This window comes from Brachycentrus maculatus, unplaced genomic scaffold, assembly GCF_059751285.1.
Source record: "Brachycentrus maculatus isolate JH-2025_06_01 unplaced genomic scaffold, ASM5975128v1 h1tg000152l, whole genome shotgun sequence".
NCBI classification, from domain to species: domain Eukaryota; kingdom Metazoa; phylum Arthropoda; class Insecta; order Trichoptera; family Brachycentridae; genus Brachycentrus; species Brachycentrus maculatus.
The window spans coordinates 985,276-1,239,661 of record NW_028280905.1 but is presented as its reverse complement, the minus strand read 5'-3'; the positions used below and the strand labels follow the sequence as shown (position 1 = coordinate 1,239,661).

The following is a 254,386-nucleotide window of genomic DNA, read 5'->3' as shown; positions in this document are numbered from 1 at the left end:
TCAAATAAAAAAAAGTGGAAAAGCTAAAAATATTGGTTTTAATCTAATAATAAATGTAATATCTCAATATTTTGAGTGTGTCCAAATCTTTGTTCACAAATCTGGGTTTTATTAACTTAAGAGTATAATATAGATGAAGAAGAATACGGCACAAACTTACTCTATTCCACTATAAATGGTGTCGAGAACTAGCATGTGAATTTTATTATTTTTATTATTAATATTTGAATAATGTGGTTGTCAATCATGGGTAGAATGGTGAATGTTACAAGTGTATTAAGTGATTACTTAAACTATCCCGTGACAGATTGTGAACCCTGTGAATACCCAGACTCCCATATTCTTCTTCATCTATGTCGAGATATCAGTATGTTGTATTGCTGTCCCAAAATTCATCATTCTTCTTCTGACTCTTATCCGCACCCAATGGTGCATAGGGCACTAAATCGCATCGACATAGTATTATCTCGCTTGTTGATCACAAGAAGGCAAGGTGATCAGTCCTGCGCCTTCGGTTCCGTTCCTGGGTGAATAAATCATACATATTTATTTTTACCCCCTAGGAATCCAATCCCGAACCTCCAGCATGGTAGCCAAATACGCTCTTACCACTGCACTGTAGAGGCGGATATTCTTTAGCTAGCTCTCTATCATTTTATTTTTAATATGTGTGTATAAATAAACCTGTAAAAATTCTACCCATGTTGACTCAGCAGACTTTAAATTATTTTTTTATTTTTTTACCTATTCTTTTAGTACACTAATTTATTTTTATAAGCTGCATGTTGTTTTGTTGCAGAGGTCACATGCTTATAATTTTGTAAGCATAGAAGAATAAAAGAAAGTTGTTCATTTATTTTGAATTATTTTTTTGGTTGTATCTGAAGAATTAAAAAAAAAAATTAAACTAGGAAAATTGAAAGCAAGTTATTCTTATTTCCACTTGCGATTTGTAAATGTTACCTTAAATATTTAACTATGACCTATCTAGTCTTAGGTTCATTTTTTATTTAGTTAGAATAACCAATAATTGACGATACCAATTCTCCAACACATCAATACTCGTAATGTATACTCAAATTCAAATCAAACCGAATACACAAACAATTCATCACAAAATGTTTCAACTAAAACATGAGAATATAATTAGTTTAATTTGTAATTAATTTGATGTTCAATGGTGATACATATTAGAGTACAATGTGATACATTGCTTAATTTATTTATCGAAAATATTTATCCGTCTTCTGCATATCCCATCAAAAAAATTATCCATTTATTGCATTTTTCGCAAAATATTAAACATTTTTTAGTTTAACTTCGAAGTATAAAGTGTATACTTTAAAATAATTTTTTGATTTTTTTGGGCTTCTTTAGGGTGTCTTAAAACCGACTTTCACTAAGAATTTCAAATAATTTCCATGTCCACCTTGTCATCTTCAGGACTCCGAGTATGAGGGGCTGTTGAGTTCTTCTTCTCGCATCGTCATTCTTGACGAAGTCATACCACTAAAGGATTTAACTCCATTATACTTTTTTCCATTGGTCTTTTAAAAGAGTGTTCACAAATACATAATCCGCATTCCATTTGGTAGCTGAAATTGAGGCTGAATAAAGAAATTAAGCCCCATTTATGCCGAAATGTGATCTAAAATCGTATCAAAAGAGTAAACGCTTGCCAACATAGTCTAAGCGGGCATTTTTGAAATATTATGTTCCATACATAATCTCTGTATTCTGCGTTGAAATTAAAACATGTTCCCAATTCAATTATATGCATTTCATCAAAAAAGTCTGTTTTCAGACACCATTTAGAAGACAAACAAACCAAGTAGCCTCATTTCCTGCTGTCCTACCTCATACCATTAGACTTCTTACGCTAGTCGCACTTTACACTTATGTATGTCAACTAGACAATAAAAATGGATCAAATAATTATTGTAAAAAATCCTTTTTTAAATGGAACAAATTATGTTTGAGATTTTCTCTTCCAAGAAGGCGAAATTATAAGTATTAAAGAGAGAAATAAATGTGTTCAATTATATTTCTATTTATTATATATGGATAATTTAATAATAAGAACCAAGAAATACATATTCCACACATTATTTTCCTCTAAATCAATTCCTAATATTGAATTCTGTGCGGTAAATTACAATCCTTATGTGCAACTATTAAAAAAAACATGCTATACAAATTTTTAATTAAATTTATTTTCAATGATCTAATGAGGAATAATTTCTGTCTTACATATTCACATTCACAACATGAATGGAAATACTGTCCCCTTACATGTTCATAATATTCACAACATTTACTGCTTCCGTTCAATATCGCCTCAGATTTTATTAGTAATGGGCAAATGTGTTTTCACAAAAAAAGTATTCTGATTAGTTAGTGAAAGTTCATTATATTTAAATAAATTTAATTGACTTTAATCCATTGTTGAATTGTGAAATTTGATTTGATTTACTTTTTTTTACTGGTCTAACATCTTCACTGAAAAGGTAATTGTTTTATATTTTCAAATTTATATGTCTGAGAGTAATTTTTATTCTAGTCATCAGATGTTATCGGAGTTAGGAATATATTGTTGTTATATATGTAATTATGATCATTGTTTGTGTTGTTATTATAATTTTTGTATTTCTTTTGCTTATTCATAAATGTTATCCAAAAACTAACCTGACTATTACTATTTAATCAATTACCCGAATTTCACATTTCATAATTTAAAATATTTTATTGATCTATCAATCGCGAAAGTCTGTGAATTAGTTGAAGTTGTTATTGAACCTTTTGATATAGATTGCATGGCACTCCTCGGATCAAACACATTCAAACACCTGTTGAATGACATCAAGTAATTAGTGTTCATCTTGATTAATATTTTCATACATTTTAGAGATATTCTACATCATGGGTGGCCAACCTTTTCAGCAGCCGGGCCAGATTTTAGAAATGACATTTTACACCGGGCCGTTAAACAAAATTTCTTTTTTTATTCAAAGCAAATATATATACATACATGAGAATCAAACAAATTTGTTAAATTAGAGTTAGGAAATACAAAAAATAATCAGAAAATTTCTCAGTTCTGTTACTCTTCTCTTCTTTGGTCCAACATCTTTACTACTTGACGCCATTATATGGGTCTTGAAATTGTTACGATAGTGAAATACTTCCATATATGGGATATGATACGAACTACGCGTGGTGCAATGTTCTTTTGGTGGTTTTATGTACACTTAAAGAAAAAAATATGTGAAATGCTCCGCGGGCCGCATGCTGCCCGCGGGCCGCATGCTGCCCGCGGGCCGCGGTTTGACCACCCTTGTTCTACATACTATACACAAGCTTTTTTTTAAAGAAACAAATCCCACTGACAAACTGCCTCAGTTTGCAATAAAATGTTGGGTTATGAATAGGCTTGCTAGACGTCCCGGTTTGACTGGGATAATCCCGGTTTTCAGAAAAATGCCGGTCTCCCGGCTGGTTTACTTCACGTCCCCGTAAAAATTCAATTGGATTATAGATGACAAAAAAGTCTAAAAATAATTAACTGTGAAGGGTTATAATTGCTTTGTCATTTATTTCACTGAACTGTACGCTGGAGGCATTCCGGTGTCCCGGTTGAACATTTCAGAAATCTGGCAAGCCTAGTTATGAAAGAATTATAGTTTATGAACAGGGAGCCATGATACTCTGCAGACTGAACGGCACGATCATCACTGAAGATCTCGAACATCTCTATAAAGAATGTTCAATGAAGATGATGAAGACAATATTATCTTTACAGATAAATGTTTCTAATGGATGTGTAAAGGTTTTTAAAGTTTACAAGTCAGATTATAAATCGTTTTCACGATTATATAAATTACAGCAAAGAAAAAAGCATCACTATTAAGGTAAAATCTTTACCTAAATGTAAAATAGAAACTACACTTTAAATGTCTAGTGTTTTAAAATAAATCTTATATGGTAAGATAAGCTGAAGTAATAATTGTTTTTGTTTGATTAATCGGACCATATAGGCATATACAGGTACTTAAACAATTTGTTTTTTTAGGTACAGTGGAACCTCTCATAACGAATATAATTCGTTCCAGAATCTTACTCGTTAAACGAAACACTCACTATGCGAAACGTTTTTTGTTTGTGAAAAGGGGACTTGCCCTTTCTCTGTAACTCGTTAAGCGAAATTTTGCTCGTTGAGGAAGCAACTTTATAAAAAAAAATCTCGCCATGCGAATTACTCGTTATGAGAGGTTGCACTGTACTTTTTAAAAGTAATAGAATTTTCATTATTTACGTATTTTTTATTTTACTTTGATGAAGATAAAGGAGGTTATAGTAAAATAAAGTTGGTTTTATCTATCCGTACTAGTCACGATAATTATAATTTATTTTAAAAGTTGATCGAATATTTGTGAAAATCGATTAAATACCTCCCATCAGTATAGATGCTTTATCCATGCATTTTTTATTGTCTATTATTTTTTCCGCGTCTATTTTATCCTCTTTTCTAAGTTATTGTCTGTGGCTGTTTCCTGTACGTTTTGCTCTCGTCTCGATTGTTCGTAGTATTGACGTTGGCTTGACATTTCGTTCGGTAAAATAGTTTTCTTTCGGTTTTAAAAAGATTATTCGCTTAACGTACGACTTAAATAGTTCATAGTGGGTTTCGTATAGTTTTAAACATAACTTTCTAAATTTAAGCTGCGAAATTAGATTTTGTTAGTCTCATTTCAAAATGGCCGGAAAGCGTATGTCGAACGTTTTCAGTTTTTCCGAAGAAAGTGCTTGTTCCGACGATGAAAGTTTAACGAGTCGCAAAATATTACACAGGAATAAAAGGGTTCATCATCAATCCTCAATTCGCAAAAGAAACAGTAAGGTACGTAGATTGCAACACATGTCGTCATCGTGTGACGAAAACGTTCGCGCTAATGGAGAAAATTACGCCCACGACGAAAATAATGGCAACCAATATAAGAAGCAAGCTTGCAGTTCCAGAAACGCCATTCTGGCGAGAGAAAACAGGCTCAAGAAGAAACTTTACCTGGACGGCCTCGAGGGACAGATAGCTCGCCTTAAAACTGAAAACAAAAAGTTGAAAATGACCCTGGGAACGCAGTCCAGTTACATAACGGACTTGGAATCCGAGTTGAATTATTTGCGAAGCGTTCTGGCGAACTCAAAAGAGATCAGCATGCTGCTGAAGACCGTAAACTGCAACACGGGACTCCCGGTGAGAACTTCACTCGGGATCAACGGAAAGAAAGCGTTCGATGATAACGTGCCGCTGAAGAAATTACCGTGCGCACGCAAAACCGCCTGGTCTTTCGAGAACACTGCCTCGGAAACTTTTCCGTCCAATTCCAGAGACATTCCGACGCCTCCCACATCTCTCGCATCGGCCTCTCCGGCGTACGAAGACGCCGACTATCCGCTGTCTCCGTTCAACGTCGATGTTACCTCGTATTTCTCCGATGACGACCTTCCCATCGCTCTCAACGACGTTGGCTTGTCGTCCTTCATGTCTGTGGAGGACTTAATGTCCCAACCGTTGCCGACGATAGAAGAAAGTTCGGAAAACAACTTAGCCGAAAATGCGATCGTAGATCACACTTATTCTACAAAAGTATCTAATGAAGTTCCAGAACCTTCCGGCTTCGGAGTGTGTTTACACATCTCCAATAAAAAGGTCTCTCTGGAGTTTTGCTCCAAGTGTAACTCGAACGCCATATCCAACTGGGAATCGATAACATGTTGAAGGAAGTGCCGCCATTATCCGCAGAATGAATCCTGCAGATCTACATGAGAAGAAACCGAGTGAAAAATAACAGTAAATTGTCCGTATCGACTTTTTATTTCATTTTACTTTAAGAGTTCTCGCTCTTACCGATTAAAAAACATTGTACATACATTCGAGTGCTTAAATCTGATAGACAGATTGCTTCAAAGCGATATCAATTGGACTTTAGACATTTGATTTAAATCATTGGACATTGGACATTTAAATTTATGTGTCATCACGATACACTAAGCAGATTTGAGAATTAGCTCTAGGAGAAAAGAATGAAAAAAAATTGTACTATCGCTAATTTAAATTTACTCTTGGTACTTTTTCTGTTTAGTTTTTATCAAGAATTGTAGGAGTACTGTATGTTTTGTGTGAATCTGGTATTATTTTATTAAATCATTTCAGGGGCTCCCGAGGCGTTCTCCTAACTGAACTGTGCTCCTAACCGGGGTTCTACTCCCCATAACACAAGGTGGAGTAAACTCATTTTGTAATAAGTGCCGCACTTTGATACTCCGCTATTCCTTAATTGTAAGATTAATCTTATCCTTTTGATTATGTTGTCGATAAGCTTTGCATTGTAAGTTTGATATAATAATGTCGGAATAACGGTGGACGTTAAGAGTGCGGCACTTCCTTGTGAGGTATTTTGTATTCCGTACACTTGTTGTTTGATGAAGATGTCTTGTTTTCAGTGAAGTGGGAAGTGGGCTGAAGGGCGGTGGAAAGAAGTCCTCCCATTTCACGATCTTTAAGGCTAAGTATAATGTATCACCACTTTACTACAATCATACAGAAAGCCACTTAAATTCTCAATCTTTAGTTTTGTTACAAATTTTATTATTATTTTCTTTTTACAAATAACTGCTCGTCTGTTACCATTTACGATAATCTAAGTTTTATTAGGTTGATAAGGAAAAAATGTAACATTTTAAACATTACAAATAAAATTATGTTTTAAAAATGTCTTGGTTTATTTTGGCCCCCCGATTTACGAAGAAATACTATACACTGATTTATGTTTCAGCTGCCGGAGATCCTTCCCTCGCGACTCGTCTGTCCGGGAGTCCTAGCTCGCTGCTAAACATTGTGGTGCCTTCAAAAGTGTGTAAACCTCGGAGCAAATACACTTTGCGAATTTTAGCTGTCTTCATATCGGCGACAGAAAGGCAAATTGATGTAACCAACCCCGACTGAAACATTAACAACTATCGAGACACTAAACAATCATAATTCTCTAACTTGAAAAAGTAAGCACTGCGTAATGTAGTCATCCGACAGGATCGATAAAGATCGTAACTGTTTCCTTGATTGACAGTTTTAATGAAAGCGTGATCGTGGAATGTCAATATGTATTATGTGTTTGTGTACATATAATATAATTATTATGATAGGAAGTGACATGATCAGTACATTTACCATAAACAGCACCAGATATCATTTAACAAAAACTAATTCCCAAATGGAGTTATGTTCATATTACATTTAACATTTAACATCATTGACACTATTCTACTACATATTAAACACTTAACTCCCAAAATGTTTCTTTGCCAGTTGTGTCAATTTGCCTTTTTGCTGTTGATATGTATATAAATACCACCTCATGACTGTATTTATCATGCAAAAAAAAAAGACTTTTGGTTGTTGAAATATTAGTAATAAATTGCACCACTCGGAAAGTGATAAAGGTTAGATTCCTTTATTATTTGCCATTAATTTTTTTTTTTACCATAACCCATTTTTGTAATCTCTATGAGCAAATAACCCCTGAGCTTCTGTCAATTGCAAATGTCAACAATTTTTGTTATGATATTTCTGATTCTCAGGTTATTTTTTGCCAGTGGTGCATCTCTTCAGTGGTGGGAAAATCGAGGATGACGGACTGGACTGCAAGAAATTAGGGCCAAGTTAAGATTCTGGCAACATTTGAAGCAGGAAAAGTAATTGGTGGTATTCCATGCGGAAGTTATCTAACTACCTAATGTAGATTACTTTAACTTTACCTCTAGATTTTTATTTTGAAACTGATGTCGATCAGTACTCTTAAGATGTTGATATCATGAAGAAAATTTTTGTTTTTTTTTACCTAATAGAAGTAATGTTTTAAGTTATCTACATTACAAAGTTACCTTCCATCCATGCAGATTCTGTAGCTTGGGTGACGGAAGGATTGGTTATATTTATTGCTAATGTTTCAACTACGAAAAAATACAAATATGTATATAAATTTCCGTAAAAGATCTAGAACAATAAAAAATGCAAAAAACACCTCACTGATGTATAATAACAATGTTATGCCATATCGCTCACTCCTTTCAACAACGTCATATATCAAAAAACTTGATTTTTCAGATCATTTTTCAAAGTTTAAAAATAAATATTAAGCTACTTATTGAACTTTTTACTGTGCAACCTGAATAACCTGAATGTTTTTTCTGCATTTGAAAAATATTTAGTTTATTTCAAAAAAATTATTAAACAGTACCTATTCTTCAAAATGCAAAAACAACACTTTCTGCCTTGTAGCGGGTGTTAAAAATATGCCGCTTTTGCTGGGATATAGTACATTTTCTGGGCATTCCGAAAACATGCACGACTGAAAATTGTCGATTTATGACGATATATGACGTTAAAGGAGTGAGTGATATGATTACCAGTGCACTATCATAATAACATTCAAATCACTTTCAAAACAATCGCACTACTGTCTCAATTCGCATTGTGATTACATTTTCGGAAAGCATTTTATTCCTTCATTCTAGGAATGACAGTTGACTTTTGCTAAATACTCATTATTATTTTTTTATTTCTGACTGATATTATTTGAAAAAATATCTTTTCACATTTGAGTTTAATACAAAATGCGAATTTAAAAAAAACATTAAGACTAGTGTATTTTCTTTTGAAACTGATGAAGGAAAAAAAGTGTTAGATTTAGGAATAAATATTTATTCCTGTACTTTTGGAGAAGCTGGAAGACAACCTGGAAGTTGTAATTATACTTCTTTTCGACCGCAGATCACAGGATTTGGTGAGTATTATAAAAAGATGAGGAAAAAAAATTGTTGGACACAAAACACTGAATAAAAAAAATCTAAATACATATTAAAATTTGTGTTTTAGTTACCATTGTTACCTTTATAATTACATTACGAAATGCATGTTTAATCTAGCATTCATATCTAAACATTTAATAAGTAAGTCACAACATGGCTGATGGTGCAGTAGAAGAATAGGTTAGGCCAGGGTGCGGAACTTTCACATTTCAGAAGGCCACATCATTTATCTGGTTTCAACATAAGGTCGCATTTGTAAAAAAAGTTCGACTACTTTTGAGTTTTGCATACAGGCGGAAGCTAATTTTTTATATATAAATAAAAATTTAAGTTAGGGGCGTGTGGCGTCAAGGCCACAGGTTCCCCATCCCTAGATTAGAGGGATAATACCTGTTAATAACCAGGTCATGGATTATGGCTTCGTCCCGTCTGGACCAGTTTACAATATCCTATGATGCTCTGACCTAAGTGGGTACATATCTCGTTCATCCCAGGCTTTGCATGTTCCTTGGGCTGTACATGAATTAAATATTTTAAAAGCTGTAAATTTTTTAATGGTCATATCTGGTATGTGATAATGGTTCTTTTAAATGATTCTTCTACATTTCTGGTCCTTGTTTTAAACTAGCCAGCAATCTTGGAACAGGTAGTGAGATAGCTGACAACTCTACTTATACAGTATTTTGTCCGCGTCTGTGGTGTAATGGTTAGGGTGTTTAGCTACCGTGCGGAAGGTCCCGGGTTTGATTCCCAGGGAGGGATTATTAGTGATTTTACATTTGAATATTCATTTTGTATTACCCTGGATTGGTCCATGAAGTGCACGAGTGAGCACCTTGGCTTCATGTAAATAACGACCAAGATAACACTGTCAATATCATGCATTCCGATCAACTAATAGGCATTTCCACTGACAAGGCAATTACCAGGCAATAATGCTAAAAAGGTATCTCAGGATGGGGCCATATCGTGAATAAATGGAGATCAAATGCCGTATTACCGTAAAGTGGGTCTACATTGCACCAAAATACTGCATTTTTTTAAAAAATTGTCTATTCAGATCAGGTTTTTTACTTTTTCTGAGGTTTCAACTATTGCAATGTAATAACACATATACCTGTAACATGTCTAATACGTTTTTAAATTTTTATCTATTTTGCCTGTATTTTTTTTTTACATTTATATTTTGGTGCAAAGTATCCCGGGGTAAAGTACAACTTTGCACCATGATATTTTCTCTACACTTTTCGTACTAGAATCCAAATTAATGCTAAGTAAAGGCTATCCTACAAGTTTTGTTGCACCTTATGAAGGGTTTTGGCTCACAGTTCACTAAATGCAGATTATAATATTGTATAATTATGGAAAAATAAGACACTTGATAGAATTTTTTTTTTTTTAAATATTGAAAAATCTAACAAAAATGTTATTTTTTTTCAATACTGAAGGTTTAAAATTATATAAAATAAAAGGTGGATATTAAAACATATCGTACTACATAGGTAATAGGAATTAAAATTAAATTAGGTCTAAATATGGTCAAGTTCCGGGACGGTAAAGAAACCTCTTTTGGATTGCATTTTCGGTTCTTTTGTGGAACCCACTACATCCTTCCAAGAATATTGAAGAAAGTCATCCTTCATCGGCCACTTCCACGATTTGAGACTCTCCTGCATGGATTTAACAGCTCTGTCTTTCTTTATTTCCAAAATATGTCCCGGAAAATTTTCTCCTTCATAATGAAATACGACATATTCTCCCACCTTCTTTTTTACTGGTCCTAATGAAATGGAAGAACAAATACGATAACTGGTTTCAGTCATCGTTTTTGTTCTTCTCCCTCTTCCTCAAAGCTTCCGTGTGAACTATAATCAGTTAATGCTAGATATGCTGGAAGTTTCGATGCGGAAGGTGGGATCATTGATGTAGTTGGTTCAGGTAGCATTTGTGTCTCGTCAACGTTCATTTCGACATTCGGATCTTGAGCAATGCTCTTACCTGGTTCTATCGGTATCGTTTTCCTGCGTTTTAAGACTGAATTCTTTGGGTTGAATCTGTTTTCTTCCAAAAACTGTTGAAAACTCTGGCGCACGTCATCGTCATACGCTTTTAATGGCAACCGATTAAGCAACTGACTAGTTTTAGCAACAGTCAAGGTTTTATGTCTTTGCAAAAATGATCTTATCCATTCAGAGCCTGGTACGTTGTTCTTTAATATTCGTACTCTTCTGCCAAATCTATCCAAATAGGCTATTAGAATGTAGCGAATGTTAAAAACACTCACTGGGAAACCGTACTCACTCATGTCTACTATGCAGTTTACGAAGGATTGCTCTTCGCCCTTGTCACATATCGGAGGTTTTCCCACAGGTTTTGTGTGCTGACCTTTGAGTTTATAGTTAATCGTCCTTCTGGGGATTTTGAAAATTTCTTCAGCCTTTCATTGACTGATTGTACCATTTCGAATGGCCTCCAAACACTGCTCCACTCTTTTCGGTGTAAAATCGCAGTATCGTCTGGCATAAGGCCGCTGTTTGTGTGTTCTTGACATTTTTGAAAAAAATATACCATCAGGAATTAAGTAAGTACACAAAACCTATAGATGTTAAGCAAACATGTCAAGTTGTATTAGCCGTTTTAAGACTTTTCATCAAATTAATTAACTATGGCCTTTTGTGGATACTTTGCACTTGGTGCAATGTTACCCCAAATGTGGTCAATACAAGTCAGTTCTTAAAAAAATATTATTTTTACATAAACTTGACAACGTAACTAAAAAATACAGCATTTGAGAAAAGCAGGGCCTACCTACCTACGATTTAGAGACCACTCACTTGTTGTAACTAGTTTCAGTATACTGATTCCACTGGATTTTTTCGGACACAATTTTCAGACAGAAAACTTTCTTTACGTTCGGACAGGAAAAACGCATTGAAGCAATAGCGACCGACTGTTACTTCTGTAAACTAAAAAGTAGATTGAAGTGCCATCTATCAGAAACAATAGAAAGTAGAATGAAAAATGACATGTATCAGAGATGACCAGCTCTACAATTTCTTTACAGAAGGTGGTGCAAAGTATCACCCATGGTGCAAAGTATACCCACTTTACGGTACTTGTAATTTTAGTATCTGGTATGTAGTATTTTTAGGTTAAAATTTTAAACCTAGCTTTTGGAGACAAGTTAATTTACAAATTATGTTGTAAAAAGTGGGGTTTAGAGGCAAATAAATAACTCCTTTATTATCTAAAACTTTATTTAGAAAGAGTCAATATAGTACATTAGACATATACAATACATAATTATTATTTACATTATAATATAACGGTTAAAATATTATTCTTCGTTAGTTTACTCGTACATTCAAATTATAATTACACGAGTGACGGCAAGTTCATTATACACTAATATGACTGCTTAAAGAATAACAAGAAGTTTGATTTTTTTATGTTACCATATATAAATTCGTTAATTGCGACATTGATTTGATAATGAAACAATATTTTGAGAGGAAGTTGAAAAAAATACTTTTACAGTAGAAATTGAACAAAATATAATAAATAGTCATTTAAAAATATCTTCAAAATTTTTCAAATTCATATAGAAATTTCCAACTACATAATTAATATATGTGTACTTAGTTGGCTGCATTAGGTAATAAATACAAATATGTTAATGTATTAAGTGAAAAGTGTGTATAAATATTTTATAGTAAACTCTGTTTACCGGGATGGATTGTGAAAAAAATCACTCCTAGATTTGTAAATCCCTGGTTTGTATGACTCGAAAGCGCAAGTTATGCCCGATTTACTTAATAAACTTCTTGTACAAAATAAATATGCATTGCCTTCAAGCAATTTCTTCCAACCAATAAAATTATTATATTATACGATCAGCTCTTATAAATTCAATACAGGATATCGTCATTTTGTAAAACAACTGTTCTGTTGTTTTTTATGCAAACAAAACAAATTGCAGTATCTTTTGAAATGGCGTAATTTTCATTTATCCATAATGACATAATTTGACTGATTGAACCAAGTGTAGTTTTTACTAAATATAAGAGTAAAAAAATCACCGATCAACCTTCAAGGAATTAATGAATAATGTAATGCTGTCGATACACAATGCAGTGCTTAATAGACCATTGAATGTGGATAAGGTTCAGAGTATATGTGATCCTGGTAAATCAAGAGTGCTGTATTTTAAACGGAATTTGGAAATTAATGACACCATGTGTCTTAATCTAAATTGTATGTGAAAAATGTATAAAAAGGCACAATTTGTCGTTAAATTTGGCAGGAACATCGGAAGAAAGAAGCCATGCTCCTCCATGAAGGCAGTTAAAGATTCCCCATTGAGATTAGATTGGATTACAATATTTCACTTTGAGTGGTTTAAAATCTTCACATGGGTAAGCAGAAATTAATCAAAATACTAAAGATATTGACAAACTTATAAAATAAGTGTTACAAAAGTCAGCCATGCATATTATTATTTAAATAAATAAGTAATTACAATAATTATAACTGAGTTTAAAGTTAAGCATATACAAGACCGTGTGATTTAATCTAACTAACACTTGTGGATTGAATCCTAATGCGGAGAAGGCCATTCCAATAAACTTACATTTATTATTGGTAAAATGGTTTGGAAAATCTTAAAACACAAGGCAACCAACTTGAATAATGGCACAACTTTTCAAGAAGATCTAATAACAATCTTATTAAAACAACAATAAACAAAAATATATGTTTTTCAACCATTATTGTATCACACACGAGTTAACATTTCGAATTGTGTGATTATTCAGTTTGGTTTGCGGTTGGAAGCCACCCTCGTTGTTTATATGTGTATATAACTTAATTCTAATTCTGTAAAACTCCCTCTGTATTAATCAAACAATGTAAGGCACATATTTAATATGACCATAGATAAAATTCATGTAAAATAATATTAATTTGAAATCAGTAGACAATTTATCAATTTATTAAAAGTAATATTTCGATAAAGTATAACTTTGAACATTAAACATGATTTTGGTGATAAAACACTATCATCAAAATCTCTAAATCGTGAATCAAAATAATTTAACAATTGAGGATTATTGATATTGAACATTACAAATTCTAAATGTCATATTTATAGTGACTTTCCATGGAGAATGGCTAACGGTACCCAGAGGTGGGCTGAAGGGGGCTCGGAGGGGCTCGCGCGAACCCCTTGTTAAATTTGATTTGGGGTGGCGAGCCCCTTGTTAAATAAAGAGAAATTAATATTCTCTGATAAACTGCATACATAAATGTAATTTCAGTAGTTGGTTTAAATGCATTTTAAGTATTTATTTATTTATATTATTATTATGTATTTTGGATAGTCAAAACACAATTTTACACCTTCCCCTCCCCCTCACCTCTTCCCCTACATCAGCAAGCCCCTTGCTAAAAAAATTGGCAGCCCATCTCTGACGGTACCTTAGCTTCAATCTTATTTTTCAATCCTAAGCTGTATGAAAATAAATTTGGTAAAATCCAAGATATCATTGGAATATAGAAAATCAACATTATTCTATATTACGATAAATTCTATGGATTTTACAATCCTTATAAAAGTGGCTAGGTATGTTCCAAGATGTCAGTAAAAAGGTGACATTTAGGGATTAATGTTTGATTACCAATAGGGTCTTTTCGCGTATTTAAAAAATAAGACATTATAATCATATGATTTACATATTTTTTACGATGTCAAATTAATTTTCCAAATGCATCTAAAAACTGGATATTTTGAATGCCTACAAAGGATATTTTCCTCATGACATCTGTTATGTTTTATTCACAATACTCATAGTCTTTCATATTTTAAAAACGGAAAATTGTACATAAAAACATACTATATTATTAAAATCTTTAAAAAAATATGGTTTTACTCCGGTATCCCTGATTTGTGAAAAGACCCTTTTCTCTCTAAGTAGTTTGAATTAATTTCCATACATAACTAGATATAATAATAATTAATTGTTGCATCACACCCATCCTCCCGTCAGTTTGTGGAAGAGTTCTTCATCTAACTGCTGGTTGGTGTCCTTCGCTCTCATGGACAGGAAGATGTAGCCTCCGATGAACTCGTGAATGACCTTGCAATCTGCGGACTGGCACGAGAAGATGATGCTTCCTTCCTCGAACTGGACCATCATGTGTTTGATTTCCCAATTCACATTCCACGCCTGAAATACATTTATTACTATAATTATTCAACTCGAGGTAAAACATCAAAACAAAATAAAAACATATGGATACCAGAAAGTGAATTTAATTGCATTATTTTTCTACATCAAATACATCTGATTTTATGTGCCATATCGCTCACTCCTTTCAACAACGTCATATATCAAAAAACTTTTTTAGGAGATCGTTTTTTAAGTTTAAAAATAAAGAACAATGTATTAAAAATAAATATCAAGCTACTTATTGAACTTTTAACTGTGCAAGAGGTCTTTTTTTAAAACCTGAATGTATTTTCTCCATTTGAAAAATATTAAACATATTTAAAAAAAATAAATAAAATGCCCAGAAAATGTACTATATCCCTGCCGTATTTGCAGGGATAAAGTACATTTTCTGGGCATTCTGAAAACATGCAAAACTGAAAATTAACAATTTTTGATATATGACGTTGTTGACAGGAGTGAGCGATATCTAAAATGGGCGGGTCATGATGCGAGACAGAATGGACAGATGGGCATCCAGAGTTCTGTGGTGGAGACCATGGGACATGAAGAAAGGAATAGGCTGGACCCAGAAAAGATGGGCCAATGACATTGTCCCCATCGCGGGTAGTAAGTGGATTGAAAAAGCCCAAACAAGAGATGTCTGGAAGAAATTAGAAGAGGCCTATATTCGGGCAGTGGAGAGACGACTGACATAGAAAAAGAAGATCTGAATTATGTTTCTGATGGCAAACATAGCAAATTCATCTATAAAATCGAAGAGCAGATTTAAATTCTATAAAAAACACAGTAAATATTATGAAATTAATGAGCTCTTTCTCTTTCTCTATGAACGAGGTGGGGTTTATCAAAATTTTCCTTGCTATTGAATGAAGAATTAGCCTAGTCCGCCTCCATAGTGTCATGGTCAGCACCCTTGGTTACCGTACTAGAGATCCCAGGTTCGATTCCCAGGGGGGGTCAAATAAAAATAAGTGATTTTTCATTCTAATATTTATTCAATATTACCTTGGACAGGTACCTGAGCGGAGGGCTGATCGCCCTTCCTTTATGTGTTAACAATCAAGATAACACAGTGCAGTGCCCTATGCACCATCGGGTGTAGATAAGGGTTTGAAGAAGAAATTACCTTCATGGTGCTGAACCTCCAGGTCTTGAGATGGTCCCCGGTGTTCATGTCCAGCTTCATGATGCGGTTGTGTGCCACCCCGAGTAGCTCCTCCTTGCGGTGGCCCATGAACTTGACCACAAACAGCGTGAGGCCGTGCTCCGGCAGGTTCTGCCAGGCGCGGATGTACTGCAGCTTGGCCTCCATGGCCGACAGCTCCTTCACGTTGGCGTGGTTCTCCAAGATGCGCTGCGTCGCCTGCACATCCCGACATACACATCCCAGTCAATAGAGGATTCCATTATTTTGACAATGTCTTACAAATTAGATTGATAAAGTCCCTTGTGCCATTAAGGATTGTTTTCATGATATTCTTCCATCATTCTGGTCAACCACACATTAGTCTTATAAGGAATTAGCATTACTTCGGAAAGGTTAACATGAAGCCATCATCACAAATTCTAATTTGTGATGATTGCTTTATGATTAATTTAAATTCTATTTTTTCTATAAAAATAATCAATTTTGTAAATTCTGCTTTTTGGTGTAGGCCTTGAGGTTTGTTTTTGAGAGGGATTAGCCTCCTGCGATGTCGATTCCCAGCTGTATATCAATGTGGGGTAGTCTGGATACAATACAATGCGGGGGAGTCTGGGTAGTTCCATTTTCCTCACATGCTTCTCATACCATTGTCGTCACCTTCCCCACCTAACGACATCTGTTTATGAAGTTTGAATTTGTACTTTAGTCTAAACAATGGTTTACTGTGTAAATTCAAACTACGATGACTAGTGGAGTAGGTAACTAAGATGCGGTGGGGGTGCTCACCTTCCCCTTGAGTTTCTTGTGGAAGCGCGGCGCGATGTAGTCCTGCGGGTTGATGTCCAGCTGCTGCGGGCTGATGGCGGGGCGCGGGGCGGGGCGCTGCAGGGCCAGGAAGTCCCGGATGGCTCGCGTCTCTCCGGCCCAGCCCGCGTCCGCCAGTGTGCGCCCGCGCGCGCCCAACCTCAGGGCTGCCAGCCAGCGGGCATACTGCTCCTCCTGCAATATGAAAACACATCATTTTATAATAAAAAGAGGTATATATTAGAGATGTAACTAATGAGTAACTGTTATGAGACCTCCGGATCAGTCCGGAGGTTTAAATATTTCATACTTGCTGCTTGCCTTGATCAGTCAAGGCAAGCAGCAAGTATTAAATATTTAAATCTCTTAATTTTCCCTTAGATTTTGTATATGGTTTTCAATTTGCCATTTTCCCTACAAAAGTATTTGCTTTGATTTTTCTTTAATACAGTGACAGTGAACGTAATTTTAATTTTATAAATGGAGTCGGTGCGTATAGCGCAGTTACTCCTAGGTGTAAACTTGTGTCCCATCAGGAACAATACAATGTAGAATCGGTGAAAAAATAAAAAGATACTTTTTTGGTTTTCCAATTGGAATGGTATTTGTTACTTTTTCTTGGTTCGAATTGCATTAAAAGCTAGAAATACACGATACACGATAAATTTGTGCACTGAATGGTGCGATTACCCATAAATTATCAAATCTAGAAACCGAATTAAGTAACGAATTTTTGGAAAAAAGGCAGTATTTGATGAGGGTTTTTAATTTGTTTTCCAATGTCTTTTAAAGAACGTCATAAACCAAAAATTGTCAATTTTCAGAATGCCTATAAAATGTACTATATCCCAGTAAAAACGGCATATTTTAAACTTAATATTTACCCGCTACAGGGCAGAAAGTGATGTTTTTGCATTTTGAAGAAAAGGTATTATTTAATTATTTTTTTAAATATACTAAATATTTTTCGAATGTAGAAAAAACCTTCAGGTTTTACCTAAAAAGATCTGTTGCACAGTAAAAAGTTCAATAAGTGGCTTGATATATATTTTTAATACATTGTATTATATTTTTAAACTTTAAAAACGTTCCCCTGAAAAATCAAGTTTTTTTATTTATGACGTTTTTGAAAGGAGTGAGCGATATATAAAAGTTGTGGAAACATAAGTAATATGGTTGTCGATCATGGGAAGAATGGTGGAAGTCACTTGACACTTTGCAGAGCATTCAGCACTTAACTGCTAGTTACGGCTTGTCGAGGATGAAAGATCATTCTTTCTCATGACTCACATTGTCGCAGCGCAGCCACATCTCGGTCATGCCGTCGGCGCTGGGCGTCTCCAGCTTGATGGCGAACTTGGCCTGCGCCACGTTGACGTCGGGCGTGACCTCGGCCCCGCGCAGCGCCACCTGCAGCTGCGGCCGCGCGGCGCCTGCGCTCGCCTCCTCCCGGCTGCGGTACGCCAGCAGTGTGAGGTCGCGGCAGGTGAACCAGTGCCGCTTGTACGCGCGCAGTGTGAAGCGCTTGGGCCTAGAGAGATAAACGTGGCAACTTGTAACATAGATATAAAATGAAAAGGCCTATTATTCCATAAGTCTCAACTTCAATCTCTTAATCCAGGTCCGCCTTTGTAGTGTAATGGTCAGCACGCTCGGCTACCGTTCTGGAGGTCCCGGGTTCGATTCCCAGGAGGGGGGTCAAATAAACATAAGGGATTTTTTCATTCTAATATTTATTCAATATTACCCTGGATTGATACCTGAAGCAGAGGGCTGATCACCTTTCCTTCATGAGTTAACGATCAAGATAACACTGCTTTTATATGATACACAGCCCTATGCACCATTGGGGTGCAGATAAGGGTTTGAATGAAAAAATGAATGAAATCCAGGTAACGTTTTACAAAAAAAATAATTTAAAACACCATTTTTGTATTGTAAAGTTTTCCTTCGAAATAATTACATGTTTTTGACGGTTAAAGAACGGTAAGGAGTTAAAAATATATATATATATATGAAAATAATTTTTCTGTATATATTTTAAAATAAAAATAAAAAATGGGTGTGGAGAGACATGTTACCTCTACGGAGGTTGGTCGCTGATTGAATTCTGTGTTTGCGAGTAACGCCTTAAAAGAGGTCATGTAGTTTATCGTTTTGGCATTCACTCTGTGGTAAGACATGATCAAATTATAAATCAAACACTTGTTTTTAAACACTTGAGTATTATATTGTTACGCCTAGTTTTGGAAGCATCTGTAGCTTCTGAAACTAGTCATAACAATATAAAACTCAAGTGGGAAAAAACAATTTTATTCATAATTTAAAAAAACGGTCAATTTTATTTTGGATTAATTATAATATAGTAAATGTGAATCTCTAAGTGTGTTCACGGGGTTTAGGAACATAATGCTAAATGATGTGAACAATGGAATTTTTGTTACTTTGTTATTACACTTTCCACATGATTTTGAAGGTTAATGTGGTTTAAGGATAATTATATTAAAAAAAGAAAAAGGATTTGAAGACAATCATGCTATCTGACAAGTATTTTGAGTAGACTATAGTCTTGTTTATAAAATAAACAAACAAGTTAACACTGTATCGATCTGAAGAAGTGCCCTATGCACCATTAAAAAGGCCATAGAAACATAATAAATCAGGCTATTTTTGATGAAATTCCACCAAGCCAAATTTGGTCAGTGTAGATAGGCATTCCAAGGCTATGAAACTGTATTCCATTGAAAGAAGTATCAGAAATGACTCAGGCTTTCATTATTTAAGGTAATGGTGCTTCATACTCAGTTAATGGTGCTTTATATTCAAGATAAATAGGATTTTTTAAACATAAAAGGTTTAAATAAAAAAATTGGATACAATATTCCAAATAAAAATAGGGGTAAAACTAATGAGTAAAAAGAAAACAATACAAAGCTTACGCAGGAAAGCAGAATTCCCCATCGCACTTGCTTCACCCAGAGACCAAATAAATGAAAACACATCACATAAGTTAGAATCAAATAACATCTAAAATAAATAATAATAATTTATTACAATAAACTAATAGACAAGCAATTACGGAATTCCAATATAAACTTTTTACAATTATCTCCATGGCTTTTGATTTCCTGGGTTATAATGGCATCGTTCTTACACCCATTCATTTATTTATGCCCACACTCTGCTGCGCTCACACCCAGGCCTTCTTACCTCACAGATGTAAACAATCAAATTATAACTAGCACTAAATCTAAAGTTCTCTATGGTACCTAAAGCTAACTATGGACTCTAATCCGAGCTATCACTTATGTAAGTACTCTGGTCATTTTATGGGGGGAGAGAATACAAAATAATATTATATTACAAAGCGTTGACGGTAAACACAGCATATATCCTGGCTTAAAAACTTAAGAGAGTGGTACCATTGTAGCATTGATGACTGTCAAATTTCAAGAAAGTAATTAATACAATTTCTTCAAGAAATTCATTAATACGCTCACTTTGCACTACGTCACTAAAAGCCATATTATTTGATTAAATTTAACCGCCTTTGAATACTGAGGACGACGAGAGCTGACCCCAACAGTCTACAAAGGCGATAAGTTGGGATGGAGCCAGGAAGAAGAAGAGCCCTTGAATATCTAGAACAGCTTATCAAATGGTAAAGAATGATGTATCAACTCACTTGAGGAAGCGCAGGTTGTCACACAAGTCAGGCACGCGAGTGATGTCGGCTTGCGGCAGTGGCGGGCCCCCCTCCAGGGCTGCTTGGAGCTGCGCCAGCGCCATGTCTACTTCGTCCTCGTCCAGACCCCCGTTGGCTCCCGAGGTGTTGAGGGAATCTATCCCCGAAGTCAGGCTGTCTATCGTGTCATTTCCGTTACCATTGCTGACCTGAAGGTTTACTTGAGCCTGGAATAAGCAGGTTACACAAGTGTTTTAGTGTAGATTAAGTGAGAATTATTCTTACGGTGAAGACTGATCTCCACATTTCGTCGGAACGTAACACATTACGATGCGAGCATTCGTATAGTCAGTACAGAGAGCCGAGCGCTCCATCCATAGTTTCGGATGCTCGCCGCGAGCATCCGAAACTATGGTTAAGATGTTACGTTACAACGAAATGCTCCAGTCAGTCTCCACCTTTATATGTATGCTGAAATTACTGAAGACTTTTTTGCAAAAATGGTTATTTTTTTTAGGTGTGTACAAAATCGACAATATATTTCTCAAATATTGACTGATTTTAGTATTTCTTTATGGTATTGGCGGAGAACATACCAATCTACTCAAATAAAACAGCATTCCGTGATAAACATATCTTTGATCTATATCTTTAATAATAAATGCAATTTGAAAAAAAAACATGGAAAACTTTCATTCACAAGAGTGTGTCATGGTCGTGTGAAATTGGCTCATTCATGCGAACTCTCAGATTGGTAAGCATTCTAATTTTATTGTCACTATCACTACTTTCAATACAACAAACATTTTCGTAGGATGTTTGACAAACGCTTTCAAAATCACTATTGGACAAATCCGACATTGTAAGGGGAAAAACATTAGGTTTTTACAAAAAATACATTTCTATTTACATTAAAAAGAAAATTGTTAATTTGTGAATAGTATTGACAAATTGGAACTCGAGAAATACGCACGCTATGACACAATCTCCCAGTTCGACCGCCAAAATACACTGGCATCATCATCGGTATATCGACAGGCCACGCTTTTGACAAAGTATACCCAGAGTCGATATATCAATTCTCATCACCCTTAATGGTTAATACATTTCGCTCACTCCTTTCAAGAACGTCGTAAATCAAAAAACTTGATTTTTCAGGAGAACGTTTTTAAAGTTTAAAAATACATATAATGCAATGTTTTAAAAATATATATCAAGCCACTTATTGAAATTTTTACTGTGCAACAGATCTTTTTAGGTTTAACCTGAAGGTTTTTTCTCCATTTGAAAATTGACTAGTTTTAAAAATAAAAAAAATTAAACAATACTTTTTCTTCAAAACGCAAAAACAACACTTGCTGCCCTGTAGCGGGTAATATTAAGTTAAAAATATGCCTCTTTTGGTGAGATAAAGTACATTTTCTGGGCATTTCGAAAACATGCACAACTGAAAATTGACGATTTTTGATTTATGACGTTCTTGAAAGGAGTAAGCGATACACGGTATAGGTCCCAACTAACCATTTTAAGGTAAGTCAAACAATTTTGAGTGGAGTGTGTTTGAATTATGAGAATACAGAGAACAGATAATCAAGTTTCGACTGACCTGTAGTCCGGCAAACACCAGCATCTCTTCCTCCGTGCAGTCGATCTCCTCGTTGAGAATCTGCCAGCGGGCTTGCTGGTAGAGCTGGTTGATTCGGATGGCGTCGGTTCGAGGGTTGAGGTCGTAGAAGGTGTAGAACTTGAACTTCAGGCGGAGACAGTCTCCTTCACGGACGCCCTGCTCCATTATAGACAGGGAGGAGTCCAACCACCTGAAAAGATTAAAAAACATTAGAATCTTGGACCACAGGTTCATCTCGATGTTTTTAAAACAGTTCTCCTCCAATTGTCTGTGAGTGCTGTCACAAGTGAAGAGTGATCTGCATCATCCTTTTCTTACCTTCACTGCCGACTTCCCAGGCCGACCACAACTAATTCCGGGTTGTCTCAGAAAATTATATGTGAAGCCATTTTCAAAAAGCTGTTTCACATAACTTAACCAAACATAGAGCCATTTTTTCAAAGGAATAAGAAAAGAACATAAAATTACACACCATTAATTTATATGCATTCGTCCGACTTTTGGTTAGTTGTCGTCTGATTTCGTTTCTTCTTCTTCAATCATCACTTAATCCATTTTGCTTTAAAAACGAGATCTCAAATACCAGATCTTTAAACAATTCCGCACTGCTCTTTGAAACATCAGAGATCAGATATTTGAACAGCTTTTCTCAGATAAATTTTCAAAAAAAATAATAAACTCGCACAATACACAAAGACCTCACTTTGCGTCGTTGATATGTTCCAAAATATCGCGACACAAATTGAATTGCTATTTTCCATTGGAAATCATATAAACATCAAAAATGGCAAAAATGAGTCTTAATTCAGTAACCACGCAACTTGAAATGAAAAAATGCAAAGTGAAACAACGCAAAGCGAGGTCTGAGTGTACATCTATAGGCTTCTACATAGAACAGTTGACAATTCTTTTAGCATCCTTACCCAACGTTCATGCGAGCTCTTTCCACCAGAGACTTGGGTCTGATAATGGAGTCCCTGGCTTCACGTCCAGGATCCGATGGACTGTTGGCGAGGGACATATCGGAGGAGCCGTTGAGCATCTCCAGAGACACGGAGGTGTTGTGCGGCGTCATGTAACCGTCTGACAGGTCGCCATTGGAGTGGGTGGTACCATTCATGCCTCGCTTCCAAGTTCCGTTCTGGTGCTGGAAGAGAAGAGAACATTAGCTACATTCTTTAATGTACATCTGTAAGAGCACACTGCCAAGAGAACTCCCAGCCGTTTACTAAATATACACCCATAAGAGCACATTACCAAGAGAACACCCAGCCGTATTCTTAAATGTACACCCTTAAGAGCGCACTACCAAGAGAACACTTGGCCGTGTTCTTAAATCCACAACCATAAGAGTACCAACATGGACGGATGCCAACACAAATGGTATGTTGTATGCTATGATCAAATCACTTATTCTTCCTGGCTTCGTCTCCAAATAACGTCTTTGCAGACTTTGGGGTCAGCTCTCTTTATCCTTAGATTGTAGGACCTACAAACTTATTTCCTCTGCTTCACTTTGCTTGCCCCTGGAATCCCGCAAGCTGGCCTCCAGGCATTATCAGTCTCTGGGCAAACCACTGTCAGGCAAAGATATGAAATCCACTTACTGCCAAAGGAGAGCTGATGGGCGTGGCAGACTGGGACCGGGGCGGCAGGTTGGGCGGGGGCGCGCACAGCAGCGGGGCGCCGCCCGCGTCCAGCGAGCCGCCCGCGCCGCTGGCCGCGATGAAGGTGTTGGTGTCCGGCGGGGGCCGGCGCTGGCCGCCGCCGACGGAGCCGCCCCCGTCCCGGTAGTTGTGCTTCAGGTGGGACGGCTCCAGCTGCCGGCACAAAGACAGCTCCTCCGGGTGTCTGATGCCTGCGGGGAAAGAGACAATAACAATTATACTGGTCGCTTCTGTAGTGTAGTGGTAGGCATGTTTGGCTACCGTAGTACAGCTAAATTCTCAGGGGTTTCTTAATAATTATGTAGAAGTAATTTTTCTCAAATTAGCAATGAAGGAACTTGCGAAGGAGAGATCAGACGTTGTATCGCCATTGCCAAAAGTGCCATGTCTAAGCTAGACGAAATTTGGAAAGACAGGGGTGTGACCAAGATAAAGCTTGTCAGGAGCAAACTCCTGGACCAAAGTCCACTCCATTTTTCTCTATGCTGCTGAAACATGGACCATAAACGCAGCAGAAAGGAGAAAAAATTACGGTTTCGAAATGTGGTGTTGGAGGCGCGTGCTTCGAATCCCATGGACAGCTAGACGCACCAATGTGTCCATTCGTCAGGAATTACACTTGGATGGCTTGACTCTGGCCAATATCTGTGTATGACAGATTCTTCAGTTCTTTGGACACGTTGCGCGTAGCAATTAAGATAACCTGGAACGACTGGTTGTGATTGGTGGCCTGGAGGGGAAGAGAGGGACAGGAAAATCCCCCACACGATGGACCGATCAAGTTAGGACAGCAGGAGGCACCTGGGTGGTTGGAGCCCTACGTGCAGCGCAGTCAAGGGATAACTGGAGAAGAGTCATCAGAATATTTGAGGGTGTATGGGGTGGAGGTCGCACTCACCGAGCTCCTTGCACAGCGCCATGACGGCGTTGAAGGTCTTGACGGAGAAGTCGATCTGGCAGTTGAGGTAGCGGAAGTCGGGCAGCTGCACGCGCAGCGCCTTGTGCATGGGCGTGAAGTGCAGCAGCGAGTCGGCCGCCACGCCGCACTGGTCCAGCGTGGCGCGCGTCCGCGACAGCCAGCAGTTGCGCTCCGGCCACCACAGCGCGTGGTCCGACCAGTCCTTCGTGAGGGCTGCAACAAAATCGAAATGTCAGTCATTTCATACTAACACAACTGTAGAGATAAGAACCCCACACCAATATTCGTAATAATTCGACACACATTCCTTGAAGTTATGCAGCAGCGGCTGGAACTACGCTTAACAAAGCGTCATGATATTTGCGATATATGTAGAAGTTTCAAAAGAATTGAGTAGTGTGGTTATGACAGGCGCCGTGGCGTATTTATTTAGACGCTCGACTGCGAAACTGGCGTCGCGGTTTTGATTCCCGCCAAGTGCAAAATAAATTCAAGAAATATTGTTATTCAATTGTTCTAGGTATTTGTGATGTATTTTATACATTTACCTTCCCTATCCTTACTATCCTACCTGCAGACAAGCCTTTAAAAGTACAGGTTTTGCGGGCTATTCCTTAAAAAAACATGTGTAGAATGTTTTACGCGTGTAAAGCCCTGTTAATACCCAGACTTCCATATTCTTCATCTATGTTGAGAAAGCAAAATAATTAAAAAAAACGTCATTTAAGATTTTGACTCGTTTTTCGATAACCCCTCTTTCGTCTGATCTGAACGCATCCAATTATTTTTAATAAATAATTTGTGGGTGGAAGGAGAAGCGATACATCATCTCGGTGGATGACAACACGCGGCCATCGGTATATCGGTACATCGGCACATCGATACCCGCATTGGAGATTTATAAAGATCATGTCACGGATTGGTCCACCCTACCGCGCTAATGAATGGGTTAAAAGTCGTCTGTCAAACTTGAAATAAATCTGATAATAAATAATTATTGGGGAGGGTATTCAGATATATGTCCGCCTCCGTAGTGTAATGGTCAGCACGCTCGGCTACCATACTGGAGGTCCCGGGCTCGATTCCCAAGGGGGGGATCAAATAAATATAAGGTATTTTTCACTTATAATATATAATATATTCAATGCCCGACTGGTGCTTTTATTCAATGCCTCCCTGGATTGGTGCCTGAAGCGGAGGACTGATCACCTTTCCTTAATATGTTAACGATCAAGATAACACCGAGTTTATATGATGCAGTGCCCTATGCACCATTGGGTGCAGATAAGGGTTGACTAGTCATAAATTAAACCCTGAAGAGGGCAACAGGTTGTTGCCGAAATTAGTTGGTTAATAAAAATGTGAGTGGATCAAAGCACAAAGTATTTTTATTTCTCGAAATAATATATCAATATGATCCATAAAGTTAATGCTTTCAATATTCAAAACACAAATTTAAAAACTTGTTATCGTGACCACAATAGCATTACGTATTCGCTTTCTTCGTAGTAAAATCACAATATTTTCAGTTAAAAGCCATGATTCAGGGCTTTTTTTGGCGGCCTGCATTCCCGCGGGGAGTATGGTCAGACACAGATATGACGCACTTCACGCTTCTGGACATAATCGCGTTTGACACGAACATGAGCGGCGTGAATCAGCTCGCATTGCACACACGTCATACACGTGTTACCTGTGGCAGAAATATGCCTAGCGACCAGTGATTCAGCGGACGAGAAACTGCCTTAGGACAAACCTTTCTTACACCGATACTTAAGAATTAAGTGCAGTGCATTTGATAGAGAAACGAAACGGTTCAATAATAAATATCAGTCAAGCGGAGTTATGATTTGATGTTTCCCAGAAAAAATGCTACAAGATCAAGCGAAAAATCCGGCATTAATCAAGTCACAATCGTATGAGAGTTGTATGGAAATGAAACATGGAGTTGGCATATAAAGGATAAAGTAGACAAAATGCAATCGAATTGCGATCTCTCAGACGAATGCGCGTGTCAATACGGTGTTTGATAGATGTTCGAATAGCGATATGAAGAAAGAATCGTTGAGAATTGGTGAGATGTAAAGAAGCTTTTTATTAAGCAGAAACTCTTATATTAGTATGTGAGGTCCGAATCCTGGATTACAATCACACACATGAGAAACGCCAGAAAATACCATTTTCATTTTTATTATTTAAGCTTATAATTTGACCAGATAATTTATTTATTTAGTAAATAAATTAGCATTTGCAATATACGGTATGGATGAGAAGAGTGGGATACCAATAAAGCTATAAAAGGATGTTCTTCGAAATAAAAATGGGCAGTTTATACAAAATGAAAAATGAAGAAAAAAGGATCGCTATTTACAGTCCTGCCACTGAAGTGGGTAGTAATAAACGGGGGAAACAGGAGGATGTGGCCAGGAAACGATAAGATAACCAACCGAGTGGAGAGATATCACCTCAGCACAGAAACGTCGCTGTTTACCATCGGAACGTGGAACGTTGGCTTATCAGCCCCGAGGTGAATTAACGGGACTCCCCAATTACAAATACAAACTTTTTATCATAAAAACTTTTTGACGATACGAAAACTAAACCAAAAATATGAACTAATATGTATACTTCCTGATTGGAGATAATCCAGATTTATAAACAAGTATTTTGGATATAATCAAAATGTTGTAAATAAATTAACTGGTCCAATTATAAGCTATGTTTTAAAACATAAAATACCAGCTTTTTTATTTACTATTTAGTTCAAATCAACGCCCAGAGAGTTTTTAGAAATATTTTTGAACACAAAGTGATTTTAGAAAAAAGTCAAATTAATAGATTTGTGAGAAGAAATTTTTTGGTTGGTCAATCGGTGGTTATCAACGGTTACAGTGGTCAAGGTTTTATGGACGTGTGTGTGTACTCTCCTACTATTTCACTCATAAAATGATCAGCTTTGAAGTTCTTTAAAAGGACTTTTATTATCAATGAATAAGAGCATGTGAACAGTACACAATGAGTATTCTTTTTTCTGTCCAGCCCCTTGAAAAGTCTCGAGGCATATGTATTACGTTACACACTACAGCGAGTGGAGGATACATGACCGGAAGACAGTCGTGGAATCCAGATGCCTCTCTTAGGTCTATATTAAGAGTATCGAGATGTTCCGTTCCATCCGCGGCCTTGATACGTCAGTGCCGGGACGAGCACATCGCTAGGACTTTCTGAACCACTCGAGATGAAGGGATTCCCGCTCCGTATAAAGCTGAGAGTCCAAATGGACCCCCGGAGAATTCTAATTGGTACCACTATGTCGAATCAACGACCAAAATAAAGCGTAATAACCCTGAGATTACGTGCATTCTTAATACCATGTATTAATACATTCTCCATAGAGAATATTCTTCTATGTGGGTTTTTTTATAGGTAGGAGTTGCATTTAGTATTTACCTTGCTTATTATGTACACGGTTTATTATAGATCATTAAGTGGATTTTGTTTCTTCTAGCTAAAAAAATAGTTTTATTTTAATCTGTGTTGGGAAGAGGGAGGATGGGGCATTTTCTTCGTGGGTTACAATCTGTATGATGATATTGGTTTGCGTCTTTCTCATCTCTATCTTCCGCTCGTCTTTTTAACTCGATGTATTCGCTACAGAGCATGTCGAGTATAATATTACAATTTTAAAACTGAAGATGGTATTTTTACATCTTCTTTTAGCCCCTTTAATGCGCTAAATGGTGCATAGGGTACTGCATCACATCGACGCAAAGTTACATTGATCGTTAATTACGTGCAGGCAGAATGACCAGTCCTCAGGTACAAGTCCCGAGTGATATAAAATAAATATTGAGAGTAAAATAAAACTTCATATTTATCGAATCCAGGACCTTCAGCATGGTAGTCAAGCGCGCTAGTTAGTGCATGGCACTGTGGTCAGCAAGCCGCAGGGAAAGACACTGCGAGCCTCTGGTTTTGAGCGACTTAAATTTTTGTTCTAACTCTTCAATAAGTTCAAATTAACAATAATTATGCAACTTAGTATGTTCCTGACCATTAAACATTTAAGCAGCAAGAATTGGCAGAAGATCGAAAGTTCTCCATCAGAATGATAGTAAACAAGATGTATGTTACAGCAAATCATCCGTCAAATATCTGTAGTTAACATATTATACAAATATAGAAGAAGAGAAATCTGGTAAAACAAAGACAATGTATTTGGTGACATACATTTTTTAATGGATGCAAAAGCTAATAGAAACAGCACGAAGAAAAATAAAACGTAACAAAAAATACAAATTGCAGGATTTAAAATATTAGCAAGAGTAAATATTAACAAGAGTAAAGAGTAGATACTGATGTAACGTCGTGATTTATATATAGATGTTGCTAAATTAAATAAATTTACTATCAAAAAGTTAAATGATAAACAGCTTCAAATGAGACTTGTGTTGTAATGAAAGTGAAATCACTTATTTTATCTTATTGTCGTTAAGACATTTAAAATGAATATTAAAGATGCATTCGATAAAAACCAGTGGAATCCGTTTCCGGCGTTGGTGAATTGTTAGTGTTTTTAAATATGTTCTGAAGTTCTATGGTTCTTTTTTTTCTTCTTCTTCTTTAGTTAGGACTGTGTCCTGTTATTTTCCGTATTGGTTCGCTCCTGGGAGGTGGAATACCAGCTGTCTCTCCATTGTTTGGGTGGTCTTCCTGGGGACCTGTTACCTCTTATGCTGTTGTCCGCTGCTGTTCCCGTCATTCGATCCGAACTTGCTCTTCCCACATGATTTCTCCAGAAACGTCTTCTTACTCTTCCCCCATCGCACAACATCTTCGACATCGCATTTTTTCTTATTTTAGAGTTCCTTACTCTGTCGCGAAGTGTTAGGCCTGCGATGGGTCGTAGAGTCTTCATTTCGGTGGTTCTAAAAAGGCTTTTCGTTTTCGCGGTGTCAGCTCTATTGGAGTTAATAATCTCTGAAGTTAATAAGCTCTGGTTGGAGATGATAATTCAAGAATGGCTCTCTAAGATGATTTGGACATGTCGAAGGAATGTATGACGAGAAAATGACTACAAAACTATGTTTGGGAATTGCGAATGGGAGAGTAGGGTGAGAGTAAACGGAGTTAATCGGAGAAAAATCTCGCGATGAATAATCATTTCGATGTTTAATAGTACGTGACGTCGCAATTGATATTGAATTTAAAAAAAACATATATTTATTTAATATAGTTACATTTTTAAGTACAACATAATACAATTTCTAAACATTCATACATATGGCAAACTTATAGTTTTAGATTCGCTGTGTCTCTCCAAAAAAGAGACAGCTCTTGTGCTTGGAGAGGGACTTACACTCAAGGTTTAATGTTTTATATAATTAATAGTATAATAGTCTTTTTTTTATATATTTTTTCAAGATTTATATGTAATGGGCATTAATTTTTTTTCTCAAGAATTTTTAAATCTTCTATTTTATTAAATTTCTTTAGGGAGTTTATTGAAATATTTAATTCCCAAATATTTGAAGTTTTGTTGAAATTGTTTAGTATTACATTTTGGAGTTGAAAAATCATTTAAGAATCTCGAAGATAAACTTTTTTAATTCAAATATTTGTCACCCTTTAGTAATTGAAAATTTGTGTTTTTTCAAAAATGGTTTCTATGTTAATATAGTAATTAAAAGAGGTTGTATTGTTTTATTTCAAGAGATGACTAGTCACGGCTACAATGTGTGATCAAGAAGAAATACCACATCTTACAACAAGAACTATTTAGAAAATTACTGAAATATTATGTATCTCATTCAGTTCATGTAACATTTTATGACTGTTCCACGTGTGTCGCGTGCCACGTGTCTGGCAACACCCCCAGCCACATGCGAGGGTAGAGTTGTTATTAAATCACTTCCGGTTACTAGAAATCACTAGAGATTGCTTCAGGAAGCAAAAAAATAATAGTCGAGTACAAATTGTGCTCTCCACGATAAGAGATAATGCAACTGACACCGCTTTATTAATGGTCACCTTTTAAGGAAGCGCCAAATGACTAGCCGCTTACGTCGTGAATTTGATATGCCGCTACTCGAAGGCGATCGTTAAGCCTAATGCGAGTAATCAAATATTTAAATTCCGTAAGAAATGCAAAGGTTATACTTATGTCGCGCATTACATACGAGAGAAATTACAATTACCAGGGCGGCCAGAGACGACAGAAGGGGAATGCTGACATTTTAATTCGACATTTAAGTGAATTTCTAGCGGGTTAATACAAACTACAGAACGGGTAATTTCATTAAGTGCTTCGGTAAATGTTACTCGGGTAAACATAACTGCGGCACTACAAATAGAAAGATAAGATCGAGTAGTAGCTGTTAGACGCTAGATAGCAGTCCCGGGGCTACGGAGCGGCAATGACACCGCATTAAATCTAATACCACATTTCGACCAGCAGGTATTACACGGACAGTTCGCCGCTATCTAATGTGCCCGTAATAGGGGAAGATTGAGAAGAAAATTATGCACCGAGAGAACTAAACGGCAGCGAGGCTATAGTTAAAGCTATACCTTGTTCGCAAAAGGGCCTAAAGCTAGCGATAGACAAAGAACAGGAGTCCGGAGAACTTAAAGACGCGTTTACCATTACGGAATACGAAATACACGTACGCCTTCTACAAACCCCGAGGTGGGCGACAATGTACTAGATTTGTTCTCTTGCACAAGGAGCAAAAAGTCAAATATAAAATTATATATAAGTACTTAACGTCGAATGAAAGCTCAAGATCAAGGTGAGGCCAAAAAAATTAACCAATTATTCAAATGAGTACGCGGGTTTAAAAAATATAATTAACACCTCCAGACACAGCGTCAGGATAAACAGATCCATTTAATTATATTATAGCCAGATAGAATCGCCTTACATGCAAAAACTGGTATCAAACGATAATTACACGGATGATCTCAAAGTGGGCTCACGGCAGTGGGAGGCTGACTTACGTCACTGCATTTGCAACACCATAAAGAAAGGACTGATATTTTGAAATATTGGACATAATTCATTTCGGGAAATACAACGTTTATGATTTATTGAACAGAATGTAGCGGTTTCGCTAAAACCACTTTGGAATCTTGATCATTTCTGCTGATAAATTCCAAACGATATTTTTTCTTGTTTACGTCAGAAGCGAACATCGCTACCCATAAGAGGATTAGTCTGTCATCGAGTTATTAATGGTTACGCGATATTTGCATACCAAACACACAGCCGGATAACGAATATACAATAAAGGGTTAAGAACTGCTCATACGCAGTGGCACATCGAAATATGTATAATATTAGCAGACATATGCCATCATTTGGTAGATAGCATGGTTTGAGAGATGTTGGTATTAAAAATATATATATTGCCTCATATATGTAAAGATAACGACGATTACTCGATGTAAAGGATTAAAATTGAAAACGTGGAAGCGAGGAATTTTTGCTAAGGTTTTAGTACTTGCGGTTATTGTATAGGGGAAGTTATTGGCTTATTTTATAGCATTTTATAATGGTTTCACAGCAAACCCATTACGCCAGCTGATGGAAGAGACACAAACATAAAATTCACACAGTTAATATGACAATTTTATAAAGAAAGAGTGAGAGGAATGTAGACAAATGGGAAAAATCGGTGTGTGACAGAACTGAAAATTGAGACATTAGAAAATAATACAAGGTTGATTGATACTCTTTAAAAAATATTTACAAAATGCGAGCGAATGACTAAAAAGCATATTTGGAAAGCGTAAATGAGAAAATAGAATAGAGAAGGCCAAAACATAGCAAGATCAGATCTATGAGAAACATAAATCTGGTCTGGACAAAAGTCTACGTAACAGGAGAACATAAAACTACAAAAAATGTACGAAAGTTCTCTCTGCTATCCCTGCAGATAAAATGTGATGTTAGCAGTATTAGACAGGTAAAAAATAGACGAAGAGAGATTAAAGAAAGATAATGGTTCTATTAATTTAGGTAAAAAGTGAAAGGAGATGGGTACTAGACAGACCAAAAATCAAGAATTGCTTCGAAGAACTAGTTAGGTTGTAAATAAGAGAGCAAAGTATAAAAAAGTTTCCTGGAAAAGGCGTAGTAGATCTGATTATCAGGTAATATGACATTAGAAGAATATTTAAAATACGCACAATACAGTCTCCAACACTCTAATATCTATAGTACTTATTCTCTATTTAAGATATTCAAGTGATAAAAAGTGGTCATATTAAAAAAAAAAAACGAAAGGTTAAAATCGCCTGTTTTGTCAGACGCCACCGCATCCTCGAATCTAAAAGTATTAAATGAACATTCGGCACGTCCATAAATATCGTCGTAATATGGACAGCATATTTGCATTTGTAAATAGTCTGCGAATTACTGAACACATTCCGGATTATCGAAACATCTTCCCACCTCCTTGAAATATCGAACCGGTCATTATCGGTCGGAGATGCAAATAATGTAAATAACGTAAGACACCATAATAAATTTAAGAAGCAAAAATAATGGTAGAACGATACACAAGGCAAGTGTGAAACAACAGTGTAGGATGAGAAACGACTTGAATATGGCCGTATTCAGAATATCAATTGAAAATTTGATAATATGTATTTGAAAACAAGACGAATTAGGTTCTAATCCCCTGCATACTACTTTCACCCATGTGATCATCACTGTTATAGTAAATTTAATGAATATCGATTTTTTTATTCAAAACACTGCAAAAACAATTCGATTTTTTTTATACAAAGACATCACGAGGCAAAACACGCGATGTGCGAGAAATGTATTTTTATTTATATTTTACATAAAGTTGTTTGGGTCGAAGTTTGGAGTATCTTCTTTAGAAACGAGCTCAGGCGGAATAAAATGGAAATAAAGAAAGCATTGCTCCCGGGGACCAGGAAACAGGAGAGGGTGTGGACAAAATATAAATAAAAACTAAACATGTTTTCTTATCAATATGAAAACATGTTTATAGCGAAGTATATAAACAAAATCATTGTAAAAACCAACATATGAGAATTAGGATTTATGTTGATGTTGAAAATAAATTAAAACAAAGAATCGCAAGACGACTGGGTACTATTTTGATTAGTATGTATTAACAAATTAGGAACGAGGAGATATAATAGTATTCCACATAAAAATATAACCATTAGCGATGTTTTAAAAAATTCCACTAATATAATCAAAATTTGTACAGCTTTTTCCCAAAGTAGAGAATGGGTAACTATTATTTTCCCAGTTCGCTAAATTTTGAATTTCAATTTCCAATACTGACAAAATGTGAATTGAAAATGATAAGATCAAATATTCAATAGTTAGGAATATTTTCACCATAGAATTTCTCTAAAAAAAAGTGAAAAATGGTTTTACGATAGCAATATATCGATTCATTGACTGGAGTAGGAACTGGTACCTAAGTACCTACTTCAGATTGAAAGCAATTTTATCAATTTTATTAATGAATTTCAAAAATATATTCAACGAAATATTCAATGGCAGTTCGTAATGAAATGCAATTAGATCGTTGACACGATGTCTCTAATTCTAGAGTTTTTAAAAACGGGTTTTTAATTTTTGACATTGACTGATTGCTGTATTTTGCATCCATAATCTTAATACTAGCAAATAAAAATTAATGGACTCTCTCTCACACGCCTCAAAATTTCAGGGTTACTTTTATTATGGGCTGTTGATTCGATAAAGAAAGTGTTCGTTTTAATTGGAGATAATACATGATTAAAAATATTTAAATCACGACGAAAACAAACAAAAAAATGTCCAGAGAAATCCGTGTGGAACCCTGTTCTGTATTTGAGGTTCAGAGAACCGCTGCAGACGCCTGATTTATGTTGAGAAAATACCGCCTTGGTCTGCAGAATATCCTAATAAATACAGAAAAGAAAACCGACTTTAAAAAACATACCGAGTGACCAAGTTCACTGCCTTGAGCAATGGTGTCTGGTGCCATAAATACTCGCAATATAATCATTTAACGCGAGTCAAGGGTGAAATTCAGTAAAGACACTTTGTCAAAATTAATGTATCGCTTCAGTGATGAGACGTATAAGGAGTTGACTCCGAGGACACAGTGGCTTTAATGAGACAGTGAAGATTTTTAATTTGATGATATCAGGATCTGACTTCATATCTGTCTGGGAACTGTGAGGTCTATTAATAAAGTATGGCGTCACGAATCGTCACCGGTAGGCGGTAGTGAGAAAAACCAAAAGATTTCTTTTTAAATGTTCTTAAACGGAGTTGGTAAATGTTGTTTTAAAATGAAATTAAGGAATTGATTCATTTACTTCATGAAGTCTGTTTGCTTGGTACTGGAACAACTTTATGAATATGGGATTTGTATCAAACAACATAATAAACGCCTTTTTTCTTCAATTTGATTCTTACTTCTACAATTCGGCATTGGAAATAATCTTTTACTAGTGGTGAGGTTTTCAAAATTATTTTACTTGGAAAATGAGTCAAAACAATGATAAGCTATGACCACAGGGCAACAATTTTGGACACAGACAACAGACAATTCATTTTATGAAAAACATGAATGGCTTATCAAACGCAAACGCACTGCCGAGCAATGAGTCACTAAACGCAGTCTTTAAAAGTCTTAACGCCGAGGAAGATGATGTTATCCTGGCGCCAGGCGCGAAGTCAATGAATAATGCATGACTGGATTGGTGGACGTGTCGGGTTAGTGTGCGCTGGCGTATGCAGCTGACCCAAAATACTGTCGCAGGAACTTGTAAAGGCGACAAGACAATCCGTGCACTTACAGGGGCGATGGTGTGAGAAATGCGTACAGTAACAAGTTGTAAGTGCTCAGCACTTGACGCAGGATCCGTAAGAACGTTTATCTCAATGGTAGCACTTTCGTTACTGCAGTGCTGAGATATGTCTTCATTTGTATTCATTAACAAAATCACGACCGACCGTAATACGGCTGGTCAGTTTCAAACCCCAGAAGGAATTTTTGAAAAATTATACATACTTATATGCAAAAATCATATCATTTTGACGTGGTAACGTCATTGCGAAAATTGAGTAAAATTTAAACGGTAACAGCTTTGTCAGTTTTGATCGGATTTTCATATGATAAACACAATTTTAAATGGAAAATGTCTCGCAATTGTAAAGTGCATAGAGTATAATGTCATCGTGAACTTGGGTGACGATTTTAAGGCGCTTTATTCCCTCTAATTGACATAAAGACAAACAAATCAGAGTTTAAAATGAAACATTTATAAGGTTAATTGACATCCAGTAAAACTATACTGATTTCGTTTTAATCATTACATTTTTTCGATCATAGCAAAAACATAGCCCTCATTAGAAGAAATAAAATATTTTAAAAATACATCGGATAATAAGCATACAGGAAAAAAACTGCCCAAATTAAAATGCGAACTCAGGCAGCGATAGAAAGTCAATTAACGAAGATCCAGCGACATTAAATAATGTTAAAGATACATTAAGGTATAAAGGTGTGTTTTAGAAATTACTGAAACTACTAAATTATTTTACTTCACCACGTAGGTAAGTAATACGTTTTGTAAGATACGTAATAAAACGACTTTGATAAAGTCACACAAATTGTTTTAACCAATTGCGGGGGAGACTTGATTCTATTAATAACATTTATTCTCGTAAACACAGCGAAAAGGTCAAGAAGTTGAATTAGCTTGATATTATTACGACGAAAGATAACTTTACGCAATAGCCGACATAATCAATTCATTGAAGAGAGGAAGTGTTCGTGACGTTTATTTATTTTAAAAAGTCCGTTTAGAAATGTCATTAGTCGGCATTGCACTTATACTTACTGGAGATGACAGAAGTCCAAAGGATATGCAGTTGGCGAGCGAAGAGTTCAAGGGCTTCCAACTTATTATCATTGATAGTTAGCTCGAAGAGTCTAAAAATAGCCAATTAACAATAGCAATACAATAATATAAGTTGAATTTACTCTCCTTTGTGGTCGTATCCTTGAACCGTAAACTCCCAGTAACCTCAGGTTAGTCAGTTCTTGGAGAGAACTGACCAACCTGACCACCCTGCCCTGTCCTGAGCCAAGTCGGTATCAGAAGAGAGCGATGGTCCAGTCAGATCCGAAGGTTTAGGCATTTGGGAATGTGTCCCAGATTGAGTTGGTTGAATAATTTTTTACAATTGATATTTTTCAAACCATTGATTCTATTACAATAGTTAACATTAAACATACATAAGTATATGATTCTATTATCGTATTACAAATAAATTTGCATTGTTCTTTTCCTGCAAATCTTTCAATTCTTCTCAATAATGTTTTTTTATTTGAGTTTTACTTGGTAAATGCCTACCACTATTTTTTTTAAATCTATTGTGATACTTGTTTTGGTGAATTCCGCATCATTTTCAAACATCGTATGTGAAGCTAAAATTTAAAGTTGTGTCCTTGGGACGATAAAGGTCGAGAAGGGGGTAGAAGCTGTTTCTAATTTTTATTTATTTATTTGTTTATTATTTTTTATTTCTTATCAGTGGGAACACACAAAAATTGTTTTTAGTATGTTGGTGTATTATTGTCCTGGCGATAAGACGTGTACGTCTCGAAACCGGTAGACTTAAATATAAGCGAGTGATTACATACCAACGCAGCTAACATTTTGTTTAAATATCTATTGTACCTATATTAAAAATACCATGATTAAGCCTGTGACACCCCGTGGTCAGCGATATCGCGGCTTCCTAGGAAACGTTTGGTAAACAAGCGAATTTCGCTTAATTACCACATAATTAAAACGAGTATCGTAGTCATAAAACTGTCATTAGCTCCTGAGAACCGCCGCTAACCACTCCTCACACAACTTACGATACTTTTAATCTCTGGTGGCGCCTCGGGCTACTTCCTCGTGCTATTCCGGTGCTGGGTTCAACATACACCGAGACATCTGATCAAAAGAATACCGAGGAAATACAAAGTAAAGAATGGTGGAAAATATGTGGTTTATCTTTGACACATTTATTGGACTAGTCTCTCGTCTTGCACAGTGCTGGGCGTATCCAAGATGTCTGTATTTTGGTCTATTAAAAAGGACCTCGTTAGTTAGTTAGTTAATTTAGTCTGTCCATTAAAGGATACCGTCCTTTTTTTCACGTTTCCTCAACTATTTTACGAGCACCAGCTTCTCGAAACTCCTTATTTTTGCCGGCAATATACCCAATATTAAATGGTAATATTACAATAAGATATTTTATTGAATATCGTGCCTTCTCGCATCTTAAAGGTATTAGCTATTCCACTCGATTTTAATTTACGATTTCAAAAATATTTTTTGACTTTTATGTCATCCTATGAACTTAATGAGTGATGTGTAAATAAATTACAGACTTTATATTTTGCACGTAATGAACTGAATAAAGAGTTGAAAAAATTAAAAGACCTTGGAGACAAAGCCAAAGAACACCTACACTGTGTAGACATAAATCAGTGCTAAAGCCCATAGTGCGACATTCCACGAGAGCTGCGTGGATAACTGATTGTTTATTACTCTTATTACTAACTTCTCGATGCAGAATTCCTTAAGATAACAAGCGGTACGGGCTTCGACATATCCATTACATATTCCGCGTAGGGAGATAAAATGCGGATGAAATGCTACTTTGAGAGCAATCTGGTATTTGAGATATTTGAGCATTTTGGTGGATCCGGATTCTCCACGAGTTTTAATATCGATCGAAAATAGGTCATAAATAGGCCAAATTCCAATACAGAAATACCAGCAATTAAATTCATTAATTTTATAGCTCTTATCCGCACCCAATAGTGTATAGGCTTCTGCGTCGGATCGACGCGATGTTTAGTCTTGATCGTAAATCATGTTAAAGAAAGGTGATCAGTGCTTCAGGTATCAGTTCAGGGACATCTGAATTTTTTTTTAAATGAGGTTTTATTTTGACACCCCCACTGTGAATCCAACTCGAGACCTTTAGCACGGTTAGTAAACGCGCTAACCACTACACTATGGAGGGGGATAATTTAATTACAGGTAATTTCACCCAAAGGGATTCGTAGAAATTTGCAGTTTCCAAGTAACGGAAGTAAGATCCAGTCATTTCGATCACTAAAACCGACTCAATTAAACGATGGATCTTTTCTGTTAACCAAAAACGAAAGAGCCAATCAAACAAAGACGCATCAGCAAGGTGGGAGAATCTCGCCATCCTTTCTACGACAGCCGACGACCAAAATAGGTCGCTAATAAATTTTACAATCGTAAAACCATACTTAACATTTAATTTAATTACTTAACATTTCATATCAGCGAATCGATAAATTAGTGAATTAGTGTACGAATCAACGTTCGTGAGCGAAATTTACTCAAAATTGTCACTCAATCGGTGTACATAAACGGACCATTAACAAACGATCCACGTCTCAATAGCACTAGAGTTAGAAAAGTTCGGATTTAGGTTATCACGAATTTCAACAACGCAATATGAAACTGTCCTAGAAATAAATAAAACTATCAGAGCTATAACAATTACGAGTGTTCCTATCAAGTCTAGTGTTTCAGGCTTAGATAGATAAGAGGACCGCAATTATGTTGAACGTGTGATTATTATTATGTCAACCAAATCTCGAATTGCATATGAAAAAATATTTACAGAAATGAAGGCGGAAGTGCGGTATCAGTGGTGCGCAGCGCACATGGCGCACGGGCTCACCTCACTTCCGGCCACGAGATCTAAAATCAAATCCGACGTTACCATCACGAAATTGCCGGCACAGCTGCGTGGGTCATTCTGGACCCGCGTGGGATGCCAAACGTCGCTACGGATATTGAATTCAGCTTAGAAATTAATACCGTGTTTGTATTTCTCACTCGGTGGCTGTTACGAATCACTAAAGATCATTGCCTTTTAAAGATTACATATATCGCAATATGACACCATTCATATGTACCCGATGGTACTCAATGCGTGGTGTTAACCACACGATACCAATATTTTACCAATTATTCTACCAATATTAACCAATAAAGTATTTTCAGGTACCTAGGCTTTAGGTGCAATCGTTTCAAGATTAAGTACTAAAAGCTTTATCGCATTCCTTACAGATATTACCCGAGTCATGTTATCTCTGAATTATTTATATTACTTGTTGCAAGGACGTCCAATTGGCATCAGTTTTGACGCGACATGGGAACTCGAGCGTGGTAGCAAAACACGCTAGCCACTACGCTACGGAAGCGGAAAACACTGTATTCAATATAACCGTACAATTCGAAGAATCGATGATACAATGAATGAATTATTTAATGAAATGGTTTTATCGAGAATGTTATGACTTCATGACCGCAGAAAGGGTTTTTAATGCCCATATACGTAAAATTACATTTCCACTTAACGTGTAGTCTCCAGCCTTGGGTTAGGTTCTGACTCAAGTGCAGGAAAAATTGCAGAACTCGGGCGCCATCCCGACAATAAGTTTCATTTATCCTAAAACTCCGATCGTCTACCTTTTACTTGGAGACTCAAAAAGTCAGTGTTTGATTGAATACAAAAATTAAAATGGAGTTCTACAAATTAAACGATAAATCAATAAATAATTTACTGTATGTTTATAATTTTATATTATAAATTAGTTTCAAACATGATACGAATCATATCGAATCCTTTAATGTCCCAAAACTTCGGTTTAAAAAACGGTTTCGATTCCGCTCGATTTTTCCACACGTGACTGACAGTAAGATGGATTTATTGTAGTAGTCGAGTTGGAGAGTGTGGGCGGGACAAAGTTTGGCTCGTCGGTCTCTGGGTGCAGCATCTACACATTCGACATTACCTGAAGTCACGTTGTGGAACTGCCATCGGCTATTGGTACAATTATATCGCCCATGGTTTACTGTTACCTCCTAATAGGCGTGGGATATCCATTTTCTGCTGGATTGCTCAATGGCTGCATTCGACAGCGTGTTCCGGGAATCGAATAAACCCGATAATAGCTAAACCATGTTGGTATGACGCGACCTACTTCGGGATGATGATCTACAACTGTTGGTAGACTTCGCACTTATTGAATACCCCTTTTTTCAACCCACATATTTCGCACGGTTTCCTTCATCGGGGGGAGAGCTCGCGTTATTGTTCTCGAAATGATTTATCGCGCATAGCTGAAATACAAATAGAAATATAGCTTTGGACACGTGTGCAGTGTGCGGAATGGCAGGCGCTACTTAACAAGCGATATATTATGTTTTCGTGCCCATTGGAAATCATTCCGATTGCTGGAACGTTATTTATTGTCGGCTGCGGGATTCTTGCGTCCCAAACCAAAATAACAAATAACCATGTCAACATCAACTCCCTGACCATATTACGAACAATATTTACGAACGATTACCTTCACATAAAAATAAAGGTAGCGCCGTAAAATTTAGTGGACTTAAAAAAATCAGTGTTTGATTTGACATTTAATACATAAAATACTATAAATTACCGGTAACCAATTATCAATATAGTATTTTTAGTTTATCTTCTGTGCGTGTCGTGTCAGGTCCTCCAGACGTCAACTATCACTTGAGAGTAATTGTCCTTGTCTTGCAGCTCTAAATAACGCAGTGGTTTTAAGTTCGAATTAAAGTACAAAACTAATGTTTCGAATACACTTTTTTTTAATTAATTCTAATGAATCTCAGGGTTATCAAACATATTAATGTTTGTTCATTCTTAACCTTTTCATAGCCGCAAATAAATTACGCCGCAGTGCTCAACAGGCCAAGTATTTTTTTGAAAAAAAAAAGTTGTCTAAAGATTTTTTTTGTTGTTTTTATTGAATTATAATTTACTTACCAAATATTATATCCCGCATCGATTGTTAGAGTTTTATTCTTGAAGTTAAACCAGTTTCAAATTTTCAGGGTTGTCACACTAAGTCGCACACGCAAGTTTTTATTAAATTTAATATTAACACACAACTATTATTTATCAATGGAATATTTTAAAATAATAAGAAAAACACAAAAAAATTGAGCAAAATAAAAACCCCTGGCGTTCAAAACAATCGATTAAAATAATCAATATTTCAAGTGGTTTGAGTGGTAGCCCTAATGACATCTGTTAACTGTCAGCTGAAAGTGATACCGATAAATCACTTAAAAGTATTTAAAAACTTTATAAAATATTTTGTGACAACTTCAACTGATGGCAATGTATGTTCCGTTTTTGACAGATTGTCAATATGAGTTAAAACTGCGGAGTAATACGTCATCAAAAGTACTGACGAGATATCTCGTCTCTGGCCATACGGGCACTCCGCCATTTGCCGAGATATCTCGTCTCTGGCAACCATCGGGTTAAGTATATTTTGTTCATACATTCTCTTATACTTACTACGAAATATTCAGACTTAGCTAATGAAAATAATAATTTTGGATGGGAAATTCAGCGTTGTACGGAAATAAACTATTATTGAGTAATGAAATCATTAGAAAATATATTATTGAATGATGAAAACAGAGGAGATCAAGACCTAGCTATATAGCTGGGTATATCCCAGCAAGATCAAATATTTTTTAATAAGTCATGGTAATTTACTTTTCATATAATGCAAGCAAACTGCGATTAGAATACGGACCGGCAGCTAGAATGTTAGACAGTAAAACACGGTCAGAAAAGCCGTAGACAGTCGGATGTCGGATTTAGAAATGAGAAAACAATTGACGTCATTTTCAAATAACGGATCTGCCGAGTGCCAAGTCGAGAGTCGCCGAGCAACCGCCGCGCACATGTCGTAAAACGTAAACAGACAAAACATACCCATGCATATCTGTCGGGATATTGGGAATCCGCAGGGTCTCCGTGGGAACAAGCCTGTCGATACGTACACATTATCTCATTACACAATGACCACTGTGCGCCAGTTGTGATTGCGATCCCGTTACTGCTAGACACGTTTGCTCGGCGAATTGACGGAGGACCAAGTGACGTCGGTGGTTCAATGAATCCTAAAATGTTACCGTTTGCAGTTGAACAACCCCGTGAGAGCCGACTGGCTGAATTTAGAAAATACACTCTTCAAACGTGACATGAAATTTGAGACATTCTAAAATTATTCGTCATTTTATTCGTTAAATCAATGACGCATTAAAAAACCAAAAACCAAATAGAATGAAACAGGGTTGATAAGAATAATATGACGAATAATATTCAACAATCAAAGCATGTCCAAGAACTAAGAAACTATTCATTCGAAGTTCGAGAACTATGCGTGATAAAATTTATCTCAACCCAATACGAAATTGAAAACATTAACAACACAAAGATACGAGGCTTAATTAGAAGGAAGATTTATCTGGAGTGGTGACAACAAAAACATGGTTCTCCATTGAATGGCCACTGTGGTGAACTCGGCTTTACGTAAAGGATTAACTTGAACTGACAAAAGATAAACCGATTAGGAGAACCCATACAAATAACTAGAGAGCCGCAAACGACAAAGGGTTTTGTTTATAACAAGTGCAAGGGTTCAGATACTATCACATTCTGAAATTTACATACATTATCTGTAAATTCAGATATATTTTCAATTTATTTACTTAATTTAATATCAGCTGCAAATACATACATATTTTTTCATACGTGTCCCAATTCTATAGAGCTTACAAGCCATGCATTAGGTTGGGAAAAATAAAAAGAAAAAATATCTAAATTTAAATCAATAAACTTGACGAAAAAGCAGAATATATTTTTTATACATAAAAACATTTTAAAAGTAAAAGAAAAACAAATAGAAGTAAATATATAAAATAACTTTAGGAATAAAAGCGACTTTACCAATATGGGATCGAAATTATAGTCAAAAAATGAAACAGAAACAAATAAAAAATGGAAAATAAAATATGTAAAATTTCAAATAAAAAAAATAATGGCGAAGCTCACATGATGTGCTTTTGTGGTAATATTCTAAGAAATAGCGCTGGGTAAAAATTATCTTCGCTTATTTTTTTTGTGTTTACGAATCTCATTCGAGTTGTTTGTATACCTCTTGGATTTTCCCTGGAGTATTCTAACAATGTGTGTACTTCAGTATAACAAACAATTCAATGTTTGCAGACTACGGGATGTAAGTATACAGTATACAACTAAAAGAACATTTATGTATAACACTGCAGAAAAATGAAGCAATCATATTGTGGTAACGATGAGAGTTCACTAAAATATATTCAGAAAGTAAAAGCCTAACAATACTGAAATATCAGATAGGTAAAATAGAAAATCATACGAAGTGAACGACTAGAGAACGATAGAAACTAATTTTAATCTTTCGATTCCTCAGTCCCTGGTATTTTATGATACAAAATTATATAATTAACCAAGGAAGAATAATCCTTAATTTTTTTACAGTACTGTATGACGTGAATGAGGTGGTGAAACAATTTATAATGACGCGTGTAATGCAGCACCTGACTATTAGGATTTTTAAACTGCCTGATTCATAATACGTTTACAATAAGGGTGAATAAATTGGTCGAAATTCCCGTGAAATTGATTAAGTCCAGTCGAATTTGAGTCGAATGAAAAATGCGTCATCATCTGAGGTGCATTGAATCATAATTCAGGGGTTAACTGCTAAATATTAACTATTATCGCGTCAGAGGTAAACATTACTGGTATAGAAGCTGATGGCTTGTCAGTTTCTTGAATGGAAGGTGAAATATAAGCTTTTGGTCCAAAACTTACTGCTTTCGCTATATTACTTTATCTATATTACATCTTCATGACATCACGTTAAGGTCAAGGTTGTATTTTGGTCATTAAATTGCCTTGATATATTGATTAAATTGCTGTAAAACAACGTAGGTAATAAGAATGAAATAAGAAGAGGCTACGAAATGATAGATATTGTTGATAAGAACCAAAAAAATCCTTGTAGATACTAAACATCTGCGATAGGCACATCTAGCAATACGTTCTGGAAACATCTCGTTTTTATCACTAAAAGATTAGAAATAATGGCTATATTTTCATATCTTAGCGGATAATAAAGACATCGAATCTCTATTAACAGGCAATAGACCAGATGATATATTTTAAAGTAACATGGGAGGAGAGGCTTTACGATTCTACGTCGTGGGTAGACGCGGAGGCCGAAGGCTCGTGGGCATTCATCTTACAAAACTGACCGGAAATCCATATCAATAATTTTTAATGCGACAGGTCGGTACTACCGGTTCGCGGAAGTAGCAAATAGAAACCGGAGGAAAGTGACAACATTTAGTGATTAACTGTATCACTTGATAGAAGATACAAGATTCGAGACTAGGATAACAAAATAAGGTACATAGTACCAATACTATTTTTTAAATTATTGGTTGAGATATGCAATACGAGTATTAACAACTACAAAAAAGGAATTGCAAAAATACTTTTTAAGCGTGGGTAAAACAGAGTTGACATTTAATAATTTTAACTTAGTATCTATTAGATTCGAGTAGTTTCAATTAAAATAAAAACGTCCAATCATTTACATATGGAATTGAAACAAAGAGTAGACACAGAAGCCTGAAGCTATCTATACTTAAAGGTTTTGAGATGAAGATCTTATTTCATGTCTCAGAAAAGACTTTAAGGAATGTAGGTACGTAATTAGTCTGAAATCAGAGGTCTCTAGGAGCTGCTCTAGATATCACGGGATAGGGAGTCATATTGACTATCAACGTGTGAAGAACACTACACGACACATAAAGAGGAAACGGAACAATTGTAAGATTTAAATCATATATGATATCAGGTTTTGCAAACGTACATTTGCGATATTTCAAAAGTGCGATTGGAAAACCCATTAGGAAATCCGCAAATAAAACAACATTGCCATTATAATATACGGACCTAATATGCATTACGAATAACAACTTAGATTAGAGTGAACCAACTTGCTACATTTCGAGAGATTAATTTTACCAACCTGTTGTTGGAATAGTAGAACCTCGTAAAATTTTTAACCATACCACGAGACACGCAGATAAGATCACCACGTTGGAACATTTGCAGTCCAAAAAAGGAGATGCCATCGTTTAAACTGGCAGCGCCGTTGCAAGATGGCTGCCAGTCGCCAACGGACAACATCTCGCTGACGTCGCCGATGAGAATAATAGCAATAATTGTAATTTTCGCAGTAAAATTCAATAGCCAATCGCAGTTGGATGTCCCACGCGAACTGTACTAACTGGGCCGGACGTAGGAGGCGGAATCGGCCTACGGGACCGAGTTATATCAGGTTGATGTAGAACCAACATCGCGAGAAGTATTATGTATTTGATAGCATAAAAGTTCATTCAGAAGGCACTTTGGGATTACTTTGCATTGGATTGACCAACGTGCATTACGTTGCATTACATGTATTTAAATTTATTAAGGAATTTTACTAAACAGTTACATCAGGTCATTCACATAAACGAGTATTACGAAATAAGTACTTATACTAATCCAATTACAAAATTCCACATTTGTGAAATTGTGAAAATACCTGAAAGAGGGACGGGAAGGAGGAAAATGGGAAAAAGGAAAGATCAAACCTCAAAGTCAAAGACAAATTGAACGTAATGAGAGACACACCACGATATTAATGTCGACTTACAATGTTAGTGATCTCAGCGCTATTTAACAGAAAATTATCTAAATATTTATCTTTTTTTATTCCCAATAAACTTCTTCATGTATATTAAGATATCAGTAAAAAAAAAATATAAATAACTCTAAAGTGAATCAAATCTAGCATTTGTATAAAACAATAGTTTGAACACACTCATAATATTCGAAAAAAACAAGTTTCAAAAGAAATTTCAAAAAAAAATAGATACAAGGAAGAAGATGGTTTGAAATCGAGATCATCTTTCGACGACAGGTCCATACCTTATGGTCAAACTAATGAAAGAATTCAAAATGTTTTATTTCTTAAAAATTTTTACTATTGCTGTAAAAACTCGCAATAGTCGGTAACAATACCCTTTCCGCATAAAGTGCGTTTATTTATGTGGGTAATAGGATCACGCCTGCAGTAATCTAAATAAACGTGCAGCTCATTTTTGATTAGCATAATCAAATTGATGCAAATGGATGAGAAAATATCATTGTAACCCCCGATTAGGATTTTAAGAATTCATATTCCGTATGGCGCCATAAAAGTAACTGGTCGAGTCCGTGCGTAGTAATTATTTGCTATCGTCGGCCCCAGTAGCTCACTTGGCCCCGGACTCTGCAGCTACAGGTGTGTAGTGTGTGTTGTGTATCGCGTTGCCGATATAATGAATCATTGCTTGAATTATTAATTGGACAACAGAATCGATTTAACTCGTTCTTCCCACGCGACTTCATTCATTCAAGTGTTATGCCACACCGAATTCCAACAACTGCAGATTAAGACATGTATGGCGCGAATTCGAGTATACTTTACTACTATCAACATCACAATTTTCCTCCAGAAATATACGGAGATTATATTTCTGAAGGAAATCTCTGGAGACTTATTTTTGTCCGCCTCCGTAGTGTAATGGTTAGCACGCTCGGCTACCGTTCTGGAGGTCCCAGGTTCGATTCCCAGGGGGGTCAAATAAATAAAAGTGATTTTTCACTCTAATATTTATTCCATATTACCCTGGACTGGTATCTGAAGCGGAGGGCTGATCACCTTTCCTTCATGTGTTAACAATCAAGATAACACTGCGTTTGTATGATGCAGTGCCCTATGCACCATTGGGGTGCAGATAAGGGTTTGAGTGAGTGAGAGAGATATTCCTGGAGTCTTGATACAATCTAAGCTTCCTCGACATGCAAAATTTTTAACTATAATATATACAAATGTTCCTTGATGGACTCTTGGCGATACGAGATTTCAAGTTCTGATTGATTTTAAGTCTTTTATGACCGTCTTGGCTATATTCTTCCATTTACATTTGCGCATTATTGATTTCCTCGACGCGTCTAAACAGACTTAAACACCGTTTCACAATATTATTAGTTTTGCTTATCTCAACCCCACATTTCATTCCTAATCAATTGTTGAATAGATTGATTAAGTCAAGTATTCATTCTGCGATCAACCTTCTTTCGTTAGTAATAATAATATTTTGGATATTTTATTTAGCGCCACTTTCGTAAAATACTACCTCAATGGCGCTTCACTGTGGTTGAATTGGGAAAAAGGAGATTGTGGAAATGATTTAGCAAAAAAAAGTGTTTTAGTTTTTTCTATCATCACCTAATATCACCCCACTCCCACTGGTGGTGGAAAAGTATTCCGTGCCATCGGCTCGTAGTAGCAAAGGCACGCTCGCGAAATTCAGTGCTCTGTTTGCGAGCTGGTAAGATCGCTTTACCCATGGCATTTGTCGTAGCCGATCGAAGGGTGGATACCTGTCAACCAATTCGTCTGGAATACACAGTTATTTTAGATACTCTGTAGCCATTTTATCTATAAGCAGAGAGAGCGTATATACTAATTTAAAATTCATACAGAGTTTATACTTCGTTAATTCCATGTTTCACTTCACCCTTAATTTTTTATATTGGCGATCAATTATATCACGTTTACTTTCAATCCACGCATTATTCTTTCAAAATCTTTATCCAATTTTCCATCCCTTATATAATTTTTCTCTGGTTTTCAAATAGAGTAGCTTAAAACACAAAACAGACATGAATTAAAAGATTTAAAAACAGGTTTAAAACAACTTCATTATACGTATAGAACACCAACGGTAAAACATCATACTTTAGAACAACGAAATAAATTCGCAATGATAGATTACGAGGACATACATACCTGTATTTCAATAACAAGGAAATATTCTCAGAAAAATAAACGTAGAAGCGGTAATTAGGAGCGATGACATAACAAGGGGTGACATTGAGAGATTCACTCTGTTTACCAAGGCTGTTTGTATAAAGTTACGGGGGTGTGTTGGTACGAGCATTTAGGGCAGGGGTCGCAGCCCTTCCTTAATCCGAGTAGAGAATAAACAATAATAGGACAACGAGGTGCCTTATATAGGTCAGGTCATCAAGCGATACCCTATCCAACTGCGTGCCTTGACCTATTACGGATAGGATATTGGACAATGCTTTTAGGAGGAAATGCTTCAAGATCGATCGTTGAGATTCTGAACATTTAATATTAAAAGATAAATTTAAAGAGTCTTTCTTAAAATAATAATAATAATAATAAATATGGTTAATTTATGTAGCGACGTTTTTTTTATAAATTACCTCAAGGGCGCTTTACTGTAATTACCATGGATAAGAGATCTTTGACATACTCTAAATGTTTTGAGTGCGTCAAAATCTTTGTTCACAAATCTGGGTTTCTCCACTTATTTATATTAACAACTTAATATAAATGAACCAAAATATGGAAGGTATTTACATATTTTAACCATACACGGTACCGAGAAAATATTAAAGAGCGTGTTTATTTAAAGATATATATTTTTTAGAAATTTGTATGGTGTGGTTGTATTTCATGATAAAATGGTGGATGTTTACAAAGTGAAACACGTGTACAAAGTGATCACTTAAACCAGACTATACAGACTCCCATATTCTTCTTCATCTGTGTTGAGATGTCAATGCTCTAAATGTTCCAGCTTGAATGATGATGTATACTGTATTAGTATATCTATAGTTTTGATGCCCTGAACAATTCCAAATAATCACGAACTGCAACTCTAAAAATGCGCTGACGTAAAAAACCTGGAATGACGTCACATTTAAACCACTGAAGAATTCCAAGAATGATAGATCAAATCGATATAGGTGCACATATTATGTAGATATTGCTGTTCTTTATGATAGCTCTTAGACGAGTGGAATCTGAAGTACAGTATATATCCACTACCATAAAGGTAGAGGAAAACGTCGATGGTCTAACAGAGAGCACCTACCGTCCTGAAGTCTGCAAACCATATGGCGAAGATTTATAATGGGACGTTTCACAAGAGAGAGCAATTACGGCTTCAAGAGTCAACTCAGAACGGGAAGCCAGCGAGCCAACCGTTGAAAGCAGCTCGAACTGCCGTGTTTTCAGTTTAATGACTGACCTATGATAGTGGACAGCGTGCTCTATCCAAATTTGCATAATGCATCCAGGTGGGTGTTGAAAGCTGTATGAAGATAAGTACCTAATATAGAGAGGCTAAAATATTATTTGCAGAAAGGCAAATTGTCGTACGATTCTACAATAGTTTAAAAATGTAGTATTTATACCATTCATTCCGCGTTTTCAAGACATTTTTTGATCTCGTAAATTTTATATAAAAAAACTAACTAACCATATATTTTTTTTTAGCATCAGATGGTACGAGAATAAGAACTAGAATTTATACACGTAACAATATAAAGCCACTGCCAAGTGTTCAACCAAGTGAGTACGATGAATACATGGTATTACATCTCGGATAGCATTATTTGCTCAGTTTGAGATGACATACTTACATTGTATTACAAGAATACCTCTGAGAGACTACAAGATAATCGACCATATGTTCAGCGGCTATTAAATAATGGCCAGGTCTTACACCGGAGTATTTTAGTATAACGCATGCACAATCCATACATCTACACCCAACTACACAAATATATGTATAGTGCAACAAATACTGACGCGAGACTTTAACAAAAGAAATAAACATAATGGTACTACGTGCCAACACTATCGTACATCGTGAATCACGAAGGTTCTACAGAGCATAAGATATCAACACTCCGTACATTTAATTGTTTTGGTAAAACTGCATGAGAATGATTAAGCGAAGAATTATAACGCCAATTATTTATAACTTAATGCCCTGTAGATTTTCTTATCATACTTGGTGCAATTACGAGCTGTACCTACATACATACATAAATAAGTAAGTGCAGGAGATACGAGTGCATACATGTACGTTGATAGAGTGCAGTACCCTTATAAGGTTACGTCTTGTTATAGAAATTATTATGCACGTCGATGGCAGGGTGCAGTGCCATTCCGACAAGAAAACCACATAGGTATTCCATTCAAAGAAAACAGATAACAATATATTAACCCTTTTAATGGTCAATTGAAATCATATTAATCATCCATCGATTTTGCGATAGGATGATTTATTACAATAAATATGTACGAATATACTAAATTTAAAGTACAACAACATTACACACACATTAGTTTATTATTTCTGAGAAATTTGTTTTTTTTGATGATTAGGATTTTATTATACCGTGTAATATTACCATATTCTGATGTTTTGACACCCTTACACCCTTCTGGGCGCTCCTGAATGAGTCTCCTATAAGGATATCGAAACGTCGGAGAGAGATTATATTACACGGTATTACCCGAATACTTTTATTTTGAACTCGCCTAATTTGGAATCAAATATCTTTATAACCCTTATTCGCACCTAATAGAATTAATATACTAACTAAATATGTACGTTGGCAAAATGTTGAGCAGAGTTCTGCGGCGGAGACCACGGAACATGGAAAGAGGATTATGTCGGCCTCAGAAAAGATGGGCCGATGACATTGTCCCCGACGCGGACAGTAAGTGGATGAAAAATGCCCATACAAGAGAAGTTTGGAAAACATAGAAGAGATTTACATCAAACAGTGGAGAGAAGGCGAGATGTTGAGCATGGCTGAATTTCGGATCAATTTATTAACTAAGCGCGCAATATAAAACTAAACTATAGTAACCTGAAGCGCGAGTGATCACCTTGCCTTAATGTATTAACGGTCTAGATAAAACTGTGAAAACGATGTAGTGCCCTATGCACACTTGAGTGAGGATAAGAGTTAGAGGAAGAATAGTAACTAAATACGTTGGCACAATGTTGAACATGGCCGATTTTGGAATCAATATACTGATGATATGGAAAATAAGTGAATTTTGGATCAATGTTACCTTTTTAAGGAACCTTAAAGATGGCTTGTTCTCTACGACCGACAGTGAACATGTCGATATAAATGAGGAACTCGACTGAATCCATAGTAAATACACATTTCCCATGAATCTCAAGTGCGGCTTATTCTGTGTGACCATAACGCGTCGATTAGCCTACAGGCCACAGGATCTCTCGCGGGAAGCGAAGTGAAACGTGACCGACACCAATCGATTAAGTTTCTCCGGACGACGGCCATTCAGAATGCCACCAGGTTTGAATACCCAATAAACGAGAAGCAGCCACCAACACCAGCGCGCCTGCACCTATACATGGCTCTAGCCGTATGCAAAACGGGTTGGCCGAATCCGCCGACCTTGGCATATATGGTGCCAGAATGAGCTGCGCTGCTTATTTTATTGACTTGGGACGCGGACTAAAAAAAAGCGATATCTTAAACAGCATATTATCATTTTATGCGTGTGGTATCGTTTAAGTACTAGTCAAACACTTTGATTATCGTTTATTAAAACATTCTACAATGGTAAATTGATGAGAAAAACCCAACCTATTCCATTATTCTAAACACGCTTCGGCTAATCAAATCCACTCATAAATGCACGACTTACAAGCGTTCGGGGATCGAACACATGAGAAGTGGACAACTAACGTTATTATGAGTACGGGGGTATGAAACCCTGAGAGTCCGGACAGTTACTGTTATTCTCCTTTTCCTTACTATTATTCTATTTCATTTCCTAAACACTTCTAATTATATTTTGACATCTCAACATAGATGCAGAAGAATATGGAAGTCTGGATATTTACAGGGCTTTTGATCTGTCAAAGGCTGGTTAAGTGATCACTTTACATACGTGCAACATTCACCATTGTACCCTTGTGCGCCTTGGGGTTAAGTTTAGACTATGATGTTCCCTACGTAACCTAACGTGACGATGTGTGACAGGAATTAAAATAAAGATGAGAATGATCTAGTTAACATAGGTGCGGTGCCATCCGATGCGGTCCCCAATGCACTGCAGATCTTGCTGCAGATAAGGCCAAAAAAATCATTACTTGTCTCCTTCTACCATCCTAAATTTTCGCATCAGAATTGCAAATCTGTTGTATGTACTAATATTGTGATTATTAAACATGCATTCACTTCACTCCACATGCCCTAACCTTAACGCATCTACCTTAATTTCATTGCCTTACAATCTTTTCACATATGACCGTTTGACTATCTATCTGTATCCATCAATGTACAGAAGTATGGAAAGGGAACAATGAAGCATTTTCGAGCAGATGGGTGAAGGAAGCAATTAAAATATCGAAAGATCAATGAACAATCACAACAAACAAAACAGTCGGATAGACTGCATGTAGAGATTCATCTAGAGAAGAGAGAAAACCAGGAAACTGGCAAGTAATTCAAGTGCACCGAAAAGAAAACGATAGATGCTCGAGGCGCGGAGGATATGCTATTGTGTAGCAAACAAGGAATGGACCCGAGGCTTGTTGAGATAATAGATCGGTCAGGATGGATTGTTTGTTGGGGCAACAACAAAGAAGGTAGTAAAATAATTGTTCTGTTATGACACCCTATTGGTGTTAGTGTTGGACAAACACTTGAACCACCCATCGCTTCCTTTGAAGTCGGCAGACCAGCGCTTCCATTGATGTTCGTATTTTTTTTTTAAATTAGAAGTATAAGAAGATTCTAATTACACTTTTAGCTATGAACATCATAAACGCTTTTTTGCTATATTCGCATCAGCGTTGCTTGTACTGACTTACTGACGCAGCTAAATCTGATTTTAAACGAATTTATGATAAAGTGATCATCCTTAGACTTCTTGCTTTCTTCTTTCTTTATTTGAACCTTATCGCACCCAAATAGTTCATAAGGCATCGCATCGGTTGGACGCAATGTTAACCTGATTGATAATTATTTGAATGCAAGGTGATCGATCCTGCGCTCCAGATGTAAGAGGAATTAAATATTATTGAATGGATGTACTGTAGCTGGCGTTAGTGAAGGAGCTCAAGATGAAGGACATTACTGTTAGTTGAGAAAGGAAATGAAGGAAGAATAGTATGTAGGAAAATGAGATTAGCAGCAATGGCTAGTACTAGGGGTAGCGGACTCATACTACCGTATTAGACTTCGTCCTATTAAGGAGTAATATATATATGTAGGTACGTATGTTTTAATGGAAAAACGCCATAATTAGATAACAATTAAGAAGAAAAACATGACCAAAGAATCTTTGGTATATTTCCGTATTGTCATAAAAACACTTTGAGTTGTCCATAAGGCGGTTTAGGATTTATGATGTCGAAAAAGAATACCATTAAACTTTATGCAATTTGCTGCATCTACGAAAATTCATATCCAATAAAATTGACACTCGTATTAACAATGTAGGATACAATGATTATTCTGTATAGTAACTGGAATACGCAAAACACATCTCTGATGAAACATTTTACTGAAAATATGACACTATAACTTGGTATCAACGTGAAAGGAATAATACTTTTGATAATAATAACATTTTTGTATACATACAATCCTAAAACAAGGAACCATATAAAACCAATCCCCCTAGCCGACAAAGAGCCCACGAAACATGATCGACTCACCCTTGCAGATAGAACTATGACTTTAGTTAGGCGGAATGGAACCCACGCTAATGGAACCATTCAAGTGCTTTCCCAATAATCAATAATCGACAGAGCGGTACAAGTGGAACTGGCCGCTTCCTCGGGTGCACAGATTGTCATACGATACTGGACACACAGATAGAAAGAAAACATGTTATAAAGCCTTTTGGTACATGTAACAAGGATCTGTTTGACTTGGTAAAACCAGTAAAGCCTTAAAATACATGTATGCATATATTGGTGTAATTCAATACGTACAGCGAAAGCCACTCCTGGTGGGAAGCTTTTGCGAAGCCTAAAAACTTATCGATGGAGTCAATAACCAATGACTTTTTCTTACAAAATTTTCTTTACACCCTTTTTTTCAACCGTTGCCAAAATCTTGCGGAACCCTTTTATTTACTGTGGGCTTTTGAGCCTTTTCAGCAGAGAAATACAACAACTCGAGGCAGGTTGCAGAAACCTAAACAAGGAGTTCGATGACATAAAATTTGTCATAAGTCATAAGGACTCGTCAAGAGAGGTGGTAGGTAGCACTCGCAATAAAGTGAGAAAGGCCATTGAGAGTGTGAATCCAAATAGGACACTATCTCTAACTTTTACTTAACAGTAAATTAGAAGGACCCAGGTCCTATAATAATTTATTTATTCATTTAAAATTGTAAAAGTAAATGCATATTAATAGTTTTCTAAATGAACGGATGGATAAAAATAATACAATTTTAACTCGTGTTTTTTGTAAATTTTCTGATAATTGGCCTAAATTCTTGACGCCTGGAGATGCCGCGCTATCAACAGGAAATCCAGAAAGAAAGCTATAAAACACGACGTAGAAAATTAAAAACAAGTGATTCTAAATGTGGACCCAATAAAGGATGGCGTCATGCCAATTGCCAGTGAAATTATGGACGGTGAGTTCGTCTATTCGTTGATGATGTAATTAGAGGTGCATCGGTGTGTGCATGCGCGGAGTATGGAACTGGGCTCGGGAACGTTCCTTCAAACTAATTACCGCTTTGCAGCGAAGAAATGGAGAAAAGGGGGATTGGAAGCGTGAAGTGGAAGAAATTGAGATATTTCAATAATTATTAAAATATTAAACTTCAGGATAAATAGCACTCAGCGGAGAAAAAAAAAGGGAAATAATAATGAAAAACTACCCCAAAACTGATTTTGAATTAAGGGAAAGCTGTTCTAATCTGTTCATAATTAATATTTTTTTCCTTATTAGTACCTACTCAACTGTTTAAAACCTAATATTATTGTTACTAGTAACATTATTACACTGTACAACTGTCACTGACTTCATACTTATTGTTCTATGTATTTAGAAATGACGCAGTCAAATTTCATCTCTTCTATCATAAATTGTAAAATCATAAACCTAAGCAACTTTATTGAAAATTTAAAATAATTTTTAAAAATCATGCCTTTAACGACTTTATTGAAAATTTAAAATCACTTTTAAAAATCATGCCTTTAACGACTTTATTGAAAATTTAAAATCATTTTTAAAAATCAGGCCTTTAACGAGATAGCGAGTGTTTTTGCCTAGAATTTTCGTTTATGAATTACATAAAATTATAGTAACATTAAACCACTCAACATACATTGTACGTACCAAGTGATGAGAATTAGATTAAATATCTAAGCGGAAGTAGAAACTGGACATACCTGGAACAAAATAAACATAGGTTAGTATAAGAAATATAAGAAAACAGACAGAGTTGGATAAAAGGGACAGTCGGATAGAGTATTGAAAGGATTTTAATTTAAGTTTTACTAAGTTAATACTACTATTTCTTAAAATCTACTGTTTCGACACATGTTTCGATGCATTCCGCATCATTTTCAAACACCGTATGTGAAGCTAATTCTAAATTTTAGAGTTGGGTCCTTGGGACGTTGAAAGTTGAAGAGGGTATAGGAGCTGTTTCTTATTTTTATTTATTTAATATTTTTTATTTCTTATAAATGGGAACATGGACAATAAGAGGGAGGCTTTGGTCATTGTCACATTGTCAATTATGGGTTTATTGTCATTTATATTTTTATGAATTTAAATTTTTTTCAAAATGTTGCAGTTTATGACTTTTCGTATGAATTATTTTTAGGATTTCTACGTAATTGTTGTTAAATTTATCATCAATATTAAATGGTTAGCGAATTCAGAACAATTATCATTTCTTAAAAATAATTTATGCTCCCTGATTGTCGTTTTGAATTTTCTGAGAGTATACCAATGTACGAACTTCCACAGTCGCAGTTTAATTTATATATGCCATTGCTGTCTAATATATTTCAATGATTATTTCGAATGAAATTATTGAAAGGATAATGGAAGGGTAAAATACCCGCAGATACACAAATGACTTTACAAATCTCAATTTAATTAACGTCATCTATCTTGATTAGGCGCGCGTTGAAAGGAGCTGTCAGTCACCGTCCTGCTGCCTGGTGCCTGCTGCCTGCTAGCTACCCTGTGGCAAGCTTTTACAATGCATCCGTCATTATTGGACATGTTTTGTCGTTTGATTGAGTTAGGCACGAAATGCAGTAGGTCGACATGAAGCGCGTGATCGAATTCCTACTGGCAACACAACAATAAATACAATTGGAATACATTCATTGAATATTATTATAACGCGATTGATCACGCAAATGCGTGACAGACCGATGCGTAATAATGCAATAACATCCAAAGTGAATTCCGGGTTATAAATATACATATCGCTCACTCCTTTCAACAACGTCATATATCAAACCGAATCGTCAATTTTCAGTTTTGCATGTTTTCGGAATGCCCAGAAAATGTACTATATCCCAGCAAAAACGGCATATTTTAACTTAATATTTACCCGCTACAGGGCAGAAAGTGTTGTTTTTGCATTTTGAAGAAAATGTATTGTTTATTTTTTTTTAATATGCTAAATATTTTTCAAATGGAGAAAAAACAGTCACATTTTACCTCAAAAGATCTGTTCAGCAAGTGGCTTGATATTTATTTTTAATACATTTTATTATATTTTTAAACTTTAAAAACGATCTCCTGAAAAATCAAGTTTTTTGATATATGACGTTGTTGAAAGGAGTGAGCGATATATTTCACAATATTTGAACGTGTACAAATACTTGTAATAAATCTGGGTTTTCTCCAGTTGGGAGTATTTTTACACTTTATTTTTTGACATCTCGACATAGATGAAGAAGAACGAGCAACGAGGAGAACACGTGTGAAAAACAAGCCAACATTCGCCATATTAGCCTGAATTAAATGGTTATATTCTTACATAGACGAAAATAATATGGAAGTCTAGGTATTTACAGGGCTTATGACCTGTCATAGGCTGTTTAAGTAATCACTTTTACCATTCTACCCATGATTGACAACCACACTTCTCATTTTTTTGTATATCATTAATCTCATGACGCTGTACATGAGTTCACAAGAGCCATCTATATTGGATTGAAAAAGCTTTTATTTAGCAGAGAACCGTTATATGACAGGCCATAGGCCCTGTAAATACCCAAACTTCCATATTCTTATTCATCTATGTTGAAATGTCAAAAAATGTATGCAAATATGTTTTTTTAAAGATTCTATTTGTGTTCATAAAAAAATCAGAAATACCAATTATTTCGTTTGAAAAATTCGCTTATTATAATTTTATCTTATTTTGGCTAACTAACGCGTTTGCTTGTTTCTGCAAGTTAGTATCCATGCCACTAAATCGCAGAAACGTCCCACTCCCGTCAGTTCCTGCTCCCGGTATAAAATACTCGGAACCGAGTCCGCAAGCTCGGTGGTGATAGTACAGTACAAAGAACATAGGTCGCAAGTCAACTATCTAACGATTTTGTTGTAATGCTGGGAATTTAAATGGCTTTATCTCCGAACTCTTTTAGCAATCTTAATCTTTTAATCGACCGATTTCGACAGAATACGGAACGCTTGATGCAGTAGCTTAGAAAACGGTCGACGAGTATTTATACTCTCGCGTTTTTCTTTAACAAAATTCTAAAAACATGATTAATGGTAGTGTAAGTCTTGAAAGTGTGAAAAAAATGTTAATGGACAATAAATACAAATTACGACGGCATAACCGATACTATTATGCTCTAATTAGGACTGGTAATGTTTCCTTTCTCATACGAGCGCATAAATCAAAGCGGATTGATGCTTCAATTTAACAAATTGGCTGAAGCTTCTTTGTCCGTAGGCAAGCGGCTTAGCCATTCATCATATCAGCTGGTGAAACACCACAGCCGGTGGGCTAGACCCAAAAGAGTCAATTCAGACCGAGGCGTAAGAATCGGGTTCAAGTACCGCGTCGTCCCTTTTGAACTCTGCGGGTCCGTGGCGCAAATTGTTACGGTTGAATATGAGAGTGAAGGTGGTAGGAAGGTGGAGCGGCCCCGCTTTCAATTTCTGGACCAGAAATAGACCAAAGCTAAGCTAGAATGTGCTAGCCAGCCAAGCACCGAGGCGTCTAGCATTAAACGTAATATTCACCATTAAAGATGCCCCACCTTTTAACGACGCTAAAAACGACAGCTCAAACTGTAATACTAATAAAATACTAGTAAAATACATAAAGCTTGATGAAAATGTAAGTATGGATGATGTGCATTACCGAACTAAAAGCAACTGTTTTAGAATACATAAAATCAACTAAAAACTCCGTAAAGGCAGGATCAAAGGATCAAGTTTTATGGCGTGTTTTGGTTCAAGTTACGAACATAAAACTACTTACTCTCACTGTTTGACGACTTGTTTCGGTTTTCTAAAGTCACGGTTTAAGATGTACAAAGCAAAGAAAAAAATTAAAGCTAAGATACTCATTAATTAAGAGGGGTGAGTTTGTTATAAGTCATTCATTTATATTTTTCATTTACAATTCACTCTTCATCATTTAAGGCGGGATATTCGATAGCCCGCAACTTAATTTTCTTTACACACCCAGATAACATTTAACGTAATCGATTTTTTTTTGCCTAAAACACGGTTTTTGTATTGAAAATTAAGTTTTTCTTCAAAACAAATGTATGGTTTTTAATAGAAAAGAGTTTTAAAAAAATATAAGTAAATATGTAAACATTTTTTTTCAATAGGTACAATATGTAAGTATTGAAAAAATATTTTTATCGAAAACAAATCATTGCTTAATGAATCGGATGTTTGCAAGGACCCTCTTAAAATGAGATTAACTAATGTTTCATGAAAATAATAATAATTTTGGATAATTTATGTAGCGCCATTTTCGTAAAAAAACCTACCTCAAGACCGCTTACACAGACGTGAATTATGATATGAAAATGATAATGATAGACAAAAAATATTTTTAAAAAAACGTCGTCTATCGGCTAAGGGGAAAGGGGGAAAGTGAATAATCTTTCGTCCATCTATTAGATTCGACTAGCGTCCGGCATGGGTCCTAATATTTTACACTCGTAAAAAAGATTATAAGTATAAAAACAGTTTTAAAAATAGCTTTATGTGTGTATTTATCCACATTTTCATAAAAGTATTTCGAGAAAAATCTAATCTGGACACAGGAGCTCACGGTGATGAAATAGACGTAAAAATAAACATTCGAGATTATAAATGTTCGTTTCAAGAGCCGAGGTGTTCTGGTTACTGTCGAACTGTCTTCCCGCTGGCGACATCACCTGCCGGTCACGTGCGAGGCTATATTAAGAATCATCCCGCCTTTGAAAAAAGGTCCCGCTCAAAAAAGCGGGATTGTTTGTTTGGTCGAAGGCCCCCTATGTAATGACGGCGATGGCTGATTGACGATGTGACGGGTTCACTGTTTCCAACCATCAGCCCTGATCTACGATCATGCATTCGGAAGGAGAATTCATTCATCGCGTGGAGTTTACAAACATTGGGAAAGACGAAGTAAGGTGAGCGAGAATTTAGAAAATTCCAGCAGACTATATACCAATTGAAGAATCGTTGGAGAAATTGTGGGAGACTGGAAATATACACCACATTTAAGGCCCAATATGCGATAAATCGCAACTTAATTTTGTTTGAACCCAGGTAACATTTGACGTAATTGAATATTTTGCTTAAAATACCGTTTTTGTATTAAAAAATAAGTTTTTCTTAAAAATAAATATGTGGTTTTGAAAAGAAAAATTATTTACATTTTTTTAACAGTATGTATTACGACTCTTTAGGCATGACCTGTGTTGAGCCGAAATACTTACATGTTAATACAATTTTTTTTTTAATTATTAGATACATTACATTACATACAATACATGCAATAGTAACAGTTTACAGTTTAAAGGTTTTACAATAAAATAATTACACCTGAACTTTGATTAACTCACTTTCTACCTTGTCCCTTCCAACGAGAAGCAACCGTCGACGGAAAAAAATCATAAATTGTGGGCATAGAGAATAGAACACCACACCAATATGTCTTTGCAAACAATCTTTGCCTCTTCCACATCCATGCATCTCCTCATACATACCTGCCGATTATTCCGACTCCTGACCCGACCGCTTTCAAGTATTTGAAATACTTGATCATGCCAAGTTTTTCTTACTATTACTGTTATCATGATAATTTTATTTAATTTAATATTTTATACAGCTTATTGCAAATATATCCAACTATAAGTTTACATATTATATTTCAAAGTCAGGCAACTCGCCTTCGAACCAAAAATGGACGGCTCGTTGTGGGTGGTGTTATCATTTTTCAAGCATATGCCATTTAGAAATATGGCAGCACTACCAAATAACTCAGATAATACGTAATACACTTCATCCTAGTTCTTTTTTCATAATATGTCTGTTTATATTACGTATTTCATCATAAAGGCGCTACTAGCCACTTCAAGATATTTCACCAAATAGTATTGGTAACATCTCTACGTCGATCAGTGGTTCTTAACCGTATTGGAGGTACCGAACCCCACGAGTTTCATATGCGCGTTCACCGAACTCTCAATTGGAAACTAAAAAAAGATTTTTTCATATTCAAAACGTAGGTACATATTTATACATAGGTGAAAAAAATGAACAAAACCATTAAAAACAAATAACAAAATCATTATAATACGATTTTCACGTGAAAACAATAATGAATATTTAGTGCAAATCAGTGGGATTTCTGCTGTTGCCTTTCAGAGACCAGTTCAGAAATGCGCGGCTTTATCTTAGCGAGTGCCACTCTCGTGTCATTTTCGCAACAAAGTCCGTTAATTTTCTTCGTTTTTTATATCCAGCATCCTCTAAAAGGATTGCTAGCAAAGATATGTTGTAACAAACGGTATGAAAATCTCCAGAGCCTTCTTAGCAATAACAGGGTACCCGGGAGACTGACTCACCGAACCCCTGAGATTCGATCGAACCTAGGTTGAGAACCACTGACGTAGATGATGCGCGGTTATGAGCCATCGGGAATGTAAAATTATCTCTGCTTTAGAAAAAAAATAGCCTGCTGCCAAATCCATTAGAAAAATCAACAGTGACTGACCTGGTCAATTACGAAACGGTTTTAGAAACACGCGACACGCGATTGGATACAAACTGTAATGAAAAAATGGACACCGAGCTACAACGACTTTGCAAAGGTATAATTAGAAGAAGAAAAAACACAACGTTTTATTTAAAAATATGTAGTTACTAAAATAATAAAAATTGAAAGCATAAATTAAGAGAAAAAAATCGCATTTTTATTTCTCAACATAGATGAAGAATTATATGGAAGTCTGGGTATTTATGGTAAGTTGTTAGAAATACTGAGAGTGAGATGATCTTTAGAAAAAAACTAAAAACACATTTGTTTGCTAAATAATTTCCACCATTTCCTTTTTCCAAATTCATTCACGGTGAAGCGCCCTTGAGGTAGCATTTTACGAAAATGGCGCTAAGTATATAAATTATCCAAATTTATTATTAATATTATTACGGGGCATATGACCTATCACAGGTTGGTTAAGTGATCACCTTACAAACGTGCAACATTCACCATTCAATACTGCTCAAATTTTTGGAACTCCTTCATATATCATTAATCTCATGACGCCGTTCATATGAGTTTACAAGACCCATCTATGTTGGATTTAGAAAGCTTTTATTAGTAAAGACCCTTTTTGGATGTATGTTTTATATATAACTTTGTCCACAGAAGAAAAAAATAGTGTAAATAAATAAATTAAGCACTTGAAATTTTACAACACTTTTAAAAGTGTCCAAATACTTGTTCACAAAATCTGGATTATCTCCAATTACAGGAGTTATTTTCATATTATTTTTTGACATCTCATCAAAGATGAAGAAGAATATGGAAGTCTGGGCATTTACGGGGCTTACGACCGTCATAGGCTGGTTTAAGTGATCACTTTACACACGTGTAACATTCACCAATTCTACCCATTATTGACAACGACACTATTCAAATTCTTGGAAGTTCTATATATATATATATGAACCAATTTAGAAACCTTGTTCATGAATCACTAGAACTTCACTAGAGACATCTATTGGTGAGATGTAAAGAAGCTTTTTATTAAGCAGAAACTCTTATATTAGTATGTGAGATCCGAATCCTGGATCTCACATACTAATATAAGAGTTTCTGCTTAATAAAAAGCTTCTTTATCTCTCTCCAATAGATGTCTCTAGTGAAGTTCTAGTGATCCATGAACAAGGTTTCTAAATTGGTTCATATATATATATAGAACTTCCAAGAATTTGAGTAGTGTGGTTGTCAATAATGGGTAGAATTGGTGAATGTTACACGTGTGTAAAGTGATCACTTAAACCAGCCTATGACGGTCGTAAGCCCCGTAAATGCCCAGACTTCCATATTCTTCTTCATCTTTGATGAGATGTCAAAAAATAATACTTGAAATTTTCATGTTTCCAGTGCAAAATTAAATATGGATTTCTGGCATATCATGTTTCTCTGCCGAGACCCTCATTTATGAAGTCTCTGATCGAATACTACAACGTCGAACTAGCATCTCAAGTGGTTTTTTTAATGTTCTCTGCAGTAAACAAAGCTAAACGAATTCTTAAAAATATTTGCATATGTTTTTAACGAGCGTGTCTGGTAGCGACATTGAGGCTGGGAAGGTCGGACGGTGGAGCTGGCAGCTAGTTGCATAATGATGGGTACTGATTAAACAGGTTGATCCATCTGTATAATATGTTTATATTATCATACGTTAGTTGTTCTTAAAATGGCAACCAAGAACGCTGAATGACATAGCTTGTCTTGGACAAATGGGTAATATTTAAAATGAATATAGGAAAATATTTGCTTGGTCGTCCTTCGATTAGTCAAAATTCGCTATAACCCTGGTTATTCACAAAAGATTGGTAAAACGAGCGATAAATTGACTAAAATAGAGGAATCTATTTTTTTCAAAGACAAAGAAAGAGTGTGTCCAAATACTTTTCTTGGATTATCTTTATATAGGAGTTATTTTTTATATTTTTATATTATTTTTCTAATACAAATGGAAGAGTTTCTGCTCAATAAAAAGCTTCTTCCATCTCACCATAGATGTCTCTAGTGAAATTCAAGCACTTTGTTTCGAATTTTAGGAATATATATTATTTCCAAGAAGTTCCAAGAATTTGTAGTGTGGTTGTCAATCATGGGTAGAATTGGTGCATGTTACACGTGTGTAAAGTGATCACTTAAACTAGCTTATGACGGTCGTAAGCCCCGTAAATGCCCAGACTTCCATATTCTTCTTCATCTATGTTGAGATATCAACTACAAAAAATACAAAGCAAAGTATTCGGACGAAGTGAGAAATGCCCATGAAATCATTATCCATGAAAATCAGACAGCCAAAGCAAATGTGACAAAAATACCCTTAAATAATAAAACCCTTATCCGCACCCCAATGGTGCATAGGGCACTGCGTCATATAAACGCAGTGTTATCTTTATCGTTTACACATGAAAGAAAGGTGATCAGCCCTTCGCTTCAGGTACCAGTCCAGAGTAATATTGAATAAATATGACCGTGAAAAAATCACTTATATTTATTTTACCCCCCTTGGGAATCGAACCGGGACCTCCAGAACGGTAGCCGAGCGTGCTGACCATTACACTACGGAGGCGGACAAAATACCCTCACAGCCTGTATATTAATTTAAATCACCCAATTACCTATTTATTACTTTTTCTATGAACAAGTAGACAATTTTATTGTGGATGTGCTACGGTCATTGAATAATTGGGTTACATTAAAAAATATTTACGATGATACTCTGTCGCAATAATGGTACACGACCCAACGGGTTTTTGGGATGTTACCAACAAGGATAATAGAGTTGTGAAAAGCATTAATAAAATTAAGCGAGTGATGTCATAAATAAATAGAATAATAGCGATTGTGATGTTGACAAGTCACAAAAGTGTACGGTACACTCGCGGAAGGAATGAAACTATTTGCATTTATTATGTCGGATAATTGGTATAAAATATGAGGAAAAATAATTTGAATGTGTTCCGCTTCACATAGTTTTGTCTTTCGATTTTTATCAACAACGCGAACGTACTCTTATATCCTGGTTTGGGACATAACCGAGCATTGTTATCGACATAAATGGCTTAATTACGTAGGATATTTGTCAATGATGTCACAAACGCAAGTAACGAAAAAGATTCTATCGAAGATCAACCATCCGATAACGCTAATTAAACCATTTGATCCGCGAAATCTGATCATGGTAAACAGCCGATTAATTATCCCCGGCCGGAAATGTCAAATTGTTGTCCAACATGCCACCGACAATTGGTTGTTTGCTCAACAGATTTGGTCCACGACGGAGACAAGGCACGTCGGATTGTGCTGTGCCGGCCTATCGAGGACAATTGGACAATTGAGGATCCCATACTAGATGATTAATGGCGGTTGCCGGCAATTCGGGGGTCATATTCAATGGCCGGCGGAGACGAGACACCGACAATAAGGTTATTTATGTGACTACCAGGAATAGGCGAAGGAAAAAGATAGCAGTGCCTTTTTTATCGCGTCAAAAATGACAGCTATTCATTTTTGGTTTTCTTCCAGCAATGAGTAAATGCTGAGTTGAGCAGCAATGAGAAAAAGTTCCTGATTGGCCCACACTAGTTTATCCTTCCCGTTCCCAACACAGCGTTCTATGGAAAGATCCATGCTTGGTTTTAGCCTGTGAGATAAAATATAAAAATTTAAAGTTACCAGGAAAAGAACCAAAGTAGAGGATATCATGGATTGCGTAGCTAAACTCAAATGCCAATGGGCAGGACGCCACAAGATGGACCCCAAGAATTTTACGATGGAGAGCTTGTGAGAACAAAAGAGGTTTCGGAAGACCCCAAAAGAGATGGTCCGACGACATAGTCGCTGTGGAAGGTAAAAACTGACTGCATGCAGCAACCAACCGGAGGAAATGGAAAGGAGGGGAAGAGGCCTATATCCAGCAGTGGAGGTCAGAGGGCTCATGAAGAAGACGAAGGAGTTCCCAACACAGATTAAAAACACATTTATCTGAGGAATGCGGAATTTTGGAATCTTTTAAAATGACAATAAAGACAGATAATATCTCCAAAAACACAATGATATCTAATATATGATAGAGGAGGCGCCATGATATGTAGGTAGGTGAAATAATGGACAGAATAGCACCCTCGGTCTCCCGCTGCTTTGGCCCGACGTGAAACGTAACTAACCTAACCACACAATAGCGGGCTGTCCTTAATAAATTATCATTTGAGAATGTCACGCGACATTTGATATAACGCCGAATGGAGAGAATTAGACCTAACAGCTCTAGTAGAGGTACATTAAGCGGTGACATAGTTTAAGGAGCGGTCCCAAAAATACAACGTAACAGCCTAATAGGATAATGTGATTTTTTAAGCGATAATGAAGGAAGAATGGAACGTTCTCGAATCGAGGCGACAGGCGACAGAATCAGCATCAGATCGCAAGTAATCCAGGATTGCGTCAACTCTGAAATCATCATCCAACGTTAAATCGCTGTCGATATTTTTTGGAGACAAAGATCACGAGTTCAATTAGACAATGGTGACTATCCATACAAATAAAAATACAAATTTGTTTAAAATCTTAAATCTTAAAGTCTTAAGTCATTCACCGATTGCTTTGAATTTCTGACACAATGTTGCATTCGAATACAAGTATGTTGTTGTATACCTCTTTTTGACCGGTGACAGATAAAAAATACTTTTTAAAAACAGCATTTTGACCGGAATGACATCGCCATCTGTTGAACTTAACAACACACATACGCAATACTAAACATTGTTCATGACGGACAACGGGTTTAATTTATATCTAATAAGTATGTTTAATTTCACCAAACTTGCCAAATTAAACATATAATAATATAAATTTGTGGTTTTTATTTTCTTTCATTTCCATTAACCTGACCGAGCCACAGCTAAGCGTGGCTGGGTACGGTTAGGTTTTAACAGATAACAATATTTTAAGATTATTTATAAAAGGCAGACGAAATAATCAATTATATTTTGATGTCTGTAGTAAAATAGACCGATAAAGAACTAAAAATAGTCCGATGAAGAGCTGATAGAAATATGCAATAATGGGTTTACTATGGAATGGTCGTCTCATCTAATTGATGTTTAACAAAAAACCTATTTAATTATGACGTAATTTAATTGAATTAAGTAAAGTAATTTTAGTTGACATACATTAATTCATCTTTTAATAATTTTTTTTATGTGAAATATTGGTAAACGGAGAGATTTTGAAACAGGTAGATGATTTCGTGTATTTGGGTAGTATGTTTTCTAGGGATGGAAAGATTGATAAAGACATAGAAAGGAGAGTGAATGCTGGGAACAAAGTGAATGGTGCACTGAAATCAGTTATAGCAAATAAAAACCTATCAGCGGAAGCTAAACTGGCAGTGCACAACGGAGTCCTGGTTCCAACTCTAATGTATGGAAGTGAAACATGGAGTTGGCAAAAGAAGGATGAAAGTAGACTGAATGCAGTCAAAATGCGATCTCTCAGAAGAATGTGTGACAAAACGATGTATGATAGATGTACGAATAGTGAAATAAGGAAGGAATGCAAAGCTGAGATAAGCATTATCGATAAAATTAAGAAAGGTGTGTTGAGATGGTTTGGACATGTAGAACGAATGAGTGAGGAAAGGACGGTAAAACAAATTTATGAGGCGAATGTTAGCGGGAAAAGAAGCAGAGGAAGACCGAGAAAAACATGGCACGATCAGGTATGTCAAATACTTGAAAGTGGTCAGGTTAGGAGTCGTAACAATCGGCGGGTATGTATGAGGAGATGCATGAACGTGGAAGAGGCGAAGAATGTTTGCAAGGACAGAGTGGTGTGGCGCTCTATTCTCTCTGCCTACCCCTGCGGGGAAGCGGCGTGATGGTTAGTTAGTTAGTTAGTTAGTTTAATAATTTTCCACCTTTGAAATAGAAATTGTCAAAATTTCAAATGAAGGTCGACAGAAAATACGGCAATTAAAAAAGGAGGAAGGAATATTGCTCCAGCGACTTATTTTATTAAATATAGGGACCTTTAAATACAAGTATCGTCATATATATTAGGAAAATGACGAATGGGGAGTTGGGTGATGCAGTTCTAGAAGAGCAAAGTGGCTTGTTAGCACCATTTCATAATAGCAGTGGAAGGGAATACATAAACAGAGCCACCGAAGCGAAATCCAGGCCAACGGGTGGATATTTTTACCATCGCCGCCGCTTTTCCTCGGCAAAATATGCTATTACTGCCAAAGTGATTCATCGCGGAGAAGATTCGTTGAAAATAATCAATATTCAGTGAGAATATAGAAATATGGACTATCTTAAATTGATTCGTCGAAATGATCCCAAAATAAAATAGTATGAAAAAAACGGCCAGAAATTTCACGATTCGTAAATCGGCTAAAAGTTTGAATCTGGAAATATCGGACGTAAACAATGCAAAGCAATGTTAATATTGCGTGTGTTGCTGTTTTTACATTCAACAGATGGCGCTGCCATTGAGGTAAAAAATATATGTATTTTTTCAAAAAAGCACGTTTTCACCTGTCGCGCTTATTTGCATGCAAAGTTGTGTCGAAATTACAAAGCAATCGGTGAATAACTTTAGTAGACGTAAGATTTTTGAATAAACTCACATTTATATTTTTATTTATATAATATATAGAAGCAACCATATCACAGCTACGAGAAACGTGTGTATTTTAAATTCCAATGAAATCTGTGTTGATTCAACAAACAACGCAAATATCTCGTAATCCAACATGATCAGGTGCTCGGATCCAAACGATGATCTCATATCTATGCAAATATACACGTACATTTCGAAATATGATTAACATATATGTTTCAATCAATTGGAGGAGATGTTTCTCATTTCATAATATTTTAATATCTACCTACATATAAGTTTTTAAATGTGATGTACACATTTGAATAGGAACGTAAAAAAAACATATAAATCATATATATTTTTTTTCCACTTTTTTCAATCTGAGCTGCTCATCTACCTTTATTTTGTACCGTACCGCAGTTGTCGATTTAAGTATGTACAAACACCTTTTGTATTGAAATATATGTAATATTCCACGCGAGATTACCATAGCAATTTGGTTATTTGCTGAGAACTAATGAAGCCCATGATAATCAAGAGCATAACCGGAAATATTGCAGGAAAAAAGAGAATATTTTTTAAATCATCATTTGTCTTTCCGACGACGTCGTTAGGAGTGGGGCTAATGACGAAGTCTGTAGAAACGGAGTGTGGGCATATATTATATAATACGGAGATCGGAAGTGCCATCGGCCCTGAACACAAATACACTATAACGAGAGTGGAAAAACTAATTCATTCACACTACTCACGATACGCTACGAGCGGTGCGAATTCGGATATTTTTGAAAGGCTGAAACATTGTCCACTTCTTTTTCCAATGCATGCCTTTGCATAGCCGCGAATAGTTCAAATGCCATTTTGGGTGTCACTAGGTTATGTTATTTAAGGCAACAAATAATAACAAGATATAGCAACAAGTCGAAAACTAAGAACGAGAAAAAATTATGGTACGTAATTCTGGACGATGTATAGCACCTACTCTAGACAACAAACTGCTGAAATGCGTATGCTTAGATGGTCAGCTGGAGTGTTTCTTAGAGACAAAATAAAGACTTCACGCGTTCGTGGAAGCCTGGGTGTAACTGACATCAATAGTTAGGTATGAGGAAAGGCAATTGAGGTATGGGACATAGGACGTAGAATCTGAATTAGAAATTGCATTAAAACCTGAACATATTTCAAACCAGGCGATTGTCATGGATCTTCCTCGAAAGACATCTAGAGAAAGACCAACAAATTCATGGATGCTACAGAGAGATAACATGATTCGAAGGCATGGCCTAGGTGACGTTTTACGAGTATATAATAGAAGGACTTACAACCCGAGGACGAGGAGAGCTGATCCCAACAGTCTACAAAGACGATAAGTTGGGATGGAGCCAGGAAGAAGAAAAATGATGAATTATAAGTGGCATTGTATTAAAACCGACTTCAGTTAACGCTCTGAAGACATCACATATACTTAGTCCGTTTTGGTCATTTTGAAACCATTACTTAAATGAACTACAAGAGATGCTCATTACCACAGAGTCGAGATGTTTCACGCACGATATTAGCGGAAACTAGACCGGGAAATTTTAGACTTATTTCTTCATTCTTACGTGGGATATGAGCAAGATGAGGATGTTTGGCTAACAAAATGGAGATAAAACTGAATGTATTCAGCCACAGAGGAAGATTACGTCATATTTGTTCTGCAGGTGCTTACGTAACGAGTCTCATCTTCAAACAATCGCCCGGATTGTCTATTGTGAGGTCTTAATTTTAGATTCAGTGCATTCGTATTTCATATGCACATGTTCATATACACAACGACCTATTGAATCAGTTTGTACAAATATACTGGCGTAAATTTTGTATGAGTAGACGAAATATGGTTGTAAAATAATGAGAAAGAAAAGTAAATAACAAGAAAGCATTTCCCAGTAAAACAACACACAAATCACCGATTACACACTATACGAAAACGAACATAGAACCAAAAGATCAAAAACATAGAAACACTAATGTGTTTGATAGCAAAATCAAATATTTTGGTCAAAGGAACTTTGAATATTACTCAATAAAGCTGTATAACCAGCATCCATTTTCCATTAGGCCAATACATAACGAAACCACTATATGTACAAAAGAGCTATTGATAATTGGATAATGGCGGTGGGTAGATTAGAAATAGATCGCATCATTCGGCGGTATAATCCATGATTGCATGACTCATGATAGACAAATTAATAATCAAATAACTATATAAAAAAAGATATGTTAAAACGTGCCCTCAGCATGGAAAAACTCAGTAAGGATAAATTATTGTAAATTTGAAATTGTAAATATATGTATGACGAAAATAATAATAATAAGGGCGCTGTTCAAAGCCTAGCGATAATGTCAAAAGCGGGAGCCTTTAAATTGTATGAAATATTGGTAAAACTTCCCCCATTCAAACTAATATAATTCACTTAGCCGGCAATAACCAAAAGTGATGACTTTATTGGGTGTTGTTTTGGTGTAACGGAGTAACGCAGGGAACACTTTAGTGCCCCGGGGGACAAGATAATAATGATTGTCGTGTGGGTGGTTGTGTGAAATGCGTGTTAGGGAGAGATAAAACCCGTAAAAGTGCACTGTTGCAATACTAAAACATTATATATTTATAAAGCTTACAAAACATTCATAAAATAAATGCTCGGAAAGATTAAATAAAGTGGACTGAAGCACTGATTTGAAAAGCAAATGTTTAAACATTCAGACGAGTCAGGTGTTGGTCCCGTGGTTAGTGCCGCGGACTCTGAGACAACTTGATTCCTATCATTAATAACAGTCCGCTTAGGCCCACGAAAATAGTATAAGATTCACATAAAAACACTAATATTTCCTTTAAATAACATCCTGATTGTGATCGAAATTAATAAACTTTATTAAACAAATCAATTTTAATTTAACCAGTGGTTAAAAACAAAGTTGTTTAATTTTATAAAGTTTATAAAATGTGCCACAAAGTGTGTGCGAAGAACATTCAAGAAATTTAATTTATATTCATACACTGCTAGACGAAGTCATCCGCTGCTTTCTATTTTGGACTAAAAACATCCTGATATCGTCCATATACAGTTTGAGAGGTGTTTCCAAAGGTCTTGCAGTTGTCGTTTAAGACTTTAGATTCATCTGAAAGAAATTAACTAGAGTCGAATAAATCCAGGAAAAATCTTGGCAATGTATAAATACTGTTGTAGAAAGCACGGCAAAACTTTAAGAACACCTACCCCCGAAATTATTTCTCTTGCATATCTCCGAGAACACCACAACACTATAAAAACATGTAATATTTTAAAATTTAATATTTACATACTTAGTAAATCATAAATTACTTAAATCTATAAGACATGTTTTGCAATGCATTCAGCATCATTATCGAGGACCATATTTTAAATGGATAGATATAACCACAAATCACTGCAATATTTTAACCTGTTTACTGCAGTGAGAACAAATTGAAAGGAATAATTACGATGCGTAAAGGAAGCCAAGGATCTCTTTAAATATCAATAAATCTCACCTTTGTAACCTTCCATTTAAAAAGGCGACGAATTTTTATGCTACGCCGTTAATATTAACAACAATTTATGTAGATTTAAATCGTGTATTATGTCATAAAAGCGAAATAGACGCTCGTAACTCTATGTCCCTGTGCGGTCATGAAAATTAACATAATTACGAAGAAATAACACGGGGAAGTGTCGTTTAAAATAATTGAAAATGCGACTGATGAACTAAGTTACATAAAAACCCACACCAATTAAACGATCAAAAAAAGGTCAACCATTTTGGTGGTTAATTTTGTAACATGATCACGGATTGATTCGACTCCGCGTAGTACAATATTTATCGCCATCTACCAATTGCATACAAAGCATTTCGTGACATTTTCTTCGTATGTGAACGGAATCATAAGAACCACTGCCAAAAACGCATAAAATAATATGTATTGGCTTATTTCATACAAGAAATTGGTCCATCCTACGCATGCAAGAACAATACGGTCTGTCAAAATGTAGATTATTATTGATCGTTGTACAATTGGCTTATTGCGGTGACTGTGCGGGTCTCCAAATCCAACTCTATATCCACCTTCCGCAGTGTTTATTTTACTAACCAAGCTGACTTGATAAGTCTGCCAGCAAATGAGCTACCTGACAGGGTCTTTCAATATTTATTAGTTAATAAGAGGTTATATTATGAAGAAGAGGTTATATAGTAGACTCTAGAAGAGCAACCATAGTATGCTCTAGAAGGCCAAGTAATGCTGTTAAAATAAATAAAGAAATACATAATTAGGTTCTCAAAATTCATCTAGTGAGATTTACACACAAAAATGCATTGCAGGTTTAACACATCGCTCACTCATTTCAACAACATCATCAAAAATCGTTAATTTTCAGTTGTGCATATTTTCGGAATGCCCATAAAATGTACTCTATCCCAGCAAAAGCGGCATATTTTTAACTTCATATTTACCCGCTACAGAGCAAAAGGTGTTGTTTTTGCATTTTGAAGAAAGGGTATTGTTTAATTATTTTTTCAAATATACTTACTAAATATTTTTCAAATGGAGAAAAAACATTCAGGTTTTACCTAAAAAGATCTGTTGCACGGTAAAAAGTTCAATAAGTGGCTTGATATTTATTCTTAATACATTTTTAAAGTTAAAAAACGATCTCCTGAAAAATCTAGTTTTTTTTATACATGACGTTGTTGAAAGGAGAGAGCGACATGTAAAGGTAAGTGATACTGCTATTTTATTTACCCATTTTTTTAATATCGCGAGTGCAGAACAAAGCAAACCCATGCATAAAAAAATCACCAAGCATTAAGCAAAGTAAACCGAATTGAATGATGTACGAGTATGTCAAAAACATCTTGTATTTAATACTAAATACATGCCGATAGTTTATTTTAAATCTAAACCTTAAAAATAGAAGACATCATTGTTTTATTTCTTCAAAACAAACATACGATTTGATCAGTACTGTCCACAATCGACAGAATATTCCACTAGTGTCTTCACTTTTGATTCCTCGCCAAACACCTCGTGATGATGCAATGAATTCGGTACCAGAATACAAAATACAATTATTATTATTTATGGTCGACACGGCGCCAACGATAGACATTTTGCAAAAACTTCAATGCGATAGAGACGCAGGCGTCATCGAATTCGTAGTTTTCGGAAAAATAGTGCGATCTGTGTCAGATTTTCGTATATTTCGGACTTTGCACACAAAGCCATTAGATAATAAATACGCAGAGCGTACAAAGTGCGCGCAAGGTCGTTCGGTTTCTTGGAAACAATTGTAAATATGTTGATTTTCAGTAATCTATGTGCATATGATAATTTCATAATACCTTGTTTACATCGGAATACGTGGGTAAATGAAAGGATGCGATTTAATCAGCAGTTTTCTCTTATTCTGTTTTTTTCTTATTGAAGTTTTTGCTCAGAGATATTATTTTTGGTACGTGGTTATTTTTTTCCTTGTATGAAGAAGAATATGGAAGTCTGGGCATTTACGGGGCTGACGACCGTCATAGGCTAGTTTAAGTGATCACTTTACACACGTGTAACATTCACCAATTCTTCCCATTATTGACAACCACACTACTCAAATTCTCGGAAGCTCTATATATATGAACCAATTTTGAAACATTATTCTTGAATCACTAGAACTTCACTAGGACATCTATTGGTGAGATGAAAAGAAGCTTTTTTTTGAGCAGAAACTCTTTTATTAGTATGTGAGGTCCGAATCCTGGATTATAATCACACACATGAGAAACACCAGAATATATCATTTGCATTTTAATTATTTAAGGTTATAATTTTACCAGATAATTTGTTTACAATATTTTGATATTCATTCTTCGTATCAAGGTTTGAGTTCCTTAAGTGGGCGTCATCGAGGCCAAGGGTTTTTAAGGCAGATTAAGAAAATTGAAATTAAATTTAAATCTTGAGTTACATCACAATTCTAACTAAATAACAATCTAAACATTACGTCGCTTCACCGCAGGGGTAGGCAGAGAAAAATAAAACGCCACACCACTCCGTCTTTGCAAATATTTTTCGCCTCTTCCACGTTCATGCATCTCTTCATACATGCCCTGCAATCATTTCGACTAGAGTCATCACAATTCTTATCACAATCGCAATTATTCATCCTTTTCGTAACTAATTGAAGTCACGAATAGGTTGAATAATTTAAGTAAGGATTGCTACTATATACAAGGGACCTTATATATATATATATACATATATATATATATATATATATATATATATATATATATATATATATATATATATATATATATATATATATATATATATATATATATATATATATATATATATATATATATATATATATATATAGAAGGATGAAAGTAGACTGAATGCAGTCAAAATGCGATCTCTCAGAAGAATGTGCGACAAAACGATGTATGATAGATGTACGAATAGTGAAATAAGGAAGGAATGCAAAGCTGAGATAAGCATTATCGATAAAATTAAGAAAGGTGTGTTGAGATGGTTTGGACATGTAGAACGAATGAGTGAGGAAAGAACGGTAAAACAAATTTATGAGGCGAATGTTAGCGGGAAAAGAAGCAGAGGAAGACCGAGAAAAACATGGCACGATCAGGTATGCCAAATACTTGAAAGTGGTCAGGTTAGGAGTCGTAACAATCGGCGGGTATGTATGAGGAGATGCATGAACGTGGAAGAGGCGAAGAATGTTTGCAAGGACAGAGTGGTGTGGCGCTTTATTCTCTCTGCCTACCCCTGCGGGGAAGCGGCGTGATGGTTAGTTAGTTAGTTAGTTTATATATATATATATATATATATATATATATATATATATATATATATATATATATATATATATATATATATATATATATACATATATATATATATATATATATATACATATATATATATACATATATATATACATATATATATATACATATATATATATATATACATATATATATATATACATATGTATATATATATATATATATATATATATATATATATATATACATATATATATATATATATATATATATATATATATATATATATATATATATATATATATATATATATATGTATATGTATATATATGTGTATATGTATATGTATATGTATATGTATATATATATATATATATATATATATATATATATATATATATATATATATATATATATATATATATATATATATATATATATATATATATATATATATATATATATATATATATATATATATATATATATATATATATATATATATATATATATATATATATATATATATATATATATATATATATATATATATATATATATATATATATATATATATATATATATATATATATATATATATATATATATATATATATATATATATATATATATATATATATATATTATCACTCTTCATTCCAGGATTTTGTATCTTCTCCAGTGCTTCTGGAATCGGGTATCGAGAAAAATCTTATTGCGATACTCCAACGAATAGAATAAGAATATTTATACGTGATGCAGATCACGTATAATAAAAGAAAAAATGCCTACAGAGTACATTTTTTAAAGTATGTACATAAATATTTGCTGTAAATGTAATCTGCGTGTTGCGATAAAAAAAAGATAAACCTGTAATTATCTGTAATTTGTAGAGGTTCAAGTGATGATAACGTTCACAGAATTAAAAAAAAAATACGTGGCTATTGAGGATGATGAATAAAATACAAAATTTATAAGCACCTACATCAATATGAGAAAAGTGTCTTTAACCTTTCTGGTAGTACAATAATTGTTCTCCGACTTATTGTAATTGTAGGGACTGAGTTCTTTTTACATGATTTTTTGAAGACAGAAATTATGAAAAATAAAAAATAAAATAAAACTCACATCTCTAGGTTCAATTATTTGACAAAATTTCATACAAATATTTAAAGTGAAAATATGAATTAGTAAACATTCAATGTCATTGTTATACAAGTTACATTATGCCAACAGACAGACGGACGTTCATTAACGCCGATACTCCTTTGGGGAAAATTCGCAACGACGTTCATTTACGTCCATACTCCCAGAAAGGTTAAAATAAATGACGAAAGTAGACCGAATGCAGTCGAAATACGATCTCTCAGCCGGATGGGCGGGACAGAGAATGCTGAGATAAGCTTTATCGATAAAATTTAGAAAGATATGTTGAGATGGTATGGCATGCGAATCGAATGAATGGAGAAAGAATATTAAAACAAATTCATGAGGCGAATTGTATTTGGAAATAGAAGCAGAGGAAGATTGAGGAAAACTTTGCTTATTCAAATATTATAAATAATTGAATGTGGTCAGGTCAGGAGTCGAAATAATCGTCGGATATATATGAGGAGATGCACGGATGTGTAATAGGAGAAGATTGCTTGCAGATACAGGTTGGTGTGACGTTCCATTCTCTCTGCCTACCCGTGCGGAGAAGCGGGCTGATGGTTAGTTAGTTATTTAGTATCTTTAAAAAAGTTTAAACACCAATTTATTTATATTGTTGTCTCCCTCAAATGCAAGGCTAAACAATTGTCACAAATTTTATTTTCATGCGTTTTTTAACAATAAAATACAATTTAGCAGCCTCAAAAAATCGGTGTTTGATTTTAACATTTAATATATAAATTTATTACTGTACATGTTAAAACTATTATCTACTTAAGTTCCTAGAATTGCATTGCTTTATAAAAACTATCAGTCCATTTAATCTTCACATTAGTTTAAAAATGCCGTAACAAGGCTATACAATTGTCACAAATTTTATTTTGATGTGTTTTTTTAACAATAAAATACAATTTAGTAGACTCGAAAATCAGTGTTTGATTTTAACATTTAATATTTAAATTTATAAATCAAATATTGCGGTCGTGTTATATATTAAATAATTCATAATAATTGATTTCCGTCATATTCTTGAAACTTAAGGGCCACAAAGGGCTAATCGGTTTTGTTTAATGAATTACATCATGCGTTCTCATTATTATTCGAGTCCTTTATTTGCAATCAATGCAGAAGGTAAAGAGGATGTGGTAACTTGCAATTGTTTAAAGTTCCAGTGACGCAAATGTATTGTTAGGCACAGAGTTAAACAGCGACCATTTCACTACTACAAGTACAATAAGTCACTACCACCAATACTACGGCTGTCCAAACTTAAAACACAGAAAGGGACATTTTTTGTAGTACGTTTTTTTTAATCTGTTAAGTCCAAAAAAGCAAAAAAATACGTACTACAAAAAATGTCACTTTCTGTATTTTGAGTTTGGACAGCCGAAATTCAAAGTCAAAATCCAGTCAAAATTTATAGATCACTTTTTGGATCTCTTACTTATGAATTGAATTGTGATTATTATCTTCCCTAATTTGTATCAAATATTAGAATTTTTTTTTCACCAAATTTTGCATGTATTTATTACTTGTACTTATTTGTTTCTTTTTTCATTATTTTTATTTTTATTATAAGTATATCATTTATTTTCTATGTAATTTTCTATTTAATATTTTTATATTTTTACATATCACTCACTCCTTTCAAGAACGTCATAAAATCAAAAATTGTAAATTTTCAGTTAGTGTAATAATAGCACATAAAATAAATGTGGTTTATATCAAAGTTTATGATTTATTCATTTTATAAAGTTCATATATCAGTCACGCCTTTCAACAACGTCATATATCAAAAATCGTCAATTTTCAGTTGTGCGTGTTTTCGGAATTCCCAGAAAATGTACTATATCCCAGCAAAAGCGGCATATTTTTAACTTAATATTTAACCGCTACAGAGCAGAAAGTGTTGTTTTTGCATTTTGAAGAAAACGGATTGTTTAATTATTTTTTTTTTAAAAACTAAATATTTTTCAAATGGAGAAAAAAACTTCAGATTTTACCTAAAAAGATCTGTTGCACAGTAAAAAGTTCAGTAAGTGGCTTGATATTTATTTTTAATACATTGTATCTAATTCTTAAACTTTAAAAACGTTCTCCTGAAAAATCAAGTATTTTGATTTATGACGTTCTTGAGAGGAGTGAGCGATATGTTATTTGTATTAATTACTACAAACGAGTATGTTAAAAACACATTTTTTAAATATTTTTTTGTAAAATGCAGTAATGTCGTAAATAAATAAATAAATAACAAATAGTGGCGCAAAATGAATCATCTAATTTTGCTTATAAATAACTTCTTTACTGAATAAAAAAATGATTTTCAGTGATGTAAATCTAAATTTGGACATTTACATTTTTTTTCACCAATCACACTACTTAAATTTTTGGAACTCATAAACATATCATTCAATTTTTAGGTCACTTTATGTGTGAGTTCGCGACAGTACCTATGGTTGATTTGAGTAAGCTTATATTTAGCAAAGATTATTTTATTGAAATTTTTGAGATGTTATAATTTAAAAATAACTATATAATAAGCCGAGAAACCTAGATTTTTGAATAAGGATTTGAACACACCCTAATGATTTTAAAAAAAGATTGTTTTCACTATAAGGTACACTCAGACTTCGCTTTGCGTCGTTTCACTTTGCGTTTTTTCGAAGTTGCGTCGTTACTGAATTAAGACTCATTTTCGCTATCTTTGATGTTTATATGATTTCCAATGGCAAATAGCAATTCACTTTGCGTTGTTTCAATTTGCGTCGCGATATTTTAGAATGTATCTACGACGCAAAGTGAGGTCTTAGTGTAACTGAATTACTGTGAGGTAAGAAATAAAGTGTAATGATAACTTTTAAAATAACTTTATTTTTTATTTTCGGAAATGAAATGTACAGGATTAATGTGGAAAAGATGACATCCGTCAAGTGGCTACCGCCAGCGTTGATACACATTTGTGCCCATCTTATTGGTATGATTGTAAACTGCAGCTGACTAGTTCAAAAATTTTCAAATATGACGTACGACGCCATTCGCCAAAAATTATAACATCTTCCGATGGGGTGATTATTTTTGCGCCAGCCTGTATAAACCTTAAAAAAATATTATAATAAAACCAAATAAAACCGACACTTTTACAGCTGAATGATCAATAGTGGTGTAATAATATCGACCAATTTCAATGGAACCAATTCTGTGATCTCATTTCTTGACTCATTAAAAATAACAAAACGGAAAAATGACAGCTGGTAAAAAGTGTCTTCGGAAAGCAAATATTTGAGTCATTCGACAAATCTAAAGCTAAAAGACAAAGAAATTAAAATTCACGAAAAAAGTTGTTTTGGCAACATATCGTATTTATTGTAACTGCAGAAGAATTCCATATTGAATTGTTGGGTAATATATCCAAAATTTAAACACGGTTATTGGATTTAATTCTACTTTTATTTATGTAAATGATATGTGACCCGTTTCGTCTTATTCAGACATTAAAGACGAAACGCGTCACATACATATTATCATATACATATGTATATATTAATAAAAGTAGATTTCAATCCAATAATATAATAATATAAATAATATATCCAAAATTAAACACGGTTAATTGAAAACACGGTAATAATTGCCATCAAAATATGACGACACTAGTAGACTACGTATGAAGTCACGGTCCATATCCAAATTTTTTGCTACACCGACAATGTAGCGACGAAACTCGCGTTGGCTGCTGATGCGAGGAAGTTAACTGTTAAATAATTGACTCGATAATAATTCCGGCGACCTTGTCTCGCGCTACACCGCGTAATTATAGGCATGGCGTAATCGGTCCACTGGACATCGCTCTGTTGTCGGATCATAGGACACGGCTGCTCGGTAATATGGCTGAGAAGGTCAGGTCTGGCCACAATAGGACTACCGCCAAAACTAGATGAAAACGGTTCAAAAAACGCTACACACTTCGCTCACTCCGTTCAAGAACGTCATAAATCAAAAATCGTCAAATTTCAGTTGTGCATGTTGTCGGAATGCCCATAAAATATACTATATCCCAGCAAAAGAGGCCCTAACCATTGCTACTATACCTTCTCCATTTTCTTTTCTATATAACAGTATTGTCCTTCCTGAGTTCATTCATACATATTATCAAGATTTTACAACATTACCATCTTAAATTAACGATCATATATCACTCACTCCTTTCAACAACGTCGTATATCAAAAATCGACAATTTTCAGTTGCGCATGTTTTCAGAATGCCCAGAAAATGTACTATATCCCAGCAAAAGAGCCATATTGTTTACTTAATATTTACCCGCTACAGGGCAGAAAGTGTTATTTTTGCATTTTGAAGAAAAGGTTTTGTTTAATTTTTTTTTTTAAATATACTAAGTACTTTTGAAATGAAGAAAAAACCTTCATGTTTTACTTAAAAAGATCTGTTGCACAGTAAAAAGTTCAATAAGTGGCTTGATATTTATTTTTAATACATTGTATTATATTTTTAAACTTCAAAACGTTCTCCTGAAAAATCAAGTTTTTTATTTATGACGTTCTTGAAAGGAGTGAGCGACTTGACCTTTGCCACTCGGCTGAGGGACACGCGACCAAAATAAACTAATTTTGACATGGATTATGATTTTCAAAGAAGATAAACTTGACGTGGTGAAACCACGTTTATCCTTTCAGGCTGGCTAAAAAAATCAATCGTCAATCCATTTAATTAATTAGTCTTAGGTAAAAAATTTTTCTGTGCGCGCAAATATTTTTTTATGGCTCCGACCTTTTATAATTTACCTGTCGTAAAATTAAAATGTATTTAAAAGGTTTGAATCATAAAAAACTGTCGCCAACCCGCTGGCCTTTATAAAGGGACGTTTGCCGGTGGTCTTTATTATTATTATCCTAAGAGCATTCTTTATTATATTATAAATAAAATTAAGTTTGCTAATTGAAATGTCTAGACGTTGAAAATTTTGGGGGTGCATACAAGCGCACCGTCAGCCAATGAAAAATGGTTTCGAGGGCGTGATCTTCAAAGAGAGAAACCGAATATAACGGGAAGAAATCAGTGGGATCGGGGACTTGGAAGTCACACTTGGAAGCCAGGACTTGGAAGCCAAGACTTGGAAGCCGGCAGTTGGTCGGAATAGAGGACTTGGAAGCCAACAATTGGAAGGAACAGTTGGAGGGAGTAAGTCGTAAGAGGAGATCGACCAGTCGGACGGCTGGTCAGTCAGAAGACACAGAGAAGAAGAAGACTTGGAAGCCGGGACTTGGAAGCCAGCAGTTGGTCGGAAAAGAGTTGGTCAGAATAGGGACTTAGAAGCCAACAATTGGAAGGATCAGTTGGAAGGGATCCATCGGATCAGAGAAGACCGACCAGTCGGACTGGTCGGAATAGTCAGTTGGAAGAGGCATTCGGGAAATCAGTGGGATCGAGGAGTTGGAAGGAGCAGTCGGGAGAGATCAGGGGGATCGAGCAGTCGGGAGAAATCAGTTAGAAGGAGCATACCTACACCAGGTTTTAAGACTTAAGTGAGGAGAAGAGCGGGAGCTCTACGCAGGGAGAGAGAAGATAGAAAAAAAGGAGTTACTCATCCGGAGTATCAAAAGCAAACCCACGCCGGGTCATAAGCCTCAAATTAAGAGCTGAAGCTCTACTAGGAGAAGAAGAAGATAAGAAGCAAGAATCATCGCACGGCGGCCCGTCATAAGAAGAACCTCATCCCAGCATCCACGGCGCAGCTTTTTCACAAAGGATCGCGGCCACCCCAGCATCACGGCGCATCTTTTTCACCAAAGGTTAGAATAAGTTTAATTTAAGATAGGATTAATTACTTTTAAGCTAATTTAAGATAGCAATTTAAGATTAGTTTAAGTTAAAGTCGCTTTCGTATAATTTTGATATTTTTAATTAAATTAATTTAAGTATATTTTTTGTGCTGAATTTTCTTTCATCTCCCTACCCCTCCTTCTAATATTCCCAAGGTATATCAGCTTGATAAGGTGGGCGACGTCAAACTTTTAAAGATAAAGCGACAAAAACAATGACTAAAGAGAAGTGGAGAGTAGCCGATAATTCCGTAATAGACACTGGATTATTACTTACAACATTTTGAGTGTGTCCAAATACTTGTTCACAAAATCAGGATTATCTCCAATCACAGGAGTTATTTTCATATTATTTTTTGACATCTCATCAAAGATAAAGAAGAATATGGAAGTCTGGGCATTTACGGGGCTGACGACCGTCATAGGCTGGTTTAAGTGATCACTTTACACACGTGTAACATTCACCAATTCTACCCATTATTAACAACCACACTACTCAAATTCTAGGAAGTTCTATATATATATATGAACCAATTAAGAAACCTTGTTCTTGAATCACTAGAACTTCACTAGAGACATCTATTGGTGAGATGAAAAGAAGCTTTTTATTGAGCAGAAACTCTTGATCACTTAAAACCAGCCCATGACGGTCGTCAGCCCCGTAAATGCCCAGACTTCCATATTCTTCAGCTTTGATGAGATGTCAAAAAATAATAGGATTATTACTCTACAAATCATCTTTTTCCTGGCTTCATCCCAACTTAACGTGGTGTAGACTGTCTCCTTTTCCCTAATTCAATCACAGTGAAGCGCCATTGAGGTAGTATTTTACATCGTAGAATTAATACTATTAAAATAGACGTTTTAAATTAATCTGTGAAAGAATTGATCAAGAACCTCAAGGTAGGCGACTACCAAGCAGACCACTAAAGAGATGGATTGACAGCTGGGAATCAAAGTCGCAGGAGGCCAATCCCCCTTAAAAATAAACAACAATGCCTAAGACCAAGAAAACAGAAGAAGAGGAAAACTTATTCTTGAATTTCGATATGTATGTACCACTAACAGTTAACCGCACAGGACATCGACCCATTTAATAACAATAATTGATAGCCGAGTACAGGCGAATAATCGCTCGCAACAGTAGTAGACCCATTGTGTGTACACAGACGCATTGACTGATGTGGGATGGCCAGTAAATTGATCTACCATCGGGAGACAATGAGGTTGACGTGTATCTGTGATGGAACCGCTTGTATTCGTTCGTCGATCTCTTGTCAAAACAATCTCGCCTCGATTATGGCCGAGTGGAGATTGATTTGATTAAATTTCAATAATAAACGGCGTCTGATGACCATTAAAAGATACCCCGATGTGTTAAGATGGAATTTATCGAGGCCAGAATTATAGTCATAAATTTTTGTTTTAACATTACTACAAGTGAGACAGATCGGCTGTCCAAACTTAAAACACAGTAAGGGACATTTTTCGTAGTACGTTTTTTTTGCATTTTTGGACTAAGTAGATGCTACTTAGTCCAAAATAGCAATAAAAACATACTACAAAAAAATGTTCCTTACTGTGTTTTGAGTTTGGATACCCGAGATGTTCTCCATACTTTACTCTATCCAAGAACAAGAAGTAATGTACAGTACATCATAAGCAAAAAAAGAAGTAAAATCGTTCATCTAAGGCACCTTTTTGCTAACTTAGAATCATTTCATTGTATAAACTCAAGCGTTAAACGAGATAGCGAGTGTTTTGCTTAGAAATTTTCACGCAATAATTACAAAATAAATTAATTATATTATGGTAACTTTAATCACTACTCACAGCTAGGAATAGACTACAAAACTAAGTAAGGCCTAAGTAAGAACAAAATAAGCGGTGTTGCATAAGTACTAGCTAGATTCAAGAGTCACTTGGATGTAATTCCAAGAAGGAAGGTAAATCAACACCGCGATACATTTTTCGACTAAAATGTACTACTTAAGTAGGTACATATTAGTTGATAATTGGGTAAATATCGGTGAGTGGTAAAATATATACAGACATTACTACCATTTTGTAAAAATTACGCTTCGCAAAGTAAATGCCATAAATATTAATAATATTTTTTTAAAAATATTTCTATATTTTTTTGACGAAAGGATATTGAAAAAAGCAACGATGATAAACGTGTGTTATTTACTGGTTATATCCGCGGTTTGTGGGTGGATCCTGAAAAAAAATGTAATTAATATGAATATTTCGACGACGGGGAGTCGACAGATAAACTAATATGCCAGATGTGCGCAGAAATACGTCACTGATAAAATTGGAATAACCTTTATCAAGCATAATGTAGAGCGTTAAATACTGAAACTAAACCGTAACTAGTAAAAATTACAATACTAAAAAACAGCAAAAATGATAGCGGTTATGAAAATGAACACGGATCCATCTGGAAGTTGGCGATCACCATAGCTCTCTCCTCTCTTCCTGTCCCGCGGTATCCAGAACTTGAATTTCAGTTGAGTCACGCTTATACCTAAACCTGGAAACCTAGTTGCCTTCTGCCAACGCCAGGTTTTGTTCTGCCTTGCCCAGAGGCATGCTAAGAAGCATGAATTCAAAAACGTTTTCATAATGTCAGGATTATGAATAGAGAAATAAATACATGCTGAAAGAGAGTAAGGTGAGGATCTATAAAACCTGCGTAAGACCGATCTTGACATACGGCACGGAAACAAGAGCCGACACCGCGAGAGCAAAAAGCCTTCTTAAGACATCGTAAATGAAAACTCTACGACCCATTACAGGCCTAACACTTCGCGAAAGAGTTAGAAACTCAGAAATAAGAAAAATCTGCGATGTTGTGCGATGGGGAAGAAAAAGAAGACGTTTCTGGAGAAATCGTGTGGGAAGAGCGAGTTCAGATCGAGTGGTGAGGATAGCAGCGGACAGCAGCATAAGCTGGGATCAGACCCCTAGGGAGACCACCTAAACTATGGAGGGATAGCTGGTCTTCCACCTCCCAGGAGCGGACCGGAGAATGACAGGACCTAGTCCTAACAGAAGAAGAAGAAGAAGAGGATTATACTGTGGACACAAATTCTCTACTAAAACCAGTCCTTCAGAGAAAGTCAAGCACCGGTTATAATTTCAATCCGCAAAATTCAAAACAGATTATAATTTAAGTCCGGAAATTCTTATAACACTTTGAAAAAAAACAAACAAAAAATAACCGTCGCAGTGGTGTTCCCACTTAACTAGATTTACATGCAACCAATTAGTTGGCATCGAGATTATCTGGGAGATCGTAATCAATTGCCATTTCAATATAAATCGCGTTTATAACTTTTTGTCTCGATTAATTTTGAAGTATATTAACTGGAATGGGGTTTCAAACCGTCTTGTATTAAGCAAAAACAAGTCTTTCAAGGTTAAATGACATAAAATAAAACATCCACGGAAGGGAGACTTCCTCCTGCTGACGTCATATCCCAGAGACCGCTGTGATAGTAAATACACGACTATTGAACGCGATGGGTGACAAATTAATTTGCATAATAATACACCACGTCTTGGGACTTGGGACAGAATGCAGAGAGATTAAATCGCGGTGCTCTTTGCTACAAGACCGAAGTATGAAGGAAGAAAGAAGAACAAATTATAAATAACACCCCTTTCGTAATCACAGAGTACAGGTTATATAAATCTACATAATTTATCTCATGTCGATTATTTAGCTCAGAAATCACTGACTAAAATGACACGGGTAATATTAAATACTGACATGAATTGATAATGAGAATTGTAAGCAAAAAAAAACGAAACTTACTGGAGACATAGAAGGAATGTTGATGAGACATTGCTTGCGATATAATAGAGGGGGGAAAGGCAAGAAAGGAAGAGGAAGACCAAGAAATGTTATATCAAATGTGAATTAGCTAAAAGAGAGTGAACTGTTGAATTCAGTGCACCGACAAGAGTCCAGGTCTTATATAATATATCTTATAATATATGTACAACGACATACTATAACGCTCACTCCTTTCAAGAACGTCATAAATCAAAAAACTTGATTTTTCAGTAGAACGATTTTAAAGTTTAAAAATATAATACAATGTATTAAAAATAAATATCATCCACTTATTGTACTTTTTACTGTGCAACAGATCTTTTTAGGTAAAACCTGTATGTATTTTCTCCATTCGAAAAATATTTAGTATTTAAAAGAAAATAATTAAACAATACCTTTTCTTCAAAATGCAAAAACAACACTTTGTGCTCTGTAGCGGGTAAATATTAAGTTTAAAAATATGCCGCTTTTGCTAGGATATAGTACATTTTCTGGACATTCCGAAAACAAGCATAACTGAAAATTGACGATTTTTGATTTATGACGTTGTTGCAAGGAATGAGGGATATATGTCATTTCAAATGATAAAAGATCAGAAAAAACGGAAGAAAATAACTAAAATTATCAAATAGTAAGCCACAAACCAACGAATGATTTTCCTAAACAGCATTCAGCATCAAACATTTGTATTGAAATTGTGTCTAAATCCTTAATTTGAAAACTTACATATACTTATCGAGTATTATGTCTTTGGCTTAGAAAGTCTTGCTGAATTGTTAAAGTTTAGTGTGAAGTGAAAAATGACCAAGAGCGGCCGGTGCTTTTATGGTATTTACGAAGTAATTAGTCTCTAATATGTATGTCTAATTGGTACACAACCATCCGTACGTTTACGTGGTAGATAAATTCCGAGAACGTTCCGAGTAAATTGATGGATGAGTGTATACTTCAAAAACGTACGTTAAAGTACCTACACACAAAATACTGAGAAGTATTTAAAGCATATTTGCAGATGGACACACACGACGGTGAAAGCGGATACCTCTAATAATGAAATGTTCCCACGATTTGACAAAATGTGATTGCTATTGTATCACCTCGAGGGCTCCTAGTAATATTTTAAATATAATATACATATTCCGTTTTAAAGACAGAGAATATTGATTTTTTTTTCTGCAGATGCTGGGCATCAACAATGCATGCAACTCCCAGCGAAACAGATCTTTGATATTGCCAATTTCTATGTTGATGTTTCTGATCCGCGACATTTTGGAAAATTAATGGAGCTACAACAATTTTCCAAAATTGTTATTATTATTACCATACCACAAAGTTAACAATGCTTTTAATATACAAAAAAAAATCGGCTAAATTGTATTCTCTACTGTTATCAGCTAAGTGGTCAGGTCAGGAGTCGAAACAATCGGCGGGTATGTATGAGGAGATGCATGAACGTGGAAGAGGCGAAGAATGTTTGCAAAGACAGAGTGGTGTGGCGTCCTATTCTCTGTGCCTACCCCTGCGGGGAAGCGGCGTGATGATTAGTTAGTTCGTTAGTTATCAGCTAAGTGTTCAGTGTTTTTACGACAACTTGCAACTCTCAACTGGTATAGACAAAAGCAGGTGGTTTACTTTTATTACCGAGTGTGATAATTTCAACATTGATTCATGGCCTGCGTTATTTGGAGGTATGACTTGCAGCATCGCAATTTCCGTTGTGGCTATTGGCATGCAAAAATTGAGCAGGTCAGATGTGTTAATACCCAACGCCCAGCCACTTGAATCAAGATTTTGAACGATGTCAATGAACGGGCAATCGTAGAGGGCATTTTTATATATCAAGTCATTCGCCAATTACGCTGGTCGGCCATCTACTGTAAAAAAATATGAACATATAATTAAAATGTAACTTTGTTTTAAAATCACTTTAAATATTTTGTTATAACTTAATTATAATGTCTACCGGTTTCGAAGCTAACCGCTTCTTTATCAAGCCTGATTAATACTAAAACACTATCTACTAAACAATATTCAAAACATTTTGACGGTTAGGGAAAGAAGCTTAGGTAGATCTCAAGTGGCTTTATTTTGTATGTGTTGATTGGCAGTCACAGTCAGAGTAAGTGCCCTATGCACCACTTATGTCCGAATAGCGGTCAGAAAAATGGAATGCAGATGATATTTTTGAGAACTGATGGAAACCCCTACGTGCGTTAAAAAGTGAAAAATACTATAATTAAAATGTTACTTTGTTTTAAAATCACTATAAATATTTTATTTTAACTTAATTATAATGTCTACCGGTTTCGGAGCTAACCGCTTCTTTATCAAGACTGATAACGTCTTGATAATCAATTATAAAATGGAAAATCACAAAGTTAGTGCTTCAAATATAAATTATATGAAAAATATTATACTACCGAAATGACCGATAATTTGAAATTTATTTACCGCCACTTCGGCGATGGAATTTAACCATATTTACCGGTGAACCGGTCTACCGAATACCGGTAATGCATGCCTTAAATATAATCTCACACCACAATACCTAGCCTTATCAGAAGCATGCATATAAAAACGGGATAGATATCAAAATAAAACAACCGCACGGCTGCGTCCGGTACGAATGGGTCAACGAATTTTTACGCCGTCTTTTTTTCAAATGAAAAATAACATCATCATCCTAAAGCATCGAGCGAAATAAAGGTATTATTCTTTCCCAAGCAAAATTCAGCGATGCTTACAATAATATTGTGCATAGTAACTTATTTTAAAACAGAAATTAAAATAAATATGAAAAAATATTTGGAAGGGTTGTTCAAAACATTAGGGCCAATCATATTTTTTTTTGTATATAATTATTTTTAACACGAGGTTGCAAATCCGAACCCATACTAGCTTTTGTTACTTCTTCTTCTTCATTAAACCCTTATCCGCACCCTAATGGTGCATAGAGCACTGCATCATATAATCGCAGTGTTATCTTGATCGTTAACACATGAAAGAAAGGTGATCAGCTCTCAGCTTCAGGTACCAGTCCAGGATACTAGCTTTTGTTACTTTTTCTTCTTCATTAAACCCTTATCCGCACCCTAATGGTGCATAGGGCACTGCATCATATAAACGCAGTGTTATATTGATCGTTAACACACGAAAGAAAGGTGATCAGCTCTCAGCTTCAGGTACCAGTCCAGGGTAATATTAGAGTGAACATATGTTTAATTGAACCCCCCCTGGGAATCGAACTCGGGACCTCCAGCACGGTAGCTGAACATGCTGACCATATTATATCACGGAGGCGACTTTTGTTACTAAGGCGCTGATAATTCGTACCAAGCACCTCTAGGAAATGCACGAAAATAGTTAGTTTTTACTGAAATATTTAAAATAATCATACATACATAAACTATACCTAAAGGATCTTTTTATTGAGAATGGAATAATAAAACAACAAAAAAGACTAGTACAACGTTATAAGTGATTTTTCACTACATTTATTTCATATTTCCCTTCTTGCCTTCATGAAATCAAAGCCTAATTTTCATTAAACTCAAGTAACATTTGACGTCATTGTTTTTTTTTCAAACACCGTTTATGTATTGTGAAAATAAGCTTTTTGAAAAGAAAAGACTTATTGAAAGTTAATGAATTATATAAAAAAAATACTCTCCTTATCATTCATCGATCACTTTGTGTAATACCACTTTTAAACACTAATTCGTGACTACCGGTTTCGGAATAATCATCCGATAATCAGGTCATTAAAATAAAATTATTACGAAATAGTGTTTAAAGCGGTATTACACAAAGTGAACGATGAATGATAAGGAGTATTATATTACCATACCACAAAGTTAACAATGCTTTTAATATACCAAATAAGTTAAATAAATTTTTAAAATCCAATACGTATTCTAAAAAAAATTACGCGTAACCCGACGTCCGACTATATGCGTTGCCGGAAGCTAACTGAGTTTTTTTAATGCAAGTTTGGCTAACAATCAAAATAACACTACTTCGATAGGATGCAACATTGGGAATATTATGATTCTATTTTTTGTTTTTTTTTTATGATTTGTCGCAGCCTTGTTTTTAAACGGGAGCAAAATGTAGTACCTACAAGTATATACTCAACCTTGCCTAAACCAACCTGGTCTCCAGGGCCGGCCATATGGTGTGCGCGCGAGTGGGAGGGAAACGGCGGCCCACAGAGCCAACACAGCTATCGTTAAGTATTATGTACCTACATACAGTCCGCCAGCGTGCTATTGTATAATGTTACAAGACTAACCACTGCACTTCCGAGGAAACAGAAATTTGATGGTTCTAGCAGATATGCGTTTGCATCTTGAATTAGGTTAATGTCTGATTTTTACATTATTTCTTGACATCTCAACATAGATGAAGATGAACATTAAAGTCTGGGCATTTACAGGGCCTACATGTGTATAAAGTGATAACTTAAACCAACCGATGACAGGTCGTAAGCCTTGAGAATACTCAGACATTCATATGATTCTTTACCTAAGTTGAGATATCAACACATTGATTCAAGCTTATACGGTGAATGTTGTTTTTTTTTTAAATTACCTAACATCCAAGTAACTAACTAACTAACCATCACGCCGCTTCCCCGCAGGAGTAGGAAGAGAGAATATAACGCCACACCACTCTGTCTTTGCTAACATTCCTCGCCTCTTCCACGTTCATGCATCTCCTCATACACACCCGCCGATTGTTTCGACTCCTAACCTGGCCGCTTTCAAGTATTTGGCATACCTGATCGTGCCAAGTTTTTCTCGGTCTTTCTCTGTCCAACGTCCAAGTGACTCTGAAATTTAACTACGGCTTATGCAACACCGCTTATCGTGACCCTACTCAGGCTTCAAATTTTATTCAAATTTCAAAATTTATAGTCTATGCCTACTCGTGAGTGGAATTACTCTTTATGTTTAAAGTTACTATAATTTCATGTAATTCATGAATGAAAATCGTAGGCAAAAACACCGTGATTGTTGACTTGTTTTTACACGTATTTTACACAATTTCGATCATGTAAAATTAGTTTGTACCATAAAGGCATTTATTACACGGGCCCAGACACGTGGGTGAAGTTGCGTTGAGATGATAGTGAGGAGGTGAGATATCGATAAGCCATTCCCGACGATGCGATGGGTGGGCGAAACCGGATGCCTTGCGAAATATTTCTTTATTATTTCTTTCTAATACACATTGTTACGGAGATCGGTTCTAGGGTCGATGTAATACAGACGCTGCGTATTCAATTTCCGCCATATTTATAGCGTCTGTACGTAATTTTACACCCACGTGATGTTTTTTTTTCATTGCCTTTTAAAATAACTGATAACCATCCGGTATTTCAAATCGCATTTCATTATTATACATTTGGTACGTTATCTTTCAACAAGGCTGATGAACTATATGCTTTTTTTAATACTAAAGAGAAATATTTGTGTTTTTATTACTTACTGTTTCTGTGAGCCTAAGCGACTCATTATTAGAAAAAGTTATCAAATTGCGGTAGAGTGGGTTCGAACAGAAAAACTCTGACTTAAGAGTCCGCGACACTAACCACGGGACCACAAACCGACTTATTTGTAAAGAGAATTTTTTAAATATTTATTACTTGTATTAAAAATAAGTCAAGAAAAGGTGATCAGCCCTCCGCTTCAGGTACCAGTCCAGGGTAATATTGAATAAATATTACAGTAAAAAAATCACTTATATTTATTTTACCCCCCCTGGGAATCGAGCCCGGGACCTCCAGAACGGTAGCCGAGCGTGCTGACCATTACATGTAATGGTCTGAAATATACATAGGTAATTCGATTAAATATACATTAATCACCTACATCCTCTCTGCCTACCGCTGAGGGGAAGCGGCGTGATAGTAAGGTAATATACATAATTTCTATCGACAATATAAGCAGCTTTCCCAATTATAAATTTACAGATTTATAAGTTTACAGATTCATCCGACGAGTTCGCAATGCAAAAACTGACCGCAGTGCGTTTCCTAGCTAGAGAGAGGCGGCGAAGGCCACTACGTCACGCCACCTGTCTCCCTCGCTCCGTATGCGGCCGGCGGAGACAGGTGACGCAGGGGGTGTTCGTCTCGAGTGGCAGGAACGCACGCGTAACGGTAGGGTGACATTCCTCGCGAACTGATTATGCGGGACGAGGTAAAGGACCAATTTTTTAATTAAGGTCTAAAAAAAATTCCAAATCATAAATTAACGCCAAATTTCATGTCGTTTTTTCCACTGTTTGCTTTGCATCATTAGGTAAAACGTCATCATTAAAAAAATATATATACATATTTATATTCATGCATATTTTAATAAACGAAAAATTGTGGGATAGGAATATAATAGAGATAACGATCTGTCACTAGCTGAGCATATTAGCAGTGTCCGAGTTTCAAACTAGTATGAGTACGGGTATGCATCCCGAGCGCCCTAACCATTGCTACTATACGTTCTCCATTTTCTATATAACAGTATTGTCCTTCCTAAGTTCATTCATATATATTATCAAGATTTTACAACTTTACCCTCATAAATTAACGATCATATATGTATTTAATAAAAGGCAAAATAGAGGGTCGAAGAGGTGTGGGCAGAAGGCAGATCTCCTGGCCCCGGAATATACGACATTGGACGGGGATCAGGACCCTGTTTAGAGCTGCCCAAGACAAGGACAATTACTCTCAAGTGACATGGTAGTCGACGTCAGGGGGACCTGTCACCGCAAGTGAAGAGGAAAAAGATATATGTTTAATTTGATAAAAGCATTTCACATTTCATTATTACGTAATTCCGCGATGCAATGTTTATTTTGTTTTATTAATGGCAACATTTATTATCTGGCGATAAGGAAAGCAAAAATAAAACGGTAAACATACTCGTACAATACCGAGAAAGTGACAGGTTGGAAATCAAAATAAACACAAAAAGATAATAAAATTGCATTTAACTGATAGTTATGTAAACAAAGATAACAATTATAAATTCTGATTAAGCAAAACACATGTTAACTTGTAGCAAATTCTGTGTTAGATCGCCAGGGTTACCAAATAAAAAACAAGGTTTTTTTTCAACTGCTACGAAACGAACTACGTTAGAAAATCTGGTTAATCAAGCTCAGAGCATCGATTAGCAACGGAAGTTAACGTTGCAACTACGTAGAGAAGATAACTAAAACTTTACTTTTTTAGGTAAAAAAAACCATTGTGCATTAATTATTTTTTCCAAAACATTTACTTCCTGACAATACTAATCGACAACCGGTTTTAAAATGCCACTAAATTATATAAATAATCATATGTAGGAAAAAAGTAAAAATAACACAACGAATGAAATAGATTAATTGATTTTAAACCCTCCTCCTATCGTCCATGATTCCCACTGATTAACAAACAAAAAAAGAAACAGTTCCTTCAACGTCCCAAGGGCACAACTTTCAAATTTAGACTTGGCTTCACATACGGTGTTTGAAAATGATGTGGAATGCATCGAAAAACACGTGTCACAATAGATTTTAAGAAATAATAAGAAATTTAAACTAAAAATTGAACGATTTTGACAAATAATACTGGAATATCCGCCCAAAAATGTAACAAGAAACAACAGAACGTAATAATTTGTTTCCAATATCCCAAACGATATTTCCGAATGTGCCTGTCATCTGTCGATCGGGCCGGGAGAATGGAGATTGAAGCGATGATAAAGAATCAAGGAAGAAAGGAGGCAGAGAGTTGAAGGACAAGAAAATAAAAAGCGAGATTCACGAGGGAATGATGATGTATGATATAGTACGGTTTGGATGCAGAAGAATGTCGAATGCCGACTCCGCCAAGGAGGTCAGACGAGTTCTCATTTCACTTGACAGCGCTAAATAACTTATGAGCAAAACTTTTCATCTAGATGGCATTATTTGCTTCTGAAAGCGAGATAATTGATCCCGTCGCCAATAAATAATCGGTTGAATTTGAATGATTGAATCGAGATGGCTCAAAAATCGTAGTACCATCAAAAAAGTGGTTTCCTTTATACGAACAGTATTATCACTTATTCCAAATTAATACAGTAATCAACTCAAATTTGGAGGAAAGGAAATAATGACTAAAAAACTGTGAACAAGTATTTGGACAAACTTATCACAATCAAAAAACTTTGATTGTGATAAGTTTGTCCAAATACTTGTTCACAGTTTTCCAAAAAACTTATTAAAAAAACTTTGATTGTGACAGTCATAATTAAGCTTAGAAAACTAGTAAAATATGAATAAATTTCCCTTAAAATATACATATTTCCGTGGTACCATCGAGTCACAGTTGATTTCACATAAAAATTAGATGATGTTGCATCTAGCGATGAGAAATTTTAAGCCTTTATTATTGACCAATAGAAAAATGACACCACAAATAATAAACGCGTTTTCGATATTTCTTTACAATTTTTGTTGATTTGCTGACGATATAAGATCAGTCGACACATTTAAGAGGCATCGAAATACAGTATTTTAAAAATAGTATTTTACCGTCAAATTTACCGGTGAAACATATTAATTAAATACATATATATCATTGCTTTTTAATAAATATGTCCACGACAAAAATACTTCTTAAAAATACTTATTATTTTATTAGTTTTAAGCATCTACACTTTGGGCAAAATCGTCCGATGATCTTTTAAGTATTTTCACATTTGCATAGTATATTCAATTTCAAAATGGCATTGGAAATATCAGGCTTGTGTTCGCAAGATGGTGTCATCAGATGTGTACGTTGGCGTTTAATCCTCTCGCTGTGTCCCGTTTAGTGTGTGCTCGCTCTCTGGACATGTATGGCGAGGCACCATGCCATGTGGGGCCTCACGAAAATAATTAAATTCATCACGAAAGTAACTTCATTTGAATATTGCGATAATTGAATTATTCAGCAACTGATTATCAGATCAGGGGACAAGTTGTGAACAACGTGAGTAGGCTATTTTGAGGGCATCCCAACTAGTATTGTCGTAATAAAGGATGGAGCAAAATCAATCATCCAATTTTGTTTTTGAATAACTTTTTTACTAAGTAAAAAAATAGAGTTTTGAGTAATGGAAATCTTTATTTGGACCTTAACAATTTTTCCTGTTGAGTGGAAAATATGATATCCGTCGAGTTGCTGCCGCCAGTGTTTATACACATTTGTGCCCATTTTATCAGTTTGTTGTATACTGCAGCTGTCCAGTTTACACATTTTAAATATGATTGGCCTACGACGTTATTTGCAACAAAAAAAATAACATCTTCCGATGGGGTGATTATGAGCCACTGTATATGGTAAATGCGTGCATTGATCACAAAGAATAAATTTTTATTAACATACTACTACACTGTATTAAAAACCTTTTTAAATAAAAAAATTACGCATCACCTTCAATGCCTGTGCGAGTCAAATTTTGTGTCAAAAATGTGGTTGCTGACACATTTAGCACGTGTCCGACATGTGGGCAGCGTCACATTTCACACATCGCTCACTCCTTTCAACGACGTCATATATAAAAAATCGTCAATTTTCAGTTGTGCATTTTTTCGGAATGCCCAGATAGTGTACTATATCCCAGCAAAAGCGGCATATTTTAAACTTAATTTTTACCCGCTACAGGGCAGAAAGAAATTTTGCATGTTGAATAAAATTTTGCATTTTGAAGAAAAGGTTTTGTTTAATTATTTTTTATATGTTTTTTAATACACTAAATATTTTTCTAATGGAGAAAAAACATTCAGGTTTTATCTAAAAAGATCTGTTGCACAGTAAAAAGTTCAATAAGTGGCTTGATATTTATTTTTAATACAAGTTATTATATTTTTAAACTTTAAAAACGATCTCCTGAAAAATCAAGTTTTTTGATATATGACGTTGTTGAAGGGAGTGAGCGACATGTCTCCTTAGAATCAGTACCTGCCTACACTATCTGGTAGTCATATCATGGGACAATAATGAGAAGAATTAAGTGATTCTAGCAGAGTACGCGTACGCGCACTGCGGAGGTATTCAGGTCACATTCTGCGAAACATCTTTATACTCGATACGCCTGTACTCTGTTCGTCTACCCATCGCGGACTCTTAACATTGTAAAGAGAGAATGAGATATTTATAATGTATCCAAATCAGTAAAATGTATTAAGGCTGACATATCGAACGTACAAATCCAGAACGCGATCGGCCGCGCTGGGAGATAGACGTCTTTCCGCGCTCATTTTTTTAGTCTCGAAAATACATTTGAATTTTTGACTTAATGATGCACAGTTTAAAATTTTCCACGTTCTATAAACTGGCAAAATACACTAAGAAGTTTGAAATGTCATATACTCGTATCTGTGGTTTAAAAAGTAAATTCAACATAAAGTTTGATAGCCGGTATTTTATGCAGGCTAAAAGACAGGAATTATTCAAACAGGGATTTTAGAGTTAACGTTTTTTGCCAGTATAATACCCACGATATATTCTCGATTTTTTTTAACATCTCAACATAGATGAAGAAGAATATGGAAGTCTAGGCAATCACAAGGTTTTGCAAACATTCTTCGCCTCTTCCACGTTCATGTATCTCCTCATGTATACCCAACTCCTAACCTGACCGCTTTCAAGTATTTGAGATACCTGATTGTGCCAAGATTTTCTCGGTCTTCTTCCGCTCATTTTTCCAATTACCTTTTCCCTCACTCATTCTTGAAGACTACCATCATCTTTCGTATAAAAACAACAGATGTTTCGTTTCAAGTGGAGACACCTATAATGCTATTATTTTTTGACATCTCATCAAAGATGAAGAAGAATATGGAAATCTGGGCATTTACGGGGCTGACGACCGTCATAATAATAATAAAAAAAATTAAAAAATAATATGAAAATAACTCCTGTAATTGGAGATAATCCAGATTTTGTGAACAAGTATTTGGACACACTCAAAATGTTGTAAACCTAAATGCTGTTTAAATCCATTTGAGACCAGGAACAAAGCCAGAAGTCAGTACTGACAAGGAAATGACCTTGACCCAATAAAATTAATAGTAATTTCGACGCAGCCAAGTACCTTCACCTATAATAGTACCTCGTGACGTCATCGCGTCCATTGATGCGTAAACCGTTCGTAGAATAGCTACCTACCCCACATGACTAAACAATTTGTTTACTCATAGTTGGCGGGAAAAAATAAAAGCATAGACAAAAAGGTCCGTGTCCGCATCATCACCTGTCAAATTACACACCCGTTTCTTTCGCTCTCGTGTCAAATGCTTTGAGAGTGAAAGAGATGACGATATTTAAAAAAATACCTGTAAATTAGAAGATACGTTGGAAAGATGTAACCATTGCTGGACAGTCAATGGTGGAGTTTTCGACATCTCAAATTACTTTAATTTTTATTTTCATTTTTGTAGCAAAAGGCTGAAACTTTTTATCTTTTAATATCTCGTATGTAGAAGACAAGGCATCTGGACTGGGATTGCGTATGAAAGTTAACGTTTAAATAGCGTAGAGTAAACGTCTTTACCGGTACATTGTTTTGTATTTTCAAACCAGTATTCGAATCGTATTATTGAAAAATATAAAGTAACCAATAAAAAACCACATTGTTTTGTTTTCTAAGCACAAGTTAAGTTAAAGTTACCTACACTGCAAAGTTAAAGCGTTAACTTACGTGTGGAATCCAAGTCCTGAGACATGGTAACCTAAAGTGATAACGTAAAATTTATGCTAAAAAAGTATGTATGAAAATACTACATAAGTATGTATAAAATACAAGAAGTACTGATCTGTTTCAAATTCCCACTCCTTCCTCCAATTATCAAAATCTTCGTAACACTCATAGTGAAGCTGCAGACATTTTTTCCAATTCCCTATCTGCCTAAACAAGCATTACGCAATAGTTTTCTGTCAGCTAGACTATTCATGTCATTTTGTAATGTAGATCATACTTTCTTGTTATTTTATGTATCTGTATGTTATTGTCTTATACTTATAACAATTCTATATTTTTTGTAACTTATACTTAAAACTCTTTATTTTTTTTGCAACTTGAATTTTTACCTATAAAAGCCCTCTGGGCGTTTGTGTGGATAAATAAATAAATAAATATGTTGCGATGCCCTAAAAGGATAGTGATGAATCCCATATTAATTCATACCTTTAACCCAATTTCAATTAAAGTATAGCTTTTTAATGTACATGTCTATAACAGGGGTAGCTGTCTATCACTGGTGCTACTACCCTACTTTGGTAGAATATCTGTAGGTACCTACCCGAACGAGTGAAATATCATTACTAGGGCCGTGCCCGCCTGACATATTAGTATGTATAATAAACAATCGCTATTATCGCTATCGATCGGTCGAATTACAGAGTCATTTTTAGCAAAGTTTCCGCGCTCGAGACATTGATTTATCTGCCAATTTCATTGATATTAATTAATTGATGGATGTGTAGCTACGACGACGCTGACGCGGGACTTTTTTCTCTTAATGTTTATTTTTGCAAACGTTCGTGAATGGCGTAGCGAATGGATTTTCACGGAAAGGAAAAAAACGTGACTGAGTGGTAATTTTACAAATTTTGAAGTATTAGACAAATATAGAATTATCCAGGACTCAATTTTAATGCTTGAGTTCTGTTGAACGTGAATGTAAGACAATGATGAAAACTTTTAATGCGTATTCTAAAAATATATAAAATATAACATTAAAAAAAATCATCACAGATGAAGAACAATATAGAAGTCGGGGTATTTACATGGCTAATGACCTTTCATAGGCTGGTTAAGAGATCACTTTACACATGTGTAACATTTGCCATTCTACCATTAATTGACAAAAAAAAATGAAATTCCTAGATATATGATTGTTCTCATCACACAGTGCATGAGTACGCAACAACCATCTACGTTGGATTGAACAAGCTTTTATTTGGCAGAGGCCATTTTATTTGTTGTACGCGAGATCCGACCCCCGGATTATTTTTACATACTGGGAAACGCTTGAAAACATGACTTAACCAGATGAGATTTATGATTTACGTAGGTGTTCCGAAAATTCGAGAGGTGTGGTTGTCAATCATGGGTAGAATGGTGAATGTTTTAAGTGAGTAAAGTGATCACTTAAACAGCCTATGACAGGTCATAACCCCTGTAAAACAAAAACAAACATATTCTTCTTCGTCTATATTAGGTAAGATGTCAAAAAATTCAGATATAATTATAAAATCTGATGTAACTTACTGTTCTGTCTGTCGAATTCCCAAATATGTAAAATAAAAAGTCAATCCATATTTTTCTGTAGTTTCTGAAAATCCGACCCTTTTTCATATCTTTAGTCAAAAAAGTGACGGATTAGAGGGGTTCTACTGTATAAAAGAAAAATTACAATCCATAGATAAAGATATCGAATCCATCCGAGATATTTGAATTATGAAAACAAAATCAACCAATTTGAAATCTTTTACACATCTGATTATGAACAAACCCACAAAGGGTATCATTGAAATGTAGAACGTGACTCTTGTTTCCCTTGGGACAGGTCAAGAACGCAGGACAGAAAAAAGGGTTCCAGTTCTATAGTAGTAGTAACAAAAGTATCCCATCCTACCTACTCAGCGTACACAATGAACAAAAAAAATACAGGCAATCCGACCAACAATGGTTGCGTTGGGCAGCCTGACTTTTGTCCGAACTCAAGAGTCGAAATTGAAGAACCTGATCGAAAAACCGTAGCTTAAAATCATTATAAGAAAAGACTCAATCAACTGTAAGATGTAGGTTCTATGAAGTGATCTCAAGTTGGAAATTTTAGGACCAAATTTGAAAGTAAAGCTTGTAGGTGTGGTTCAATGGATGGATATTAAAATGAATTATTATTGGTATAATAATATCGGACGTCTTATGGTGTTATAGTCAGCACGTTTGGCTACCGTTCTGGAGGTCCGGGGTTCGATTCCCAGGAGGGGGTTAAATAAATATAAGTGATTTTTTTACTATGATATTTATTCAATATTATCCTGGACTGGAACCTGAAGCAAAGGGCTGATCACCTCTCCTTCATGTGTTAACGATCAAGATAACACTGCGTTTATATGATGCAGTGCCCTATGCACCATCGGGTGCGGATAAGGGTTTGAAGAATAATAATACTATCTTTTATGTCCGGTATGGTAGATGTAACATCTAATTGATAAAGAAAACATTTAAATTAAAAGAAGCCAATATCTGTGAACGTATGTATAAGTATGTATATTTTCATAAGTGGATAATGGAATTAGGCAGATCTGAAATACATCGCATCATTCAGCCATGTCGTATTTGATTGCATTAACAATTTTCTTACATTATAATTTTGTAAATAAAATTTGTAAATTGTGCCCTCGGCACGGGAAAACGCAGTGAAGTCACATTATTGTAATTTTTATTTGTAATTATGCATATAATGAAATAAATAACATTATGCCCAGTTAGATTTTTTGATCATTCGAACTACACATTCGTTCAATTTAAAAAAAAAAACAGCGACAAGTGTTGGAAGTCCTTGCTGTATTTTTAAACCGGTTTTATAGATATGTGTTTACTTTCAGCGCGTGTGGTCATTCGGATCTTTCTCTAATGTATTTTTGTAAGTGTGATGAATCTTTCTTGTATAAAAAAAATAATACGCGATTTATAAGAGACAAAATGGAGACAGAAAAATCACTCGTTCAGTATGTAAAATAGTACAGTAGATGTAACTATGAATGCCGTTACAGGCTAACGATTAATCCGAGATTATTTCTGATAATCAAAGGTTTTCCGATGCTAAAATTCAAAGAAAAATCTCCACATAATTCCACTTATGCCGCACTACTAGTAAATGTCTTCTTTTTCTTTTTAGTGTAGGCCTTGTGGCCTGTTTTTAAGAGAGATTAATTAGCCTCCTGCGATGGCGATTCCCAGCTGTCAATCCATCTTTTTGCTGTTCTGCCCAGGAGCCGTCTACCGTGCAGTGCAATGTGGGGGAGTCTGGATGGTTCCATTTTCCTCACATGCGCATACCATTGTCTTCTTCGTTGCCTTCCCCTCCTAATGACATCTTCGATCTCGCATATTTCTCTGATCCTAGTGTTCCTTATTCTATCTCGAAGACTCTTGCCAGATATGTTCCTTAGAGTCTTCATTTATGACACTCTTGGCGCGTTTTTTGTTACTGTATTTTTTGTTATTCAATCGACTAGTATACATATGCTCGTATAGGTTAGTATTATGATTGTAGAAACGTATAAGTACGTTTATATACGTTACACGTATAATGAATGTAACCTTCATTTGGAACATGCGCTTTGTTCGTGCGTGGCCGATCGGATAATTTGACAGTAAGCTCTCCATTTGGTTTTGACATTGACAGTATCGCCATAAGCCGATAGAGATTGAGGTTAGAATCGAACGAATTACGAAATATCCGCTGGCGCCAACTACATGTACAAATATTTTAGCGCCATTTGAATTCAAAACGAGTTTTGTTCCACATAGAAGAGATACGATTAAAAATGATAAGATAAAGGATTTTAAAAAGGTATGTTACGACTACATCTGTACCCGTGATTCGATTATCCGGGAGTTGGATTGAAGGCTGTCTGTCTTCTGTTGTAGGTAGGTAGGTACCTATTTTAATATTGAAAATTTACTTATATTTCAAACGAAAAAAATCAACTGTGAACACTCTCCTTATCATTCATCGTTGAAGTATATTTCAAGACGACCGGGTTCGCAGTAATCATTCTATTATCAAGTCAACTGTACTCTACGGTTGACTTGATGATGGAATGCTTATTCCAAAACAGGTGGTCGTGAAGTAGAGTATTAAGTGGTATTACACAAAGTTAACAATGCTTTTTATTCATAAAATATTACTTTTTATAGTCTAATTGCTAAGTGCAATCTTAGTAATTCGGTACTATATAAAATCAAATTGTACAAAATTACTGGAATTGGTACAGTTTCAAAACTTTTTAATTTAAGTCCGACGAAAATCGTTATACACATAAGTTTGTTGAAGTCTTCCTAAATAATAAATGTTGCAAGGATGTTTTTTCTTAGGTTTTTATCTTAATAAAATTTTCCAAAGTAGTCACTTTTTTATTAAAATAATCAAGGCTCGATGTCTCCCAACACCGCGGATAATCGGCGCTCTGCTGCACCACGAAAACCTTTTCGATTTTTGCGCAGCGCTTGCAGCGAGACAACTCGCAAGGTTATCGGCTTTCAAAACTGGGAATACTACATCGATAACAACTTCGCGTAGGAACCAGAGGTTTTTTGCGAACATAAATAAGGAAATAAATCTAACAGAGTAGACAATAACGATGGTAGAACGCAAAACTAGTTTGGAAAAATCGTTTTGGCAGATAAAAACTCGTTCTGGAGTAGGTGTTTCGTTATTATGATCGCCGGTGATTTAATATACGATTTTAGATTACACAATAGGAACGAAATTTATGATTGTGTTTATATTTCTATCGCCCCGTATTCAGAAATTCATATATTCTTCTTAATATGTGACAACACAAAAATTATGCCGATTTTTAATCTAGGTTATTTTTTTTAGTAAATTTATAGTTTACCGAAGTTCTACATTTCTGGCTATAACACCCAAGAAGGGTGAAAAGCCATAAAAAAAAAGAAGAAGAAGAAGTTCTACATCACACCTAGCTATTTAAAATCTATAATAAAATTTCCAACGACAAAAAGTAGAAATTTGAATAAACTCCATAATTTATGCAATGTCTCTATGGTTCCGGTCGATCAAGAAACGTCAGTTTGACAGTTGATTTTAGTAATTAGTGCAAATAGTTTGTATTTATTTAACTTTTTTTCTATTCCTGAATAACATGAAATGATATTAAAATGTTTTACACACGCGAAACCTATGGTAAAAATTGGCGAAAACTGATGGGACATTAATACATCGACAATGAGTGACACAGGGTTGCGCCTCTAATTTTATTTGATCGGTTTTGGCTATTTAAAAATATTATATTATTAGAGAATAGGCCTCCGCGTTCACTATTTTATGTAAATACGAGAAGTACCTACACGGATAATAAGATAATATTTATTTTTCCGATAACCTCACTGATGCCGGCTGAACAACTTTTCACATTTATGCGCATTGGCCACACCTCAGTTTATATTTAAGCAACACGACTCTACGCTTTATCAGTAAAACACATTGTTTTCTAAAAGTGTTTACGAATCATTATAAGATCGGACATCTTGGCGATGACGTAGCCAACTTCTTCCATACATAATTCATGTTTTAAACATAAAAAGAGCGTCAACTTTGGAAATCTAATTCTTTCTCGAAAAACGAGATTTACATTATATAAATATATTTGTACCAAACGACAGAATTTTTCTTCTATTTGCATATGGTTATCATTCGCTATACGAAAGTGCCATTGTGTTAATTTGAATTGCAAAATTGTGACTATGTTATTTGAAATAATGTATGTACATCGTAAGTAATTCTTGAAAATATTTGAAAGATTTTGGAGTATGAGCGGACTTAAGTTATCTGATTTAAATATAAGGTAAGTGTCTATAATACTGACCTAGTTTTTGTCTTAAGCCGGTCCATATTTTTAAAATATTTATTTAATATTAAAACGGCTTGATAATTTTTTAAATTTATTTTTATTTTTTAATGGGATAGTTTTATCCTTACAAAGTTAAAAAAATAATAGTCAAAAGTCAAGTGCATATATTAAAATCCACGCAATAAACAGTTAAAGGCTTTGTATTCAATACTGACCTATTCGAAATGGATTATTTCATAATACTGACCGCTGTTGCCCCTATTACTGACTATGAGTGAAAAAGACAACTAAATTCATATTTTAATATATTTTACCATATGTAAACTGGAGTAAGATATAAGTATTTGTAATGGAAATAAATTTAAAAGTAAGTACTTATGTGACAATTTATTATTTATTAAAAAAAAAACATATTGGTTAAACAAAATGTATTGTTAATGTATTTTTTTAAGCTCACTATAAATAAGTAATTCTGGAATGGAATAATTTCCTCTAGCATTTAGTCACACCGGTTCTGGAATTGTTTTTATGATTCCTTCTGAAGTATACTATATAGTATCCTGTTTTTCTGGCACTTCCAGTTCAGGCATACCACGACCTTGATCAAAGCGGAACCATCCTTTTTGGGATTTATTACAATTCCTAAAAAATTCCCCTTCCTACTTTACAATACAGGACTCATTTTATTTTAGTTTTTACGAGGAAGATTTTTTGAAGACCCTTGGTGATTTTCAGTTTTTTTTTCTTCTTTTCTGCCACTTTATCTTCTGGCACACAGAGACTGCTTAATCTTTCCTGTCCAGAGTAAAAAAAAACAATCCGTGGGTTCCGAAGGGGGTACTGGCAATACCCCAAGTAAAATGCTAAAAATACAGGTTTTTTTACAAATTCGACTAATGTCAAAATGTTTATCATGCTATTGTTATTCTATTTTTTCCATTTAAATTTGAATTTTCTGCAATAAACAATAATTTTCAAAAAAACATAGTTGTGAAGAAGTTCTCTGCGAAAATGACATTCAATTCCGCCCAATGTTTAAGCATCACTGGACACTAGGCGCTTCGGCCGGAAACGATGCAAGCGAGAGGGGGTGAGGAGAGAAAGAGAGAGAGAGAAGCATACTACTCGGTACATACTAGCGGGTTTCTAATTTGTCGTATATTATGGTGAAAAAAAAAACAAAGAATGGTAAAAAAATCAGAAAAAGCGAGAAACAATACAAAAATGACATTACGTTGTATGAACAGTTTGGACTTGGGTTTGGGAATATCTGTCCATCTGTAGCCTGATTTGGAAGTGAACAAATTTTCTTCATTTCAACTGTTGTCTACCATATGTACGGGCTTGACGCTGTTAGAGTCAGATTCATCAAGTTCTTGGATTATATAGTTATCTGAGTCGGCGTCGGAAGCATAATCTCTATTTTCTAACCCTAAATGGAATTCATCATCACTTATATACATACATCAGTGTCCGTATAGCTCAGAAGTTGCTCAATCATATCATCTGTCAATTATTTTCCACTCATTGTTAGGGTAAAGTAAATATTAAAATTATGACAATTTAATTAGTGTAAAAAGGTAGATATTTATAAAATAAATATGAAAATGCAATTGCACCAAGAAATTTCAGTAGATAATTTAAATTAATAATAATTCTTATTAGAAACGAAAAAAAACACTCTGTATTTGCCAAATAACGCTTGCGTAACGAGAACACGATTCACACGCGTGCAAATTTGGGAATCTACCGCCGATGGTTAAACTGTGGAGATAGATACAGCGCTAGTAAAGAAATTGATATCCCCTTCGGAACGGGACAGTTAAACGCTGTTAGAACATTTAAGATCGTGGGATTTGGAGGTTTACAAGGAGTAACCTCATTTGGGTGTGCAACATTAGAGCATGATGGTAGTGTGCCTGATATGTATATACATATATATATATATATATATATATATATATATATATATATATATATATATATATATATATATATATATATATATATATATATATATATATATATATATATATATATATATTTATATATATATATATATATATTTATATATATATATATATATATATATATATATATATATATATATATATATATATATATATATATATATATATATATATATATATTTATATTTATATTCTACTAACCCTTATCCGCACCCGATGGTGCACTGCATCTGCACTGATGTTGTATTGACGCAGTGTTATCTCGATGGTTACTTACATGAAGGCAAGGTGATCACTCATGCGAGTAAAGTGGAATCAGTTTATGTTTGATAATAAACAAAGTTTTTTTTGTTGATATTATGTTAAAAAATAAAAAATAAATTGTATTTTAACATAAGAAAAATCACAAAAAGATGGCTCAGAACGAAACTCCTTTTCTGAAATAGTATGTGTTTATAATACTGATCTAGATTCGTTTCTATTACTGACCGCTGAAACTATTTATTATAATTATAAAACCAAGCAAAAATATATGGGTCAGAATTAGGCCCCCATAATCCAAAAACTGTATGCTATCCAAAGCACGCAAGAAATTTACGTATTTAAGAATTTTCACAAATTTATGTAAACTTTAAAAATGCTCTCGTCTTACTCATTACTGACCTATAGGTCAGTAAAGGAAACTAATGAAATTTCGGGTGAATGTAATACTGACAACTTTTATTTTATGAATGTATTGTATCAATCATATCGTTATTTCACAAATACTTTGTTTTTTGTAAATTCAATACACTAAACTAACTAACACATATAAAATATTAGTAAATATCAATCATATAAAAATAATACACCTTTAAAATAAAACTTGAAAGATTAGGCTTGTCTGTTAAGGATTTTCCGTGTGCGCGCGCTACTTGCCAGATGTCCAAACTTTAACTGATATTTCAAATATGAAAAATCAAAATATTGACTGTTAAACATTGTCATCACATAACACAAGCATGGCTGCAGTGTTGGTAATATTAAAAATTAGTAATAATTGAACCAGTGTCTTATTATCTGTTGTTTCTTTGAAATAGGTCAGCAATAGGGGCTAGGTCAGTTTTATAGACACTTACCTTATATGGCATATATACGAGAAATAGAAATCTCTGTAGTGCTATCTATAATTGTTCTCTCATTTTTCGTAATTTTTAACATGGATATCGCGTGTTTGATATTTGAGAAAACAAAACGATATTTTTTCATGCAATAATTGGTCAGAGATAAAAAAAAAAAAAATAATAAATAAATATAATATAACACTGACGGAATGTTAAATATATTATGTAGTCCTTTTACTCCAACTAACATTGTTTACAAATTCTTTAAATTTATTATTTTTACTTCCATATGTCGAGATACGTTTATCAACTAAAATGCTTATACATACGCTCACTCCTTTCAAGAACGTCATAAATCAAAAAACTTGATTTTCCAGGAGATCGTTTTTAGAGTTTGAAAATAAAATGAAATGTATTAAAAATAAATATCAAGCCACTTATTGAACTTTTTACTTTGCAACAGATCTTTTTAGGTAAAACCTGACGGTTTTTTTCTCCATTTGAAAAATATTTATTATATTCAAAAAAATAATTAAACCATACCTTTTCTTCAAAATGCAAAAACAACACTTTTTGCCATGTAGCGGGTAAATATTAAGTTAAAAATATGCCTCTTTTACTGGGATATAGTAAATTTTCTGGGCATTCCGAAAACACGCACAACTGAAAATTGACGATTTTTGATTTATGACGTTCTTGAAAGGAGTGAGCGATATGTAGGTATTTATAAATACACATTTTACTTCATGCCTTATATTTACCGTATTTTAATTTTCGCTTGTGAGCGCTCATCGAACAAACTATAATCATAATGTCGCATTGTTAACTCCGCTACATAGTTTTAAATGGAATAATGCTTGTACAGTTTTATTACTCCTTGCCTATGCAAGTCAGATAAGAAAATATGCATTTTACTAGCTATTCAAGTTACGTGGCCAGCTAGCAATACGACATACATAAAATGCACTTCATTCACAATGTGTATAAGTTAGTGTTTATAAATTAATTGAATTGCATTTGGAATTTAATTATTAATTTTTCGCATTAAGTAAAATGATACTTTTGTAAGTGGCCATGTAGTAGAATTTTTTTTAAAATTTTATTAGTTTGTCGCCTCCGTAGTGTATTGGTCAGTACGCTCGGCTACCATTCTGGAGGTCCCGGTTTCGATTCCCAGGTGGGGGTGTTAAATAAAGTGATTTTTTTACTTTAATATTTATTATTCAATATTACCCTGGACTGGTATCTGAAGAGAAAGGCTGATCACATTTCCTTCATGTGTTAACGATCAAGATAAAACACTTCGTTTATATGATAGCGTTTTATTTGCTTACTTTTGGTAGAGCGCAAGACACCAAAAAACCTTGTAAAGATTGGAATTGAGTTTGCAGTTACTCATGATTAGTGTTCAACCTCCGTAGTGTAATGGTCAGCACGCTCGGCTACCATACTGGAAGACCCGGGTTCGATTCCCAGGGGGGGGGTCAAATGAATATAAACGATTTTTTTCACTCTTATATTTATTCAATATTACCCTAGACTGGTACATGAAGCGGAGGGCTGATCACCTTTCCTTTGTGAGTTAATGATCAAAATAACACTGCGTTTATATGATGCAGTGCCCTATGCACCATTGGGGTGCGGATAAGGGTTTAAAGAGTTTGTCGCTCAATTGATGTACATCCACAATATTCCAAGTACTGGAAGTGAATAAATCACTTATTTTAAACACATGTCGCTCACTCCTTTCAAGAATGTCATAAATCAAAAATCGTCAATTTCAGTTGTGCATGTTTTCGGAATGCCCAGAAAATGTACTATATCCCAGCTAAAGAGCCATATTTTGAACTTAATATTTACCCGCTACAGGGCAGAAAGTGTTGTTTTTGCATTTTGAAGAAAAGGTATAGTTTAATTATTTTTTTAAATTTACTAAATATTTTTCAAATGGAGAAAAAACCCTCAGGTTTTACCTAAAAAGATCTGTTGCACAGTAAAAAATTCAATAAGTGGCTTGATATTTATTTTTCATACATTGTGTTATAATTTTAAACTTTAAAAATGTTCTCCTGAAAAATCAAGTTTTTTGATTTTTGACGTTCTTGAAAGGAGTGAGCGATGTGCGTTTTTTTGTTGCTTTTTATTTTATTTCGGTGCAAGCGTCCTCAAATAGCGCGGATAATCGGCACTCTGCCGTGTTTATGTGACAATTTCTCTTATCAAGTTAGCGATGGGGTCACGCTCAGCGCTGACGCGAAATATCCGCAATTATCGACATTCCGCGGGAGCACCCAGATTCCGCCAGCTCTGCGGGCGACTCGCCACTCGCCAGGTAACTGGTAACTTATGGCCAGACGCGGAATACGGCGGTGCTCCGGTATTCGTCCGCCCCCCGATCCGTCTAATGCGCTATTCGTCCTTTGAAATGTCACACCGCGAAGCGTGACGGGAAATGATATTCTAATAATTAAAATGTATCTTTGTTTTCAAATCATTATAAATATTTTGATATAACTTAAGTATAACGTCATTATCATTAAGACATTATAATTAAGTTGTAATAAAATATTTATAGTGATTTTAAAACAATTTTACATTTTAATTATAAAATGGAAAATCACAAAATTGGTGCTTCAAATATAAATTATGATATTCTAATGTTGCGGCAATAATGACTTCAATAGCAAAATTTTGCTGACCGCTTTAAGGAAAAAAACCGACAAATAAAAACTGAATTTGAGTTTTTTTTAAAAGAATTCCTAGTAAAAATTAGTCCGAACAATATCAGCATCATAATCTCCACCATATATATCCGCTCCCGGTTCATATATTAAACAATCGTGTTTCCTAGAGGACTCTCACACATTAGCAGTGACCAAATGACACAACCTCCTACGAGTAAGGATATGCAATCCTGAGAGCCTTAACTATTGACTATTTTCCTACCTTCTATTCCTTAATTTACATTAAACCGTTTTCGTGAAAAATCACCTCCAGGGCGTTTAAAATGTTCATTTCCTTCCCCATTCTAATATCTTTCACCCTGAGTTTTTTCACGTATGTTATCTGTACGCCTTCACTCTTAGATCCAAGAATCTGGAGCTTAGGACCGGTCACCGGGTCTTCATATTATTAAATAACATCTAGTTAATACCTCGATTATTCGATGCGGTGCCCAGTGCACCATTTATGTACGGAGAGGAGGTAAATAATAAAAAAGAACAGTCATGGTTGTTTTTCTTCATATTATAAAGGCGTAAAAACATAATCATCTGGCGGTTTGGGGCGGATCAATCACATAGCTTGATGGAGATGCTTCGTAAAAAAAGTTTAGATGACCGTATAATTCGAAATTCGAACAGTTGTACGAATATGGGGGTTTTACTGTATTGTAGCACGCGTACGGCGCGAGATCGCGCGGCCTCAAACGGCCTTGCCTATCACTAGAATATCCCGTTTTCAACCGCAATGATGAACCAGTGATGACTGCTGACAACAGCAACAGAACGGAGTGTCACCGAAAACCCACCAAAGCAGTTGACATGTTGTCAGTCGACTTATATTTACATTGTAACAGAACTGTAAAGTCGGTGACATTACTATTGTATTTTATTAGTCGGCGACTTACCTAGATCTTCGACCAACTTTAGCATTACTCCTCCGATGTGCGTCTCCCCCTTGACTCTCAGGGTCCTCTCCGTGTTCATATCCGTCACGTAGACTCGGAGAGTCCACGACCCATCTCCGACCAAGTAACCGTCAGCTATCATGTTTACTGTTCCCAGAATACACTTCGATAAAAATAATACGTTCACTCAAAACACCTATCAATTTGTGTTCTCATTTTAAACTCGCGATCGTATTATTTGGATGTTACCAACACTTGGATCGAGTTTATTTATAAACAAAAACAAGAATAAACTTTGATTGCCGACGTCAATACGCACGGCGCGACAAGCCGACGATACGCGCTGCGATAAACTGAAACGCAGACTACAACTGAAATAAAATGCGGTCTCGGATTCGAGGACGGCGTTCTGCGCAATCCCGTCCGTTAATTCGTAAATTTCTCAAATAAACTCGTAACTTCGTCACCGATGACCGGTATGTCCGAGGAGCTCAAAAGTTAATAAAATATACCTTCGTATTGACTGAAAATAATAATAAAAAACATCTCTTAAAACCCCAATATGTTACGAGAAGTCATAATTATTTTGAAAGTTGGCAATGACCATTTACGGTATGGAGCCGAAACGAGTCCGAATGTTTCCGATAAAACACGAAGTCGTAGGAATGTGTTTTGTGCTGGAAAGCGCGCGCTGTTTATTACAATATGATGCTTACTGCCATCTGTTGCCATATTTAATATTTAAAGGGAATTCCAGTTTTACCGACTTATTAAACGTTGGGAAAAATATGTTATAATAATCATTATACGAATTATATTGATTTTTGTTTGTTTTGTGGAGATTACTTGAGTTTTTATTCTAACTGAAAAAAATGATTGCCGCTAGCTACAATTACTTAACAACAAGTATTAATAACTAAAACAGGGAAGGTTAATATTATTTATATTGTATTTCAATATAGCTGTTACCCTTTTTTTAAACGCACAGAACATTAATTTTATGATTTATTTCTTAAGGTGGAGACTGACCGTAGTATTTCGTCGTAACATAAAGTCGTAACATCGCTCGCGGCGAGCATCACCGAGCATCCGAAACTATGGATGGAGTGCTCGGCTCGGTGTACTGACTGCCTTAATGCTCGCATCGTAACGTGTTACGTTACGGCGAAATGCTCCGGTCAGTCTCCACCTTTATTGTTTCTTTTAAATATTTGGTGGATGAAATCGAAATAATAGTTTTTTTTATAAATAATCATATAACCACGCCATTGCAATGAAAAATAAATTGATTGAAATGACGTTCGAGCATCTCGAAGATTTACTTTGTGCGTATGTTGTGGCGCGGGCAACCATATGCGACGCTCCATAATTTAAAAGGAATAAAAATACTGGTCATAAACCCAATTACAAACAAATATTCATAATTGACGACCGATATAAATGTAATTTGAAATAAGGTTTTTTTATTAAATGTTTTCCGCAGATACTTTGTGGAACTTTTAGGATTTTTACGGAGTGTGTGGTAGTTTTTGGTGGGAGTATTTTTAATGTTTTTGAATTAAAATAAACCCTGATGATGACAAGGTTTTTGTCGAAACCGGTAGGTTAAATTGTATTAATAAAAATAGTGGTGAAAACAAAGTTAATAAATTTTAAAATGTTTGAAATAAGGTTGTTTAATTAAATTAAATTAAGAAAAACTGCATTAGTTATATGTGTTTACGATAAGTAAAACGAAATTTGTGTAAAGTTAGTCATCAAACCACATCTTATATAAAATTATGATTATAACTTAATTTTAACATAGCTAAACACAATGCTAGCTGTGGGTAATAATTTTTACTCAAAAAATTGTACAAAATTGTTTTTACGATCGATATCCAGGTGTACATCACTAAAACACACTCTATTGTCTATGGTAAAAAAATTTCGTACTGTCTATGAATGTCAATAACGTCAAATTTGTTTTGGAGGGTTATATTTTCTGTGAGTAGTGAATACGTCGACTCGAAGCTTTAAAAGCTGTTGGTAATTTTGCTTTCATGAAGTAACTTACGTCTGATAAACTTCCTTTATGCAGCGTACACCAAAACAAGGAAGAAAATTAAAACTTTCGGGCAGACATGGCGTGAATATAAAACGTAAAACCGGTATGACTTTTGAGTATTTATGACGATTATCTTAAAAAGAACAACTCTTTTATAACGTGTAGTAATTCATATCAAATTTATTATTTTTCTTTAAACAGTCTGCTATTAAAAAAAGAACCGTTTGTTCTTCAAATATCATTTTGAAACTCGGAATTTTTGTTCAAAAGAACCCGTGTAATAAGTGGTATTTATTTACATTTATTTCCTGTGACTTATTATTTATTATATGTACAGTACTCTGAACAAAGTCTTTCAACAGAATTCCTAAGTTTAATATTAGGCTGTAATTTAATTTTTTTTTTTAAGATCTGAATTCAGTTTAAATACTGTTTCCCCTAGTGAAAACTAGAATTTCACTAAACCCTGGTTTTAACCTTTTCTCTGGGTGTTTTATTTAAGCACGCAATACCTATGTTTGTTCACTTACGTCATCTGTATCCTATTAAATGTATTCCACTACACTCAATCACTATCCACTATAACTCAAGGATGTTAATAGCAGGGCTTCTCATCTCACCTTCATATAATTAACAATAAAATTAATTCACTATTTCGAAAATTGCGAGTTCACTGGCTGTTGATAAGAATCAAAAGATTGTAAAAACATTACAAATTGCCTTTTTATCTTTAATTGTTTTAAATTTAAAAATTGTTCAAAATTTGCAATATTCCATAAAAAAAAAAATCCCAGTCATATATACAATCTAAGGGACAATGATTAAAGAAAACACTTCGTTTTTTACCACTTGAGTTTTATTATAGACTACATATTTCAGAAGTTAAACTTTCATCATTCAGGTCTGTATAATAACAATATGTTATTATACAGACCTGAATGATGGAAGTTTAACTTCTGAAACATGTAGTCTATAATAAAACTCAAGTGGTAAAAAACGAAGTGTTTTCTTTAATCATTGTAACATGTCTTACCACAAAGTTAATGCCGAAACAATAAATACAATCAAAGGGACAATCCAATCTTGACATATAAACATTTAAAGTTACTTCCGGTACGTGGAATATTGTGGATGAGTTTCATCGTTGAACAACAAAGTAGACAAAAATATCGCAATCTTCTAGTACATAACCATGAAACACGATTTACCCACAACGAAGGTCCGATAGTCCCATGAATTAACAATGAATATGTGAGTCCAACACTGCAATATATCGTTACAAACAAACAAACAAACAAAAATTTTTATTAATGGCTGTAGCCAATTTGTATATAATATAATATAAAATACATGTTGTATACCTTATGATAAAATAATATGTTTTCTCTTTTTAAGTTTATTATTAGTTCGAAAAGTACTTATCTAAACAAGGATGAACATATAAAAAACAAGGAATTATGCATTATCCTGAAATATTGTTATTATTAAGTGACATATTCCAGATATCAATGTGGTCCGCGAAATCATTGCCGAGGTTTTGCATTCGATGTATAATGAATCCAGACACTGTCCGGCTGTTATTACAATAAAATATATTAGATTTAAGTTTTGTACTGACATTTCTTGGTGGAACTGCATTTTATAGAATAAAATAACAACTGCATAATTTTTTCCACACGAATTATATTTGACCAGCAACCGGGTTTTGTCGCAACCGACATCATCAGACTGAAAATATTACATAGGTGTTATTTTATTCAATAAAATGCATTACGGTTTCTCGTGTTTATTTTCATTAGATTGTGAATTTTTAGATGCAGCGTCCACTCCGAAGGTAACGGAGAATGTGGACTCCCCTCCGTGGCTCAGCGGGTCGCCATCCTGCGACTCGGCTCCCTCCCCGATTCCGTTCCTGTGCACGCAAGATGGCTCCAGCGGGGACCACGACGTCATCTGGAACTACTACTCCCCGACCTCCGAAAAGGAGTCCCCGACCCTCCCGTCCAAGGAGACCCCCATCAGGAAACGGAAGAAGAAGTTTTCCGACGACTTCTCGCCCGTCACCCGCCTCCCGATGAAGAAGAATCTCATGAGACCTACTCTGCGGAAGAAGGAATTCCTAAAAGAACTGAAGGAAGAACTTCTCGCGCTCAATAAAAATGTTCAAGGCCTCATGTGCTCGGAACCGTTGAATAACTTACCATCCACACCTGCAGACAATCGGTCTTTTAGCGCTCCCGTTAACTTCTCTCCGACCATAGACGGACTAGAGTTCGACGAAGTCATTCAACCGACTGCAAAACCCGCCAATACCACAAAACTTCCCCTTAAAAACAACCATTTCAACAAGGTTTCTAAATGTGACACGGAAGGCGCCATCGAATCCGACGATTCTATGAACGAATTCCTCTTAAAAGCAAGTCAAATGGTCGAGGAGGAAGTTATTGGAAAGTCCACAGAAAAGAGCAACAATATTGTAAATCAATACCCTCTTCCTTCCACGAAATTAAAACCTCCAAACAAAACAGCATCGCCGAAGATTACAAACGATTCTTTCGATAATATGATAGTAAACATGAACGATAGTGAAATTGAAATTCTTACTCAGGTATCGCAGATTCCCAAAAAAAAAGGCATAAATACGAGATCGAAGGATTCGCCCGGCAGAATGAATCCGCACCGTCCCATCGGATCTAACAAACGTCCGTTTTCTTTCCTTAAATCCGAAAGCAGGATAAGCACAGTTGCCGTTGTCAGTGATGCTCGGAACGAGGACAGCAGTGACTCCATTTTGAATAACATTTCAAATCTGTCTCATCTGATGAGCAGCAGTATCCTGAATGAGTCCAAGACCAAGTTCGGCAGACACAACTCCATGCCGGAGTCGCCCACCGCACAGCAGTGCAAGAAGATGAAAGGAAACAATGCGGCGAACGGTTTCTCCCGGCACAACACAATGCCGGCAGTTGGTGACGGACAATCTTCTGATGGTGAGGAATATTAAATCATTTTTTGTATTTATGTTTTTTCACCATATTCTTTTTCATCTATGTCGGGATGCAAAAATGTAAAAATAACTCCAAAAATGTAAAGTGGAGAAACCTAGATTTGTTTACAAGTGGATACATTAAAAATAGTCTTTATAATAAATAATTATACTTTGCAAAATATAAGTAAGGTTAGTATATAATCACTCACTCAGATTTTAGTCTACCGGTTTTGAGACGTACCTATCTCTACGTCAGGACAGTCACTACACCAGCATGCAAACAATACTACACATCACTACCATACCACGATTCACACACTAACAACCACACAAAATATTAATCACAAGCGTTTTTGGTCGACCCGAGGACCAGCATGCACTAAGGATCGCGGATCAACATGCACTAAAGGCCGAGGTCTGACATGCACTAAGGACGTTTGTGAAAATAGGTTAGGTTTATAAGCAACGGGCGGGGACTTAAGTGGGTGGTGACAAATTATACTTTGAATAGCACATCAACCCTGACCCTTATTATACTCCAGGCAGTCTGCCTTCCAACCCTCAGCATACTAATCACAAGTAACCGCAAACCCAATTCCGACCTGTGCAATATTTTTTTCCGTCTATCGTGCTCTTCCAAAAGTAAGCAAATAGAACACTTATAACCATCTCCCACTCTCTACCAACAGGTAAAAGACGCTTTTAAGCGTTTCCTACAAACAATGCGTTTTTATCATGATTATCCAAAATTGATTTTTTCATTTCTTTTGTTTCTAGGTTTGTCACAAGTGATAAGATGTACTCCGGAGGAAATAAAGAAGAAACATCAAGCTGCTAAGGAGAAGCTGTTGGCCAAGAAGCAGGATCCAGTTTCTAAAAACATCTCGCTTAAATCCATTCCGACCAAACCCGAACTCTTCAACAAAAACATTCCATCCAGAAATACAACCATACCGCCTCTAACAACTAGTTCCCTACCCAATTCCACCAATCTTTCAAATAGCAACATCAAAGAAAACTCTAAAGGTCTCCGGGATAGGACTTGTAATTTAAATAACAACAAGTCCACGAATTTATCGAGAAACGTAGTGAATAATAAAGTGTTGAGCGAGATTAGTATACAAGAAGAGATTGAAAGGAAGCGGAGAGAGGCTTTACAGAAGTTGCAAATGAAGAAAACTTTAGGGTTAATGAGGAAATGAATGTTATGTATTGTTTTATTTTCGTAAAGATTTAACTTTTTATCAGCGGTCAGTGTATGGTCTGTGACATCGTAAAAGTTCCTAACTACAACTGAATTTTACAACGGCAACACCAAGTTATGTTACTTTGTGGCGCCTGCACTCGAAGTGTTAGCTTATTGTTGTCGGGCAATTTTGTCATCAACCCCTACCCTAATCTTCTTCAAAACCTTATCCGCACCCCAATGGTGCATAGGGCACTGCATCATATAAACGCAGTGTTATTTTGATCATTAACACATGAAGGAAAGGTGATCAGCCCTCCGCTTCAGGTACCAGTCTAGGGTAATATTAAATAAATATAAGAGTGAAAAAAATCATTTATATTCATTTGACCCCCCCCTGGGAATCGAACCCGGGTCTTCCAGTATGGTAACCGAGCGTGCTGACCATTACACTACGGAGGTTGAACACTAATCACGAGTAACTGCAAACTCAATTCCAATCTTTACAAGGTTTTTTGGCGTCTTGCGCTCTACCAAAAGTAAGCAAATAAAACGCTTATTAGTGTCTCCCGCTCTCTACCAACAGTATGTAAAAGACGCTTTTAAGCGTTTCCCGCAAACAGTGTGTTAAGTTGACGTGGGTCATTTTTGAACGGCGGGATCTTGATGACACATTGATATACAGGTATTGAACGAACAGCTCTTAATTTTTAGTGAATCTTTTTTCTGATTCATAATGGAATCGCGAACACCAATCCGTTCATTCATATTCACTGTCTTATTGAATCACAGACTTACTGATTTTGGTTCAATTTGTTTAAAAATTTTACATTATTATTTTAACTCTTTTGACAAACTATTGCTTGTATTCTTGAATCACATTTTACACCTGATTTTTGACATTATGAAATTATTCAAAAACGTATTCATATCCTATCAGTTTGTAGCTAGCTGATGACATAGCCTTAAGGCGGAGACTAACCTTAGCATTTCGTCATAACAAAACATCGTAACATCGCTCGCAGCGAGCATGTTACGTTACGGCATTGCTGACTGACCGCGATCAGTGCTCGCTAGTGGCCTTGTGCTCAGTGTTGCCATATGTCACACCAAAAAATCTGAAAATCCGAATTAATAACCCGAAATCTGTATGAATCTTTGCAACAATGCATTCGTAATGTAGTTAAAATATAGATGTCGTTTATTGTAACAGATATTTTAATCACTAACCATCAATCCGTCCAATAAATTATTTAATGGTAAAATGTTAAAATACCCGCATTTTCTCCACATAGTGCCAATCCCCACAAATTTCCCGCAGCTTGGGGAATTTCCCACAGATTGGCACCCTGAACTAAACTAAAATTGCATCCGACTTCGGATGGAGCATTCGGAACGAGCGGCGAGCAGCTCATCTCGCTGTACTGACTGCCTGAATGCTCGCATCGTCACATGTTAGGTTGCGACGAAATGCTCCGGTCAGTCTCCGCCTTTAGATTTATCATTTTTTTATATGTTGTATGGCGCCTGTCGAGGTTCGATGTATTGAAAGAACAAGATTATATATTTTCATTAAATATTGGTCAGGAATGAAAAGAGGGTTAAAATCTAGAAGTAAATAAATTATCGCAATTCTATCGCAACAATAATTAGGGTTAAGATGATCTTTTTAAACAATTTAATAGTCAGTATTGACTGATACACTAAACTGAAATAAAATAAAGGTCTTGTTGTGCATAAAGTTACATAAATCTTGAATTGACAAATAGAACAGCAAATATACTAGAGACAATTTATGAAATGTTGTCCAGGCAGGCGCAGATATAAATTATCATTGGAAATCTCATTATTTATATCGCAGTCGTACAGGAGAAAGTGACCGACTAACAAAACTTAAAATGTTCAGGAGAGCCATTTAACTCACTTTTGCTTGGTTACAAAATAAACATCAATGCAGTTAGTCATTTTTAAGAAATCAATCAAGCTTTGGGATTTTTTCAGGGCAATATTAAGCTAGTAAGATATCAACTAGTCAATAATCACGTTTTTGTAAAAAATGCACTTGGTCACTTTCTCCTGTATGACTACGATATGTTCCCTTGAGGCCCAGTATTCGATAAGCCGCAATTTAATTTTCTCTAAACCCAGGTAACATTTGACATAATTGAAGTTTTTCTTAAAACATTGTTTTTGTATTGAAAAAAGTAAGTTTTTCATCAAAAGAAATATATGGTTCTGATAAGAAAAGAGTTATTGAAAGGTGAGGTGTTAGAAAAATTAAATATTATTTTTTCAATTTATATTCTAAAAAATTAAAAATTCAATAAAAAAAAAAAAAAAAAATGAGCATCCAGCCCTGAGTGTGCCTGAGCGGTTAATTATTTGAATTCTTGAGAAACCTTAAGGGTTTTTCAACACATATATATTGAGTACAGGCAATTTGCTAGAGAATATGTATTTTGACTTTGTGTTGATACAGGGGCCTCTTTGTGCCTCTGCCTGTCGCTCTTGGGATGTTGACTCCCAGCTATCTCTCCACCTTTTTGGAGGGCTGCCTGGGAGTCTGCGTCCTTCAGAGTTTCCTAGAAGGGCGATACGTGGAATTCTGTCTTCTGATATTCTGTTCACATGCTCATTCCAGTATCGCCTTCCTTGTCGTCCCCACCTCACAATATCTTCTGTCTCACACATGCTCCAGATATCGGTGTTTCTTACGCGGTCTTGCAATGTGTTTCCAGTTATAGATTGGAGAGTTTTCATCTCAGAGATTCGAAGTCGAGATTTTGTTCTAGAAGTATCTGCTCTTGCCTCGATCAAGGCAATTGTGAATCCGTTATTATTCCGGTCTCTTGCGGCTATCCTAAATTATGTTGACAGTCGGTGTAATGAGGTTAGTCCATCTGCAGGCTAGTGAGACTATTGTTAGGTTTTTTTTCTACTGTTTTACAATCACTACTTACTGCCTTTGTAAATTATTTTAGTGAAAAAAAAACCTTTTGTATTGATATTGTAATACACTTTCCAACATGTTTTTGTATATTGAACATTTTAGTTATTAAATGTATTGATCCAGGAGCGCACTTGGTGAAATAAACTAATAAATATATATATTTTTAAAACGATTTTTGCTTTATTATTCAGTAATCATTATCAACACCTTACTTAAAAAAAATCTTCTTCAAACCCTCATTCGCACCCGACGGTGCAAAGGACATTACATTATATAAACACAGTGTTATCTTGATCGTTACATGAAGGAAAGGTGATCAGCCCTCCGCTCCAGGTACCAGCCCAAGGTAATATTGAATAAATATTAGAGTGAGAGAGATTATTTAAAAAAATAATCAGATTTTTAAACATAAAAAAACCCTTTTATATTTTGACATCTGAACATACCTACTCGTAGATGAAAAATAATGTCGAAGTCTGGGTATTTGCAAGAACCTTTTATAGGTTGGTTCAAGTGATCATTTCATACATGTTATTTTTTGACATCTCATCAAAGATGAAGAAGAATATGGAAGTCTGGGCATTTACGGGGCTGACGACCGTCGTAGGCTGGTTTAAGTGATCACTTTACACACGTGTAACATTCACCAATTCTACCCATTATTGACAACCACACTACTCAAATTCTTGGAAGTTCTATATATATGAACCAATTTAGAAACCTTGTTCTTGAATCACTAGAACTTCACTAGAGACATCTATTGGTGAGATGTAAAGAAGCTTTTTACTAAGCAGAAACTCTTATATTAGTATGTGAGGTCCGAATCCTAGATTATAATCACACACATGAGAAACGCCAGAAAATACCATTTTCATTTTTATTATTAAGCTTATAATTTGACCAGATAATTTATTTACAACATTTTGAGTGTGTCCAAATACTTGTTCACAAAATCTGGATTATGTCCAATTACAGGAGTTATATTCATATTATTTTTTGACATCTCATCAAAGATGAAGAAGAATATGGAAGTCTGGGCTTTTACGGGGCTGACGACCGTCATAGGCTGGTTTAAGTGATAACTTTACACACGTGTAACATTCACCAATTCTACCCATTATTGACAACCACCCTATTACTACAATTTTTTGGAACGCGGCCATAGAATACATGATTGTAAAAGACAAATAAATAAGTAATTTACCAAACAAGTGTTGTAATATGTGCCTTTGGCATGGGAATACCATAGACGGTGAGGATACGTTATTGAACAATTAAATTTGTCATTATGTGTATATTGAAAAATATATATTGAAGTTTACCTTTTAAACTACTGTAGAAAGGAATTTTTTTGAATAACATTTTTAGTGTGTCCGAATCCTTGTTCATAAATCTGAGTTTCACAACTATGGTAAGAGATATATATTCATTACATTTTGACATCTCAACAGGGATGAAAAAGAATATGAAAGTGCGGGTATTTACAGGCTTCACGAACCGTCATAGCTGGTTTAAGTGATATCGTGAAATACATATCCCAGCGCAGTATCAGGCCTGCCTGAAGAAGATTTTTCGGAGTAAATTGGATACAACGCACTCTTTTAGATTCTCTTTGTGTGTATGAAAGGCAAAAAATTATTACTTTAATTCTTCATTTTCATTGGGAAAGTTTGGCCAACGAAAACCAACATATTATAGTTGACTTATATTATCCACTGACACTTCGTGATGGAATTGCATTTTTAATATATTATTAGATTAAAACCAATATTTTTAGCTTTTCCACTTAATTTTTATTTGACCAGCGACCGGGTTTCGTCGTTACCGACCAGTCTGATGATGTCGGTAACGACGAAACCCGGTCGCTGGTCAAATAAAAATTAAGTGGAAAAGCTAAAAATATTGGTTTTAATCTAATAATATATTATTATAGTTGGTTCGATACCGGTAAAACCATTCCCGCCAATTGTACGAAATACTTGGAACGGGTATCGCTAGCCATGCGATATAATTAGTCCACATTGTGCATCGAAACGTCCCACGTGACGTCATTGCAATTTACGCGAAATATTACGCTACTCACTTAAAATATCTTTAAATAATAATAAATTTTCCGCTTTCAAGAAATCTGTGTTATTACCAGTAAAACCAATATAACGTAATTAGTAAACTTTTAATTGAATACAATTTATCGTACCGAATCTCATTTAAAATTTGTAATTTGATTCCTTTTGTAATTCTCGTATTACGCTTCATTTTAGATTTTCTATTCCACAGGTAAAATTAATAAATACGTATCCCCCGTGTTAAAACAAAACCTCGTATACCACTAATTTGTCAATCCAAAAACCAAAATTATTTCGAAGAGGTCATTATTTAATTCGATCGCCATGTCTATTGTAAACAGATATTTGTTGTTTTACTTAAACGATGATATCTTATATTTGTTAATTTTAGAGGTAGGTAACCTATCATTTTTGATTCGGCATCAACTTTGTGGAAGAACATGGTCATTTAAATATAAATCAATTGTATAAGACAACTTTCTTTAATTCTATATAAACACGACTAGTTTTGAGAACTACGGATGTTATCATCAAAGACAGAAAAAACAAAACCGTAGTTTTTGTTATTATTTTCACCTGTTGATTAGAATGGCTAAGAAAGTATATTTGTCAAACAGAACGAGGACAACGGATAAACAGATCGATCAGAACCTAAAATCTAGTGGTGTCAAAAGTCCACGTATTCGGAGGGTATATAGGTACCTATGACTAGATGTATGGATGTGAAAGAAGCTAGCAATGTACGAGTATGTCAGGACCGAAGAGTATAGGATTCTATCCTCTCTACCTACCCCTGCAGAGAAACGGAGAGATTGTATTAGTAGTAAATTAGAACATATGTAGTTCTCAAAACCGGTCGTGTTTATATCAATAAACTCAAAAAGTGGTTTTATTAGTGGAAATGGTCCACATTTATTCTTAATACCACATTTTGTTTCTGCTAAGAGGATTGATTTTAAATGTGGCAGTAAAATATGTTTAAAAATCGTTTCCATTTCCCCGCGAAACGATCAAATGAAGGATCAGATTTTCTTGGCAGAGTTTTTGTTCCGCACATAAAGTTTCTGGTATAACGGCCGAGCGGCGTTTTATCCAGCACATATCTACTAGATGTATAGAAGTTTGGCTACATGGATTAGGCCGAGAGTGTCGATCATCCAGAAATTCTATACGTGCCTCACGTACGAAAACACTTCACCCACTCGCGTGTGTCTGTGTATATGTCAACCATGTATGTGTCCTAAACACATCATACAGATGTACCTGAACGAATACAGATGAACTTGAACACGTCATAAATATGTAGCTGAACGCATACACACGTATTAGAATGCATACAGATGTAGCTGAATACACCATACAGGTGTAATTCAACGCATACTTGTAAACAGTACGACAGAGTCAACAAATAAGTTCTCTCGCAGACTCGCTCATACAGTGTGATAGTCACCTCTCAAGGTCCGAAGCCACAAGCCTTCGTGAGTGCCCTCTGCCCAGTCGGAAAAGGGGTCGAAGAGAAACAATTCGGAAAAGGGGGGATTTAATTATATTTGGAAGCTTTTGAGGAAGTGCCTTTTTGTTGTTGGGATGTACTCGCCTTCGGGATACAGTCACATACAAGCCTGTCAGACATGTGTGCGCAAGCGCGCTGGAAAATCAATACCCCCCTATCATCTACGGCCACAACAGTTTGCTTACAGCGCAGGCAGATAGCGCCGGAAAATATCGCAATCTTCCTCCAGCGCTGGGAGAAAATTCGGCGCCCCCCGTAGTGACGTCACGCCGTGAATGGGTAGAGCGGGGTAGGGGGCATTTGTGATCGGCTGCTCAGTGCTGTCGGAGCCACCAACCCCGACACAGTCTCGCGGGGAACCTCGCACAGCCAGCACGAGTGACAGGACGAGACAATCGGGTCGTGACATCTCACAAAAGTCGAGAATCCGATACTAAAATCTAGTCGGGGTCTCGTACTCTGACGACGGCGAGCTTTCCTTCGCTCTGCTCCAAGATGATGTGGTGGTTTTTGACGATGTCCACGGCGCTGGTGGCTTGCTCCTTCACGGCTGCCAAGGGCCCCCTGTTCACCAACTCGTTCCTGGTGAGGCTGAAGAAGGCAGGAGGGCCTCCGCTGGCGCAGCAGGTGGCCGCTAGGACTGGCTTCGACTTCCTCGGACCGGTAAGTCATCAACCATAAACAAATGTGCAAAATGCAGTTGGCATTACATATTATTTGATAAATATCCTTTTTTCGTTTTGAACCCTTCAAGAGTGTTGCACCATTACGACATGACCAGCGTATTATATAAATATTGTTACGTACTCGTAACGTTGAAAATCAACACTCCGTACAACAATATGGACGTTTGTTTACGTGAAATGATAACGCACAACACCTGATTAGCGCTTTATATATTTCTCTATATAATAAAAACACGTTTTTACAAAACCTTTCACAATTTTCAAAATTATAATGTAATTTTATATCACTTATATGAGTTATGAAATAAAAGAATACGAAAAAAAACTTTTAAATTGCCGCTCATTTGGAGAATATAATAACTACGTAATTTTGAAAGCAATATTGGAAAATAAATAATATGAATCAATGTATTTTTTTTTAATTCGGTTTGAAATTGAATTCCATATTGAATTCATTTCGCGGGCAAAGTAGTCATTTGATAAATACAGTAATTACGTACCATCGTAAAAAATAACTTAATCGATATTTTAATTAAGTAATTAATCAATATATATATATATATATATATATATATATATATATATATATATATATATATATATATATATATATATATATATATATATATATATATATATATATATATATATATATATATATATATATATATATATATATATATATTTATAAGCAGTTCAACCTCCTCCTTGTCATTACAAATCTATGATAAAAAATATGGCACGACGCATTCAGTGCATTGAAAATACAACAATAATTAATTGGATGGAAATTTTCGTATATATAAGTTTTATGATTTTTTTGGTATAAAATACAAGCTGATTCGGACTGTAGACCTGTGGTTAGTGTCGCGGACTCCGAGTCAGAGTTTCTGAGTTCGAGCCCGCTCTACCACAACTTGATTCCTCTTTTCAGTAAAGAGCCGCTAAGACTGCAAAAATAGTATAAAATTGAAATAGAATTTTGTAGGTAAAAATATAATGACTTTTCGTTATAACGTTTCTACCATATGTTTTTTAAAACGATTTTTCGTATTTTTTTTTGAGCCCCTTATTTAAAAAAAAAGTATTGCAATTACCAAAACTAACCACCGCAATATTAACAAACTGTTGAATATTAAAATAAAATATTTTTAGTAGGAATATTCTTCGATTACATTTATTTTCAAAGGTATATTATTTTTATTAGTGGTCGGGTATATTATTATTATTACCAACAAAGGTATATTATTTTTATTAGTGGTCGGGTATATTATTATTATTACCAACAAAGGTATATTATTTTTATTAGTGGTCGGGTATATTATTATTATTACCAACAAAGGTATATTATTTTTCTTAGAGTCAGAAGAATTAGGGGTATGCACGTGGAATACGCGAAGATTGTTTGCGAAGACATATTGGTGTGGCGTTCTATTGTCTCTGTCTACCCCTGCGGAGAAGCGGCGTGTTAGTTAGTAAGGATTTTACTTAAAAAGTAAAAATAAAATTAAGATACTACACTGGTCAACAAAAATAATGTGGAAAAAATTATAAAAATACTTGATGTTTTTTATATAAAATGCAGTTCCACCAAGAAATGTCAGCACAAAAATTAAATCTAATAAAATAAAATAAACAAAAACAATATACGTTTGGATAAAATTAGAAGTTTTACAAAATCTATTTGCATATAAGTAATTTTGTCTTATTAGAAATTCTTTATATGAGCACACATGAATTCTTGGATCGTAAGTAATTTGATGGAAGTAAATTTGCTACGTTAGGAAAATTGTGGCTGCCAAACCACGTCTGAGGTTTGACCTATCTGTGTAGCATTTTGTAATCAGGCTTATAGATGTTTCTTTTACTACAACCTTAAAATAAGAAGCTGGCCTCTTGTTAGAGTGGGAAGCTTGATGGCGCTCTCGGGAGGCATGCGGAATGTATGATCTAGCATCTAGCCAACTGAATAGCCTTTTCTTGGCAATAGTTGTGACCATGGGTTGCTGCGTCAGTTGCCTTATCTCTTCGTTCACAGAGTCAAACCACCTACAATCCGTCGTAGACTGTATTCACTGTTTACACATAAAGCTAGGAATATTAATAAAATAGGTCACAAAACACTGCCGGTATTTTAGACGCAATAGGTATCGCAGTATTCGAGATTTCTATGGAAGCAAACTAAATTTTGATGATATCGCTCACTCCTTTCAACAACGTCATATGTCAAAAAACTTGATTTTTTAGGAGATCATTTTTAAAGTTTAAAAATAAAATAAAATTTTCTCCATTCGAAAAATATTTTGAATATAAAAAAATATTATATATATACTTAGGTACCTTTTCATCAAAATGCAAAAACAACACTTTTTGCCCTGTAGCGGGTAAATATTAAGTTAAAAATATGACGCTTTTGCTGGGATATAGTACATTTTCTGGGCTTTCCGAAAACATGCACAACTGAAAATTGACGATTTTATATATATTATATAAATGCATTATATATATATATATATATATATATATATATATATATATATATATATATATATATATATATATATATATATATATATATATATATATATATATATGTATATATATATATACATAGAATCCTTTAATTTATTATTAAATCCGTAATTCTCACTTTTCGCGGGCGAACGTAATTAAAAAGAGGGCAATGAATTGAATTTAAGACTTCTTAATTTAAAGCGACGGGTATGGTGTTTTTCCATATCCCCTAATTAGGTTCCGGCTGGCCGACAGAGCCCCCGGTCGGGGTAGCGGCGGCGGCGGCGGCGGCGGCGCCTCTACATCTATTACGGCACATTGCTGAAAAACTTTCACGGTTAACTTTAATTTAAATCCGTTCAACGACTCAACCTTTTCTTATTAAACTATAAATCTTATTAAATTTTTAATCCACTGCCTGAGAAATTGTGAAATTTACAATGAGTTTTTAAGATAACTTTATGATTAAATTATGCCTTTTGATAAAAATGCTTCGTAAAAAATCAGCGACAAAGCCGTCAAACCATTCGAAATTTCTTTATTGGTTCCTTGTGCCTTTTCCAGTTATTAAAAATTGATAATTTGTTATATTTAAGAAATACACTATTCTTAAAACTTATATTAAAAATAAAAATTTAAACCTGTAACATTTAATATTAATTTATTAAATTTAAACCAGTAATATTAAATGTAACATCCGTGATCAGTCTATCTGAACAAAGTTTTGTCAGCGTACAAAGTTCGACAAGGCAGGCAGCGTACGTTCCTGGAAATCGAGAGAAATCTTTCAGAGAAACAACTTCGTACTTTATTGTTTGACATTTGTAGTAAAAAGTAAATTGAAAACTGTACCTATTTGAAGAGCTTTTACATTTCTGAATTTTCTTTATAAAACAAACAAAATGATGCTCCGTTATTGGAAACCTTTCAAAGGTCAATAAGTTAAGAAAGTTATAGCAAATAAGGGTAGGGTGAACGGGAGAGTAACTCGCCATTGGCAGCTACTGTCCACATTTTGAAACGACTTACTTACGGTGTAGTATACGTGTAATGGTCAGCACTCTCAGCTACCCTACCGGGCTCGATTCCCAGGGAGGGGTCAAATAAATATAAGTGATTTTTTCACTCTAATATTTATTCAATATTACCCTGGACTGGTACCTGAAGCGAAGGGTTGATCACCTTTCCTTCATGTTTTAACGGTTAAGATAACACTGCGTTTATATAATGCAGTGCCCTTTGCAAATTTGGGTGCATCGGGTGCGGAAGGGTTTGAATGAAAACGTCTATAGTATTGGAGATTTTATTATTTATTGATTCGGCATTAAATGGTATTAAAACTTGTAAAATACCATTTAATGAGTTTTATTTCTTTACACGCGACTAGTTTCGAAAACTGACAGATGTTTTCATCTACATGTAAAAAATTAAAACTTTTTGGTGATTTTACACTCAAATATTTATTCAATATTACCCTGGACTGATAGCTGAAGCGGAGAGCTGATCACCTCTCCTCCATGTGTTAACGATGAAGATAACACTGCGTTTATATGATGCACCATTGGGATGCGAATAAGGGTTTTTGATACGTCTATAGAAGTTATAAGATAACTTGGAACATTACAATCTATCCTCGAAACCCATCTTTCTTCTCCGGTTCCTCTACCTCTCTCTCGCACTTCTTACCTGATGCCACTTCCTTTATCTTCGTTGTTTTCATCAATTTACAGTATCATTTAAATACAATGTTGCAATTATTTCTCGATTCACACTAGTATACATTGAAATTTATGTTGTTTTTTGTTGTTTATATGCGAGCAATATGCGCCCTCTAATTCCAAACGGCTGTATAATGTTCTTCATCGGATTACTTTAATTAGATTAGTTACATTAATCAAACTTTGAGCTGGACAACCACTTTGTTTTTGGAAGATATTGCTTCTTAGAAATAAGCTCGATAATGAACACACAGCTAGCTAACTTACCATTACGCCACCACGTAGGCAGAGAAAATAAAATAGCACACGTCTCTTTGCAAACCATTTTCCCTTCTTCCACATTTATATCTCCATTTAGACCCCCAACCTGACCACTTTCAAGTATTTGAAATACTTGATTGTGACAAGTTTTCTTTGGTGTTCCTCCATATATAATTATTCATGTATATATTGTACATATATTCTTTACTGAAAGTTAAATACGGCTTCTTAGTTACATTATAACCATTATGTTTTATTTAATAATTAAAAAAATATATATGGAAGGAGTCCAGTTAAATCAGTTTTTAAATATCAGAAAAAATTATACCCGCCGGAGAGAAAATATTATTTAAATATTGATCTTAAGTATTTAAGGTACGCTGGAAAAATATCAGAAAACAATTCATTCGAATAAATTGTTGGAGGGACATTTTGTTTGATTTTTCAACTGGATATTTACGATTTCGCAAATTGGCCATTTTAAAATGAAAATCACAAAGAACAAAGCAGCAATCTTAAAATGGGAAATGAGACGGAATATTGAAGACGTATCAATGTATAATAAAAATATATTTATCGGGTGACGCATGAAATCTTCTGAACTTTGAAAATATGTAAAAAGTCATAATTTATATAAAATATACAGAATTTTTATTGTTAATATTTTCAAGGACCAAATTTTTTAAATTTATTTAAAAATACACATCGTGAATATACTTACTTACATCAGCCTTCTTCTTGTGCCCAGTATTGAACAAAGGCCTCCTTTTTGGACTTCCACAGTTGTCTGTTGGACGCGACTCTCTTCGTAATGCCATCAGACCATCTTGTCTGGGCCTACCAACGCGTCTGCGCCCTGTTCTAGGCCTCCAGTCAAGCACCATCTATCCTCAGACATGACACACAGACGTGCCACATGACCTGCCCAGTTCCACTTTTGTTCCGCGATCCTTTGGGCTACATCTGTTACCTTGGTGTTTTCCCTTATTTAAACATTCGTTTTTCGGTCTCTAAGGGATATTTTTAGCGTCGTGGACATACATCGCTCACTCCTTTCAAGAACGTCATAAATAAAAAATCGTCAATTTTCAGTTGTACATGTTTTCGGAATGCTCAGAAAATGTACTATATCCTAGCAAAAGCTGCATATTTTTAACTTAATATTTACACGCTACAGGAAAGAAAGTGTTGTTTTTGCATTTTGAAGAAAAGGTATTGTTTAATTATTTTTTTAAATAATCTAAATAATTTTCAAATGGAGAAAAAGCCTTTAGGTTTTACCTAAAAAGATCTGTTGCACAGTAAAAAGTTCAATTTTTGGCTTGATATATATTTTTAATACATTGTATTATATTTTTAAACTCTAAAAACTCGAAAAATCAAGTTTTGATTTATGACGTTGTTGAAAAGAGTGAGCGATTTGTCACCTTGGTGTTTTCCCTTATCCAGACAGTCCTTTTTCGGTCTTTAAGGGATATTTTTAGCGTCGTGGACAAACACATATTGTCTCATTGTTCACCGTTGTTGTTTCATCTGCTTTAGCCCATTCAGGCTTTAGAACTCAAGTTACTGTTATTCCCCACCCGCCCTACTCACTTGACTTCGCTCGTACTGACTTTTTCTTGTTCCCTTAACTCAAAAGACCCTTAAAAAGAGAATTTGAAAGAAAGAGAAGAGAAAGATACAACAAAAGAAGCATTCCAGAACTGTTCCAAAAAGAGTAAACACCGTTGGGATAAGTGTGTGCGTCGGAGAGGTGAATACTTTGAAGAGGACCCAGACATATAACTTCTTAACAAAGCACATTTTAATTTATGACGTCAGTCTACGTTTTAATTAAATAAGCCAAATATAAATATTTAAATATATAACATTTTGAGTGTGTCCAAATACTTGTTCACAAAATCTGGATTATCTCCAATTACAGTTGTTTTTTATATTATTTTTTGACATCTTATCAAAGATGAACAAGAATATGGAAGTCAGGGCATTTATGGGGCTGACGACCGTCATAGGCTGGTTTAAGTGGTTTAAGTTTCACTTAAACCAGCCTATGACGGTCGTCAGCCCCGCAAATGCCCAGAATTCCATATTCTTCTTCATCTTTGATGAGATGACAATTTTTTTTTAAAATATATACATACATACATACATGTCTTTTGTAAAAAATCCCAAACAAAAAAATTGCACTCGCTTTTATGAAGTGATTGACATATTGATTGCCGACTTCGCGGTAGGCGCGTACTACCGTCATCTCGTTAAGTGTGCAAAGCGCACCTTCCGCATACATATAAAAAACGAAGTTTATGATGATGAAATTCACGAGTATTGCTAGCTAGACATATATCACGACAAGCGTGTTCAGTGTTATATTGATTGCGGTCAGCGGTAGTTGTTATAGTTTGTTTTCTAAAGACTACGCCCGTGTGAGTGTTGTGTGGGGTTACTGTAACAGATTTCGTAATTCGCACGTTTTATATTCCTCTGTCGGTCGACGTAGGAGGACGCACGTGGTTTTTGTGAATGCTCACCGACGTGTGTTGCATAAAAAGGAAATCGTAAATTTTTATTAGTGTATTTATTTATTTTTACTTTCTTCTTGTTCATCTTTCTATATATCGCCTTTTTCTCTTGAGATATTGATTGCCAGCTATCTCTCTACTTTTTCGGGGCTCTGCCTGGAGGTCTACGTTTTTCGGAATTTCCTTGAAGGACGATACATCAAAGTTTTATGTTCTGATATACATATATATATATATATATATATATATATATATATATATATATATATATATCTTAATTTAAGTTTTACTTAGTAAATACCACTTTATCATAAAATCTATTGTGACAAGTGTTTCGATGCATTGCGCAATCATTGTCAAACACCGTATGTGAAACTAAGTCAAAGTCCCGAGAACACAACAGTAAAATTTAGACTAAGCTTCACATACGGTGTTTGAAAATAATACGAATGTATCGAAACAGGTGTCACAATAGATTTAAAGAAATAGTTATATTTACCAAGTAAAACTGGATAGATATTACCACAAAGTAACTGCCGAATCAATTAATGAAATTCTGACATTCTGTTTACATTCTCATTCTTGTAAAGCCTTCTTTATCTTTTTATTATTATTATTTTTTTTATACGTATTACGGCTCTTTAGCCATGGCCTGTGTTGAGCCGAATACTAGCATGTTAATACAATTTATATATTATTTTTTTATTTTTTAATATTTTTTTTAAAAATTTTAATATTATAAACATAACACACAGGATATACAAAAACAATTTACAGTTTAAATGTTTTACAAAAAGATAATTACACCTTGACTTTAATTTATTCACTTTCTACCTTGTCCCTTCCAATGCTAAGCAACCATCGATGTCCCTTTATACTTTATATCGGTTTAATTCTAACAAAAATACATAATATGAGTATTATTTTTTTACATCTCATCAAAGATGAAGAAGAATATGGAAGCCTGGGCATTTACGTGGCTGACGACCGTCATAGGCTGGTTTAAGTGATCAGTTAACACACGAGTAACATTCACCAATTTACCCATTATTGACAACCACACTACTCAAATTCTTGGAAGTTATATATATTGAAACATTGTTCTAGTGATTCAAGAAAATTTTGAAACATTGTTCTTGAATCACTAGTACTTCACTAGAGACATCTATTGGTGAGATGAAAAGAAGCTTTTTATTGAGCGGAAACTCTATTAGTGTGTGAGGTCCGAATCCTGAATTTGTTAACAAGTATTTGGACAATCAAAATATTGTAAATAATATGAGTATTTTACAAAATTACTTGAAAATATTTCGTACTGAAAAGTGTTAAGGGTGCTTTCACAGCAAAAAGGATGATATCCGAGGTTTTTCGCAAACTTTGTAAGAATTCAATATGTCACAAAGCGTGGACATTTAATGACGGTGCATAAAAAGATTTATGCCACTTTCTGGGATTGTGAAGTCACTTATCCCTTTCAATTCATGAGCTGGCAATATCTGAAACCTTGTACGAAACGAGATAGAAGAACACTTTGTTGCTGAAACGTTCAAAAGGAAGGTTGAAAGTGTTTATTTCACATTTAACGGCTGATTTTAAACATAACGAAATTCTTTCAAACGCATCCACGGGCTATCAGTTTATAGTCAGCTGATGGAAACAGACTGCGGTCATTTAAACATCTAATATGTGATGAATTGTCATTGTTCGATTATTGAGATAGTGTTTTATTAAAAATTAAACACTTATTCGAGACTAGTTTCGAAAACGACAATTGTTTTCATCTTCTGGTACAAATTAAAACTAACGAATAAAAATATATTTAGGTGTATATATAGGTTAATAAATATAGGTAGGGGGGTTGAGGAACAACATTTTTTGTAAAAGGAAACATTGATAATAATGGTGACGTATTTTGAAACAGTATATTATTAATTATTGTTTTATCTGAATTTAAATTTTTATTTTTTTGAATTTTTTACAAAAAAAATTTGGTCTACAATAATGAACGTATCGACATGATTCATTGTTTCCCTGACAGGTGACACTTATTGTCACGATACGTTCATTATTGTAGACCAAATACAGATTTAAATATCTTTTTTGTACTGGGCTCAAGTAACACATCAAAGTTCAAGTAGCCCCGTTCTACGGTATATATCTATTATTGAAAATGAATGTCCCGATATTTCGGTCATTTATTCATTCGGGACATTCATTCACCCCAAATGCGTGGTTATCACCACGCTTTTGTGGTGCTAAAACAATGCGTATTGCCAATTGCGTCTTTAGTAGAGACGAATGCCTCCCACTGAACACGCGTTTGTAAACACGCCCCGTGTTTAATTCGTAGAACGTATTAAGCGCAGGTTTGTTTCGACAATATTGCTTTTAATAATATTATGATTGAATAATTTATGGAACGTCATTTTCGTGGAATGAGACCTCAAAGGCGCTTCGCTGCGATTGAATTACAGAGAAAAGAAATTTATCGAAATAATTTCGAAACCATTTCGATAAATTGAGAAAGGTGTGTTGAGATGGTTTGGGCATGTGAAATGAATGAGTGAAGAAAGGATAGTTAACAAATTTATGAAGCGAATGTGGTTGATAATAGAAAAATAAATAAATAATAATAAACCCTTTTCCGCATTCTAATGCGGATAAGGGTATAACGCAGTGTTATCTTGATCGTTTATACATGAAGGAAAGATGATCAGCCCTCCGCTTCAGGTACCAGTCCAGGGTTGTATTGAATAAATATTAGAGTTTAAAAATCACTTATATTTATTTAACCCCCCCTGGGAATCGAATCCGGGACCTCCAGAACGGTAGCCGAGCGTGCTGACCATTACACTACGAAGGCGAAGAAAACCAATATATCAAAGAAAGAAAGAAACCCAATATATCATGATAATAGAAGTAGAAGAAAACCAAGTAAAACTTGGCATGACCAAGTATTTCAGATACTTGGGCGTGGTCTGGCCAGGAGTCGGAATAATCGGGGAGTTTGTATGAGAAGATGTATGAATGTGGAGGAGACGAAAATCGTGTGCAAAGACAAGTTCATTGTGGCGTTGTATTATCTGTCTACCTACTTAGGCTTCAACTTTATAAGTTTTATAGTCTATACCTAATCGTGAGTAAATTTACTCTTTAAGTTTAACGTTACTATAATTTCTTGTAATTCATGAGTAAAAATTCTAGCAAAACATTCGCTCCATACACAATAAAAAAACAGTTTTTATTTACAATGCCTCCTACTTAAAACGTGCTTGTGAACAAGCGTTTATTTAAATAAGAAAAGAAAGCCGTTTATGAAAACTAAAAATCTTCACGAAAGGTTTATTTTCCATATGTCTGGGTGTTTGAGATGTATTTTTCACAGTCTCCCTATTCTTACTATCATACCTCGGCTGTCTAAACTCAAAACACAGAAAGGGACATTCTTTTTGGTAGTACGTTGTTTTTTGTATTTTTGGACTAAGTAGATTCTACTTAGTCCAAAAATGCAACAAAAAAAAGTACTACAAAAAAATATCCCTTACTGGGTTTTAAGTTTGGACAGCCGACCTGCAGACAAGCCCCTAGAAGCAAAGCCTTTGCAGGTTATTCCTTTGAATAAAAATAAATAATAAATAAAATCCTACATATGTATCTTGTATTTTTTTTAATATTTTTTTTAAAGATAGAGAACAGACTTGTTGGTCTACCCTATATTTAATAGTTTAATATCTGTGTACCCATTTTGAATAGTAACGAAGTATAATGCGATAATCGCACTTAAAATGGTTTCAGTTGTGAATTCCTCTCACGTTCTGCTGTTACCCTTCCAGCCTTGCACACTCGCCGCTCTACCCTCTCCCCTACACCCTACACCCCACGTCTCCCATTCTGTATTCCAGGTCTGCTTCCTCACTCCCGATTTCTAGTGACAATTGGAGATGCAAATCTCTTCCTAGAGACTGCGGCTCTGCGAAGTGTCCGTGGGAAAAGACACTTGATATTCAACCCTTTGGGCGCAAATCATTTTCCCAGATTTTTCTAACGTTTGTTATCGTGCTGTTTAGAAGTTTCGTTTAAGGTTGAGATCTCGAACGCATACATTCATAACACGACCGGCTGCACTAGGGGCTAGACGTCTTTCCGCATTCAATTAAAAAATATGTAAACTTGATTTTTTTTTACCATTTTTCTTTAACTCTTTATTTTTCAATAACTCTTTTCTTTTCAAAATCATATACATATTTATTTCGTAGAGAAACTTATTTTTTCAATACATAACGGTGTTTTAACCAAAACTTCAATGACGTCAAATGTTACCTGCGTTTAAATAAAATTAAGCTGCGATATAATATAGGGCCCACCCTAATTATTTTTGTTCTCTTTAGATAAAAAGGCCAGGATTTCAACAAAGATTTGATAGGTTAATAAGCTGTACCCGGTATTACGTAGCTTTTTACTCAATATGGTTAAATGGAAAAGGAATAGAAATAATAAGCACTTATTATTAACATAATACTACGATGCTAGTGAAGAAATAAAAATACTGAAAATCTTTTTAACTTCGATTCAATTGAAAACATTGTCAATCCTAAGTGAAAGCAGCTCTCAAGTAGCACGCTGTCCGCCATGACCAATATTAAGTACTGCGTGTGTAACTGTTATGTTCAATAGATAGCCCTGCCATTGTGGTAAAAAAAGGTGTTCCTGGTTGTAAAAAATTGACTAGTTTGGTTTTTAATCATGTGTAGAATGATGAATGTTACACGTTTTTAAATTGACCACTTGAGCCAGCCTATGACAGGTCGCAAGCCCTTTAAATACCTATGCTTCCGTATTCTTCTTCACCTGTGTTGAGATGTCAATATCCTAAGTTTCAATAATAATGAACTTTATATAATAAAATAACATCTATATATAGTTTTTTCCGCAACAATTTACTTGACTGGTTAATTTAAGTAACTGGTCGAATAAAATTGATGTGAAAAAAAACTATATATGATGTTATTGTATTTTATTTCATAAAATACAGTTCAACCGAGAAATGTCAGTACAAAATTTAAATAATAATGAGTTTAAGTCTTGAAAAAATAAATTGTCTTTAAAGTCGATTTATGTCTTTATACGTTATCGCATCTAAGTGGTTAAAAGGAACGCCTTAAATCCACAGAATGAAAAGACACTTTGTTGCTTTTAAGGTCGACTTAATCCAATATTCCTTTAACGTGTATAGTTTTGCTCTTAAGTGTCGAGAAGTGGTCTGTATTGGAAAATATATTCTACGTTGTGCTCAGCAGTCGTTCAGTGCATACTTGAGTGCATGCCGCAGCTGTCTAACGTAACAATTGACCTAGTGAGATATCTAGGTCAAACTTGCGGAAATTAATACTCTAAAATTTCTGCTTTCCTGGTACTATTAAACCACCCTGTAGGTTTATTTTATAAAAGTTATTTACGATAACTTATATTATTAATTTTTTTTTCTTTGTTTTGAATTCTTTTGCATTTTATCTTTAAATCAAACACAGATTTTTGATTATTTATTGATTTGGCGTTTAATTTGTAGAACTCCATTTTAATTTACGTATTAATTTTATATCAAACACAGATTTTTGAGTCTACTAAGTTGTATTTTATTAACAAAAACACATAAAAATTATATTATGACAGTTTTTTCGCCTAGTTATGGCATTTTCAAACGAATGTGAAGATTAAATGGACTGACTGTCCTTATAAAGCTTTACAATTCTAGGTACTTAAGTAATAGTTTTAACATGTGCAGTAATCATTTACGGGAGACAGCAATAATTAATGGGGCATGTAGGTATGTTTTTACACTATTTATTTTATGGGGAAGGAAGAATCTATTGACATGGCAACTTTTTGCATTTCACAATATATATATATTATAATTGCAAGTACAAAAAAAAATTAAATTAATTTTGATTCGGCATTAACCTTGTGGAATGAAATGTTGATTATTTAAAAAATAAATTAAACACATGTATAATACCACTTATTGAGTTTCATTTCATTACCCACGACTAGTTTTGAATTTCTTAGTTTTCTTGCAAAAAAAAAATTAAGTTTCTTCTTCTTTTGATTGGCGAAGGTCTTGTGGCCTGTTTTCAAGAGGGATTAGCCTCCTGCGATGTCGATTCCTAGCTGTCAATTTATCCCTCGGAGTCGTTTACCTTGCAGTTGGCCGTGCAGTGCAATGTGGGGGAGTCTAAATGGTTCCATTCCCCGCGCATACCATTATCTTCTTCGTTGCCTTCCCCACCTAACGACATCTACGATCTCGCATATTTCACTTATCCTGGTGTTCCTTATTCTATCTCGTAGACTCTTGCCAGATAAGCTCTTAAGAGTGATATCTATTTCGCAGTAGAGCGTCTACCCAACTACGCCACGCTACCATTCTTATATGTATTATTTTCAACAAAATCATTTCAACAATTTTTACTAATAAGAAAAATGAATTTTCTTGAACGAACAAATTCATAAAAGTGCAAGAAATATTGCATTATTTTAAATTTCTATTAATTGTCGTTGTAAATTTCACTTAACTTTATTATACAGACGTGCGCTTTTATTGATTTTAAGTAGATACGAAAACTATTTTTTAAAACGAATAAAACGTTGATATCTTTGGAAAATAGTTTATTAATTATTGATTAATTACTCTCAGTACAGCATGAAAAAGTGGTCCAATATTTAAATAATATCGGAGATATTTCCACATTTAATTAGAAAATTGAATCATTTTCGCGGAACTTATCCAAGTATTTCAAAACCTATTTTCCACGGAGAGCATCGAAAGAAAATGGTTAGTATTTTGGATAAAAAACATTGAAAACGCCGCCTCTGCGTCATTGCCAATATGAAAAACAAGTGATAATAATGTAAAAAAAGTAATTAAAATGTAATTTAATTACTTTTAACAAAAGTAATTTTAAAGTAAAAAAACAAATTATCAGTTGACGTTAGCACGAGTTTATAAAAAAATACGTAGCTGAAAGCTTCTTTGGTTATAATAATGTAACGGTAAATATGTCGAATTTATTATTTTATCCTCGTTTAAGCTGTCACAGAGGACCTCTCTGTGCGGCTGAAATATTTAAGTTGAACCTTCCCACTCCAGGATTATGAAAATGCTAAAGGACGAAGGGTATTCTGAATAAATTCCCGCTTTGCCGCGTCCTTTTAAAACATTTCAGTATCTTGTCCTTTGCGTAGTGCCTAGGTATGCTACAACACGGGTGAACGAAAGATTTTCTAATACTTAAAATATAACTTTATTTTTAAATCACTGTAAATATTTTATTATAACCTATTATAACTACATATATTATAACTAAGACAGTCTTGAAAAAGGAGCGGTTAGCTTCGAAACCGGTAGAAATTATGATTAAGTTATAATAAAATACGTATAGTTATTTTAAAACAGAGTTATATTTTAACTAAAAAATGGAAAATAAAAAAATATTGCTTCAAATATAAAGAAAGATCGATGCATTCCGCATCATTTTCAAACACCGCATGTGCGAATGCATCAAAGCACGTGTCACAATACATTTAAAAAAATAACGGTATCTACCGAGTAAAATAAAAATAAAAATGGACAGATATTACCACAAAAAGACTGCCGAATCAATTGCGAAAAGATTTTCTCTAGACTTGATACATATTATATATACATATTACATATATGTATTGTACATAATACAGAGAATGCCCTTGAATGGTCTTATCCTGTGATTCTAAGAGAATAGAAGAAGAAAAAGAACACACCTTTCTTAATTTTATCGATAAAATTAAGAAAGGTGTGTGAGATGGGTTGGACATGTGGAACGAATGAATGGGAGGCAAATATAGTTGGAAAAATGAGCAGAGAAGACCGAGAAAAATTTGGCATGATCAGATATGCCAAATACTTGAAAGCGGTCAGGTAAGGAGTTCAAATAATCGGCGGGTATGTTTGAGGAGATGCATGAACGTGGAAGAGGCGAAGAATGTGTGCAAATACAGAATGGTGTGGCGTTCTTTTTTCTCTGCCTACTTACGTGATAGTTAGTTAGTTTTTATTCTGCGATTCTATTTTAAAGTCCATGCAATATTATTTTTTATACCTACTCTCTCTCTGTACTCCTACAAGAATATATTTTAAATTACATGTAGGCTAATACGCTAATCACTACTTTCAACAACGTCATATATAAAAAAAAACTTGATTTTTCAGGAAAATGTTTTTAAAGTTTAAAAGTAAAACGAAAAGTTTTAAAAATAAATATCAAGTCACTTGCTGAACTTTTTACTGTGCAACAGATCTTTTAAGGTAAAACCTTAATGTTTTTTTTCCATTTGAAAAATATTTAGAATATTTAAAAAAATAGTTAAACAATACCTTTTCTTCAAAATGCAAAAACAAAACTTTCTGCCCTGTAGCGGGTAAATATTAAGTTAAAAATATGCCGCTTTTGCTGGAATAAATTACATTTTCTGGGCATTCCGAAAACATGTATGGTACAACTGAAATTTGTCGATTTTTGATTTATGACGTTGTTGAAAGGAGTGAGCAATATGCCATACCACAAATACAATATATATATATATATATATATATATATATATATATATATATATATATATATATATATATATATACAATATATATATATATATAAAAAGGGAATAACATTTAAATATGTTTAGAGCATTTGAAGGTTTTTCAATTTTAATTCGATTTTATTAAAATAATAAGGAAATAATATTAATCCATTCGTACAAATCGATTAAAATCTGAATCAAATACATTGCAAATATTTTTGACGTATTCGTGCTTGAAAATTTTATTTGATTTTTCGATATCAAAGGAGAATTACCTTAGGTAAAAAATTATTTTCTCTAAATTGCTTCATCACTCTGAGGGTGGGTTTTTTAGTAAGCCAGATGGAGAAATGTAATATTATAAAATATGAAAAGGGTTTTTTCGTGTAACTTACAAAACCCAACCCTTCAAAAACAGTAACCGCTATTTCATTTATTTATAATTTATTTGGCTCGGAGATTTCTACGTACCGAGAAATAAGGGTTGAGCAAACAATATTTATTCAATTTGTTAATATTCCTCGGAGTAAATGATTTATTATATCAGACACTGGATTTTTCACCCTTTCGGATGATATATACGTTAAAAGATAAACAAGATATATGTTGCACGTTACTCCAGTGTATAAAGTGATCAATATGGCCAGCCAAACGCCAGATCGTAAGCCCTGGAAAGCTCAGACTTTTTTCTTGGTAAAAAAAACAGATATTCCTTCTCATCTGAAACACATACAAAACATATCTTGATTTGTTGCTTTGCCGCTTCTCTACAAGAGTAAGCAGAGAAAATAGAACATTAGTCTTTGCATACAGCTTAGCCTCTTACACATTCATGTATCTCCTAGTACATACCCGCCGATTATTCCTACTCCTGACCTGGCCACATTTAAGTATTTTAAATATGTGATCATGATTAATTTTCCTCAGTCTTCCTCTGTTGCTATTTCCAATTACATTTGCCTTTTTTTATTTGTTTTATTTTTCTTCCCTCACTCATTTGTTCCACGTGTACAAACCATCACAACACACTTTTATTATTAAAACAAATTAAACTCTTGAATATACCACTTTAACGAGTTTTATTTATATAAACGACTCAGTTTTAATTTTTACCAGAAGATAAAAACATCTGTAAGTTTTCGAAACTAGTCGTATATATAAATATAACTCATTAAAGTGGTATAACTAAGTATTTAATTTTTAAAAATTAATCAACATGTCATTCCACAAAGTTAATGGTATCCGAATAAATTATTCCGAATAATATTATTCCAAATCAATAAATAATAGACTTTTCTTAATTTCACCGATATGGCTTATCTCAGCTTTGCATTATATCCTGACACATATGTATATGGCATACCATATACCATCGCTCAGGGAGGAGTCCTGCCCAACATCTTGGCCATGCTGCAGCCCAAGAAGACCGAGAAGGCGCAATGATACGGCGGCTCCATTTTCCTCCCTTCCCGATTGACGACGTTTTTATTTAATATGCTATATGCATATTTTTTATATTTTTCATTATTATTTTCATATTATAATTCACGTCTGTATAAGCGCCTTTGAGGTAGTATTTTACGAAATTGGCGCTGTATAAATTTTTCAAATTTAATATTATTAATATTATTTTCTTACTTATAACCCTTATCCGTACCCAATGGTGCATAGGGAACTGCATCAAATTGACGCAGTGTTATCCTGATCATTACTTACATGAAGGCAAGGTGATCACTCTTGAGCTTTAGGAACCAGTCCAGGGTAAATATATTATTTACATTTATGTAAAATCACTAACATTTATTTTCGCGCCCCCTGGGAATCGAATCCGGGACCTCCAGCACGGTAGCACTCTGACCATTACACCACGGAGGCGGACATTTATAATAATTTATTATTTTTAATTCCAAGGAATCTTATAAATTAATATTATGGATATGATATATGAAAATAACTAAAAAGAAAGATGTGATAAAATATAAATAAAAAATCTAAAATGAATGCGAATATTGTTTTAAAGGTATCATGTTTTCATATAATTATTCGGTTATAATTTGGGTGAATAAGCTCGCGTTTTCAGAAATATACACTCGCTACTTATTTAGGGGCAAAACCTTATAACAAGTTCCCCGTTGAACAAACAACCCCGGTAATAATGTTTTTTTAAGATAAGCTCCCTTCCACGGGGAAATGGGAAGAAATAAAAGTAAATATTGACCCGCCACTTTTCGGGACACATCCAAATAAAAGAGCATAATTAAATTCTGTTCTGGTCTGGGCCAAATTCATTTTATGCCAAAACCATGTTGACAATTTTGGGTATTTTTGTACATTTTATTAAAGACAAATTAAAATTACATTTTAAATCATTGATGAATATCTATCCATTTTTAATTTAAGTTTTACTTGGTGAATACCACTTCTTTCTTAAAATCTATTTTATGATACATGTTTCGATGCATTCGGCATCATTTTAAAACACCGATTGAGAATAATGTCGCGAAATACATCGAAACACTTGTCACAATACATTTAAATTAATAGTGGTATTTACCGAGCAAAATGTATATGAAAAAAGACTAAGAGTAAAACATGTAAAAAAACAATAAAACTGTTAAATAAGCATTATTGATAGAATTAAGAAAGATTTGTTGAGATGGTTTGGACATGTGGAAAGAATTGACCATGACAAAGATATAATGTCAATGGTAAACCGAGAAAAACTTGGGATGATCAAATATTTCAAATACTGATGAGAAGATCTATAGATGTAGAAGAGATCCAACATTTTCAAACACCGTATGATGCGGAATGTATTGAAATTCGTGTCACGATAGATTTTTAGAAACAGTAGTATTTAGCAAGTAAAACATTAAATCAAAAATGGATAGATATTACTATAAAGTACTTGCCGTATCCAAGTCTCAACTTTGATATGAAACGCGTGTCGTTCTTCCCTTTTTTATGAAAGAAAATTGAAGTCTTATCATTGCAGAGCTTACGACCTGGCATTAAGCTGGCATCAGTTGAGGGATTGATGAAGTAATAATTTATTAAGCTTAATTCTTTTAATTGATATCTTGCAGCTCCACTTAACCACCTTCAGATGCAGCCGATTGATTTTTGTTGATTGACGTTTTTTTTAAATATCATAATCCATATCTGTATAAGCGCCCCTCAGGTGATATTTTACAAAAATGGCGCTATATAAATCATCTAATATTATCATTATAATCTCATATTTAGGTTGAATAATCTAGTGTCCGATATGTCCGATATGATAAATAATATTAATTCAGTTAAATTTTCGCTTAAATATAAACACGGCGTCAGATTTCCTCGCGTCGAGAGAGAAAACAAGAACCCTCGTTATATTTTTAGATGTACGTGTCGACATAATAACTCGTATTATGTCTCACGTGGGCAGTGGCGCGAGGGTTGTCGATGTCGCGTTGGTTCTCGTTTCGCCCCGTCAGGCCCTCGTGACGCCTGTCGGGCACGGTTAGTGCGGCCATCTGCCGGCCTGTCGGGCATCGCACCGCCCTGATAATACAATGCCGCCCTCGGCAGTTTCCCGCCGCCCGCAAATATTGACGACAATTATCGCACGTTTATAATTAAAGCCGATTTAGCTCAAATTTCTATCTCGCAAAATCTGCCACTTGAATTTTTCATGAATTGATTTATTTATTGACTGGCTGTACCACGCCACGCTATGCTGTGGCTCGTCCTGATTCAATCGAAAACAAAAATAGACTTTAATTTTACTTGGTAAATACCACGATTTATTGTGGTTTTTCCCAAGGGAAATTTCAATTCAAAATAATGTTTTTTCATCAATTGATTCGGCAGTAAGTTTGTGATAATATTATATCCCTTTTGAACTTAAATATCACTTGGTAATAAATTTGGACATACTCAAAATGTTGTAAATAAACTTTCTTGAATGATTTCCGCAGATACTTTGTGGCACATTTAGGATTTTTATGGATTGTAGAAGTTTTTGGTGAAAGTATTTTAATGTTTTTGATTTAAAATAAACCCTGATGATGACAATGTATTGTTGAAACCGGGAGGTTGAATTGTATTATTAATAAAATGGTGAAAACAATTTAATTAATTTTATAAAGATATTGTAAATAAACTATTTACACTAACAACGAAAGTATGGAATTTTCCCCATGTTTTTACTTGTTATATTTAGAAAATTCGTTAAGCCGTAACAAAAAGAACTGCGTCATATTTATTTAAAGCACGTGGGATACAGAGCGAGGGGTTTTAAGGAGAAAAATTAATGTTGGTAGAATATCACCCTTAATTTTTTTTGCGTAGCCTTTTTATTTCAAAGTCGGATTTGAAAAGTGTTCGTAAATCGAGGTTTATTAAATTTACCCTAATTGCTTTCTCAGTCCAAAGATTAAGATTAAGGACGCTCCTCACAATTATAATAATTAATTCTACAAAATAAAATAAAAATACCGTCCCTCGAGACTAAATTAAATATTTAAAATCGTAAAAATTAAATTGTAATTTCGCTGTATTTTGTTAAATGTTTTCTAAATTTTTAACAGTAATTTTATGGGACTAGACTTTTTTCAAGGTGACCTTTTTTAAGCGCTTTGGCCTTCAACAAATTCAAATGAAAACATCGCTGGAAAAGAGTCACAATGAAATACACATACGTCAATATTTATATGGATTTTCGTAAATTCTATTTATTGTACTCTGTACATTTTCTATACCCTATAGCTAATATATGTCGCAGTTATTTTATCGATCTTACATACAGGTTTGAGCAAGTTGAACTAAAAAATAATTAAATCATGTTTTCAGGCGTTTCCCAGTATGTAAATCCCGGGTCCGGATCCTGCAAACATAAATAAACGGGTCTCTGTTTAATAAAAGTTTTCCAAAAGTTTTTGCTTGTATTCAGATAAAATATAATAAATAAATAAAACAAAATATACGCAGTATTTAAAGTAGGGTTTAACTAAGAAGTTCGGGTAGGCACTGATTCAACCCTTGAACTAAATGTTGTAAACTAACTGTATTAACAACCCCCTTTTACGGAAAGGAGGCTGTGCGAATCGCTCAAACGTTAAGCCGTTGTATACTGAATGTAATTATTTTACGCATATAGGGCGAGCAAGAGTCAAGGAAACGTTAAAAATCAGTATAGTTTTCGTATTTATTGATAATTTTTCGTCCAATCTCCGATCTCAAAAGTATACAAATCTAAGGATTTTTTTATGAAATAGTAGACACGTAGAATAAATAAGATAGACCTCAAGAATTTTACGATGGAGACCTTGGGAGGACAAAAGAGGTGTCGGAAGACACCAAAAGAGATGGTCCGACGAAATAGTTGCTGTGGGGGGTAGCAACTGGCTGCAAGCAGCAACCGACCGGAGGAAATAGAAATAAGGGATAAAGGCCCATATCCAGCAGAGGAGGTCAAAGGCCTCATGAAGAAGCCTAGTTAAAAAGAAGAAGAAGAAGAACAATTAAAGACTTTTTGATTGGTCAATTTTACAAAATGTTAATCATGTTACCGTATGTTATAACCACTCATTAAGATATTAGTCTACCAGTTTCGAGAGGTATTCGTCTTTTCGTCAGGACAATCACATCTCTCATACGTCTTAAAACATTTTCGATTCGAATGCTCTCAACACTTTTTTATTTAAAGCCTCTATTAGAGGCTTGCTTACGGATAGGATGGGAAGGTAAATGTACAGGAAGGAAAAATACATCACAAACACTCAGACCAATTGAAAATAAATCTATCTTTAATTTATTTTGCACTTGGCGGGAATGGAACCTGCGACTGCCCCAACGCGCCACGGCGTCAGTCACTTCTAACTCATTAAATTAGAGGTGGCTATTTGACAGATATAATTTAACTTACCTAAGCAAACAACTTGTAATGACGTCAGCAAAATATATATATTTTTAATCTACAGAGCTATTCGAAAAAACAATTTATTCAGTGCTTAGTGCCTCACCCTATTTTATATTTGCTACTTGAAGTAGATGTGTATGACGTCAGAGTTTATTATGGCACCGCAATTAAGTCTTCGTTGACACTTTAGGAAGGCTTCTGAGTGAACTCCTTCCCCCCTTCTCCTAACTTCCCTTCGACCCATTCCGCCGCCATTCATTCAAAGGTTGGCATTCGCGGCAATTATATAATGTGTGTATTTAGTAAATTTTCCCTAATTGTATTAAATAAACACCTGCCAAACTAATTATTCATGTAGGAAGTAGGAGATTTAAGTAATTAACTAACTTACCACCACGCCGCTTCACCGCAGAGGAAGGCAGAAATAATAGAACGCCGCACAAATCTGTCTTTGCAAACAATCTTTGCATCTTACACATTCACGCATTTCCTCATGCATACTCGTCGATTATTCCAACTCCTTACCACATTTTACATACTGAAAAACGCCTAAAAACATTTTAAATTTTTATGCAGCTAAAACGTTGACTTTTTGAAATTGAAATTGAAAATTAGGTTTCAAGGCGCTTCATAATCTGGGTTGGATCTTGCATACAAATAAAAGCTTTCTGCTAAAAAAGCTTTCTAAATCCAATCAAAGATGGCATGTGATTGATCAAATATATATATGTATGAATTTTGAAAAATTGAGTTGTGTGGTTGTCAATCATGGGTAGAATAGCGAATGTTACACTCGTGTAAAGTGATCCATTTACCAGCCAATGATAGGTCGTAAGTCCTGTTAATACCTAGATCTCCGTATTCTTCTTCATCTTTGTTGCGTTCTCAACAAAATGTTAAATTTAATCTTATTTTTTGACATCTCATCAAAGATGAAGAAGAATATGGAAGTCTGGGCATTTACGGGGCTTGCGATCGTCATAAGCTGGTTTAATCACTGTACACACGTGTAACATTCACCAATTCTACCCATCATTGACAACCACACTACTCAAATTCTTGGAAGTTCTATATATATGAACCAATTTAGAAACCTTGTTCTTGAATCACTAGAACTTCACTAGAGACATCTATTGGTGAGATGTAAATCTATTGTCTATGTATTTGGACACACTCAAAATGTTGTAATTAAATTTAATCGTTTATCGCTTTTGAAGAAAAGACCTAATAAATACATGAAATTCAAACGCGATATTATGATACTTACACGTATTTTATGAGGAGATATTTTGAACACGAATTAAATACCTACTGAAAGTGTGAGACACTTTTCACGTTGTAGTGTTAAAAGCTCTACTTAATGTAACGTTTATGTGGGGAAATATGATATAAATAAGGCTTCTTTCAGGCTGTTTCTTCATTCAGAACCTCCACAGGGAAGTAATCCCCGCTGTGATAATTTCAGACATAGCCAACATTCCATAGGTAACCATTTCATCCAATGGAAATCTCCAAATTCACTAAATATCATAATATATACATTACCGAAAAAAGACACATCAAGAAACTAAAAGCTACGAGGTATGAAAATGAGAGCCATCTTTAGGATATATATAATTAAGTATATACCAAAATGTGAATACCTAAAAAAGCTTAAAAATTCAAGAATTTGAATGAAAAATATACAATAATTTAGTATACTGTCACCGCTCTGATAATGATTGTGACGATGAAACCCGATTACTGGTCAAGTAAAATATATGTGGAAAAAACTGTATAATAATTATTTTATTATATGAATAATATACAAAGCATATATTATTTTGAGAAATAAAAAGACTTTGTTTTTTGTTGATCCACTCACATTTTTATTAAAAACCAACTAGTTTCGGCAACAACCTGTTGCCCTCTTCAGGGTTTAATTTATAACTAAACAATTCATAACTAAAAATTAAACCCTGAAGAGGGCAACAGGTTGTTGCCAAACTAGTTGGTTGTTAATAAAAATGTGAGTGGTTCAAAAAACAAAGTCTATTTATTTCTCAAAATAATTTATCAATTTGATCCGCAAAGTTAATGCTTTTAATATTCAAAACATAATATATGAAGCACTCATTACTCACCTTGGTTTTTTATAATAAACGATCATATTTACGTAGTGCTCTATGCACCATTGGGTGCGAATAACGGTCAGCAGTAGTGTTGCTGTTAGGTTTAACATTTAACAGTTAAAAAAATTCGTTGTCAATCATGGGTGAATGGTGAATGTTATATTTTTAAAGTGATACTACTTCAACCAGCCTAGGACGTAAGCCCTGTTAATACCCAGACTTCCAAATTCTTTTCCATCTATGCCGAGATGTTAATATCTTCTGTTTTAATAATAATAAAAATATAGTCTTTAATAAATAAATATTAATATTAATATTTAAAGCATATACCACTTGCATATATAAAGCTTGAATATACCACTTTATCGAGTTTTATTTTTATTTACGACTAGTTTCAAAAACGACAGTTGTTTTCATCTTCTGGTACAAATTAAAACTTTAGTTTGTACCAGAAGATGAAAACAACTGTCGTTTTCGAAACTAGTCGTAAATAAAAATAAAACTCGATAAAGTGGATTATTCAAGTGTTTAATTTTAATAAAATAATCATGTCATTCCACAAAGTTAATGCCGAATCCATAAATAATATAATATTTAAAGCATTTACTTTGTGGTTTGTCATTTTTACTCATTTATTTTTTTACAAAAATGTTAATAATATTAGTATATAACCACTCACCGAAATTTTTATTTCTACCGGTTTCGAGACGTACCCGTCTCTTCGTCAGGACAACCACTACCACAGCATGTAAACAATACCACCCTTCACTTTTGTTTGCATGCTGTGGTAGTGATTGTCCTGACGAAGAGACGGGTACGTCTCGAAACCGGTAGACATCAAAATCTCGGTGAGTGGTTATATATAAATTTATTTAGCTTGTAAAATTGTCTATAGACTTCACATTTATGTAAGTGGTTTAAAAAGAACATATACTCTTTATTCTTTTTCATATATTATATGTTGAGATATCTATTTGAATAACTCTTGAGTGGACGAACCCAAATTTGTGAACAAAGATTTGGACACACTTAAATGTTGTAAATATTATTTCATTTAAAAAAGTTTTCCTAAAATGTTAACAATGAAAATTGATATTTTAAAATTTTATTTCATTTTCATAATTCATAAATAAAATAGCTAGGCTTTAAATTCAAAACAACGTATTTATATAAAACCTTGTCCTTACTGGAGCTGATGGTCGCGTGTGGAATAATAATTTAGCGGACAACGGAAAAACCTTCAAAACATGTTTTTCATGATGAACCGAATCAAATAAAAACTTTATTTGTACTTCTAAAATTTAGATACACAGTTTATTTTTTCTTTTGAAAGAATCCCGAGTGGGATGAAATACGAAATAGAATTACTGGATTACTTTTGCCATTATAATGAATGGCTTAAAACTCATACAAATGAGTTCCATAGAATAAATAAATAATGTAATCTCGGGAAAATATTCCAGACAAATTTAGACAATATTTCGTTTTGAAAATTCTCGCAACATTACCTACTGAAAACATGATTTTTCAATTTCAACAACAAAATATGTTTTGTTTTTATACATTTTTATTTTTTTAACAGTGAATTGTCAATTTTATCTTGTCTGATTTATTTAAAGTTAAATAGGTATTTTCGTATTGTATTGTTCAGACTTTTCTCATTGAAAAGTTATAGGGTGATTATACCCTAAGAAAAGTCTTCGTTTGATTGCGAAAACTGATTCGATTTTTTTTAGATAGGAATTGCAATTTTTAATTACCTTCTTTATTATGTACAAGGTTTATAGATCATTAAGTGGATATTTGATTCTTCTTACCTAATTTTATAAAATCTGTGTTGGGAAAAGGAGGGATAATATAGTGTGGGCTAGTCAGGAACTTCTCGGCATTTGCTCATCGCTGGGAGTAAACCATGTAAAACTTCTCAGGAGTAGACGGACTGTTGACTATCATCAACAGATCTTCCGTTCCGCTAGAAGAGGGTTCAGCATTTTGTGTCTAGCTTGGTTTGTGGTAGCAATGTCCTTCACTATTTTTATCATGTATGATATCACCTCTCGTTAGAGTTCCTTATGAACTATCACGGATCCGATGTCGGATAGGTCCTCACCCAGGCTCCTTCAAAGCGCCTCCAGCTGTTGGGCAAAGCATCAACATATGAGGGACATCGATTGATTGCATTATTTCAATCATTTAAAGAAAATTTAAATACAAAAAAAACACTTGCATGCTATGAGTTTTTTAGTATAGCATGACTAGTTTCGAGAACTATAGATGAGAACATCAACAGGTGAAAATACAAACTCTTATTTTGATGAGAATATCTGTAGTTTTTTTAAACTAGTCATGTTTAAACTAAAAACTAAATAACTAACTTACCGTCACACCATTTCCCCGGGCAGGCAAAGAGAATAGAACGCCACCTCAATCTGTCTATGCAACCAATCTTCGTCCCTTCTACATTCATGCATCACCTTATACAAACCGTTAACTAGTCGTGGAAACATCAATAAACTCTAAAGTGGTTTTATACAAGTGTTGTGTTTATTTTAAATTTAAGTCTTCCTTTCCTGTGCTCGCCTCCGTAGTGTAATGGTCAGCAAGCTCGACTACCGTACTGGAGGTCCCGGGCTCGATTCCCAGGGGGGTCAAATAAATAAAAGTAATTTTTTCACTCTTATATTTATACAATATTACCTTGGACTGGTACCTGAAGTGAAGGGCTGATCACCTTTCCTTCATGTGTTAACGATCAAGATAACAGTGCGATTATATGATGCAGTGCCCTATGTACCATTGGGGTGCGAATAAGGGGTTGAATGAAAAATGAGTTACTGTGTTTATCTTTGCCTTGTAATAGTACTCTAGCTTTCTTTTCTTTGCAGTGTCTATAACTTCCCTTTCTTTTCCCATGCGGCTTAAAATATCTTCATTTCAAAATGTCTCAACCCATAGTACATGTTAAACGTTCTTGTTTTCCACCACATTTCGAATACTTCAATCTCCTTTGTGGTAGCTCGAGTGGGAGTTCAGATTTCAAAGCCATAGAGAAGTCATTAGTTACTGGTCATAAATTTTACAGGACCATAAATATCTAATTTAAGTACGCGATAATAAAGCAGTTAATTGATTATATAAAGTGATTTGCAATGACCACACCACAAGTCTGTCAATTAATTTGCGATTATAACTAATGGAATTATTTTATTGAACGCGAATAACGTATTACGGTGGAAATTAACAGTGATTAATTGAAACAGTCTGTTTTAGAGATTCGACTAATGCATAACCGTTACTTTAATCGTTTACCAGATTGAGACTTTTTCTCGGTTTATAATTCTTTCCACTCCAAGTTTATTATTGGCTAACTGACTAACTAACCATCACGCCGCTTCTCCGCAGGGGTAGGCAGAAAGAATACAGTACCACACCACACTGTCTTTATGTATAAATATTCTTATTGAAAAAAAATGTTTTTCACCACTTGAGTATTATGTTTATATTTTTAACGACTAGTTTCGGAAGCTACAGATGCTTCCATTTACGGATTTGAATATAAACTAAAGCATTAATAAGGATAAATTATCTGAACTGTAAGTTTGGGAGGTAAGTTAGGGAACGTTGAGTTAGTGGGTGGGGTTTGAGAATAACGGGAACATGGAAATCAAAGGTGAGGAATTTTGTAATGATATATTATATATATGGAACAATTTTAGTTTTTGTGAATTTTTAGATTTCTAAAACCATTCATAGTTTATTTACAATTTAATCATGTTTTACCACAAAGTGAATGTCGAAACAACAAATAAAATTAATATTCAAATATCATTAAAATATTCCTCGCCTGTTCCACATTCATGCATCTCCTCACACATACTCGTCGATCATTCCGACTCCTGACTGAAATTCGCAAAAGATCGTCAAATCGTCAAATATATATGGTAATAGCTAGAGATCGAAATACGCAATACGGAAATTTGTACACTGGTTGATGTGATAAGCTTTAAATGATCGAATCCAAAAGTAACGAATTTTAAATAACTCATTATTTCATTCGTTTTTTTTTTAAATTCGATGGCCCATGTTTAGTCTGAATTACAAGGTTCTAAAATAATAATAGCAGCAGTGGATTGAATGAAATAATTTGTTACCAATCACCACGGTGATTGTTTATATACATTACTAAAATTTTGTAAAAATTACTGAGTGAAGCCTTCAAATATTAAGAAGATTGCAAATATTAAAAATAGCCATATTAAAAAAGTTTTTTACGATTCAAACACTCCTGTGTAAGTTGAATAACCTCCTGTAAATGTGTACAAGTGTTGACTTTAGTAAAATACCATCAAAATATGTTTATTTTCTATATTAAATAAAACGCTTGAATTCCTTCGCGGATTTTTGAAGCCTTAAAAATTTACGCTGAAACTTTTATCTAAGATTATCTCACAGTTGAGTTAAGAATGTTTTATTTTCCTCTCTTTTGTGCCAGGAAATGAACTTTAATTTAAAATCCACGGGAAGATTTTTTTAAAAAGGGATTTTGTCATTTAAAACTCACAATAAAAAACATTACCTTTAATGACCCATTGTTAGTTAGTCTTAGTGTAAATATAATTCCTAACTTATTGCTGTCACAGAATTAAATTTAACCATATCCGTAATTAATTCCCAAATATATGCCATTGCGAATGTAGTTGGAAAAAGAAGCAGAGGACGACCGAGGAAAACTTGGCACAATCAGGTATGTCAAATACTTGAAAGCGGCTGGGTCAGGAGTCGTAATAATCGTCGGGTATGTATGAAGAGATGCATGAATGTAGAAGAGGCAAAGAATGTTTGCAAAGACAGAGTGGTGTGGCGTTCGATTCTCTCAACCTACCTCTGCGGGGAAGCGGCGTGATGGTTAGTTAGTTAATTATATATGCCATTGACTTAAATTGCCAGGTTGTGAATTTCATTTCGAAAGTGGAAGTTTACAAAATACTATTTATTGATATGGCTTTAATTTTGTGGAATTTTTTTAACCACAATACAATTATTTTGTTTTTAAAATATTGTAGTTTAGTTCCAAATTTTAGTATAATTTATTCTCGTTGTAAAATTTCATCCAATTATTCGTATTCTGATCAGTGTCGTATCAAATCACATTGTTTTAGAAACTCCTTCGAAAACAGTAGCTTTTTGAAAAAAATCTACACAGACGAATCAATATCGGCAACATAATCTATAAAACACACTCAATTTTCTGCTTATTTATCTACTTTCACAGCCAAATCGACGTTTATCATAAAATTTATGGAATTTTTGAAATTTTCAGTAAATTAGTTTAGATTTTTAAAATATCATTTATCACGTAATTCATTGGGAATTTTCAACATCAGACCAGAGAAATTAACTTATTACACAATTAACAAGTCCTTACCTTTAACCTCTAACGTAGGTAGAGGTTATTAAAATTCGATTTCTATTAATGATTTAATAAATATGGTTATACGAAATGTACATGAATGTGACATAAATATGGTTGTATAAAAAGTTATATAAATATGGTTATATAAAAAGTGGTCTACATGGATCTGACATAATATTTTAAATAGCGCTTTGATCTTTAAGTAGATTGATTTGAGATTATTAATAAACAATTTGATAATTTAAAGGCGAAACACGTTTTGACCAAACATGCTTACTTTTATTCAAATTATTAAAAATTCACTAATTTAAGTTAAAATAAGTAGAATCTTTAAATAAGAAAATAACCATCATAAGTATCTCAGCTTAAGATGTGACATCTATAATTTTTTTATATGAAGGAAGATGGAAGTTCAAGCATTCCATGATAACGATAGATATTTCATTTTATGTTGAGACACCCATAATATTGGCATATCATTATAGGAGTGTCTAATAATAATAAATAATTGTGAAAAAACTTAATGTTAATAATAGTGTAACACTCTCCTGATCATTCATCATTCACTTTGTGTAATACAAAAAAAGTATCAAAGTGGTATTACACAAAGTGTACGATAAATGATAAGAAGAGTGTTATCATTTATCATTTAACGTACAAAAAAAGATAATAATTGAAATGGAAAAATCAATCAAACAATATGGCAACATAATACTACGGTCTTCCCTTTCACATTCTCTTAAAAGCTCAGAATAGGCTCATTATCTAAGAAAAGGCCAGAAAATCTATATAAATAACCCTGGAAATATTTATAAAATATGACGAAGAATAGTGTAGAAATGAACGAGAAAATTAACTTTCGCCGAGAGCTCCCAAAGGATGGTATAATAATTTCCAAGCAATTCTCTTCCCCTCCCATTAGTTGTCTCTCGAGGAAACGATAACAAAGCCAAATGAAACAGGCTATTAAACAGTCATTAATACAAGACTGCCTTTACCGCGACATGGGACCAGATGGTCGACTTATCGGAGATAATTGAGATTCGTTCCGCCAAATTCAGCCGACTGTTTTATTGATAATCCTCCCCTGGGACGATAATATATTACGGTAATAATTTAAGATTTAGGGAAAATAAATCTACAGAAAAAAACCTTTATTTTTTGGCGAAGCGTAGACAAGCAGAAGAGATTATTTGTTCTTACAAATATCTTTTTTAGCAGTTTTGAAAATGAAAAACTTTTTTTTTAATAATCCCCTAACTAGAATAATTAAAAAAAAATATCTTTAAAATTAAGTGATCAACCGCTTGAACAAAAGTAAATGTTGAATTAGGAATAGAGAGGAGTTCTCCTGAGAAGAAACGAGCAAAGTTATATATCATAGTAAGAAAGGTATTTGTGGTATAGCAAGGGATGGAAAGTGTTCTTTCCTGAAAACAGCAAAACGATATACATACCATAATAAAAAAAGGTATTTTCTGTATTGAAAAGACAAACCGATAAACGATGACAACAAAAGTACGTGTATTTTTGGTATTGGGAGAAATGGAAACTGTTCTCTCTTGAGAAGAGCAAAGCGGTCTGTGATATACAAATTTCAGAAAGGTAATTAGAAAATGAAAGAAGAGCGAAACGATATGCCTTAAACAGAAATAAACATATTCTCTCGATCTCGATAGTATTTTTTCTCCTTTGACGCATTTCCATGGCAGCAATCGACAATCTGGATTTGTATTTTTTCCCATGTAAGCGGTACAAGGAAAACCTTTTGTATGTATAAAACCGATGGTCGAGACAGAAATTGAACGTTCTATCCTTCGTGTTGTACAGCCGAGAAAATCTAATATGTGCTTCACATGAGAGTAGCCATCTGGCCGTAACGCTTTTTAAATCTAGAATAATACAAAGTTTTACAGAGGAAAATATTTTAAAGGAAATCCAAACCTATAAAACCAACATGTTCAGTTTTCTCGTGCAATAAATTTTTCTAAACTCGCTCGAGTTTTGCTAAATTGATTTCTGAATAAAGCGACGTTTGCTTTGAGCATTTCGATCGTACTACTCGGATTTTCTTGATAAAGTTGTATTTGCTGTGTGATGAAATTTCCGTATACTATCCGACACAAAATTCCGTCTTTCAAGTAACAGGATTTTACATAAGTTCTGAATCTGAAATTCGACAGCAGATTACTAGATTAATATCTAGTGATCAGTCTTCGATTTTATTTAAATTTTTAAATAAAAAATAACATTTTAACCTCAAAAAGATTTTTGGAATAGGTACTCAAAAGTTTCTAACCGCAACTATCTAGCGGTGATGTAGAATCTATTTTTCGTGATATTGAAATTTCGTAACTCTTTGACCAACGGGACTATTATGTAAAAGTTACGATTATCTTAAACATTGCGTATAACACTCAATCGAAACCAGCCCTATTGTCACTCGTCTTCGATCTTGCATCGTACCTTTTTTTTTGACGTGTGTAGGTATCGCGTATATCTTTGTGAACATTTTCAGTAAGTAAAATAAAATTATTACATATATTTTTTTGGTTTATTACCTAACTGCAAATCTGACATTTTTTTAATGAATCAAAGTATTGAGAAAATTAAAAAATGGGTGTTTAAACTACAGATAAACTCATCAACAGATTAAAATATAAAATGTGTTTTACTTTCCCATAGATCTTTGAAACTAGTTGTTTTACATTAATAAACTCAAAAGTAGTATTAAATTATATAAGTTTTTCATATATTTTTATATTAAGATCATCGTGTTATTTGTAAAAGTTGATGCCAAATCAATAAATAACATAAAGTATTCCAAATTTTATTATCTTTGGAAATTCAAGTTAATTTCGTTAAGTTTAATGGGATACAGAGCGATGGTAATTTACTGTATAAATGACTTTGCCTGGATGAGAGTAGGCAAAGATATAGATAGATTCAAAGGGCGTGGTCAGCCCTTAACTCTTTTTTGTATCAACTTTTCTTTACAAGGACTTTACAGATATTTATTTAAATTGAGATTTCTAAATATGGGCTCAGGAGGGGTCAGCCTGTGCTGTGACGTACTCGTTTCACAAGAATTACATCTCATATACTGGATAAAACCAATAATATTTAAATATTTAATTATTCTACGCACCAAAGTACATTTTTTTTTACATAGAATTGATGAAAATTGTCTATTTTTACCTAGTCGATTAATTCATGAATAAATCGGGGGGGATGTAAAAAGTTTCCATCAGTTATTTGATCAGCGTATGAAAATACATCGGGCGGAATACATGAATACTAATGTACCTTCATTATCTATAAGTAAACCACGTCACGATCTCTTTTTATGGGAATTTTGATCAGGCTTTTGGAAGAAATATTCAGAAATAACCGCCGAATGACGCGATGGTTCGCGAATATCAGCAGGAGACAGATTTGTTTTCGATTGACCTCGAGGGTGTTTCTAATATTAGAAAGATTAATTATAAAAGCACTTCACCTACAAGGCGCCACGAATAATAAATAAATGTCGTCATATAAAGAAATCTGGATTCAATCAATAAAATACCATCGCAAATTTTCGTCTTGATAGACCTTGGGTTTATACATAACTGCTTCAACCCTTGACGAAATAATCGAAGGCAGCTAATAAATAATAATAATAATAAATCCCTTACCGCACCCTAATGGTGCATAGGGCACTGCTTCATATAAACGCAGTGTTATCTCGATCGACTACACATGAAGGAAAGGTGATCAGCCCTCCACTTCAGGTACCAGTCCAGTGTAATATTGAATAAATATTAGAGTGAAAAAATCACTTATATTTATTAAACACCCCTGGGAATCGAATCCGGGACCTCCAGAACGGTGGCCGAGCATGCTGACCATTACATTACGGAGGCGGATAGACAGGCGGAATAAATACGAGTATAATACGAAGCCAGACATACTACGATGTACCAAGAAAGAATTCGCTCGAAAATCGAGAGAATTTGACATAATTGACATAAACAGAATAAAATAATGCGTGTTTGTACCTATATACCTGGTTTTCCCCAACAGCCGTCAGATCTCCGTAACAGATCTGTTCTTGTTCTTTTTTAGATGGGCACTGCATTTATTATTTACCTTGCTTATAATGTACAAGGTTTATAGATCATTAAATGGATTTTCGTTTCTTCTAAAGTTCCGTTCCGTTCTTGGGATGGAATTGTAGGGACAAGTTAACAAGTTATCTACATTGTGTAAATATCTTTAGCTTTACTTTTGGAAAGCGACTCAAATATTTTAGTACTGGGTCAGTCATTTATTTTGTCCAACCGACTTTAAAAGTCAAAGCCATCTACGCCATACAGTTAAAATCTTAACTTTCGTATGCAATCGATGCTCTAAGGAATATATCGCTCACTCCTTTCAAGAACGTCATAAATCAAAAAACTTGATTTTTCAGGAGAACGTTTTTAAGGTTTAAAAATAGAATACAATGTATTAAAAATAAATATCAAGCCACTTATTGAACTTTTTACTGTGCAACAGATCTTTTTAGGTAAAACTTGAAGGTTTTTTCTCCGTTTGAAAAATATTTAGTATATTTAAAAAAATAGTTAAACATTACATATTCTTCAAAATGCAAAAACAACACTTTCTGCCCTGTAGCAGGTAAATATTAAGTAAAAAATATGCAGCTTTTGCTGGGATATAGTACTTTTTCTGGGCATTCCGAAAACATGCACTACTGAAAATTGACGATTTTTGATTTATGACGTTCTTGAAAGGAGTGAACGTTATATCCAGCAGTACTTCTCTTCGTATTATATCGATTATTGCGATGAAAATGAAACTTTTTTTAATGCAGTTTTTAAACTATACAGGTAAATTCCTGAATCAATTATCATACAAATCAATTCACTATTCATTAAAGGTTCATTACCTCATGAATGTTTCCTAGCCAAATACAGTATACACAAAATGGCTGTTAGTCTCACAGTATATAATTTTCTGTTTTATGTGTTACATAATGTTGAGTTATTGTGTATTATGGACATCGGTCATGTTGCTGGAGTATTATTAGAATATGAGACGTTTACGAGATACAATCTCGCAAATTGTGTCACCAAAATATCACTTTCCTTACTGGTTATTGAGTTATCAAACGCAAATACTCGTAACAGCGCTATTACAGAGAGAATACCGAATGATGTAATATGGTATTACACAGCCAACCAAAAATACGGATAAAGATTCTATCAATATTACAAACGAATTTATAGGCCTATTACATAAAATTTGTTATTTTGAACGTAACAAAAATAGCAGATAAAACGCTACCGTTTACATCATCAGTTTTTATATATTATAAAATACATATTTCTAAAATCGTGTTTTTGCAATTTTTACCATATCACTCATTCCTTTCAAGAACGTCATAAATCAAAAATCATCAATTCTCAGTTGTGCATGTTTTCGGAATGCCCAGAAAATGTACTACATCCCAGCAAAGGCGGCATATTTTTAACTTAATATTTACCCGCTACAGGGCAGAAAGTGTTGTTTTTGTATCTTAATAAAAGGTATTATTTAATAATTATTTTAAAAATACTAAATATTTTTCAAATGAAGAAAAAATCTTCGGGGTTTACCTAAAAAGATCTGTTGCATAGTAAAAAGTTCAATAAGTGGCTTGATATTTATGTTTAATACATTGTATTATATTTTTTAAATTTAAAAACGTTCTACTGAAAAATCAAGTTTTTTGATTTATGACGTTCTTGAAAGGAGTGAGCGATATGTATCGTCTATTCAACGAATAATATGACATATTTTCTATTTTGTATTTTAAAAGCATTGCTAACATTGTGGTATGGTAATATTAATGTCAGACCGTACAACATCATTTAATCTACATTTGACCTGATGATGGAATGATTATTCCAAAACCGGTAGTCACGAAGAATTGTTTTTTTTAAAAGTGGTATTACATAAAGTGAACGATGAATGATAAGGAGAGTATGATATATTTTCATTCACACCATTTTTGAGTGAGTCCAAATCGTTGTTTACAAATCCGGTTATCTCCACTTATGAATTATTTTTACATATTGACATCGCAACATAAAAGTATTTGTATTGATAAGGCTTATGACTTGTCATAGGCTGATTAAGTGATCACTTTACACACATGCAACTTTCACCATTCTGCCCACGATGGACAACCACAGTCCTCAAATTTTGGACCTTCTACATATCGTTTTATTGACACGTTATTTTACATGCGAGTTCTCGGCACCATCTATCGTTGAGTTGAGTAAGCTTTTTATTTAGAGACCATTATGAATTGTATATATGTAATATTCTTCCCGAACTATTTTACGCACTAGGAGACGCCAGAGAACACGATTTTCAATTCTCAACACCATGAAATACAATATAAATGTCTGGGTATTTACAGGGCTTACGACCTATAAATAGATAGGTCGTAGGCTGATAGATCACTGTTCAGTATTATACCCATGATTGACCACCACAATAATATTTTTTTTGAAAAAAATGTATCATTGATATCATGACACTGTAGATGTGAGTTCACTGGAGCCATCTATGGATTGAGAAAGCTTTTATTTAACAAATACCCTTTATTTCGATGTATGCAAGGTCCTAACCGGATTTTTTTACAAACTGGTAAAGTCCCGAAAACATGATGTTTAAATTTATGCAGCTTATAATTTGACTGTCTTTGACATTGCACACTCAAAATGTTGTGAATAAACGCAGGATGTTTCATCTTTTAAGACGACAGGCGCCGTGGCGTAATTGGGTAGACGCTCGACTGTGAAAGTAGCGTCGCGGGTTCAATTCTCACCTATTGCAAAATAAATTCAAGAAATATTTATTTTCAATGATTGTAAGTAATCAGGAATTCTGGCTTGTAAAATTGTCACAATTTGGTACGATTTAATGATTTCATATTGGTTTCACACAGAGTTGGTCACGTTTTGTCGCAACTTTCATTAAGATTTCGATGGAAAACAGTAAACAGAACAGATTTTCATTTAAAAGATTTATTGTGCAATATTGGAAATGTAACTTTTTGGCGAGGACCTCCACAGTTGGTCTGGGTGTTTGTAGTGTTTTTTTTTTCTCACATTTACCTTCCCTTCCCTTATTGTCCTACTTGCAGACGAGCCTCTAAAAGTAGAGGGTTTGTGGGTTATTCCTTAATAATAATAATAAACCATATCCGCTATGGAGTCTCGCGAGATATGGAGTCTACAAACTGTCTCCAGGCTTTTCTGTCGGCTGCCAGCTCCCTTGCATCCTCCCAAGTCAGATTCGCGTCCCGAAGTTCTGACGAGAACTGCCGACGAATTGTCAGTAGTGGTCGTCCTGGGCGGCGCGAACCTGATGCCTTGTAAAAGAGGCAAGCTTGATTAAGGCTCTCACGAGGCATGCGGAGTACATGGCCGAGCCAACTGAATCGCCTTTTCTTGACGACAGTTGTGACCAAGATTTGCTGCGTCCGAATACATAAAATAATTAAAATTTGATGTTGACACACATAAAATACTTATTTTGTTCCCCTTGAGAATTGAACCCAGGATATTCACCGCGGTAGCCAGACGCATTTCACTTCGGAGGCGGGCATGAATGCAGAGGAAGGCGTATATTAAATGATTAATAATTAATCCCTTATGCCTGAAAATTAATTCCGTACTAAATCATTCATCAGCCTTAACCGGCTCGGTACATTCTATTACCGATATTATGATGGGAAGGGTGGCATTACTCTAATTTGGAGTGATTTAAGTACAAGCATACGTGCTAAAAACATACGTTTAATCAAATATTTAGCAGTCCCATATACGTATTTACATACACTTGTAGTCAGGGGCGTGCATTCCACATAGGCAGAGAAGCAGTGCCTGATCTAACTTACCCGCGTGACATCTATAAACGCAACCAGTACCTATCCTTACTTACTAAGTAGTATCTATTATGTATTAATTTTTTAATCAAACACAGATTTTTTGAGTCTAATAAGTTGTATTTTATTAAAAAAAAACACAAAAAATTAACATGAAAATAAACGACTATCGTTTGAAAATGCCTTAACTAGGCGAAACAACGGTCACAATATTAATTTTTTGTGTTTTTTTTTTAATAAAATACAACTTAGTAGACTCAAAAAATCTGTGTTTGATTTAAAAATTTATACATAAATTAAAATGGAGTTCTACAAATTAAACGCCAAATCAATAAATAAGTAGTATCTAGCTGACTTACTGTACAAACAAACTACTGCTCCCTTTCACTGCCTTCACGGGGGCACTTCTAGAAAATTTGGTGGTGGATTTACAACCCTGTATTTATTTAGATTGGCAGTGACAGGGATATTGAAAGCTTTTAAGTGTAAATTTTCAGTAAAATCAGGATACAATTTTGTTTCACAACATAGTTAAAGAAAAAAACTTTCTTTGTAAGAGAAGGTATGTCAGGAAGCCTAGACGCTTCTGTATCAGATATGGGAATGCGGTGGGACAGCTTTCGATACTAATTAGTACCTAGCTTACCTTACTACCTACCTCTAATGCCTTCCCTAGTAAGTAGTACCAGCTTACCTTACTACATACCTCTACTGCCAACCCTAATTAATTATCTGTGCACGCCATTGATTATAGTTGTGAATACCTACCACACAATATGATTTGCTTCACATTAGCAATACATGTAGGGGCCTATAGATGTTTCTATGTCTTACACAAAGTCTATTCAACTACATATATTAGTATATAATCACTCACTGAGATTTAAGCCCTCCGGTTTCGAGACGTACTCGCCTCTTCGTCAGGATCATTACTACAGGTACAATTTTTTGAGTGTGTTCAAATACTTGTTCACAAATCTGGATTCAAATTGAGCGGGTCTCAAGGATGGAAATTCAATCCAGGATTCGTATCTCACATACAAATACACAGAGTCTATGCATAATAAAAGCTTTTACTATTCCAACATCCGCTAACGTCCGACTCCGTAGTGCAATGGTTCCCAGGGGGGGGGGGGTCAAATAAATAAAAGTGATTTAAAAGTGAAATAAATAAAAGAATTTGAAAAGTGTTGTTGTCAATCGTGGGTAGAATTGGTGAATGTTACACGTGTGTACAGTAATTAAACCAGCTTATGACGATCGCAAGCCCCGTAAATTCCCAGACTTCCATATTCTTCTTCATGTTGAAATGTCAAAATGTAATATTATTTTTTTCCCAACAAATGTGGCGAAATTTTCGAAGAAGACTGAATCTAATACCATATGCGTAAAGATTGGACACGCGAACTATGCGTTGAGATAGCTCATCAAATATGCAATATGTACTACTGCGTCATTATTCGCTCTAAACAACGTCCTAGGTCTACAGTATCATCAATATTTCGGGGCTACCCAGCATTTTCTACACCTCAAAAAATTATACGTGAAGTCTTTTTTTGTTATTTTCATAAAAGCGTGTAAGATGTTATTTTTAAAATATAAAAAAAATATTAGAAAGTTCATTTAAGATTATGAAATAAACAAAAACGCTTATTCAGACTCCCACACACTACACTGCACAGCCAACACAAAGGTAATCTTTAATTGTTATTTTCATAAAAGGGTGTAAGATGTTATTTTTAAATATAAAAAAATATTAGAAAGTTCATTTAAGTTTATGAAATAAACAAAAACGCTTATTGAGACTTCCACACACTACACTGCACAGCCAACCCCAAGGTATAAAATGCCCAGGTAGACCACCGAAGAGGTGGATCGATAGCTGGGAATCAAAATCGCAGGAGGTCAGTTCCTCTTAATAACAGGCCACAAGGCCTATACCAAGAAGAAAAAGCTTATTTCTTTTAACATTTTTCTGGGCTGCCCATTCTTTCCCTCAACACAATTCATATGCAAGTTGATTTCATACCTTTAAAAAAATGAACTTAAATATTTTTCTGGTTTCTGTCCTTACCTATGTGATGCATAGGGCACTGTGTCGGAACGACACAGTTAACTCGATTATTGATAACAGTGTTAGCGTAGCATTAAAAAAATTATTAGATGAAAATTTACGGAATAATGATTTTAAATGTAGGAGCTCGAGGTGAAGGACGTTGCTATTAGTATATGGATGAGGAAATGAAGCAATCGCTAGTGTATTAACTTCTTCTTTTGTTCGTGTCATGTCGAGTCCCCTGACGTCGACTATCACTTGAGAGTAATTGTCCTTGTCTTGGGCAGCTCTAAACAGCACTTTAACTTTCCGATCCCCGTCCGATCTCGTATATTCCGGAGCCAGGAGATCTGCCTTCTGCCCACACCTCGTCAACCTTTTATGATTAGGTGCAATATTGGATTATTACTAGTGTATTTGGAGTTTCCTTAAATATGTATTAATCAAGATGTTTAAATGATTCGTCAGAAAGAAATTGTATTTTTTTCAAGGTGGGAATATAATGACTGATAATAAGGGAAATGGCTTAAAATGATTACATATTATTTAAAACTAAACTTTTACAAATACACGGGTTTAATTAGAATCATTACAATGTTTGATTAATTTCCACAGCTATGAATAATATTATAATACAAACTTCAAGTTTATGTAGAATAATGTTAGTGATTGGCAAACGCGATAGGGAAATCTGTTAAACCAGTGATTCCTAACATAAGATATATCACTCCTCAGTGTGAAATTAGAGTCGCCTGGGAGACAAGATCGATCAGCATTAAACGCACTTCGGGGAAGATCATATAAATTGCCTGTAAAAAGAGGGAAAATGTGGTTTAAAATTATAGAAAATACTGAGGAACAACGTCGATTCCATTCTTATTTAACAACTAAATAATACATCGTCTCTTAGGGGCGATTTTATTATAAATTTTTGTTAACATAAATTGTATACATTTATTTAAATCACAATATTAAACATATTTTTTAAAAATACTGCAGAGACCCACCAAGCAACCTTGTGTGTTTTGTCGGTGGAGTTCTTTTTGAATATTTTTTTATTGTTTTAACTATTTTAACCTAATATACATGAGAGAAAAATTAAGAATATAAACCTTTTTTCAATTTTCATAATTTACTCTTGATCATTCACCCATTCCTTTATTTGACCTCTAACCTCCGCCGGCAACATATTAAAAATGTTTGGAACGATATATTGCAGTGTTCGACTCCCATATTTACTGTTAATTCTTGGAGCTATAATGATTGGGAACCTCCAAGCTATAGTTGTACCTTCAATTCAATATTGGAGTTTATATAATTCCCGTATTTACACTGATTTCAGGGATGCCTTTGGTAAACTTGGAGAATTATTTGATATAGATATCGTCTATACATTCCTGTGTATCTAGCGTAAATCTATATTTAAGATAATGTTGGCGTGTATTCGAATCGGTTTAATACAACCATCAATTTCTTTTATTAAATTACGTCCGCCTCCGTAGTGTAATGGTCAGCATGCTCGGCTACCGTTCTGGAGGTCTCGGGTTTGATTCCCAGGGGGGTTTAATAAATACAAGTGATTTTTTCACTCTAATATTTATTCAATATTACACTGGACTGGTACCTGAAGTGGAGGGCTGATCACCTTTTCTTCATGTGTAATCGATCGAGATAACACTGCGTTTATATGAAGCAGTGCCCTATGCACCATTGGGGTGCGGTAAGGGATTTAATAAATTACATTCGAAGTTATTAAGTATTCAAACAAATACTACAATTTTTTGAAAATTGTATATTTAAAATTGATTATATAGTTTTATAACAACATTTTGACGTGATGATCAATTTGAACTGAATGCGCTTACTTACCTCAGCCTTCTTCTTGTATCTAATGTTGAACAAAGCCCTTCGTCTTGGACTCCCACATTCCACAGTTCTCTGTTGGACTCGACTCTCTTCCAGTACACAAGCCATCGGACCATCTTGTCTGGGGCCTACCCATACTTCTGCGCCTTGTTCTAGGCCTCCAGTCAAGCACCTTCTTCGTCTATCTATCCTCAGTCATACATCTCAACAGAGATGAGGAAGCATATAGAAGTCTGGGCATTTACCTTCGTAAAGCCTTCTTCATCTATGTTGAAATGTGAAAAAATAATTTTAATGAATGTTGTATATGACATGCAATCAAAGGAAGAGGCGAAGATTGTTTTCAAAGACATATTGGTGTGGCGTTCTATTCTCTCTGCCTATGAGAGAAGCGGCGTGGTTAGTTGATTGGTTTATTTTGATCATCTAATTCTCAAGCGAAGGTTGAGGTTGAAGTTCCTATTACTAAGGAGTTTATAAATTCGAAGAACAGTTTCTCTTCATTTCTATCCTGACTGATATTTCAGCAATGGTCCCACTCCAATATATCCCACATTTTTGAGGACATCGTGTACAAAAGAAACTTTTATCACTATTTACAGAGAAATAAATCATACTTTAGGACCTAATCCTTCGCTTTTTTAAGGCTGATTAATATTTATGGGAAAGGACCGAGTATTCCACGAAAAAATACGTGACGTACATTGAATGAGATTATAATACTGAATATGTTTACGTATATCGCTCACTCCTTGCAAAAACGTCATATTTCAAAAATCGACAATTTACAGTTGTGCATGTTTTCGGAATGCCCAGAAAATGTACTATATCAAAGCAAAAGCGGCATATTTTTTATTTAATATTTACCCGCTACAGGGCGGAAAGTGTTGTTTTTGCATTTTGAAGAGAATGGATTGTTTAATTATTTTTTTTAAATATACTAAATCTTTTTTAAATGGAGAAAAAACCTTCTGGTTTTACCTAAAAAGATCTGTTGCACAGTAAAAGTTCAATAAGTGACTTGATATTTATTTTTAATACATTTTATTTTAATCTAAAACTTTAAAAACGATCTCCTGAAAAATCATGTTTTTGATATATGACTTTGTTGAAAGGAGTGAGCGATATGTTATAAACTGTTATAGCCTAAAAAGTATATAACATGTAAATTCCATAAACTGGTCTACTCATAATCATGGTAGATTACTTTTGATCGTATGCCTGATGGGTGAAATTCGTTTTCCGTCTATTTCCGCTTTCAAAAGCTTTTTTAACTCACAATATTTTTAGTGTATTCAAATGTTCGGTCACATATCCATTTGGGGGTAATTTATATTTACATTTCAACATAGATGAAGAAAAATAAATAAGTCTGTGTATTTACAGGGGTTATGATCTGTCGTTTCGAAATGTCAATATAATACAATTCAATTGTCGATGGAAAGTTTTTTTAACATCAAAAATCGGAAAAAAGTTCCAGACTTCGATTCCACATGAAAGTTAACGTTTAAACTTAAAAATTGAAGTTTTACTTAGTAAATACCACTATTTCTTAAAATCTATTGTGACACGTCTTTCGATGCATTCCGCATCATTTTGAAACACCACATCGAAACACGTGTTAAAAAAGATTTTCTGAAATAGTGGTATTGACAAAGTAAATCATAAATTAAAACTGGATAGATTTTACTACAAACTGACTACCGAATCAAACAATTAATAAAAAAGTTTAAACTTTACTTTTATTCGATAATGAACAAAAATTAATGTAACATTAATTTCCCGAAAATATGAATCGACAATCGGTATAAAAAACCATAAGTCATCTGAATTAAAACTTTCAATATGTATAATGTAATCGTTATCTATAAAATATAGTTAAAGCGTTAACTTCTGCATGAAATCGATGCTCAGGGGTTAAAATTTACCCAGATTGATTGTACTCCAAGCAATTTAAATTCAAATCGAATAGCGAATTTCTATTTTAAAAAGTGAGGCCCAGTTTTGATTTTAAAAGTTGAAAATTAAAACCGTGATTGCAATTTCGATCTGTTCCCGAGAAACTATTTCCGGAAAAAAGACAATTAACGACATCTACTGCGACATTCCAATCCTAACGAATACAGCCGTAATAAATTCACACGAATTCGACATTCAGAAAATAAATTCATCTTGCGTTTTTTTATGTGCTCATTGCAGTGCATCGCAAGTTTATAATTTCATACATGTTATTTTGCATACTTTGATTATAAATTTGCGTTTACAGCACGTGATTGATTTGAACCTTAAAAAAATAAACAAAGAGAGATTCTTTTTCTCTGTCTCGCACACTAAATCTCTAACTTAGTTAGTTAGTTAGATATTTAGTATGCAAGACAGAGAGAGAGAGTGCATCTCAAAGAAAACAACACAAAATCGCATTTAAAATATTCTGTTTATTCAATATACTGTCATTGTTTTGTGCTTCTACTTGTAATACTGATATCAATGTTTGGTGATAACTAAAATATGAGATATATTTATGTCCGTGACTTGATATTATGAAGATAACGAAAAAAAATCATAAATAATCACAAAACACAATGATGAATATAACTTACGCAACCCGTAGTACCTCAGTTGTTCATATATAGCGTCTGATGTGTACTTCTGCGATCCGTGACACTATCATATGCTATCGTTTTGAAGAAAAAATACACAAATAATTACAAAACACAATGATGAATATAACTTACACAACCCGTAGTACCTCAGTTGTTCATATATAAAGTCTGATGAATACATCTGCAATGCTGCATCCGCGACACTACCATATTCCATATTTTGCATCGTTGTGTAAACGTCACCCTTTTTATAACGTTTTATTTTTCTTCTCTCTTAAGAACCTCACACTACTCTGCCCTGCAAACATTCTTTGCCTTTTCTACATGCATCTCCTTAAACATTAATCATTCTTCAAACTCTTATCCGCACCCGATGGTGCATAGGACACTGCATCATACAATCACTTATATTTATATGTGTTATTATATATTTGATCCCCCCTTGGAGTCAATCCCGGGACATCCAGTACGGTAGCCGAGCATGGTGACCATTACACCACGGAGGCGAACGAATCCTCATAGATATCCGTCGATCATTTCGACTCCTGAACTGACCGCTTTCAAGTTGAAAAAAAAACACTTTTATCTCTGAACGTATTTTCATCGAAAAATATTAATACGAAATATCGTTAACGTTATATGTATAAGGCTATGTATGCAAAATATACATGAACATAGTCAAATTCTGTTTGTTTCAGCATTGCGTAAACGTTCGCATTGATTAAACGAAACGACAGTTTCAGGAATAAATGGACGAAGCGTCCTGAAAGGGCACTTTCATAAAATGGATTTCAGGGGCGCGTGATTTATTGTTAATTTATTCCAAACTTTATGGCTTTAATTAATTTTGAGAGCCCTTGTGTTTCGTTTTGTACAACGATACGAAAAGAAGTTGTTACACGGAGTAATTTAATTAAATGTTTTATTTCCTTGATTACACGGTGATTTACAAAAAAAAAACATTGGTAAGGTTTCATTGTAAAAAATAATATTCTTCTTCTAACCCTTATCCGCACCCGATGGTGCAAGGGGCACTGTATCATATGAAAGCAGTGTTATCTTTTTAATTACCACATGAAACAAATGTAATCAGTCCTCGCTTCAGGTACCAGTCCAAGGTATTATTGAATAAATATCAGAGTGAAAAATCACTTTTATTTACAACATTTTGAGTGTGTCCAAATACTTGTTCACAAAATCTGGATTATCTCCAATTACAGGAGTTATTTTCATATTATTTTTTGACATCTCATCAAAGATGAAGAAGAATATGGAAGTCTGGGCATATACGGGGCTTACGACCGTCATAGGCTGGTTTAAGTGATCACTTTACACACGTGTAACATTCACCAATTCTACCCATTATTGACAACCACACTACTCAAATTCTTGGAAGTTCTATATATATGAACCAATTTAGAAACCTTGTTCATGAATCACTAGAACTTCACTAGAGACATCTATTGGTGAGATATAAAGAAGCTTTTTATTAAGCAGAAACTCTTATATTAGTATGTGAGATCCGAATCCTGGATTATAATCACACACATGAGAAACGCCAGAAAATACCATTTTCATTTTTATTATTAAGCTTACAATTTGACCAGATAATTTATTTACTACATTTTGAGTGTGTCCAAATACTTGTTCACAAAATCTGGATTATCTCCAATTACAGGAGTTTTTTTCATATTATTTTTTGACATCTCATCAAAGATGAAGAAGAATATGGAAGTCTGGGCATTTACGGGGCTTACGACCGTCATAGGCTGGTTTAAGTGATCACTTTACACACGTGTAACATTCACCAATTCTACCCATTATTGACAACCACACTACTCACTTTTATTTATTTCCCCCCCTCCTCTGGGAATCGAACCCGGAACCTCCAGAACGGTATCCGAGCGTGCTGACCATTACACTACGGAGGCGAACAGAAGTTTATGGTATAATAATATTGTAATATATTTGGAAAATTATGTATCGCTTTTTCGTAAAATTCTACCTGAAGGGCGCATCACTGTGAATAAATTAGGGAAAAGAAGATAGTGGAATTGATTTAGCAAACAAATGGGTTTTTAGTTTTTTTTTACAGATCATCTCACTCTCACTATTTCAAACTGATGAAAGAGCATTAAGTGAGGGCTTATTACCGAAATTTGTAATTTTGTATGTTATGAAACAAAATAGAAAATAGACTGGAGTATTACGTATTACGCATTATTCCAGTCTATTTTCTAAACTTGGTGACACTCTTTAACCTTATATGTTATAGAATCTCCTGGATTCTATCGATTCAGGTTGTAGGTACGTTATTTCTTCAATACAAACATTTTAAGTAAAGTTACCTTATTTTCCCAATTCTCCAGCATTACCATATAAATGGTGTTTTTGAAATGACTCGAAAGTTGAAAAAGTTTTCAATGTTTAAATTACGGCATATTTATTTTTCAATAAGGGTTAAATGTGCAAAGGTTAGAATGTGCTCAATATTCCCATCTCAATGGCTTCTATATTCCCAACTCTAATGGACTCGATGTTGAGAATATCAATAAAGAATCTTGATAGGTTTCCGTTTTTACATGTATGAAAAAGGTCACTTATCGGCAGATTGGTATGTTTGAAGTGGGTCCAAATTTTTGTTTAATAATTCTGAGTTCTCTCTGCTTAGGAGTCATTTACAACATTTTTCACTCAATTGAGATTTTTTATAATTATTTATATCTTAACATATGTATGTAGATGAAGAAGGATTTAATTTAAGTTTTATTTAGTCAATACCATTATTTCTTTGTGTTTCGATGCATTCCGCATCATTTTCATTAATGCATCGAAACACGTGTCATAATATATTTTAAGAAATAGTGGTATTTACTAAGTTAATCTTAAATTGAAAATGGATAGATTTGACCACAAAGTGACTGCCGAATCAATTAATGAAGAATATGGAAGCCTAGACATTTACACGTGAAGTTGTCAATCACAGGTAGAGTGGTGTATTTCACTAATTGATTTGGCACTTTGTAGTAATATTTATCCTTTTTTAATCTATGTTTAACTTGGTAAATGCCACTATTTCTTAAAATCTATTGTGACACGTATTTCGATGCATTCCGCATCATTTACTTGTTTGAAAATTATGCGTAATGCATCGAAACACGTGACACAATAGATTTTAATAAAAAATGGTATTTACCAAGTAAAATTGAGAATGGTGAATGTTGTACGTTTTTAAAGTAATCACTGACACTACCCTATGACAGTTCGTAATTGCCCAAACATCCATATTCTTGTTCGTCTATCTTGAGATATCAATAAAACAGTCAATTAATCACAGATTCTCAGTACCTCAGGCGGTATTTAAAAAATCTAAAGTTAATAAATAATCTCAAAAGAAAATAACCACCCTACCTTAAAATGGTGGAAGTACTTCATAGTAATTAAAATCATGTTTTTTTTTATAAAATTTCTTATTATTCAGGTCACAGTTTCAATTCAGCCTGAAATAATGCTTGGGTTTCTAAAATTTACAAAGCTTTCAAAAAAATTCCCGCCTAACACACCATTGAAACTCGTTTGAAGCTTAATTTTTAATTATGCCTTACTCCGCCATTCTGGATATTTTCGTTGAAATTTGTTTTAATATTTAATGGAAAATGGCCGAGCGGCTATAAAAATATTAGATTTCGTTTACTCGTCATATATTATTAATGTTTCAAACAAAAAAGAGCGTTATTGCTTTGTTAATGCATGAAAATTATTCGACTTTTCGAATAATAGACGATCTAAAGGTTAAGACGATTCCCTCCAATTTTTGACAGCGGCAGCCATTTTGAATACCAATATGAAAGACTTCACGAAATCTTGTTACAAAATATGTTACTTTTTCGAACATAATTGTTGATTTTTATTAAGTAAAATGATTAACAGTATTAAAAGGTTTGTTCATTTTTAATGAAACGAAGAACAGTCACAAAACTCAATGTGATTTGTGTTCAATCTATCATGGAGCCATTAATTTTTCCATTTTTTAAACAAAGGTATTCCGTGTTTAACATTTTCAGATGAGAAAACAATATTACTGAGCTAATATTGGTCAAATATTTAAAAAATGTAATATGCAAATCATTATTCCGTAATATCACTAAGAAAACTGTCATAGTGATGTTTTTTGAACTAATAAAAACATAAAGAATTTGCAAGATATAAAAGAGTTTTTTTCTTTTTCTTGCTATGAAAAATTTCATGAAGCGTAAAAAAACGAGCTGCGTTTAAACTAATTTTATGCACATCGGATACAAAGCGACTGTAATTTACTGGGACAATAATGATTAAAACCGTATGAAGGTAGACTGGATATAGGAGTGTGAGAATCGGCCTAATTTTTATTTCATATATGAGAACTTTTTGTTACTAGGTCACATATTGATAGGATTTATAAATTTGGGCAAATATAAGTTAATCTGTAGGGATGACGAAATTTGCTTAGTGCAAAGTACAAAGAAGCCTGTGATTTTATTGCCAGATATAATTCCTCTCACAAGTTCCGCTAAGCGCATAACGAACCAGTAAATCGTAAATTATGCACACATATCTCGAGCACCTGATGAGGACTGCTGACGTCACCCCGTATCTCCAGGCCATTATCTCTCTATCAGGTGATGAATTGGCCATATATATCGAGTGACAACGCAATTATGTTCCCACAAGTGCTCACCTGTGACGAGTATAACATGTAGGGTGATGGCTCTTGTATAGACAAATCATTTGATTAAAACATAAGTGCGCGATATGTCATTCGTTCGCCTCGATAAAGACTAAACCGAAATTATGACAATTTTGCAACAGACGCATTGCAATATGTTCGTAATTTCACCTGTGTTCAAATGAAGTAAGCTTCATTTATACTTTTCTCGACATATATGGCCCCATAATCAGCCGTACTTCCAAATCTATTGAGAGGGAAAGGGATCCAAGACCATTGCATATATGAGAGTTCCAAATATTAATGAAATATGCATGTGAGTTAATGGGGAGAATAGTGAACGTTACACAAGTGTACCGAGTGAATACTTAAGCCATCCAAATTCCAGGTCGTAAGACCTGGTATGCTCAGATTTTAATTATTTTAAATGCATTTTTTAATTCGTTTAAAAAAACATGTTTTTATCTGGGAACTTTACAGAAAAGTTACATTAAGATATTTACATAAACGAGTATGACAAAAAATAAGCATTTGTTGTATTCCAATTACAGAATTTCACATTTGTAAATTTGTGAAAATGCCTAGAAGAGGGACGGGAGGGAGGAAAAGGGGAAAAGGGAAAGGTCAAAGCTCAAGTCCAAGACAAATTGTACGAAACGAGGGACACACCACGATATCAATGTCAACTCACAAGTTGGTGCTCTCAGCGCTGACAGTATCGAGTTGAACATATCAAAATCTCCATATTCATCGTCGACCAATTTTTGATCAACGATAAGTATACGAGCATTGTTTAGAGTTTGTTCTACTCGTGAGAAACGCTAAGGTGTAAATTGCTCCGGTGATTCGACTTGCAACTGTAAAACATATAAGTTCCAACAAACGAAAGATGTATTATTTCATGTTGAGATATCATTGTCATATTATTGTCTTAAACTTACTCATATCGTAGTCATACAGGAGAAAGTGAACAAGTGAATTTTTTACAAAAACGTGATCATTGACTATTTGATATCTTACTAGCTTAATATTGCCCTGAAAAAATCCCAAAGCTTGATTGACTTGTTAAAAATGACTAACTGCATTGATGTTTATTTTGTAACCAAGCAAAAGTGACTTAAATGGCCCTCCTGAACATTTTACGTTTTGTTAGTTGGTCACTTTCTCCTGTACGACTACGATATGTATTTTCATCGCCCTACGTGTATTATATTAACCGTATGTCTTACTATTTCTACATTGGCAGTAGAATCTCCAAAGCGCGGGGTGTAGGCGATGTTGTGTTACTGTCAACATAAAAGCATTCCTGTTGACCTATTTCCTACAGCTTCATACACTTTGCTGATGACTCTTACACAATGTATCTATATACTACATATGTATAAAGGCACTGCTAAGGCCTCAAGTTACGACGCAGCGAGATGCGTTGTTGCATTGCATTAAAAATACAAAACTGAAAATTTGGACTAAATCAGTCTGATGATAATGTTCACATTAGTTTGGCACGATTTCAGATGATACATAGGGGACGGTACCGGATGTATGCGGTGTTAGCATGGTCACCAGTTATGCAGAGTCAAGATAATCAGTCCTGCGCTCCATATTTTTGGATTTAGAAATGGAATATATTTGATGTGTTGCTGATAATGTAGTATTTATTACTGATTCGGCATTTGCTTTGTGGAATAATATGAAAATAAAATCAAGATAATTTTTTTTTAATTATATTTTTTACGCGGTGTCTCGTGCAATGTATTTAACGTGTAAGTGGGGAGTTCAGTATATTTGCGATGGCTAAGGCACTCGGGTTTTCTTACCCGTAATCGTACAAGATCACAAGTTGATTATTTCATCCTTTTGAAATTCATAAAAGGCCCTTATGGTATTGTTTTTTTGTTCGGTATTTTTAAACCTAATCTTTTGGCATTAAAAAGGTAATTTCATCTATTTTCCATAAAATATGTTTTTTGATAGGTAAATTTAAACAAGTCCATCAAGTTGGATTTTTGTCTGCCTCCGTAGTGTATTGGTTGGATCGTTTGGCTACAATGCCAGGGTCCCGGGTTCGATTCCCAGTAGGGTCAAAATAAATATACGTAATTTACATTTCAATGTTTATTCAATATCTCTCTGGACTGGTTCCTGAAGTGCAACTCTAATCACCTTGCCTTCATGTAATAAATGATCAAAAGAAATATATGTGTTACGTATATAGGATATAATAACATTCACTAACATGGTTTAGTATAATTTTGATCGAGGGCACTATTTTTATCCCAATATATCGCTCACTCCTTTCAAGAACGTCATAAATCAAAAATCGTCAATTTTCAGTTGTGCATGTTTTCAGAATGCCCAGAAAATGTACTATATCCCAGCGAAATTGTCATTTTTTAATCTTATTATTTACCCGCTACAGGGCAGAAAGTGTTGTTTTTTCATTTTGAAGAAAAGGTACTGTTTAATTATTTTTTTAAATATACTAAATATTTTTCAAATGGAGAAAAAACCTTCAGGTTTTACCTTAAAATATCTGTTGCACAGTAAAAAGTTCAATACGTGGCTTGATATTTATTTTTAATACACTGTGTTATATTTTTAAACTTTAAAAACGTTCTCCTGAAAAATCAAGTTTTTTGAGTTATGACGTTCTTGAAAGGAGTGAGCGATATGTTTTTTTACCAACATAAAATTAATTCGCGTAAAAAACATTTTCAGTTTTGTGTATTTTTAAAACAAATAAAATTCGAGAGAATAAGTAATGTCAAAAATAACATTGTCGAAATAAAATAATCCTACCTACTAAGAATCGGAATTATTTGAAATGAGAAAAGGAAAATACTGAGCCTTAAATTAAATTAGGAAAAGTAAACACGATAAAATAAAAGTAACGAAATGTTATGGAGGTCCATTAAATGAAATGGATGATTTAAACAGGACCTACATACTCGAACGCTGCCGACAATTTTACTATGCCTAGAAATCTTTGTTTAATATTTTTTCAATTTACATTTTCTATGTAGTAGAATTTCTTTATGTGTTAATATTGTTATCAATCAAAACGGGATTGATAATTTTAGTTTTAAAAAAAAATTATATATTAACAATTAAATAAAACTGGCAGTGCACAACGGACTCCTAGTTCCAACCTAATGTATAAAAGTGAAGCATGGAGCTGGCAAAACAAAGATGAAAGTAGACTGAATGCAGTTGAAATGAGACTCTAAGACGAATGTGTGGCAAAAGGTGTATGAGAGATGTTAGAATCGTGATATAAGAAAATAATGCAAGTTAGTTTTTACCAATGTTTTAATTTTGTTTTAATGCTTTTTTAATTTAAAAAATCTCTAAATCACGTCATAACTTTACTTTTTTATTTGAATGCAATATTATTACACCATTTTCAAAGAAGGCGAAGACAAAATGCTTGTCGAAACCAGTTTGAAAAATAGTACCAAAAATTATCGTGGTTAAAAACAATGCATTGGTTTTATTTTTTGTATAAAGTTTAAAGCTACACACACAAAGTTGAAACGTAACTTAACTTCCGTATGGAATCTCAGTCTGGCTTGGGAAAAAGAAAAAAAAATATTAATATGCAGCTTCATTTCCAATCTTTAATTATTTTACAGGAAAACTAGTTTTAGTTTAGTTAAATTTAATTAAAACTACTTAAGATTTGCTTTGTTTTTTTATCATTTACCTCTTACTTCTTGTGTAAAGGCTTCTGTTATGCGTTGTTTGAATACTATTATTAGAGGGATTTCTACCGCTGAAGAGTGTTCTCGTTATTTGTATACTATTATTTGAGATTTCCACCCTTGACGAGTGTTTTCGTTGTTTGTATACGATTATCTGAGAGGTCTTCATATTGTGTATTGTCGTATAAGCCCAGACATAGGGCCTCTTTACAAGAAATATGTTCCGCTCGAATTGTCAGAACTAAACTTAATTCCCAGCAGATTTTCATCTCTTTTAGGAGCAGAAATCTCGTCATTAGGATTTATTATTCGATTATTGTTTATGTATTTCATGTTCGCTCCAGTGAACCTACAGGAAATCAGGACTAAGGCAGAAAAGGACGCGTCATTTGTTCGAGAGGGTCGCTTTAATTTAAAACTTTTGTTTGTTTGATGGTTTATCTCAGAGGACTTAAAGTAATTTGTTGGATATAGAAAAGTTTGATTGGGAATTGAATTAAAACTTCGCTTTAAAATATTAACTTTACAAACTAGGTGTACCCGGCCACGCGTTGCTGTGACTCAGTCTAGTTAAACGACAAAAAATCAAGTAAAAAGTACACATTTGTAATTTCACAATACCCAATGAAAATATCAAAAATCTATAAAACAACAATGCAATCGAAAACATTGAAAATCCTAAGTGACAGCAGCTTCAAAATGCATGCTGTCCGCCATGAAGAATGTTAATGACTTAATGTATTATTGTACGTTAATAGATGGCGCTACCATTGCGATTAAAAATATTTAAAACAATGTTTTTCATTATCACAGGTCAAAATACCAGTCAACGTGTATTCGAACACGAATGAGAGAAAAAAAGAACAGTAATATAAGCTTATGAGGTAAATGTAGTTGGAAATAGAAGCAGGGTAAGACCGTGGAAAAATTGGCATAATCAAGTATGTCAAATACTTGAAAGTGGTCGGGTCAGGAGTCAGGGTATGTATGAGTAGACGCGTGAATGCGGAAAAGGCGAAGATTGTCTGCAAAGACAGAGTGGTCTGGCGTTTTTTCTCCTGCCTACCCCTGCGTGGAAACAGCGAGATGGTTACTTCGTTTAGTTTAGTATACACAGAAAGTTATAGGGATGCGGAGTATTAACATCATGTACTTATATCATAAATAGAACGAGCTTGGTAGGTACGTTACTTTTTCTCCCCTCAGTCGATTTTAAACGGGATTACATAAAATATAGCGAACACAATTTGGACAAATTTAATCCTATTTCCTATACCCTTTCACGATGATAATGTTTTCAGTTCCACTTTGGCAGCCCTTCCCTTCTATCTCCTATAGAGAATTGTCACATTTCTCTCCCGTCACACTTAAGGGATCGCTCCACTCCAAACGCCATCGTAATGATGAATTGTTTCGTTCAGTTTTAGTTTGGAAACTCAATTTATATTTTACGTTCAAATTCTTTTCAGCCTGCCGTAATATACAATGTACTTTTGGCTGTCTATGAAAACTTTTTATGGGATAAGTAAACGAGGTTTACCTGGCATGATCAAATATTTCAAATACTTGGTAATATTTACATACCTGTTTTCGTTGGTATTCGATATCGAGAAACCACATATTTCGAAATAAATATTTTTAAACCGGAAAAAATATTATTTTTAATTACGAATTTTACTCGGTTAATACCACTTTTTCTAAAAGTCTATTGTGACACGCTTTTCAATGCATTACGTATCATTGCAAAACACCGTATTTGCAAATAGTGCGCTTAATTATAACATAAAATAAAAAGTAAATTCAAACACAGGCCATGACTTTATGGGATTTTTTTTGCATTAATATAATTTTGTACTTATAATTGTAATATATTGTGAAATGCAAAAAAAAGTAAAGAAATAAAACATGTGTCACAGTTAATTTTAAACTCTCTGGGAGTATGGACGTAAATGAACGTCGGTGCGAATTTTCCTTAAAGGCGTATGGACGTTAATGAACGTCGAAGTCCGTCTGTCAGTTAGTATGATGTTACTTGTATAGCAATGACATCTGTGGATATTTGTGTGTAATTTTGTCATAATTGAAAAATATTTCAAATAGGTGTTTTAAAAAAAAATATTTTAACATAATTTCTATCTTCATAATACATCGATTTAATAAAAAAAATCATGTTAAAAGAACCTACTCCCCAGAGAAAATCGGACATCGTGTTTTGTACTCCCGGAAAGGTTAAGTTAAGTTAATAGTGGTATTTATCAAGTAAAACTAAAATTAAAAATGATTCGAAATGCATCGAAATACGAGTCATAATAGATTTTCAAAAATAGTAGTATTTGCCAGGTTAAACTTTAATCAAAAGTGGTAAGATATTACCACAAAGTGACTGCCTAATATATAATACTAATGTTTTTTTAAATATATTTTTTTATATTTCATCAAAGACTATTATGTTTTAATATTAAATATAAAATAATAAATTTAAAATTATAAATGACAATAACGTCCCCTCACTGAGTTTTTCCGAGCCCGTGCCGAGGGCACATTTTACAATACTTATTTATAAAACCATGTGAAAGAAAGTTGTAAATGACATGCAATCAAATTCGACATGGACGAATCATGCGATCGATTTCAGATCTTTCCATCTTCATTATCCATTTATAAAAAGCTCTTTGATAAATGGATAATGAAGTCTATAATAGTCTATAATGAAGTCTATATAGGTCTATTTTTTCGATCACTCTAGGTTTATATAGATTTAAGTTTCAGAAATATATATTTAAAAACCTCAATATATACATTTTCTCTGGAAAAATATTCACTGTGTATATGTAGATTAACAAACTTATTAATTGACAGATCAATTAATGAGTTTGATGACCACTGTTATAATATTTACAAAAAAAACATTTAGTTTTTATCCTATTTTTTAAAACCACTTTAAATAAGACGGAAATTAAAAGAAGTCGCGATAAGAAAATGAAATTGCTTCCTTCGGAGATAATGATACCGAGTCTTAAGAAATACTTCGCCTCACCCCTCACCTCTTCTAGTCTCCTGTCCTGTCCTGTCCTGGCTCTAACCTTTATTCACCCTCTCCTTTGACAAGCCTTAATCTGAACTAAAGCAGAGCCCACCCAGAGCGGGGGTTAACTACTCGAGAAATAAAATTAAATGAGATAAAGAAAATGTACTTTTAACGTTGAAATACTCGCGGACTTTTCTTAGATACGTAAAAAGCTACAGGTGATTTTCTGTCTACAAAATATGTGTTTAGTTTTTTTCATGACGTTACGTCAGCCATAAAAAAGTTAATATATTTATATATATATATATATATAAAACTAACTAATGTATTAACCAGCACGCCGCTTCTCCACACCAGGATGCCACACCAGTCTGTCTTTGCAATCAATTCTTCTTTCAAGTCCTATTTGGATTATCGTGGCCATGTCTTATTTGCTTGCATATCATAAACGACTATTTTTTCATTTAATTTTTAATTAAGTATTGTTAAATATGCCCTCATTACGGGAAAATCCAGTTAGGGCACATTATTGCAAATTGTAATTTTCAATTATATGTTTTTTATTATGGAAAATAAATACATATATTTGATATCTCAACATAGATAAAGAAGAATATGGAAGTCCATCTCAATCTCCGCTAAATTAAAGCTTTCTTATTTCAACAAATATGGCTTTTGTGAACTCTACAGCGTCACGAGATAAATGATGTATGTATGAGTTCCAAAAGTTTGAGTAGTGTAATTGTCAGTCATGGATAGAATGATGAATATTGCACGTGTGTAAACTGATCACTTAACCAGCTTATGACAGGTCATAAGCCCTGTAAATACCCAGACTTCCATTTACTTTTTGATAGATGTTGAGATGTCGAAACATGTTTAAAAAAAACAACTCCTTTGTGGAGATAACCCAGGTTTATGAACAAGTATTTGGACACACTTAAAATGTTGTTAAGAAATATACAATAGTTTACGAATAATATAAAAAGAAAAACGTATTCTAAGAAAATTTAAGGTATTTTGAAACATATTTTCCGATATTTAAACAAAACTTTAGGAATTTCACTGTCCGGCAGTCCGGTTTTTTCAAATAAAAGTGACTATGACAGTTTCACGCACTGATCCGGAGAATGACGGACTAGTGCACAAGCCAATCATCCGTTTTTTTCATGCCAACCGGACTGCCGGACAATAAAATTCCGTGTAGTGCACAAGCGCTCTTAGAAGGCATTATTAAGGGCTCATTTACCTGATCCCGCAGAAGCCACAACGTAATATACAAATACCTGCCATCTGTGTGAAATTTTAAGAAGTTTCACAATTTAACCGCCAGTTAGTGGTTAGGTTTAACGGGTGAGGTTAAGTGGAGGTTAAGCTGATGCCGTTAGCGACCTGACAAGAGATAAATTACTAACAGTCGAGCTTATGGGCTACAGGGCTAGCCACTCCGCGTCGAGAGACGGCTCAGCGCGGTTCAACTCGCGTAATACCTGTCTGCAAAAAGATTTATGACTTTGTAAAATTAATTAACTTTGTTTTCACCACTTTTTTTTAGTATTACAATTTGACCTACCGGTTTTGACAAGAACCTTGTCATCATCAGGGTTTATTTTAATTAAAAAAACAGTAAAACATAAAAATACTCTCACCAAAAACTTCCACACCTTCCGTAAAAATCCTATTTTAGGATTTTTACGGAGTGCGTGGCTGTTTTTGGTGAGTGTATTTTAATGTTTTTGAATTAAATAAGCCCTGATGATGACAAGGTTCGTGTCGAAACCGGTAGGTTAAATTGTGTTGATAAAAAAAGGTGAAAACAAAGTTAATTTATTTTATAAAGTTTATAAAATGTGCCACAAAGTATCTGCGGAAAACGTTCAAGAAAAGGTTTATGATTAATAAACGAGAGCTTTCAAAAGTGCGAGACGGGAATCCGATATTTTTTGTGTACTCGAGTAATTTCTAAACTTAGAGGACTTAATTAACTTACCAACCGTCACGCCGCTTCCTCGGAGGGGTAGCCAGAAAGAGTAGAACGCCATACTTCTCTTCTTCAACCCTCATCCGCACCCCAATGGTGCATAAGGCATTATATAAATGCAAAGTTATCTTGATCATAAACACATGAAGGCAAGGTGATCATTCCTGCGCTTCAGGAACCAGCCCAGGGTAATATTGAATAAATATTAGAGTGAAAAAAATCACTAAATATTTATTTGACCCCCCCACCGGGAATCGAACCCGGGACCTCCAGAGCGATAGCCTAGCGTGCTGACCATTACACTACGGAGGCGGACTAATCTATCTTTACTTACAATCTTCGCTTCTTTCATATTCATGCACCTCCTAGTATGTATATATATATCCACCGATATTCCGACTCCTGATCACATTATTTTTGAGTTTTTGAAATACTTCATCACGCCATGTTCTCCTTGGTCTACCTCTGCTACTATTTACATACAAATATATCCGCCTCATAATTTTGTTTTACTGTTCTATCCTTACTCATTCGTTCCACATATCATGACCATTTTAAAACAACATTAATAATTTTATCGATAATGTTTATCTCTGCCTTACATTATTTTCTTATTTCATCATTCGAACATATATGCATGTGTCGTCTGCTTTTAAAATCCGCCAGATCTAATTTTATAAGATTTAAAATTAATACTGTATCGGAATGCCAATTGTGAGTTTTATTGTTTAAAATATAAACACTTGAAAACCCTGCTTAAAATACTTAAAAACCGCGTTGTATTTCAAGTTTCACTATATCCATGGAACTTGCCTTCGGACCCATATCGGCCAATCAGAGAGCTGGGATAGGTCAAAAATTGAGATGACGTCATTATCGGTTTGTGTCCGTTGTTTTTTTTAATACTGAAAAAAAATCCAAAAAAACGGAAAATTCTCTATTTCACAATATTTTATCTAAAGATAGACAAATCTTTGAAACATAAATGTTACCCGGAGAATTTTGCATTTTTTGTAAAATCGACTTACATGGATCTGGCGGATTTTGAAAGTAGGCGACACATATCATACATTGTTTTGACGTACAGTCTGAAGGGTTACATTTAGCCTAGAGGACTTTAGATAAGTAAAATATACCACTAGTTACGTGACATAAAGATTTGAAGATAAGATAAGGGTTATGTACCATCCCAGTTTTTGACACATGAGAAGACAGTGTAAATTTTAGGTAATGTAGCTGTTGGTGTAATATTAACTTACTTAAGGCCCAGTATTCGTTATGTCGCAACTTTATTTTCTCTAAATCCAATTACCATTTTACGTAATTAATTTTTTCAGAAAACACCGTTTTTGGATCGAAAAAATATGTTTTTTTTTTAAATGATTATACCATTTTGAAAAGAAAAAAGATGTTGAAAGGTAAGGAGCTTAAAAAATTATAATAAAAAACATTTATTCTAAAAAACAAGAAAATATCCTACACACATTATTTTTTTTAAATCGGGCATGACCCGACATGTGACCTCTCCGGCGGTCTCCGATGAAATGAATTCTGTGTTTGCGAATATCCCATTAACAAATGATAAAATTAAACTTAAATAATCTCATAATATTTATAGTTAAAATATTTGTTATATTTTTAGTTAAAATACTTCTTCTTCTAATCCTTATCCTCGCCCAATAGTGCATAGGGCACTGCATCATATAAACGCAGTGTTATCTTGATTGTCAACACATTAAGGAAAGTTGATCAGCCATCCGCTTCAGGTACCATTCAGTCCAGGGTAATATTATATAAATTTTAGAGTGAAGAAATAACTTATATTTATTTGACCCCCCCCTGGGACCTCCATAAGCCAAGCGTGCTGACCATTACACTACAGAGGCGGACAATTTATATACACGACATGTAAATTACCACACTCTACTACAATTTTATACCTATTGTAAAATAATGAGCCGTCTAGGCGCCTAATAATAGTATGAAATTGAAATATTAGTGTTTATAGTAAAAACTTATGTATTAGTCTTTTTAAAAACATATTAATAAAAAAAAAACTATCAAAAAAAATCTATTAAAATCGTAATAAGTGAAAATTCCTAATTGAATCGTTTTTAGTTCCTTTTTTGTAATGCTGTATTGAGGCTTTTAAAAAATTAGTTTGTTTAATGCCTTTAGGTGTTTCAGAGTATAATTTTACTTATTTGTTTGAGTGGCTTATTGAAGAAAGTGAGACATGGAAGAAAACGGTAAACAAAACATTATTTACCCTTATCAAAGGCGTGATCCTCGAAGTAGACCCAGTTTCCCTTAAAATAAATAGAAAGCTTTTGGGGTAAGCCCCGTTTTATAGTATAGTGCCTTATAGAATGTTTTCAGACCCAGAACCATAAATATGTATACCATACATACCTACATAATATTTTAACCTTTTTCCTCCTGTATCCTTTCAAAAGCTGATCGAATTTGAGGTTTTTTGCCATAGAATACAAACGGAAATCAATATTATTTTCTGTTCGTGACTCTTTTTTATGTTAAGGTAGCATTACTGCAAAATCTCGATAAATGTCGATTATTTATTTTTATCCAGAAAATACATATATTTTATAGTAGATGGTAGAATAACGGTACTTTTAATGACGTGAATAGGATTAAATGCTTAATTAATTGTTGAATAATCGCTTCGAAATTATCATACATTATATAATATATATACAATAACTTCTATAAAAGAGTTATACTGTTTTATTTATATTATTATGAGTAAAATTATTATTACATTTTCACTGATGTTTCACTTATTAGTACTTTTTAAAATTATTTATTAATTTAGTTAACACTAACTGTCAAAACACTATGAAAAATTTACTCTTGCGTATCTGAAATTCAATAATTTCAAAAATACTCGTAATAATGTATCTACAGCTTTCTGTTATATTGCACGAAATTAGATGAAACCCTTAATCGATATTAGGGGAGACAAATCTCAGAAATATGTAACTAATAAGTTGTCAAAATTGATATAATCGAAATTGGTGTCGAAATTTGAGATTTTTCTCTTTTATATAAAAATAATATATGAAGAGATGCAAAAATATAGGAGCGGTGAAGTTTTTTTTAAAAGAGAGATTGTTGTCGAGTTCTGTTCTCTCTGCCTACCTCTGCGTTTAAGAGGCGTGTTAGTTAGTTAGTTATTTAATAGAAATCCGTTTTGTAAAGTTCGACTGTATAATTTAAAAATACCCTTTAAAAATATCAAACATTTTCTAATGGGAACATAGTTCGTATAAAAGTGGATGAAATATGTTGGCCCTTTTCAAATAACATAAAATGGGGTTTAGAAATGGATTTCTATTCCTAAGTAGTTTACATCAAACCTTACTCATTTAAAATATGTTTTTCATATACTTTTAGTCAAAATTTCCCCACTCAAGTTACAAAAATAGAAAATAAATCGATTGACGTCATGTACGAGTATAAATATCCAAAGGGTGTTTGTATGTAAAGTTTGGTCTATTTCAGACTTTAAAAGAGAAAAATAAAAATGAAAATAAAATAAAATTATTACATAATGTGTCCTCACTGGGATTTTACGTCATTGGATTTACTACATTTGGATATAAAAAAAAAACCTGTATGGATGAGAATATTCTCGAAGGACACGAATTTACGGGATAGATTTGAACGTAATCCTGGACAAATCGAGAACAAAAGGGACACACATGAAAATAGATATTGAAATTTATGATATTCGTCTGAACTAGATAAAAGCTTTTACATTGAAAATGGTAGAACGAAAAATTTTACTTGGGAATGTTGCAAGGTGAAATGGTTTTGTATTATGATATGATACAATTTTATTACGAAGTGGAAGATGTGATATCGTTGAGAAATATTTTCTTTTCACCGTTTTAATGCTGGCATAATTGAATTAAAAATACCACTCTTACAAAAATAATCGTAGTCATTTTTAGGAAATATGGTACAACTTTTTCAAGGACACAGGCGTTGGGTTTCTTTAGGTTTAATTTAAGAAAAGTGTTTTTGAAGCTCCCAAGCAGATAGAATAACAGTGTAAGATATGGAAGCCAGCCCTCACATAAATTAACAGGGAATTTTATGAAATATTCAAAAGAACAAGTTATTCTTACCTGCAAAAAGCGAATGTTGAATAAAATGGAGACTTCTTACAACTTCTTAGAGTTCTTGACTATCAAACGCAGTTGGAATGAATGAAAATGAAGTTTTTTTCACAATGATTTAAATAAGTAAAGATTCATTTTAACATCTCAACTTGGATAAAAAAGAATATCTGGGTATTTACGGAGCTGACGACCTATCGTAGGCTATTTTGTAAATTAACTCATCGAATCATATAAATTAAAACTCTATACATTTAAATCTTGAAAAAATATACAAAAAAAGACTATTATATCTTTTATTATACAAAATTAAACCACGAGTGTAAGTCCCTCTCCAAGCACAAGAGCACAGTCTCTTTTGTGGAGAGACACAGCGAATCGAAATATAAAAGTTCTCCATATGTATAAATGATTCAAATGTATTATGTTATAAATAAAAATGTAAATATATTAAATGAATAAAAAAAAATAATAAAAAAACTCGTTCGAATCTATAGATTTGGTCTTCCTCTACTTCTAAAACCAACCACATTCACCTCATGACACTATTTTACTGCTCTTTCTTTAATCATTCGATTAACATACCCACACCATCACAAACTTCATCAAAAACGTTTTTTTCTATGTTGATTTATTAATAAAAACTTATGATATGATATATATAGGGTGAAATCCAATATATTTAATGGTAGACTTTTGACAGTATGCCCACCTCCGTATTGTAGTTGTCAGTGCGTTCTGCTTTTATGCAAAGGTCCCGGGTTCAATATTCAGGAGGGTCAAAAGAAATCAAAGTGATTTTTCACTGTAATTTTTATTTGATTTTTGATTACCCTTGATTTTTGCCTGAAACGCAAGACTGGCAACCTTTCCTTCATGTATTTAACTACCAAGATAACACAGATGCCATAAAAATGGTAATAAAAAATAAAATAAAAATGATGTGTCGCTCACTCCTTTCAAGAACGTCATAAATCAAAAAAACTTTATTTTTCAGGAGAACGTTTTTAAAGTTTAAACATATAATACAATGTATGAAAAATAAATATCAAGCCACTGAACTTTTTACTGTGCAACAGATCTTTTTAGGTACAACCTGAATGTTTTTTCTCCATTTGAAAAATATTCAGCATATTAAAAAAAAAATCACACAATACCTTTTCTTCAAAATGCAAAAACAACACTTTCTGCCCTGAAGCGGGAAATATTAAGTTAAAAATTTTCCGCTTTTGCTGGGATATAGTACATTTTTTAGGCATTTCAAAAACATGCACAACTGAAAATTGACGAATTTTGATATATGACGTTCTTGAAGGGAGTGAGCGATGTGTTCGATAAGTCCAATTATGAGTATGAATATGTCAATCGTTCGAAAAGCGAGAATGTCCATAGCATTATCCTGAAGTATTTATTGGGCAGGTACCTACTCGATCCGTGGATAAGTTACGTGCGTCAGTGAGCCGTTTGTTCCCGAGAGCCGCCCTAATCCCACCCGACAGTTAGAGCGTTTCTCCACTAAATGAGAAACTCACGGCCGAATCCTTTTCATCAAATTACGGCTCCTAACTTTCACTGCTAACTAGCATTGACCGGGTGACATTTAAAGGGTCGCCGTTTAAGGGTGGGGGTGAGAAAATCAATTTAGATTTACCTGTGTCACATGATTTATTTATTTTTACGGCGAGACAAAAAAAACATGGTACTAGGCAAGAGGCACAAAACCAATCTGTTTTTTTAAATATTTTTTTTAAGGAATCGGTTTTTTAACGAGGCTTTAATGCAGGTAGGATAGTAAGAATAGGGAAGGTATAGTTATAAAATACATCGTAAATACCCAGATCAATTTAAATATGTTTTAATTTATCTATGTAAATGAAAATGTAACCGGTGTCGCGTGTTTATATCTGTGAAAGGTAAAAACACGCTTTTAAAAAGAAAAAAAAAATACAGCAGTGGCAGCGCCATCTGTTTAAAGCAACTGCAACACACGCAATACTTAAGATTACTAATGGCGGAGAGCGTGCTTATTGACACTGCTATTACTTTTTTTTTTAAGGAATAACCTCAAAAGCCTATTCTTTTAGAATATAAAATATATCAAATGCACCCAGATCAATTTTATATTCATCTTTCTTGATTTTTTTTGCAATTGGATGGAATCGAGCTCGCGACTGTAATTTCGTAGTCTAGCGTCTACCCAACTACGCCACGGCGCCTAGTTTTATTCCTGTTGTATGTCAAAAAAAATCTTTTCTCGGTGAATCGAGAGTCTTCGGTATTAATATTATTTTTAAATATATTTAAATTTATTTATTAACATTTTATGCACAGAAAACAAATAAGCACATTGGTGGGCTTATTGCTAAAAACTAATATCTTCCAACTAACCAAAAACAGACAAGTGATATTGATCAAAGCGTTTGATACCATAAATAGCTGTTTGCAATCAGAGGGTAGATAGTAATTCAACATTAAAAAAAAAAAAAAATTACAAGTTAACTAAAATCTTACTTGTACCACTCTTGCTCTTAGCCCGCAATAATTAACTAATGAAAGTAAAAATTGAGTAAATTTTCGGTAGGGTATCGAAAAATGGAAAGAAGGTCCGCCCATATTTTTTCCTTTCGAATAAACGAGAAGGATTTTTTCATATTTGAATTGACAAATAATTTGCTATTTTATTCTTTATTTCTTTTCATTTTTCCAATCGTATTTTGTTCGATTCTTTCAAGCAGAAAATAAACATGAATATTTATACAAATAATCCTCTCGGTATACAATTTTTTGATCCATGTCTCAGTTTATTTTTTTTAACTGGAATATAATGAATTTATTTTAACGGTTTCATGGGCACATAGTATTTTAAAAAGGAGAGAGAATGCTTTTCGTAATCTCTAAAAAAACATATCGACAGTTGAAATATCAGGCTTCGTAGTATTTGATATCCAATATTATTAACTTCTCTTAAAATCCTTTTCCGACCCCAAGGGTGCATAGGGCACTGCATCATATAAATGTTATCTTGATCGCTAACACATGAAGGAAAGATGATCAGCCCTCCGCTTCAGGTATTTTAGTCCAGGGTAATATTGAATAAATATGCAAATTTGCACAAAAATAGGTGATTTTAGAAAAAATCTGGAAATTGGTAAAACACAAATTGACAATAAAACCAATAGATCTACTACTGCTACTACTACTACTACCATCACGCCGTTTCACCGCAGGGGTAGGGTGAAAGGATGGAACGCTACACTCTTCTGTCCTAATATACACTCCTCGCTTCCTTCACATCCATACATCTAGTCATACATGCCCTCCGATTACGCAGACTTTTGACACCGCCAATTTTTAGGTTCTGATTGATCTGATCGTGCCAAGTCTTTTTCGATCGTCCTCGTTCTGTTTTCCCTCTCACATTCGCCACATATATTTTCTTAGTCATTCTCTCGTTATCCATTCGCTCCACATGTCCATACCGCCGTAAAGAACTCTTTCTAATCTTTTCAATTATTCCTTGTTCAGCCTTACATTCCTTTCTTTATAATAAAATACACGTGGAACTGATACACTTTACTACGTTTATCGGCTCCACATGTAAACACTACTACATATGGAAAAAAATGATTTGGTAAATGCGTTTGGAGTTTTTTTTTAATGAGTATTGAGATAAGGGATTATGAAAATATTGCATTGCCATGCCCTTCAAGGATTCACCTGTGAAACTGAGGCAAATTATGTAACCGTTTTGACAATAAATTTGATAAACACCATAAAATTTCGTTGGCAACTTTCAACTAATAAAATAAAAACTTTCACCGCGAGCTTCAATGTATTCACCTAACTTCCCAATTTGTCGCCAAGGATGAGAAATTATTTAGCAAAGTCGTTAAAGTCGTAGGACGAAAATAAGTTCAAAGTGAATGTAAAGCTCGTGTTATCATTCATTTATGACTTCCCTGGAGATTTTATCTTCGACATGAACGGGATAATTATTTATTTCATCGTCTAGATTACAAAGACATTAGATTACTTATTCTTAAATAAGAAGAAAATAAATAGGTACCTACGCATCATTAATTGGAGTATTAATATCTCAAGTGCTTTTTGAACAATTTCTTTCTTTAATCTAAGTATTATATTACTTTATATTAATGCGATCTATTTCAAAACTACCCACCTCCATTGTACAATTATAAATAGATCTTTTAGATATAGTTTTTTAGTGAATTTATGGATGGAAGCAGGTTATGCAGTTTTATTGTGTAAAATTCAATATTCTTTTGACCAAACGAAGTACGTGATTGAATTTGTTTGATGTGTTTCTATGTTTTTGATCTTTATTTCGTGGAAAATCCCACTAACTAAAGAAATATAGTAAATAATCTAATATTAAAAACCCATTATATTTTAATATTACCTGCCACCGTAGTGTTGTGGTAAGCAAATTTAGATACCATCCAGAAGGTCTAGGGTTCGATTCCCAATGAAGTCAAAGTAAATTGAAGTGATTTTCACTGTTATGTTTTTTGATATCACTCCGGACTGTTAAAAGATGCGCAGGACTTATCACTTTCCCGTCATGCAATTAACTATCAAGATAATACTGCGTCGAAACGATGCAGTGCCCTATACACCATTGGTTTCGAATTGGGATTGAGTAAAGAAGACTACGAAATTATAGTGTTCTTATTTTTGTATTATGTCAATCATGGGCAGATTGGAGAATGTTGTACGTGTTGCAAGTGATTACTTGACTAAACCTATGACAAGTCGTAACCCCTAAACTGTAAGACTTCCATATTCTTCATCTATGTTGAAATGTAAAAATAACTACTTAGTCGAGAAAACCCAGATTTGTGAACAAGTATTTGGACACACTCCAAACGTAGTGAAATAATCGAACATCGTAATAAAGGATATTGATTTAGTAAAATCAATTCGTACCAAAATGGTAAAGTTCAACTCTGGCATTGATGCGTAAATAATAAAAAAAGTTCAATTTAACGCGTCCCTCTTCCAATTAACTCCCCGTTTTCCCCTCACCCCTCACCCTGGCTAGCTCGAGGGAAATCTTTGGCAGGTTCGAAAACGTTGTTACGGCACAATGATGTCATGGAACATCAAGGATTTTATTATTTTGTGTCGGAGTTCCCTTTGTGGCCGGAAAAGCGATTTGATTTCTCAGAAGCCAAATCTCACGAGCAGGTACTACAAGAATAATATTGTTTCGCTCCAAAAAAACATGTTTATTTCGCGGTTGAGTTTTTAAATTAGGGTGGATATTTGAGCAGCTTGATAAAAGGTTAAAAAAGAGTAAATATTTTTTTGTGAATTTGTTTTCGGATTGAAATTGTTTATTAATAAAATAAAACTAAAAAACTAAAAATATTTGAGCACAATGTATTTCACAATATTTTGAGTGTGTCCAAATACTTGATCACAAACTTGAATACCACTCATCAATATCTTCAAATATGTAAGGAACATCGCCTTCAGCCTTTGCAAAAACGGCGTCAAATTGCTGACATTATATTTCTACTAACAATAGGTTCTAGTTCAATTGACTATCCTGAATTACTCTCTAATGTTCCTGTAATACCACTTAGAAATAGCCTTTCTCTTCACACTCCTCTTGTTTTTACTAATTATAGACAGAATTCATATTTATAGCGAACTTTTAACAATTTTTATAAAAATCTCGAAAAAATTTAACATAGACTTGTTCGAAAAGTAATATTAATGTATTCATACAATAAGACCACAAAACTGTTTCTTCAAAAAATAAGAGAGAATTATGCTGTAGAGAAATTCTTCATTTATCTCGAAACTCAATTTGTTTTAAATGCGAGTTTTGATTCCAAGATACTTAACATTAGACGAGCTTTCGATCAGTAAAAGAGCTTTTGCATAATTTAAAAGGAGCTCCTTAAAAAAGTTTATTTTTGCAGCCTTTATCCATTAGTTTTATCCCGAGCTTCATTAAATTAAGTGACAGATGACAGATATGGAGCCAGACTCGAGATCTTCCGAGATAAATGGTATAAATAGGACAGTTTAGAACTTTGTAATCCTCTTACTGCGATAGCGTCTCCTCATTCGTTTTCTTCCATCATCCAGCATGTGTAATAATCCAACCTACACATCAAAGAGCTTAGGAAATTAATTAACTTCATAACATACTTAGAGTAATTACATTTGTTTATGTTTACTTCTATAATATAGAAAGCTATGTATATTTGGATTAAATTAATCATTTTAGTTAATATTTTGACATCTCAATATGAACATCACAGATGAAGAAAAATATGGAAGTGTTGGTATTTAAGAGGCTTATAACCTCTCATTTAGGCCCTTTTTATTTGTTTACAAGATCCTTACCCCGATTTCGATACACGTATTTGGACATACTTAAAATGTTTTGAATATTTTACTTAAAAATTTATTTTATTATTTATTCTATTAGACACTGGATTATTCGCCCTACGGATATGTATATATATATATATATATATATATATATATATATATATATATATATATATATATATATATATATATATATATATATATATATATATATATATATATATATATATATATATATATATATATATATATATATATATATATAAATATATATATATACATATATATACATATACATTCATACATATATATCTATAATATACGTCTCAGCTTGCGCGTCTGTAGAGACTAGAATTTATTCTTCCAGTGCATTGTTTCTACGTAATGAGACATATATAATTATCCCTAGCAGGGCATGTGTTAAGAGTGACCTTAATTGGATAAGTCATTGGGGGTAGCTTGTATCTTGTATATGTGTAATATACAGGGTGTTCCAATTGTGTACAATCAATGGAAGCAGGATTATGCAGGATCTCAAAATATGTATTGTAGCTTTTTGAAAGTAGTCCTCTTGCAAACCACGTTATCTTAAAAAAGTAAGATTTTAAGCCAATGGCGGCACACGGCAGAACATTAAATCTTCTACCGATTTGAGCTTTTTGAGAGATTTTTGAAAGTGGACCATCTATTACTTTACTTTTGCAAGAGTAATAATTTTCCTATTTCATGTTATTTCTAATTTAATGAGTTTTGGCAGATTATGATAAATATGGTCGTTAATATTTTAATTTTTTTACCGATTGGACCCGTTTTCTAAAAAAACTTAATTTACATAGAATACATAATTTCATTAATAAAATAACCCGGGTAAAGTTTTAAAGCATTTTATTTAACAACAGTAAAAATAAGGAATATCTGGGTAAAATTTATAAATTATTATAAATAACAATATTTTGAATTCAATATATGGTTTTGAAGAAAAAAGTTATTGAAAGGTAAGGAGCTCAATATATGTACGAGTATATTCTATAAATCAAATTATAGTATATATTTTAAATAAAAAATTCGTCTCGGAGAATTGGATGTTTGCCAGTTCCCCCTTAAGATGTCCATAAAACATGCTGATATAAAGAAGTTATAGAGCTTATCAAGCACGGGGAATATTTCCATCGATATCAAAGTCCTCTATTACCTTGTTTTTGACGAACCTCACACCTTCGCAACACCCTGTGTGGGGTGGAAAGTTGAACGTAGAAATAATTACAGCCCTCTCGCTAAGTGCCCCCATCACAATGCATTACTTATACACACTATGTAACTTATGAATTAATTCATTTCTACACCCTAACAATGTACTTGTACTTATCTTCCAAGCACCAATTAACGCTAAAGTCTACACTCGTAATCCCATTAAAGCCGCTTTTAAACTATCTCCTCTACCTACTCTTGAGTGTGGGAAATGTAACCAACCAACTAACTTACTTATTAACAATCACGCCACTTCCTGCAGGGGTAGGCAGAGAGAATATAAGGGTAGAGTCTTCGCAGACAATCTTCGCTACTTCCACATTCGTGTATCTCCCCATACATACCCGACGATTATTCCGGCTCTAGATCTGACCACGCTCAAGTGTTTGAAGTACTAGAACATGCCAAGTCTTCCTCTGTTTCTACTACCTAAATGGTTTTACTGTTTTTTCTTCATTCATTCAATTGATGTTTCGATGTGTCACGTGTGATCACTTATGAATCGAATGAGTGAAGAGAGAACGGTAAAATACATTTATGAGGCGTATGTAATTGGAAATAAAGAAAAATACCGAGGAAAATACGACACGATCAATTATTTCCAATACTTGAGCGGGTATGTATAAGAAGATGCATGAATGTGGAAGAGGTTGAATTGTTCACAAAGACAGAGTTCGTTTAAAGGCGTTTTATTTCTTTCTACCTCTGCGGAGAATTGGTGTGATGGTTAGATAGTTACTTCTGAAACCTTTTATTACCAACATATGTTAAAATATATTCCGAATTTTTTAATTGGTGGAAAACGCTTATCGCTTGAAAAAATGGTTAACGTTTGATGCGTTTCGCTAAGATCATCAACGGACTCGCTTAAATTCTTAACAGATTCGTCAAAATCATTGACAGATTCGCTAAAAAACATTAACAGATTCTATAAAATCATTGACAGGAGGTGAAAACACATACAAATAAGAATCTTCTGCAATTTTTAACTTTTTTCCCTCCATAAATTCAATACATAAACCAAAGCTCAGGTGTTCTTTGTGAATAAGCCCTTAAGTGCCGTGTTAGTGTGTTCTTACCCTTAATCCGCTAGCAATTTTTCCCAAAGGTCTATAAAATGTGAAATAAAGTAATAAAATAATGATGTATTGTGTAAAATCCTTGAAGAAGAATGTATGAAGCAGAACAATGTATCATTATTATCGAAAGCATTATATAACACAATACCTTTGAAGAAACTATGCAAACGGATAAAATTTATCAAAAAAAAAATTGTACCTTAATTAATACCGCTGCAATTGGATCATCCACATCTATAGTATGGTGGTTAGTGCGTTTGGATACTGAGTTGGATGTCCTTGGGTCGATTCCCAGAAGTGGTGAAAAAAAAATTTTGTAATTGTTTTCACCATATGTAGTATTTATTTATTATATTTCTAAACCTGAGGCGCAGAACTGATAACCTTGATTTCATGTAAATAACCATAAATATAACACTGCTTCAATGCGATCTACTAACCTGTATGTGGAAGGCTGTCTCCTAAAAAATATATGTATAATAATTCGGATGAATCTCATATACATATGTTCAAAATAAATAAGCTTAATACTTCACAAATTACACAACTAACTAATATAGTGGCAGAATAGTAAACGTTACATAAGTGTATAAAGTGATCGCATAAGCCAGCCAAATGGCAGGTCGTAAGCCCTGGGATCCTCAGACTTCCATAAACATGTTTTGCATTAAGTAGAGAAAACTATATAGACCTATCACTAAATCATTGAGAGAAAATTTAGAAAAATATAATTAAACAACATTTAAAATACCTTGAGAAAAATAAGATATGTACTGTCAGAAAATCAAATCGGTTTTAGAGGTAAAAGAGGAACAACGGATGTAAAAGCAAAAATTATGAAGTTTTTTCATGAAAATCTTGAAATTAATCGTAAATATATTGTTATCTTGCGATACTTAAAAAAATGTCTTGGTTACATACAATCTCGTGTAAAAATAATATAATATATTGGAATAAATCATTACACAACACTATATCAAATCGTAAATTACTCACGATACGATATTACCAATTTGAGTTCTGGAAATTATTTTCCGAACATGTCTTGTTCATGCTTTCTACAATAAATCATTTACATTTTTTTTCTGTAAATTCAATCTACAAAGCGTTCTGGAAACTTCCGAATACTGTTTTTTTAGCGAGAATCGTAACACAACACCCTAAATTGATATTCAGTAACGATGGGATTATGTAAACGATTATCAGAAAAGAATAATTAATTTTACAGTCTGAGTATTACAAAAAATATTGATGGAATAAACAAAGCTCAAAATATGAAGTATAAATAGTAAGGAAAGAGGACGTGTAATACTCGGACAAATATGTTAGTTCAAAAATTTATATCTTCAAAAGGTATTGCTCTTGCTTTTAAAATTTTAAACATTGCATTCTAAGACCCATGTGTTTTTGTTTATAATTTTAACAGTTTTTTCTATCGCAACAAGTAAAAATATGTTTACTTTTAATATATTTTCCAGGATGGTATCGCCATCTATTGAACTTAATAGCTTCACACTCTAAACGTCCTTTTTTAACCAAATTATTCTAGAATGACCTTTAATTGACTCTACACCCCGAAATTTACTAGGCATCGATTGAATCAGTCGAATTCGTTTAAATAACTTCAAACCATAAAATAATGCAATACTCGACTGATTGGATGAATTTAACATTTTTACTATATTCGTCCCATCTCTATTTTTCAGCTTTCGATTTATTTCATGAATCGGAACAATTGTAATTTTGTCACTAAAAACCTCCCTAAATGTTATTTCAAATACCGATTTGGTATATTTTTTCGTATCCTTTCATTCTACAAAATTGTACAGATTTTACAGAATAAATATACATTTAAACTCGCAAACACAATGTATTCATTCCGTGTAATCTGAAGTATTGTGTAATAATTTTTTAATATAAAAAAGATTTATTCATATTGAAATGATAAAAATGATTAAAATAACAACATTACATTCTGCAAATAAAATATCAGTTCCTCAATTACGGTTAGACGTTACCTCAATTAATTTCGGTTTTTGGTACCTGAAATTTATTTAATGAATTTTAATGGGATTAATATTTTGTACATTTTTATTTTATTCAGACATATTTATACTAAAACAGGCGCCGTGATAAAGTTGGGAAGACGCTCGACTGCGAAACTGGCGTGTCGGCTTCGATTTTCAACAGTTGAAAAATGAATTCAAGATAAATATTTTATCATTGACAATATTTTAAGTTTGTACAATTTTTTATTTAATAATTCTGGATTATTATTATCCTTGGAGTAATTTTAATCAACATTTTTAATGATATCTCAACATAGATGAAGAAGAATATGAAAGCTTAAAGATTGACAGGGCTTACGACCTCTAATACCTGTTATAGGGTGGTTTAAGTGATCACTTTGTACACCTGTAACTCTCATAATTCTACCCATGATTGACAGCCACACTACTCAATTTTCGGATGTTTTTTAATACTTCAATTGAAAAAAAATCGGATTTTACACACGTTTCATTTAAGTTTTTTATCATTAAAAAATTGTGATTTTGACTTAAATACATGTATGGAAATTGGCTTGGAATTTTAAATACATTAATATACATTTCTCTATTTTCATTGTAGTAAGAGTAACATAATGTATATGCCAGTTGAACCTTATAAACTTTAGAGGTCTGTACACTTCACCTTAAGGGTTGAAATAAAAATAAAATAAAATGTTCTTTATCTTACGAAATAAAATTTCAGTGTGCTGAACCGGATGAATTTTTCAGTGTCGCATTATTTCAGGCCGATATTCCGAAGCTTTTGTTAACACAGCATATTAAGGATAAATAGCTCGTAAAAGAGACATTTGATTTAATAAAACAACACAGTGCGTCCTTTGTAAATATTCCTGCGAAGTAACAAACATTTTGATATTATAAACGTTAAAACGAATGGCCGTAAGTAATGTCCGTAGTGAGTTTGGCACTTTATTTACGACGGGTGTGTTTTAGTAACCTATTATTTCGCCGGGTGTTGGAGATACCTTTTCATTTCGAACATTAAAACTAAACACGCTTAGCTTAGCAGACTCTAATTTAATCGTTATTAATTAAACGACACTCATTTTTTAACCCTAAAGGGGATAAAAGTTTGGAGTTAAAAATTTTGTTAAGAGATCGCTTTGCTAAGCAATAGAATAAGTCATAACTTTGGCAATCATAATGAAATTTAGGAGTTTAGGGGATATTAGAAAGTAAGTTAGTTCACGAAGTAAAATATATATTTAATTAATGTATAGTTGAATGTTTCATAATTTACTTCGATCGCGTGATTAAGCCGAAAGTAAATAAAATATGGTGTGTGAGGCCAGGTTTACATTGAGTCAGAAACTGACTTCAAATACAAGGCAAATCAGTGCTGACTTGGTACTGCTATCGTATAAATTGATTTCACGTCAGTACAGCGCTATCACAACAGTGCTGACTTCAATATTCTCGATGCTTATTCTCAAAGTCAGTCCGACAGCGGTACTGACATCGTCTAAACACCAAAATCAGAAGTTCGTCATTCGTTGACTTAGTATCCAAAGTAGTCGATTTTCCGCGGTATCGTTTGTCCAATTTGTTATCCAAACTCTTTTTCTTTTTATATAACGATATCTCTTCCTCTACCATATCCGTGAACTTTTCTAATAGCAAACGGGAAACGTTTTCTAATGACGAACGTCTCTATAAAATTTGTATATACTTTTAAAAATGTAAATACTTTTTTCTGTGTTAAATTATATTGATATTCATATCGTGGTGTGTGCCTATTTTCAAATAATTTGTCTTGGACTTGAGCTTTGATCTTTCCCTTTTCCCCTTTTTCTCCCTCCCGTCCCTCTTCCGGGTATTTATATTAAATTACAAATGTGAAATTTTGTAACTGGAATGGTACAAACACCTGTTTTTGTCACCTGTTAATGTAAATGTATTTATGTAACTATTCCGAAAATTTCCGAATAAAATATAACTTTTTTTAAACGTGTTTCCTTTATATTCAATACTTTTTAAAAACATGACGTTTAATGTAAGTATACTTTGTAGGTTATAATTAATATACTCGTATATTGATCGGACATCTGTCAAATCCTGCAGTGAACGCATGTTAGGTACGGCTGGATTGAGTTGTATTCTCCTCAAGTGTAGCTTTTTAGCCGAGCTTTTTAACAGAAAACGTGCCGGCTTAAAGGAACCCCCTCTCGGGGGGAGTTCTGGGGGGCCCACAACCCCTCCCCAACATCCGACCCTCCTCCTCCGTGACATCACCTCCCCTATTGTAAATATGTTTCAGTAAATTGATTTTATTCACTGAAATGATAAAGTTCGAGACGAATCAGAGAGCATAATTGGTGTTGAGGAAATATATTTATTGAGAACAGATTCGAGGAATGATTATGCTATTATGTTCTCTCACACATTTTTCACAATGACAAAGGTCATAATTGTACATTTTCCTAAAAAAAAATATTTATATACTTTTCTTTTGTGATATTTTATGAATCGAATTTTATTCTTCAATCCTCTTCGTATTTTCTCACAAATAATTAAATCGTAAATGATTTGACTAATATGAAATTATTATTTTCACTCAATTTTGATAATTCAGAATATCCAATTTTTGTTGTTGTAAAAAACCCTGTTTTATCTTATGAAATTCATTAAAATATCTACATTTTTTACACTACTACTTATATGTTTCCTACAGTAGGTACTTTTATTATTGTATTGTCAACACCATGCTTTAATTCAATATATAAGGGTTAGTGCCAGGACTCGTTTGACAGTGCACAACGGAGTTCTGGTACTATCCTTATGTAAAGTGAAGTTGTAATTTAAGAAAACAATAAAATATTTTTCCATTTTAAATAATGTCTCTTTTTATATTATTGGTCAGGAGAATTCAACACGGAAATATCGGAGGGGACAGAATATATGTATAATAGATAAATTCAAAGTTTTTTTTTTATTTTGCCCAGTGAGTTCTTTAAAATGGTGAAAAAGAATTTAAAAGCATTTTTGTTCGTAATTTCACAATACTCTCGAACGCGTAATTCGTAAAATATTTTGTATTCTTGAAAAATAAGTTAATAACTCAAATTTCCAGAATCCTTTGTAATATTACAATGGAAACTTTGTAATTGACTCGATAAATTTAGTCCAATTTATTGTACAACAAAAGAAAATATATTTTCTCAGAGAAATAATTCACAAGTCTCAGAATATGGATTATTATTTACGTATTTCTTAAATGCCGTGCTCCTTTTAATAATTTATTATTGACTATATTTATAGAATGGTTAAATCATCTGCCGCATTAAAGGTGAAGGATATTAAGGAAATATGCTTCTTCTCTGTCTTATTCCTTATTACTGAAGGTTGTAACCCTTGTGGAAGCAATGACTCTTCTCCAGTTATCCCTTGACTGCGCTGAATCGATTCAACCACCGAGGTGCCTGCTGCTGCCTTAATTATGCAATTACAATATGGAAGTCTGGACATTTAAGGATATGCGACGCGCCTTCGCCTGGTTTAAGTGATGCCTTTGTGCACTGTTTAACTCCATTAATTTGATTACATTTGTTTTGTTACAGGTTCTCAGCTCGGACTCGGAGTTTCACTTCGCTCACCGAGCCCTTCCTCACGCGCGTACACGAAGAAGCTTGTCGCATATGAGATTGTTGAAGAGAGACCCCGAGGTAACGTAACATATAATTATTACACAAAATGTTAAAAAATCTGTCTAATAAAAAAACATACTTTAGATTATTTACCATTGATTTTGAGATCGACCTTTTTATTTTAGCGGTGGTACATAAGCCAAGATATTAATAATTATCAAGCGATTTTTTAAACCAGTACATGCTGATCGCTAGTCAAATAAAATTCGCGTGGAAAAAACTACATAGTTCTTATTTTATTCTATAAAATACAGTTCCACCATGAAATGTCTGTACAAAATTTAAAAAATTGTATTTTGTTTGAACGAAATAATACAAACTAGATAAATTAGAGATTACAAGAGAAATTTTAAGTAAAATTAAAACTGTCTACATTTCAAGCAGAGAAAATACGGCAAATCATTTGACGCGATGTCATTACGACGTCAAAGAAATTCCCAAATTGATATAATAGAAATGGTTCGTAAGACGTTTAAAATACAATTTTACACAACAGACAAGTTACAAATTCCTTTATGTTAACTTTTATTTTTCGGTATTACTTTCCTCACGACAGCCGACCTTTAAAGCTCGACAAAGGAAGAGGCGGCATTGTATCTAACGTATTTAGGGATTACTTTACAATGTGTCTGTCTCACACAATAGCGCCTGACATTATGAATTATTATTTTATGATGGACGCTCTGAACTCGGAAAATATCATATTATATTGTGTATTAGCGAAAAGAAAAACGGAGGATGTAATACCTCTGAAGACTTAAAAGTACATTATTTATTATACTTTGTAGAATAAAATGGTGATTAAAATATAAAAATTAAACCACTTTTTGAGTTTATTTATCTACACAACGGAGTCCGGATCAAGGACCTTAAAATAAAAAATATAAAATACTGAATATGAATCGATTTATATATGATCGAAGTTTTTTAACTTTTATTTTACTATGCTTTGATTTTAGATGCATTTTCATTAAAATAAAGTTCATTCTCACCCTGTATTCAATTTTTATACTTATTTAATGAAGTTACAAAAAAAAATTAAATATAGTCTCTGTTCACAGATATTTTACTTCTATATGTATATATATATATATATATATATATATATATATATATATATATATATATATATATATATATATATATATATATATATATATATATAATAATAATGATAACAAAACCCTTATCCGCACCCAATGGTGCATAGGGCACTGTGTCATATTAACGCAGTGTTATCTTAATCGTTTACACATGAAGGAAAGGTGATCAGCCCTCCGCTTCAGGTACCAGTTCATGGTAATATTGAATAAATATTACAGTGAAAAAATCACTTATATTTATATTACCCCCCTTGGGAATCGAACCCGGGACCTCCAGAACGGTAGCCGAGCGTGCTATATATATATATATATATATATATATATATATATATATATATATATATATATATATATATATATATATATATATACAAATATTTTTTTTTAAATTATTTTTACTTTAATTAATTTAATTATTAAAAAAATAGAGATAAAATAACTGTGAACAGTAATTTATTTGCTAGTCATTTCTACTTTTAACATATCTTAATACTAGTAACGCTGTTCCTCTCCATAAAAGAGACTGAGCTCTTGTGCTTGGAGATGGACTTACACTCATTGTTTATTGTTTATACTTGTGAATGATTTTCATGAATGATAAAATAGTTTATTTTTCTTTGTTTTATTTATTCATTGAGTTTTTTTTAAATAAATTTTTGCATAAATGCGTAATTCATATTTATTTTTAGTTAGTTAATTTTTTTATTTTTCTAGTGAATAAACTGAGAAATACAATAAATCGTGTTATATTATTTATACCTACCAGCGAAAGCTAAAACTGGCAGTATACAAAGTATTTCTGGTTCCAACCCCAATTTATGGAAGTGAAACATGAAATCGTCAAAAGAGAGATGAAAGTAGACAGTAGAAAGATGAAATTGTGTTTGTTTTCAATACAGAACACATATTTACATGAGACGTGATACCCACGTCAAAAGCAGCTACGATTGCGACGTTTGTGGGAAATCTGAAGAGTTGAAAGTTGAGAGTTGAAAATTACATACCTTTTGGAAAGTTTCGCGTGTGACATCAACATACATAACACACAACGTACCATGTTTGAGAACACTGTATACAAGAAACTTTCGAGATAACATAAATACTGTTGGAATGTTTTGTATGCGTACCTACTTTCATAACTTAAACGCCGCACCCCAAAGTATAACTTATATTAATTTTACCTTTTTTGACATCTCAACATAGGTGAAGAAGAATATAAAAGTCTAGGTATTGGTAGGCCTTATGATTTGTAAATATTGGCTGCTTAAATGATCACTTTACACACATGCAACATTCACCATTCTACCCATGATTGACAACCACACTACTCATATTCTTGAAACTTCTAGATACATTGATCAAACTCATAAACTCACTATACCCATCTTTGTCGGGATGAGGAAAACTTTGATTGAGCAGAGGCTCTTTCATTTGTATGTGAGGTCCGAATCCTGGATTATATTCTCATACTTGAGAAACGCTTGAAAACATATTTTTCAATTTTATTTCGGCTTATAATTTGACTAGTAAATATTAACCTCAAAGTTAGACCTCAACATAGATGAAGAAGAATAGAATTCTGGGTATAAACAGGGCATATGACATGTAAATACTGGCTGGTTATCAAGGTTATCACATATGCATCACATGTGCAACATTCACTATTCTATCCATGATTGGAAACACACTTAAAAAAAAATTGTAACTCCTCAAAACTCATAACGCATACGGTTGGTTTTAAATTTTTTCTACGGTTTTCAATCACTGTTTCATTTATATAATAAAGTTACAACTAAATAGTTTTTTCCACATAAATTTTATTTGATCAGCGACCGGGTTTCTTTGTAACCGACATCATCAGACGATGTCAGTCTATAATGCAGTTCCACCAAGAAATATCAGTACAAAACATAAAACATTTTCGTTTGTTTGTTACGTACTCGTTTGTATGAAAATTTATAGTACCTGAAATATTTATCTTTGCAATTATTACACACTTCAAAATGTTCACTTAATAAAAAGGTACGCCAATATATCGTATTATTGTATAAATGACGTTTTCATCTGGAAATTTGAAAACCCCTTTCACGATACTTTAGATAAACCTTTATAAATAAATTTGCGTCACATTTTTTCATTTCCAGCTGTCGTATTATTCATAACTGAAAATCCTGAAGCTCTTTTTCAGAAAGATTTGTGAAAACGTTTTCAGTTTCCACGTTACGGAGCTTTAAGCCTTCTCTTGACGGTCTAGGGATGACGACAATACAATGCATATCAATGTCTACCATGGGAGAAAAGGCTTTACTTCATATTGTAGAGATTGAACTTAAATGTTACGTTTCTATTTTATGGTATAAGCATTCCAGCAGAAAGGGAATTCCTACGTTGGTGTCTAAATGTTAAAATATTTTTACACGAACGCGTCTGGAGACTTGCTGAAGAATTTCTGAAGATTTTTTGTTGTTGCAAAAAAGGTGCATTTTAATTTCGGTAGACATTGTAAGGGCGAAAACAATAAGTTTTACAGTAAAAATATTTCAAATTTTCACTAAAATTAGTTTAATTTGTTTACTTGTGAATATTATTCACGAATCGGAGCTTCAGAAGCGCGAACGCTGCGATGTAACCTTACAGCTGGACTGCCATAATGGCGTCATTGTCGCTATATCGACGCCCGCTTTTTTTGCACAGTACTGCGCAGCACTTTTGGCACCATTACTATATTGATTCTCAACAATCTAACGGTAAATGTCATCGCTTCCTAGGTTCATTCGGTTGTTGTCACCATTGACATACGTCAAGCAAGGTGCTGTTTACTTTAAAAAAAAAAAGAGAAATGTTTGTGTTTTTATTATTTTTACAATTATTTCAATTTCATACAGATTGTGGTAGAGTGGGCTCGAACCGAGAAACTCTGACTCGAGAGTCTGCCACACTAACCACGGGACCACAACCCGACACAAATAAATACTAATGTGTATAATGTCGGCCCTTCTCAGGTCCACCCGGCTGTTGGACCATATGCTGTGTCCATCAAACAATGTGATGTAATCATGTTTACTTATTACATGCAAAATGTCTGTTTTTTAAAGGTCTACTCGTTTATTGGATACACCATATGCTGTGTCCTTCAAGCAATGTATGTAATGATGTAATGGTTTAATATGTTCATGTCGGCCCTTCTCAGGGCCACTCAGTTGGTAGACCAAATGCCGTGTCCGTCAAGCAATTTAATTATGTTCACTAATGTGTTTGATGTCGTCCCTTGTCAGGTCCACTCGGTTAGATCATATACTGTGTTCGTCAAGCAATGTATTTGATGTCGGCCCTTCTCAGGTCCACTCGGTCGTTGGACTATATGCTGTATCCATGAAGCAATGTTTACTAATGTGTTGGTGTCGTCCCTTGTCAGGTCCACTCGGTTAGATCATATACTGTATTCGTCAAGCAATGTGATGTAACAGTGTGTTTGATGTCGGCCCTCCTCAGGTCCACTCGGTAGTTGGACTATATGCTGTATCCATGAAGCAATGTTCACTAATGTGTCGGATGCGTCCCTTCCCAGGTCCACTCGGCCGTGCAGCAGGCCGGGTTCGCGCGCGTGAAGCGCGGACTGCGCGGGCAGCGGGCCGGCGTCGCGGCGCCGGCAGCGGCGCCCACCGACCCCTACTTCCCGCTGCAGTGGTACCTGCGCAACACGGGCCAGAACGGCGGCAAGGCGCGCCTCGACCTCAACGTGGAGGCCGCCTGGGCGCAGGGCGTCACGGGCAAGAACGTCACCACGGCCATCATGGATGACGGTAATTACCGCTATTTTTATTCCACTCTTTAGGCGCTTACAACGTCACCGATGCCCACGCTGATCGCCTCACCCGAGTTCATATTGGAATCAACACACCACAACAAGTGAATGAACTTTGAATAAACAACACACACACACACGCACGCACGCACGCACAACATACATACAAACAATTATTTTTTTACTGAGTGTTTTTGCCTGGAATTTTCAATCATGGCTTAAATGAAATTATAGTAATTTTACACATTATGTGTAACATATATGTCTAAGAATCAAAAATAGTTTAATATAAACAAGGCGAACTTCTGAATACCCACAGTGAGATATTTTCAGATACATAGATTTTATCAAAAAAAATAACAGTGCAACAATAATAATATTTATTTTGGTAAGGTGACTAATTTACACTTCTCGTGTCTTATATCAAGAAGTCACTTTTTGACGAGCGTTTCCGATACTTTAAATCCATATTTATGTTAACTACATACATATACGAGTACATATACCATATTAATCGCGAATTTGAAATGCGCGTAAAAAATAAAAATATCACCGCAATAATTCACGTTTCCCGCCCGAAACATGTCACGAGATTAATCAATTACGCTTTGAGATTACAAAAGTCATATTTACTTAAGTTCTTATTTGAGAATTTAATGCGACAACATTTATCTGGGAAAATCTGAAACACCTAAAATAATAAATCTTGCTTCACACAACTGAAAATGTTACGGAATCGTGATATAAAATACGGATGAATTATTGTTTCGAGCCTTGTGTGTTGGATTAGTATGAAAATGGAATTAATTATGTAAAACCTGCTGGAAGCAACATTTGAAGGAAAGGCCTCGTTCATTGGAATGATATATTATCAGTTTCATTTTCATGAAATTCAGCAGTAGAGGGATGAATGATATTCATAAAGACCAAGGTTGGGTACTGAAGGATTGTCATTATTATTTTATATTTTATTTAGTATTATTTTTTAGTAATTCTTTGTTTTCATACAATAAAGGATTTCTTCGTGCCAATAGTTAAGCCAAGAGCAAATATTTTTATTTAAAATTACATGGTTAGTAATTTTTTAATAACAATATTAATATTATTGATTATATTAAACACTATATTATTCACCCTACGACTAAAATGTCCATTTTAAAGGTGTCTCGACTTGATATGAAAAATGTATCACTCTCCCCTTTTTAATGTAAGAAGATGGAAGTTTGAGCACCCTAGGGCTTATGACCTGGCATTTGGCTGGCTTAAGCGATCACTTTATACACTTGTATAACTTTCACCACTCTGCGCATTTTTGAACATCCATATTGCATTAATTCTTGAAACCTGTATATATGCAATAGTCTTAGATCATTCCGCATACCGGTAAGGCTTTCGATACATTAGTAAAGTATGGCCGATTGTTACGCCATCAGTTAAGGGGTTTGTGAAGGGGATATTCAGATTGTTCCATTTGATCATATGTGAGATTCATTCCGAATTAGAACATATAAAAACTAGTGGTTATAGTAACGTTTCATGAACGAATGAAAACATGGAGAAGGTGCAATGAATATTGAGCTTTTTTCCAAATCTCTATTCATCTTTATCATTCGAAAATTCGCCAAGCATAATGAAACGGGCTGCGTTTATTTTTTATTTGGCTCTCCTTCTTCTTACTGGCTTCTTAATGTATCTTTGTAGCCTGTTGGGATCAGCTCTCCTCGTCCTCAGGTTGTGGGTCCTTCTGTCATGGGCAACGTCACCTAGGATTCGAAACATGTTTTCTTTCTCCAGCATCCATGAATTATTTCTGAATTTGATTGATGTGAACTATTTCAATTGTTTTAAAATCGTATCATACTCCACGGTAGATTGTTTTACTAATAGTTTTTCGGAATTATTATTTAATATGAATACTGTCGTGTCAGTTTTACAAGAATTATGATTAATAGCACCAAAACTGCGACTCATTCCCTTGTCGCAATAATGTAATGATATCATGTAACATATGTATGAACATATCACTCATTTGAACCAACAAATAGGGAGGGCTATTCGGAAAATAGCTAAATCATGCCCGCAAAAAGAAAACATAAGAATTTCATTAATTGATTCGGCAGTCACTTTATGTCTTTTTTTATTTTACATATTAATATCGATCTTATTTAAGTTTGACTTAAATTATGAATAAAACACTTTTTTACCGCTTGAGTATTGTATTTTAATGACTTGTTTCGGAAGCTGCATATGCTTTCATCTACGAGTTGAATATAGAGTGAGTATAAATAAACATAAGCAATAATTTATATTCAAATCCGTAGATGGAGGCATCTGTAGCTTAAAAAACTTGTTTATTTATTGATTTGGCGTTTAATTTGTAGAACTCCATTTTAATTTATGTATTAATTTTAAATCAAACACAGATTTTTTGAGTCTACTAAGTTGTATTTTATTAACAAAAACACATAAAAATTATATTGTGACAATTGTTTCGCCTTGTTAGGGCATTATCAAACGAGTGTGTTTTATGTGTTTTTGTTAATAAAATACAACTTAGTACACTCAAAAAATCTGTGTTTAATTTAAAATTAATACATAAAATAAAAAACTAGTCATTGAAATAAAATATTCAAATGGTAAAAAATAATAATAATAATAACAATTTAATCATATTTTACCACAAAGTGAATGCTGAAACAATGAATAGCATAAATTTTTAATTGGTAAATACCACTGTTTCTCAGAATCTATTATTTTTATATTTTAAAGTAATAACCTGCAAAACCTTTATTTTTAAAGTCTTGTCTGCAGGTAAGATAGTATGGATAGGGAAGGTAAACCTGAAAAATACATCACAAATACCCAGACCAATTGAAAAGAAATCTTTCTTGAATTTATTTTACAATTGGCGGGAATCAAATCCGCGACATCAGCTTCGCAGTCGAGCGTCTACCCAAGTACGCCACGGCGCATGTCATTGTGACACGTATTTCGATGCATTCCGCTTGATGCAGATTGCATCGAAACACGTGTCACAATGGATTTTATGAAATATTGGTATTTAATTAGTAAAACTTAAATTAAAAATGGAGAATTCAAGAAGTTTATGAAAATAACGACTTAGCTAAAAGCGACCCTCAATATTCTAGGGTATTTTCTTTATAAATATTTCCTTGAATGATTTTTCAAAACTACTTCGGATTTCAATCAATAACTTTTCAGCTGAAACTGTAACAAAATCACAAAGAGTCCTACTCCACGATCCTAACCGCCTGGTATCTCGATTTCAGTTTTATAGGAGCATTACATAAATACAGGAACATTATATAGAAAAGGTTTATATCCGAAACGATTCGATTTGGTTTTATAGCTTCAGTATATTGCAGGACTTTCCGATATTTACTTTACAATCTTTCCTTTATTTACTTTTGAAAATTACATTAGAGAATGAAAAACACACAACTTTAGGGGCATTCCACTTAATTTAGTGGATATATAATATAAACCTTTTTCTTCACAACATTTTAGGTATATCCTAAGTGTTGTCTACAAATCAGGGATTCTCCACTCAGGAGTTATTTAAATGAATCTTAGTGGAGAAACCCAGATGGGTGAACAAGGATTTGGACACACTCAAAAATGTAATGAATAAAATAATCTGGTCAAATTTTTAGCTGCAAATAAATTGAAAATCATGTTTTCAGGCGTCTCGCAGTATGTAAAATAATTTAGTTAGGATCTTGCATACATCTAAATAAAAGAGTTTCAACTAAATAAAAGCTTTTTAAAACTAACCATGGATGGGTCCAGTAATCTCAAACATAAAGCGTCATGAGATTTATGATGATATATCATGTGTATGAGTTCCAAATTTTTGAATGGTAAATATTATATGTGTGTAAAGTGATCGCTTAACCAGCCTATGATAAGTCAGAAGCCCTGTAAATATCCAGACTTCTAGACTTACAACGTAAAGTTAGTTAGTTGCAATATTGAAGAATTATAAGCATTATATGTGTGTCTTCTTCAGGTGAAACATCTTTCGTTTTTTATATAAAGCCTGAGGATCCCAGGACTTAGGACTTGGCATTTGGCTGGCTTAAGTGATCACTTCATACACTTGTGTAACGTTCACCATTCTGCCCATTATTAAATATAAATATTACATACATATTTGAAAGACGTATACATATACGAGTAGTAAACTGCTATTAGATTCCATTCGTATGTAAGTTGAAATTATAATATATTTGGATTTTTGTCTAATCGTGGCACCTTCGGTTGAGAAATTCTGACGTATATACCCTAGTACAATTGAATAAAGGAGAGATTTTTTCCGAATACGTTCACGTATATTTTTTAAGATAGAAAACCTGTAATCTCCTTTCAATTTTGATACATATGTGTGTGTGTGGGTGAAGGGGAGGGGGTATTAGTTCAAATGTCGTGAACTGTTAATGCTTTATGACATCAAAAATGTTTTTTATTAAAATACTCAGGTTACGGTTAATTTATTTAACCAAAAAGAGTAATCCGATTTTATGAATGAAACTAAAATTATATTGAACTGATTATTAAAAAATAATCGTTTCTCTATAAGTCATCAATTCGATATTTCGTATCGACTCCTGGGAGTAAAATAAAATACGTTATACGATCTCCTTAACCTCGCTTGACTCGGGTAAATATAGGACGCTCAGGGGAGAAGTGGTGCAAGTCCATATAACTGATATCGATGAATTGGGATTTTTAAAATAAAATAACTTTGTTTTAACCACTTTTTTAAAAGTTAATAAAATGTGCCACAAAGTATCTGCTAAAAACATCAAAGAAATTAGGATTTGTTCAATCATAAGGCGAGTTTGACAGCATCTGATGATAAAGGGGACGATCAAGGGAACGAACGCTAGAGGACGCTCAAGCCGCGAATTTCTTCGCGACTTGTACGAGGATATGGACTGTTCAACGTACGAGGAGCTGAAGAGGATGGCACATAACATACCGGAATGGGGAAGATATTATTTGTTGCTGCAAACCAATCCACAAGTTGGAGACTACAGAATAAGAAGGATTTGTTGGAGCATTGTCGTGAACGTTGTTGTTTTATCACCTTCTACCCATTCAGGTTTTAGTACTCCAAGTTTTTTGGCCAAACACAATAAAACTGTTCTTTCCAACCCACCCTACTCACCTGATCTCGCTCTTTCTGACTTTTTCTTATTCCCTAAACTTAAAAGACCCTTTTAAAGGGAGAATATTTGAGACGATTCCCGAGATTAAGGTAAATGCAACGAAGGAGAATCACATCACATCACTAGACACCACAAAACAAGCGTTCTAGGACTGTTTGAAAACAAAAGAGGAAAGACCGTTGGGATAAGTGAGTGAGTCGGGGAAGTGAATACTTTAAAAGGGGACCCATACACATAACCTCTAAATAAAGTACATTTACTAATACTCGAAAGGCTCTGCTTAGAATTTCAGTTACCGCCTCTCTTCGGGTTCTAAGTTCAACTAACTGCCCATTATATCATTCATTCCTAGGACCCATAGCTGCCCTCTCTTCTCCAATTTCTTTAAATTGGACGTACCGTGATAGATTGAAGATGAGTGACGTAACATGATCCGTTATGTTAAATATCATCGTTAATAACTAGATTGTGAAGAATAAACGTCATGACTTGATTCGCTTTGATTCTGAATACTCCATATAACAGTTCATAAAATCCAGGTGGGTTATATTATTATTAGGGAGGTACAAGGACTTGTAGGAGGTAAGGGTGGATTTTATATTGAGAATCAAGGAAAAAACGTTATTTTTACCGAATATTACTTACACCTAATATATTTTTTCCAAATAATATCATAATATCTTATACAGTCTCGAATAACCAAATAAGTTTTTGGTTTATATAAGGGTATTTGTCGCCTTCGTAGTGTAATGGTTAGCGTGTTTAGCTACCGTGATGGAGTTCCGGGTTCGATCTCCAGACGGGGATTAAAAAAATAAAAGTGATTTTTTCACTGTAATATTTAATGGACTGTTATTCAATATTACCCTGGACTAGTGCCTGTAATGGAGAGCTAATCACCTTTCCTTCACGTGTTAACGATAAAAATAAAATTTCGTTTATATGATGCAGTGCCCTATGCACCATCGGGTGCGGATGAGGATTTGAAGAAGAAGATAAATCGCAAAGTTAGAACTCTCCATTGCAAAATTACTAAGATATTCAGAAAAAATATTATCCGATCGTTTGAATCCAGATTATCGGGACCTCAACCCTGATACTTTGGTCGCCATCTTGAATTGAGTATATTTTTATCTTTAGGCTAAAAACGGTAATAATTTGTAGGAAGTTTCATTCTGTAGCTTTTTTTATTTCATCAAAAGAAAAAAAGCAGTTGAAGCTCATCGGTTGCTGGTAGAAACTTATGGTGAACATGCTCCAGTGATTAGAACATGTGAGACATGGTTTCGTCAATTTAAAAGTGGAGATTTAGATTTAACAGACAATGAGCATCTTGGTGCAACGAAAAAGTTCGAAGACGAGGAATTGCAGGCGTTATTGGATGAAGACCCAACCCAATCGCAACAACAATGGGCCCAAACACTTAATGTGACCCGAGAAGCAATTTGTCAACGTTTTAATGTAAAAAATAATTATTGTTTTTATTTTAACTGTAAAATAAAATGAATAACGTTTTGAAGGCTTGTTACATCATCCCTTATACATACACTCCTTTTACATACATTAAAAATTCAATTTATTTTTTTATGTAAGTGAAATGCTGAATAAATAAACGTTACACAGAATACTCTCTTTACATCCGGAGTATAAAGGATGAAGTTATATCCGGCAGAGTATTTATGTAAGTAAAAAATAATAATATATACATTCATATAGAACGAATATTATTGTTGGGCTCCGCATATGGATAAGTGCGATCTCAAAGCTCTCCCCGAGTTTGGTCATATTCCGAACTTGCCAGAGAGCTTTGTATAGGGGTATTTATTAAAGGCTCGTGTACAGTAAGCCGCATAGAAAAGTTTTAATGAAAAGATACATTTTGTAAACATTTTTTCGCGTTCATTTTAGCAATTCGCAATTTTCAGCACGCTTGTTGGAATATATTTTGAAATCCTGAAAGTTTGCGAATATATTAATTTTATCCCCATAAAACTCGAAGATAACCCACCCTATCGGTATAACTTTTTCACAGATCAATCAGACGCACTGATTTGGACAAAACCTTAAATTCCCTCAATTCTCTTAAACCAAACCATATTGAACGCTTTTTAATTCCAATATATTTTTTACATATTAAGTACTTAATAAGAAAAGTAGGGACTTCATACATTTATTTGAAATAAATTTACAATATTCTTTAAAAATGGTTAACATATATATATATATATATATATATATATATATATATATATATATATATATATATATATATATATATAAATATACATATATATATATATATATATATATATATATATATATATATACACATATATATATATATATATATATATATATATATATATATATATATATATATATATATATATATATATATATATATATATATATATATATATATATATATATATATATATATATATATTTATATATATTTATATATATATATATATATATATATATATATATATATATATATATATATATATACATATACTTATAAAACAAAATCAGTTAATTAAATGAAGTCAAGGTGATTAGTCCTGCGCTTCAGATACCGGTCCTGGGTAATATTAAATAAATATTAGAGTGCAGAATAAATAATGTATTACATAATGTCCATATGTCCAAAAAATATGTTACATAATGTTATCAGTAATATTTATTCTTCTTTTTTCTTTTCTTTTAATCCTTATCCGCCTCAAATGGTGCAAAGAGGACTGCATCCCATGGATGCAGTCCTCTTAGCCTGCGCTTCGTAATATAAAATAAATATCAAAATAAATAAAATAAACAATTCAATAACTTTAAATTTTTCTCTAAAATATACAATTTTTCTTGTGTACTTTACGTCCTGCTTTTAATGCGATACTTTTTAAATGTCAAACGATCAACGGAAAGCTAATAAAAAACATGCTGACCAAAAACTTACGGTCGAGCTTTCATGTGGGAAGTTGACAAGGGTGCCACCAGTTGCCTGTACCAATACGGAAAACGTGCAGCCGGCACTGTTTGTCCTCTTTTGCTATAAATACGTAAAGGTTATTTATTTATAAAATTTATAAAAATATCATAATTTGTTTTCTTTGTTACAGGAGTCGACTATATGCATCCGGACTTGAAATACAACTATGTAAGTATAAATTATCTTGTGGTATTTTAGTTTATTTAAAAATAAATAACTCCACCACCCCCCCCCTGAAATTTATAGAAGCGAAACATGGAGTTAGCAAAAGAAGAATGAATAAAGACGGAATGCAGTCGCAATGCGATCCCTCAGACAATTGTGTGGCAAAATGATTTATGATAGATGTTCTACTACCTTTATACTTCACTTAGTCTACTTTCATCCTTCTTTTGCCAACTCCATGCTTCATTTTCATACATTAGGGTTTATGCTTATGTATATCTTTTATTTATTGTTTATTGTTTGTAATAAGACATGATGAAATTTAAAAGAAAAACATTGTTTATATTTTAGACCTAAAGATGAAAGCATGGCTTCCAAATCTAGCCGTTAAAATAAAATAAATATAACTCAAGTTGTTAAAAACTAGTGTTTTTATTCAAACATTTATGTATATTTTTACTGACAACATCTTACAACATTTTGAATGTGTCCAAATATTTGTTCACAAATCTCACCAAAAGATATCTCTAGTGAAGTTCTAGTAATTCAAGAACAATGTTTCAAAATTGGTTCATATATATATAGAACTTCCGAGAATTTGAGTAGTGTGGTTGTCAATAATGGGCAGAATTGGTGAATGTTACACGTGTGTAAAGTGATCAATTAAACCAGCTTACGGCGGTCGTCAGCCCCGTAAATGCCCAGACATTTTTCTTCATCTTTGATGAGATGTCAAAAAAGAATATGGCAATATCTCAGTTAGGAATATCCATTTTCTTTATGTCATAATATATTGGTTCATTCTTCACAAAGCTTCGCATTGAATTTATCGATTTGGGTTTAGTGGGGGAATGAATACATCTTCAGAAAGAAGAATATTAAAATTCTCTCCATATATGTAATAAGACATGGATACCCAAGAACAAATAAAAAGGGCCTTTTTAAACAAGCAGTATTAGATGTGAAGTAGTGCTCAATCACACGAATATAAAAGAAACTCCTTTGCGTGGGGGATTAAGTGTAGAAGAGCAAAAACGAGAATGATATGTGGATTCCCCAGATGTACGTAATGGATGAAAGAAACTGTATTGTTTCAGATAAAAGAAATATTCTATAAATTTATGTATACTCTAGGTTTCAAAAGGGGACTTAGTATATATATATATATATATATATATATATATATATATATATATATATATATATATATATATATATATATATATATATATATATATATATATATATATAAATATATAAATATATATAAATATATATATATATTTATATATATATATATATATGTATATATATATATATATATATATATATATATATATATATATATATATATATATACATATATATATATATATATATATATATATATATATATATATATATATATATATATATATATATATATATATATATATATATATATATATATATATATATATATATATATATATATATATATATATATATATACTTAATGTTCTTGAAATCTAGGTAACTTTCATGTGATTTAATTTTTAGCTTAAAACCCTTTTTTAACCGATAAATACAACTTCCGACATTGGAGTAGGTTGTCAATCATGGGTAGAAGTGGTGAATGTTACACGTGTCTAAAGTGATCACTTAAACCTGCATACAACGGTAAATATTTCGTCCCGTGTAAATGCCCAGATTTCTTTCTTTCTTCTTTATCCTATGTTGAGATGGCAAACATAATATAAATGAAGTACTATCCGTCTATAGTTATGTAAAATGACGGTGCTAATATTGATTTGTGTTCCAGAATGCGGAAGCGTCGTATGACTTCAGCAGTAACGACCCCTACCCTTACCCGAGGTACACGGATGATTGGTTTAACAGGTCAGTCCATATTTTGTATTCGCTAAATAATAACAATTCCAGTCGAGTACACTATACGACAACAGAGTACAGCCTGACAGAACTGATGCCACATCGCCTTCGTGTATTGAACGATCAAGATGACACTGTATCGATACACCATGCCCATGCACCTTGGGTGCAGATAAGGGTTACAAGGAACAGGTTCATAACTTTAAATGCACGAATATATTCCGTGTGTTTTACGCTAATAGTGATGGAAATAGTATTATCATTTTAGATAACATAATCTCGTCAATTTGATCAAATTAATTGATCAATTCTGTCAATTTGATTAATTTGGTCAATTTGATCAATTTGGTTGACGCCCGTAAATAAGTTTTAATTTTATAAATTAAACAACTTTGTTTTAACCACTTTTTTTATTATTAGCACACTTTAACCAACGCAATGCACAATAAAAATAACATTTAGGAGTTTTTAAATTATATTTTCAAATCACATTTTCATGTGGTGTACGGAGTGTGTGGAAGTTTTTGGTAAAGGAATGTAATTAATTATGAGTTTTTTAATGTTTTAGAATTTAATAAACCCTGGTGATGACAAGGTTCTTGTCGAAACTGGTTGTTTAAAGTGTACTAAAATTTTTAAAAATTGGTTAAAATAAAGTAGTTTAATTTTATAATGTTTATAAAATGTGCCACAAAGTATCTGCGACAAACATTCAAGAAAAGTTTTCCTATGATTAAGGCATATTAAAATCACATTTTCTTGATTAACCTATTGTATTTTTTTACGTTGTATAATCGCTTAAAAGTTAAAGTTTAAAAAATCCATTTTTTTATTACATAAAATAAAAATACGTTTTGCCCGTATTTTTTACAGTCGACGAATACGAAATATATTTTTATACTCTTTTAACTATTTTTATGTCTTCTTTCGTACTTTTCGCAAAACAATTTATTCAACTTTCATCGTATTTCTCTTTAATACACTTCTTCGTTTCAGATTCCCTAATCTACTTTTCCATTGTTTTAAAACGCTTCAGTTATTCTTGAATTTAACAACTCTGATGTTGAGTTTAACTAGAATCTCTGAAGAATATCATTTACCCTGAGGAATAAATTTACATTCTCGTATAATTTGAGAGAAAAAATGAGAAAAAAAATCATATCTCATTCTTGATTTTGTCTTTCATTCTTCATTTATATGAATATAAATTTAAATATATGTTTATATATGTTTATATATATATATATATATATATATATATATATATATATATATATATATATATATATATATATATATATATATATATATATATATATATATATATATATATATATATATATATATATATATATATATATATATATATATATATTTATATATATATATATATATATATATATATATATATATATATATATATATATATAATATTATATATACATTTAAATTGTACATTAATTGACTAGAGCTTTACTATACTAGTACAGTATAATATTATTGTATTGTAGGGCACTACATCATATAAACGCAGTGTTATCTTGATTGTTAATACGTGATGGAAAGGTGATTGGTCCTCCGCTCCAGGTACCAGTCCAGGGTAATATTGAATGCATATTTGAGTGAAAAAATCACTTATTTTTCATACTATGAAATTATTATATTAACTCTTGCAATATCTTGTAAATAATTATAAATATAATTTACTACTTAAATTCATTCAATTAAAATTCATTTGGTTAGAAAAATTATAATGAATCACGGTTGTGTACATAAAATAGAATTTTATCAAACTGATGTTGTCGGTAATGATGAAACCCAGTCCTAATGAAATGAAACGAAATTGGAAAAAGCCGAGGCCTCGATTTATTATACCCATAGGTATATTTAATGCCAACTAAATCAAAGCCTAAGTTTCGCAAGGAAAAAAAAATATTCACTTTTTAAAATACATATATGTATATAAAGATATCTACGAACTTTTCCATATATCGCTAACTCCTTTCAACTACATCATACATCAAAAAACTTTTCATGAGATCTTTTTTAAAGTTTAAAAATATAATAGAATGTATTAAAAATAAATATCAAGCCACTTATTTAACTTTTTACTATGCAACAGATGTTTTTAGGTAAAACCTGAATGTTTTTTCTCCATTTGAAAAATATTTAGTACATTAAAAAAAAAAATTAAACCATATCCTTTCTTCAACATGCATAAACAACACTTTCTGCCCTGTAACGGGTAAATATTAAGTTAAAAATATGCCGCTTTTGCTGGGATATAGTACATTTTCTGGGCATTTTGAAAACATGCACAACTGAAAATTGACGATTTTAGATATATGACGTTGTTGAAAGGAGTAAGCTATATGTGGATTTTCCATATACCCGGACATATGCGAACTTTTTGCAAATACAAATATGTTCAATCGAATGAAGTAGTAGATACTTTAAAGTAATTTGTTTTTCGAGATTTATTTTGATAAAATAAATCGGAAGCTGAAGCATATATTTTTTAAAAATCCTTTGACCTTCCGAACGCTAGTTGAAATATTTCAATGAATAAATTGAGCTTTTTGCAAAGCCACGTTTTCGAATTTGTGATTTTACCATATTACGCCGTACATATTTTAAATTAAATTTCAAATTGTCAAATTTTATCTGAAAAAATACTTTTAGCGTTAAAAATATTCAATTACGTAAGTTTATGAAGTCGCAATAACGCGTAGTTTATTGTATTTTTTGTTTCAGTTATTTTGTATAAATATAACAAAATACAGGTTTTTAAGGAAGAACAAACTGGTTTACATTATGGCAGGAAGACAACTATCGGAATAAAGGTGATATTTTGATGTTTTAAAAGTTTTTAATAGAAAGTAATATGAGTATGAATGTATGTTTTGACCATTTATAACATTAAAAAAACACGTTTTTATCAATTTCTTCAGTTCTCGCATAGCTTTTATGTATAAATTTTATTTATAATATAATATGGACATAAAATATTCCCGATATTCCCGAAAATTCATATATTCAATCCAGGATTGCAAACGATAGTACCTACCTATATCTTCAGTTTAATTATTTATATCTCCTTTATTGATCCTTTTTCCGTTATCCACAAAGTAGAGAAATATATTCGTGTAATCTTACTCTCCTGCCCGTCAGATAGCGGAGGGAGGGGGGGGGAGGGGGAGGGGGAGGTAGGTTCTCGTAACTTGAAGCTATAAAGTCAGTAATCGGCTTTGCAAATATCCAACTTTTCACTTTTACTGTGTGGCTTGTGGGATATTGAAAAAGCCTGCAAAAACTTTGTGAATAAAAATCGCGAATATTCAACCTCATTTTGTATACACGTATGACACTTTAAAATTAATTAGTTAGTCATACAATAGAAAAATATCTTATTAATTGTGTGACTTACGTATCGGCGATAATGTGTGAGGAGATGCGTGAATATACAGGAGGTGAAGAATGTTTGCAAAGACAGAGCAGTGTGGCGCTCTACTCTCTCCGTCTCCCCCTGCAGAAAAGCAGCGTGTTGGGTATTTTTTAGTTTGTTACAAGTAAAAAGATTTAACCTGAAAAATTTCTTGTCATTTTTAACACTTAATTTGTAAGTCAAGAGAATCGGAGTACATTGTCCCTTATATATTGTCATAACATTTAAAAAATATTAAAGAAATCTAATTGGGTTATAGTAACGGTAGGTAATTTGGGAATATTACCAAATTACCAACACAACCGTATTAGCTAATCTTACTCTACAAGCAGCTCTCTCTCTGATAATGTATCAACGGAGAAGACGCAAAAAGCATTATGTAATATTGTTCAATACGTTTTACTGACTAACTAACTAACCATCACGCCGCTTCCCCGCAGGGGTAGGCAGAGAGAATCGAACGCCACACCACTCTGTCTTTGCAAACATTCTTTGCCACTTCTACATTCATGCATCTCCTCATACATACCCGACGATCATTACGACTCCTGACCCGACCGCTTTCAAGTATTTGACATACCTGATTGTGCCAAGTTTTCCTCGGTCTTCCTCTGCTTCTTTTTCCAACTACATTCCCCTCATAAATTTGTTTAACCGTTTTTTCTTCACTTATACGTTCCACATGTCCAAACCATTTCAGCACACCTTTCTTACTTTTATTGATAATGCTTATCTCAGCCTTACATTCTTTCCTTATTTCATCATTCGAACATATATCAAACATCGTTTTGCCACACATTCGTCTAAGGGATCGCATTTCGACTGCATTCAGTATGCTTTCATCCTTCTTTTGCCAACTCCATGCTTCGCTTCCATACGTAAGGGTTGGAACCAGAACTCCATTGTGTACTGCCAGTTTAGCTTTCGCTGATTTTTATTTGCTAAAACTGATTTTAGTGCACCATTCACTCTGTTCCCAGCATTCACTCTCCTTTCTATGTCTTTATTTCAATACGTTTTATACATACGTATTATACATTACCGATTCTTTCAATGAAACAATATGTTTTAGGTACATTTTTGTATAAAAATCTCAGAGATAAAAGAAATTTCCGTGAAAGCAATATCGATTACTTACTTTTTGTTTTCGATTATTTTGGCGACGCAAATAGAATTTTCCACCTACCACGCAACTTCTCAATCTTATTTATATTCTGAGCCTTTTACTGAAAGGGTCATATATTATTAACAAGAACAGAACCTTAAGGGAAAATACCATTGAGCCATATTTTTTCGTTAATGTAAATCCGCTGACGGCCTTTGACTGCTTAGCGACTCTGGTACTCTTTTAAGGTTGAAATCTTCCAATTTAATATTGACGACCAAAAATAGGTAAAACGCCAAAAAAAAGCTGAATCCGAGAACCCTAAAAAAATGGACAATTTTAAATACATAAAAAATAAAGTTAAAACCTAAATTAAAAGGTTTTAATGAAACCTTGAAACTTCAATATTGTGTTTAAAATCACGATTGAAGTTAATTCGAAATTCACTTACTAAAAAATCGAGATAATTTTACTCAAAACTAAAACAAACATCAAATTTCTGGATTTTTTTGCAGTTAATTTGGGGTACATTTAAAAAAAGCTTTATAAAATTTAACTTAAACTTTTTTTGTAACCACTTTTATTCTTTGTACTTTTGAGTGGAGTACAAATCTATCCCTGAAGAGACAAAGTGCTTGTCGAAACAGGTTGGAGAAAAGTACCAAATATAAACGTGGTTAAAAATAAAGTTATAGTTTTATTTATAAAGTTTTATAACATGTGCAACAAAGTATTCGCAAAAACCATGAGAGAAATTTTATATTCTTGCGAATTTTTAGAAAAATGGTGATTTGTTTGAAATCATGGCTTTTGTTTGAAAATATGAATCGAACCACTAATATTTAACCACAAATCTAAGATATTAACTCTCCCATTTTATATGACCACATTTCAAGTTTTGTTTTCATATTATTATGAAAAAAAAATACTGAAAACGACCCTTCTTGTCGCGTCGTGCGTCACAGTGGTGTGTCCCCTCAAATGGGCAGAACCACCTCCCCACTTTGACCCTCAGACAAAGGTAATATATTTATTAATATACACGCACCTTTATACTGGATATTATACTAGATATCCATTACAATGTATCAAATGACTACACGTTTCTGAAACGTCTCGTTTTCGTATTTTGGGAGGTGCTGTTTCCTACCTGTGTTTCTACGCTTTTCTTAACCTAGTCGGTTCGAACGGGGGGATTGAAATCCCCCACATATTAATTTTAATTCGATAACTTTAGTATTATAAGAGCTGCTTACTCCATATTTTTGTAATCTTAAAAATAATATTGAAGAAAATTAACCTTTTTTTAATTTTTATAATTTCAAATCGTCGAATGTTCAAAATACTGTTTTTGATATATAGCACAATCAGTCGGTACCGCGAGATCTACGTACTTATATGTCAGCACGTTCATTTTTTGTTTGCTAGCGACATGTTATTTCTTTCACTCTTATAAATGTGTCACTACCCTAACTAGAGAGCGAGAGAACTAAATACTCGACTTTCCGCTATTCTAATGCTTGCTACTCAGTCACTGCGTGACGGCGCGTTGGCAGGGACGTGTTGTCCCTATGACTGAGTTGGCGACGAGTTAGTACTTGCTGGGAGCTGCGTACTACGATTTCCATACAAATTTAAACTGGGGTCTATGGTACCCCGCTTCAGGTCACGTGTAATATTTGGACGATCAGTACGGGAAAGGTTAATAAAGCTATGACGCATTATCTCATTCTTATCGGATAACCTAACCTTATAAAATGAGCAAGAAACATTGATCGGACATATCGCTCACTCATTTCAACAACGTCGTGTATAAAAAACTTGATTTCTCAGGAGATCGTTTTTAATGTTTAAAAATACAATAAAATGTATTAAAAATAAATATCAAGGCACTTATTGAACTTTTTATGGTGCAACAGATCTTTTTAGATATAACCTGAATGTTTTTTCTCCATTTGAAAAATATTTAGTAAATTTAAAAAAATTATTAAACAATACCTTTTCTTCAAAATGCAAAAACAAACTTTCTACCCTGTAGCGGGTAAATATCAGGTTAAAAATATGCCGCTTTTGCTTGGATATAGTACATTTTCTGGGCATTCCGAAAACATGCACAACTGAAAATTGACGATTTTTGATATATGACGTTGTTGAAAGGAGTGAGCGATATGATACGTCACGCCGCCGAACTTTCACTGCCGTTATCGCATGTCTCATTTTTTCCATTAATTAATTTAAATGTTAATCACAAACTTAATTGAAGTAAATATAATAAGCCTTCTTTCTATTTTGAGATTACATCAAAGATATATGAAAAATATTCATCATTTAACCATGATTGACGAAATACGCTATTCGTATTTTTGGAACTCTTATATATGAGTTCCAAATACTAGTTCCGTGATTTCGATTTATGAATAAAGGAAAGGAAATAAAGAAGGTGTCGTAGGTAAAAAAAAAAGAATGTTTTTCGCAGATACTTGGTGGCACATTTTAAAAACTTTATAAAATTAAACAACTTTGTTCGTACTACTTTTTTTTTTTAAGTGGTGAATACAAAATTGTTTAATTTTATTAAGTTTAAAAAAATATTTATGCCTATAAAATACACTATGTGGCAGAATCGTTTTGAATTATAGAATAGAAATAGAAACATATTTTACAGAATTTATGTATTTCTTTCGATATTAAATTAAATTCATAAATATACAACATTTTGTGTGTGTCCAAATACTTGTTCACAAATCTGGATTTCCTCAAATTATAGGAGTTATTTTTTATATATTTTTTTAATCTCATCAAAGATGAAGAAGAATATGGAAGCCTGATAATAAGTCTGATATATTGGAATATGAAGTCAATAGATGTCTCTAGTGAAGTTCTATTGATTCAAGAACAATGTTTCAAAATTGGTTCATATATATAGAACTTCCAAGAATTTGAGTAGTGTGATTGTCAATAATGAGTAAAATTGGTGAATGTTACACGTGTGTAAAGTGATCATAAATGCCCAGACTTCCATATTCTTCTTCATCTTTGATGAGATGTCATAAAATAATATATTCATAAATCTAAAATTATGTTTTAAATTAATAATATTAATTTTATATTAATAGCCTGTAATAAAAATTGGCTTTGGTAAAAAATTGAATATTTAAAATAAGCTGATCAAGAAAAGGTCAAGATAAAGTATGTGCTTCGTACCTGCATATTTTTCATTAGCTCGTTAATTTTCAAAGGTTTAAACGATCCCCTGGCATCTTCCCCCGACTACTATAAATACAAGGGTAGATGTTTTAACTCGTCAACCCCTGTTTACTAAATCCACACGTGCGGGGAATTTAAATCGACACCTTTTATGACGAACTTCGCAAACAGAGATTAAACTCCTATTATTTACTATCGGTGTGCTAAATCTGGTAGTAAAACATCCCCTATGCATACTTTACATTGGTAGATTAATTGATAGGGCTCAGAGGAAAAAACAGTATCTAGTTGCTTTTAGTAAACGAGTAATGTTAACAGTTTATGAACTTAAGAGAGCTGGTAGCGTTAACAGAATCGACACGTAGTATTTCTTAAAATTATCAAAATGTTGTAAATATTTTTAATTAATGTTAATTGTAAGTTGAAAGGAATATATTGATAAAATTGAGAAAGACAACTAGATTATTTTCTCAATTTTATGAATACATTTAACGATAAAATATAATTTACATTAGAAAATAACGGAGGTAAACAAATCAATTTCTTAAACCTCAGATTAGACATAATAGATACAAAAAATTACTTTTGATGTATATCGTAAACCCACACATACAGGCACTGTGTGAAGACTTGCCCATACTAAATAACCAACTAAATTCAACTTCGAGTCCGCTTTTGGAAATATTCCCATTGTGATTCATTTGTCGTCTTTCTCCCCTTCAAAAATTTTATTTTTATACAAATGTCGAATCGTAATAATTTTATTTTAATTTTAAATATTTTAATGTAATAATTTTATTTGATGATGGAATGATTTTCCGAAACCAGTAGTCACAAATACGTGTTTAAAAAAGTGGTATTACACAAAGTAAACAATGAATAATAAGGAGAGTGTTTAAAGATATGAATCTCAAATTTGAAGTTTTTTTAGAGTTGTGATTGTTATCTTTTGTCAAACGAATCACTTTTTGGCTCACCTGTGTAATTAACAATAAATTTAACATCGCGTCGATAGCTTATGAACGCGGAATAACTTTAAAGCTTTGAATAACGTACATAGCGCCAATTATGTAAAATTCTACCCCAATAATCCTTATAATGACGTGGATTATAACAAAGAGCTCCATGCAGAAATGTATTTAAAAAATATTCTTTTCAACTTCAAATTTATCCAATCAATGTATCAAAAATATCACATGTAGGTATAATATTATACACAGTTTTATACCTGTATTCTTTTTATGTTTATTTTACCCCTCGTAAAATGAATTAATGATGCCTGCATAAGACGTTAGTACTGAGTACAATATTATTCAAAATATATAGTTGAAAATTGTCAATAAAAATTTGAAAGCTTGGAAAATATGATATTTTACGTACAAGATAAAATTCGATTATGGAGGTACTAGTACACAATGATCCATATTTAAGGCACCAACTTTTTTTGTGCGATCAATCAGTCCTTTGAACAGTTTATTACTTAAGGCTTTATATTCCAATCAACAAAAAACATATTTTTTTAGCTCGATCGAAATCGTTACAGTGGCAATGATGCCTCAATGCCTTCTATATTATCATTTAAACAAATGAGTAGGTACTACGTACTGGATATACCTGATCGAATTTAGTAGAGACTTCTTCAAAAGAAGTCGCTAAGGTTTTAGAATTCGATCACTTATCGAAAACTATTCAAACGTTAATAAGTGTACAAATTTGGTGCGTATTCCATATTCTTAAATCCCAATAAAAACAATTGACAATTTTACATCAAAACTGAAAATATATGTTAACCGAGAAAAGTAACCAATGCCATCCCAATCGGGTAACCAAAAATGTAACAGGTACTCCTTAGTCACATCTCTACTAAATACATTCACGTTTTGAAAGTGGAATAACCTAGATTTGTGTACAAGGATTTGGACACACCAAAAATTTTGTGAGTAAAAAAGTAATTCTTTTGTCAAAATTAAACACTTGGATATACCACTTAAATGAGTTTTATTTTTATTTACGACTAGTTTCAATTTGTACCAGAAGATGAAAACATCTGTCGTTTTCGAAACTAGTCGTAAATAAAAATAAAACTCATTAAAGTGGTACATTGAAGTGTTTAATTTTAATAAAATAATCATGTCATTCCACAAAGTTAATGCCGAATCAATAAATAATATAAAAAAGTAATTCATTTAATTAAGAGCAATTTTCTTTATGTAGTACATTATTTGAACGTTTGTCACTACGATACTGCTACTATACTCGCTAGTAGTCTCCTGACGAAGAGACGGTCTGGAAACAATTTGTATATTTTTGCTCATACGCAAATTGACATAGTTAAAATTTGTGACAAACGGAGGCAGTTTAATTTTGTAATTAATTTAAACGATTAGGTTTACGTAATAAACCCTTTAATAGAATTGGGTATTCTGATTGCGTAACAGTATAGGTATCTCGTTATGCTAATGTCCTTAATCCTTCGGAACAGAAGTACTGGACCCTTTTATTATTACCAAAGGTAATTAACTACCTGTGTATTTTCATTCCTTAATGAATATCCTTCAGGACTCTGGGTTTGGTTGAACAAATATAATCTTGTTCGTAATCCCTACAACAGTATTATTTTAATCCCTGAGGGTTGATTTAAAACGCTTCACTTCCACACATATGGTTTTGAACCCAATGTATGAAGCATGGAGCCAAAGAAAGATGAAAGTATATTGAATGCAGTCGAAATGCGATCTCTCAGTCGATTGTGCGCCAAAATCTTGTATGACAGATGTTTGAATGGTGATATAAGGAAAAATACAAGGCTGAGATAAGCATTATCGACAAAATTAAAAGAAAAGGTGTGTTTAGATGATTTGGACATGTGATTCGAATGAGTGAAGAAATAATAGTAAAACAAATTTATGGGGTGAATGTGGTCGGTAGAAGAAGCAAATGAAGACCGAGTAAAACTTGGCATGATATTTCAAATATTTGTAAGAGATCGAGTTTCGTTTGATCTAGTGTTCCGCTATTCTAATGTTCCGCTATTCTAATGCCCGCTACTCAGTCACCGCATGACGGCGCGTTGGCACGAATGTATTGTCTCTGTGAATCAGTTGGCGGCGAGTTAGTACTTGCTGGCGAGCTGCGTACTACGGTTTCCATACAAATATAAACTGGGCTCTTTTGGTACCCCGCTTCGTTATCACGTGTAAATTTTTAATGATATATACGGAAAAGGTAAACGATCAATGCGTCGATGCTTCCAGTACCCTATGCACCATTTGGTGCGTATAAGGGTTAGAAGAAGAGAGAGAATAAATAATGAAGAAATTTTATTACACCCTAAATGTTACATGTTATTCCCGAGTACACGAATAATAGGGCTCTGTTAAATGCGTAATGTTAAAAATACAACACAGTTTTCGAAATAATTAAAACGCAAACAGTGTTTTAACAATGCTTTCAGCTATGTGCGGTTTTCAGTGTTCGGGGTATGTGTTTCGGTATTTACAAGTTCAGAGAGCGTTAAATGTATTTCATTTATTACTTACCGTAAAAGCTTTCATAAAACAAGGGGAAACAATTTAATACTTGATTATGACACTCGCGATAATTGCTTTCCAACCGCGAATTACAGCCTTCAACCATTCCAATTTTAATAAATTTTGATTGAAGCGGCGTTTAATTTGCATAACTTTATATTACTTAACACGTAGATAAGCTTCGACGATCGCCCGCGCTTATACACTAGCGAGTTGGCCCTCCGGGGTAACTTTGATTGGCTGTCGGGTCTCGAGTAGTTGGTTCTATATCGCTCACTCCTTTCAAGAACGTCATAAATCAAAAAACTTATTTTTTCAGGAGAACGTTTTTAAAGTTTAAAAATATAATACAATGTACTAAAAATAAATATCAAGCCATTTATACAACTTTTTAATATGCAACAGTTCTTTTAAGGCGAAACCTGAAGGTTTTTTCTCCATTTGAAAAATATTTATGATATTTAAAAAAATAATTAAACAATATCTTTTCTTCAAAATGCAAAAACAACACTTTCTGCTCTATACCGGGTAAATATTAAGTTAAAAATATGCCGCTTTTGCTGGGATATAGTACATTTTCTGGGCATTCCGAAAACATGCACAACTGAAAATTGTCGATTTTTGATTTATGACGTTCTTGAAAGGAGTGAGCGATATGTCAGTGTTCCGCAATCTTTTTCTATTAAAGGTACACCAACCAAGTAAAGAAAATTCAGAGGTGCATATTTACTATTTTTTGACATCTCATCAAAGATGAAGAAGAATATAGAAGTCTGGGCATGTACGGGGCTAACGACCCTCATAGACTGGTTTAAGTGATCACTTTACACACGTGTAACATTCATCAATTCTACCCATTATTGAAAACCACACTACTCTAATTCATGGAAGTTCTATATATATATATATATATGAACCAATTTTTGAAACATTGTTCTTGAATCACTAGAGACATCTATTGGTGAGATGAAAAGAAGCTTTTTATTGAGCAGAAAATCTTTTTGTAATTGGAGATAATCCAGATTTTGCGAACAAGTATTTGGACACACTCAAAATGTTGTGCATATTTAACATATTATGGTAACATATTTAACAAATTTTGTTTATTGCGAAATGTAAGCCTACTTAACTGAGCACACGCAAACAAAATTTGGAGCAACTGTGTTATTTTCACAAAACTAGATGTTTTTTCCGCGGCTCACCAACTAATCACCACGGTACACCAGCGTGCCGTGGAACAATGCTGTATATAATAGTGCTCAACGGAGGGTTGGTACCACTTACCCTGATAGAAATAAAGCATAGAGTTGGCAAATGAAAGATAAAAGCAGAAAAATTGCTATCACTCAGACGAATGTGGGGAAAAACGATGTGTGTGAAGTAGAAAATTTTGTGAAGTAAACCTAGTAATAGCTATCACCACTTAAAAAACTTTTTTTGTGTACTATCAGCTATTGGGCGTATCTTTCTTTGAAATAAAATCTAAATCGTTTTGCTGATTCTGTCCGCCTCCGTAGTGTAATGGTCAGCACGCTCGGCTACCGTTCTGGAGGTCCCGGGTTCGATTCCCAGGGGGGGTAAAACAAATATAAGTGATTTTTTCACTGTCATATTTATTCAATATTACCCTGGACTGGTACCAGAAGCGGAGGGCTGATCACCTTTCCTTCATGTGTAAACGATCAAGGTAACACAGCGTTTATATGAAACAGTGCCCTATGCACCATTGGGGTGCGGATAAGGGTTTTGTTATTATTATTATTATCAGCTATTGGGCGTATCTTTCTTAGAAATAAAATCTAAATCGTTTTGCTGATTCTAGCGTCGACTTAGTACCATGCACAAAAAAATAATCTTAAAACGAATGCTGCGTCCGTAATAAGATAGCAAACCCCTTTAGTGCTTATCTCCGGAGTAATATAAAGATTCCGGTTTCCAATATTTCACTCCTCGAGACAGTTTATACTCATATCAGATGTCTTTGAAAGAAAACTGTAACTCGAAACGAAAGCAAATTGAAATTAAGGACGGAATTCCGACATTATTTATAATGATATCGCTTTTGGTAATTCCATATTTTCTATTTGAATTAAAATATAATCATAGTTCATTTACAACATTTTGAGTGTGTCCAAATACTTGTTCACAAATCTGGATTATCTCCAATTACAGGAGTTATTTTTCATATTATTTTTTTGAAATCTCATCAAAGATGAAGAAGAATATAGAAGTCTGGGCATTTACGGGGCTGACGACCGTCATAGGCTAGTTTAAAAGATCACTTTACACACGTGTAACATTCACCAATTCTACCACACTACTCAAATTCTTGGAATTTCAATAATTGGTAGAATTGGTGAATATGGAAGTCTGGGTAGGGCTTTTGACCTGTCATAGGCTGGTTATGTATGAGGAGATGCATGAATCGGTGGGTATGTATAAGGAGATGCATGAACGTGGAAGAGGCGAAGAATATTTGCAAGGACAGAGTGGTGTGGCGCTCTATTCTCTCTGCCTACCCCTGCGGGGAAGCGGCGTGATGGTTAGTTAGTTAGTTTTTTTTAGGCTGGTTAAGTGTGAAGTTATGTTAAAATCACTCAACACATGTGTAACATTCACCATTCTACATCTTTTAAAAATTAATGCAATATGGATATTTAATAATAATCAGAATGGTGAAAGTTGCACATGTGTTTAAATTGATCATTTAAGTCAGCCAAATGCCAATTCGTAAGCCCAAGGATACTTAGACTTCCACAGTGTCGGGTTGTGGTCCCGCGGTTAGTGTCGCGGACTCTTAAGTCAAAGTTTCTCGGGTCGAACCAAATCTACCGCAATTTGATACCTATTTCTTTTAATGAGCCGCTTAGGCTCACAGAAATAATATGAAATTGAAATATTTTGGTAATTAGTAATAAAAAATACAAAAATTTCTCTTTTAAATAAAAAAATTATAAAAATATATTATTTCGTATTAAACGATATATCTTCATCTCAAATAGAGCATACTGATATATATTTTAATCTGTCAGAATCTATATCCCTTAAAACATGAAAATAGTTGAAAACCTTGCCTCTGTGTGCCTTTAATTATACAATGTCAATATTCAATCTGAGTTGACAATTGAATGTTTTACATACTCGTATGTTATATACGTAGAGAAAGACGCAACTTATTGATCATGCTTATATCAATATTGAAATTTCGAGCAGCCGATTTCGTTAATGTTAACAAAACACTGTCGCAAGTAAAGTTAATTAATATATTCTCTGTCGATCTGGATGACATGATGTATATTTTATTCTTCCCACCCACCCTTTCGCCCAAATTCAGACAAGTCCCTAAAATAGAAGCTTAAAGGGTTTTTTCCTTTTAAAAATTATAAGACATTGAAAACATGCCAAGATTTTTGAATTTCTTATTTAAAAATAGCTTTGGGGGTAGAAAATATCCTCTTTATACAACCTACATGGAAGTATGTAGATATGTATTGTCGCTCTCCTGGCTAACTGTCGTAACTTACCTTTTAAGACTTATTATTGATAAATTAAAAGATTTTTTTAAAGGCGTTCTCGAGCGTATACTTGATACTTCAGATGAAATTGATGGTTTAATTTAAAGGTGTCTTAACATGATATGAAATATGTATCCTTTTTTGTTCCTTTTTTGTATGAAAGAAGATGGAAGTCTGAGCATTCCAGGGCTTAAGACTTGGCATTTTCATTTTTATTTTATTTTTTTAACGTTCACCATTCAGCCCATTATTGAATATCCATATTGCATTTATTCTTGAAACCTGTATACATGCACTAATGTGCAAAGTCAAAAAGCTGCAAGTTAAAAAAAGTAGTTTTGGGATAAACGAGTTAATAGTTAACTTAAAATGATGCTTTTTGCCAACACATGTATCAAATTTATACAATTTTGCGGCTATTTGGATAATGAATATCTCGGCAAATCAAAGAGAAAGAGCAAAATCTGTGATTGTATATTATAGAGGCCGGTTATAAGAATGCTTTGAGCCGTGTTACGCCAAACAGCCGCAATTTGAGTTACGGCTTTAAGTTGCCTTTACACATTCGTGCAATGGTCTTAGATTCTTCTGCGTAAAGTCGAGACATCTTTAAATTGCCATATTATCCGTGGGATTAAAGATCCAGTGTCTAATCATAATAAATAATATTAATTTTGAAAGAAAGGGGTGGTAACGGTTTGCCATTACCACCATTAATTTATTTTTATTGCCACCATTAATACTGTCCTGTAAAATATGGGCAATTTTAGTTACGACATTTAGCCAGGAGAACCTCAATATGTGTATTGCGTAGGTAATTTTGACAATATTTCTTTTTAATGAACGTATATTTCTGTTTCTCAAATGTTTTCTCAAAACAATGTCGAACAAAATAATGCCTTCGGCTACAAAGCATCTTTTTCGTGTTTTTTTAAGAAGACATTAATTTTGAAAACCAAGCAGTAGGTACACAAGAATTTCATCTCACGAATTTAATATTTAAATTAAATTTGTGATTTAACTGAAACTGTGAATTAATTGAATCTGTGATTCAACTGAGACTGCGATTCAGTGAAATTTGTTATTTAACTCAATTATGCGGGATAAATCAAATCACCCTCCCACTGAATACTTTTTCTCGAAAGCAAGAAACATCTGTATTTTTATTAGATTTAACTTTTGTAGTGACATTTCTTGGTGGAGCTGCATTTTATAAAATAAAAAAACAACCATATACTTTTTTCCACATAAATTTCATTTGACCATCGACCAGGCTTCGTCGTAACCGACATCAGTCTAATAATGTCGGTTGTTATTTTATCTTATGTATTTTTTTGTTAATTTAATTTAACTTTTTAAAAATTACATTATAAAATTAAAAATGGTGTGATAAAATAAATGGTTTTGAGAATGAGTGAGTAAAGAATAGGTTAACAATTATATGAAGATAATGTAGTTTGAAATAAAAGCAGAGGAAAACTAAAGAAAACTTTGCATAATACATTCCTCCAAATACTTGAAAATAGACTAATCAGGAGAATAATAAGAGGGTTTGTATGAAGAGATGCATAAATGTGAAAGAGGTGAAAATATATGAAAAGCAGAGTTATGTGACGTTCTATTCTTTTACTTACATTTGTGGAGAAACGACGTGATGGTTAGTTAGTTTCTCAGAATACAGGTGACGTAAGCTATCATATTCTGGTGAAATTTATTTTTTAACCAAAAAATATTTTTATGTACCTAGTAAAATGGTATATATAATAGTAAAATTTAACCAAATATTAATTTATATAGTTAGATGGTTTTTTGTCTTCCTCCGTAGTGTATTGGTCAGTACGCTCAGCTACCATACTGGAGGTCCCGGGTTCGATTCCCAGTGGGGTCAAATAAATATAAGTGATTTTTCACTCCAATATTTAATCAATATTACCCTCCACCGGTAGCTGAAGCGGAAGGCTGATCACATTTCCTTCATATGTTAATAATTAAGATAATACTGCGTTTATATGATGCAGTGCCCTATGCACCATCGGATGCGGATAAGGGTTTAAAAAAATGGTATATGGTAAAATTTAACAAATATTATTTTATTTATTGTTTCGGCATTAACTTTGTGGTAAGACATGTTACAATGATTAAAGAAAACACTTGTTTTTTACCACTTGAGTTTTATTAGACTATATGTTTCAGAAGTTGAACTTCCATCATGCATGTCTGTATAATAACTTATTATACAGACCTGAATGATGGAAGTTTAACTTCTGAAACATGTAGTCTATAATAAAACTCAAGTGGTAAAAAACGAGTGTTTTCTTTAATAATTGAAATATTATTTTTATATAGTAATTTGAATTATGAACAGCCACTGTATATGTTATCCTAAATGTAACTCATATATTCAGAGGACGAGCATAATATGAAATGTCAACAACCCTCAACACTAAAATTAATTAACTAAATTAATTATTTGTCTCTTATCTCAAATACTATAATATGAACACGAGTGGTTTTGTGGGTAGAAGTTTAAATACCGTTTACATTTATATATGATGTACATAAAACATTCAGTTAACTGCTAACATTTAAATAAACGACATATATGAAATGTTTAGTTCTTTACGAGTACTTTCTTATTTGGTCCTTAAACTGCTTCCTGGCACTTCTGTCGGCTGTCAGCTCTCTTGCATCCTCATGTCAGGTTCGCGTTCTGAAGTTCAGACGAGATCTACCGACAGATTATCAGCAGTGGACGTCCTGGGCTTTAGAAACTTGAAGCCTTGTAAAAGAGGCAAGCTTGATGGCAGCTCTCGGGAGGCATGCGAAGTACATACATATATGGCCTAGCCAGCCCCTTATATTGGCGACAAATCAAATTTACAAATGCAATTATATTCTAATTGGTTTACAGAAAGAAGTAAGGGACATCTTTTTCTCTTATCCTGTCATTCCAGTCATAAGGTTGGCAATCATAGCATTTTTAACTTTGTCTAAAGACGCTTCAAACAGTGCCTTAGTTCTACAATAGAACCACTCTCAAGTCTTTAAGCCAGGATATACGTCTTCATCCTATTCCCTACTCTCATAAAATGACTCCATCCACTCCATCTTTCTTTTCTTTATAGTGTTTTTGACTTATCTCTCTTTTCGCATGCCTTTTAAAACATCTTGGTTTGAAACTCTCTTAACTCGTGATATGTTGAGCATTCTTCTACAGTACCACATTTGGGAGCCTTCATTCTTCTTGATGGTATATTGGGTGAGAGACCATAGTGGGCTATGGACACCATAGAGAAAGAAGCACTAAAAAATGTTATAAAATGTTAAAAAATATCGTACAATTCTCGAGGTTAATCTTTGTACGCATTCTAAAGAAGCATTGAAACCTCCCAAGTGCATTCCCGGATCTGATATAGAAGCATCTAGGCTTCCTGACAGACCTCTCTTGCAAAGCAATTTGTTTTATGAACTAAGTTGCGAAAATTATTAGAAAATGTCAAACAAAATAGTATCCCAATTTTAATGTGATTTTACATTCAATAGCTTTCAATGGCCCGGTTACTGCCAATCTAAATAAATACAAGTTTGTAAGACCAAAATCAAGTTTCTCGGAGGACCTCAGTGAAAGGGATTAGTAGTTAGTTGAGTTTGTCAGCTGAATCTGATTCCAACCCGACGTTGACTAGTACATAGACGCCTCCATTACTAAATTAATCGATTAAATAGTATAGTATTAATCGATTAATTTAGTAATGGATTAATTTAGTATCTAACACAGCAAATAGACACGGGTCAGTGCCAAGGCATTTGCAGAAAATGTTCAATTATGGCATATCCATCCAGCCATTATTCATCGTTTTCATTTTGAAGAAGCGTAACAATGTGCTGAAGAAGCGGTTAAGATCACCGAAATAAATGTTTTATTTTGTTTCAGCCATGGAACGCGTTGCGCAGGAGAGGTGGCAGCAGCTAGGGATAACGGGGTGTGTGGAGTGGGGGTGGCCTATGACTCCAAAATTGCAGGTAAGTTATTTTATTATATTATTAAATTTGTATCACGGTGACCTAAATTTGCAAATATTTTGGTGAATTTTGTCGAACATCTGTATTAAAAAAAAAAGTTTCTTTATTTTAAAAGAGCAAAAACCAGCAACGATTATATTTTAGATGCTTGTCTGCAGGTAGGATAGTAAGGGAAGGGAAGGTAAATGTGCAAAAATCATCCAGACCAATTGAAAATACATCTTTCTTTAATTCATTTTGCAATCGACGGGAATCGAACCCGCGATGCCAGTTTCGCAGTCGAGAGTCTACCCAACTATGCCACGGCACCTGTCCCGAAACTAGTTATGTATACTCGTATATAATATTAATATATTCTCAATATTACTAATATTTAAAGCATTTACTTTGTGTTTAGTCATTTTTACTTATTTATTTTTTTACAAAAATGTTAATAAAATTAGTATATAACCAGTCGGTTAAATTAGTATATAACCAGTCGGTGAGTGGTTATATACTAATTTTATTAACATTTTTGTAAAACAATAAATAAGTAATATTAATAAACTCAAAAGTGATATTTTATAAGCGTTATTTTATATTTTAATCTGATATTGTGAATATATCCATTCGCGAGTAATGGCAAAAGAAATACATTTGAAAATGCTACGTGTCGATCCTTTTAACCTTCATTTAACAAAACGTATTTTCTTATTAAGGTAATTAAGTGATAGGTAAAGCCTTTCCACTTTTCAGAGGTCTGAAATCCAAGGCTTTGTTCGCAAAGCCAAAAAAAGGAAACTCATTATTAACAGTGGAAGGATAAAAAATATTAAAACCTTTTCGCTGTAGACACTCGTTACTGCCCAGAATCCTGATGATTACAAATAATAACTAACCCAATTATTTTTTTTGAGAAATTAATCCAGTAATTTAATTTGTGATAAAAACAAAAGGTTTTTTAACACAAATTTATAGCGGTGATTTGCAATTTCAAGGATTTTCTTAATTAAATCCTTCAGGAGCATCACGGTATGATATTTTTATACATATTTCGTTTACCATTAACTCCTTTTTTACTTCTTCTTCTTCTTCTTCTTCTTTGTCAGCCGTCTCTCTAACGCTAGATATAGACCCCTCCTATTTTTAATCTATTTAAACTCTTTTTTTATCTGCTCAAATCTTTAAAAATATTCACTTTAAAAGTCTTAAGCTTCAACAAATTATACCTTGGGACAGAGTTTCCCAAATAGTGTTTCGCGTCCCCTCAGAGTTACGCGAAGTTGCGTCAAAATCTCTTGACTAAGATAATTAAATCAGTAAAGTGTATTCTGATGGTAAAAAATGTTTTCAAAAAAACTGATCTATATTTTATTAATCATTCCCGAAATAGGGGGAACGCGAGTTTGAGGCCTTTCTTTAAGTAGGTAACACTCGGGGAAAAAAACTATTTGGAAACCACTGCATTAGAAATCCAAAAAAATATATATTTTAATAAACCCATAATTGATAATACGGCGATGAGTAAAGCCTCCCCCCTATTGTCCATGTTTCCACTGATGAAAAATAAGCCCCTACCGCTTAAACATTCAATTTCGACAACTGGTGTTTTATAACGATGTTGGATGCTTCAATAAAGTTTAATAAATTGCGGTATTTAATAAGAAAAAGTAATAAAATCCTAATTAATACTTATTTTCATATCGGTGATTATAATGATGGTGAATACATGTGTCACAATTAATTTTAATAAGTAGAGGTATTTCGATCCCGACATGACGTATGGGATTGAAAGTAGACCGGATACCGTTGGCACAAAAAACGGGCTCAGAGTGTCAGAAATGAAGACTCTAAGAAGCATCAAGCTCATCAGGCAAGAGTCTTCGAGATAGAATAAGAAACGCCAGGATCAGGGAAATATGCGAGATCGAAGATGTCGTTAAGTGGGAAATGGAACGAAGGAAACAATACTATACGCATGTGAGGAGAATGGAACCATCCAGACTAGCATAGTACATAGTACTGTACAGCCAACCCCATGGGAGACGACTCCGGGCAGACCACCAAAGAGATGGATAAGAGAAGAAGAAGAAGTAGTGGTATTAAACAAGAAAAAGTTGAATAGAAAATTGATTAATATTATCCGAAAATAAGAAATCGATTAATGAAAATAAACTCTTTGGTTACGATGATATATTATATAAAATTAGATTAGAAGAACACTCAACATTTTGAGTGTGTCCAAATACTTGTTCACAAATCTGGATTATCTCCAATTATAGGAGTTATTAATCATAAAATAAATAAAAAAAACTTCTTTTCATCTCACCAATAGATGTCTCTAGTGAAGTTCTAGTGATTCAAGAACAATCTTTCAAAATTGGTTCATATATACATAGTACTTCCAAGAATTTGAGTAGTGTGGTTGTCAATAATGGGTAGAATTGGTGAATGTTAGACGTGTGTAAAGTGATCACTTAAATTAGCCTATGACGGTCGTCAGCCCCGTAAATGCCCAGACTTCCATATTCTTCTTCATCTTTGATGAGATGTCAAAAAATAATAGAAGAATGTTCCATTTTATAATATTATTGATATCGTTATTAATTTAATCAAGTTTACATGTTTGGACCGCACCAAGAGAGTTTAGTTTGAGGACAAGAATGTACATATATGTATTTTTATTTGTACAGGCATCAGGATGTTAGACCAGCCTTACATGACCGACCTAATAGAAGCCAACTCCATGGGCCACGAGCCCCATAAGATCGACATCTACAGCGCGTCATGGGGGCCCACAGACGACGGCAAGACCGTGGACGGGCCGCGGAACGCCACCATGAGGGCCATCGTCCGAGGAGTCAACGAGGTAAGGCAATACTGTCAACTCACCATGATATACTCGATAAATTATAGCACAGTGTTAAAGCTTAAAGGGGTACTCGCAAACATACAATTCAGTAGGAGAGGGACAAGACGTGTCTCCGCGCACATTTTTTAAAGATTTTATATTGAAACCTATTTTTCTAATTTTTTAACATCTTACCTTTCAAAAACTCTTTTCTTTTCAAAACTATATATTTATTTCAAAGAAAAAACTTTTTTCAATACAAAAACAGTATTTTAAGATAAAAATTCAATTACGTCAAATGTTACCTGGGTTTAAAGAAAATTAAGTTGTGATTTAACGTACGTTAGGCCTTTGTGTCGGGTTGTGGTCCCGTGGTTAGTGTCGCGGACTCTTTGAGTCGAACTTTGAGTCTTGGTTCGAACCCACTCTACCATAATTTGATACCTATTTCTAATATGAGCCGCGTAGGCTCACAGATATAGTACGAGATGGTAGTATTTTTGTAAGTAGTAAAAATACAAATATTTCTCTTTTTTTAATTAAAATAATTAAATAAATAGTACAGTAAATTTACACAGCTTGTATGATATATATATAAAGTGCTTACATATTTGAATTTCAAATATAATGCTATGTTTAGTTCTGAATATACACAGATAAATGTGAACGTATTGAGTATAATAATTTTATATTATTTTGAGAAATAAAAAGACTTTGTTTTTTGATCCATTCACATTTTTATCCAAAACCAACTTGTTTTGGCAACAACCTGTTGTCCTCTTCAGGGTTTATTTTATGACTAAACATACATACATGATAAATAAAAGAAATAGTATAGAAGTTATTGGGTTTCGATAAGGAAACTAATACTAAGGATCCTTATCAAAACTCAATAACTAGTACACAGGAAACCTTTATTAAGCCTTATCAAACCCAAAAACTTATACACTGTTTCTTTTATATATCATGTGTGTATGTTTTGTCATAAAATAAACCCTGAAGAGGGCAACAGGTTGTTGCCGAAACTAGTTGGTTGTTAATAAAAATGTGAGTGGATCAAAAAAAAAGTCTTTTTATTTCTCAAAATAATATATCACTATGATCCACAAAGTTAATGCTTTCTATATTCAAATTTAAATCATTTTAATTAAAATGTAAACTTTTATTATTAAGTAACTCAAATTGTACTTGTTTTCAGCTGGCTTAGTTTGAAACTGAAAGTTTTAATTATGAAATAGGAATTCCACTCCGTAAGGCACCTCTCCAACTCCCAACTAATCGTCTGATGAGTTGTGTGAGAATAATTATTATTATTGTCAAAGAACAGCCATAAATTAGAAATGTCTCATTACGAGTTTCTAGCAGTGAGCCCCCTTCTCCGTCCCTAGCGACAACTTTGAAACAGGGTTGCCAAAACTCTGTAATTCAAGTAACCGATTTTACAAATTCACAAAAAAATACCGCTAAGACGACAATATGAATTTATTGTCTGAGGTCGCACATACTTAATAATATATATGATAAACAAGTTTATAAAAGTGAATCTTCTCTCTGGATGATTTACTTTTATGTGCAACAATTTGAGTGTATCCTAATAAGTATTAGGAGTGAACAAGTATTCACACTAAAAATGTTGTGAATAAAATAACTGGTAAAATTATAAGCTGCATCAAATTTTTAATCACGCATTCAGGCGTGTCCCAGTATGTGAACTAATCCAGTTATGATCTTTTATGCATCCAAATAAAAGAGTCTCTGCAAAATAAAAGCTTTCCCGGTTCAAGTATAGATGCCTCCAGTTAACTCACATCTGTAGATTGAGATGAGATTAATGATATATGTAGGAGTCCCAAAAAACGTGTGTTAGTCAATCATGGGTAAAATGGTGAATGTTGCACATGCGTAAAGTGATCACTTAACCAGCTTATGACAGATCATATTGGTGTTTTCATAAAATACTACCCCAATGACGTTTACATGGACGTGAATGATAAAATGATCTTGAATCGTCTTGGGAGGGGGAAAGTTGAGTCGCCAAATTATTGCGCCTTCTTCTTGGCCTTGGTGAATTGGAGCATGGTCAAGATGTTAGGCAGGACGCCTCCCTGAGCGATGGTCACGCCGGAAAGCAGCTTTTCGAGTTTCTCTGATCCTGGTCTTCTTGTTGTCTTTGACAATTGCCGGCCACCAAAACTATATCAAAATACATTGAAAGCTGTCCCACCGCATGCCCAGATCTGATACAGAAGCATCTAGACTTCCTAACAGATCTGCTCTTGCTACGCAATTTTTTTGTTGTTGAACTAAGTTGCGAAATTGATTGAAAATGTGAAACAAAATAAAATTGTATCCCGATTTTACTGTGAATTTACATTTAAAAGCTTTCAATATAACTGTCACTGCCAATCTAAATAAACACAAGTTTGTAAATCCGTCACCAAATTTTCTATAAGTAACCCGGTGTAGGCAGTGAAAGGGATTAGTATTTAGTTCAGTTAGTCAGCTAAATCCGATTCCGACCCGACGTTGGCCGGGACACAGACGCCCACAACCCCGACTAGCACAGCAGACAGACACGGAATATCCAAATGATCAGGATTATGAATTGAAATAACTATTGCATTTACGTGACGTGTGATTACCTGTGCTGTTTGTGAAAGCCCTGCCTCAGGGCCGCCATCCAGTACATTTAAACTATATTCGTGTTAACATTATGCTCGCTGAATTAAAGTCCTCCCGCTATTGGGAACAAATTTTGGAGTTGGGGAGTTTTGATAACATTTCGCGAATTGTTCAAACTTTGTTTGACTCTTTGGCGGTAGAATTTTAGATAAGACGAACAACGGTTCATTAGAAAGTTTTGTTTTCGATTTAAGGCATTTAAGCTTCGGTATTTAAGAATTACGAATATTTCTTGTGAAGTGCTTAAGCATGACTTGCGGTAAACTTTTTACTCTCACGAATATAAAGTCGCTCTTAAAAACATTTGAAAATAATGCCACCAAATGACGGTTTTATTTAAAACTTCATTCCGTTTCTGCACTTTGCCATTTAACTTTAAAAATAATATACTCGGATATATTATTTTGATTTTTTTAAGTACTATAGAACGGGGCTACTTGAACTTTGATGTATTACTTGAGCCCAGTACAAAAAAAAATATTTAGATCTGTATTTGGTCTACAATAATGAACGTATCGACATGATTCATTGTTTCCCTGACAGGTGACACTTATTGTCACGAAACGTTCATTATTGTAGACCAAATACAGATTTAAACCTTCTTTTTCGTACTAGGCTCAAGTAACACATCAAAGTTCAAGTAGCGCCGTTGTACGGTACTTTGATCATTTTAATGATTAAAAATATATTTACGAGACTGAGTATTTTTTTAAAGAATGGTCGAGCTTAACGGAAATTTAAAATTTGAAGTCACACGATAAATTTTTAACTATTACATAAAAAATCTTAAATTCTTGTTCGATTTTCAGTGAAGTTCTCTTTTAAATCTTACCTCTTTTTTATATTTATTTTTTCGTTTCTGCAGACTTAAACGTTGACTTCAACATACCCAATTCGTCTTCTTCTTTTTCTTAGTGTAGGCCTTGTGTAGGCCTTAGTGTAGGCCTTGTGACCTGGTTTTTGGCCATGTGGTCTGTTTTCAAGAGTGATTAGCCTCCTGCGATGTTGATTGCCAGTCGTCAATCCATCTTTTTGGATACCAAAGTAAGTATTTTTATTGATTTTTGTGATTTCAGGGACGCCACGGCTTAGGTAACATTTACGTATGGGCCAGTGGAGATGGCGGTGAAGATGATGACTGCAACTGCGATGGGTATGCTGCTTCCATGTGGACTGTCTCCATCAATAGGTAATATAAATAATACAATATAACAAAAAATTACCACTTGGTAAAATATGCACAATACAATATGATACATATTGGTAACAAACATAATACAGTATGATAAAAAAAAGTTATCATTAGGTAATGATTTTCTAGGAAAATTACTTTGTAAGTTATATTCTGTAATTTTCTTAAGTGCACTTGTGCTTTTTTATAATAAAAATAGCAATAATAATTTTGGATAGTTCATTTAGTGCTATATTCGTAAAATACTCCCTAAAGGGCGTTTCACTATAATTGCATTGAGGAAAAGGATATAGTGGAAATGATTTAGCAAATAAATTCTTTTTTAGATGTTTTTTCAAGATCATCTCACTGTCACTATTTCTAACTACTGTGGGAGAGCTTTCACGTCATAGGTCTCGCAACAGTAAAAAATGATAATAATACTAAATATGGCCAATTTATATCAAGGGGGCTCAAAAATCATCTCAAAGGTATGTTCACTAAATTTAGTGCAGAGGTTGAGAGCTGGTAAGATCACCTTACCCATAGCAGTTGTTACAGTTTGGTGAGATCACTTTACCCATAGCAGTTGTTACAGTTTGGTGAGATCACTTTACCCATAGCAGTTGTTACAGCCTGGTGAGATCACTTTACCTATAGCAGTTGTTACAGCCTGGTGAGATCACTTTACCCATAGCAGTTGTTACAGTTTGGTGAGATCACTTTACCCATAGCAGTTGTTACAGCCTGGTGAGATCACTTTACCTATAGCAGTTGTTACAGCCTGGTGAGATCACTTTACCCATAGCAGTTGTCACAACTGATCCAAGCGTGAGACTTCCACCTTTCACTGTGTTGACTTAAGTTGTGATGGTATGGGTGTGTTTGGTCCGCAGCGCTATCAACGACGGCCAGAACGCCCACTACGACGAGTCCTGCTCCAGCACGCTGGCGTCCACGTTCAGCAACGGCGCCAAGGACCCCGCCACCGGCGTGGCCACCACGGACCTGTACGGCAAGTGCACCACCACCCACTCGGGCACCAGCGCCGCGGCGCCCGAGGCCGCCGGAGTCTTCGCGCTCGCCCTGGAGGCCAAGTGAGTGCTGCACCAAACCAACTCATACACTTTTTTTTTTAGATGGGAATTGCATTTATTTACCTTACTTATTATGTACAAGGTTTATAGATCATTAAGTGGATATTGTTTGTTCTAATTAAATAAATATGATTTTACAACATTTTGAGTGTGTTCAAATACTTGTTCACAAAATCGGGATTATCTCCAATTACAGGAGTTAAAAATATGTTTTTATTTGAATCTGTGTTGGGAACAGAAGGGATAGTCTAGTGTGGGCCAATCAGAAACTTCTCAACATTTGCTCATTGCTGGGAAGAAACCACGTTAAACTCCTCAGAAGAAGGCGGACTGTTGATTGTCATCAGCAGACCTTCCGTTCCACTAGAAGATTCATGAACTCATGGACCAACTTATGGACTGCAAAACCGAAGGTCTCTAGATTCTGCAGTTTGAAAGACCAAAATGTTGTATGTTCGACGAATTTAGCTTGAGAGAGTATTGTGATCGTCAACAACTCCTCGTTTGTTTGAGTTGTTTGTTCAATGAATTTAGCCTGAGAGAGTCAACCTCTTGTTGATATTTCAACATAGATGAAGAACTGGATGATATGGGAATATGGAAATTTGGGTATTGGTATGGGTATAACAGGGCTTACGACCTACTGGTTTAAATGATTACTTTATACACTGCGTTACATTCACCATTTTACCCATGGGTATGCATCATATCATGATAGACAAGCTTCTCACACACTTTCTACTTGTGAAAATTTGTACTTGTGTTTTAAGCGACAACACATTTCGAATGAAAATATGATTCTTTAAATATATTTTGATAATTTTTTAAACTAGTTGGTTCACAATATTTTGAGTTCGATCTAAATCTTTGTTCACAAATGCTTACATTATATAATTACAACATTGTTTTTAAATTTTTATAACAATCAATTATATGGTGCTAATCGTCAATTGTGTTCTGTTCCAGTACTCAGCTCACCTGGAGGGATATTCAACACTTGACAGTGCTGACATCGAAAAGAAACTCGTTGTTTGATGCTAAAGTGAGTATGTTTTATAAGTACTTTTGCATAAGTCTTATTTATCTCCTTACTCGTAGTGATTGCTGGATGTTCCTGCATACTTTGCATTATATATTTCCATGCCATATGCTCATATGAGCAGAATAAAATATTCTAGAGTACTTCTAGAAAAGGTTACATATCTAGTGGTGATGGATCTTATTGTATTACTGAATCTAAAATTGATATATTAGTTTTTTCTTGTGATCTTCTTGCTTATAATAATATCATTTAATATTTTTTTCTTAAATATCTGCTTCTTTCTCTTCTTTTTCTTTAACTAAAAAATACAAAATAACGAGGCTGTTTTCTGCTTTCAAACTTTATTTCTTAACAATTTGTTAACTGCTTTGGTTTTCTTACGCATGTTTCATCTTGTGTGTTTATTCATTTTACATGTTTTCCTTTTTTCCTGTTTTAGATAAACATGTAAAGATGTTTTCCACCATTTTATCTTATTTTATTCTTATTTTATCACAACAAGCTTCATACTTTAGTCTGCATATATTGTATTACGTTATACTCGTGTACCCAAGCACAGGCTGTGCTTATGTGTGATATTTGTTCATATTTCAAATATGTTTAAATTCATGCATGTCCTATTAAATGATGGGAAGTAAAATTGAAATAAAAAATTATAAATAAATTAATATTTTTATTTATTTTGAAGGGTCGCTTCCACTGGACGATGAATGGAGTAGGGCTTGAGTTCAACCACTTGTTTGGGTTCGGAGTGCTGGACGCTGGAGCGATGGTCTCACTGGCCAAACCCTGGAAGAGTGTTCCCGCTCGGTATCACTGTGAAGCTGGATCTCTTCTTGGAGCGCAGTAAGTCTTATAAATGACTCCAGACCAATGATGAAGGCCAAATTTTCTCTTTGAAACCTGTGAAATTCCTAAACTTATATCGACTGTACCATTCAAGCTTCCCGTCACATATTTGTAAAGCAGAATTCGAAGAACGAAATAGCGAAATTAATGATGAATAATTACAATTTTAACCAGAATTTACATTTAATATCGTTTGATGTCCCTGTGACTGACAATTGACAATCTAAATAAGAACAAACCAGGAAACTATCACTGCGTTTCTCGAAGTGCCCCATTTTAGCAACGAGTGCCAAGCCAACGGTGGCTGGTACTCAGACGCCTCTACAGCCTTGACTAGTACAACAGGCGGACACGGAGCCAGGAGAATGGACTAGGGGTTCTTCGTTCACAAACTAGAGATTGAAATATTAGTTAGATGTATTAAATATTCATTTATTATTAAAAAATATATGCCCAAAGATGATCACACCGGCATGAAAAAGATTATTGTTTGATGGACATTGAGGGTTAAGTAAGGTTAGGTTTAAAGAGGCGGGAGACAGGACTTTACCTGTAATCAAATAAAAGATCTAGGTTTTTTTTTTAAATATTTGGCATTACGTAAATAATTGTATATCTTTCTTTTTCCAGGGAGATTCCATCTGGACGCTCATTGTTGTTGAAAATCAAGACGGAAGCATGCATGGGGACAGACACAGCTGTAAACTACTTGGAACACGTTCAGGCCGTGGTAACTGCCAACGCCACGCGCAGGGGAGATCTCGAACTCTTCCTCACCAGCCCTATGGGAACCAGGTTAGTTTTTGTTTTACACTCGCCATAATTTAAAAATATTTTAGTGGACATACTGTATTTGCAATTGCCTTTTTTTAACCTTGTAACGAAAAATCCTTTTAAAAAAACAGGTCATTCTTATTCCCATCCTCCGCGTCCTACGCTCATCCGGTTGAAATCAATCTCAGTCGAACCACAAGGGCAACTAACATCTTAGCAGTTCTTACGAGTAGGACAAACTCTAAACAAAGATACTTTATTTATCGTTCGTCAAAATTTATTAACAATGATTCCTCGCTTTCTCCGCATTCGTGTATCTCCTCATGTATACCCTCCGATTATTCCGACTCATGGCCTGGATTGAATTCGATGGTTGAGTAATATATTGTTTTTTTTAGATCCATGATCCTCAGCAGAAGAGCCCATGATGACGACAGCCGAGACGGCTTCACCAAGTGGCCCTTCATGACTACACACACTTGGGGAGAGTATCCTCAAGGCACTTGGCTACTGGAGGTCTGTAATCCACACATGATATCTCTTTTTTTATCAGACACTGGAGTATTCACACAATAGATGGATGATATACTCGTACCAATATTATAGGTGTCTCTAGAGATGTTTTTTTTAAGGAAGGTGGAAGTCTGAGCATCCCAGGGCTTACGATCTGGCATTAGGATTTAAGTGATCTCATTTATGTTCAAATAGAGTAAGCTTTATATGTATTTACTTTATAAACTTTTCAACTGATGCACAATCAAATGTGTGAAAGGAATCTAAGACCATTGCATATATGTATGTATACAAATTCTAAAAATTAATACAATATGGATGTATGCAATATATGTTCAAAAATGGGCAGAACGGTAAACAAGCGTAAGCTAGTCAAATGTTAGGTCATAAGCTCTAGGATGTTCAGACTTCCGTGTTCCTTCATATGAACTATATATGTTTCATCTCAAGTTGAAACACCTAAATATAACATTGATATTATGCATGCTAACTAATATTTTAATTTACTCAATTTATCATTTCTTTATTTTCTAGGCAAGCTTCAACTCTAAAGCCCCTCAGCGTGGTTGGCTCCGAGAGTGGTCTCTGGTCCTGCACGGAACCCGGGATCCTCCGTACGCTTCCCTTCGTGCCTTGGACCCGCACTCCAAGCTGGCCATCGTCAAGAAGGCTCACGAGGAACGTGTCGCCGTCTAGGAGTCCGGGCTCCCTCACAGACCTACCTCCCGTGACGCAACCTTCTCCGACCTAACCTGACACGACGACACTAAATTATCCCTCACTTCCAGTCTGACTTTACATGACAACACTGAAAGACCCCCACTTTTAACCTTACCTGACATTACAAAACTATCAACTCACGCTTCTAGCATAACCTATCGTGACCTAACAAAAAAAAGTTCTCACTGTAAACTTAACGTGAATTAACATAGCTAAAAGAATCCTCATTTTTAGCCTAACATAACTTGACGTAACTTAAAGAGCCCTCATATTTAGCCTTACATAACTTGACAAAACTAAAAGACCCCTCATTTTTAGCCTAACATGACTTGACGTAACTGAAAGAACCCTTATATTTAGCCTTACGCAACTTGACAAAACCAAAAAAAAAACTCATTTTTAGCCATATGTAACTTGACAAAAACAAAAGATCCCTTATTTTTAGCCTAACCTGATATAACAAATATAAAATGACAATACAAAAAGAGCTCTCACCTTTACACTAAAGTATATTTACATGTAAAATCTAACTAACTCATTTTGCTTGGCCAAGGCTATACCAGCATTAACTTACTTGTTTTGATATATATATTTTATTTACGTCAAAATAATTCTTTATCGAAACCCAGACATTCATGACTTTCATTGCTTGACTAGTACTGACATGAACAGAACCTTACCTAACGATACACACAAAGCTTAAATGCTTACAAAAAAAAACCCGAAGGACATTGGTTTACCTAGCAGATTTGATAATACTTCACTCTTCAGTTACCCCAAATATTGTTTCTTCTTAAAATCTTTTTGAAGCTTAATTAGTATTATAAAACATCACTTTTGTTATCAGAACACCAATAAGTTATTCCTCTTCCAGTAACGAATTTTCAACGTTTTCTTACGCTCAATTTAACAGTATTTTATGCCAAAATATCGGCAAAAAAGCAAACAAAATAAATCAGTTTACACATAGGTGTTTATACGACATAATTTGGATTTTTGTACCACAGAGTAATGACCAATTTTCATAAAATGATCCTCAAAAACATATCGATTTTTGATCAGCCGTGGAATTTTTTAGAGAATCTTATCCCAACGATATTTCACTCGATAATATCGAATTGTTCCTTTTCGCATTTCATTTTATATGCTGACCAGTTTTCCTATGGATTCCATGTAGTACAAAGGCCCGATGCACAAGTCAAGAAAAATTAGTGCAAGAACCTGAATGTACAAATATTACGCCGGTTTAATTTTTCTAATGGAAATTCTGATTAAAACACTAATAATTAATACGTTCGGCAGTCAGGAATGTTGTCACTAAAGTCACATAGCATTTTATAAACTTTCCAAATATTAAAAATAAACAAAGCACCGAAGAGAAATGTACCATTTGAGAAAACACGCACGGCTGCATATGGCGGACCATGCTGTATTTTCAGAATTGCAACCTGTCAATGTGTTTTGAGAATCCGCGGCCCACGGATAACCTAACCTAATTTATCCTTAACGTAACCTTACCTTAAAACTCTCTTTATCATTCATCGTTCACTTTGTGAATACCACTTAAACAAGTGAAATTACGCAAAGTGAACGATGAATGATAAGGAGAGTATTATATTACCATACCACAAGGTGATAATGCTTTTAATATACAAAATACAACCTAACCTTACCCAATCTAATCCAACCTAGCGACATTACACAAAGGTTGCTACACCTTTCGCCTTAAAATGTATGGCTGACGGAAAACACTATTAAGATAAAGGAAAAACGGATGTCCACCATATGCATTCATTAGGACATCTCCCGTCTGTAGTCTGCGTGACATTTTTTCTCTGTTCACAATATTGAGTAGTATAGGACTGTATGCAATCTACAATACTGTTGCCATGCGTGTAGAATATTTTTCTCGGGTACAATTTGATTTAATGCTCTTAATATGGTAACCCTGACGGAGCTTTCTATGTGACTGTGGTGAAACAAGACACTGCTAATATATAATTTAAAAAAACAATCTGTATTGATTACTTTAGATTACACCACTAAAAACTATACCCACATTTATTTTCAAAGCTGTCTTGTTTGCAAATGTATCGACTATAAGAAATCCTTCAATTTAAATTTTTCTCCTTAAAAAGATGAACAAAAATAATATTTATCATAGATTCTTAGTCAAAAAAATACCATTGCTGTAAAATGTAGACAAATATACAATGCTTTGAAAGTAAAATTAATTTAATTTTAAATTAATTCATTGTCATTTGCGGAACGTAAGATCAGTGTTGCTTTCATTTTTTTGTAGAATTTCTTCTATGAAAACTAAAAAGACAAAATAATATTTCGGAAAAACATCTGCCACCTCAACAACTATGTGGTTTATTGTGAGATTATGGGGTATATTCTATGGAAATCTGATGTTAAATAAGTAATTCTCATACAATGTTAAATTAATATACTTTCTTACACAGAAAATAAAAAAATATATTTGATTTTAACTTTATAGAAAGCAATTGCGTAGTGTACTAAGTCACCACCAACTATCTCTTGTGTATACAAATTAATTATTTAATTTGCATTACTTTCTAACTTTGAAGTAATTTTCTTTCATTCACAGGATTTTGATATTGATAACGTGACATACTTTACAAAAAAATATCCCAAACGAACAATTGAAATAAAAATTAAGATATAAAATCATTAGATCGAATAATATCCAAAGGATTACGTTTACATTCCATTGAATTTGTCCCCTTATGGTTTGAGCGAGGCTACCATTTCTCAAAATGACTTCTTCGATCAATTACACCAACGATCGTCGAGTCTCGGAAGAATGATCTATCTAGCTCGATAGCTAGATCGGATTACCATCTTAGTTTTGGCAGACACTTTTGTTTTGCATCACACCACTGCCATCGGCGCAGTGTATCAATATATAATGGAAAATCAAACGCAATGACACGGAATGTGATACGGGAAATAAAAATATATAAAAATACATATTTAAATTATATCAATAATATATAGATAATACGGTCAGAAAACATTAATAAATGTTTATATTTTAAATAAACCCGGCATTTTAATCGGGCTGTTTATTACTAGCAGCAAGATTAGTATGTTTTTAAATTATATTTTCATCCAAAACTTGAAATAATATAATATTAACCGGTTTGATGGCGTTTGAATTATCGCACGCTGTCAAATACGTTATAAGTTCATAAATTAATAAGTCCAGCTTATTGTAAATTCCAAATTTGCGGATGCATTTCTTGCAAATGAAACTATTTCTAATATTTGTAAGTCTACGTGTGTTACGTTCAACTAATTCAAATCTCATTTATGTAATAATATAAGTATCGCTGCGCACGTAAAGTGCGCAGCGATACTTGCACATATATATTTTTGACAAAAGTGTAAATTGGATTTGTAAAAAACAGAGATTTGGATAAAAACGAGAAGTTAATAATATGTTTACATATGTATTATCCAACAGTGATATTTATGCGGTAATTTGTGTACCCGTCACCAGCCACACGACTACACAGACTACTTCATAAATACTGGTAAAGTTGAAAGTTTAAATGTACTTTTTTTATTTTTGTACTTGGTACATTAGTAAGCCTATTAAGAGGATATACGTACTCTCAGAACATACTTATATAGGCATTTGTTTACATGAAATGTAAAACTTCTTCAACAATTATATTACATGTACTTCCTTCACCAAACTCATTATATATTAGAAACATAAGTATTCTACATATTTACATACTAAAAAACCTTCTTCTAATTTTTATAATTGCATTATTTTTTAAAATAATTTCATGTGGTGTCAGTAATAATTCTTATAAAACAATTTTTTATTTCGCATATTTGTTTGTTATTTTATGAGTTCACGTTTTTTTCTCTTAATAATGATGTTATATACAGGCTCTGTTGTAATCCAACATGCATATATTATCATCCCAGCCAATGTCAGATAAATGCATGTTGACAGTTTACTGATGTTTAATATAACAATACATCTGTAAGAATAGATGTCCCTGTTTATTAATAGGCCAATTAAGTAAAAATCAATCACAAATTACTGTCATCAGAATTTTTACAATCAATGGCAATGGTTTCTTAACTAAATCATTGCTCTTCAATCAAGGATTCTATTTACGTATAAACTCTCAAATAAATCTAAAAATTATTTTTTTAGATTATCATATCGATACGTGTCTCACATTTAAAATCAGTTACAATTTATATGTTTATCAAGATTTTCCCACAATTAACGTTATAAAATCAATAAAACACAACCTTTGTTTTTAACTACTTTTCATTTTTGGTACTATCATTCTAACTTCCTTATCTTCTTCAGGAATAAATACGTACTAAAACATACGTGAGATATTTGTCCAACCTGGTTGGAATAAAAGTACAAAAAACTAAAGTGGTTAAAAACATAGTCTGTATTTTAATATTTTACTTTAACTTTTGTGATTTCAAACTGGAGACTTTTGTAATTTCATGTAATACGAGATTTCATGTAAAACACCACCTTTTTTCTTCATCTTTGGTATGTTATAAAACTCTGTTATATTTATTTACTAGATTATAAATTAAATTTATTTTGCAAATAGAAAAATCATTGTTTTATAAATCCTTAATGAGAGTATTCCTTAACATATATAAAAATATATTATATATACAGTACCTACGTAAATTAGAGAAAAAATATAGTCATATTTATATTTCTTACGGGTAATAAAATCAAGCACGTTAAAAAATACCCAGAGTAAGAAAATGTAGAGCTACCTATAGTACATGTGTTGAATTGTTTATAATTTATTAAAATATTAAGATGAATTTAGCAAGTAAGGAATACAGAAATATATAATTGGAAATATAAAGGAATGGTGACTTATTCATTGAATAAACATATTTATTAAATCTACTTTAGTGAGTAAATTATGTATAGCAGCAAAACACGATGTTTCCTTATTATTTCTCCTTTCCAGCATACTCTGAGGGCTGTTGCTGAGCGCGCAACACTCGCTCAATAAGTTCGTAGGATGAGGAAAGAGACCGCACGGGATTTTCTGTCAATCGAGAATCATATTATTTCAATAAATAATCAATATTTGGCATTAACTTTGAAAAAAAAATATATTTTAATATAAAATTTAAACTCTTGTATCGGTAGTGTAAAGGCAAAGGGGTATATCTGTCTCAGACCAAATTTTACAGGAGAGCAAAAACAAACTTGTGATATTAAATAAGTAATTTGTTTTATGTATTTTTATATGTACATATGTATCGAGATATCTCGATAAAACTAAATATTGCAATTACAGCAGCTATATCCTTTTGCCAAATTATGGAATACACTATTTTAGACATTTTGTGGAACAAACTTAAAAAACGAAAAATTTGGTAGATATACCCCTTTGCCATTACACTACCGGTATAACAACACTTTTCGAGTTTTTTAACAGTTCTAACAAACGACGGAATAAATAAATAAATAGAAAAAACCTAACACACAACCTATAAAAAGTCCTTAGCACGAAATTGAAAGACAACAACACAATGCAAAACATTACATACAAAGAAGACACCCTTATGACGCAGCACCTTTGATCGAATTTGAAGATCGCGATACAGGTTGCTTGGATTCCCTTGATAGTCTCGAAACGCTTTCTTCTCATGGGCTCTTTCATGGTGGAAAAAGAGTCAGGGGGACTGAAGGGGGAATGGGGAATCGTTGAAACCGCCAGGTAGTTGGGGACGAGAAAGGTGTGTTGAGATGGTTTATACATGTGGAACGTATGAACGAGGAAACAAAGTTTATGAGGCAAATGTAGTTGGAAATTGTAGCAGAGGAAAATCGCAGAAAACTTGGCATGATCAAGTATTTTAAATGCTTGAATATGGTCTAGTAAGAAGTCGCAACAATTGACGGTATGTATGTGGTTATTACTAGTTCACCTCCGTAGTGTAATGATCAGTACGCTCGGCTACCGTACTGGAGGTTCCGGGCTCGATTTCCAGGGGGGATCAAATAAATATAAGTGATTTCTCACTTTAATATTTATCTAATATTTCCCTCGACTGGGACCTGAAGCGCAGGGCTGATCACCTTTCCTCCATGTGTCCAAGATCAAGATAATACTGCGTTATATGATGCAGTACCCTTTCCACTATTGGGCGCGGATAAGGATCAGAAATGTATGTGGAGATGCATGAATGCGGAAGAGGCGAAGATTGTTTGCAAAGGCAGATTGGTGTGGCCTTCTACTACTACGGAGTTACATCGTGATGGTTATTTAGTTAGTTAGAAAAGGCTCACGTAAAAGAACATAACTGATATGTGGAAAAGGAAATTAAGAAGGAATAGTGGTTGGACCTAGGTATTGAATACAGATGACGCAAGTGAAGGAGCTCAATATGAAGGACAGTACTGCTGTATGGGATAGGAAGTGTTGCCAGGATAACGAGAACAACAGCACTGACAAGGGCACTCGGGGTTGCTTATGAAAGCTACCGTAAAGTGTACAAATCCGAAAATACATTATCTTTCACAACATTTTGAGTGTGCCCAAATACTTTTTCACAAATCTGGGATTTTATTTTCTACACTTTTGACCTCTCAACATAGGTGAAGAAAAATATAGAAGTCCACTTTAATGTCCAGGGCTTATCCCCTGTCAGGCTGGTTATGCCCATGAAGCCTTGTAAATATTTACACTTTTATATTCTTCTTCATCTATGTTGAGATGTCAAAAATAGATTATCTACTATAAGATTAATATATTATAGCATTAAACGGCTACATCCCTGGTATAAAAACAAAAAAAGCCAAACATCAAAAATGAAAACAAAATATGTCAAAATATCGGGCCCTCAATATAAACAACGGGCGGAAGCAAGTATGAGGCGAACAGAAACAAACATACCGACCTCCAAAATAATCGTTAATCTCTACCCATGGTGAATGTTACACATAAGTTAAGTGATCACAAAACCAGCATATCCATTACCCTGCCATTAATCTTGGCATGATCAAGTAGGTACTTCAAATACTTGGTACAAGTCAGTGACTGACCTGTGTCCTGACACAGTTAGAATAATCAATAGGTATGTATGAGTCTGCCTCCGTAGTAATGGTTAATACGCTCGGCTACCGTACTGGAGGTCCCGGGTTCGATTCGCAGGGAGGGTCAAATAAATATATGTGATTTTTCATTGAAATATTTATTGAATATTACCCTGGACTGGTACCTGAAGCGGAGGGCTGATCACCTTTCCTTCACGTGTTAACGGTCAAGATAACACTGCGTTTATATGATGCAGTGCCCTATGCACCAATGGGTGAGGATAAGGGTTTGAAGATGTTGAGATGTCAGACTCGAAAAATAACTCCCAACAGGAGGAACCTTGATTTGTGATCAAGGATATTGAATACATCCAAAAATGTGCAGAAAAAATATTTATTTGGAGATCGCGATATTTGCTTCTGATATCGTCATATAAATAAAAGATATCCCACGCTAATAAAATATGCATTTATGCACAGACAATAGACAAAGCGATTAGGTGGACACATTATACATTGTATGTTTAGCTGAAGAGGCGATCTCATTGGTATTCTGTGTGAGGTTTATGTAAATATTGTGTATTTTGTGGGTACGCAGATAAAAATGTTGATTTCGTCGATCAGTCTCCTCCGGTCTGTTGTCTGTTTCGCATCACTTAACAAATGTAAGTAACCGTGTTTATTACATTACCTTAGGTAATATTATATTTTAGATTTTCACATTAAATATATTACATACTTAAATAAATCATAATACCCAGGGATTTTTTAAACAGAAAGATCCCGAAACTCACTTCATGTCAAGCTTTTTACTAAAAAAAATATTCAAATATCATTTGAATATTCGTAACAGTACTATATTTTATCATTTTGACGAATTACATAAATACAATATTAGCTTTAAAAAGCTTTTAAAAAATATTTTTCACATTCGTAAAAAGGCCTTTTAAATACTTTAATTTAAATCATAACCTGTAATTCAATCGTAAATAATAGATATTATGGTTGAATAGTTTATATTATTAATAATGTAATAAATTCCAAAATAAACAGAATTTAACTAATATTTTTTATATTCGTAAAAAAGACATTCAAATGCTTTATTTTTAATCATAGTTTTTTTTTCTACCTTTTCAACTTTGGAAGTTACAACGATTCAAAGTTGCGACCAATCTAACATAGTACTTAATATTAATTCGTGATAAATTTTAATAAAAACTACAAATAGTAGTTTTGTAAAAAAAAATATGCTTCAAAATTCAACACTAAAAACATTGTTTAATACTTCGATTGAAACTGACTGGGATTAAAACTGACTATAAATAACCTTTTGAAATCGTACTTCAGTTTCCGTGATTCGTCTGCAGCTGAAGTGAGATTCTATTGTGTCCTTAAACCATTTAAATTTAGTACCGTATTGTACGGACATGACGCTGCGGATCATAAGATGCCCCAACTTTAAGAAATATACAAAATAATATATTTTTATTTTATTGCAAATCCAATGCCTTAGTTTATAATCGGTTATCCCTGAAAATCGATTAAATTTGTCAGATTTAGTGTTGAAACAGTACCAAAATGTTGTTACTACGGAATTTTGCGGCTCTCCTTTAAATCCTTGCCAGAAAACTTCGAATTATACTATTGTAGTGTGTTTTTGTGTACTACAAATCCACGTGTGTCCAATGGACTACATTTTTTATTGTACGATTCCCATCACTATAATGTTGCCAGATAGAGATCGAATATAATCGCCACTTAATTTCGTAACATTAGCGTATTATTTTTTTTAAACACCGTTTTTGTATTGAAAAATAAGTTTTTCTTCGCAATAAATATATGATTTTGAAAATAAAGTTATTTCAATAACCTTTCAAGGTAAGGAGTTAAAAAACTATAAAAATATTTTATCAAATATGTACATAAAAAAGACCAATTCTAACATATATTCTTTTAAAAATTGCGCGCAGTCCACACGTGCGGCTTTTTACGCAGCTGGTCGCTTAATGAATTATATGTGAGTACATATAATTATACATATATT

The 254,386-nt window shown here is 33.9% G+C and overlaps 5 protein-coding genes and 1 non-coding gene across 6 annotated transcripts in view; 4 read left to right on the top strand and 2 right to left on the bottom strand.

Annotated features, from left to right (window-relative positions):
- The first annotated feature begins 4,524 nt into the window (after window positions 1-4,524).
- Window positions 4,525-8,933, top strand: LOC148308734 (uncharacterized). Its single transcript, XM_088261280.1, has 2 exons — window positions 4,525-6,278; window positions 6,502-8,933. Exon 1 carries the CDS (start codon window positions 4,754-4,756, stop codon window positions 5,774-5,776), a length of 1,023 nt encoding a protein of 340 aa, XP_088117406.1. The 5' UTR covers window positions 4,525-4,753; the 3' UTR covers window positions 5,777-6,278; window positions 6,502-8,933.
- A 5,273-nt stretch (window positions 8,934-14,206) lies between these two features.
- LOC148308733 (unc-112-related protein-like) lies at window positions 14,207-111,087 on the bottom strand. The gene is made up of 10 exons (XM_088261232.1): window positions 110,733-111,087; window positions 24,924-25,157; window positions 23,966-24,216; window positions 23,282-23,505; window positions 22,338-22,548; window positions 20,732-20,958; window positions 18,337-18,577; window positions 17,029-17,241; window positions 16,222-16,458; window positions 14,207-15,089 (listed from the first exon to the last, which is right to left on the bottom strand). Exons 1-10 carry the CDS (start codon window positions 110,872-110,874, stop codon window positions 14,889-14,891), a joined length of 2,181 nt encoding a protein of 726 aa, XP_088117358.1. The 5' UTR covers window positions 110,875-111,087; the 3' UTR covers window positions 14,207-14,888.
- Window positions 111,088-112,668: 1,581 nt separating this feature from the next.
- LOC148308732 (uncharacterized) lies at window positions 112,669-119,297 on the top strand. Its single transcript, XM_088261285.1, has 3 exons — window positions 112,669-112,882; window positions 114,594-115,769; window positions 116,546-119,297. The coding sequence occupies exons 1-3, from the start codon at window positions 112,807-112,809 to the stop codon at window positions 116,968-116,970; spliced, it is 1,677 nt and encodes a 558-aa protein (XP_088117411.1). The 5' UTR covers window positions 112,669-112,806; the 3' UTR covers window positions 116,971-119,297.
- Window positions 119,298-123,799: 4,502 nt separating this feature from the next.
- Window positions 123,800-247,738, top strand: amon (prohormone processing protease amontillado). The gene is made up of 14 exons (XM_088261216.1): window positions 123,800-124,146; window positions 199,549-199,653; window positions 204,307-204,541; window positions 212,852-212,889; window positions 214,688-214,764; window positions 233,492-233,580; window positions 236,253-236,428; window positions 240,169-240,281; window positions 241,160-241,360; window positions 242,327-242,402; window positions 243,091-243,248; window positions 243,882-244,046; window positions 244,424-244,541; window positions 245,073-247,738. The coding sequence occupies exons 1-14, from the start codon at window positions 123,979-123,981 to the stop codon at window positions 245,232-245,234; spliced, it is 1,881 nt and encodes a 626-aa protein (XP_088117342.1). The 5' UTR covers window positions 123,800-123,978; the 3' UTR covers window positions 245,235-247,738.
- Window positions 181,321-181,396, bottom strand: TRNAD-AUC (transfer RNA aspartic acid (anticodon AUC)). The gene has a single exon. It is a non-coding gene; the product is annotated as a tRNA-Asp (tRNA).
- A 5,226-nt stretch (window positions 247,739-252,964) lies between the features above and the next one.
- The window catches only part of sro (SDR family oxidoreductase shroud), a 5,553-nt gene continuing 4,131 nt past the window's right edge, over window positions 252,965-254,386 (top strand). The window contains exon 1 of the mRNA XM_088261252.1: window positions 252,965-253,007. The gene's annotated coding sequence lies outside the window, so the exon portion shown is untranslated. The remainder of the gene's footprint in view (window positions 253,008-254,386) is intronic.

What these genes read in the sequence shown, in the direction of transcription:
- amon (XM_088261216.1), top strand. Translation starts at nt 123,979, where the DNA reads ATGATGTGGTGGTTTTTGACGATGTCCACGGCGCTGGTGGCTTGCTCC. An exon ending in GCGCTCGCCCTGGAGGCCAA is followed by an intron (nt 241,361 to 242,326) that starts GTGAGTGCTGCA and finishes GTTCTGTTCCAG; the next exon opens with TACTCAGCTCACCTGGAGGG. An exon ending in ACCAGCCCTATGGGAACCAG is followed by an intron (nt 244,047 to 244,423) that starts GTTAGTTTTTGT and finishes TGTTTTTTTTAG; the next exon opens with ATCCATGATCCTCAGCAGAA.
- LOC148308734 (XM_088261280.1), top strand. Translation starts at nt 4,754, where the DNA reads ATGGCCGGAAAGCGTATGTCGAACGTTTTCAGTTTTTCCGAAGAAAGT.
- LOC148308732 (XM_088261285.1), top strand. Translation starts at nt 112,807, where the DNA reads ATGCAGCGTACACCAAAACAAGGAAGAAAATTAAAACTTTCGGGCAGA. An exon ending in GAATATAAAACGTAAAACCG is followed by an intron (nt 112,883 to 114,593) that starts GTATGACTTTTG and finishes GTGAATTTTTAG; the next exon opens with ATGCAGCGTCCACTCCGAAG. An exon ending in TGACGGACAATCTTCTGATG is followed by an intron (nt 115,770 to 116,545) that starts GTGAGGAATATT and finishes TTTTGTTTCTAG; the next exon opens with GTTTGTCACAAGTGATAAGA.
- LOC148308733 (XM_088261232.1), bottom strand. Translation starts at nt 110,874, where the DNA reads ATGATAGCTGACGGTTACTTGGTCGGAGATGGGTCGTGGACTCTCCGA. An exon ending in AGAGCTCGCATGAACGTTGG is followed by an intron (nt 22,549 to 23,281) that starts GTAAGGATGCTA and finishes TAATCTTTTCAG; the next exon opens with GTGGTTGGACTCCTCCCTGT. An exon ending in ACAAGAAACTCAAGGGGAAG is followed by an intron (nt 16,459 to 17,028) that starts GTGAGCACCCCC and finishes CGGGATGTGCAG; the next exon opens with GCGACGCAGCGCATCTTGGA.